At 39.0% G+C, this 288,358-nt stretch overlaps 1 protein-coding gene across 4 annotated transcripts; it reads right to left on the reverse strand.

Annotated features, from left to right (window-relative positions):
- Nucleotides 1-16,570: 16,570 nt before the first annotated feature.
- On the reverse strand, nucleotides 16,571-182,310 carry ZNF804A (zinc finger protein 804A). Of its 4 annotated transcripts, XR_008973609.1 has the most exons (5): nucleotides 182,175-182,310; nucleotides 49,654-49,797; nucleotides 24,089-24,219; nucleotides 18,772-22,168; nucleotides 16,571-17,761 (listed from the first exon to the last, which is right to left on the reverse strand). XR_008973609.1 is itself a non-coding variant. In XM_057420233.1 (4 exons), the coding sequence occupies exons 1-4, from the start codon at nucleotides 182,283-182,285 to the stop codon at nucleotides 18,907-18,909; spliced, it is 3,648 nt and encodes a 1,215-aa protein (XP_057276216.1). In that variant the 5' UTR covers nucleotides 182,286-182,310; the 3' UTR covers nucleotides 18,076-18,906. The 4 variants fall into 4 exon arrangements, 3 of the variants coding, with proteins under 3 accessions (XP_057276218.1, XP_057276216.1, XP_057276217.1); XM_057420233.1 differs by lacking the exon at nucleotides 16,571-17,761 and having other exon boundaries at nucleotides 18,076-22,168; XM_057420234.1 differs by lacking the exons at nucleotides 16,571-17,761; nucleotides 182,175-182,310 and adding an exon at nucleotides 146,857-146,902 and having other exon boundaries at nucleotides 18,076-22,168.
- Nucleotides 182,311-288,358: the final 106,048 nt, after the last annotated feature.

Genomic DNA, 288,358 nt, shown 5'->3' on the forward strand with positions numbered 1-288,358 from the left:
GGGAAGAATTTCTTCCTAATGTCTAATCTAAATCTCCCATCTTTCAGTTTAAAGCCATTCCCCCTTGTCCTGTCACTACATGCCCTTGTAAAAAGTCCCTCTCCAGATTTCTTGTTTGTTCTCCAATACATTCATGGTGGAAGAATTAAAGATGTTAAGACCAATTCAAATGCAAAGGTGCATTAAAAAATAATAAAATAAAGCAAAGCCTCACTAGAAATTCTTTACCTTGTATTCCATTTACCTGCTAGATGTTTGTGCCCTACTTACCCTTTTAATGGGCCAACATATTAAATTGCTGGCTGTTCCAGACCTCATAAGCAGAAAAACATCACTTTCTTTTTCTTCTAAAGCAGAAGATTCCAATAATTTAGACTCTCTTCAAAAGATGATAACTGTTAATTTTCTCCTGCAGCTTCCTCCTTGTCCTACCTCATTTACTGATAAACTTTTGGCATTTTTTTTTTACCCTCAGAGGCTATAAATCCTAATGGATTATAATTAAATGCTATCTTCTTGTATTGTTTGTACATCAAGAAGAGGTTTCTGTTGCATTAGGAACTGTACATGCACACTCGCATAAAGAGCAAAGCCGTCCTGTCTAGCCAAAGCTCAGAAAGGTGTCCTAGGTGCTGCTTATCAGCTCATTGTTCCCCCCTTCCTGAGATGGGGAAAAAAGACTAAGATGCTGCCTCAAGCTTGCTGCCTATTTACGAGGTCACAAAACCAGGAAATTCTTCTTGTGTTTGTGTGAAGAACAATACACAAAAATTTAATTACACTCAGAACAAACTAATCTCTTTTGGATGATTTGGCTGCAATAATCAAACTCTTCCCAATTCTTTCTCCCTTTCTGGCCCTTCTTGTCCATTTGTCTCTACTCTGTGACCCAGATCATGACGACTGCCGTACTGCATTATGGCAAATGCCCATCAGGTCTCTCTCTACCTGTCCTGGCAGGGCCTAAGCGGGCTCTTGGGGTAAATACAGATCAAGATGCTTTCTACAGTAGCTTACAGATGCTTTTTCTACATTATTAGTAATTAGTGATTCTATAGCTAAATCTTCCACAGAGCTTCAACTCTTTTGCTTCCTGTTTTGCTTGTTTGTTTTGGTGTTTAGGGATTTTTTCTGTTTGTTAAGCTTTTCAGTCTAATTTTATTTAGCTAAGGTCTTCAAAAGTGATTTTTTAGGGATTTTTTCTGTTTGTTAAGCTTTTCAGTCTAATTTTATTTAGCTAAGGTCTTCAAAAGTGATTTTTCACAGCAACTGTTTTCTTTTAACAGAGGAACTGTATTGTTTTCTTAACACTTTGTAGTTCAAGAAGAAATCTTACTAAAATCTTTTTCCTTTAGGTGTCTGTAATATATCTAAAATATTTGCATCTTGTCTGAAAGAAGTGTTATCCTGTGGCAAGAACCTTATCAGGTGGCAAGAACCCACAGAGGCAACCAGAGCACATTCCTCATCATTTTCTCACCGAAACTGTTTAGGAAATGTGCATCTCAAGGAAGAGTAATCCATCTCCTGATGTTACTGCCAGGACACAGCAGGAGATGCACAGGCCGAAGTTGAACGAAGTCCCTGGCAGGGGTGGTTGGGGTCCCAGCTGTGCTGTTAGTGCCATTTGGGTACATTAGTGCCTCTCCTGGTCTTTTGGTTATGCTTTCTGCTCTGCTAGTACTGAATGCATTAGGCATTCATTCAGGAGAAATGTTTCTATTGCTCAGAGATTTCTGCAGCTTTACTGCCCTTTTCAGCAATTGTCTCAGGCGTTTTCCTGTGCTGATTCTGGAAATTCTTACATACATAAACAACCTTTGCATATCTAAGTAATTCCCCTGACTCCTCATAAATTTATCTTTCTTCTTCACTCTGTAATTAGGTGATTTTTACCCTCTCAACCTCAGGTGCACCCATCATGTTTCCAAAATAGCATTGATCAAGCCTGGTTTTAAAACCGGTTTCCACAACCACATTGCATCCGAGTCAACTGCTGTTCAACTGAATGGGAATAGAAGGAAAGATCTTACTGGTTATACCAGGAAATGAATCTTGTAATTGCTGAAACTCCCACTGCAACTAGCAAATATGTCAGTTCCTGGCAGCCCAGCCACATTTAAGGAATGCTTAAACATCAATCTTCTGCACTTTTATGCAAGTGTAGCAGTCCTATGAGCACATACTTACACTTAAGAATATGCCAAAATACTTTCCTGAGTCAGTAATATATATTACATCTGCTTTTAATTACAATAATTTGTAAATATGTCTTTTGCACTCCACTATCTATCACATGTTGGATTGCCAATAGCTACTAGTATTTTTTTACTTTCAGTATGCCGCTTATTCCATCAGCACAGACGCTTCTGTTATTTTTATACTCCAAAACAGCCTGACTTTATGATTCTATTCATTTCACACCTGGCAACACAGAAAATGCAGAAGTAATAGAGGGGAAATCTTTTAGCAATCAGTGAAAGGACTAGAACTGCAGTGGTGCTGTGTGTTAATTTCTCAAGCAGCAATAAAACGCATGTGAATTTTCAAGGGACTTACAAGTCATTGTTTGCTGTACTGACATGCTGGCATATGTTCCTCCTGTTATCATTTAATAATATGGAAGATAGCACTTATCAGAGCCATCACAGAGCAAAGTACCAGGGAGGTAGATGTTGCAATAAAAAGTAACTCAATGTGAAATATGTGAAACATGCTGTTGATGTTAGAAACTGATTTTATGTAGACATGTATGAAGACAGAAGCTCACAAACATACATAGGAACACAAAAACCATGCTCTTCTATTGTTTATAATAACCCTACCTGAAACATGGTGGAAACTTTAGGCTCTGTAAAAAAAGTCCAGTAATGACTTTGTAGGATTTCTTGTTTGTGGTTTCATGATGTTTACTTGGTCATAGTGTCTTCTACCTTAGTCTTCTCTAGTGATGACCCATTTCTTCCTGAGACTGGAAAGATAAACCGTATGCTTTCCAATAAGTATTAATAAGGAGAGAGGCTACTAAAAATGCTGTATCTGAACAAGACATTTTTTCCAGTATCTTCATCTGAGCAGTGGTTTATGTAGTCATCTTTATTCACTAAAAGTAAACAACCTACAATAGGAACCATGGGTTTGTATCATGAACCCAGATACAACTCATCTTCCTCATCTGTGGATGGCAGAGAAAATGAGAATCCAGAGGATGGGCCACACTTGGCCTCCCCAGGCTGAATTACTGTAAGATATGCAGCAGGAAATACCAGAAAACACATCTGAAACGTGCCAGCCTTTAGCTTAAACAGTCAGATGAAGACACATATGCAGGAAAAAATTCCCTAAGACAGAGCATATGGAATAAGAAGAGCATCACCACAACAGGGACTAGATCCCAGTCCCATGAAGGACAAAGCAAAAGCAACCAATACTTGGAAACTATTGTTCATAACTATTTTACTCACTCCTGACCTTATTTCAAATTAATTTTCTGAACTTTCTTCAAATAAATCTCTGTGTATTTCACTATAAATATACACTTTAAAAAAACCCCCTGGTGATTACAGAATTTGGAAATGTTGCCATTTTACTTATGCAAGCTAACTCTCTTTCTGAATGTTTCATTTACTGTCGTAGTGAATATTGAGACTGGAATGAAACAGGAGCTCTTTCAGTCAAATACATGCTGAGGGATTGTTTCACAGCTAGTACAGGAAGTGTTAATGTAAAATAATATATAAAGAAGGTATTAAAATGCAGATTAAATGTTTAAGAAAGCATAAATAATAAACATTTAATAAACACCAAACTATGTTCATATATATTTAAGAGATTTTATTAAGCTTTAATAAATTTATTATTCAAATTTGATAATATTAAATAAATTAGTTCCCAAAGGCTCCAAAATCATCACACATATATGCAAGAATATAAAACTTATGGGATAAAATTTTTCGCTGTATTTTTCAAATAACAATCCCTGGCAGTGTTCAAGACCAGGTTGGATCAGGCCTTGGGTGATTTAGCGTAAGGTGTCCCTGCCCATGGCAGGGGGGTTGGAACTAGATGATCTTAAGGTCCTTTCCAACCCTAACTATTCTATGATTCTATGATTCTATGATCCCATTGTTTCTAGTAAAAGCTCTTGATTTAGAAACACCCTTCCAAAAATAGCACATGTAGAGAAAAAATGCATACTTTAATCACTTTATGCCTTATTTTTTTAGGGAAGGGCAAGACTGTAGGGGCCTTAGGGAAAGCAAGGAACAAATGTCATCTATCTTTCATGTGCTTTATGTGATCAAAATGAATACTTCATTTTCTCACATATTTAGCTGGAGGAACAGAAGGAATATGGAAAAAAAAAAGCCCGAAGGGCAAATGATCTCAGTCACCTGGAAAAAAATGTGTGTGTTAATAGAATATTTTGTTAATTAAAGATTCTAAGATGTCCACCAAACCCATTTATTTCTGAATTCCCACCTCCTAGAGTTAAACAAGATCCCTGTTAAAATGTAATTAGAAACTCTATTTTTCCTCTGTCTCAGTTGTTCCTAAGTGCAATCAATTTGACAAATATCCCAAGAGTTACCTCAGCAGCAGATGGTCTATGCACCATCCCAAGCAGCACAGCACACCAAGAACAAAAAAGATAAAACAATTTTGTTCCTGTCGCTAGAGCTCCAAAGATACATGTTGCATTGAATTATCTTCAAAGTAAGCTCCTTACAGGCGGTGGAACACGAAACAGAGATTACTGCAGGAGACAAATAAATACTTATTTCTAAGACCTCAAGCACAATGAATTTCTTTTTTTTTTTGGGGGGGGTGTGGTGGTAACGCTTAAAACATAGGTGATAGGGTTTCAGTTCACAGAATCAAGTAAGAGAAACTGGATGCAAAGATTAGTCCAGCAGTGGATACCTGACACCTGGGAATACTTCCCATTTCAACTATGTGGCAGCCAGTTACAAAACTTTTAGCTGATTATTTTTTCTTTAAAGAAAATAAAAACCTACTGTGTTCCATGTTGAGAAGCCTAATAACTGCTTTGTTTCATTTAAAAAAAGGGAACAAACACAAATGACTACCTTTCACTGACTGTAGTAATATGAAAAAGGGAGATAAGAAATCCACAGGTGGATTCAGGATCCTATTTAGGAAACCCCTGATTTCCAAAGCTTTCCAGGGGCTTTTTATGGTGCTATGGCAGGACAAAGAAAGAATTGTTCTTGTAGGAACCAGTCTGGTTTTGACGACTCCTGCCGCTGGCTGTAGTCCCAGGTTTAGCCTTTGATGCTCCCTGAGGCCAGAACCCTAAAGGATGGAAGTAAATTGTATTGCACAGCACCAGTGGAACTGTGGGTGAATTTTTTTTAAAGTCCACTTCCACATGCAAAATACAGTAGGAAGATAGAGTTAATAGCTTGCTCAGACAGTGAGGAACTGCATACTGCATGGGATGGTTGCTCCTACTGGATTCCTCCTGTATGGAGGAATGTGGCCAAAAACATCCCTCTAGTGAGGAATGTTTCCAGCTAGGGGGTTCTCTATTTTTAATGGAAAGCCATTGATCAAAGTGTTCAAAATGAAAATGTTTGCTTATAGGGTAGTCTCTTTGCAAATCAGAATTAAACTCACAACAGCTGTGACTACAATTACTCTTCTAATCCTCAAAAAACAATTAAGGTTGCTGCAAGGGAAAACTTTAATCACAATGGAGCAAAATTGATGAAGAGGAGAAGGCAATGGGCATGAAAAGCCTGCTCATATCTTATCAACTATGTAGCATGCCCAAACTGACAAGACGCTGCATATATCCGCTAAGAGCAGGTTGCAGCAGAAACATAATGATGCAGATGACCTCTGAGCTAAGCATTTATACACAGCTAGAAAATGTCTTTTCTCAAGGTATGCATTAAAGTGTTTGACACCTTTTCTGCATAAAGCCTATTTGCCTTTTAAGTATTGTACATGAAAGAAACTGGTAATGACAGAAAAAAAAAATAAATAAACTCAAATGTACTACTTTCTATTAAGAAGCTTCCCTGTATGTACCATTCGTATGGTAACCATGTGTACTCCAACTCCAGCTGGGACAGCAAGATAAAGTCAAATTATGTATCGCATGATTGAACATACTTTCACATTCTTACAATATGACCTGATACAAATGCATTTACGGTTTTGACTATCATTTTTCAATCTGAAAGAAATTTCTACACAGCAGTGACCTATTGAATACTGTAGAAAATCACTGGTTGTCATGCTCACTAAAAAGTCTTGACCTAGAATCATAGAATCATATAATCATAGAACAGTTAGGGTTGGAAAGGACCTTAAGATCATCTAGTTCCAGCTCCCCTGCCATGGGCAGGGACACCTCACACTAAACTATGTCACCCAAGGCTCTGTTCAACCTGGCCTTGAACACCATCAGGGATGGAGCATTCACAACTTCCCTGAGCAACCCATTCCAGTGCCTCACCACCTTAACAGTAAAGAACTTCCTCCTTATATCCAAACTAAACTTCCCCTGTTTAAGTCTTCATAGCAACACTTTCCATTCAAATAATGTAGAAGTTGGTGGGACATAAATGTGCATTCAAAATTGTGCAATTACTTTCTTATTTGGTACTAGACCAAACAAGAATTAAAAAAAAAAAAAAAAAAAAAGGTGACTTATCAAAAGCAAGGAACTGATCTTTTTTGTAAGATCAGATGATTCTGATATTTACATTGCCTGTTCAGCAGCAGAATGCAACACAGGTTTATCTCAAAGCCTGTTGTCAGCCTGTCTTCTCCTACACTGCACCTCCAAAAACACAGACTGAAAAGAAGCTATGGGTTACTGACTTCAGCAAAGTCAGTGCTGTCTTGCACACCCATCTTAGATCAATTAGCACTTTCCCAAGCAATTAGCAGTCACAGTTTTGTATTTTGGGCAATCTGAGGATCATCCCTTCCCTGTCTGCCCACACTCACCTTTCCTGGGGCAGTACAAGAGCCTTGCCTCCGGTCCAGCTGGTTTCAGCATCCAGAAACATCTGCAAGCCCATTTATTTCATTATATCCCAGTGAAATAAAATGCTCTGCTTATGAATTCTGCCCGTCTATTAGCTGCAAGGCAGTCTCCCTTGGTTGCTTTATTTTCTTAGTCTCACTAAACAGGATTTAGGATGAATCAACAACTCATCAGTTTTTTTGAATTTCTGCTAAGCAATCACAGACATAATTTAAGAACTAGATTTTGCATGTTTGTTTCCTCATTAAACCTATCATATGTGCATAGGGATCTGATGTTGTCTGATTTTGCTATTTTTTCCAGGTTGTTTTCCCAAACCAGTTTCCCTTGTTCCACTAAGAAAGAAAAAACAAACATGAACTGACTGTAAGATATGGTGAGATCATCTATATACAGAAAAGAGAGTTATTGAGTTATTTACAGTTAGTGAGAGTGGAATAGGCTCTTACTTTGAAAAACTAAAAAATGGTCTTAAGTGTCTTCAGAAAACATATTAGATCAAAATTAAGCATTTTCTATGATAAGTGCATAGGCAAAATGATGACTGAATCATTTAAACACTAACTGAAACACAAGAGAAATACACGGTCCTGGATCATTCTTCAAGTCTTACGTGAAATGAGGAAAGTTTTCACATGTACATCATTTCCTTTCCATATACTTTATTACTCAGAGCAGCAACTAAGACCCAGGTTCTGAAAAACAGAAATACAGTTGGATTAGTAGCACTGGTGTACATTTTCATTCCAAACCTCTGCCATGTTTGTGGACTTTAGCCAGTGTTTATGGTCTCATTGGAATCTGGGACCAAATGGAGCTGTTGTAGGATGCCTCCCTGTTTGGTCCAATTACAAGGGCTATTTTCTGTATTCCTTTCAGAAATTATTTCGGTTTGTAAATTAAATGTAAGTTTGTAAATTCCTGAATACACTAGGGATTTACATCATGAAGTTTTCTGAAATTATTTCTCAATACCGAGTGAATTTGATAGTATTAAAAATACTGTATTTTCTCCTTTCCTAGCTGAAAACTTCATGAATCTTAGAAGTTAATAAAACATATTTCATCTTCTGATTAGCTGTAATAGAAAGTAAGTGTATTCACCCTACCTGAAGGTAATTACAATTGTTCCAGTTTCCCAAAGGAAGCAGAGAGAAATTATTTCTGTCCTAAGTCACACACCATGTTCGTGACTTAGATAAAAATCAAATTTATGACCCTTCATTTCTGTCATGTAGATTCTGCTCCCCACAATATAATAACCATTTCAGGATCTTGCATATGTTCTAGCATGAATACCCTGGGCTGTCTGACAAGAACAGTAATCCCTTCCTAACCCCAGAATGTAACCAAAATGTCATATACAGCAAGCCTCAGATGTATGCCAATAGTAAACAGGAAAGGTTTTCTTTTTCTTCCTCTGCATTTTGCAATGGAAAATCCCCAGAAAGAAAGGTGCGTTTTTAATCTTCCTTTTTGACAGCTCAGGTACCAACAGACAGCTTTAAAACACACTAATGTGACAAGGAACATCACAAGACAGAGAGTTGAGAGGAAACAAGAATTGTGTTTAAACCCTCAGAGAAGCAAAGGTTCTTTTTTTTTAGGATAAACAACAGTCACTCTCTGTTTGCATAACAGAGCAAGAATATCAAAATTCCTGGATGACTTGAAAGAAGAAAACCTATTATTGAATAGAAAATTAGTTCCTTGTGCCAAACAGCAAGAGAAAGGCAGCTCTCAAAATTTTCCCTGCTTGCAAGAGGAGTATGAATGTGCAAATTATTGCATAGAATTTAAAATGAAACGACATAGCCAGTGTTTTTAAAATGACAAAATTCAGTAACTCTAAGCAAAGTTTTGTATGATGAGAGTTTCCAGGAAAATAATTGGATAAGATCCCATTTTTGATTGTTAATACACAAATATGGTATGCTTGGTATGCTAAAAGTCCAACGAAGTGACTGAGTCCATGAGGCTGATGATGAGTGATAGGTTTGTGGGAAGAGCAGCCAGAACAATGTAATGGCTTCAGAAATCCATTGAAGCCACAAAAATGTCAAACGTAGGCCCAATTCAAAAGTATTCCCTGAATATCCCAGATTAAAAATCCAGACCTTGGCTTGAGATTTCTAAACTAAATCCTCATAGAACCAAAACCAGATTGACACAGACTAGTTCAGGCTACAAATACATATTCAGAGCCCCTCAAACAGATGAAGATTTCAAGTTAAACCAGCACCTCTTAATTACTGCTTCAAGTAGGATACTGAAAAGCAAAAGGCCCTTATCCTAGCATCACACAGCTGTTATCACACAGGAAAACTCACACATTGTTTACAAGAATCATTAATTCAGTTCTAGGGTAAGATGCATTTAAAAAATTTGTGAAGGGAAAAGGATTAATCATTAAATAGGGACAAGCAAAAATGATTTTAAGCTCAATTATAGCAGAATGAACACAAATATCTTTATCACAAAAAATAGTCTGACACAATGCTAAACAGAAATAGTTTGCATATATTATAGATATATGAAAACCAGAACTTATGTAAAATGTATCTCGGGACAGTTGGTACCTCAGTTGTTTCGGATGACCAGAAGCAATTGGTTGAAGGGGAGCACACACTGGGAGAGCACCAGTAGGACATGGCACTACCCAGCTGAATGAGCTCTCACTGTCATAAAGAATATTTCAAGTGCTGGGGTTTGAAAAATGAAATTGCAGTCACTATTGAGTCTAACATTATTACCCATTTCTAAGCAGGAAAGAAATTCTATCTTGTATTTTATTTTTAGACATATGAAAATAAACTGCTTAAATTAGCTAACGCGCAAAGGGAACAGATAATTTGCAACATTTCTCTGCAAGACTATTGAAGGTTCAGTCTGTAAGGTCCCATTTTTATTCCTCACCTTTTTTACCACCCCAGCAATGCACTACCAACATCTCCACACCTTGGTGGTCCTCAGTGGCAGTGACACTCTGATGATCATCTCTGATCTTAAACCTCAGAAGCTGCCTTCCATCCCACTCTGCCACCTAAATCCACTGAGGGACCCAACACCCAGCTGAGCAATCCCTAACTCTTTCTCATCTAACAACCAGGTTCAAGCAACCACCACCACAAAACTGAATTTTGATTCCCTATAAATTTAGGCCAGGATGATAACATTAAAATTCAGCCTGAGCGCTTACCTTCACCAGGGCCAGCCTTGAAGGCTATCAGGAATTCCTGATAATGTGAGCACTTGGCATTATGGCTTTGGGATAAAATATGGATCAATTTCGCACATTATTTAAATTACCTTACATTTTTTATTTCCACTGTTATTAAACTGTGATGAATTTATTTGTTTAGGGAAGTGTGCACTGCATGTGTAGTACTGTTCTATACAGCTGGATTTACAGCCAGACTCTGATTTCTATCCTAGACATCATTAAACAATTTATTTTCTGTGATAGGGGAATGTGCTCTTGGGCAAGAGCTCTCCATTAGTATGAATTATTAACAATATGTATATACTTGCATTACAGATTTAAAAGATTAAAAGAAAGGTTGCCAGTTATTCTATGGAGCTTTCTCTGTCTACAAGGCCGCTGAATTTCAGAGAGCTGTCTGCTGAACAGTCACAGACAAGAAATCCCTAATGACCACTATGATTTTGCTTTCCTGTTGCTAAAATTATAGAAAATGTAGAAAAAAATTACCTGGTTGGCAATAACTGCTTAGCCCTCCAGTACTTCTTCCCACCAATGTGAGGTAATTTTATGAACCAGCTGACAGTTCCCATATAGCAACACTCCTCAGAAAGGGGTCTCAGCATTGTTATCAAAATGCATACAGTTTTAATTCAAAATATCCTGCAAAGAAGGATATTTTTGTAACTGCAACATCTGAAAAAAATGTGTCACATTTAGATGCTCCTGCTGACGCATCTGCTTGTGATGTGTCAAATTGCATCTACCAGTGATGTTCAAAACCCTGCATAATGAAAAGCAATGGTAAGAAGCAGCTTTGATACCCACATCATACTGTAACACAGCAGCAGAAAGAGTCTAAAACATTGAAATCTCAAATAAAACCTCTTACATGTGCATCTGCCGTGGTCTCCATGTTTCTGTACAACTCTGTTTCTCTGTGAAAAACACTCCAGTAAGTGTTTACTCCTTCAGCCCTTCCAGGTGATCTGTTGCTGCAGAATTCTTACATCCCACTGCTCATGCTAATGCCACACAATGTTATGTCAGGAAATCCCATTGCTTGGTATCCCTGGGTTAGAAAGTAAAAGTACCCCCAAGGAGAACTGAATAAAAGGACGTAGGGTGTTCTAGAGATAAATTATCACCACTCTTTGCAGGCTCGGATAGAGTTTATTAAAGCTGTCTGTAAAAACCCTTGTAGCAGTGCACCCTCTCACCCAGCCTCCCTTGTCTATCTGCCGTGTCATTCATCTCCACAAATATTGCCAGGTTCAGTCCCTCTCAGCTCCCCTTCTTTTTCCTCCAAAAGTACCTGCATATTTTCCCCTAAACCCACTTTCTATTGTGCTCAAGACATTCTTCAGAGTGGCAAATACTGCTGCTCCTCTGAAGGCTGCTCTGTGTTTCACACTCAATAACCTACTGCCCAGAATCCAGCCATGCTCCCAGTACTGGACTGGTGATTGACAGGACTGATTTACATAGATATTATAGATCTCAGGATATTTTATACTGCATGTAAATAACAACAACAATAATAATTTTATAATTAATATATTTATTATTATGTTATTATTATTATTACTCTTGCTCATAATGAATTTCCCAACTTTGAGAATTCCCTTGTGACAGCTTTGTGATTTACATTCTTTATTTCATCCCAACACTTAAGTTTCTATTTACTCTGCTTTTTACAACCTGAATAGCATTTTGCCCTTTTTATTAACCAAGAACACATTTATTGCCCACATTGCTTTATGGAAAACAAACTATCCTACTATGGAAAAAAAATATCCTACATCCTAAATTAGGCTTCCACTTAATGCTCCAAGCCAGACTTAGTCCCACCACAAGAAGAGAGCCCTGGCTGACCTCTGCCACAAGTGGGCAATTGCTCCCCATTCAACAGACCCAAAGAAACCCAGTCAGAGATCTAAGTCTCCCCGCTAACCAAATACAGAGCTGGCAGACAGCTGGTGGGCACGTAACACATTTGCATCCATCCACTACTGATGGTTCAATGACCCAGTATCTCCTCATGCAGAAAGTGGAACACCAGCAACAGAACACAGGGAAGGTCCTCTATCCCATTCTACCAACCTATCCACTCAAATGGGTATAATCCAATGATTTTCCCTAGGAGCAAAGTGTAATTCACTTCCTTGCCCACCCAACCAGTGCTCAATTTCTTTTGAGAGTTCCCAAATATGGAAGTCTGCAGTGCAGAGAATTCAGCAAGTATAGAGCTGATGGGCATCTACTGAGACACTAAAGCATCTCAGTGAAATGCCTTATTCACTTAAACCACTTTGCCCTAGTGTTTCTCCTCTCATGCTTCTTTTAGCCTGGCTGCAATTCCGTCTGAAGTAAGAACTGAAAAATAAATGCCCAGTGCTTGTGACACTCCTTTCACTTACAGTAACACATCTGCTGGGAAGAACATGGATAATCTTCCAACGTGCTCCTCTGCACCCAGTTCTGGGTAAACTGGTGGTGCTAGAAGACCTTCCTTTGTACTTCTTCTGCCTCTGGAGAATGACACATTAAGAGAAGGTGAGGAGTGCAGCCACAGGCAGTGGCAGAGAGAGCAATATCCTTGCTTTGCACACTGAAGGTTCATTCTAGTGAACAATTTCTTCAGAGAGAAAAGGGACTTTCTAAAGATGAAATTACATGCACATCTTCTCTTGCTATCCTGTCTTTTTTTGACACTAATGGACTAACAGACCAGCTGGAAAAGGCTTACTGAGGAAAACAGCACTTGCAATTTAAGTGGTAGAAAGACACAAAATACAGCCAGGTAAAGTAACTGAGCAACTTTCCTCCATCCTGGAGAGAAAAGGATGGGTTCATTATTTAATAATCACACTTTTTAAATAATTATGATTATTATTATTAAATATTTCTCCCTTCAACGGTCTTTTCTACTATGTACATTTCAAACAAGCTTAATTACAGATGCAAAATTACACCTAGAAAAACAGAATCCTCAACTAGTAGCCCATTATGTGCATGGCAACACGCACAGGCACACCTATATACGTACAAACACTAAAATTCAAGTAAACTTCTATGTCCAATTACAATTCCACAGGTAAAAAGTATTATTTAGGCATTGACAGATTCAGGTTTACCTCCTTTCAGTCTTTGCCTCCTTTTCATTTCAACAGGCATTACTCGACATGAGAGAAGAGATTGGATTTTACTGCTGTTCTTGCCAGCACTCCACTGACATAAAAGCCATGTATAAAAGAGCCTGTTACATGCACGAAGGTTTTGGGTCTGAATTACATTGCTAAATCTGAATTACATTGCAAGAAAAAAATTAGCTTTGCTTTCTCCATATTCACCATAGTGCAAATATATTAATTTAAATTAGTTTGATTTCTTACAATATAAAAAAGGATCTTGCCCCTTTGAGGTAGAACTTCCTATGTTTTACCCTAATTCTTCCCAGATTTCACCAGACTAAACCAAGATAAAACTGAACTAGAAATGCAAGATGTTTCTTTAGAAAAAGTGTTTTCTTTGAATGCACAATACTTACTTGCTGTTTCTCATCCCTGAGAAAAGGGATGCAGGTTCTACCTATAGCTGATTTTAAAATATGCATTTCCGAAAGTATTTTCCTGTTACCTCCTTCTTTTGAAGAAAAAAAAGGAAAATAATTTATCTCTAAAAATCTCATTCATAGCAAACAAACACCACTACTGATTTAATAGTAACCTCCTTTAATTCACATAAATAATATTATATCCATTGTGGATTCACATTTGAAGCTTAATGTATTATTGTCATATTCTCTACATGAATTTGCACATTCTGATCTTATCCCATTAAAGACTACTGACACTTTATCTAAATACTGTATGAATTTAGTCACACTTACTAAATCTGTTTTTTTCTTTGGTATCAAATAGAAGGTGCATGTATACATTTCAAAACACTGATGATACAGAACAGAAATTTTAAGGACATACCCTTACGGTCATTAATTACAGAAATATTGTTACAATAAAAATAGATCAACAAAAGACTGATGTAAAATGGATCAATTTTTCCTTACTGGTCTGTGCTCCTCCTCATACTTTATGAAATTATTATTCAAGTGAAAGCAGTGAGTATAAGGGAGTTTTAATAAATAAAGTGCCCTAATGCCCCAGGACAAAATAAGTCCTCAGCAACGTTAATGGCAAAACTGTCTTAAGAATTCACTGGTTTCAGAATTTTACCAACAGGTCAAACTTCAGACTCAGAGTAGAAATTCTCCCAACCTTATACAATCCATAAAATGAAACAGAAGCTTGAAGCAAAAATAAGATAATTCTTAAAGTCGGTACACTAATTTTTGCAGTTAGAAGTAATAAAGAAGCCTGGTTCATATTCAGAAATAGATATATTACAATACATTCTGATAATCTTACAGAAAACCAGACAGCTTTATAGTGTTCCTGAAGTAAAGGGGAGAAGGAAGGACATAAAATAATATACAAAACCATGCCTACTGCAAGCATTCAGTGATCTATAAAATAACATACACATTTAGAGAGTAAGCCATGTTAATTTAAAAATATCAAATGATCTTTATACAGTAAAAAGGTCTTTACTTTCAATAGAGTTTAGATAGCTTTGTAAAATTGTACATCTGGAAGGCATATTGCATAAATATGTGCACTGCTACACATACACGAATCTTTAGGCAATGCACAGGAAGGGAAATCAGAAAATGAATGTGTGGTGTTTAGAACATGTAGACCAGGAGCACCACAGTACAATATCCAGGAGATTAAAATTTACCTCCTTAGATATAAACAAATAACTGCCTTAAAAATACATTCACCTGGTCATAACTTATTGCCTTAACTGAGCAAGTTTACAAAATCCTTAACACTGCAACACAAGCGATTTTGGGTTGGTACAAATCAATGAAATTCCACTGAGGTCAGAAGTTGTGCATTGATTTACACTGATGAAGAGTTTGGCCAAATTATTCTTACAGCTGTATTTTAAATGCAGCACATGAAGTAAATATTATCACAACAAAAAAAAAAAACCAAGTACTTTGAGAAAAATGCACAGTCATAGAAAATTAACTTGACAAAAAAAAACTATAGCCATGTCGTGTGTTGTATAAGCAGCATATTATCATGTATAGTAGGATATTAAAGAAAAATGGATGTCCCAATGGCCTTTTAAAGCTTAGCCTGAATACATGAGCTACTACAAAGTTAACATGGCAAGCAAAGAAGATGTTGCTTCATTAATGATTTCATTGCTGTTTGATTACAGCAAATGATAAAAACATTATCACCCTGTAAAAGGTGGGGTTTTTACCAATGATTGTGGTCAACAGTTTCTCCATAAGTGACTACCCATCACTCACTCCTGTAGAATCTGAAATGTGGTGATTGCTCTGCAGTAATTCAAAACTTGCAGAGCTGCTAGTTTGCATACCAATACAAGACATTGTCTTGTATGTTCCTTAATGCCCAAAAGCTTCTCCAGAGCGTGACCCTGTGGGTCACATTACCTGAGCAATGGGACATCCCCAGGAAGATCATGGTCTGGGCAAATTGCAATTTTCAAAGGACCAAACAAAGGTACTCTTCTCACCTCAGCAGAACAGATTAACTTTCCAAGGAATTTCTCTGCAGAGCTGGTCTGGGAAATCACTTAACAAAATCTATAACCTTGTTTAGGTTAAGATCTGAAGGTTTAATTCCTTCCATTCTGTGTACCACTTTGCCTGTTTACACTAGGAAGACAGGCCAATAGTTCTACAAATTGGAAAACTGGCCGGAAGCATAGACACACTCAATCTGTGTAAATCTGAAAATTCAACCATAAATTCATTAGATTGAAAAAATTTTGTGGAATTTATTTAGACTGATAAAAATTCAATAATTTAGTATTTGAAATATTCTGCCAAGTTATGGAAGAAAAATACACATTTAATCAAAAATATCAGATAGAACATGAATAAGAAGAGCTACCTTTATATAACTTACTAGAAGTTAGATCTTTAATAATAAAAGAAAAACTCAAAAGAATATTTCATTAGGTCATTTAATCTAGTATGCTCAATTTTAAATTTAACTTGTGATTTATTTTTATATTGGTTTTGCTTTTACAAATGAAGTCATATATATAAACAGCTGTAGCGATCCAAGCAATAGCATATGAGTACACTTGGTTCTTAGAGTTTTTAAGTAGTTTATGCACTTAAAGCAGTTACAGTAGATAACAAATAATTGTGCAATGTCTTCAAAGTTTAACAACTTAAAATAGGAAGAAAATTGTAAGGAATAAAGTAAAATTTAAAGCTATTGGAACATTTTGTTAAAAAAATGTGGACTTCTAAATTTAAAAGATGGGATTTTTCAATGAATATTGCAACTGAAAAACTGAAATTGGTGATTTTTCATCTCCTGCCAGATAAAAATGCATGGATCTGATAACATGCAATCATGATTTTCCTACATGACTTTTTTCAAGTGTACTCATAGAATTAGATGTTTTTTTTGTCTTTGTTGAGACATCAGAACCCAACGGACTGTCTGTGTTGGCTACTACACAGAAGGACAGAAATGCAGAAGTCAGCTAGGGGAGCTGGCATGAACCTTCCCACTTCAGATATTCCTGTGTTTAGCCCTGCTTGGTACCTACATATCACAGGCAGTAGTGGAGACATATAGATTATGTAGGCATGCTTGCAAAATAAAGGTGTATAAAGTCACTTCTATGCTATGTTTTTTCAGGTACCAGATAAATAGAAACAGGCATTCACCTGAAATTGCAAATAGAGAAAATATACCCTCTTTATGGCATTACAGGGACAGCAACATCCTGCTCATTGACACAGCCTCAGTCAGGAGATCCGAGTCGCTCTCCAGACCCTGATATCTCAACTGCTCTTTCTTATCAGCTTTTTGCTTATTGGCATACTTTAGCCCTTTGTAACTGCAAGACAGGGAAAACTCGCATTCCTTGAGTAGCTGACACTGTAATCATAGTGACAAGATGTCATTTGCTATAGTTTTAATGTAATATTATACAAAAACTTGCATTATTGACACAGGTAAGTTCTAATGCTATAGATGCAGGAAGTAATATCCATATATATGTCTTAAGATATAGTATTACTTTTCAAATGATTAATGTCTGTAGCTATTCATATGTAATGAATATTAATAATCTTCCAAAATTACTACTTTTTAAGTTCAACTTTATATAATTTTATTATACTACATAAAAAGGTGAAACTAAGTAATTAATTGGATTGCTAACACCTACCTTCCATTACAGAGGGCCTACTTCTAGCACTAAGGGTCATGCTGCAAATCCTTAGCTTCATTCACATGGTAACACTTCATTTTAACTCAAAAAGATGGTTCTATCTCAGAATGTCTTCGGTTTTGTTGTAGGTGTGGGCCTGATACATCCCAAACTAAAGCAAATGTGGAGATTTCACTGGCTAAAGCTGTTTATAGCTGCTAAAGCAATAAACAGACTGCAGAGGTAGGGAGAAGTCTCTGAAATAGAGTTAGAAGTAATGGCAGCATATTATTATTTTAGCTGATCTCTATTCAATGTTATTCTACTTTGGCAAACTGCTTCAGGAAAGAGAGGGTGAAAGTGAGGTGAGAATCTGTCTCAAACCCTGGTGGGTTTCCCCATGTGAACCTCCTCCTGACATCCCCTTCATACTCATGCATCCTTGTTATTGTCACACACTGCACAGGCAGGAAGGACCTCACCCAAACAGATCTGCCCCATCGAGGGCTGTGCACAGTCAGAGCACAACTGCTTGGTGGAGCCAAGATCTTCCCTGTGCTTCACCATTCCAGTGTAAGCAATATTCCCTTGAAGTCAAACTGGTGTTGATATTCCCCCCAGGCCATCATTGATGTCATTTTTGTTACATCATCATTTTGTGGTTTAGTACAAAAGGGATTAGCTCCAACAGTGAGCAGTTTGTGCACATACTACAAGTAGGCACAATTTGTCATGGTAACTTCAAGCTGCTAACACAAACACATCTATTAATCTTCCTCTCTTGCTCAGTGAGACAATACCTCAAGGTATTAGCCTTTGAGCCTCCTTGATAAATCACTGATGCATAGGAAACCTGATTATTCAAACAGAGTAGGGGCAGAGGATGCTATTCAGCTGCAGAAAACCATGGAAGAGCAACATCCATGAGGCTTATAACGAAAGATTTTTTTTATATACTTAAGTAGTTAACAAAAATTTATTGCAAGAGATAGTTTGTCACCAGATTTACAGTTTCAGAGGACATAGTACAAAACATAGTGCATCAGCTTTGTCTAAACATTAAATAGGTGCAAATACACAAAGATAAAAACAAAAAAGTGAATACAACATGTTATAGAACTATAAATATATTTTATTTATATTGTACATATTCTAAGACATGATTTTCACTTACATATAGAGAGTTCATATTAGCATCAGACTATTTAGTGCTTTTGTTATAGTACAGGTCTGACCTCAACATGAATGTTTGCATTATTGTACTTACAGTAAATGCTTCCCAAGGAACAAGGAATTTTAACCAGTTCATTTCACAGAACCATCCTGCAAAGTCGAGGGGGGGCTGTAGAAGCAGCAGGACCACTGAGCTGAGGGCTCCTTCCCCCAGCTCTGAGAACCCATCCTAAAAGAGGGGCTGCAGGGGGATGACAGTAGGGTGTGGGGACAGCAGGGATGGGAAGACGGTGTGCGGCAGCAGTGGGAATGCCGGCGGGCTTGGTGGCAGGACTGAGGGTGGCAGCAGTGGCAAGTGCGGTGCGGTGACAAAAGCTGTGTGAACCCCTGGGCAAAGCCTTGGTCCTACTGGCACATGAGGTAAAGGAGCTCGGGAAAGAGCCGGGACCTGTGAGAGAAACTGCTGGTGGGGCTGGAGAACCTTCAGTGAAGCAGCGGCATGCTGCTGTAGGACAGTGTGGTGGATGGTGGTGATGGAGGTAGAGCACAATGGCAGCTGCAGGGGTACAGGCTGCAGTGGGGAATTCGGGGGCTGGATTGCTGTGGGAGGGAAGGTGAACTTCACTTTGCTGGCCAGTATGTTCTGTGGCATGATCTGCTGATAGGCCTCAGACGGGAGATCTTTGAATTTGTCGTGTTTATCTGGAGGGAATATCAGTGTCTGATCAGGCGGGGTAAAAGGGGCTAGTAACTGCTCAGTAGTTAAAAAACTGTGACTGTTTACATGTGCTTCCTTGAATGGCAAGGGTGGTGGGCTGCTAAATATATCAGGATTACGCTGTACCCATTCACCAGTCACCTCATTTATTTTCTCATGTGGTAGAGACTCGGCCAATTCATAATGGCAAAGATTGGATCTAGGAGGAGCTTGTTCCAAATGTCTGTTGGGGAGGGGAGGTTTGTAATGAGCCTGATTTTCATGACTGTTGACCTCTTCTGTCTTCTTTTCATCTTGCAGAACACCCTGTGTGCTGGCAGCTGCTGGAGCGCGGTGCTCAGGAAGGGGCACAGTGACAACATCAGAAAATACACCCAGCGTGTTCTCCATCACTGTGCACACCCTTGGTTCATTGTGTTCTAACACGTGTGAAATGTCAGTGTCTAGAGATGACTTGCTTTCCTCCAGTTGTGTCATTTCATCTGTGTCTTTTGCATGATCAGCTTTGGGATCTGCACTAACTTCCTCTAGACTGTCTTGAGTCAAGAGGCCCCTCAAAACATTTAACGTAGAATTTGCAGAACTTTCTGTGGAAGGTCTGGAGTTCTCACTCCTTGCTTTCCTGTCAAGGAATATGCGATGGATTCTGGTTTTTCTTTTCCTTTGTTTCCCTTTTGTCCTGTGACGTGTACCTATAGTTTGAGCTTGCCTCAGATATTCCTCTGCTGATAATGTTTGTGTGTACGAGCTTTCTTCTGATGAAGAGGAACAGGTATGCTCTCTCCACTTGCAGTGGGATTTCTTTGTTTCTTCTGTCAGAACACTGTAACCTCTCTTTATGGACTGTTTTTGACTCAGACTCTTTTCCACACTGCAGTGTCCTAAACATTTATGCTCTGGGCTACAGCTTGACCTCCTGGCTTTCCAGCTACAACATGTTTTAGCGTACCTGAGGCTGTGCCTCCTGGAACTCAGAGCCAGCTGCTTTGCATATGCCTGAGAACTTGCTCTGCTCCTTCTGTGCCATCGCTTACAACCATGGTGTTGGTTATTGGTTGCACTCCAAACATCACACCAGGCTCTGTCTCCATGTACATGATGTGGTGCAGACATGACTCTCTTATGACAATTTTCAATACCAAGTTTTTGATGCGAATGCTGTAGCTCACCTGCATCTAGCCAGATATTCCCCACATCATATCTGCACTTCTCTGGATTATTTTGGAGGTGCTGATATTTGTTTTCATCTTGGTAACTGATTTCTTTTTCACTCATTGAGGACATCTCCATTTCTGCTGCTGTCATGTCCCCACAGTGATGATGATGACGACACAATTTTCTTTTCCTTTTCCATTTTCTACTTTTGTGTAGCCATTTTTCATGGCTTTCTTTGATCCAGATTTTGTTGTATTTCTCATCTATCACAGTGTTTTGTCGTAAGTGATTTTTAGAAAGGCGATACTTTTCTATTTTTCTAATCCTGAATGATTCATCCAAAGACACTTTATTTTGATTTTTTGCAAAATCACAATTTATGAGGAGGGAATTGTCACTTATAAGGGGTATTGTATAGTCACACACATCTTTATTGATTTCTGGTTCATAATCACCACACTCTGAAGTAGGTTTATTTGTAAAATTCAAGACTAAGCTATGGTTGGATTCACTTTTATGGTGCAAATGAGGTATGTTTGGCTGATGCTTGGGCTTTTCTTGGCTGTCAGTTGCTCTTGATAACTTGAAATCAAAATATAAAGGATTGCAGCTGTAAGAAATTGATGGGTCTGTACTTGTGTAAATTAACATTTCCGATGGCCACTGAAGAATATTTGATCCGTGTTTGCTAAGAACAGGAACAAAAGGTTCACAAGGTCTCTTGTGCACGTCCGGTTTGCTTTGTGGGGTTCCACCACTACCTTCTTCAGATGCTGATGGAACTGATACATCTGCAACCAGTCTTTTTATTTCAGTTTCAGTCATGGATGGATCACTGTTGCTATCTGTATTATTTTCCTTGGCAACATCCTGCAGAGATAAAGAGTCCTCCACAATTGCTTGTGCCAGAGCCCTGTTGGCCTGCAGCTCATACCCGCTGCAGTCCAGGGGCAGGACCCGAGCACTGTCCACAGCCATGGGCAGCATTTGGTCCACTACGTCTGCTGCATTCACATCAATGCCATAGCCACCCATGTCCAAGGAAACCAGATGCTTTGAATGGGATGCAGCAGGAGTTAAGATAGGAGACTCCAGCACACCGCTTTCTTCACCAGCTAGTTTTTCTGGCTCCTGAGCTTTAGGAGTTCCTGCTGTGCCTATGCATTTTTCCACCAGTGGGTGAAAACAGTTATGTTTCTCCTCAGGGCACAGGACTATTTCTGCCACTGAAGGAGACTGAATGTTACATGCTCCTGGAACAAACCTACTTCTTCTGCTAAATCCATGCTCTATAGATGTCTCGTCATTATATTCATAGAAAACAGCAGCTGAAGACTCCAGTTTGACCACTGCTTTCTTGGGAAAAGCAAAAGAGAAACCAACTCTATGACCTTGAGCTCCTTGAACCTGATCTCCACATTTGTTAGTGTCGGATTTATTACTACATGCATTTCCAGGAATGGAAGAAGTAACAGAAGCAACATCTTCACCATTCTGTGTATCATGCATTAAATCCTGACTGTTGGAAGAATCTGTGATGGCACTTTGGGGGTTATTACTGCAATGATCTCGCACAGTCACTGTAGTAGATTTGAACATAGGGCCGCTTCCAGGAGCACTAGGAAGGAAAACAAAACTCGGAGTCAGTACCTTTCTGCAGACAGAAATATGGAATTACATGGGTATCTACAACATTTTTTTTTTTTTAACAAAAGACAAAGAATCTGAGGATATGTAGACTTAGAATATGAAAAAAATGTCATCTTTTATACTAAGATCAGCTGACTAGAATAAAAAAAGAAAGTAGATGTTGTGCCTCCAGTTCCTTCATGTGAAGTCAGCAGCTGAAGGGCTCAGATCCCTATGAGGTAGTTCACTTTTCCTAGACACCCTGCCTGTCCCAATAAGAGACTATTCATTTATCTAAAAATGTTGCTTCTCCTCCCAGTAGATCATTATGATTACAAGACTGTTACTACAAACAGCATAAGTTTTACATGCTTTTGTGCTACAAAATTTACTAAACCACAGAGTGCCTCATGCACATGACTTCCACCTTAGTCAACATCCCAGTGACAGCAGCTCTGCCCATCGTCAGTCACCCAGCAGCTCCCATCCTATTCATGTTCACAGACTGAACAATTGCAATCTCAGCAGTTTCTTTCATGGAAAAATAATATCAAGGAGAGTATTTCAGCTGACAATAGTGCAGTAAGTGATTCATTCTTCCCAAGAAAAAAATTATCACTGTCTACTTCTGTTCTTTATTTCATGTCATCTTCCCATCTGTTCTACTTGACTTAATACAAAGCCAAGAGCAGAGCAAAAATTGTTGAAGCTGCCAAGTTTCCAGGATCCACAAGAACTGCTCAGCACTCGGAGTAATGGACCTATCTTACAACATTCTTTTTTTGTTTTTGTAACCAAATTATTCTGTCCTTCAGTGTAGAGCAGTACTAGATAACAAGTCATTGGGGAAACTTTCAAATGTTGTTTAGGACCCCTAGAAGTGCTGAGATAAAGAATGCTTAACTTATTCTACTGAGTCTAGAATTAAGGTAGAGGTTTCACGGAAAAGAATTTCTCATGAGAATTCTTGCCTTGTCCAGTTCTTCATAAATTTAAAATATATACTAAACCCCCCCCACAAATCCTTTCTTTACGCAATAAAATGGTGACTTCTGTAAAACCAACCTAGAAAATACCAGTTTAAAAAACCCTGTGTGTCTGTCTGTATCACACCTCTAAGAAACATTCTGTTTACTACAAAGTGGCAGTAAACAGCAATTCTTAAATAGAGAAATAAGCTGAGAGATAAACTCTCCTTCATGACATTTGCATTTCAGCAGCTATTTTTTTTGCCTTTTCCCCACTGAGATTCCACTGCGAGAAATTGGTATGTATATTTTCAGTGGCTTGTTGGTGTCATAACTGTCATATTTAAGTGAGAACACAGTCACAATGAGCAAGCTCAATGTTAATTTCAACATTATCCCCAGATGCACCACTAAGATGTATGATTAGAAAGGAGTCACTTTTGTAGAGGGAGGTGAACACTCTGTTGAGCTGGGGAAAAGAAGCACTTACCTTTTAATATCAAAAATCCGGTTACTGAAATTTAATACAAGATTTCTGGATACTTTCCCAGGCGAGCAGTTTGAAAACGAAATGGCAGAGATCTGTTACATCCTAGAAAGACAGACTGTATTCCTCACCTCATCAATGAAGTAGTGTCAGTCTGCAAATGCATGTTCATGCAGCTTTCAACCAACGTGCCTGGTTTCATGAAATATATATGAAACTTTTTTTTTTTAAACTAAAAATACATGCCATTTTAGCTCCACTGAAAAACCAAGGGTAAACATTCATTTCTGCAGTGTGAATCAGATTATTGTATACATGCCACTTCAAAAATACCATCCAAACAAATCCATGGGGCTCCAGTCAAGGGACTCCAATAGCCTTGCATCCCACAGCACCAGCTAACAGCAAAGGGTTTATTTGAAAGTATTTTTTGTTTCAGCAGTTATGCACTTACCACGTTCTCTCTTTCCTTAGCTCAGCCAGCTTGTGCAAACGTCGAAGGGCTTTCTCCTGTTTCTTTTCATCTTTCCATGACTTAGATGCTATGTTTCGAGCAAACTCCCTCTGTTTCAGCTCCTTCAGTCTCTGCAAGAAATAGTCATATAATGCACACAAAATAGGGATGATGAAGATTTGTAACAACCGTTATAGTGCTTTCTGGTAAGCACTCATGATATGATTAATTTTTTTTTTTTAACCTAAACAAAGTGACCCATTCAATAGATTTCTACATTTCTCATGAATAACCATAGCTTGTTTCCTGATCCTGCTCATGTCTGATGAAGCAGTTAAGCAAACACCGAGATTCAGTCCAGGATCTCATTCAATTTCATCTCCAGCCTGTTTCTTTGGGGGAAATTAAAATGCATAGCTCTGATGTTCCACACGAAAAGGGGATTTCGTTTTCTTATATCACAGACTGACAATACACAGAGACTTCCCTAATCCTCCATGTCAGCAAGAAGTCCTAAACCCTGTCAGTGTATTGCTCAGTTATTCAGTGGGTCCCCAGTATGGCTTGCAGTCAAATGACATTATTTTATGAGATTATAATCTCACAATTCCGGTAAGAATCCAGTAATTTGCCATTTAGTGGCTGAAGGTTAATGGCCAGCCACAAGCAGGGGCCATGTGGATTTGTAAGAGCAGCAATTCTAACTTCAAATTGTTTTAGCGGTATTGAAATCTCTTCATAACACTGGTGGCACCTAAGAAATACACATGAAGTAGAGTTTGCAGAACTCAGCAACGTTCTGATCCTTCTCAGTTTTTTATTTCACCCCTTTTGTGAACACTCCTCATATACTGTCATTTGCTTCTTCACTGAAAGGATGGTCAGTCACTGGAACAGGCTCCCCAGGGAAGTGGTCATAGCTCAAACCCTGTCAGAGCTGAAGAAGTATCTAGATGATGCTATGGTTTAGTTTCAGGTAGTCCTGCAATGAGCAGGGAGTTGGAACTGATGAGCCTTATGGGTCCTTTCCAACTTGAGATATTCTATAATTCTATGACTCATTTACACACTGAATATGTCTTTGCCATTTTGGGTGATGCTAATGCTACCCTGGCTGTGCATTTAATGCCAAGAGACATACATTTAGAAATATGCTGAGACAGCAAACAAACACATAAAAATGAGCCCCACTCTAAACTTTCGACTTTTGCACTATTTAGCAAATAACTGGATACCCATAATAGATACAGAGAAATAACTTAAAGGTAATTACGTTACTTTCTAGTTATCAAAATCTGTACTAATACTGTATAAGGTAATAAATACACTCAAAACTGGATGCATGGTAATTTTTTTTCCAAGAAAAAACGCTTGAAACATGAAGCATCCTTGTAGAATATTTCCTACCCCTGTTCACTCCTATTTTCCTGAAGATCATATGATTCTGACCCTGCTTCACACCAGTCACTCATGAAACCCAAAGTATTTCATTTCATAGATGACTTCTGAGTACTCAGAATACAAGAGAAGGGATGTAATTTGCTCCTTTCCCTCCACCCCCACCTCTTGACATTTAAAGACAGAATTTCATTCCATTTTGTGGAGCTTAATAATTTTAAAGGGTTTATTTTCCCCTCCAACACATGAAAAGAAGTATGTGGTAAAGCAGGAGAAGAAAAGAGAGATAAAAGGGTGCTTTTTCATAAGATTATAAAAAGAAGCTTGAGTGTACAAAAATCCATAATTAGCCTCCAGCAGCAACACTTTACTGTAATTACCAAGATTATTACAATTTGTGATTGATTCTGAACAGATTTTTGACCCTTTCAGTCTTACTGCTGAAAGTTATTCAGGACTCCCTGCCATCCCAGGATGCTAAAGTGAACACAACTCCATGTTTAAGGGAGTAAATAGGGTCTTGCTTAGAGTGAATTGGGAAAATGCTGTTAGAGGAAGTTTGACATGGTCTTGAAGGCATAGAAGGCACATTTCAAGCCCATCACTGCCAAGCAAACACCATTCTGAGCTTCTCGTCAGCCCCATCAGTCATTATCTGTTTTACACGTACCTGTTACAGAAGAACAATTCCCAATTTTTAAGTAAGTAAATTACTCTCCTTGATTACTACAAGACAGAGAAATCAGGCAGAAGTTTTGTGTGCACAGCCTTCATGTTGGACTGCCTGCTCTTCTCTTCTGGAGAACTTCTCATTTCAGAGCTCCCCTTCTATCAGACCTCCTGCCAAATACACCACTCCTTTGCCATTTGGAAAACTGGTCTTAAAAGAATATGAACTACTTATAAAAGGTGTCTGGTTTTTGTTTTGTTTTCTTACAACTGGTATCTCAGTCTTTTTCATGGAGAGCTTAAGCAATCTGTAAGGTGTGATCTAGTGAAGTGAAAAATGTGTGTTCCCATTTTTTTATAATGTAATTATTTTCCACCTGTCTTTATTTAGCCATCTAATAAACTATCATCACCTGCACTCCCTCACTGTCCTTGGTCATGCTAGCACTGCATTTATACTATGCTATATTTGTATTTTGTTTGTATTATGCAAATGAAAATGGTGTATTACCAAATTACACATAAAATACCATAACTCCATGAATTCTGAACATCACAAGCCCCCTCCTTTAGAATTGTTCAAAGTAAATGGCAGTAATAAAAAGCAAAGTGTGCCTTATTCCTAAAAAGTGTCTTTTTCTTAATGTGGCAGAGCTATTCACTAGTGGTAACTTCAATAGTTAGCTTAATGCCTGTTCCGAACATTTGTTTCCATGTATCAGTAATGTGCTAAACACATCAATGTATTGGCTTTCGCAAATCATAGGTGTGGTTATGTGGATATAACTGTACCAGTTTACAATAACAGAAACAAAGCTCGCTAAAGACACAAGGTTAGACAAGTTAAAAAGGGCTAGAACTCTTGAGCAAAAGAGTCACATAGCAAAAGAATTTGTACAGGTAAAAGAAAGAACGGGGGGGGGGGGGGCTTGAGAAAAGCTAGTGCCTGAAAAACATAAAGTACTTTTTAGCTTAACTTAGGTTGTAGAAAGAGAACAATGTTTATGTTGTAAGTCTGTGGAATTTAGTGGCCCCACTAAACATGATTTAATTGTTTCACACTACTCTTCTAAAGTATCTTTAGTTTTAAAGAACAATATTTGTGTTGTAAGTCTGTGGTGAGATAACAGGATTTAGTGGCCCTACTAAACATGAATGAGTTATTTCACACCATCCTTCTCATTATCAGTTAGTTTAGAGACAGAGCCTCCCAGACATCTGCTAGCTCGGGATACTCCTTGTCTGCCCATCCTGCAATAAATTTTGCAGGAAGGTCACACTGTTTTAGATCTTTGCTAGTTATCAGAAGAATTACAGATACAGCTGGTTTCAGCTAGTTGTGTGATTACTGGGGCATTCAACTGTGCCAAAGGTGAAAAGTACATTGTGAGGAAGGCTGCTTACTTCATCTTGAAGACCCCTACTCACAAGAGGACGACTGCTTACTTCATCCTCAAGACCCCTGCCCACAATCACCAGAGAGCAGTGCGCAGATGCCAAGAGGAGAAGACTTATGATAATAAGTTCTTGGAGCTAGTTATAATATTCACTGCCTATATGTGGGAATTATGAATATGTATGTAAATAATGTAATAGTGAAAGTACATAAACCTGTAGCAAATACTAATCACTTGCGCCTCTGGCTACGGTCATGCGGCCAGTGCTGTTGCTTTTGCTTTATTGACTTTGTCCCTCAATAAAACCTTGTTATCTCGTTTAGAGGAGTGAGTTTGTATTTCACAAGTAAATAATTACCAGGCAGTCACATCATATTTATATGATTGACTCCTTTATTTTGCTCTGCTTATGAACCAGTTCAAAGTATGTAAGTCCTAGGAAGCAGAGTTCAACAAACAGTTCACGATGAATAACTAAATGACCTTTCTCCAAAAGAATTAAATGCCTTCTTCATTATTCTGACACACTGTACTGCTACTTTGAGCATGCAGTACACGTACCACCATTGCTTTGCAAATTATTTCCCCCAGCCCAGAGCAATGGGAAGCCTGACCCTCATTCTCCAGCCTTGAAATAGGATCCTGCAACTGGGCTGCTTTCACTCAGGCAGAAGCTGGAGTATTTTAACAAATCTAACTGTAACACTGGGCCTGAAGCAGAGATATTCCACCTATTTCTAACAAACTGGAGCATAAATCTTACTGCACACCCATTACATCATGCTGAACTGAGGTATGAGAGTCCAGACGAAAAGGAGGACTTTTATCAAGTCCTATGTACCTATGCATAGATGAAACTACACATGAGAAACCCATATGAGGTCTAAAGTCATGTGCGGCTGCATTTCACTATCAGGCATAGAGTGCAGGTGTCCCCAAGCTTGCCATGGAAGATACCCATCAAAAAAATCAAAGAAATCCTAAATGGACTTCCAACGGGACCCCGTTTCTGGTTACTTCACCCTCGTCTTCATTTCCCCACTTACCACATTCAACAGTTAATTTCAGCATGCCACTTCTTAAAAAGTTCATGAAGAGTTTTCCTAATTCTCTGCTGAATTTTTGTATTTACATTAGTAATACATTTACATTAATAAATACACCCAGGACATCACAAGCACATAGAGGCTGAATAGTGAAACACAATGTACCTGAACACTGTTGATACCAGGTGATAAAATGGGGGGGGGATAACAAAAAACCCACTCCAGACTCATATGACTTTGTACCTTGAAAAGTATAATTTAACGTTATCAGATAGAGCAGAGTCACAGCTATAGGTGTACATTACAGTGAGAAAACTGACACACTGCTGTGTCTATACCACACACAGAAAATACAAATTAACTGGCACAAGGACTCTGCTTTTGCTCCACTGTGCCTGCCAGTGACAGTAGCAGTAGTGTGAGACCATGAAGACATGGGATATTCAGCCCTTCAAAATCAAAAAGCTGATTACTTAAACATGGGGACCATGGGTTGGTAGTTCAGCACTGTTATGGAGGTTGCACAAGAGCGGCATTTGGTTTATTTAATTTTTTAAACATTTCTTCCCTCTGAATCTGTATATGACATAAAATATGTTTTTAATTGTTAATAGAGGTTTTTTTCAGCTTGTATTCAGTTCGTTTTTTTCTTTTCTAAAAATCTGATTATTGCTTAATATAGTGATTAAACGTGAGTATTTCTTGGCTGTTGGTGATTATTCTAGAAGTTGTGCATATTCCCCTTTCTCTGAATACTATATGACTGTTGTCAATATACTCCCTGTTAACTGAGATGGTTTATTGCTTCTTTATGTGAATTATGGTAGACAAACAGCAACAACATACTCATTAGATAAACACTTGTCACACTAAACCAGATTTAGTATTCTTTTCTAAACAGGATTGAGCCTAATCAAGTATAAATAATAACTGAATAGATCAGAGCTTCTGTGACATCTGTAAACACTCAAATGTGGAAAAATGCAGAAAAGGTTGCTTACTAAGATGTAAAATACACATAATTTCCTTCTGCCTTTGGTGGCTTGTGTGGGCATATATATTTTGCTGGTTTGCAACTGAAGAACCCTTCATACACAGTAGCATCTCTTCACTTGGGCTCTGGTCTGCAATTCTGCATACTTTTCAGAATGATATCTTTGATATTATTTAAAAAAAAACCAAATCACTCACCCTTTGTAAAGATTACAGAAAAAAATTAAAGCTCGAGGAATAAATACTACAATACAGGGAAAACTTACCCTGTTAGTGCCACAGGCCTTCCCCAGCATTAAACAAGGCAAGCTATTTCTACAGAAAGGAGAAATGTCAAGATTTCTCAATGAAATTGGTAAATCAACTACTCAAATAAGTAGGCCAAGCAAGAAATTAATAGACAATCATTATTTTTTTCCACGCTGCCAGCATGGAATTAATTGCTGTAATATGTTGCTGCAATAGAAGACGAACAGGAGGAATTTAACAACAGCCTACAACTGCTCGACAGTGAGTTGCACAGCAGATGGACTCACTTCTTGCTAGTGTCAGGGAAAACTTCCTGCCTTGGTGCTGCGGCACTGCAAGCAGTTACTAAGAGGGCTGTGGTACATACTATTCCTGTGAGGGTGGTGTGGTGCTGGCACAGGGTGCCCAGAGAAGCTGTGGCTGCCCCACCCCTGGCAGTGTTCAAGGCCAGGTTGGACAGGGCTTGGAGCAACCTGCTCTAGTGGGAGGTGTCCCTGGCCATGGCAGGATGTTGGGACTGGATGAGCTTTAAAAGGTTCCTTCCAAGTCAAACCAGCCTGTGATTTTATGATGTGGCTGAAGAAAGCCCCATTTTACTTGATGATCTCATGTTTCCTCTTGAGAGGAAAGCCAGCGAATCCTTCCAACCACCATTTTTACAACTTCTCTTCTGCAGTGAGTTATCTCCTCACTTTATCAGTATGGACTTCATTGGCCATTCAATTTGTCTTTAAGACACCTTTAATAAATAACATCAATCTCTTGCTGGCTTATGAATGACTTTCAGTTTGTTTCAAGTTATAAACTGCTTCTAACTGCCTCTGCCTATATCTGCATGCATCTTACTTTGAGCTGCAAAATTTAAACCTTTTCTGAAAAACTGAAAGCTTAACAAATTTGCAGCATTTTGTATGACCAGATATTAAGCCCTCCAGATGTTAGGGAACATATAGGTTGTAAATAACTCTTTTCCTCTCCTATTTCTGCCATGAATTGCAGTCATACTCTCCTGATGGTCTTTTAATATTAGAAGAGATCTAACACACAGAGATACATAGGATTTAAAAATAGCAAGTCCTTGGAGCCCACAATATTGCTGGATGGAAGTGAAACTGCGCTGCTTTCCAGCACTGTCATGAGCACTGTCATGAGCACCACCCCAGACCTGGGAGAAAATGGGAATCAATCAAGAGGAAGGGAAGACTGGGATTGTTCTAACTGCCCATCATGAGCCTGAAGGGAGGTGGGTGATAAGAAGCTGAGATTCTTCATGATTTGGAAGATTTTTATTAACATGAAATTAATTGATGCAATGCAAATGTTCACAAACAACTATAATTTGTCATGTGCGTACTTTGGCAATATGTGGTAGTTTGGTTTGTTCTGTAGCCTGCAAAGAAGAACTGTTGAACCAGCTTTTGCATTCAGATTCTAAAAATATATATTAAAGCATGTATTAATTTATACAGCTGAACATTCACTGTGGTACTTTCTATTTTTGTGATACAAAACCTGGAACGATTTTATAATGAAATATAATTAGTTTTTGAGACTATTCCATACTTGTATATGAAGCATCTTGAAAAGCGTCATGAGTTCAGTTTGAGTTTCCTATGCAAATTCATGGCAAAAAAAACCAAACAAACTCTTGACCTTAAAATGAAAACCAAAACCAAACGAAAATTTTACAGTTTTCAAAATCATAAGGAAAATCAGAACATTAAATATTTTGAACACTTGCACCTGTAATATACATGAAAGCTAGTTATGTTTGATGAAGAACTTACTAATTACTCTTGATTAAATGACTGCAAAAGATATGCACTGGAGCAACAGAAATGAAAATAAATCTTTCTTAGCTTTCTTCTTAACACTTTTGTTTCAGAAATTATCTGCCAGAAACAAACGCATTGAATCACAGAATCATAGAATAGTTAGGGTTGGAAAGGACCTTAAGACCATCTAGTTCCAACGCCCTTGCCATGGCCAGGGACACCTCACACTAAACCATGTCACCCAAGGCTCTGTCCAACCTGGCCTTGAACACTGCCAGAGATGGAACATTCACAGCTTCCCTGGGCAACCCATTCCAGTGCCTCACCACCCTTACAGTAAAGAAACTTCCTCCTTATATCCAATCTAAACTTCCCCTGTTTAAATTTTAACCAGTTACCCCTTGTCCTATCACTACAGTCCCTAATAAACAGTCCCTCCCCAGTATCCTTGTATGCCCCCTTCAGATACTGGAAGGCTGCTATGAGGTCTCCACGCAGCCTTCTCTTCTCCAGGCTGAACAGCCCCAACTTCCTCAGCCTGTCTTCATGCAGGAGGTGCTCCAGTCCCCTGATCATCCTCGTGACCCTCCTCTGGACTTGTTCCAACAGTTCCATGTCCTTTTTTATGCTGAGGACACCAGAACTGCACACAACACTCCAAGTGAGGTCTCACGAGAGCAGAGTAGAGGGGCAGGATCACTTCCTTCGACCTGCTGGTCATGCTCCTTTTAATGCAGCCCAGGATCAGCACTGCTGGCTCATGTTCATTTTCTCATCGACCAACAGCCCCAAGCCCTTCTCTGCAGGGCTGCTCTGAATCTCTTCTCTGCCCAACCTGTAACTGTGCTGGGATTGCTCCAACCCAGGTGTAGGACCTTGCACTTGGCATGGTTAAACTTCATAAGTCTGGCATCAGCCTGTCTCACAAGCATGTCAAGGTCCCTCTGGATGGCATTCCTTCCCTCCAGCATATCAACCGAACCACACAGCTTGGTGCCCTCAGCACTCAATCCCACTGTCCATGTCACAACAAAGACGTTGAACAAGACAGGTCCCAACACCAATCCCTGAGGGACACCACTCATTACTAGTCTCCAGCTGGACATTTATTATGTGGCGATTAATGCCCTTTCAGCATAGTGAGCTCAATGTTTCATATGACATCATTTTAGTGCATACACATCAACTCCTATCCCATATCCCCCACTGTAGGATTCAGATAGCATTATGGCTTATCACTGAACAAGGTTCCAGGACTTTGACAAACAGGTTGTGGAGCATAAATTAAGATGTTTGTTGATTTTGTTTTAAATAACTATGTTTTCTGAAGTTCACTAAATGGTCACTTGTGCAAAAACATTGTTTTAAGCCTACAGAATTTATGAGTGTTGCATGGTATTTCACTGCAATAGCTACTAACCACATGTATAACAGCCTTGTCTTATTGCAAGCTGTAGGATATTTCTTGTTAGCTTCAGCAAAAATCATCTGAATACTCCGTAAGTATTAAGGACAAGACCAAAGAAAACAGCATAGAAATACAGAATTAGCACCTTTCCTCTCAAATTAATTTTGCCAGATAATGAAAAGAACATAAACCTGACACACACTTGTTCATCCGCAAAGTGGATACATATGCTAGTCGCTAATTTAAAGGTATTTATTTTAGTGAATTCAGGCCTAATTCTGCTTCTCTGGAAGTCAGTGGAGTAACTCCCACTGAGCTTAGGGACAGCAGAGGTTTAAAATTCACCATGGAAATTTTCAGCAGCATTTAAGGAAGCTTCTTCAATCAGAAAGATTAAAGGCAAGATCGGTACCTGTACCTTCTTTAAGGATCACTTTACCTTCCTACCCACTCCTGCACCATTTAGGATTCTAATCCAAAAAAACATAAACAACATCTTAAATCCTGTCCAGAGATGGTTATTCCTGCTGCTATCAGAGGAAAGGGCAATTCTGTAGGGAAAAGGGCTCAAATCCACACCTCAGGAAAGACACAGGAGGTCTCAAATGTGGGGCTGCCCTGAGGCCACAGCTCCTCTTTGCTGCTTCAGAGGGACTGGAACCCAGTAGGAATTGCTTTAGACATCATGTGCCATTCCCTGGTCCCACAGCATTATCCCTACCTTCCTTTTAGTCCAGCAGTGCAGTTTAAGCATGCAGAATAATCTTGCTGAGCAGACACAGTACTTTCATGTTTGACAGTTCTGGTGCAACCAAAATACTGATTCAGGGAGGAACTTTCTCTTGACATTTTCCAGTGGGCACCATTCTCTGAGGGCTAAATGTTGAGTGCTTTATGCATGGGAAATTGTAACTGGCCAGAGAATAAAGTTGTCCCTTGCTCATTTTGGAGACCATTTTAGCTGTTTTCTACATGAATAACACATTTGGCAGCTCTGAGCTCTTTGAGACTTCATCTTTGAGACTTCATCCAACAGCTCTTCGTTCCAGTGCCCGCCAACACCTATTGGTGTCTGCTGTTACCTACCAGTTTTTCACCTGGTCAAGACAGTTCACTGGGTCTCCAGCACTGAAGTTCTCTGTAACATCATGCTGTTATTCTGATTCTTTCTTCTTTGTTAACAAAGGTGGACAAAAAAACCTTTCCACAAGCACATTAAAAAATGCAAGCAGAAACTTTTAGTCTGCTTTCCAGTTTCAGGTTCTTTGGTCACTGACATCTTAGGAAAGACTGACACGGAGACTGATATGAACCTACCAAATCCTAAATCTTTCCAGTCTCTAAAATGTGCACAATGGCTGAAAATTAGGAATTAGTATTTACAGAATATCCTCTAAAGATTATTTTTCATAATCCTTGAAGGATACACTAACAACTGTGATAGGCTGAAGAAGATACATGAATTCCCACAAAGCAAGATCTTTATTTTAATTCTTTATGTCAGAGTTAAATCACAGTCCCTTTCTTATAAAAGTTTTATATTGGATCACTGAGCTGTTCAAAGCCTCTGCTCACAAATTGCTTCTCACCAGCAGGATCTGGGCCTTGCCAGAGATTATCCCAGGACCATGACAAGCTGCTTCAAAAAATATATAAATCTGACCAATGGAAATTGAGACAAGAATGAGCCTTTGCAAATTTTGATACATATCTCACAGCCTCAGCTAACTGGCACAGACAAAACCTATGTTATCCTTAAGCCGACCTTTAATACTAGTCACACAGACACCTCTGAAAAAAAAACAAGATTACAGAAAAACTTATTAAATATGAAGACTGCATCTCGCAAGGCAAAATTAATTAATACTGTAATTTGACACATTTTCATTTTCAACTATGCAGATGACATGTGTTGTAATTCTGGTAACATACCACTGACATTACCAGGAATAGCAGATGTTGGCAGCAAGCTTTTATGAGAGCATGTATCTGTGTTTATGTGTATCTTCTACTGCATCACTGCTTTTACAGACTGAAATATTAGTAACTCTAGAGCAAGGATGTATGTGTCACTACATTACACTGATAAAGTATTACTGAAGTTATCAGTAAACCACAGCTTGGAGGCTGCTGAGGGATATCAGGACTGTAACAGAGACCCCCAAAAGGACAAGCAAAAGATCAGAGCAGAGGCCTAAAAGTTGCAAAGAACGGAATGACAACAGGGTCCCAGAGCTATAACTTTTAACATAGAATCATAGAATAGTTAGGGCTGAAAAGGACCTTAAACAACACACTGGTGTTCAATTACTGCTTGCTAAAGGAATACAACTTTAAAATACAGATAAAAGTGAGTTTAGGGGTAAAAAGAAATGTGACATATCCATATCCATATCCATATTCAAGATATGTAAAACATACTACATGTACCAAATTTAACTACAATGTTGTGAAATATGAAAGAAAAATCAAATAAGCAAATATTTGTGCTAGTAAATGCATAAAAATGGACTTCAGAGTGAGAAGAAAGAAACCATCAACATTAACTTCACCTTCTTCCTGTCAAAAAGGAGGGGAAAACCATCGGTATCAACTTCATACTCCCCTACTTGAAGAACTCAGTGCTGACAACTTACAACAAAACCTCCCTTCTCCAGGAGGACCATATGACCAGACAAGGATCAGAGCTTGCATACATCAGTATCATTACCAGGAATGAGCTAGTAAAATCAGATAATTTGCATTGTAAGTGCTGGTATCATTATAATTGGCCCAATAATTATTTCAGTAGGCTGTTAGGATTTAAGCTGAGCTAACAACAAATCCTTGGCATTGCATGTTGGGTGTGTTTCTTTCCCCACATACCTGCAGAAGATGTTTGGTCAGAGAGCCCAGCCTCGAGAACTGGCTGAACACAGTATGGCAGAGCTGCAGATTGGTCAAGCAGGTCCAGCTTTCTGTTTTAATATAACCCAGAAGCAATTCACAGTAGCATTCCATTGCCTCAGTTAGATATGAACCTTTCAGGAGATAATTTGCCCTTGATTAAGAATCACTAGGAAATTAATAAAAACAGTAATTAACTAATAACATAAAACTCATTACTGAATGGAAATGTACCCAAATCTCAGTCTACACTCTTAGACACAGAAAGAAGTTCTCCAGGAAAACTGACAACATCCTTTTTTACCTTTCCTTTCCGATAACAACATTCAGGATAGAAATACATCCATTCTCACAACACAGGTTCTGATTAACTGGTGAGCATCCCACAAGGAACACAGCACAGAGCACTGTGCACCTATAGCACTGAACTCTGAAATGTGAACCACTATATGCTCAAGCTTTGATAAAAATAAGAAACAGAAGCCCATAAAAGGCTATCTATCTGACACATAAATAGCAGGGGCAATTAATTAGGTGGACCTGCCATGTATCTCAGCAGAAGGTAGATTTAAAAGGTCTATACTCCTCATGGATAAAACATTGCCACAGAAAATGGAAAAGAAGAGCAGAAGCTTTATCATCTCAAGGTCAATGCAACTGTGTGTTTAGGGAAGTTAGCAAAAAAAAGTCCCTTCCTGTCTTTTCCTATAGCAAATTCAAAGAAACAAACAAAAGGACTCTGCAACTAAGAACTACCAATGAGACCTATGAAACTCTTGCCCACTCTTCTCACAAAGCCCAGGAAAAATAATTTTCTTCTGAGAACTCCCAGCCCTGCAAACAAACCTCTTTACCATCCTCAAGCACTACACAAGCATTGCTAAAGCACTCTGTAATTAATAACTATTTACAGACTCGATTCTCTACACAATATTTATACTATTTCTGCACAATATTTATACTATTCAGATGAAATGGGTGTCTTTGTTGGTCTTTAGTGCCTCTGGGCTGGGGTAGGAAAAAAAGCTGTAAGAAACTTGTTTTTCCTTGCCATACCCTCTCCTATTCTTATTTTTATTTTTATTTTTATTTTATTTTTTTTCAAAATTGCCACAGATGATGCTTAGGAAAGGTTAGAAGAACACCTTACACAAGCAGCACTTTTTTTCCCCTTCCACACATCTTGGATATATTGTTGGAATTCTCTCTCTTAATGGCATCAAAGTGACTCATTGTTTATGAAAGTGTGAATCCATTCATCAAATTGCCAGCCCCCAGAACTGTTTCTTGCTTACTTGTGTAGGATGCAACTACATAGTCACAGAAATACTCAGAAAGCTTTAGAAAATTACTCAAGTTCCAAAGCTTAGACAGTTTGTGAACAGAACTTGTGCTCTTACCTCTACCGAATATACACATATTAAAATATTCTCTAGTTACACGAAAAAGCACAATTCATATGACATTATTTCTATTATGCAGTACACAAGCTGAAAGACTACCATCCTTACCAGTGTGCCACAAAACTAGGCTACAGCAGCAAATGAATAATGGTACACTGGGTGGTGAGCACATTTGTAATTGATGGAAAGGATGACCAAACAGACTTCAAATAAAGACAATCAATCAGGAGACCCATACACCATCTCTAGCTCTGACTCAGAATAACTGTATAGCTCCAATTGCTAAAGAGAACAGCCTGTCCTTCAATCCTTTCCTGTAAAATGCAGTCAGTGTAAAGCAGCTGCCATGAAAAACATTGCACAGTAACAATACCTGATCTGACTTCTGATTTGAGTACATTTAGAAACAGTTGCAATCTGCATGACGACATTCATGCTGTCTTATTACAGAGGCACAGACATTATTAGCAAAGTCACAGACCAGCACTAACTTAAAGCAGGAGAATGGTTCACAGTTTCATCATTCAAAACATTTCTTCAGATGGAGTGACAAACATGGGACTTTTTTTAGGACTATTTACCATTTTACCATTCTGCAAAGGCAGCACAAGAGCCCAGTTTGTGCTCCAAAACCTGCACCTGGACTTGGTAAGAACTTCCTAAATTTTGAAGAATCAGGTCCCTGGGCAAGCTGCTAGCAAAAACCTGAAGCTGTTTCTTGATCCCACTGCCCAAATTAGAGCTATTCGTATTAAAAGAAAAAACTTGTTAAAAGATCATTGAAGATGGAATTAAAGTCATAGCTACTTGGTTTTAATAAGTTGGTTACAAATTATACAGTGTTTTCCATTCTGATCAAGTTTTGTATCTCAAAGGCAGCAACTCCTGCAACATAATTATATTGCTCCAATCTCAACTCAAAGAAAAAAGTGCCACCTGTTGTAGTACCATCATGTGCTGTAGCACACAAATGTTAATTCCTGGTTTTCTTTTAGAAATTGCTAGATGCTCTAGTCCTCCACAGTGTGAAGTGTAATGAGAGCACCGTGGTATAGCTAATAAATCAGTTTACTGTATAACCTGATTTCCTTAATGAAGAGCAAACACCTGAGCCTTAGCAAAGCAGGAGCCCCAGGCATTCACTGCAGTCTGAAATAGTAGATTTGCTTTTGTGTGCTCTCTCTGAACCAGGGAGCACTGACCCACCACTAGTCATTGGAGACTGCTCCTGTCAGGGGCCAACACTAAGAGTCAGCTTTATGTCAGAGTTCAAAACCACAGAAGAGAGGAGTGGCAAGAGCATTATGGGAGAATAACAAATAGCCAGTAGAGGTATAGTTTTCGTAACGGAATAACTTTTAAAAAATAACAAAAGCTGTCAAGGTGTTAGGCCAGAAAAGCCAGCACAATTAACATACACTAGGCTTCAATCTACTGGGAGGGGAAAAAGCAGGATTTATTCTGACAATTACAAGTTAACAAGTGTAAGCATCAGCTCCTCTGTAAAGCACCTATGAAAGTGTACTGAAGGTCACAACCTCTTACAGCTTCTGTCACAGTAACAACACACTACCATTATTCTATATTTCAAGCAATTTTATTGTCAATGACAGCAGTTACAAATGCACAAGAAAATGTCCCTTAGCAGACTTCTAGGCTGTTTACTTGGCAGAAATCCTCTGTGCCCCAAGAAGTGACTAGTATTTTAGATTCTTATTATGAGCCCCTAATCAGGGCATCTGCCACGGCAGAGAGCCCAGCAGCCTCCTGCATAACTGGCAGCTGCTTCTCGCGGGAAGTGGAGCTCTCCTCTCACTGACCGCAGGGGCAGGCAGGTATCGCTCCCTCCCTGACCTCACTGCCTGCCCTTGTTTTCCTCACTCCGACTCCCCATTAAATCCAGACCTTGCATAGCATGCAGAGCCATTAACTTGCCTGTGTGAGGCTCGCTCCAACAGCTAACAGAGCTTGGAAATGGGCTTCTGCTTTTCTTTCCTTCCACTAAAATGAATAAATATACAGAACAAAAACTGGGTTTGCTTTGCCTTTGACAGGGCTTTGAGCAACCTGGTCTAGTGGAAGGTGTTCCTGCCCATGGCAGGGGGTTGGAACTGGATGAGGTTTAAGGTCTTTTCCAACCCAAACCAGTGATTCTATGATTCAATACGCAGACTACTTGAACCCTGTTATTCTCATCTGCCTACCTAACAATAAATGACAGATCAAATATCTCCAATTCAGATGGCAACTTGAGGGATTTGCAAAGATGTCAGTCTTCTCCATGCACGCCCATATAAGAAGGCACAGAAATCCCTTTGTCATGGTGAATCTCCATCGTACAATGACTAACCACTGAAGCTAAATTAAATGGGGACATAAACCTGGAATTTTACACTTTTCTTATGCTGAGAGAAGAAAAAGTTTCCAAACCCAGCACTTTTTAATACACAAACTTTCCTCTTCACTATTGCTTAATAAAAAGTACATTCATTTAGCCTCATTGATCTTCCTGTTAATTGAAGCAGTGCAATGAGTTGTTAGCTATTCTAGATTCGCTTTGTCCACAGCCAGGCATGTATGCAGAGCCAAAGCAAGACACCCAAACAGTGCTTGAAAAGAAAATCTGCTGCCTGCAGAATTATTTGTGAAGACTAGCTGTGTCCTGGGTTCAGCTGTAGCAGTCATTTTTCTCCTTCTTAGTAGCTGGTGCAGTGCTGTGTTTTCAACGTCAGCCTGAGAACAGTGCTGATAACACACTGATGCTTTGAGTTGTTGCTAAGTAATGCTTACTCTGATAAAGGACTTTTCAGTCTCATGCTTAGCCAGTGAGGAGGGGTATAGGAAGCCGGGAGGAAACAGAGACAGGACACCTGACCCAAAGTAGCCAAAGGGGTATTCCATACCACAGCACATCATGCCCAATATAGAAACTGGGGGGAGTTACCCAGAAGGCCCAGATTGCTGCTCGGGTCAGGCTGGGTATCTGGTGGGTGGTCAGCAACTGTATTCTCTCCCCTTGTTATTTCGCATATCATTATTATTATTGGTGGTAGCAGTAGTAGTTTTGTATTATACCGTAGTTACTGGACTGTTCTTATCTCAACCTGCGTGATTTACATTCTTTCATTTTTCCTCCCCATCCCTCCGGGAGCCAGGGGGGAAGACGAGGGTGGAGTGAGTGAGCAGATGTGTGGTTCTGAGTTACTGGCTGGGCTTAAACCATGACAGTTCTTTTTGGCACCCAATGTGAGGCACGAAAGGGTGAGATAATGACAGATCTGACCGGAGTGTGCCTACTTGTATTTGTCATAAGCATGCATTATTTTGGATTAATAGTCACTCATTATAATGTTGATTTATTTGCTCTCGGAGTTGTTGTACTTGATCTCAGAGTTTCAGCATGTCATACCTCGCTTGCAGTCAGTATGTGCTGTTTTAATGTTTATCGGCTTTGGGGCCTAGGCTAAGGTTCTTGTTTTGCTGTACTTCATGGTAATGACTTGTAATACAGTAGATTCCTTGATCATGGAACTGAGCTGGTATGTATTCTCAGCGTGGTCATCACCTCTATACTACGGGAGGCATATAATGGGAATTTTTAACAATTACACATCATTTTCCTTCCCTCAGGGTTTCAACCTATGGAGGAGATATTCCCTCCTACCGCTCCCCCACCAGGTCAGTTATAGTAGGAGTCAATTCTGGAAAAGTTAAAGGTCAGTTATAGTAGGAGTCAATTCTGGAAAAGTTAAAGATCTTGAATATTCTTTCAATACCCTCTCTATGTTTTGCCTATGGTGTGACCACCCTGAGAACACTCGATCTTGTCCAATCTCAGAAGTTAAGCAGGGTATGGCTCGGGTGCTGTCTGTGGTTAAACAACTATCTAAGAATACTACCAGGAGATCATCCCCAAGGCAGGACAGTCATGAGGGGCAGGGTGGCTGGGAGCATATGGGAAAGCACTTAAGCCAGTGGGCGACTCCAGTGCTTTGGAGTTTCCCTCCTGAACAAATGAGGAATCCAGAAAAATCAGAACACTTAGACGAGGTGTGCGGTCGTCCCAGCAATACCACAGAGGGACAACTCACTGCAGGGTGCTGGGGCTTGGCCTGCACCTACAGAGCCCTGTTCTGTAAGGAGCAAGAAAAAGATGTCCATGGATCTGATGGCAAAGCAACAGGCAACACAGCTACTCAACCCCCAGTCACACCAACCCTGGCAACAGACACTGGCAGCCACTCCAAACCCAGTGACAGACACTGCAGATAAACCAAAGGACCAATCCATGCCAGTATCAGTTGCCCCTATAAGCAAGGGGAAAAGCAAACAACAGCCACAAAAAGAGCAATCTGTGCAGTGAAGAAAGATGAAGTCTCAATGAATGTACTAGAGGGGATACCATCTGAATGAGAATTATTACTACAGGAATCAGAGGAAGACAAAGAGGTAACTTCACGATCCCGGACCTCGACCAAGCTGCAGAATATGCAAAAAGATTTCAGCTGTCTTCCAGGGGAGCACATCGTCGCATGGTTGCTTTGATGCTGGGAAAATAGGGCTGACTGTCACGAGTTAGACAGTAGGGAAGCTAAGCAGCTGGGATCACTTGCTAGGGAAGGAGGAATTGACAAAGAGACTGCAAAAGAGCAATGAACCCTCAGCCTTTGGAGGTGGCTCCTGGCAGCTGTGAAGGAAAGGTTTCCCTACAAGGGTGATGTTATGTGTCGCTCAGGCACATGGACAGTGATAAAGGCATTCAGTCACTGAGGAAATCAGCCATTCTAGAGATCATCTGTTGTAGGTTGGATGCTGGGAATGGATCCATAGACCCAGGTGAAGTTGAAGGTATAGAAACCATGGGGCAGAAACTCACATGGAGAGCACCATCATCATCTGCCCACTCATTGGCATCAATGACCTGCAGCAAGGTAGCACCACCAACAGTGGATGAATTGTCAGCTCTGGGAATTCAAAGACAATCTCAACCCTTCCACCATTTCAGCTATGGAAAAACTCCTGACCCAGGAGTTCAAACAATTGAGAGATGATCTATCCTATCTATCCAGCTCCACTTGTACCAAGCCCTGTCTCAGCCATGAACAGAAGGCGCCCTGTTATCCAAGAGAGAAGATACAGGAGGTAGATGCCACAGGCCACCCTACAGTTTTATCTGCAGGATCACAGAGAAGACATGAGAAAGTGGGATGGAAAACCTACCTCAGCTCTGGAGGAATGGGTGTGTGAATTGAAGAGGAAAACAATGGTCAAGGATTATCCTCCCAAGAAAGTTGCTGCTCCAGTCTTCAGTGAGCAGCTTCCCAGATGGAGTGGAAGGGCTGATTTTACTCCAACTCCTGTGATAAGGAATTCTAATCCCTTTTATTTAAGATTTTACCTACCATTATTTAAGTAAAATACCCCCCAACTCATTGTCATAAGGCTCACCGTCTTAAGGCTGCCCAGCTCTCACCATTGCAAATCTTATTGCTCATCTGTTAAGACAGCTTTGCTTGGACAGCCTCTCCTTCTCACTCTGTTGGGCTTTTTTTTTATTTAAGAAAGAAAGAAAAAGGATCCCAAAATAGCCTTGGTTATAGCATATATGCCTTGCAGGAATCCTGGCATGCGGTGGATGGACATCTGTTTCAGGCCTGACCTACTTCTAAGCATCTGAACACCAAAATCTCCTTGCAAGTACTCCCTGTAGAGTGGTTTTTTTTTAGATGTTAATCCCCTGCTGATTTTGCCTTCCCCTCAGAAGCCTTCTTTTCTCCCTGAGATCTGAGCTAAACTCAGTTATATTGGGTTTGGCCATTTAAAGATGTTGGCAGTGTCACTAAGGAGTAACTCCAAGTAGAGCTTCTAACTGTGCAAACACCAAGTGCTTAATGAAGAGGATATAGCCTCCGTAGGCAAAGCACATGTGAGACAGGTGAGGAGCATATAACCCTAAGAGGTAGACTATAGTAATTTATCTTGGATAGTACTTTTAATATATGTATCATTATACAATATGTAACTTTAACCATCCTTACATACTAGACTGATGCTAGGAAAACATACTAATTGGGGTATTTCTTAGAAATGCAGATCTTGTAACTATGGGCAGAAATTAGGGAAGAAAATAAAGCAACCCACATCAGCAGCATGTGTTGTACTAAAATCCAAAAAAAGGAAAACAAGAAAGATTCATTAAGCAAGAAATGAGTCTTGAGAAGCGACAGGAGAGGTGGTAGCAGCCTCTGTCTCATGAAACAGAAGGAAAACCATTCATGTTAGTTCAATGTTTGCTTAGCAAAAGAGAGTGAACACAACTAAGGATGATGCTTCAATCACTTAGTTTTTTTCCTCATTTGTTCCATTTGTGAGCTCATTTTCAAATCAACATAGCCTCTCATTTTTTATTATACCTAGTGACAGCAATGTTTCATACCACCTCTTTTGTCCATGATGCAAAGACTACTGATAAGGTGGAATATAAGGAAGAAAATCTTTATTGTGAGGGTGGTGAGGCACTGAAACAGGTTGTCCAAGGAAGTTGTGAATACTCCATCCCTGGCAGTTTTTAAGGCCAGTTTGGACGGAGTCTTGGGTGACATAGTTTAGTGTGTGGTGTCCCTGCCCATGGCCGGGGAGTTGGAACTAGATGATCTTAAGGTTTCCAACCCAAACTATTCTATGATTCTATTCTATGATTAGAATAACCTCAAGTGTCCTTAAACAAGTGTCCTGCTTTTGCAATGCTCACTGTAACCAGTGTGCCTCCACCAAAGCCCCATTTGACCAGGGGGACAAGTGGCTTTTTTTTCAGCCAGGAGAGGGAGAGCAGTCACTTTAAGGGAGGAAGATGCACACAGTTGAGAAAACCTGATCCTTAAGGGAGTCTAATAACGATCTCTAACCTCTGGTACTGCTGTAACCCTCTGTCAGTGTCCAAGTGGAGAAAACCCTAGTGCCAGACCCTGTTTTGCTCATGATCTCAAGAGTAACATAAAGACGCAAACAAGGTCAAGTACTGTAATCGGTTAGTTGGTTTATTACAGAAAGACAATTATTATAAGAAAGGAAAATTATTGTAGCAAGGATTCGAAGTGCAGAATGAGAGAGACAGTCACCACCACAGAACCAGCAGTGTCCCGGGGATGTGTTGTTGTCAGTGGTAGGAGTCTTTCAGGGTTCGTAGCTGCTATCGGAGCAATTGTCCCCCAGGAGTTCATATTAGAGGTGTTTGTCTTCGTGGAGGTGTCTTTCTGGAGCTGTCCCCTTGAAGGTACCCCTGGAGGTGCTCTGATGGAGATGCCCTCTGGGCAATGTCTCATGGAGGGTCCGTAGTAGTCATCAGTGGAGAGTGTCCTCACGGAGGTGTCCACCTGGGGTCATCCTCATGGCAATGGCTCCCTTCAAGACTACCTTTTCCCCCTTTTATAATGAGTTGGGGGGAGTACCTCTGTTCTTCATGTCACGTAATACACATTCCTGGTGAACCAGTTTCCCTGGTCTTCCAACCAACTCTTCAACTGCATGTGTCTGAAGCAATTTCTGGGATATCGGGCAGAAATTCCTCACACCAGTCCTCGAGGTAACAGATAAAAGAGTCTTATCTCAGCATTTTCTCATGCATCCTCCAGGCAATGGATGGTGGAGTCTCAGTTCAGCTCCTCACACCCTCCTCCCAGGCAGCAGATACTGGAGTCTTAATTCCTCTCACCCATCTCTGAGACAATGGATTGGTGGAATTCCATCTCAGCTTCTCATACAAATCTTTGAAACAGTGGACAGTGGAGTCTGATTTCAGATCAGTCTTTCACACCCTTCTCTTCCATGCTATTGCTGTGAGTCTCTTGTTTTTTCCCTAGCACTAATTAAAAGCAATTTGTAGGCAAATATATCTCTCTTTAGTTATAAATCATGCAATGCGATCCAGTACCAGATGTGAACATACAGCTGGCAGTGAAAGCAAGCACTTAACAGCTTTGCAAAAATTTACAAAAAAAGTTGGTTAAAAATAAAATAATAGAAATCAGAATTAAAGAAGGTGGAGGTTTTAATCTAATACATTTGTTTAATGATCTTGAATTTCAGTACTGGAAAAGGGAACGTAGGGCACAGGTGCAGAGCTAACTTTCTGTGTTCTCTCTTGGTATTATTAGGTATATCAAGACTGTGTATCAAGAAAATAGCAGTAAGTCATATGAGAGAAGTCTGGCATTTAAAAGCAGCAGCACTAATCATGAATTAACTTGAATCAATATTATTTATTTTTTATATTACAGTATACCATGGTTCTAATTTAAGAAAATTAGAAATTGTAGGTTCAAATTTAAGAAAAGATCCAAGATGATGTTGGAACAGAATTCAAGGAACAAGGATGCCTGGAAGAGGGAGTCACCATCACTAGACTGCCAGTATTTATACTACCTTCTGCAGATCGAATCGCATTAAAAAAATATGAAAGAAATCATTCAACCAAAAGACATCAACACTTGTAATCATTTCATGCTGAAGCACTGTATTTCTATCAAACATGGGGACTTTGGAAAGAACTGAAAGGTCCTTTACAGAATAATTCAGGTTTGTCACAAGGATGTTTGCCACAAACAAGCACAAGTGAAAGCTCAGTGAGGAGCTAGGAGGCATTAACAGAATAACAGTGCAAGGCATCCTTGCGGTGAAGGAAAAGGCTCAGCTGAATCCAAAATACAAACAAAAGCTGACCAGCTATAACCACCACAGTTCAAACCCCAGAAGCCAACCACAAACAGAAGGGGCTCTGCAGCTAAATGGTTCCAAGTCTTCATTGGCTGAATGTGGAAAATATCAGAAAACCACGAGTTCATATTTGAGACTGCTGAACGTTCCTAGAGAGCTTTTAGGAACCTGTAGATGTTTCTGTACAAGCTGCTACTGAGCTGCAGTTAAAATTACCGTTTCTAGAGTAGTGTTAGCCTGGGTTAAGAAACCATTGTCCTCTGCTCAAGGCATACTACCTCTCCTTAGACATATCATAAGCTCACCCCTGGCTCTGTAGAGGTCCCAAGGTCCTACTGCATGCAGCTTGAAGAGCCAATTATCTGGAAGAAAAATAGAATCTCTGGAGGGAAACCCACTACCACTTCTATATAGTAGGTATGTCTCATGGCACCTCTTCACAACAGGCAACGCAGATGGCAATGCTGTTTCATCAACAGGGTAAAGCCACCACTAAAAAAAGAACAAGTTTTTTTCTGAAACGAATGAAAGACAGGTTTTGCACTGATCAGCAAAGACTGCAATAATTACCATGAGCTGTACTGGGGCTTGTACTGAAAAGGTTGCACAGTTCTTTCCAGTGAAGAATGAATTCTCACATATAAACCAGCATGCACAAGCTGTAGGGCATAAGATATAATTATAGCATCGCTTCTAAGGAAAAAAAAAAATGCCTTGAAACTTTTTTTTGGTAGCAAATAGGAAGCTGTATGATGATTTTTGCAGCATCAGGCAGGGAGTACTAACCGCTCATATGCACCACTTAATTCTTTTTAGCAAATTAAATGATGCTAATGTCATAAAAAATTATTCACCTTGAGAGGTTAGTTAAATATATTACTAGCAACATATTATTTTCTCCTTTATTTTAAGAAAATATAAAACTTCACTGTAAATACCTTTTTTATTTTTCCCCTATGATCAATGACAGCTCAAAAACATGGATTAACAAAATGCTTTTCGTATTATCCATTAAATTAAGTCTAAGTAAATGACAATTTATATTCTACTTGATTACTTTCAGGACAGCTATGGAACTGCATCTGGAATTTCTGAAAACTATAGGAAAGGTATTCTCTTGATTGGGTTGAACCCTGCAGCAATAATAACACTTAAATTAACTTCATGAGATTGACGCTGTTAAAGAATGACTGATTTCTTCCAGATAACTGTCTAGTTGATCTATAGCCTAATGCAACAAAGATGTTAAAATGTTTAAAGTGTTTTAGTTTTCTTTTTTTCTATTTCAAAGAAGTTAAGAAAGGAAGCACAAAACCTATTGCAATGCTCTGCTTCCAGAACATGTAGTGACAGGAAAAGGGGGAATGGCTTCAAGCTAGAAGAGGGTAGATTTAAATTAGACATTAGGAAGAAGTTCTTCAGTATGAGGGTGGTGAGGCGCTGGCACAGGTTGTCCACAGAAGCTGTGGCTGTCCTGTCCCTGGCAGTTTTCAAGGCCAGGTTGAAGGAGGCTTTGAGCAACTGGGTCTAGTGGGAGGTGTCCCTGCCCATGACAGGGGGTTGGAACTGGATGAGCTTTAAGGTCCCTTCCAACACAAACCAGTCTGTGATTCCATGAACTGCTGGAAAACTTCTGCCACTGAGGTAGGAAGAGCATTCAACAGTAGTACCTGCAGATAGCTTTAGCTCACTCAGTAAAATCAGATTACTAAAAAAAAACCAAAAAAAACCCCATGATATGAAGTTCCCTGAAAAATTAAGCAATTCTGACTGAACACACAGGGCTGCACATGGCACCTACGCCCCTTTTCACCAAAATATGGGAAGAGGAATACTTTTTCTTTATAATATCAGTAGAAACAAACACACACATATAAAAAACCCCAAACCAAAAATCCAGGAGAGTTAAACTTCACGTTTCAATCTCAGGAATCAATAGTTTCATTTGCCAGTAACATTACTGAAAATTATTAGCTTACCCAAACAAGCATCCATTCCATATTTTCTACTGGAAAATTAGAAACTTTTGCATGATTTCCTACCAGGAGATTCGAGTTGTGGAGGTACAACGAGGAAGAGGATGGCTCTTTGTCCTGGGTTCTGAACCCAGGACACTCTTTCACTAAACACTAAACACTAAACACTAAACACGCAAACATAGACACACTATCCCCTACACAGAAGATGGAGAGGTAGGACTTGGTGCCGTGCTCACCATCTCCTGTCTAAAGGCATCAGAAAACTAGAATAATTATATGAACCACTGGAAACAAGTCCCTGTTCAGTCTCACACCTGACCTCAGTTTCAAAATCAATTTTTCATCAGTATTGAGCAGACGAATGAACACTGCAGTGTTCAGATTCTCATTATTTAAAAGTGCTTCAGAGCAGTTAAAAAATAATAAATTACAATCCTAAGGGAATTCAAGTGCGGAAGACTCTGCCCATCACTTTTTTCTTGCCTTCCAGCAATGAAGTGCTGCTGTGTGAACGTAGCACTTGAAGCATCAGTTCCAGCTGTATTTTAACTAAAAATACTTGCATTTCATAATAAATATCTACAGGATGCAGTGAAGCTAGCTGCTAATTTCTTATCTAACGTATCTTTCCCTCCAGCTTCTCAGAGACTGCTATTGCTGCTAAGGTCCCCATCTCCATAGTTCTCAAAACTAAACGTAACACTCATGCTGACAAGTGTCAATTCTGGGCTAAATAAAACTATCAGTAACAGAGATGGAAGTGTTTCAGTGAAGAGTGCTGAAGGGAAGAAGAGCAGATTATTTGCTTAGATAATAGAGATATAAACACATGGAGCAACTCACCTATGTTCACTCTGAGCAGAGTTACAGGACAAGGGGAGATTCAATTAGAATGAAAAGCAATCAATCCAGACCAAGATTTCAAGAAACAGCATAATTACCAGCTAAGTGGACTAAGTAGAAATTTCCTGTACGCTTATCATGTATCTTTACATTATCATTATGTGTATCTACCTTGGAGTGAAGATGCATTGTCTTTTCTCCTGAATTATCTATATTATACATGGGAGCACTGCTTTCATGTTACCAAAGCAGAAAACACAACTTGGAGGTTGTGTGGCGAGAAAAGTGGTACTAAAACTGTAAATACCAACATTTTAAAGCTAACACTTCTTACTGTGAGCTGATGCAGAAACTTTTTACACCACAGGTTTTTTTAAATGCAATGCATTTATGTAAAATCACAGACCATTTCAGAAGTGTATCTGCACTGAAAGAAAAAGTACCAGAGTATGTCAGATTCCCTATCCACATCTGTCGCAACAAACGCTTCCCAGTAGGTCATCTCTTAAGTGTAACACAGTATTTATGTACATGCAAAATTAAACTGACAATGAAATTGCACATTTATAATTGTAATTTTCATCATGCCCTCTTCCTTTTTGCAACTGAACTGTTTACATTTCTCTTTCTTTCCATCTTAGAATTTTTGACTGTAAAACCTTCACACTGAGATTTGTTCCTAAGAAAACAGTGTGTTTTGCTTCCCAGAGCCTGAAATCTGGGCACAACTCAACTGTAATTTCCAAGTCATGTTACTTCATAATTCTACCTGAAACTAAGTTGGAGTAGTGAGCAGATTCCTCTTACCTGTTTGTGAGCATGATCATAAGAGTTAATGTGATTGTCAAACTCCTGGTGTTTATAGTACTGCTTGTCACAAAGTTCACAGTAGAAGTTGGCTTTAAGATCTTCCAGAGCTTTTGCTATCGTGTTTTTCTTTTCAGCATAATCCTGGAAGGGGATAGGAAAAAGGAATTTTAGTTTTGCCTTTGATGCTGCAAATGGATTTTGTGCTCTGAAGTTAATCATATTTGTCAATATTTACACACCTCTGTAACTAAAAGCCTTCACTATTTGCTGTGTTACACTGCACATATTTACTGTATCTGCTGGGAGGTTGAAGATTTGCACTCTCCAATTTGCTATACAGTTGCCATCTCCCCATACAGGCTCTGTTAGAGGCTAGAAGCATTTTCCCAGATTCTGTCTGCATACAAATATTTATCATGCTGAGGCTATTTTTGAGGTAATTTCTATTCAAGACCTGCTAGGTAATACATCCAAACAGAATAAGCATGAAGATACAAACTGCATTAAATTAGTTCTTAGGCTTTTACAAGAAAGTGCATATACTAAAAAGAAAACAGAATTCAAGGAACCATCCTGGGTCCTTCTTGAACCCGTGGAGACATGAAAACCTGAGGAACACTTTCAAAGCTGAGACATAATAAGTATCTTCATCACTTTGTCATCAAGTATTAGAAGGACATACAACTCCATTTACCATACATTAGCAAAAGCATCACAACCTTGCTTATCGTTTTGAGCTAATTACATAAAAGTAATATATATTAATTACCTAAATACACTGATGATAACATGGCCTGTTCTGAAAGACTGTGGAAATGGTCTGTCATCTCAAATTAGTTTAATATCAGTTAAACACTGAACATGTATAACTTTAGTGCAACAACCCCTGCTTTTGATGAGTCTGTCTGGGACAGAATCACACCCTCAAACCCTAAATGCAGGAAATACTGTTTAAGAAGATAACACCCCTTTGACTTGTTTCACAAAATTTCATTGCTGCAAGCACTTTGGAACTGACCCCAAATTCTCCTTGTTTCTGTCTTCTTCCTTGTTCAGTTAGATTAAGATAAAATATGAACTCATAATCAGAACACTCAAAACTGAGATAATTTTGGGAAAAAAAGTCCCTATTTGCTAGAAGTTTTCAGAGCTTAGGACTAGTACACTTCCAATATATTCTAGGGAGTTTAACATGGAAAATTCAAGTTTATCAGCTTAGAATGTTTGCAGAACAATGATGTCTGTTAAAAGAAAAAGAGGTATCAATTAGAATTATATTCATCAATTAGAATTATATCAATTCAATATATCAATATATCAATATATCAATTAGAATTATATCCACAAAGCATTCATTTAAAATAGCACAGAGAGACCCTAAGGAGATACACACCCTTTAAACACTTTTAAAGTAATTTTTATAGTCTACAAAGCGATGCCACATGGATTTTTTTAAAACACACAAAAATCTGGATTTTGGTTGATTACCAGAACTCTGAAATATTATATATGACCTCTGTGAAGGACAAGAGCAAATGTGATGTATTCTAAGACAAGAACAGTGAATATTATTTTTTCTTTATATAAAACATCTCACACCATGCTGCTGGTTAATCCTCAAGCAAAACTTTGCAAGACTTACTAATGTAGCATAATGCCTTAAATAAAGTTACTTAACTTCACTGGTGTTCCTCTTGACATAAAGCACCATTTTGGAAGCAATATACTTATTATATAGCAGAACCTAACCTGAACACAAACATATTTGACATGCCAATGCATTCTAATGGAGCAGAGACAGTGAAACCCCAAGAACAACTTTACTGCAAAGTAATAAAATCTTATCATTATCTTGGGATTTCTACCACTAAAATCCTTCAGCTATAGGGCTTTTAGGAGTAGGCTCATTTTACATTACATTATTACATCACAGTTTCAGAGGCAAGTCATCACATAATCTAAATTAGACACAAATAAGGAGGATGAAATATAATAAATAATGTAGCTTGATCATGCATGGGCAAGGGGAAAACCAGGACTTTTAAATAACAAGAACCAAAAGTATTTGAGCTTAGGAACAAATGAATGGTTGTATTGGACCAGATGAACCTTTCAAACCTGCATAAGATTTTATTCTGTAGACCTAAGAGAAGTGACTTGACTTGCTTTGCAGCTGCGTTCTGCTAGTTTCAGTTGCTGCATACTGGAAAAGGTCATTAACACCCACTTTTTATTCCCTTTAACTGACTCATTCATAATTACATACACCCCCTATCACACTGTCTCTTTGGTATCTCTGTCTGAATGATATAGTTCTGGTTCATTCAGGCATTCCTTATATCAAGGCCACTGATCACCTCTGCTTGTTCTTTTCACAGCCTCCCAAAGAAGACATGATAACACAATATTCTATGGTGCCATGCAATAATATGTTAATATTCTCTATTTTGTACCTTATTCCTTTTTGTACTAAGTCTTAACATAGGAATTGTTTAAAATCACAATAAAGCAAAATCAACATTTTTATAGAACTCCTTTATCACATGTATCTTTTGCTGCTGCATAATATTTTGATGGCAGGAGATGTTTTTTTCCAACTACTAAACTTCACCTGACTTCAGAAACTTTATATTTCCTTAGTGGCACAAAGGCCACTAACAAACCTTATGGATAAGGTTTTGGCTTTGGGATCTAAGCAAGGGCAATAGCAATAGCATTTACTTGTGGCAGTGTAGCATTTAATAGCATTTCATTGTGGCAGTGTAGTATTGATCTTGTCAAGAATGTATCCACAGCAAAAATTTCTAAAGAAATAGTAGCAGAAGTGTGTATTTTTCACAAAATTTTGCATTGTACTGCACTTCAACCAATCATGCAAAACCAAACAGTTTCTTCATGTTAGCCCCTAAGACCACCAGATGAGCTGGAACAATTCTAATTTTTATCTTGTGGGAAAAGATACTGAATCACTTCTCCCACCGTCTTTGTTACTCTGTTCTAAAACTTCAGCTTACTGCATAGCACATGTATGCATTAAAAAAAAAACTTTAATAATACCCTTAAAGGAGGGTCTTCAAGAGATTCCCTGCAGCCATCTTCTGGGCTGACCTGGGATTGAAGATAAAGTCCTGTTGCTGGTTGCCATCAGAAGAGGAGGAAAAACTGATTTCAAGGATGAACAGTGAATGGAAATGGGAGAACACAGGCTGCTGCTTTCCTGCCTGCTAGGCTATTTCTATCAATTTTGCAGGGAGGACCACCTTGGAAAAGGAGGATTTATCAATTTTGATGAGGGATAACTGTGCAAAAACTGACAGTAAAAAATTACAGTCCCTGGACCTTGATAGTACTGGGCAATGGACTGCAGATGAAACTGCAGAAACTTACTGGAGAAGAATATTCCTGGAGTAAAGTACGAGTGAAAAAAATCACTTAAACTGGTTAAGTATGATCAAGCTTAGTCTCAATTTCATAAAGATTTGCAAACCATCCTGGAAGTTTTAAAAGAACTTTGAATTACCATTCAGCTTGGTAATGAAACTCGGAACTGAGTGTCACTTAGTTTCATTACTTTTTCCTGAAAGGCTTATTATCTGAAAGTCCACAGCTAATCTCCATAATTTATATGAAAGATCTCTAATAAGTGATCACATCTATCAGTTGGCTTTATTTCTCTAAATCCATCTTCTCCATCCTCCAAAGCTTTAAGCCTGGGAAAATGCCAGCGCAAACATCTGATAAACTGGAACAAGAGAGGGCTTCACCTGCAGAGGGGGTACCTGTCACTGACTAGACTGGACTTTCTCCTCCCAGTATATGAGAGAAAAAGAAAGAAGGAAACAGAAACATTAAACCCTTGGCACAGATGACTGGAGAGGGTTGTCTGTATGCCTCAATCTAGTGGATATTTTCATGGAGTGCACTTTATGCTCATACTTCTACTGTCTGCAGAAAGGCCAGCTAGAAAAAAACAAGTAGGAATATGAGATTAGAATACATTATCTACTCCATGTTGATTGCCAGTGTGAATATTCTTACTTGACAAAAAATGTGAGAAGTAAGCTATTTTGCATTTACTGTAGACTTAAAAGGGTCAGGCCTGCAGTCATTGCAAAGTAAAATGTGTTACAGAAATAAATCACTTCTTCCAGATAATTTATCCCAGAGAGGATTAGACTGTTGTGGTCTGATCCTCCGGATTAGATCCCTTTAGACCTGACAGATGTTCCAGTGAAACCTTGTTTCACAAAAAGCATTTAAAGCATTTTTTTTTCTGTTCCAAAAACCCCCCAAAAACCCAAACAAAAAAAAAACCACCCACCAAAACCCCACCTGACCCCCCTCAAAAATATATTCTGAACATTGTCAAAAACTTCATACTGACTGTACTTACAGAAAAGGATTTGTCTAAAAATATGCTGTTACCAAAAAAGAAAGAAAAAAAACATTATAAACCCCAAACCAAACAAGCCGGGAAAGAATTAGCCATCACTTAAGAGCACCCTTCTCTACAGTCAATTAACTGTGATACCTGTGGACATAATTTACAATAGGTTCCTTAATTTCTGGTATATTTACAGTTATTATAAAAACAGTCCAAAGAAGCAGATTTCACTGAACAAAATGTGCAATTTACAAACATCTCCGCTATTACCCATCTTGGTATTACCTGGCATATATAACTTTTTTTATCATCTTCATATATCACTTTTTTTCTCATGTAAGTGGTCTATGCAATATCCACTGGTGCACTTGAAGGAATAAATGAAAAATAGAACACATTAATAATACTAATGCAGTCTAGTACCAAATCTAATTATTTATAAGGTTCTTGTCCTTATCAGGGCAGTGAGAACAAAGCAAAAGGCAATTAGATACACTGATCAAATTACTCATCGATCTTAACAAATTCATTTCTAGGGAGTGGATAGTGAGTTTCAGTCTAATATCAAGGAGACTGGCTGGGAAAATAAATACCAAGAATACTGTCATACCTTTTTGATTACTATATTTGAAACTTTTGCATTAGCTGTGAGATGTGGCAGCAGCCTAAAATGTACAAGGCCATAAACATCAGATACTATACCCTTAATTTCTTCATCCCTTCTGACATTCTCCTTCCCGGGAAAGGAGCTTTATCCTCAGCAAGGATCCTAGCATTTCACTGCACTGGGTGAGAATAGGCCAAGGAAGTAGTGGTACCCTGAAGAACCCTACATTAATTGAACATTAGAGGCTGAAAAACACCCACCTTCCTTTCTTTTCTCTTTAAGATTACCCACAGACAACTAGTTCCAATCAAAACCACTTATTACATACAAGACAGCTCATCAGTATTCTGCTATGTGCGTACTTGAAAACGCTATCGAAGACATGCAAATTATTATAAAAATGGTTTCTCAGCTTCCTGATAAACACACAGACAGTATTTCACATTCAGATAAACACCATAATATTAGGATAAATAACACAGTGAAATTAGAAAGAAATAGTAAAATTTATTCCAATTAGTGCTGTCTGCTTCCTAATGCCATCCCCATTTTTTTTCAACACCAAATTTGTTAACAATACATCTCCTGATGCAAACAGCTGAATTTTGCACCCCTCTGCACTAAATGGAGTGAGACAGGAGTGAGGAGGAAGAAAGCTGAACTCAGTGGAGAGCAAAGCAATGCAGAACTGTGTCCTGCGATGTTAAGACTGAATTAACTTGAAAGGAAGCTTATGATGAGACAGCAATTTGTTATCAGATTTGTCTTTCTCAGTAAGTTACTTAAAGTACTTATGCTGTATAATTACTTTTAACTTGATTGGGGGTTTCTGCCATTAAAACTAACATGTGCATAGGTCTGCAGAACTCTGTTTATTCTAGTGCTTTAAAACCTACTTTAGGGCTCATTTGGAGAGCTTTAAACTAGATTCGAAGGGGGATGGGCTTGTAGCTGGGCTTGCCCCAGTGGGGCAGCGCTCCAGAATTAATGAAGACTGGGAGGCCTCCTACAATCCTAGGGTGAAATCGGTGTGCTCAGCTCGCTCCCTGAAATGCCTGTACACCAATGCGCGCAGCATGGGGAATAAGCAGGAGGAGTTGGAAACCTGTGTTAAGTCAGGAGATTATGATCTGGTGGCAATTACAGAGACGTGGTGGGACAGCTCACATGACTGGAATATAGTCATGGAGGGCTATGTCCTTTTCAGAAAAGACAGGCCAGCCAGGCGGGGTGGTGGGGTTGCTCTTTATGTGCGGGAGGAACTACAGTGCACCGAGTTCTGTCCAGGGACAGATGACGAGCGAGTTGAGAGTCTGTGGGTGAGAATTAAGGGGCAGGCTGGCAGGGGGGATACTGTTGTAGGTGTCTGTTACAGACCACCGGATCAGGGTGAGGAAGTTGACGAGGCCTTCTACAGGCACCTGAGAGCGGCCTCACAGTCACAGGCCGTGGTCGTCGTGGGGGATTTTAACTTCCCTGATGTTTGCTGGAAGGACCACTTGGCAACCCAGCCACGGTCCAGGAGGTTCCTCCAGTGTATGGATGATAACTTCCTCCTGCAAATGGTGGATGAGCCGACCAGGAGAGGAGCGCTGCTGGATCTCATCCTCACTAACAAGGAGGATCTGGTTGAAGCAGTAAGGGTTGAGGGCTGCCTTGGTTGCAGCGACCACGAGATAGTGGAGTTCAGGATCTTGTGTGGCAGGACTAGTAGAATACCAAGTAGAATTGCAACCCTGGATTTTAGCAGGGCAAACTTTGGACTTTTCAAGCATTTGCTAGGGGAGATCCCATGGGCAAGGCTGCTTGAAGGTAAAGGGGCCCAAGATAGTTGGTTGGCATTCAAGGATTGCTTTTTCCGTGCTCAAGATCGGAGCATCCCGACACGTAGGAAGTCAAGGAAGAGGGCCAAGAGACCTGCGTGGCTAAATAGGGAACTGCTGGGTATGCTCAAGTGGAAGAGGAGAGTTTACAGGTCATGGAAGGAGGGGCTGGCCACTTGGGAGGAATACAGGGCTGCTGCTAGAGGATGTAGGAAGGCAGCTAGGAGGACTAAGGCATCCTTAGAATTAAACCTGGCAAGAAGGGTCAAGGACAGCAAAAAGAGCTTTTTCAAATACATGGCAGACAAAACTAACACCAGAGGCAATGTAGGCCCACTGATGAACGGGATGGGTGCCCTGGTGACAGAAGATACAGAGATGGCAGAGTTACTGGATGCCTTCTTTGTCTCTGTCTACTCTGCTGCAGGCAGTCCTGAAGAGCCCTGTACCCCTGAGACCTTAGATGAAGTCAGGTCGACGGAGCGGTTTGCCTTAGTCGATGAGGAATGGGTTAGAGACCAGTTGAGCAATCTGGACATCCATAAATCCATGGGTCCAGATGGGATGCACCCACGGGTGCTGAGGGAACTGGCGGAAGTCATTGCTAGACCACTCTCCATCATCTTTACCAAGTCTTGGGAAACGGGAGAGGTGCCTGAGGACTGGAGGAAAGCAAATGTCACTCCAGTCTTCAAAAAGGGCAAGGAGGACCCGGGTAACTATAGACCGGTCAGCCTCACCTCCATCCCTGGGAAAGTGATGGAACACCTTATCCTTGGTACCATCTTAAGGCATATCAAGGATAAGAAGGTTATGAGGGGCAGTCAACATGGCTTCACCAGGGGGAAATCATGTTTGACCAATCTCTTAGCCTTTTATGAGGAAATAACACGGTGGATGGATGATGGCAGAGCGGTGGATGTGGTCTACCTTGACTTCAGCAAAGCATTTGACACAGTCTCCCACAGCATCCTCGCGGCTAAAATGAGGAAGTGTGGACTGGATGATCAGGTAGTGAGGTGGACTGCGAACTGGCTGAAGGAGAGAAGCCAGAGAGTTGTAGTCTATAGGGCTGAGTCTAGTTGGAGGCCTGTAACTAGTGGAGTGCCTCAAGGGTCAGTACTGGGACCGGTATTATTTAATATATTCATCAATGATTTAGATGAGGGAATTGAGTGTACTATCAGCAAGTTTGCTGATGACACTAAGCTGGGAGGAGTGGCTGATACGCCAGAAGGCTGTGCTGCCATCCAGCGAGACCTGGATAGGCTGGAGAGTTGGGCAGGGAGTAACTTGATGAAATATAACAAGGGAAAGTGTAGAGTCCTGCATCTGGGCAGGAACAACCCCAGGTTCCAGTATAGGTTGGGGAACGACCTGTTAGAGAGCAGTGTAGGGGAGAGGGACCTGGGGGTCCTAGTGGACGACAGGATGACCATGAGCCAACACTGTGCCCTTGTGGCTAAGAAGGCCAATGGCATCCTGGGGTGTATTAGAAGGGGGTGGTTAGTAGGTCGAGAGAGGTCCTCCTTCCCCTCTACTCTGCCCTGGTGAGACCGCATCTGGAATATTATGTCCAGTTCTGGGCCCCTCAGTTCAAGAAGGACAGGGAGCTGCTGGAGAGAGTCCAGCGCAGGGCAACGAAGATGATTAAGGGAGTGGAACATCTCCCTTATGAGGAAAGACTGAGGGAGCTGGGTCTCTATAGTTTGGAGAAGAGGAGACTGAGGGGTGACCTTATAAGTGTCTATAAATATATAAAGGGGGAGTGTCACGAGGACGGAGCCAGGCTCTACTCAGTGGCAAACAATGATAGGACAAGGGGTAATGGGTACAAACTGGAACACAAGAGGTTCCACTTAAACTTGAGAAGAAACTTCTTCTCAGTGAGGGTGACGGAACACTGGAACAGGCTGCCCAGGGAGGTTGTGGAGTCTCCTTCCCTGGAGACATTCAAAACCCGCCTGGACGCATTCCTGTGTAACATTATCTAGGTGTTCCTGCTCCGGCAGGGGGATTGGACTAGATGATCTTTCGAGGTCCCTTCCAATCTCTAACATACTGTGATACTGTGATACTTCAAGGCAGGGCATGCACTTACAAGATGACAGTCCTGGCAACAAATTTTTGATTGGGTATTAGTATTAAAAGGAGTAATTCTCATCACTGCTTGTGAAAAAGCTCAGGTCTGGTCATAACAGAGAAAAAATTACTTACCCGATCTCTACCACTTTTGATGTACAACCTGAAGGTGATTTTGCAGTGGCAAAGAAAGAAGAAAGAAGATTTGACCCTAGATAATATCTTCCTCACTGAATGTTCATCAGTGTTTGATGATAATCAAGGGAAAAAAGAGCCTGGTAGTAATCTTCTTTACTCTTCTACATTAAGTTGTCCAATCAAACACTTCAATTAGATCAGAGTTTTGATTCCAAAACATCCCGGGGTTGATTTTTGGTGTTTAATTTCCTTATAACAGACATGTAGAAATCCAAAATTTTCATGGCTACTTAATGTAATTTAATTGACATGTAAATGTCTAACATAATTAGACTCTTTGAGAAAATCAAGTTTTTCCTCCCAGCAACACACTAAACTAAATGAAGTGCCTTTTAACCGTGCAGAACTTGCAGCTCCAGAGATGGAGTGAAAATCCCTCTTGGGCATGAAAACCAAATGCTGGAACAGACGTCAGTGTTCATCCCCGACAGCCTGCCACCCAAGGGGTATGACCACTTTTTTCATGCAACCTGTCAGGACCGCAGGAAAGGAAAGGACAGGACAAGGGCAAGTTGTTTATTTACTTCACCTCAGGTTAAGCGATTGCCAACTGATCAGTTGCTATTAATTTGCATTAAAAAGTTGCCATAGAGCTCTTCAAGCTTTAAATCATTGGTGAAGTTAATTTTGGGTCTAGTAAAAATCAGCAGTAAACTTGGCTGGGCATCAGGGAAACAGAAAACCAGTCCTCATCTGAATAAATACATTTAATTTTTAACATAGTATTGATCTATGGGACAACTTATTTACACAGGAAAATGTGCATACCTCTATTTTCAGCATGAGAGTTCTTGGTGATTCAGTTTCTCTAGCTTTGGCTGCTGTGCTTGACTGTACTATTTTTTTTTTCTGCAAGGTTTTTACGTGATCATCTATAGCAATTTTTTTTTCTAAGTTTCAAAACACTTTTTCTTCTATTTTTGTATTTCTGCTTCTATTTTTTCCAAACATTTTTCTTTTTTAAGGAAAATAAAAGGGAACGTAATAATCTTTGATTTGAAATAAAGATGGTTTTGTCTCACTTCATTCCTCTCAAGGCCACAGCTTCTCCATGACCAGTTAAAATTGCAATTTGTTTCAAACAAATCTGAAAATTTGTTACTTAAATAAAAACCACCATCTCAAAAATGTGAGCAATGTATTTGCCCTATTGAGGAAGTTTCAAGCTGCACTTTAAATTCAATAGGTCCATTGTGCTTTTACAGTTAGGTTCATTAGAAGCAGGGTGCTACTGAACTGTGTGGTGCCTGCTACAGGAAGTGATCCTGGAATCCCCACTGCTAGGTCAGTGACTTTTGTTTACAGACCCTTTTACTGATTCCATTTTACTATGGATTTCCAGACCATTAAACCTTTTAATGCAAATTTACTAGCTTTTAATAGCTTCAGGAACACATCATGACTAGCCTTACATTATCTGCTTTGAAGTTATGTGCCACAAGCAGTTAAATACCCAGCCACTGAAGAAGAGACATTAGAAATAGGCCAGGTCTGAAATCCTCTTAGGCAGGTTTGTATGCCTGCCCAGTAAGTCCTGGACGCAGGTAGGAAACAATTGCAGCTGCAGACTAGAAGAACAGTCAATTCTGATATGTAGCTGATGGTCTGTATCAGATTATCCTGCTGTAAAGAAGTATCGTCTACATAGACATTTGGTTACTAAATGGACATATTCTGTAGGGCTGGACCAATGCACTTTTAGTTAAAAGAACCCACCATTACTACAAAAAACCCCAAACCCACTGGGAATTACTCTCCTGAGCTCCTTCAGTAGATAAATTGTGAACATGTACAAGCTTAAGATTTGTATCATGATGCAATATAATGCAGTAAAATATTTATTTTCCTAAAACTAATCCTCAGTATTACCAGTCAGAAGACCATCTGAACACACACAGAAAAAGTCTTTTTAAAAAAGCATAATTCCTTTTGGCATCTTTAAATAATGCAAATAAACCTTTTTACTCGGAAGCCCAGAGAAAAGGTTTGTCCTAATGGGAAATGGAATTAAGTTTAAATTTGCCACAGAGGAAACTTCTTGAAAAAGATCCTTCTAAAAATTTCTTCTTCCTCACAAGCAGTAATCAAGTGTGATCAGCCTAAGTGAAATGACAGTCACACTACCTAGACAAACAGAAATGAGACTATACGAACAGTGCTTTGTAAACACACACAGAGGTTTTGAAGATCCTGTTTTTTCATTTTGGAGATTGGTTTGTATGCTGCCAACGTGAGCTGAGTCCCTCAGGAGTCCTGATTTACTTTGGCAGATATGTGACTTTATTGCAGTCTTAAATCCAGACACAGCATCTTTAAGATAAATAAAGTAATCGATGACCCATGGAAAGTATCTTTTTTCCAATTACTTTCAATGATATTTTTCTTATTTTTTTTATTTGTGTGAGAAACAAATGGCAGATGGAGCATTTATCATTGCTATGACACTCAGATATAGAAAAAGTTATTTGAATAGATGCAATTCATAAGAACAGCTACTTTATGTGAATGATAATACTTAAGTTTTGAAGACTTTAGTCCATAAAGCCACATAATTGATTGTCCTGGGTTTAGCAGTAGCAGTCATTTTTCCCCTTCTTAGTAGCTGGTACAGTGCTGTCTTTTTGACTTTCAGCCTGGGAACAATGCTGATAACACTGATGTTTTTAGTTGTTGTTCAGCAATATTTACTCTGACCAAGAACTTTTCAGTCTCATGCTCTGCCAAGGAGGAGGGTAAGCCAGGAGGAAGCAGAGATGGGACACCTGACCCAAAGTAGCCAAAGGGGTATTCCATACCACAGCATGTCATGCCCTGTATAGAAACTGGGGGCAGTTACCCAGGAGGGATAGATCGCTGCTCAGGTCAGGCTGGCTATTGGTCGGTGGATGGTGAGTGGTTGTATTCTCTTCCCTTGTTACTTCCCTTATCATTATTATTATTGGTGGTAACAGTAGTGGTATTTTATTATACCTTAGTTACTGGAGTGTTCTTATCTCAACCTGTGGGAGTTGCATTCTTTTGATTTTCCTCCCCATCCCTTCGGAAGCGGAGGGAGGAAGAAAGGAAGGAGGGAGTGAGCGAGAGGCTGTGTGGTTCTGAGTTACCAGCTGGGCTTAAACCAAGACACTGATGGTCAATAATTTCAATAAAAAGGACAGTCAGAGGAAGCTTAATAAAAATACCACTTAAGGCTCCTAAGTGCATAGAAGCCCGGTTATAACTTCACCTCTTGTCCAGAGAGGAAAAGGAAAGATTTCTGTTGATCCGATACTTTTCACTCTTGTGTTGGAAAATGAGCAGAAAATGAAGGACCGTGGTACAGGCATGTCTCAAGATAGACTGCTGGGCAAATGCTTCTGAGACTGAGAGTGTCAAATATTGAAAAGGCTTGAGAAAGTAGTTTTATCAATCTCTTTGCTGTTTGCCTACCTAGGCATGGTCAGTAACAGCCAGCAAGCAGGACAGCCAAACTTGAATGTCTTATGTCCAGTATCTGTACATGAGCTGATGGAAAATACCTAAAAATGACTGGCCATTACCTCTAATGATACTTCCAAGGACATTCTTAACAGCCAACAGGCTTGGGACTGTGACCGCACCATGCTGCTCGCATGCTGGCAGTACTGCGAGTGACACCTTGCGCTGCGAGATGAACGCACAAAGATGAAGCAATTACTCGGCACTGCCCATGATCATTAACTGTGTTCAAATTGATGCAGAGAAAATGAGCTGCGTCCACAAAATAATTAAAGTTTCCTCAAAAAACATCATACTTACAACTCACATGTTAGCACAGGCGATACATTTAGACTGATCCTTAGCCACACTATTCCACTTCTCTCCCTGTTCTGTCCTGTTTTATGCAAAGCAAATTTTTCTAAAACAATCCCTGAAGTTCAGCAAAAATGCAGAAAATGACATGTTGTCATGCTGTCAGCTAAAGAAATGGGGTTTTAAATCCATTTTCAATATACACTCACAAAAGCTCAGCACCAGACTAGAAAATGAGAGCTAACTGAAATTCGAGGGAATGTTTCTACCGATTTGTCTCACACTGCAGTTTTCAGTCCAGCTTTCAGGGAGGGAGATGCTACATCACAAGCCTGGTGTGAGCAGCACTAATGCACTTGTCCTGACTTTTCCTCAGTAACCCTTCAGGTCCCGTTTGAAACTGGAATGACAAGTATTCCACATATCCCACTCTCCATTCCTATTAGAGCAGTATCTATAAGTTCTCACTGTTTCATGGACTCTGAACAGAATATAAAAGACAGTTTGAGTCCCCACAAGCTGAAGTGGCATCTTACAGATACCTCCTCCTCAATGGTAAGGCTTCTGCTCTATCCCTAGCTACTCCTGCTTGGTGCCAGTACATGTGCTGCAGGAGTATGCAAGCTGATTGGAGTAAAAAATACTTCTTCAGAGGAAAAAAAATATGCTTAATTAAACACCAAATCAGTTCACATATCCAGTTAAGATATGTTCAGCTCCATCACTACCATGCCAGAACAAACAACAGGGTGGATGCAGAAGATGTGGAACAAGGGACAGAGCTGGTCAAGACCAATCAACTCCATCACAAGGGGAATCAAAGCTAATACCAAAAGCATAAGGTCCAAAAGAAATTAGTGCAACAAACAAAACTAAAACCAAAACCTCTTAATGTTGTGTACTCTGTCTGTTAAATGTGCACTTTTAGGTTTCCATAAAACTGTAGGCCCAAAGACCTTTTTTTAGTCTTCATGAAGAAATTGCTGCTCGTTTGTGAACAGCTCACCAGTGAGAGAAGCAGCATGACCTTGAGGCTCCAGGATCCTCTGATATAAGAAAAGCTTGGAAGGAGAAAATAATGGCACAGCACACTAGACAGAAATGTATACTGAGGAGATGCCAGGATTAATGGTGAGCTTAAGGCATTTGGTAAAAGAAACAGATTTTTTGCATATAAGTGCTGATTTTTTTTGAAGTCTTCACAGTCTTGGATTATCCAGTTCTTTCCTGGCCCTAAGCCATCCCTGCCCAGGCAAAAGTGTTCCCTTTTTGGCTCAAAGAACTCTAAACGCCTTAAGAAACAAACAACAGATAAATGTCCCACGCCACAGAAAGTGTTGGATGCACAACAGGCCTTTCCAGCAGGAATCATGGGTGGAATGCTTATACAGAATTAGCATTTCTGAACCTGTTAATCATTTTTTATAAAAAGCAACCCTATCTGCAGTATTGCTGATAGAGGAGTCAGATGAACAGGATTCCAGTTTAGCTGCAGTAAACTAATCAAGTTTAATATTGAAATAATATGGATACTTATGAATGAAACCAAAACTGATATTCCTGATACAGAGCTTAGCAAGGCCTACATAAAAAGCCTGATTCTTAAGTAGCAATGAGCATATATATATATCTGAGTATACATATATATATATACACATTTATATGCACATATATTCCCAAACCTTAAGAAGTCTTTGGATCTTGGACTTTGTTCTTAAACAAAGCAGAGCTCAGCCATCAACTACAGCAGTGTCCTGATTTTCTCTGGACTTGAGTTTCAAGCATGGAACCTACAAGATGTATGAGTAATATCCCCAGGCTGTGGTCCATCTTCCTCTTCCATTATATCCTCCATCACTGCAATATCCATAAACCCTTGAGATCTTTGCTTTGCTGTTAATAATGTCAATTACACTGAAATCAGGGCAAACCAGGCACAGCTACAGGTTGGGCAGAGAAGAGATTCAGAGCAGCCCTGCAGAGAAGAACTTGGGGGTGTTGCTTGATGAGAAACTTAACGTGAGCTGGCTTCAGTGTGAGCTTGAATCCCAGAAAGCCAACTGCATCCTGGGCTGCATCAAAAGAGGCATGACCAGCAGGTCAAAGGAGGTGATCCTGCCCCTCTACTCTGCTCTTGTGAGACCCCACTTGAAGTATTATGTACAGTTCTGGCATCCCCAAAATAAAAAGGACATGGAACTGTTGGAGCAAGTCCAGAGGAGGCCACAAGGATGATCAGTGGACTGGAGCACCTCCTGTATTAAGATAGGCTGAGAAAGTTGGGGCTGTTCAGCCCAGAGTAGAGAAGGCTGCGTGGAGATCTCATAGCAGCCTTCCAGTACCTGAAGGGGGACTACAAGGATGGGGGCGAGGGACTCCTCCTTAGGGACTATAGTGATAGGACAAGGGGTAATGGGTTAAAACTTAAAAAGGGGAGGTTTAGGTTAGATATAAGGAAGAAGTTCTTTACTGTGAGGGTGGTGGGGCACTGGAAAAGGTTGCCCAAGGAAGTTGTGAATGCTCCATCCCTGGCAGTGTTCAAGGCCAGGCTGGATGGAGTCTTGGGTGACATGACTTAGTGTGTGGTCACACACACATGGGCACAGGGGTTGGAACTAGATCTTAAGGTCCTTTCCAACCCTAATTATTCTACGATTCTATGAAATGGGCTTTCCATTTTAATGTACATTAACAAGTATACATACAGATCATAATAGCATAAACCTAGCTTTGGAAAGCAGACTTAAGATATTCTATCTAAAGTGCATACCTGTAGTAACCAAAATGGACTTGGGAAACTATCAAACTAGGTTCAGTCTTACAAAGAAATGACCCATAAACCCCAGGTAAAACCAGTGTTAGAAAAAAATGTCAGCACAGTTGAGAGCCTTAGCCTGAAGTCTAAACTTCAGGTAGTTTTAGTCCTGACCATACCAGACAATCAGGACTGTCTTTCTTGCTTTTGGCTTTTCTGACAAATTCCAAGGCGGCTAGTGAAAAAGAGTAGACAGGTGGTGAGAGCTAGTGATGGTAATGCTGGTCCCAGCACAGCTCACCCTGCTCGCCCACCAACATTCAGCCCTTCACTGTCTCTCAGTGAAGGCGCAGACAGCCCTTTTGGATCAATATTCCTGTGGGATCTTAAAATATATTAATAAAGCAAGGGTTTATCACACAGAAAAAACTACATACTAACATCTTATTTCTTAAAATTGTGTTAACGATTACTTGCAGTTTTCTTGTTTATTATTATTATTACATATTTATTTTATGTATTTTGGGCATCCAGTGGAAAAAAAAAAAATCAATTTATGCAAACTGAATTCCAGTATATGTTAAAATACCTCTTGATGATTAAGTTAAGTTAAATTCTTTTAACTTTTCCAGACAAGCAATTTGTTTCTTCCAAAGAGGGTGGAAGAGTACTCAGCAGAGGATGATCATGTTGAAGTTTTGTGTAGACATGCTGCCAGGAGGTGTTAAATGAAGACAAAGCACTTCGCTTTCTTCTTCCAATTTCATACACAACAATGCAGATGTAGCTTCTATATATGCATATTTTAACTGCTTAATTTTAACCAGTTGTTTTATCCAAGTTTTTTATGTATATTTTGATCCTTTTGTATGTCATAAAATTCACAAACCAAAGTTTAAAACTGCATGTTTAAATATACACATATGCATACACATTACATCTATAACAATAAAGGAAGTGGTAACATAATTTATCATCATTAACCTTGTTTTTATACACAGCTTTTCAATCTATTTTATCTATACAACCACATTCAATCAAGTACTGATGCCACCCCTGCATACAATAAGACTGTGCCAATAGAAAGGAGCTCAGTCAGCTCTCATATATGAGTCAGCAATTGTTCTGTGATATCTTTAATTTGTTACAAGCTAAATCCTCTTAAGCGTGCCTGATGGAATCTAAAAGGTCAGGCAGGAAAGTGACAGAAAAATCAATACTGACAACTTCTGTCAGCCTGCACAATCTATATAGCTCTTTCTAAGCTAAATTACTTCTTTCTAATCTTTCTGATATTTGACTGCTTGAATCTGGCTTCTGTAACATTAAGAAAAAAAAAAAAAAGAAAAAAAAGAAGGAATTACAATTGTGGTTTAACCCCAGCTGCAACGAAGCACCCCACAGCCGCTTGCTTACTTCCCTCCTGGTGGGATGGGGAGAAGAAGCAGAAAAAGGAAAAACCCACATGTTGAAATAAAAACAGTTTAATAATTTAAATAAAGTAAAATATATAAATATATAAATAAATAAAAATAGTTATCATAACGTAAAGGGAGACAAAAGAGGAAGAGAGATAAAACTCAAGAAATCCAAGTGATGCACAATACAGCAGCTCACCACCTGCTGACCCATACGCAGCCCAACCTGAGCAGATAGCAGTCCCTTCCACCTAACTCCCCCCAGTTTACATACTGAGCATGATGAGCTGCAGTATGGAATACCCCTTTGGCTAGTTTGTGTCAGGTGTCCTGTCTCTGCTCCCTCCTGTGTTCTTGTGCCCCTCCTCATGGCAGAGCATGAGACTGAAAAGACCTTGATCAAGGTAAATGCTACTGAGCAACAATGAAAACATTGGTGTGTTATCAGCACTATTCTCAAACTAAAGCCAAAACACAGCACTGCACTAGCTACTAGGAAGAAAATTAACTCTACCCCAGCTGAAACCAGGACAATTACTTTCCTGAAATTTGTTGCTTTTAGCAACAAAATTCAGAACAAAGCTAGTTCTTGGATGGGGTTTGTGCAGATACTCTTGTGACTGAAGTTCCATTTTTATACAGAGGCTGTCCAAAACCATGACAACTGACTGCACTCAGGTATCAACCAGAACACTTCTGAAGAAGGTTAGCCTAAAATTTGAAAGACAGATTAATAGTAGTTGGGCCCATTAGATTTTCTTACAGCTCTTTAAAAAGTACAGTTCCTCTATTCACATGCCCATAAGGGTTAATATCAAAATAGAGTGAAACAAAAATTCCAGAAGGCTTTAGATCAAGCTTTATAAAGAGTTTTCTTGCCTACTGCATTTTAAATTATGAATAAATACCAGCACAAATAATCAATAAATGCAACACGGAGGAAAACACTCATTTTTCAAGGAAGGGATTTTAATATGAAGCAAAGAAAAGGTCATTCTAATGTAAACCAGATTAAAAGAAAAATAAATTAAACATCCCTTTAACTCTGATATAAAAAAATTAACAATTCCTGCAGCTCTTAGCAATCTTCTCTTATAAAAAAGATGTCTTAACAACAATAACAGAGAAAAACAGATTTTATCAATCAGGAAATGACAATTTCTGTCCTTGAAAAGAAAGCTGAACATGCATAATCAATAATTAATGCTCAGCAGTATCCTGGTTTTATCTGGAGTCTTTCCTTAAGAATGTGAGATATGTCTGATGATTCTGTTATTTTTTCTGCATCCTAAATGTGTGAGGGTTTCCAAACTTTTTTTTTCAGGACTGTGCTCTTGTCATTTTAAAATTGGGTTTTCTAGCTCATAATCACAAGTGAGCAAGTGATGAATGTGGAAAAGTTGTGGTGGTGGCCATTGCTTTGGCTTTTTAAGATAATTCTGTTAAATGTTTTCAAACAAGCTATTTAATTATTTATACTTGTCCTTATTAAAAGAAAAACTCATTGGGCAACTTGATAGCACATCTCTCTTCATGGAAACATAAGCCTTCAACAACTGAAGCAAGCAGAAATGAAGATCAAGCCTGAAATACCAACATCTCATCATATAGAAAAGAGCCCTTCAAGCCCAGGACCAGTGATGCTCCCCAATACTAGCACCAACCAACCAATCACCTGGCCTCCAGGTCACAATCAAACCACCTTGTTGAGCAAATGCCTTTCCCGTAGGAATGGGAGCTGAGATTCCTAGCTGATACAATGCACACAAAGCCCACACATGATGGCATGACACACAGGTAATCTGCATATTTTCCCTGGCTAACTTGCATTAGGAGATACCAAGTATTCAAAAACCTTCACAAACTGAATCTGACACTTTTAAGAGGTTAGTGCTGATGGCACGTATATATATATATGCATATATAATTTCTACATATAGATTAATTTCATTTTGGAAATATCTTACCAAAAGATGTGGATCTAAAATTATTGCTGTGAATGACAGCTCCTGGAATAATTGTAGGAAGAAGTAAAAGTTTTCACTCCTTTCTCTTTCTTGGGCTCAGGTGTTCAACTCTACTTTAAATGGCAATTCAGCTGCTTTTAATTTTGACCTTGTAGGCTTAATTTTAAAGGCAACGAGAACATAACAATTTAATAGAAATTCATTGACCTTTTAAAAAGCTTTCCTACACCATTTTTCTCATAAACTGGTAAAATATTTACTAGCATGAAGCTTTTACTTTTTTCATTAACAAATATTTTCCCCGCTGTCTACTTGATTTGACTCATAATATCCTTTACTATATGCCACACAAATAATTATGAAATAAAGTATTTTTAAACTGCATTGAAAAGTAATAGAGTCACAATGAGAAATAGCAGGCAAAATAGTTCAAACAATAAGTGAAAATGCACATTCTGTTAATGTATATTTGAATGGCTATTTGCCTGGTCTCACAGCTCCCTGGTTTTAACACTGCTTGCTTCAGTCTTTATTCTGGGCAGCCAAAAATCCCAACAGATGTCACAGATCCCACACCCAAGTAAGCAACCCCAAGCAGCTCATCCACTATACCTGAGGGCCTAACCATGAATGAAGTAATATCTAATCACTTGCAAACAACTAGGCCACCACTTACGAGAAGACATCATAACTAGTCATGATAACAGGAATCTAGTAAAGCAAATAAATAATGCTGGGAGAAGTTATCAGCAGAAAGTCAGGACTCGGCTCATCTCCAAAGGTCCATAGCTAGTGCCCATGGCAAGCAAATATTGACCTTAATATTTTTTTTCCTATCCTCTTTTTTTCTCTGTATCATCTGAAATCATGAAACACAAGTTCAAGTATTCATCCCAAACACATCATCCAATTTGAGGCAGCAGGGTCAGGACTGTTCTTGAAGAAAGACTTAAATAACATTTGCTGTCCAACAGAACACAACATTTCCTTCTTCAGTTCAAAAACTTTCTTACATAGAAAAGCTTTCGTCTGGATTTTTTATATTGCTGTTTTGGTTTTGTTCTCTATCTCGGTGTCCTGGGTTCAGCTGTAGCAGTCATTTTTCTCCTTCTTAGTAGCTGGTGCAGTGCTGTGTTTTTGACTTTAGCCTGAGAACAATGCTGACAACATCAATGTTTTTAGTTGTTGCTAAGCAATGTTTACTCTGATCAAGGATTTTTTCAGTCTCATGCTCTACCAGTGAGGAGGGTCACAGGAAGCTGGGAGGAAGCAGAGACAGCACACCTGACCCAAAGTAGCCAAGGGGTATTCCATACCACAGCATGTCATGCCCAGTATAGAAACTTGAGGAAGTTACCCAGAAGGCTCAGATGGCTGCTCAGGTCTGGCTGAGTATGAGTTGGTGGGTGGTGATCAGTTGTATTTTCTCCCCTTGTTATTTCCCTTATCATTATTCTTACTGATGGTAGCAGTAGTAGATTTTATTATACCTTAGTTACTGGACTGTTCTTATCTCAACCTGTGAGAGTTACATTCTTTCCCCTCTGGGAGTGGGGGGAGGAAGAGGGGAGAGTGATTGAGCGGCTGCATGGTTCTGAGATAATGGCTGGGCTTAAACCATGACACTCTGGAATACTAAAATGATGTGTTAAAAAAATTCTCATTATATTACCCAATACAGTTACACTGATGAAATTTAGGCTTTCAAGTCTTGTTTTTTTTTTCCTCCAAATGCAATACACATATCTATGATATATATATCATATATACATCCCTGGCAGTGTTCAAGGCTAGGTTGGACAGAGCCTTGGGTGGCATGGTTTAGTGGGAGGTGTCCCTGCCCATGGCAGGGGAGTTGGAACTGGATGATCTTAAGGTCCTTTCCAACCCTAATTATTCTATGATTCTATGATTGTACATGTATGTATCTGTATCTCTGGGTTTTAATTTCTATGGTTTGTTTTTTTTTCTACACTCAAACAGGTTGACTTTCGGTGATGAATTTTTGAACAGAGGATCACTGCACAGGTGTGTATTTGTTAATGCCAGAAAAGACCTCACTATTTTCCTGCAGGTTCTCTGTAAACTAACATATATATTTATATGCACATAACCATTGCACAGGAGGATGAGAAGGCAAAGTACTGTTGTACTTATTTTTTCTAGTGAGAAGGGACTAGCTCTTAATCTACTGCTGAATGTATTGACTTCACATATACAGAAATGTGACATCGGTATCATTAGCAGGCAAGATCAATGGAAAGGCGAATAAGTCAAACAATCCCACCTAAATACAAGATGACCACATTAAAGACACTGTAAAATCAAATAACACTTATTTGATTGGTCAGCACAGAGGAGAAAACATGATGTGTTGGGCCAACACTTAACTTGATAAATCAATCTAAAGCCATGCTTTTCAGATTATCAACATGACTGCTTGGAAACACACTTTATCACAAAAAGAGGTGTACAGTATCGCTACATTGCCATTTAATTAAAGCAAACACTGATCACTTGAAGCCAGAACTTCTGTCAAATACAACTTTATTGAACAATAAACTCAATTTCAAATTTGCTTATTATTTTTAAATTAAAGCATGCTGTATTACACACAGAGAGCTACATACTCTGAACACAAGCGGAAAGCATTCATTACAAAAGCAGTCATGCTTCAGTGACAGCAATTATCATCTTGCATTTGTTAAATGCCACGCAAAATGAGACTTGATTCAGATGGTTTAATTTCATCTCACGTGACCTGAATCAGACTAATGATGTACTGCAAAAGCTACACTTACACAATCAGCTGATTGCCATGTGGTATTTTTATATGCTTTAGCATGAAAACATCAGATACAGACATACAAATAACATCTTTGATTTTATGTTTAAAAAAGAAATCATCCATGCCTGCATTCATCAGGCAAAAGCAGTTTAGAGATGTCATTTCAACTGATGCAGCTTAGCATCATTTTAAGGACTCAGTTTCAGATCGGGCTTACTCCGGGTCTATGATACTGAATTACACATATTAACAGTTGATTATAAGTGGTATCTTTGAGATGAGAACATTTCCATATTTAAAATGTATAAATACCAACCTTACTAGTAACCAGAAAAAGGATTTGAACTTGCGCATATATAAGGACACTTAAAATAACATTTATCAAGTCTCCTGATAGCTTGAAGGCTAAATCATAGAATCATAGAATAGTTAGGGTTGGAAAGAACCTTAAGATCATCTAGTTCCAGCTCCCTACCATGGGCAGGGACACCTCACACTAAACCATCTCACCCAAGGCTCTGTCCAACCTGGACTTGAACCCTGCCAACAATGGAGCATTCACAGCTTCCCTGGGCAACCCATTCCAGTGCCTCACTACCCTTACAGTAAAGAACTTCCTCCTTATATCCAATCTAAACTTCCCCTGTTTAAGTTTCAACCCATTACCCCTTTTCCTATCACTACAGTGCCTAATGAAGTGTCCCACCCCAGCATCCCTATAGGCCCCCTTCAGATACTGGAAGGCTGCTATGAGGTCTCCATGCAGCCTTCTCTTCTCCAGGCCGAACAGCCCCAACTTTTTCAGCCTGTTTTCATGCAGGAGGTGCTCCAGTCCCCTGATCATCCTCATGGCCTCCTCTGGACTTGCTCCAACAGTTCCATGTCCTTTTTATGTTGAGGACACTACAACTGTACACAATACTCCAAGTGAGGTCTCACAAGAGCAAAGTAGAGGGGCAGGATCACCTCCTTCCACCTGCTGGTCACTCTCCTTTTGATGCAGCCCAGGATGCAGTTGGCTTTCTGGGCTGTAAGCATCCACTGACAGCTCACGTTAAGTTTCTCATCAAGCAACACCCCCAAGTTCTTCTCTGCAGGGCTGCTCTGTATCTCTTCCTTGCCCAACCTGTAGTTCTGCCTGGGATTGCTCCGACCCAGGTGTAATGGTTCTGAACATATGAAGCAATGGCTCTGAACAGATCCTTTTGATCTGGTTTAGCTATTTACATTATAGGCTGCAAAATGCTTTTTCCAAAAACAGGGGAAGAGAGTCTGAGGACTATCCTTGCTTGAAACATCAGTCACTTTTTCTGTCAAGGTGTTAGAAAAGCTCCAAGCATGCTACAGATTTCTTAGAAGACAACAAGGGAAAGCAACATGAATGAAAGGCCGATGAGATGACAAAACTCACCTGCAAAACAGCAGCTACCTTCCAGCTAGTTAAACCCCCCCAAACTCGATCTCTTTTCTGAAACACAAACCAACAATCTTTCTTCCCCCATTTCATATGTTTGTACAGCCCATTGAAGCTGATCCTTCCTTCCGATTTATATCCAGGTAATAGGAGAGAGCTAAGGGCTATTCTCTCCACACTACCTTTTACAATACTTTGGCAGAGCACAGGTTTTGCGCATTTTGAAAAGCAAAGCAAAGCTTCCCAAGAGAACAGTCTGAATTAGGGGAATAAAAGTGCTGATGAACTACAGATCCGGACACTTTCTTTAGCGTATGACAAATTTTCTCAAGAATGATAAAATCCATAATAAACAAAACCAAACCCTCTAACCTCTGTATGAGCAGGATGTGTTTGATTATAAAGCTTTTATAATGTTACCATCTTCCGTTCAGCTCTATCTGTTGAAATTCTATTTAGGAGTTTACATAACATGCTGGGAAGCAAGTTTTTTCTAAACGGCATCGACTAACAAAGAATCATGTCTCAGGTAATATTTGTTCTTTGAAGGTAAATACAGACATAATTCTCGTTTTCAAGTTCAATTTGTGGCTCATTTCCTAGTCTACATAAGAAGGAAATATCTGGAGAAAAACATTCCATTTCAAAAAGACTCCTCCAGTCCTAGCATTTTGGCCAGTAATTCTCCACTGCAACATGATGCTTGCAAGGCTCGCAAGACAGGTTAAGACTCTTAGGTGAATTTAGCTTTCTGAAAGCAGCCTTAAGACCCAATACACAGTCCCTTTTGCTGATTAAGATACGATATTACATAACTGGAAAAATAGCTGCTGTTTTGGGACCTTTAAGATTCCATACAAACAGAGCATCAGGCTATACTCTGTCAAAAGTAACAACTGATTTTGTTTCAGCAGATTTCTGTGTAAGCTCCCAGAGGATCATGGAACCCTCTCAACAGTCTATTTTAAAAGACGTGGCTGTGTTAAAATGGTGGTATTTTTCTGAAATATTTCTGAAAGGGCATTTTGTGTTTCCATAAAAGTTCTGAATGTTTCTATTACTACAACACCAATATTTTTTTCATAAAAATTGCTGAATTAACTCTATTTTAAAAGAGCAAATTTGGACAATAAATGGCAGTTTTGCCATCCATGCCTCCACAGCTCTCCCTGGTCTGGGGATCTCAGATGAATGATCATCAGCTCAGATGAATAATCATCTGGCTAAAAACGTTTCTCTGTTTTTTTTCTTCTGCTCCCCTGACACCATGTGTCTCTTACACCTTAGTTATAATGCAACTAGGAGATTTGATATTAGACCACAATACAGCTAGAAATTGGTGCAGCACGCAATTTAGATCTGGTCATGCTGATGTCCCACTCCATTTGATGTGTTTGGCCTTGGTAAGAAACAAGCCAACTACCTACTGTCTTAACAATGGCATTGATGAAAGAAGGAGGACCTGCCGGATCCAAAATGTGTCAGTGTCAAGGTGTCAGAAGACAGATGCACGTAATCAGCTTTGGGCTATTTGCCTCAGCTACACCCGTGCTTCAGAAACTACTGCTCACCTTGGTCATTTATTCAATATTCAAATTTCTAACTAAAGCTGAAGAAAGACTAAGCAAGCATCTCGAAAGCTAAATCTAAATGAATAATTTACTGTAAGAACACTTTCTGCTCCACAGCAAACATTTTTTGAGATGCTTTGTGGCTGGCAAATTTAAGCTAAATCACAAACTTGGAAAGCAAATGGAAACGTGTAATATCTTCTCTGTCCCTTTCCAACATTTTTAAGAAGCACCATCACAGACAGCAAAGCCAAAGAGCAATGAAACAGATCCCACAGTCAAATGCGTCATCTTGGTTGACAATCAGAATGGCACAGAAAGTCAACAGGCCTTTCAAAGCATAATTCATTTCCTACAAGTGAGACTTAGAAAGGCACTGAGGACCCCAAAAAGAGATACTCTACACCTGTCACATTTTTTCGTGAACCATCAACTCAAAAGTGAATTTGACCTTTTTTTCAATAACTTTTAAATTAATAGAACCAAGCATGCCATACTAATGAAGTTACATATTTTATTGGCACCACTGCACTGTCTATTGCTTTCTGAACAAGCTTCAACCCCTGCTATTCAGCCAGGCCCTTCTTATCTGCCTTTATTTCACAGAGACAACAAGCTATCCCTGCTGGCTTCAACAGTTTAGGAACAAGCTGAGCAACTAATACATAAAGTGTAATTTGAGGCTAACGAAAAAAACATAGCACATCGTCAAAACCTTCAATTTCTTTTTCCTTCATTCCAAGGAATGGATGGGCAAAATTTTTTCAGTTATTTGCTTCTGTAAAATTATAATATGCACATGATTTGTGCATTAAGAATGAAGTTTCATATCTGTTGAGAGACAACCAGAAAACTTTCTTTCTGACAGCTACTACTAGGAGCTGCAAATCAACTTTCTTAAATGAATGTCTTATGGCAAATGTTAAAATGCATTGTGGGCTGACTAGGTCTGCAAATTTTAAAGAAAAGTCTGCTACTTCATTCACTTTAATAATGCTAATAATTTACATTTATATTGATGTAACAACACAAATCCAGTAAGTTACATCCGCTGGGATGAGGAATGTACAATTATACAGGAGAGGACAGTCTGCCTTGAAGAGAGAGGTCTAAACAGACCATGGATTTTCCAGTGAGAAAATGACCTAAATCTTCAAGTACATGATAATGTAACAGTGAAGAATCAGAATAGTTTCTCAAGAAATAAGGGATACAATTAACTAATTCGCAATTTCTAGTCGTGTTTAAAAAATCTAGATAAAAACACTAGAAAAGGTCTGCTGTGCTGTATTATAAGTGATTCAATCAAGCTGTTTTTAAATTGCTTGTGGGTTTGCTGTTTGGTTTTGGGGATTTGGTTTAGTTTGGTTTTTAAATGTAAGTAGCTAAAAAACAACAGCAGTCCACACATAACAGAGGGAAACATCAGTTCCAGGCTGATAAACATCTTATACTCTCTTTTTTATCATTGTCCACAAACACTTCCTAGAGCCAAAACACACAAACAAACTAGGCTTTGTCCTGTAGGGTGTTTGCATTTGAAATTTCAGTCAAAGTATTTTCATCCTCAGAAAAAGCCCAACCACAGATTCCACCTTTGTCTCTGTAGAAAATCTACCTTCCTCTCTGTAGAAAATCTTCCTTTGTAGAAAACTAAGGAGCTTGGAAGCATTCTCCCTGTCTAATTTAAATATCTAAGCACAGAAATTGAAGGGAATTATTATAACTTTGTCATTGCAGTATAGGATTTTGGTCCACAAAGATTGACAGTCGCTTAATATAAAGTGTACGCACAATTGTCACATCAGCAAAGCAAAAGACCAAACAACCCAGGAATCATTCAGTACATCTGGGTGGGATGGGCCACATTCAGTCTTCCAAAAAGCAGTTGAAAAAGGGCTTAAGAAATCAGGACTGAAAGGTCCCACCTGCCAACACAGAATGTGTGTTGTTGGATTTAAGTTTGCTTTCCCTATAGTGCCTGGGATTCTGATACTATAACTGATACCATATAAAAGTCTCTTCACTAAAATATTTGTAAAATATCTAAATAAAAATAAGTTATAAAGTCTTGTCTTTCACTCTGATAGTGTGAAGAACCTAAGTTACATAGCTAAGATTCATCACAATGGCCACTGCTCATTTCCACCTTACACTGTTTCTGAAACGCACAAAAGCGAGTTCCCATTTGATTTTTTGAGATCAGCTTTTCCATACAACCATGTGAAATGAACCAGCCTGTGAATATCTGGCATACACAGAAAGAAGAAGGAATGTTATTCTTTTTCCCTGCAATGCTCACAACCCAGCAGGGAAATAGCCCTGAAATAGTTAAAATGCAAAGATTGTGTCTATGCTTCCCTAAGCATCTGTAAGAGTACAGTCAATGGTTAATGAGGTACAATCAGAATACAGGCTATGTGAAAAAATAAAACAAAAAAATACATATATATCTCTGGAAAAGGACACATCTGTCCCTGAACCGACTGTAAACTTAAGGCTTGAAGTTGTGGCTTTGTTAGGAAGAATTAGGGAAGGAAAAAGAAACCAAACAAATCCCAACAATTTTATTCAGTGTGCAAATGTATCAGCCTGGTGTTGGGGCTTGGGGTTATGTGGGGGAGAGAAGGAGTTGCCAAATAACTTACTTACTTTGAATAAGAACATGATTTTTCCAAATATAAACATTTGTTTGAATTAATTACGGTATCATAGCACAGTAGGTAGAGTATCCAGAATAGCTGAGTGGGTATGTTAATAATTTCTATCCATATGCATTCGCTGGCTTTAAATAGAGACACCAAAAAATTAGATCATAAATTCATATAAGGTTGAAATTCTTCTATGCAAAATGGGATGCATGTTGGTACAATAAATTTACTTGTGGGAACATTACAATTAATAATCACAACAGCTCTATTATAAAGTCTTATGGGAAAAATTAATAAAAAAGAATAGTAGCTCAATAAAAAAAGACATGAAGTACAGACAGAAGGAAGTAGATATTTCTCACTCTATAGGATTCCTAACCTTTAATCTTCTCCCAGATCAACCTACCACCTGGCAAGTAGGAGACATGAAATAAACAATCATGATACTACAGTAGCCAAATACTTCCATACTGGACAGAACCGCACATCTGAATTCCCCAGTGCTCTCCTAACAACATCCCACCATAACAGTGTTAATGAACTCAGTATCAGTTTCCATTCTTCCAAACACTTAACAAATTTACGGATGCATCTGGAGCATACAATGCCAGCCACTTCCATGGTCAGATGGAAGGAAAGGATATGGAACTACACAGATAACGTTTTGCATAATACACCTGGAAAACTTAGTGATTGTTTGAGTCATTTAACCACCTTCAGTGCTCTGGAGAAATCCAAATGCAGTATCATCAGTTACTATTCAGTGAAGTCACTACAGCCCAAATGAAGAAGGATGCTATTAGTAGATACAGCATCAACAGCCCTGTACAGGACAAGAAAGAAGAAAAATAAATCCCATTTTGCAGAAATAGAGACAATTCAAGCAAAGTAATTACAACTTTATGGCACTGGTAGAAATTATTGGGTTTCCTCACTTTTCATTTTCTTTTTTTTTTTTTTTTACAGGAACACCACAGAATTTGGGATGAATTTACTCTTCAAAACTAAACGGTTGAGGGTTTATGGTCCTGTATTTTGGAAATTGTCCCTTCCTTGGCTACTTTATGTAGTTACTGTAGCAATGCTATGACTGTTTTATTCCAGAATCGCATTTCAGCCTTTCCACTAACAATTCTCTAGTATGATAATCAAGAGTCAAGTTGTTCCTTAATACAAATACAAACCTGAAGTAACTTCAGTTGAGTTTCTCCAGCTTTACTCCATTTATTTTTTACAAATTACATTTTGAACTAAATATTTTAGACACTAGTTTTGGCTAAACCTGTTCATTTTAATCTGATTCCCCAAGAGAAAAGCAGTATCAGGAACATGATTAGAGCTACAAAGCTGTGTCATAGAATCATAGAATCATAGAATCATAGAATAGTTAGGGTTGGAAAGGACCTTAAGATCACCAAGTTCCAACTCCCCTGCCATGAGCAGGGACATTTCACACTAAATCATGCCACCCAAGGCTCTGTCCAACCTGGTCTTGAGCACCACGAGGGATGGAGCATTCACAACTTCCCCGGGCAACCCATTCCAGTGCCTCACTACCCTAACAGTAAATAACTTCTTGCTTATCTCCAATCTAAACTTCCCCTGTTTAAGTTTGAACCCATTACTCCTTGTCCTATCAGTACAGTCCCTAATGAAGAGTCCATTCCCAGCAACCCTATAGCCCCCCTTCAGATACTGGAAGGCTGCTATGAGGTCTCCACACAGCCTTCTCCAGGCTGAACAGCCCCAACTTTCTCAGCCTATCATCTTCATACGGGAGGTGCTCCAGTGTCAACATGCATTATGCTGCATTACTGGAAGATCTCAATAAAACCATTTTTAAACTAAGTAGACAGGCAGGCAGCTGCATTTCTAATAACATATTCTATATGCAAAGATGAAGGTCTTAGTGAACAACATATGCATAATTTACTCCACAGGAAAATAGGTTTTTTAGGTTACCTTGAAAACACACAATTCTTTCCACTCCTACCTCCCCTTCCGCCTTTCCTTCACTCACTGAAGAATATTGAGCAATTAAGAGGGTTGTTATATTTCGTGTATCTAAACCTCAGAAGCTGATAACATAATGATTTTAATAACTACTTTAAATGTAACATAGTGGCAGGCTGACACTCGAGGTTTGCATCCCGCAATTTTATTTTTCCAGAATTCTTTTGTTATGCCTCTATTATTAGAAAAAAATTCTTGATAGTGCTTCTTAACTATTTTCCCCTTCCTTTTTCCCCATTATAAGCATCACAGATCTACAGTACAGGCTCTCTAGTAGGTATTAGAAGTTGACTCTTCTGCAAAGCTTCTTGCTACTTGCTTTATCGAAAGGAATGAACTAACATTACTAGAGGCATACAAATCACCAGGTAGTCAAACCCTCTGTGAAAATATGACCATTAATACAGGTTCAGTATAATGGTATTGTAGTATTTCAGAGCTATAATATCCATAAGGATCTCAAAAAGCACTTCCAGGAGGATTCTATGAACATCAGATTCTGTCTCCACTTACAACACCCAAAAACTCAGAAGGAAAAGAATTAACATGCCACTTTTTTCTAAGAAGAGCATGAAGCAAAATATTCTTGAGTGCTTTAGCCAACATGGAAGTGTTCAGTAGACCCATGTATATAAACTGGACTCGGACTCATATGCAAGCTGGCCTCATTTCTTGGTCAGGAAGAAGGTAACTACAAAAACAAGTGAAATGGTTCTTAGGAGTATGGAATACTTCATAAAAATACCAATCTCAGATGCTGTATATTGCTACAGCCCTCAAGTATGAATTTTATATATTATTTTTCATTTTTATATTTTACATATTACTTTCCCACAGGTTTTGTGCATTTTAATACAGCTTTGTATTTTGAAAACAGCTCTCAAAATTCTGTACACGTACTGAAAATAACTTTAATTGGAAGTGCAGTCTTCAGAGAATTGGTATTTAGCACATTTCTGTCATCTGCAACGATGTTTACAAAGTGTTTTTCATTGCTGCATTTTAGATAAGAATGAATAGACATAATAAATTCTGTATTTTATGAGTATTTTAGGGGAATCACTAAACAATATTCCCAACACAAACTTTATGTATCCCTCTTTGACATGTTACTGCCTCTGAACAGTGTTTTACAAGTCCTTAAAGCCCACACTCTTAGCTTGGATAACTCAGATGTGGAATTCGGTTTGCTCAAGACAAATCAAAGGAAGTTGAGTACTTTGGAATCACTCAGCACTGTTTAATGAAATGTCTGGTTTGCTATGATTTTATAATACAATTATGACCAAGAATGCTCATCTAGTCATCTATTTTTCAAGATAGATAAATCTTCATGGAATTTACAATGTTAAACTTTCTCACATACCAGATCACTACAATGTCAAGACTGTGTCATAAAAAATGCAGCCCATTCTGAAGGAATACAAATTATAATTAGTGCTTTTATGCCATTTTAATGTTTTATCAATGATTAACCAGGGCTCTTTTATATGCAGTACGTAATCTGAGAAATTACTAACACTCATATCAATTCAAATTACACAGGGAAAGTGCAGTCTCCAAAAAGTAGCATTTTCTAGCTGTGTATGATGAAACAGCTCTCCAGTTTAGATTATCTGCTTTCTCATATATTTTTCACATTTCCAAATAATGGTGGACTAAATTGCTGTACTAAAAATAGTAAGTCAGGCATTAATTATTGCCTTTAAATAGTGTTGTAATGAGGAGCTATGGAAAACACTTCAATAGGTCTTTGCTTCAAGAAAAAACTTAGTATTTTTTAACACATGGTGGGATTCAGTTGCCTAAGCCTAGAGATGAGTCCTTGACTCTCTACCATGTCTGTGACACAACAGGACCTACAATATACCCACAAATTTCTGGAGCAGTAAACTGCCAGCCAGACACAATATGTTAGAGCACTGAACACTTTAGATTTTCTATTTATAGACAACTAGATCTAACCACATTTCTAATTTTCACGTTGGAAATCAGTTAAAGATATTTCTGAAATGCATAAATCTGCTATTGACATACCAACATTAAAAGATTTGGAAGACAACAATTTGTTTCAGAAAAGGAACTGCAGCAAATTGTCCTGAAGTCCCTTGCAAATTAGGGTTATTCTTCTTCAACAGCTTGCTGAGCCTAGATGAATTTTTGCTGATGCTCTAGTAAAACCTCCAACTAGCAAATGCCCAGCCTTGCCAAGGGAAAAGCCTTCATACCTTATTTGAAAATTTTGCTTCAACATGCTCTCCAATTACCTTCTGCAGTAAATATGTTAATGCTCATATACAGAAAATACTTGGAGGTGTGCCTTTTTTTTTTATTTGTATATTTATCTTGGCTTATAAATGCAAAAATAACAACCACCTTCAATGACATTTTTAACAGGGGAAGTCTCAAGTATAAACTCACACCCCATGTTTTTGTCTCAGAACTGCAAATCTTGGCGGCCAGATGAATTTAGACTTTTTGCAGTAGTGTTTGCTTAAAAATGCTAACAATGGTTATGCAGCACTCAGACTGCTCAATGATTTTGCTCCCACAAAAACACAAATGTTCATCTCCTTCCAATGCCCTGCTCCTCACCAAGGTGCTCACCCCAACTGCATGAAAGAATACTCTTTCCATCAGGTAACAGCTACATTTCAAATCCCCATTTTTTGTCCTATTCAACCAGCTCCAGGATAAAACTATCAGATCAAATAAATTTTTCTGTTAGTATAAATAATACATCTAAACACTTAACACTGATTTCTCACCTACTGTAGAAGTGCCACAGGGTAGACTCGCAGCACATTTAAACATTGTGTTGAATTTATATCCAAGCATTTCAATGATATCCACTCTATTATCCATATAGCTAGTAAAATCTAACTGATCTCTCTATGCTTTAAAATGCTGTCACCTCCTTTCCCCAAATGAATAATGCAGGTCTACTATAAAAGTACAGGTTTGTATTAAAATCCCCTGCATGAATCAGAAAGAATGTGGGCTCGGAGTAAAAGTGTGAATGATAGTTCAGCCAAGAGCGTAGTGTTTCTGTGCTTCCCTAAATAGCACAGACTACAGAAACTATTAGGTATCTTGTAATCTCAGAACTCAGTCAGATTGTGCTGTTTGAAAGAAGTACAATATATAAAACCTCTCAATTTCAAACATATGAAAAGCAGATGTAAAGGTACTTAGAAGTATGGTTCTCCAGCTGAAAACCAAAGACCTTTATTTCTGTCCTCAACCAGTGTCCTGGGTTCAGCAGTAGCAGTCATGTTTTTCCTTTGTGTTAACTGGTGCAGTGCTGTGTTTTGACTTCTAGCTTGAGAACAGTGTTGGTGAAGCCGATGTTTTCGGTTGTTGCTAAGTGATGTTTACCCTGACCAAGGACTCTGTGAGGCTCATGCTCTGCCAGGGAGGAGGGGAAGCTGTGGAAGCAGAGACGGGGCGCCTGACCCGGGCTAGCCGGGGAGGTATTCCATACCACAGCACGTCATGCCCGGGGTGGGGGGGTAACTGGGAGTTACCCGGAAGGACAGGGGCTTCCGGGTGGAACTCGCTTTCTTGGCCGGTGGTATCGTATTCTCTTCCCTTGTTATTTTCCCTTATCATTGTTTTAGCTGATAGTAGCGGTGGTGATTTGTTGCTGGACTGTTCTTGTCTCAACCCGTAGGAGTTGCACTCTCTCGATCCTCCTCCCCGTTCCTCCGGGAGCGGGGAAGGGGAGAGCCCCGGTGCGGGGGGGGGGGGGGGGGGGGGGTGTGGGAGACGGACACGGACCTCGATTGTTGTCAGCTCGGCACCACTCACTGGGAGTGAGTGAACAAGTTACCTGACTGGGTTTAAACCACGACAACCAGAATCACACTTGTGTATCTACTGATGTGCAAACACCACCTGCAACTGCATTACAGCCTGTCATAAGTCTGCTATGGATGAAGTAACCATCCACTCCTCTAATGCTCAAAATCATTAAGAGGGTATAAAAGGAGACGAGATACATAGTGGAACACTCAAAACACATGGCTAAAAGCAGTGTTTGGCAGTGCAAAGGAGATGCAAAGCCTCGCAATCGATGTGAAATGTTACAGGCATCCAGGGTTTAAATTAGAGCTCAGAAATTATATGACAGCTGAATTTCATCCAGGTAATCTAGCTGCAGCACTCTGAACTGCAACCTATTCAGACTCACATCATTCTATTTAATAGCAAGAGGCTGTGGCTGTGGCAGAGGTATGGATCAGCACCAGGTTCCTAAGGATTGCAAGACCCCTGGGACTGAGTCCTGCAAACGCTTGGACACCAATCTTAGTAAGATTATTCATGAGGTAGCACCATTTAGACGTTTGCAAGATCAGATCCACGGTGGCTGTAAGAATAGTCTGTGTCTAAAAAGAAATACAGTACCAATACAATTTAAAATACTCTAGGCTGCAGGTCTAATTATTATTTCAAAAGGTTTCAAAAAGAAGTATTTTGTCCTGCACAGCAGGGAGCATGCAGTTCATCTTTTTGCAGCTATGGATGAACACATTCAGCATATCTGGTTGCCACTGTCTATCAAATGTCTCTGTATAAATAAAAGAAATTACCACGCAGAGGAAAGAAATCACTACAAGTAAAAGATCCACCAATTAATTCACTTCCATCAATAAAATCTTGCTTATCTGAGTGCAGTGCAGAGAAATGGCTGAGTCATGGGAGCTTGAGCTTCAGGTGCTTCAGCTGCTTGGAGAACACAGAGATGAATAAATTTTATATATATATATATATATATATATATGTTAAAAAAAAATCGGCAAGAAGAATAGGTTTTACACTTTTTATATGCATTTATTTTCACCTTGGGCGTTCTCCAAAGTGAAAATATGCCTCCTAATGCACAGCTCCAGAGCAGCATGACAGAAAGCCTTGTACTCGTACCACCTTGGCACAGACTTCTAAGGAGGTAGAAAAACACTATGAAATGTAATGTTTTTTTTCTACTGTTAAATCTTTAATTTCAAGGATTTAGAATCATGCAGGAATTAAAGAACATCATTATCACCAAAGACTGGGCCCTTCCCCCAAGCCTGGATTACTTAAAATATGCAAGGGAGGAAATTGTGTTTGCTTTCCTGTGTAAAGCTCATTAATTTGTTAAAAATTCAGGCCTTAAAACTCATCCTCACAAATAAATTTTATGGATAAGAAGAAGACTGCTTACAGAGTTTCTTAAATGCTTTAATTACAATGCTATGCCAAGCAACCAATCACATTAAGCATTTTTAACTAAAGGTACTGTATCTAGATGACAATTTCAAATTATAACTTTTAAAGTGAGCGTTACGTCAAAGGTTTAACTGAACTTTAAAGGAAATTCTGAGGATTTTATTTAGCCTAGACTGCACTGTGTGCAAGCTTTTGCAGAAAAAACAGGGTTTTTTGTTACAACTTCTGCCTTCTAGCATCACTCTCATTCTCTAGAATGCATTCTCGTTAAATGCTTTCTGTTAACAAAACATCCCCCAATTAAATATGAAGGAGTTGTTCAATGCCCAATTCTTCTTCTCAAACATTATATTTCAATAAATCACACCCAGATTTGTTGCTGATTCTAGTATTACTTACAGACACAAAAAGTATGTAATTGAAACTAACAAAACCAGCATAGGATTCAGGATCTACATTAAAAGTATATATTATATATTATAAAGTATATATTTACATATAGTCATACTTAAACTGTTTTACATGAGGCACTTGCAGACAAGATTAACCTGGGCCAACAGCTATGCTTTGAATGTTTAGGCACTCTGTGGGAGGAAAAGGCCATTCATACAACAAAAACAGCCTCATATTTCACCCTATCTTTGAAACTGCAGTTATATCCCAAGACAAAGCTTCTTTAGTAAGACACTGTCCGGGGTTCAGCAGTAGCAGTCATTTTTCTCCTTCTTGGTAGCTGGTGCAGTGCTGTGTTTTGACTTTTGGCCTGGGAACAGAGCTGATAACAATGATGTTTTGGTTTGGCCAGGGACTTTGTGAGCCTCATGCTCTGCCAGGGAGGGGCGAAAGCCAGGAGGAAGCAGAGACAGGACACCCGACCTAAACTGACCAAAGAGGTATTCCATACCACAGCACATCATGCCCAGGATGTAACTGGGAGTTACCCAGAAGGGCTGGGACTGCAGGGTTGGAGGAGGTATTGGTCAGTGCTTGGTCAGGCTGGAGGGGGGCGAGTTATCGGTTGGCTGGTGGTGAGGTGATTCATTTTCTTCCCTTGTTATTTCCTTTATCATTATTATTATTAGTGGTAGCAGTAGTGATTTGTGTTATACCTTAGTTACTAAACTGTTCTCATCTCAACCCGTGGGAGTTGCATTCTTTTCGATTCTCCTCTCCGTCCCTCTGGGAGTAGGGGGAGGGCAAGAAGCGGCGGAAGTGAGTGAACAAGCTGTCTGTCTGGGTTTAAACCACCACAGACACTATTACTGTGGTGGTCTGCTTTGCATATATGAAGTTGGGTTAGGGACTGGAGAGTCTCTATTAAAGTAAACAGCTACAGAAAATAGTTGGGGAACATGAAAGAAGACACTCAGACCCTCTTTCTTGCATTTATACACTAGAGAAGTCATACCAACATGCCTAGAAACTGTCTGGGAAGCCCCTCCTTTCCTTTGCTGTGTAAGAGTAGAGGAAAACACAGACTGGATGGGACAGAGAATTCAGTCTTGTGCTCTGTCAAAACCAAAGCAATCCATACAGCAATAAAATGAGAAATGCTACGATGGCAGGTACCAGTTTGGTTTCAGAATTCTCAAGCACAATAAAAATAAAAGGATAGAAGACACAAATAGGAATGGGCAGGTTGGAAAAAAAAAAAGGTATTACAGAAACAGAGAACAGGTGGAATAACTAACAGCAGAAGCATGGCAAAACACAGGACGCCATAGTCTGAAAGGAAGAAGAGGCAGCACAGTGAGCTTTCTGTTCAGCACTGAAATAGCAAAGGGATTCTCAGGATAAGGACCACTGGATGTTTGATGTATACCAGTAATAGATACAATGCAACCTCCTGTATCCCACACTGGGGCTCCCACACTGCATTTTGGAAAGTTTTCTTCCTTCTTCTCTAACAAAAGTTGACTGATCAAAGGTCTTCAAAACTGTGCAAACAGAAAAGGGAAGGCATCTTTTCTGTCCACTTCATCCTCTTCCAGTTAGCTCACAAATTGATCTGGCTTCCCTGCTTTTTTTTTTTAACAATATTGAGATAGAGAAAACTAGGAAGCTTCCCTGAGCTGAGTTAATGCCTTGGGAATTAGTGTATTTAATATGGACAGTTCAGTGAGTTTAGTAAGTCTCCACATAATTGCCTTCAGCAATGCTTCTAGCTCTTCTCTCCCAAGTCTTTAGCATTAAAAGCATAATTCTGTATTTTGATTTCTAAAGCAGTAGGCTCCTTTTTCTCCTGGTTTCCAGACACACATACGTCATCACTGTACTACTGAAGCAAATCCCAAAATTATAAAGCTAGGTTTGTCTTTTTTAAAAAATTCCAGCCAGCTATTAAAAATACATTAAAAGGTAATAGAAGAAAAAGGCTACATCTCCAAATATTGAGCACTGAATTTTTAATATATCAGTGTATTTTACTCCCTTCACAAACACCTGCAATATCCTTTGTTTTATGTTACAATTCCATATACTAAACCTCATCATTTAGCATGATTATAATTTCTTGCTGATTTATAACCATGACTAAACCAGCTTAGAACATTACATTTTTCTGACAAAAGCAGATGCCTTTCTTTGCATGAACATCCCAATACCGGTGATGTATTTATTTTTGGAAATGCTTTTGAAAACACTTTTCTGAAGAACTGTGTTTTCAGTTACTGTCCTGTAAAATATTTTAATCCATACTGTCCTGTAAAATATTTCCTTATTTGGTGGTCAGAGCCTCTGTAAGTGAAACCCAGAAAAATCTTACTGAATTACACTTAGAATTGCGCCTCAGAAATATCTGAGTTTGATCAGGTTAACATGCTACTAGAATTACATGAAACATGGAATTTTTAAACTCTGTATTTATTTGAAGATGTGTTCCCAGAATCTCTGTCATGACCACAGTATTAGAAAGCACTCTAAAAGCTGCACATTTCTAGTTTATACGTCAATAATCTATATAGGCATTGAGAAGTATTTACTGCACACTCCAAAGTTAAATGCAGGTATCCACCTTTTCTTGGTTGTAATTGCAAATGCTGTGAGATTTATACACTTTTTGACAATCCTCTAATTATCTCCCAAATAAATTAAGGGACAGAAGAATAATCAAATCAAGGCAGAACAAAGACATCTCTAATTTAATAGCTTGTTACTGATACTAACAGATCTTCTCAAAACCATTTCATTAAAGACACTGGAAAACTAACCATTTCTTAACAAAATTTCTTTCTTCTCTTACTCCCTGCCCCCTTCTCCCCCTTCTTTTTTTTTTTTTGTAAATTTTGTAAAGAATGAGGGATTCTTGCTCCCTTCCATTTTTACATTTCATCTCCTGTAATTGCAGATCTAAAGAAAGATATGCTCTGATTTTTCTTTAATCATGCTCTTGGCTTCAGTGGTATTCTGTCACACTGAATTATCCATGACATCAAGCTCCTTTTCTCGATTTTAGAAGTCATGTCCCTCAGTTTCAATGACTGTTCGCACAGTCATTGCTGGATCTGAACAACTTTAAATCAGCCCTAATTACTGTAAATTGGAGGGGGGCAGTAGGAGCCCTCTTTATTTATGGTTAAGGGAACAGACTCTTTTGTTCCCTCTGCCTTTAACAAAAAGCACACAAAAGCCTTTTCATATCTAAAATTACTTTCAAACTTTTCTCACCTTGCACACATTTTTTTATAGACTCAAAAACTGTTTGTGAAAACCTTTTAGAGAAACCAGGACTTAAAATAAAACCAATATATGAGCAATGAGTTCAAATAATACACACTTAAAGTTGGTACTGGAGTTTTTACAGCAGTTCCTGCACAGCTGTAAATTTTGAAACTTGCAGAATTTAAAAATCTGTACTTCTGTTCATCTTAATGAGAAAATTACCATGTTTTCAATAAAAGCGTATCAACTTTCTGCATTTCCTTTGCTTATTTCTTCTCACAAACTCATGAAGTTATAAAAATGTTTTCAATATCATGAACCTCCATGAAAATATCTAGAGATCTTGTCCACCATGGGTTGTTTATGCATGTATTTAAACACACCATATCTGAGGATAAGGTACTTCAGAATAACTGATTTGCCCCAGACTGATTTTTACCATGTAACTTCTATTTACTTAGACCTAAAAATCTGCATGTCAATTAGTATAAATTAAAAGTGGGGAGGGGGAGGAATCTAAAAAATAGATGAAGCAAAATCAATTATTCAAAATTAATTAAGCAACTTCCATGTGTTTAGATAAGACCTATTTACAGCTCATTAAGACCTGAACTGACTTCAAAACTTCTTGTGTTTCCCATTTTTGCATAAAGCATTAATAAAAAATGATCAAGATCATGATGAGAAACGAATTGTTCAAAGTAGCTTTTAAGGTGGTTTTTCTAATGGAGAATATCACCTCACTCATATTCCAGTGGAATGCACTTGGACTTCCCATAAAAACTTGTGGGCAAGAAAAACACACGAAAATTTCTTGCAACACTGCCTAGCAACATCTTCATCGATCACAGCAGAGAGAAATTTAGGGGGTTTGCTTCTATTCTCTCCTCTCTCTGAATTCTGAACAGAACAGAAATTAATGTTTCCCGGAAGCTCTAACAACCAGCAAATATAAAGAAAAACTCTGATTTACTTTTAAGGAATGAATCCTTAGTAAGCAAGCCCAATAATTTATATGAGGAGATGGAGAAAACTGCAGTAAAAAGGGTCATTAAATTTTACCTCCATATGCACTAAGTACAAATCGTTATCTTCTAGACTTTGTACATTTATTTTTTTTTTTAATTGTAAAGGCTGCAAGAAAAAAATACTGCATCATGCTGTCAAAAACCACCAATAAAATTACAAAGAAACCATTTCTGAGAATTATGATGTATCACTTGACCATCCTAGATGCTGGACATGTCCATTAACTGGCACACCCAAAGAAATCAATAGAAGGACACAGCAGAGAGAAACACATGAAGAGGAATGAATAAAACCACGATTTTGCTGTCACCAAGCATCCTGACAGCCCTTTAATCTTCACCTATCATGCTGTCATACCTCATATCTGCACCCTTCTTTCTATCAGTAACCTTCGGATCTTAAGGCATTTATGTATATAACTGTGCTCTCAGTTCAACATCTGAACCAGATGTTTTTTAAGTAAATAAATGTTTTTTACCAGTAATCGGTCTTCATTATTTTTAGAAGAATACTGGGATGCATCATGGTCTAAGGAGGCAGTGCTGGGTAGTAAGTGCACAATGTCTCTGGTTCAGTACAAAATAAACCAGTGCCTATTTTCAAGGTGCATTGTTCTTTACTGTACACAGTCAAAAAAAATTAATTATTACACTGCTATCTATAAAGCTCTGAACTTACTAATTTCCTTCTACACAGCAAAATAACCTAGGTTCCTCTAGCTTTTCATCAATACTTTGTACCAAATGAGGCCCTATAGAAGCTCATTACATCAGCCAAATTTGTGGTATTATAGAATATATACCAAGCTAATTTGACAAGATCTGTTTTCCATATTACCCTTGTTTAACTCTTTATTAATTGAGTCCTTTTAAAAACCATTCCATTATTTTGCCTGAGATCAATGTCAAGCTGACAGACTCATAATTATCTGGGTCTTTCCATTTAGCCTTTTATTGGCACAACATTAGATTTCTTCCATTGTCCAGAACTTCCCTGATATTCTGTGACTTACTAAAAATCATCAGTAATGACTCAGAGAATGACTCAAGCAGATTTTTTGAAACTCTCAAGAGACTTGTAATTCAAACCTGTTGACTGCAAAATGCCCGGCATTACTATCCACCATTAAGCATCCTTAGTTACTGTTATAATGAAATACTGTATGCTCTTCTGCTTACTTTTCCAAGCACAGAGTATCAGTGCTTCCCAGAGTTTCTGAATTGCTGCATTATCATTTGAAACACTTCTATTTTTCATTTCTATTCTGCTACTTAAAACCTTTCCATTTGCATTACTAATGAAGTAATCATACTCTATGATTACTTATTATTTTTCTATAGAATATTCTAGTGCAATTGAAAAAGAGTATTTTAGCTTTATATATGTTGATTTTACCTTACCGCTTATTTATTTATATACATATACAATAAATGTAACATATAGGTTTATATAAATACACACACACATTCCTCAGTAGCTTTTATGAATTTGTAGGTTCTGGTTTGTAATTGTTAACATTAACTTCCTCTTCATTTCCTTTTTTTTTTTGTTAATTTATTTTAGCTCCTCTCCCTTGCTCTCAGCGAGCTCTCCTTTTGATCACAAGTGTCACAACTGCTCTCAAAAGCTGGCCTCTTCAAGGCATTGAGCACACACACACAGATATACAGATATATAAGATATATATACAGATATATAAGTATATATATGCACACAAAGAGAGATTTTCTGAAGTTATTCTTGTGGCTCAGAATTTAGCTAACTCATGTTCTCTTGTACTTTGGTTAATTGCTCCCTTTGGTACTTAAGCCATCATTAATTTTGTCTTCATCTGTGAAGATAAGGCCAATTACAGAATTCTCTCAAAATCTGTCTTCATAGAAGGAAATTAATTATCTCCATTTATGTATATTAGATATATATATTTCTGCAGCAGTTTGAACAGTACTGTTAGAAGGCAGTATGACTCCAGTAACATCATACAAATGGAAGTCTCCCACACTAGCGAATTTTCCTCCTCCACATTACAAGAGGCTTTTAAGGAGCTGGCCATGTTGCTGTCTGCTGGTGGCCTATTGCACACAGGGAATTAGATCCCCAGTTTGCTAATTATATATTAGAAAGTGAAGCTGTGAGTTATTCATGAGAGTTACTTCATAAATAATTGTGAACACAGAATAATTCCACATATTTCAGTCACCACTTCTCCTTTTCTTCCCTCTCAGTGCTATTTAAGTATGGTTTCAGCGTTTCAATCATTTGAGTTTTCCCATTAGGCTATATTATTAGCAACCTGTTCAAATTTATTATAAATGAGGGATTTCATTACTTTTTATGTATTGCAGACACTTAACATTTGCACAGAGGCAAAGAATTCTTTCTTTTCATCTTCTTTGATGCATTGATTGATGTTGGTTTCCAGTACCTTGATTTTGTGCTAAATTAATGGGCTTTCTCCCTTTGCATACATTCTTTTCAGTGCATCCTTGGCCATATTCTCCCTTCTAAAAGACCAACTCTTCTTATAACAACATGCAGTAAAATAACTTCCACCAGAGACCAGCCCTACCACACACCTCAAACTCCTTATCTTAAAATATCTTAAAAGATTACAGTTCATGTCAAGATTCTCTCTTTACCCATTGTACAAAAGGTCAGTTGGGTGCTCCTTTCCATCATCCTTTTTCCATTTCTATTGTGGATTTGCTTAAGTGAATAATTCACCAACACAGTAAGATAAAGATAGAACACTTTTGGTATAGTAAAAGCCCCAGGAAGACAGAAGTTTAGGAAAGGAGCAGTTAACAGTTTTGAATGTGAATAACCAAGCAAGATAGATGAGGAAGAGAGAGCAGACAAAACAAATCACTGAAAGTGCATCATTAAAAATAATGTAACAACATAGAGAAGGACCAGCTGATGTCAACGGTGTCAGAAATATATTACAAGTGAAAAAAAAAAAACAAAAAAAAACCCAAAAAATCAGTTAGTGATATGTGGAATGGTTCATGGATACAAAATCAAAGGGGAAACTGAAGTTTGATGGAAAAGAGATCTATTTTTTTTTCATATGATGTGATAAGTTGATTGCAATTTCTTTCCCAAAAAAAGTAAAAAGCTAGTGAGTGGCAAAGTACAGGCATGAGACTGGAAGGCAGTAAAGGGGGACGTGGTAATAGTTTGGGCAAACAGAAATCTTAAATAAACTGAAAAGGAACATTAATCAAACTTTCCCTATGCCTGCATTAGTAAATCATGTGGTGCAACAGAAGCAGATTTCAGAAGGTCTTCCTTCAGATTAAAAGCAGTCTTCTCCCACCACTACAGGCTGCATGGTTCATGCAGACTAGGATGCACTCAAAGGGAGGTCACTTGAAAACTGCTCTGTAATGTGAACAGTAGTAGTCTGGATAGTGGTGATGACCCAGAGATTGACTTCAAAACTGCACTCCTGGTCCATGCTAGAATACCTGACCATGCTGACTGAGCTAAAAGCTTCATATGCACACGTTGCCAAAATAGTCCAAACCTGTTGTGGTCAGGCATGTTTAACACCATCACAACCACGTTAATGTAAATCAATTTGTACTTCATAGATTTTAATTGTATGAAACTACTGAAAATAATAATTTGCATTCAGAGATGCTGACATTTTCGGTCCACTGCTAAGTCTTGCGCTTTGACAGTGCAGTCAAGTGAATGATTGGTATTTGCAAGCAGGATACAAATGCCACAAAAAATTTACAGTGCCAGAAAACACATCAGTTTGTACAACACAAATTAAGCTGGATAAATCCACAACAACTCCTTGAACAGAGTTCTGCTACTTAACACCTTAAATGCTCACTATACTACCTTCCTCATCAACAGAGGGGTACCTTAAGGGTATCCATCTCATCTACTTCAAAGACTGCTCCTTTCAGACTAGAAATATATGTATTTATTGGAAAAGAAATAGCTTGAGTTTTCTTTAATACCTTTACAAAGCAAAGTTTATGATGTATGAAGAGATCAATATATGCAGTTTCTCTGCAAATTTCAGATGCTATTACATGACTGTCAAGCAGTCATTACTTATTAAGCAGCGTTGCTGAAAACTGTTTATTGCATTAGTGATCCTTCCTGAGATCTTGCACTTCTCACCAACTGCATCTATTTAAACACTTCATCTTTCCATAGAACATCACATCTTTATTATTGATGATAGTGCCAGATAGATTCCACCTTACAGCATTTTTAAAAAGTGAACATCCTTTAGACCTTTCTTTATACCCTTCTTCTTTACAAGATTTACTTGTTTTTTTTCCATAATTTTGTACAGTTCCATCAAGAACAGTGATAGAGCCACACAGGATTTTACTATTTTTTTCCATCATGCTAAATCATGGCATTGAAAAAGTTACCAAAATACCATGAGAACAAAAACTAGCATTATTCTTGCCTTTTTCCTACAAAACACTTGGTTGATCTGTAGAAAACACGCACACTGTACACAAAAGGAAGTGCAGGAAATTTCAGACATAGGCACAATCGTATCAAAGGACCAATCTCACCGATAATAAAACCAGGAGAGAGATTAGAAAACCAGCCCCAAACATGGCCTGCATTAAGTAAAATATATCTCAATGACTTGCGAAAGTTTTTGTGCTACAGTGTTATAGCTGGCTTTATGCCATGAGTTTCCTACTTTCCCGGCAAGCATAAAGAATAATGCATATATGTGAATTATTCCAATTTGGACAATAAGAGAATTCTAATGCCCAGCAGAAAACAATTATTTGGACATTAGCATAAGAGCAGTATCCTCCTCTCTTGTTATCAGTGTACCTGCTTCAAGCTTTCTCCAGGTATTCCAAAATGCCAGGGAAGCATTTTAATACCACAGAAGTCCATGTCAGAGAAGACGATGTTATCTCATATAACCAATGTTACATCAGATAACCAAAGATAGATTCACCTGCTTCATAAATTATCACATATCAAAGCAGGACGTTACCAAACAATTTTAAATTTAGCATATAGAGAGTAAAAATTATTTAGATAAAACCTAAGGCAGTCATAAATATAGTATTCCTGGGAAACTGGGGAATATTTTTATTAACACAGAGTTAGCCTCCAAGGTGTTGCAAAAGTTGTCTTTCTTCTTACACTGCTTTCTTGGATGCAAGCTAAGGGTATGCTTTGTCTTTCAACAGTTCGAGAAACTGATTACAAAAAAAACCATAAATAAATCTGGATGGCAGATCCTACATACTTCAACAGGAAAACTACACTAATTAATATAGCAACAAGATATTCCCTACAGACATTGCACAAATGCACTTGCTTATCCACTAAAAATAAACAGGATATGAAATCCAACAATTACTTCACTGTAGAAAAAGTCTACTTGGCCTCCAAGCTATACAGGTGTATGTCAAGGAACAAGGAGCAGTCACTCACAGGAACCAGTCATCAGTCAATGGCATTAACATTAGACCATTTTAAGACCAAAAAAAAAAAAGGAGGTAGTTCGCTACACAAGGTGCAGTTAAACCATCAGTGTACAGCTACAGGATGCCTTGGATACGAAGTATTAATGGAAGGAGATTTTAAAAACTGCTGTAAGAGAAATCTGCAAAGGCTTAAAAATCAGTGTGAACCATGTATGGCTTAGGCAGCAGCAGACCTGAAAAGAGTTAAAGTTGGACTTCAAAAATTGCATTGGGCCACTGCTAGGAACAGAATATTGAGCTGTGGATGACCCAGAGTACTCATTTACAGGGCTTTTTGGTGCTTATCCATTTTATGAAGCACTTGAGAAAGTTTATATCAAAACAGTTATGTATATACTATTATTATTATTATTACCCATAAGCAGTGAATAACAGTACATCACAAATGCCATTGATGCATCATCAGAAAAAAATGCCTCATTCAAAAAGATGAGTGGGAACAAACCTGAAGGAATCTTCGTCTTTTCTGATACAAATAGAACACCATAACCTGGGACTTACAAAGAATTATATGACAGCAATCATATATGACAAAATTCTTCTTGCTTCAATCCAGAGAGACATAAGCCTTCACAAACTTCCACAAACAAAGCTGAAAAATTGCAACACTGGTCAGAACTCATCAACAATTTCTCATTTCTTGAGACCTTTGGGACCAACTATTATTATTAATAAATTAATAAAATCTGAATTTTAGCTAAATCTAAATTCCAAGCTGAGACTGATCATTCAAAGCCAAAAAACTAGTAAGAAAAAAAAGGCTAATCTGTGCTTGAGCATTCACAGAATTGCACTACATCATACACCATATGTCATATGCTTTTCTCCGAATAAAAAAGAGGGAAAAATAATTCACTTTTAAATACCAATAGTATGCCAAAATTTACCTGCTTGCAATAAAAAGAAAATTATTCATCTGATTTTTAAATATACTTGATTTTTCTAATTTTTTTTTCAGATTTATTGCTAATCAGACTGTTTCTTCTGTACCAGTAGTGAACTTCACCTCAAATGTTACCTTTATGGAGTGCTGCTCTTTAAACCTCTCCTCCCTCATTGCTCACATGTAAAAATTCTAACAGGATTTAGTTAATACACTTCTGTGTACTTGTTACATATTCTGATTGAATATTGTGCAGTTTTTCTATTGGGCAAAGCTGCTATTACAATCACATTTGACTTTCACAGGTACTGAAAACTTTCATTTCTCCAGGTTAACGCTAACAAGAAAGAAAGTTTCTACATGATGATTCTCAACCAAAACCAAACTAGGTTTTAATTCTTCCCATTTCTGAGCCTTTCCCTGCAGTTAATGAAAAAATGAGACAGTTATCTCTTCTTAATGCATATGGCTGCATTATGTATTCTGAATGCACAAAATATTGAAGTTAATGAGCATAAAAAACTTGTTCTTCACTCAAAGGGTTGTCAAGCACTGCAAGAGGCTGCCAAGGCAGTGGTGGCAGATGTGCAGATGTACAGATGTGGCACTGGGGGACACGGTTTAGTGGTAGACTGGGCAGTGCTGGGTTAACGGTCAGGCCTGATGATCTTAAAGATCCTTTTCAACCTGAAGGATTCTATGATTCTATCACGTCTTACAAAATACAGCTCTCCGGCTTCTGGAGGTGGTAAGGGTTGGGTTTGGGTTTGTCTCAACACACGCCCTTTGCTCCTCTTTTCCTAAGTGACGCAACCAGTGCTCCAACTCCATTTTCAACTGACTAGTGGTAGTCCAGTATTTTGGTAGCTGATCATGACAATTTGGAAGCTCTTAGCTAGACACAAAAATGGCAACTCCATCTGAAACTAAGCAGTGGATGAGGATAATTCATGAAATGACTGTGAAATACAAAACGGGACAAAACAAGAACTGGCATAACATTGCAAGGAGAAGAAAATACCACATAAAATTAGATTTTGTAAAATCTGAAGTTTAAAAGCTTTTAGCTTTTATATTACTATCTATTGCACTTTTGCTGACTTTGAAGAAAGTAAAGCAAAATTTGATACAACATCTTTCAATTTTCCCTTGACTCATACAGCCATGATTAATTACTAACTACATTTCCTATAGTGAAACCTTTTCCACTTTTCTGCTGCAACTCTCAAGTACAAATCCTTCAGCTCAAGTGACACTCCTGCTCAGGTTTTCTGCCTTTGCTTTCTCCATTCTCTTTGACAGCTGCACCCTTTAAGGTAGCCTGAAATATTTCCAGCTTCAAGACACTTGAGTTTCCAAAGCACTGGCCTCACAGGTGTTAATATTTCCTTGCACTCCCTAACCTTAGAAGAGAGCTATTCACAGCTTTCTCACAGTATATGACACTTGTTCCTCTGCCGGCTGGCAGAAGGTCTGAAAGAAAAAAAATCCCAACAGCTCAGTCTCGCCAAAGCCTGGGATGTCAACTGTCAGGGTGAAGAAAAGAAGACACTCAGCAGGGTGTGCTCTTCACAAAGTCCTTCAGTTCATATCATCTTCCCAAGACGAGCTGGTCAGCATCCAACTGCTACCTTCCAACCTTCCCATAGACACAGCAGCAAAACAGCACAGGGACAAGGCCAAGCTCATGGTCTTTATGATGGACAGCAAGGTAGGACTTGACCTTGAGAGAGGATGTGCTACACAGCCCCTTCAGAGTTGCATTTTTACTCTTTTTTAAGTGAACGGCAAAATAAGGCATCTTCTTGAAATTGTCTGAAGTGGATTGACATTTTTCAGTTGAAGACTGTTGTTGGTTTCACAGCAGGCTTCATTTTTAAATTTAATGTTTTAGCACATTTAAAAAAGAAAGCATCTCTGGGGGATAATAACTTTTAGCAATCGACTGCATATAGGTGCATTTTTGCAGGTAAATCTCTTTAAGGAGGCTGAAAAATAGGAAAATTATAGCTTACAGATGTACAGATTATCTGTGTTTGCAAAAAAACACTAACCTCGGGACTATTTGCTGATTCTTTTATAATAAATATGTCAGAATAAATAAAGCAGCAAATTGGTATCAGATCAGAACACATCACCTATTTTGTAATGTCACTTTAGGTGTTTTATTAGGGCTTTTTCTTCATTTTTGGTTTTGTTCCTGTAGCCACTTTTGAAGAAAACTATTTTTTAATTTAACTCAGAGAAAAAAAGTAAGATTGACCTAGACAATATTAACTACATAGCTCTATGCAGTCTACTGAAGTAATTTAAGATCCTATCAATACTACAGCAGTGAACACATCCCTGAACCGATCCTTTTTTCAGTTTTCATTAGGTCACTCACTTTGTCCTTCTTTTTCCTAAGCACATTATATTTGGTATACACATAAAGCAGCACACAGAGGAGAAGACATTAAAATTTAATGGTGATGCATAATAAAAACCTGTATCACAGTTTTTGTATAAAATACAGCCTCTCAGGTGGAAAAGGTTTTCCTGAAACCCATCTTCAGGTTTGTTTTTACATTACCTGAATATAATTTAGAATTGTTAAGAGAAATTAAATAGCCACTTTAAATTAAAAGTTTAATTAATTAAAATATAACAATGTAAAGAAATTAAAAGACATTAATAGTAACTTGTGTTACCATGTAATTGTTAAATATACTGTTATATGCAATTTATGAAATTTGGTCATTAGAAAAAAAATAAGCTGTTTTCTAATAACATTCACAAAAGTTTAGCATTGGTGAAAACTCAGGTTTCCATATACAGAGATGATGATGCATTCATAAAATCCCCATGATGCTGGCATAAATTTGGGCTTCAGTACTTTTTTTCAGGCACTTCTAGATTCAAATTAGAAAGAGTAAGCTCTAGTGAAAACCAAGGGACACAGAAATATGGAAGTCACCAGTGATGGATTTAAAATGAAACCTGCCCCTGTATCTTGCAGCCTACAAATAGGTAAATATGGGTATTGCTGTATGCCAGGGATGTATGTGAGAGATGATGCTGTAGCAATACAGCTACTCTTCTTTATGAAAAGAGGCTTTCAAGACAACTTGTTTGTAAACTAGTTATTGTGATGCATATTAGTCTGAAAGCAAGACTCAATTTTAGATTTCTATTCATGCACACAGTGGCTCATGCAATATAGGCAATATAAAAATCTTCAGAATGGCTGAGTTCACGGTGCAAATATAAGATTTGCATGTTTATAAGAAGATTCATAACAGTTTAATGTCAGGCCAGCCTCTTCCTCTTTACCTCCCAATATTTGTTTCTGTCACAACTGGCATGACCAAATATGTTCCTACTCACCTCTATACCTGCTGCTCTTAGCTAGCCTTATGAATAAAAAATAGGTGATAACATACTTGCACACGAGAAAGAAGACTTAAAGTTGCTCTAGCAGTACCCATGACATAAGACTGACAGCCAGAGTTCTAGATCAAATAGATGCACGTATAGGAAGATCTCAACCCAGACTTAAATCACAATCAATCAGTGAGATAAGTCTATGTTATTAAAAAGATATTGCATCTTTTTATTCAATTACTTAGTCACAAATACATGACATAAGAGATGAACTCGCATTTAAAAATTCAAGGTTCTGGACTATTTGAGCTTAATAAGGACAAAATAATCAGTTGCAGATGCTTTCACTTAACATTCAAAAACATCCCATGCGACACAAAAACTTAATTTTATGGTCATCTGTCATTTTAATGATGTGCTTGTTATAATGCAGAACATCTCTGTCCTACTTGGCTGTTATAAAAAACATACTGAGCTAAACTGGAAACATATTTAGCTGCAGTATTGCTACCTTGTATCATTAACATAATACATGACCATGGAATATGAATTACTAAGGAAAAAAAAATAACCCCTTGCTATTTAAGCATCATTTAAGCCTGTCAGTTGCTCTTATTTACATTTTTTTTTTTGCTTCCAATCTTGAATTTCATGCAACCTCAGCCATCTTATATATCTTTCACTTCTATCTTTCTAGTGCATTTCTTTCTATTTGGGATGTGATAAAATACAGAACTGTTCAGAGAACACATGTTTTGGCTGGAAGAGCATAAACTACTTCACTGTCAGTAAGCAAATTTACAAAGGTGAGCTTTTCACTTAGCACTATGTACAAGGCAACCTGTGGATCTTAAGTAGCTATAAAAGAAGCTATAAAAAAAAAAAAGAAAAAATTAAAATTCATCTGCACAATATTACATATAAACTCCCTAATAGCGTCTGAAGATAGTAACGTAACCAAAGGGAATGAGCCAGGAAGATCCCTCCTAAGGGTTAGTTTTATGGACCGTTTCCTGTTTTCTTGCTAAAAGAAAAGATTAAGTTTTTATTATAATTTTTGTAACAGACCAAGACTATAGACAAAAAGACTTTTGTGAGAGGAAGGAAAAAAATGCATTTCCTGTTAATACTTAAATAACACTAGCCATATAATAACACTTAATTTGAAACTCAATAGTGACAATTCCCCACATCTTTCTCCAGGAAGAAATTAAGACAGGAAAGTCAATCTCTGTATATAAAATGGCCATTCCCTTCAGGATTTAAAAGTCCGGCTGGAATTACTGCTCTGGATTCTGGCTGGAATCCAGCCAAAGAAATGCAAATACCAAATCAGCTTATCACCAGAAGCATCAACATTAATACATATGATTGCTATGTCTAAACTTTGTATCGTTTAAAACTCCTGATACCATTTCTAAACTTTGTATCATTTAAAACTCATGATACCATTTCAAGTATTCTTTTTGTTTTGCTTAACTTTCCTCAAAGAAGCCATTCTGATGAAGATTAAAACTCTTTTCTTAAAAGATCTTTCACAGGTAAGAAAGAAATAACCAACATTTCCAGAAAACAGCTAATGAACTCTTACTTTTCTGCTTCTTTCTGTGTTAGAGATTGACCTTTAGGATTCAGAACATAAAGCTGTGATAGAGCAGATTGAAAAAGATCTAGAGTACACAGAATAGTGTCAACATTTTCCAAATACTCTGCGGCTTTAAGAACTTGGTGCCACTTACAAATAACCAAGTGCATTAGAGTAAACAACAAATTACTACAGTTCATACTGTTTTCCCTGTTATCATTACATCACTTTTTCACATACTAAGAAACAGACATTCAGAGAGACATGCTCAGATGGCCCAGGCCAGAAGAGACAATACAGCACTCAAGTCCCGATTCTTAGATCCCCATTCCAGAAGAATGACTTAAGGAAACATTTCCTTCCAACAATTCCTCTTCCCACTGAGATAAAGGTGGTATAGTTATTAACACTTTACATGTGTCCACATTACTTTTGAAGAGCCTCTTATGACAAACTGTACTGTGCTGCCTTCAAAGTGTAATCCGACAATACAAAAAGAAATTAATCTGCTCATATATAAATTACAATACAGAATCCCATACACTACAACTCATCACAAGGAGCTGCCTCAAAAAAGCATCAGTCTGGCACAAGCAGCAACAGTAATATCATCCAGATGTGAATTTGGGACAAAAAGCAAGGATTATTCCCATCGGCAGATCAGAGCTTGCATGCTTCCACTGAACTTGAACATTAAGATTCCTATTTTTCAACTGCAATGAAATTTTAATTTACCTGCTCCTAGGTAGTAAGACTTTAGTATAAACCTGTCTTTCTAACTAACATTTCTGTTCCATCCACATTACAGAATCCTGCTCAGTTTTACATCAGCAGCTTCAAATAAACTCACTCCTTGTAAAAAGTGGTAGCAAGTATTATTTACTCTACTACAATATGTTGTTGCTCCAGAGTTCTCTTTTCACTAGACCTGATGGTAGGCACAACAGAGAGCATTTCAACATTGCCATCTGTCTCCTTGGCACCCCATACCAAGTGAGTTGCTGCCACTTTGATGGTAAATTAGAATTTCCCACAAGATATATTAAGCCAGAGACTGCTGACAGGTTGTCCTATCTCCCCCAATGACTTCTTCCCTTAAATTTATTTTTGATACTTAAAAATCTGAGCATGTTAAGAATAAGCTTCTACATGACATGTATTAAATTGCAGTAATCATCAGTAAAAGAATAATATATGATTTGAAAAAGAATCCTTTTCCGAAGGACTTAAATCATCATTAAATTTATTTAGATAATAAATAAACACTTAGATTATGTTTTGGGCTTTATCACAAGAGATGGTCACAAAACAGTTAACGGTGATGCTTGGGAGGGAGAATAGACATGGTGACTGGTTAAATCAACTCACAGAGAAGCTGGAAACAGTAGTATGAAGATGAGTCTGTGACTGCTGCTGAAACGGCAGTACTGTGTTTCAGCATGTTCTCTTAATTCTAGCTTCCCTCCAAGATAAATCACTATAGTGATGTTAAGATACAGTCCCAGTTACTCACCACTGATGATGCTCTTACACCCAAAACAATCTAATTCTTTATTTCAACTTCAATTTTCCTATTTTAAGGTCTGTGACTCAACACCTGAGCTCAGAGGAGAACTGCATACCTTCCACCTCAGTGCTTCAGGGAGGGTATGAGTAGGCACCTGGAGGGACCAGAAAATACCTTTTGGTGTCGCTACTGTTGCTGTTATGTGAGCAACAGAACATCCTGAAGGTCTACCCAGTTTAATACTGGTAGAAAACATATTTCCCAACACCTTTGAGAACAAAACATATTGCCCAACATTCTTCCAAACCCAGGCTTTTCAGATCAGATATTTTATTTGTCATGCCTAAACACCAGTCCCCAGGTAAGTCAGCAATTCAGATGACTTAATTACAGCAATTCAGTTGCCTAAAACAATAAGCTCATTTCAACTCCAACCAAAATATAGTGTAAGATTCCAAGTTACTTCAGGAGGGCGTGGACAAGTGATCAAGAAGTGAGTTAAAAAAAAAATCAACCATTCAGAATAAGTAGACACAATGAACATCGGAAGGACTGGGATATGCTCTCCAGTGAAGTCCTTCAGAACAGCCGTGCCAGACCTTGAACAGCACAGTGACAATCTGCACACTGAACTTCATTCATACGCAAGTGAGCTACAAAATAGCATTTACTATGTAATACTAAGCTACTTCAAGAGAAAACAGGACACAACACCAGTTCCTAGCCTGAAGCTGAGATAAATGCAAGGGAAGGATCAAACTAATACTATTACCAAAGGTTTCTGTTCCTGACAACAGACATAAATGAAAATTTCACAGTCTTTTATCAAAATACTATTTTTAGTCTTGCAATGTATTTTCCTGACTATCTTGTATTTCTTCCATCAAAAGACTCAGGCATATAAAAGTGTGATAATCCTGTTTCTGAACATGAAGAATGGCAGGGTCATATCTTAGCCTCATTTTGTTAAACTGATTCTGAATGGAGAATTCAGGGCACTGACAGATCTTACTGAACTGAAAATAAAAACAATTACAAATTTCTTGTCTGATTTCCACTTGGTACAAAGGGCACTTAGACCAGGTAAAGGCATTCTGTATATGTAGTTGTGAGACTCTAGGCAGGTAAACGACTCTGCACACATAAGTAATGAAACCCAAACAAAACCAAACACTAAACCACTGTTGACCTTTGCCATGTGTGGGCTGCCAGGAAGTCAGCTGTCTCCAAAAGATACCTCTCCCCTGACAAATACTCACTGCAATGATCAATGCAAGTATGCAGTGATGTTTATATTAAAATAACGATTATAATACTAACAGTCCTATAGGGTAAACAGCCTATGGAGTTGTTGATTTGCCCTGGGCTACAATTTACACATGTTTATTCTGAAATCAGTAAGGGCTTCTCTGGAAGATACTGAAGTTGTGGATTTACCTGAACACCAGAGACCACCCTAACTCGTCAACTCAAATTGAGTTGGATGTCTATTTAAGCTCGTTTGGCACATAATATAACAAACCCCATTATTCAGTATATCTGTAGAGCAGGGAATTTACTGTCCTGTGTTTACTACTCATCATTCAGTTAAGATTCTTTAAGAGGTTGCCTGATGATTTCACTCGGATACAGACTGTTGCAATACAGCCTTGCCAGCATTGCAAGGAAAAAAGGGCAGCTATCCCCGGAGACCTACTGCAGAGTATTCATGTTTATCATTATGTCTTTAGGGTACAAGGTCCTCTTTGACCTCTTCTCTAGATTTTCTTGTCCCAGTGACAGGGATAAGTGACATTCTTTATGCTTTCTCCCTGCAAAAGGAAAAAAAAACCACCTTCCCAGATTTTAAATAAATAAATAAATAAATTTACAGGGCTCAAATTTTTTTGCTTGTCAAAGACAAATACAAAATAAGTTTAACTTTAATTCTTCCTCAGCTGCTACAGTCCTGCTGTCCACCAACACTTCTGCCAGGAGACTCCAGAAATGTATTAAGCTCCTCTATGTCATAGGCTAAAATCACACAAGAAAATATAGGCAAAACACTGACATCCTCTGTTACAAGGTTTGCTTCCTTCTGATTTACAGCATTCATAAACTGAAAACATGAAGTGTTCCTCACAAGAACTTCATAAGACACAAACTTTTTACAATCATTGGGTCAGATTTGCATCAGAATCTGAACTGAATAAATTTGGTAACTAGGAACCTTGGGTTTGCTTTCCAATACGTTCGGTTTCAGTTAGTCTTTAATGCTGCTAAGGGAGCCAGGATAAACTCGAGAGAGAGATTAAAATAAAGAGGAGAAACTCTCCACAGTCCTTTTAAACAGCTACAAGATAAAGTGAAAACAATGTTTACTGTAATTCTTTATTAAAAAAATTTTTTTCCTCTTTCAATGAGAATAAATATTTTTATGTATAACTGAAGTTAAATAATAGTGGTCTTTGAATCAGCATGGTTTCAATACTTTGTACTGACTTCAGAATGAACGAATATGATTCTTTCCATCTTCATTGCTTTCAGCATTTTGAAATGAGTGTGCATTTTTCAGATTGCACTCTATCTTCATCCTCCACAACTGTCAAAAGCATTTTATTGTTATTAAATGGTGTTTATAAAGACTAATGGAAAATACTGTTTTTTTTTAATGGAAAGGTACATGACAATACCTATGAATCCCCTTTTACAGGTAAAAAAATCAGGGATTCATAACACAGAGCACTAGGTAACCCAGATGCTGGCAATCTGACAGCTGGTTCACTGTTTTAAAGGTGCTTTAATTAGTATCTGAAACCTCAACAAGGAACAAGGACAGATACCTTGTGATGAATCAAAAAAGCACCTAATACAAACAGCCCTATGTAGTAGAAGTCATCCAAATCTATCATTCAGTGATTAAAGCTACTCCACGGTTGTCATGGTTTAAAACCTAGCCAGACAGCTTGTTCACTCACTCCCAGTGAGTGGTGCTGGGCTGAGAGCAATTGAGCCCCCCCCCCCCCCCCCCCCGGGCTCTCCCCTTCCCTCCTGCTCCCGGAGGAACGGGGAGGAGGATCAAAAGAGTGGAACTCCTACGGGTTGAGACAAGAACAGTCCAGCAACCAGTGTACAACACAAATCACCACCGCTACTACCAACAACAACAATGATAAGAGAAAATAACAAAGGAAGAGAATACGATACCACCAGCCAAGAAATGAGTCCCACCCGGAAGCCCGTGTCCTTCCGGGTAACTCCCAGGTACCCCCCACCCCGGGCATGACGTGCTGTGGTATGGAATACCTCCTTGGCTAGCCTGGGTCAGGCACCCCATCTCTGCTTCCTCACAGCTTCCCCTCCTCCGTGGCAGAGCATGAGCCTCACAAAGTCCTTGGTCAGGGTAAACATCACTTAGCAACAACCAAAAACATCGGTATCACCAACACTGTTCCCAGGCTGGAAGTCAAAACACAGCACTGCACCAGCTACCACAAAGGAGAAACATGACTGCTACTGCTGAACCCAGGACATTATCCACCCCTTATTCCACACCATTCACGTCATGCTCAGATCCCACATTTTCAATACACCATCGCTCTCTCACATATATACATCCATATACACACAGACCAAGAGAAAAAGATCATTTTCTTAGTGCATGGACCAATCCCTATAATGCTGCCAAGTCCATTCAGTCCATAATGTCAGGTTCCATCTCTTGTAACAATCTTTCAGGGCAGGAACGGCTGTGTGCAGTATTGGATCGTTGCCTGCTGATGCTCGTCGTTCCTTTACTGCGGAACTCATCCGGTTCTATCAAAGTTCATTCTCTGTTGGGATGATGGTTGGAGGGAAGTCAGGGCTAGTTGCTGGTGACCTGGAGACACCTAGTTGATGAGCTGTAAAAGTATTACACAGCAGGCAACAGCATACTATTAAGTTCATTGGCTGTTTTCCCCTAAAATCAAATCCCCTTGAGGTATACATCAGACTTCCCCTTCTTCCCACATTACCCACCAAGTATATCCAGGTCCCTGAGCAAAAGCAATCCCACGAGTGGGTTTGCCTTTACCTGAAGCAGGAATAACCCAGACTGTCTTCCCCAGCAAATTCTTCATATGCACCACGGGAACTTTGTCCCCCTCTACAATATGTAAAAATTCTGACTGGGCTGGGCCAGCCCTGTTGGCAGATCCTCTGGTGTTGACCAACCAGGTGGCCTTTGGTAAGTGTGTATCCCAATGCTTGAAAGTTCCCCCACCCATTGCTCTCAGTGTAGTTTTTAACAGCCCATTGTACCGTTCGATTTTCCCAGAGGCTGGTGCATGGTAGGGGATGTGATATACCCACTCATTGCCATGCTCTTTGGCCTAAATATCTATAAGGTTATTCCGGAAATGAGTCCCATTGTCTGACTCAGTTCTCTCTGGGGTGCCGTGTCGCCACAAAATCTGTTTCTCAAGGCCCAGGATAGTGTTCCGGGCAGTGGCATGGGGCACAGCATATGTTTCTAGCCACCCGGTGGTTGCTTCCACCATGGTAAGCACATGGCGCTTGCCTTGGCGGGTTGGTGGCAGTGTGATATAGTCAATCTGCCAAACCTCCCCATGCTTATACTTCAACCATAGTCCTCCATACCAAAGAGGCTTTAACCGTTTGGCTTGTTTAATTGCAGCACGTTTCACACTCATGAATAACCTGGGCAATAGTGTCCATTGCTAAGTCCACCCCTCGATCACGAGCCCATCTATATGTTGCATCTCTGCCCTGATGGCCTGAAGTGTCATGGGCCCACTGGGCCAAAAATAGTTCACGTTTATGTTGCCAATCTAAGTCCATCTGAGCCACTTCAATCTTAGCAGCTTTACCCACTTGTTGGTTATTCTGGTGTTCTTTAGTGGCCCGACTCTTGGGTACATGGGCATCTACATACGTACCTTCACCACCAGGTTCTGCACCTGGGCAGCAGCCCAGATGGGTTTACCTCTGCGTTGCCAGTTGCTCTGCTTCCATTGCTTCAACCATCCCCACAGGGCATTTGCCACCATCCGTGAGGCAGTATAGAGGTGAAGTACTGGCCACTTTTCTCATTCAGCAATGTCCAGGGCCAGCTGGATGGCTTTCACCTGGGCAAACTGACTTGATTCACCCTCTGCTTCAGCAGTTTCTGCAACTTGTCATCCAGGACTCCATACAGCTGCCTTCCATCTCTGAGGCTTTCCCACAATACAGCAAGACCCATCAGTAAACAAGGCGTACTGCTTTTCACTTTCTGAAAGTTTATTATATGGTGGGGCCTCTTCAGCATGCACCACCTCCTCCTTTGGGGACATTCCGAAATCTTTGCCCTCTGGCCAGTCCATGATGACTTCTAGAATGCCTGGACAACTGAGATTTCCTATTCAAGTTTGTTGTGTAATTAGTGCAGCCCATTTACTCCATGTAGCATCAGTTGCATGATGTGTAGAGGAGACCCTGCCTTTGAACATCCAGCCCAGCACGGGCAGCCGGGGTGCCAGGAGGAGCTGTGCTTCAGTGCCAATCACTTCCGAAGCAGCTCGAACCCCTTCACAGGCTGCCAGTATCTCTTTCTCAGTTGGGGTATAGCTGGCCTCAGATCCTTTGTATCCCCGACTCCAAAAGCCAAGGGGTCGACCTCGAGTCTCCCCTGGAGCTTTCTGCCAGAGGCTCCAGGTAGGACCGTTCTCCCCAGCTGCAGTGTACAGTACATTTTTTACATCTGGCCCCCTCTGGACAGGTCCAAGGGCTACTGCATGAACTATCTCACGTTTAATTTGCTCAAAGGCTTGTTGTTGCTCAGGGCCCCATTTAAAATCATTCTTCTTCTGGGTCACATGTTAGAGAGGGCTTACAACCAAACTGTAATTTGGGATGTGCATTCTCCAGAACCCCACAGCACCCAAGAAAGCTTGCGTTTCTTTCTTATTAGTTGGTGGAGACATTGCTGTTATCTTGTTGATCACATCTGTGGGGATCTGTCTATGTCCATCTTGCCATTTTATTCCCCAAAATTGAATCTCCTGTGCAGGTCCCTTGACCTTACTCTGTTTTATGGCAAAACCGGCTTTCAGCAGGATTTGGATTATTTTCCTCCCTTTCTCAAAGACTTCTTCCACTGTATCGCCCCACACAATAATGTCATCAATGTATTGCAGGTGTTCTGGAGCTTGCCCCTGATCCAGTGCAGTCTGGATCAGTCCATGGCAAATGGTAGGGCTGTGTTTCCACCCCTGGGGCAGTCGGTTCCAAGTGAACTGGGCACCCCTCCAAGTAAAAGCAAACTGTGGCCTGCACTCTGCTGCCAAAGGAATTGAGAAAAATGCATTGGCAATGTCAATCGTGGCATACCACTTGGCTGCCTTTGACTCTAGTTCATACTGAAGTTCTAGCATGTTCGGTACGGCAGCACTCTATGGTGGTGTGACCTCATTCATGCCACGATAGTCTACTGTTTGTCTCCATTCTCCATTAGACTTTTGCACTGGCCATATGGGGCTATTAAAAGGCGACCGGGTCCTGCTGATCACCCCCTGACTCTCCAGTCTACGGATCAGCTGATGGATGGGAATCAGGGAGTCTCGGTTGGTGCGATATTGCCGCCGGTGCACTGTTGTGGTCGCAATTGGCACTTGTTGTTCTTCAACTTTCAGCAACCCCACAGCAGAGGGATCTTCTGAGAGACCAGGCAAGGTGGACAGCTGCTCAACTTCCTCAGTCTCCAAAGAAGCAATACCAAAAGCCCACCGGTACCCTTTTGGTCTTTGAAGTACCCTCTCTTGAGGTAGTCTAAGCCGAGGATGCATGGAGCCTCTGGACCAGTCACAATAGGGTGCTTTTGCCATTCCCTCCCAGTCAGGCTGATATCAACCTCCAGCACAGTCAACTCTTGGGATCCTCCTGTCACTCCAGAAATATAGATGGGTTCCACCCCTTGACAGCTTGATGGCATCAGGGTACACTGTGCACCGGTATCTACTAGAGCCTTATACTTCTGTGGGACTGATGTGCCAGGCCATCTGATCCACACAGTCCAGTAAATCCGATTGTCCCCTACCTCCACCTGGCTGGAGGCAGGGCCCCTCTAATGGTCATCACAGCGTTGGACACTTAAGTCTTGGTGAAAGGGATTATACTTCGTTATCACAGGAGCTGGAGTAAAATCAGCTCTTCCACTCCACCTGGGAAACTGCTTACCAGAGACTGAAGCTGTAGCTCTCATGGGATGATCAGTCTTGGCCCTTGCTCCCCTCTTCAGTTCACTCACCCATTCCTCCAAAGCTGAAGGAGGTTTTCCATCCCACTTTGTCATGTCTTCTCTGTGATCCTGCAGGTAAAACCATAGGGTAGCCCGTGGCGTATACCTCCTGTATCTCCTCTCTAGAACAATAGGACGCCTTTTGTTAATAGCTGAGACGTGTGTTGGTACACGTGAGGAGCTGGATAAATCAGATAGATCGTTACTCAATTGTTTGAGGGCCTGGGACAGTTTTTCCACAGCTGAGATGATAGAAGGGGTGAGATTGTCTTCAAACTCTCGGAGTTTATGAACCATTTCATCCACTGGTAGTGGTACTATGTCATTCCAGGTTACTGTTGCCAATGAATGGGCATATGATGACGGTGCAGTCTGTGTAAGTTTTCGCCACATGGGTCGTGTACATTCAACTTCATCTGGATCTATGGGTGAATCCCCGTTATTCGGCTTGATGTGATAGATCATCTCTACGATGGCTGATTCCCTCAGAGACTGGATGCCTTTGTCTATAGTAGTCCACTTGGCCGAACGACTCATAACATCGTCCTTGTTTGGAAACCTTTCACACCTGCCAAGAGCCGCCTCCAAAGGCTGAGGGACTTTTTCTCTCTTGCAATTGCTTTGTCAATTCCCCCTTCTCTAGCAAGTGATCCCAGCTGCTTGGCTTCTGTACCTTCTAGTTTGTGACCATCGGCCCCACTGTCCCAGCATTGGAGTAATCAGGGGATGATGTGCTCCCCTGGTTGACGGGTAAAATCTTTTCGCATATTCCGTAGCTCGGTTGAGGTCCGAGGTCGAGAAGTTACCTCTTCTTCTTCTTCTTCGTCATGTGATGATGACTCCTGATCAGATTCTGGACTGGGTGGTGAATTCATTGTTTCTTCACCTTGCTTCACCCTTCCTGCCTCTTTTTTGCTTGCGTACAGGGGCAACTGATATTGGTACGAATTGGTCCTCTGGTTTGGCTGCAGTGATTATCACTGTGGTTTGAGTAGCGACTGTACTTGTTGCTGGGGGTGGTGAAGCTGCTGTGCCTGGAGCTGGAGTAGCTGCACTGACTGCTGCTTTGCCCTCAGATCCACCGACATTCTTTTCCTTTTGAAGGTGCTGGATAGTGTTGAACAAGGCCCTGTAAGCATAGGCCAAGCCCCAGCACGTTGCCATGATTTGTCCATCTCTGGTATGCCCAGAATGACCACACACCTCATTTAAGTGTTTTACTAATTCTTCTGGATTTTGCAGTTGTTCGGTGGTGAAATTCCAAAGTACTGGAGGGGCCCACTGACCTAGATACTTGCCCATACTATCCCACACACCCTGCCACTCATGGCTGTCCAGCCTCAGGGAAATTCTCTTGGTCCTCCTACATCGTCGTTTGACCCCAGACAAGACCCAAACCAGACTCTGCTTAACTCCTGAAATCAGTCGTGGGCAAAACACACTCTGTATGCATGCTAGCATGGTGATTCCCATCACGATCAGCAAACAAGTCTCAACAGCATTAAAAGGCCATTCAAAAAATTCAAAACTCTCAAATGTAAATGGTCTGGGGGGACGACTGGGAGGGTAAAAGGATGTCTCCTTCACAGGTTGAGCACCTGAGGAGAAAAAAGATGTGTAATTGCTAAGCACTTCTATTATATACCTCCCAAAGTATAAAGGTGGTGACCACACTGGGAACATAAGCCAGATCAGCTTCATGATCAATGATTCTATTGTATTACAAGTCATTACCATAAAGTACAATGAGACAAAAACCTTAGCCCAAGCCCCACACTTGAAAAACACCAATACAGCAAATACCGGATGGAAGTAAGTTACGATATACTGAAACTGTGAGATCAAGAGGAACAACCTTGAGAGCCAATAAATCAGCATTGTAACGAGTGATTATTAATCCGGTCAGGTCTGTTATTATCTCAACCCCTCGTGCCCCACGTTGGGCGCCAAAAGAACTGTTGTGGTTTAAAGCCTAGCCAGACAGCTTGTTCACTCACTCCCAGTGAGTGGTGCTGGGCTGAGAGCAATTGAGCCCCCCCCCCCCCCCCCCCCCCCCCCCCCCCCCCCCAGGCTCTCCCCTTCCCCGCTCCCGGAGGAACGGGGAGGAGGATCAAAAGAGTGGAACTCCTACGGGTTGAGACAAGAACAGTCCAGCAACCAATGTACAACACAAATCACCACCGCTACTACCAACAACAACAATGGTAAGAGAAAATAACAAAGGAAGATAATACAATACCACCGGCCAAGAAATGAGTCCCACCCGGAAGCCCGTGTCCTTCCGGGTAACTCCCAGTTACCCCCCACCCCGGGCATGACGTGCTGTGGTATGGAATACCTCCTTGGCTAGCCTGGGTCAGGCACCCCATCTCTGCTTCCTCACAGCTTCCCCTCCTCCGTGGCAGAGCATGAGCCTCACAAAGTCCTTGGTCAGGGTAAACATCACTTAGCAACAACCAAAAACATTGGTATCACCAACACTGTTCCCAGGCTGGAAGTCAAAACACAGCACTGCACCAGCTACCACGAAGGAGAAACATGACTGCTACTGCTGAACCCAGGACAACGGTCATATTTTGGTGAGTCTATTTCCTCAACTGGACACTTCCATATTACAAACTGACAAAGCTCAGTGCCATGAATATTCACACCCATTAATATGAATCCCATCCTTCTCTCCATTTACAAATGTCCTATATCCTATACTGATTCGGTCTCAATTAGGAACTCTGGGAGGGTAATGACTCACTAATACAGTGAATGCATGAATATACAGAAGAGCAATAGTATTTTACTGTGAAATTACTTTTTCCAGTCTGTATTTCTTGTTATGATGTCTTCACAATTTTGCTATTCTCAAAGAGTATTGCTGTTTGCAGCCACCAATATTAACGTTTTTCTTGAAAAAAAAGAATATTTTGGAAGTATTTTAGAAAATATTTTTGGTAAAACATCTTAAGAGAATCAACACGGTCTCTCATTCCTATTTTCTTAAAAATCAAGCACACACACACCCGCCACCCTATTTTCCTGCTGCCAGCTCCATGAATCATGCCCATCAGTAGAAAGAAGATTCACACAGTTCAGGATCTGCATTCAGCTCCAGGGGTCTTCAAAGCCTCTTCAATAAGCCAGCCAAGATGCAACATGAGGAAGCATTTACCATTGTAAATGTGAACCACCCCAAAATCACTAATGTTCAGAGAGCAGTTATAACCATCTTGCAATTGCTCTGAGCATATTTTAGTGTCCAAGGAACTCTCTCCTCCATGTGCTTCTGCTTATCCCTCTTAAGCAGAAGCAGCAGTACTGCTCTAAACTAATTACCCTTTTTGCTCACCCTTGCTGTCCTCTGACAGCATTAACATCCCTAGGCTGGGATTACATTTCATTGCCTTGTGTCATGATAAAGGAAAAGTGTGACAACAAACAGAAGAAATAGTGATTATTTGTGGTTGAAAACCATCTACAAAATTTGCTCGTTTGTTTGGTGTTTGTTTTTTTTTTTTCCTCTCGAAATGCAGGGTTGTGAATACTTTATTTGTTCATTTTCTATAAATAATCTAATCTCAGAACAAACAGGTGCTCCCCAAATTTAAAGTGTTTATTCAGACATAGCATCATGAAGCATGTACAGAAATTAGTTGCATTATTTAACAGACCTTGTGGAGCAATCTCCAAGCCAATTGCATTACACAAAACCCATGAACCCTGTTACTGCATTTCCCTCTTGTAACCAGGATGAAGACTAAGACTGAATGAGGGCAAAACTTCCACACGGAAACCAACCTGTTCAGACTGGGAAACAAAATCACATGGGGAAAGCAGGGGAAACCTTAAAAAACACTCAACCCTCACACACAAAAAAACCTCTACTTGACTTTTTCTGACTGACAATTATGTCAGCTCATTTAATAAGGCCCTGACATTTGCTTTCAGAACCGCGTGGGACGTGGAAATAAAGTTCAGTATCTAGCCTGCAGTCAGACCTATTATTACAGAAAACAGAGCCCATTTCTACATGTCATAGCAGAGTTTTCATATGCAGAGTCTCTCAGTAATCTGTTTTCTCCAGCATGCTGTTCAATATACACTACAACCTGGCAAAATATTTTCTAAACCACAGCAGATCATTGTAGATACATCTTCAGATAAGATACAATTATATCCTACAGAAAACAGGAGCAGGTAACTGACTCTGACCTACATAACAGCACCATGAAACAGGACAAAGGTGGAAAAGAGGATCTGCTACCTTCACTGATTAGGAACAGAAATAGTTAGGATACAAAGACTACGATTAAGTTACTTTCTGAATTGAAACCAATTTAATAGGATCCTTTTGACCCCAAGATGATGAAGTATAGGATTTAATGTCAATAAATGTAGGTGTTAAACATTTTGCCAGGCTTCTTCCTGACCATAATCACTGGATTTCAGACAGAAAGTTAGAGCTCTGCTTACCTACACAGAAATCAAAATGTAGGTTAGTAGTTTCGATGTAAGAATTAGATTATACATTCACCTAAATTAATATGACCTGAAAAAGGAACCACGGGGGGTTTGGCAGAATTTGAGAAGATCTGTTTTAAAAATCATGTTTATCCCTTATTTTATCAACTTTGCATATTGTTTCCAAACATTTTTCAGCTATGCATTCAGTTTAGAGCAAATCCTACTATTTTTCTTTTTTTTTTAGCATTACAAACCCACTGTTTGTGCCTCTATCAGTCTTCTACCCGGTATCTCTATTTATTATTGTCAGGCAATTAACAAAAATAAAGGTTGATGCTGGATTTTTATTCTCCAGGTGTATTAGAACATTAGCTGCCCAGTGAACTAAACACCCCTGTAGTGTTGGATTTTATGAATCACTGTAGTTATGAGCAGAAGCTCTCTCAGACATAGGGGAAGCTTCTGTAACCTCCTCCCCACTACCAAAACCTTGCCATGCAAACCATTCTAAACTGTCTGCAGCAAATTAAAAATGAAGAAACTTTAAAAGACTTTCTATAAAAAGTGAAAGACAACAACAAGAAGCTTCCTCTAAATTTCCATCAACAGTCCAGTAAATTTCCATCTGACCTGCAGCCATCCAAATCTGCTCCAAATTCCAGAGCAGTGGGGCATGCTCCAAGTGACTCTATGCCTGAACTCATAACCTCAGCTTTGAGGATTTGCAGCTGAAAGGCAGCACCATACTGATGGGACCTAACCTAGCATTTCAACATTTAAATGCTTCAGCATTTAAAACTCCATGTGGATACACCAACTGCATATATCTCTCATCACCTTGGCACACGCTCCAAAGTAGTTGGAACTACTTTGACAATTTTTGGTACTAAATTTCAAATAGCTACAAAAGTAGCTATTTAAAGTACCCCTATGAAGTAACAACAACAGAAGAATATTCTGTAGTTATCAGATTCAGCATGCAACTCTTGACGTTTTAGGACAAATTTTGCCCTCAGTTAAATCTATTACCTTGCTGATGCCAAAGCAGAACATACCAAACTCACACATCAGAACCATCTGTCATGATTGTTTGATGGTCTTGCAGGTGCACATTTTTCTTCTCTTCCCACCACCATCCTTTAGGTATTGGCTGGCCCTTTGTACCCAACACCAAGACTTCTACTAAACCCTGAAATGTCAAGAACAGTGGACACTGCCTGTTTAGTTAAATGTTTGGAGATGTCACTGTTTTTTCCTGAAGGAAATATTTATTCAAATAATTATGTGCTGTACCATGAAGCTATTAATACATACACCCATGACTGCCCTGACTGAGTTTTGGTGTTCAGACTTTTTTTCCCCATAACATATATATATATATATATACTACTTGTGTAATGAATAGCATATTATTCCATTAAAAGTATCTTCTGTGGAATGCCTAAATGTGTTAGAAAGGTTAATATGGCATTTTATACCTCACAGGCTGGTGACAGAAAGTAAAAATGCTATTCTGAAAAGCAGAAATGTCAACACATCTCTAAAGACATAAAATGACACAAAATTAAATGTTACCAACTGCTGAGTCTGAAGAAAGGCTTATCGAAATTAAGGGATGAAATAAAAAAAAAAGGCAGAACTCATACTCTAAAAGCATAGCAATCTACTTAATGAAACTTTATAGAATGTTTTTTGTGCACATAAGCTTCTAGAAATATCATTCACTTCCTTTCTACTGCAGTAATTTCAAACGGTTCAAATACAGAGGGGTCCACAAATGCCAACCACTAATCACTTAATTTTTTGTAACAATTTGTATCTGAGGTTCCATATCTTTTGGCAAATTATAAATGATTTAACGGAACTTTTTTTTTTTTTCCGGAAGTACATTTTGTAAAATGAATCATGACCCTACATTTAATTTCATAAATAGGGATGCATGTGTGTATAGATACAGACACACACATATATATATTCATGTCCATGACGTGTTGCGCTATGTATAAACACATAAATACTTCTAAAAACTACCCATCAATTTCACTGTGTGTGAGCATAAATCTGTAGATAGAAAGATTTACAAATATGTACTACCAGATATTCAAATCAAATTACACCCACTACATTTGCCTGCTGTAATCCTCCAAGCTTCAGGAGGAGGGCATGAGTTGTTCTTGAAGGAGGAAAGGAAAGTGGGGAGAGCATTACAGTTTTACTTATGAACTAGGATACAGGAATGAAAAGCATTTATTTAAAGAAACCACTTAGAAAAACTTAATCACCAACATCTAATTAGCCCACACAAAATTATGGGTTGAATGTATAATGAAGAGATCGGTTAACATCTTGGATTCCCCAGTACCAGGTTTCAAATTCCAAACCACTGGGAAGGTTTCGAAAAGTTATGGAATCAGAAGGGACATACACAGTGTCTGTACTTCATCAGCATCAGTCACCCGCAGTTGCACTAATACTGTTGTCCTTAACACCCTACTGATTTCTGAATTATCAGCATTAAATCTTGAGCTCCTCAGGTTTTTCACTTGGTGCTTTTAAACCACCATGTCCAAAGGCTAACATCTGCGGACAACAGCATAGCCCAAGGTGTAAGCCTGCAATGGAATGCAAAATGACGGCTTGTACTTCCAAATACTCCTGCAAAAAACCACTGGGAGCAGAAGCACAGCAATTAGCTTTTAGTGCAAGCTGTATTAGCATCTCTAAGCTGCCAGACTAGCCCTGGGAAAAAGCCAGGAGCAGAGCTCAGTATGGTTACCTGAGAGGCAGGAAGGTATTTAAGCAGCAGACGGATTTTACAGGGGAAATTTTAATTCTGCAAAGAAGCCCTGGTCCACTTTCTAATGCCAACTTTGAACAACATATTTCCAAGAAAAGTTATGCCTTGGTTAATTTTATTCATAATACAGATGTTTTTTTCTTCCAATTGGATGCACCAAGGCAGGCAGCAGCACTTACCAAGCCAGCTTTATCACTTTTTTTTTTCCTTGAGAAACTATGACTGAAAGATGGGCATCAACAGGACAAGATGAGCACAGTCTCAAGTCTCTTAATGAAATTCCTACAGAAAGTAAGTTCCTTTGCACTCTGATTCTGACACTATAATGACTATATTCCTAGCAGACATCCAGAAAACGTGGAAGCCAGTTTGGCTCTCTTCCTTTACGACTTCAAGTTAATCAACCCAAACTCTCAGCAAAAGGAACAGCCCAGTGAAGAAAGTTCATTGATCTCTCTTTGGAAGTGCTCATTTCAAAGCTTCAATAATGAGCACTATATGTTTATCATACCATGACAAAAATGGAAGCAGAAAGGAGGGGAAAAAGAAAAGCGGAAGCAGAAAGGAGGGGAAAAGAGAAACAATGATGAAGGTAATGTCTCTGCCTGATATTACTAGTCACTGTAATGGAAAATGATAACAAAACATTTGAAAGACAAATCCATCCTGAGATATTTAATCCAATTTTTCATTAGGTTGGACATTAGAGAAAATTTCATTTCTGCAAGGCAAATCCAGTGCGTGACAGTATTTTTAGAGGCAGACAGAATCAATTTGAAGGGATATGGATGAGTACAAACACAAATGTCTGTCCATGTTCCAGCATAGGAAGGGGATCTCCCCTATTTCCTACCAACGGCCACAATGCTCAACAGCCCTAGAGAGTAATAATTTTACTTCTCCTTCTAGAAAAGCACTGTGAGATGGCCCACTGAAGCACTGACAGACATTTAAAAAAGCATAATAAAAATTATTTTTTGCTTCTGTGTATTTCTTCTGTCAATAGTGGCTGGGCTAGACATCACAAGGGGGATGCTGGCAGTATTCCAGGCTGTTATTTTCATGGACAATGCTCAGATCTCGTTAGTATTTTTAACTTAAGAGTTTGCATGACAAGTTTTTTCTTCCTTTAAAAGCAATTTCCAAGTGTCCACCTCACACACCTCACAAGCAAATTGTAAAGGATTACAAAGTAAGACCAGCAGCCATCCAACACTATTTCTAACATGAAGCCAAGGGTGACTATACATACACAGCTACCTTTCTGCAAAGAATTTAACAAAAGCTTACTTCAGAATTCTCTAATTAATCAGAGTTGTTGTATACAGACGTAAATATATGCATCTTTAGTGGCCCATTCAGATTGTTATTAGCTTTAACAAACATTTACCTTCTAAAACAATAAATGATAAATGAGTGAAAGAAATCAGGAGCATATTACCAATAATATGAAAAGTTTCACAAGAACTTTTTCCAAATATGGCAGAAGTTGGATATATTAATTATTTGGGGAGGGGGACAGGATGGATGCCACACACACACAAAAAAAAAAAACAACACAAAAAAAGCCCAAACAAAAAAAAACCCACCAACAAAAAAAAAACAACCACACACCACCACTCCCTAAAAAAAAAACCCCACAAAAAAAATAAACAAAAATACAAAAACCAAACCAAACCAAACCAACAAACAAAAAAGCCATAACAAATGAAACCAGGAAAACCCAAACCCAAACCCAAACCCAACACCAAAACCATGAAGCACAGAGCACAGTCAGGTGCTAAATATGCTTCCTGGAAGGCTCACTGGATAGATCAGTTTAGTTTACTAAAAAAGTCTATTGTGAATGCATATATGATTTTGCTGTTGCTGAAGATTAAAAACCTACTACTATTACATTGGCACCATACATAAGTCTTTCTGAGTTATGTGGATGGATTTCTCCTAAAATTTCTGAACTGTTCACAAGTATGTGCATAGGTTTATGAAAAAAGTTAAAAAGTTGAAGATTATACTGCAGCCATCACTATATTCTGTAGAGAAGATGAGTCAGAGTCTTTTAGTTCACAGAGATTTTTACTTAGGTCAGAAGAAGTACTTTGGGCAGGTATCATAGCTTCAGTGTTTGAACCTGTACATTAATGGAACCTTCATGACCTCCAACAGATTAAAGCACTAACGACTTTAAATGCCAGGGTGACTCATGCTGCTTATAGTATGTGGAGATAGCAGCCAGCATAATCCAAATAACTATTCCAACTTTTCCAGGATGCTGCTTTATAGTCTTCAGCACCTGCACAGTCTTCGCATTAACTGGACACATTCCTGTTAAAACTCTGATTCATTCAGCAAGGATCTTTAAAGTCCCTTCCAATCCAAACCATTCTATGATTTCATCTATGATAACACTTTCTATCCCTAACTACTGGTCATGTGCAACTCCAGTCACAGGCAAATCTTGGTTTATCACATTAACACCAGGTTGGGAAATTCCAGCACAGCCATAACAGTTCCTAAGAATGGGGCCATGGACATTCTCCATCTTCCAACACAGCTGCAGCAGCTGGGAAAAGCACAGACTGAACATACTAAAGCCCAAATCAGCATCTGTTTTCCAAGACCCTTTTTCAGCTATGCAATCCTTGCAGAGTCAAGAGATCTTCTGCATATACACACCAAAGAAGTGGATAAGCAATTGCAAAAAAATTATCAATATTCTAATTAACAGAAAATTAAAGCTACACTTTCCTTCCTGCTAAAGATTTCTTCTAACAAAACTACCAACTCTGCCCTATAAATTAATCTTTCACTGCTCTTTTGTTTAGCTCTGTGCAATGCCAGCTGGTTTGCTTAGAGCAGTGAGCTGTTGAACTGATAACATATTTTTAATGTCAGTCCAGTACAGCAGTTTTGAATGGCTTCAGATGTCTAAATTGTCTGTAGAGTAATATTAATAGTAAGTGGTAAGAACAGGGACTTATGGTGCTGTTGAATCCACAAGTGGCAAATACACATTTCCCATTTAATTAGTCTTTTAATTAGTCCTAAATGAAATTGCACATTTGGATAGCATTAGGGATTATTCTAGACAAATTGCAAGTTAATAAGAACAAAGCATCCACCTGAACTCAGAGCTAAACTGAATGCACGAAGAGATGTTGTAATCCCTAGCTAGTGGTGAATAAGGAGAATTTGCTATAGAAGATAAAGCTTCCTAGACTTTTTACTCAGACTTTTACTGATCCCACAAAAGGAATCTAAGTCATAACCCTGTGGCAGCAGGTAAGCTTAGGAGTCCCACAGGCTCCAGGATGCCTCAAGAGTCCTACTAGTAAGACAACAAGACCTAAGGAGGAGAGGCTTTCAGATAAACAGGGGGTTTTATTGCTGCTCAGGCACCAAGTACCTGCAGTATGAAGCTACAGTGACATTCTTTATCATGAGGATAGTGAGATGCTTGCACAGCTTGCCCACAGAAGCTGTGGGTGCCCCATCCCTGGCAGTGTTCAAGGTCAGGTTGGACAGGGCTTGGAGCAACCTGGTCTAGTGAAAGGTGTCCCTGCCCATGGCAGGGGGTTGGAACTAGATGAGCTTTAAAGTCCTTTCCAAACCAAACCATTCTCTATGATGATTCTATGATATTCAGGAGTACTGTGGAAACAAATGAGTCCATTACTCAGGACTTAGGTAAGAAATGTGCTTGGGGAACTCTGCAGGACTAGAATGGCCTCACCATGCCCCCAGAGCAGAGGGTCCATCTGGTAGCCCTTGTGCAGACTTACTAGCTCAGAAATGCAGCAAACCTGGGTCAAAAGCCTTTACCAAAAGCAACTGGAGATGCTGCATGTGACATGTAGCCTCCCAAAAAACAGCATATCAAAATGATTTCTTTAAATAGTTGACATTTTTCTGTTGAACTTTTCACAAAGTTTTCATTGTTTTTCAGGCAGGGTGCTAGTTACATTCTTTTTATGATTAAAAATTTAGTTTGCATTTATATAAAGAAACACTTCCAGGGAAGACAGGGTTACTTTTAAAGCTGCAAGTGCTTTGGGATGTATTATAAAAAATAAATAACCATAAAAAATTAAAAGAATCAATGAAAATCCAATCAAGAAAATTGCTTTTTCGGAGGAAAGAATATGCATGACATAGAAATCAATGAAGTATTTATTCACTAAAATAAGATTTCTTTTATAGTGCAGTACTTGAAAAATAAATTTAAAGCTTAACTAACAAAACACAGAAAAATACAACAAACACAATTTTTAGATTAATCTACGTAGTATTTTACAGTTCAATAAACTTTAACAAAAAACAACTTGTTTCCAGCAGCTGGGCAGGTTTATGGCATTTGCTGACATAACAAGCAATGCTATTTGTATATTTTTTTTTTTTTTTAAAGAGAACGTTATCAAGCCTGCTAGGTATCATACAGCATGCATTAGGTTACTTACTAACCTCACAGTTTCTAACCACAAGAATCATCTCCACAAAGGCAATCCTCTTTGCACCTTGCTTTGTTACCTTAGCTTCACCAAACTGTCCAATTCCTAAAGCATTTTTGCAATACAAGCTGTGCAAGCAATCCTCATCTCTATGCCAGCTGGCTCCAGAGGAGAACTCCAGGATCTCTGCTAGCTGTGTTACTCTCCAGCCATTCAGTATTATACACTTTGAGAAATACATCCTGATTTTCTAAAACTTGAGTCTACTTTTAGACCCCACTGTCCCAGTATATTGGGCTGTTCTTGCTTTCCTTTGACTACAATGAACAGAACACTGGGTTTGCTCTAACACATGCTCTTAATAAAGTCAACAGGAAAATCAGATCTTGGGATCCTGGTGGTCACCAAGCTGCCCAGCAGCCAGTGACGTGCTCTCATGCCAAATTTGGTCAGCAGTATCCTGTGTTGCATCAGGAAGAGTGATGTCAGAGGGCGGGCAGAGGATTGCACGAGGTCCCTACCAACCTCAGACATTCTGTCATTCGCTTCCAGAACTGATCAGCTTCCAAAAGAATCATTGTATTAAACTCTGTGCCACAGCTGTAAACTCCAAAATTAATAATGGTTAAGTAATTGAAATAAAAATCTACTCCGTCAGCTTCTGTAAGGGGAAAAGCCAATTCTGATTTACAGGCTATGACGCGTGGATGCTAAGTGGGTACAACATACCGCTTGACCTTAGGAACTTCAGGTAACACACTATGAAAACAGAGAAGACATTCTTTTACAGAAAAGGCAAGGAAAGAAATGACAGTATTGAAGCCTTTGGTTAGAAGACAAATCCTTGTCTCCCTAGATTTGATGGAAGAATTGAAACTGAAGGAGGTTATTAGGCTTGCAACAAAAAGCTCTTCAAGAAAATTTATTTCACAATATGCAAAAATATCTTCAAGTATACAACCCACTTGGAGCAGATTCCAGGTGCATCAAAACAATTTCAAAGGATTATAAGAATCAATGTACTATGACCTACCGCACTCTTGAAATACTCATCCTTCTTCTCTAAGAATGTCAGTATTAATTTTGTTGATCAAGTTTAGACCATAATATGACTCTGCCAAAAGCTTAAAATAACTCTTATCTTTAGAATATTTAATGTACATTAAAAATACAAAATGTAATAATTAAGGTAGAAATCACAGATTTTCTTTAAAGTAGTTTTTATATCAAGTAACAAAGTTTAAAAGCTCAATCAAGACATTTATTTATTTCCCTCATGCTGCTAAACCTTAAAACCAGCTCCTGAGGGAGCCTGGAATTGAAGAAAGTGGAGATTAAGGAATAAACCCATGACTGAAAGAATAATAATGGAAGAGAGAAACAACTTCTATTTCCTGTACTTAATAAAAATTCAAATAAAAAAATAACTTCAGAGCAACACAGACCTATTGATCAAATCAAAATATTGTTTAGCTGGGCTAAAGTCTTGGAAATATGCTAGAATGGCACAGAAGCTCATAAAACTACCAACTGAGAGACAAATAAATTGTTTTTAAGAGAAGATGATCTTGGGGAAATAATAGTTTACTAATCCTTAGCTATTGGTCACACCGATGGCTCTCAGCTCCAGGGTATCTAAAATTCAAATAAAACTAGGAAGTCTTTGTCCTGTGTGATGTTTTTCCCCCATCTCAGACGAGATTTAGTAGACATGACTTTGAAGATGCTCAGCACTTGAAATACTGTTATTAGTAAATTTGACATTTATCAGACTTTATCAACTGATCCTCCAATAACTTAAATAGCACTAAAAATTTAAATCATCATCCTTAGCCATTGCAGTTCACCTAAACCCCATTTGTGCTTTATTTTAAGCTGTAAGAAAAACATTCAGGTATATCCATAAGTATCTGGATTTCAGACTTGTTACAGAAATGGAACCAAATCCATAGGGATTATCCACTGCACTAAAACCAAGATATTCTATGTGCATTGGGGGTGGGTGTCAGGGCTGGGAGGGAGGGAACATTTTTAAACACTCTGCTTACAACAGTGTACCTCTAAAAATGAACTCAACAAGTAATATTGTTAAGCATGTCAGAATAAGAACTTTCATAGACATTTTCAAGTCTAGCTTCTAAAATCACCCTTGCAAAATGCCATGGATACCAGCTCCAGAAATGCAGCACAGATGAAGAGAAGGAATTATCAAAGAATGAAATAACCTTTAGTCTGTTACCAAATTCTGCCTAATCTTTAGAAATGCAGATGTGCGGATGAGGTGATACCATGTTCATTTTTGTTCTTGCTTATCACTTACTTTTAAAGCACACTGTCTAGCAGTTCTGTATTATAAATAATTCAAAGGAAGCCAAGTTTCAAACCCCTTGTGTTTTGAGTTCAAAATAGCCAAGTTCAAAAATAGGCTTGCTTTTTAATACTGCCAAGTCTTCACACACAAATGCACACAACCACCCACCACCCTATTCTCACAGTTCTCCTGGCAAAAAACAACACGGAGCATCCCTAGGTGTGCTATGTATATGCAACCAGTATTACAGAAACCCTTTTAAATGTGTCCAGTTCAAAACAATCTGAAGAGTTTTAATTGTAAATTCAGCTTTGAACTATTTTACAATTACTTATATTTCCTTTTTTTTTTTCTGCACAACTATTTTAATCTTATGGAGTTATATATATGTCTATCAATATCATAATCTATTTTAAATTTCTATTGAAATCTGCTCCACAATAGAAATTGCAACAGGAAAAACCCAAGCTTACAAATCACTAATAAACCCAATAAAGGTATTGAAATTAACACCTGCAATTTTTGTTTTTTGAAGGGTGTAGGTGAGCAAGAAACATTTTCATAATAACTTTCTGGGCAATAGGAGGGCAGTCATCCAAACGAAATATAATGAGATGGTATTTTCATACAGGAAGACCAATGATGTTGTACAAGAACCTAAGACGGAAAAAAGGAAAATCCTTCTTTATTCCCACAGCCCCTTGTAGTACATTTGGTTGAATAAAAAAAACACACAAGAATCTTATCTCTGAACTAAAGCTTTCTTTGCAGATTTCACACATTTTAGTAATTAGCCAGTACATCGCTATTTTAATATATATATAAGATTATTTTTTAATCTTTGTGTTAAACCCAACAGCAAGACACACATCCTGTTTTGCTGTCAGTTTTAGTGGTTGTGGCAATTGACCTCACTAGAGAGAGAGACAGATCTGGTCCATGGAATGAAGTCACAATACACAGCCATGGAGAGCGGAGCCCAGAAGTTCTATCCACATCAATCCATTCTTACAGACAGGGAACTCAACACAGAAGGACTTACTCTAACCTTTTTAGTGAAGTTGCCTATCATATCATGAAATGCTTAGACTTTAAAGTGAGAAAAGAGGAAAATACTTAGTGTGCAGAATTTAGGTAAGCCTTAATTTTAAAATATTGTCCATAAATCTGATAAGCTTTGTTGCAGTTGGTGAGCCAGACATAAAAAGTCTGAATCATCTCCTCAAGCACCCCAGTAGTTTTTTCCTGCCCCCAAATTTCATTTCAGGATATAAAGAGATACGAAAAAGATAAACAGAAGAAACAGTTCAATTAGATGCCATTAAAATATCTGTAACAAAAGTCCACTTATTTTGCAGGACTTGGTTGATATATTTATCACTGCATATTGTTTATATTTCTACTAGCATTCAGTGTGCTACTCAAAACATGTAATTATGTACCAGGACTATAATTTGCACATGTCTTTACTTCAATGAACACAAATAAATTAATTGCCCTTTTCCTAAAGAGGATAAAAACTTCACACACAGGTCTTTGAGCAACCCTCGTATGTTAATAACGTTACCAATACAATATTACACAAAATTATACTAGCGGTAAAGTTTCCACTTCACACTAAAAACAAATGAGAAGACTGCCAATACAATTAAGTAGTCTCATATATTCAGCCATAGTTAGTGTCTTTCCATAATAAATCTACCAAAAATATTCATTTTTTTGCACTATTAGCGGTACTCTAACTCCATCTACAATGTCGTTTAAACTTTGTACTGTTCAGAAACTTAGAGTGGCTGACTCTGCAAAATCCTCTCATGGGCAGATTCTGACATCTGAGGCTTTACTTGAACTGTACCAGAATCCAAGATTTGCCCAGTGTTTAAAAAAAACTTGACTTCTCATATTTCAAGCTAGCCCATTACATCCAGGCTCAGTGCTGAGTGTGATGAAGTAATTTGAAAGTTTGGCATCAGTGTGGAACATCAACACCTTCATTTCAGGACAGGACATACACAGACTCCTGGAGGAGCTGTCCCTCCATCAAGTCTCTTTTACTTCTCCTTATTTCAGGTACTTAGCAATTGGCTTACTTTCCTGTTTGCAAGGGAAAGTACACATTTAGCAGCTTCTTCTTGGCTGCCATGGATCGCTTGGAATATTTCCCCAAGAAATAACAGACTGAAGTGCTTGCAGCTCTTCTCCATTACCTCTGAGTTTTTCTCACATTTCTTGACCCCTCAGAGAATTCATCTTCTTCCTAGATTCACAGGAGAACCTGGCCATGGTAGTTCCAGAAGAACCCAGCCACTGTAGTTCTAGAAGAACCCAGCCATGGAAGTCTCTCCAGTCTTTCTGCAGTCTCCCCTTTTCAGCCATGTTACACAGATCACTTTCATCTCAGTTACATGATCCTACTCCTGACCCTGCAACTGGTCAAATACAATGGCAAATCGGATTACAGCCCTAAACTGAAGGTGCAGCAACTTTATTTGATTTCATTTCCATTTCTGAATTACAAAGGACAAAGCAATTTAACCTGCTTTTACACAAGTGATGCTCCTAATTTTTCTGTCATCTTAACTAGTCCATAATACAGGAAGTATTTAAGAAAATAACTATTTAGTGAAAAATTTTTGTTAAATTTAAGCTATCGCTAGCTACCAAAACCTATACACAGGCTGTGAGATGCTTAATACACTAATCTACACATATAAGGAAAGACAACTGACCTCAACATGACAGGTACCAATGGTTACGTTTGGGCTTTTGTTATGGCCAAGATTGAACACACTGATTATTTGGCTCACAAGGATTAATTTGGCATTAACCAGAGGTCTGGAGGTTTTCTTTTTTGAAGGTATGTCATTTAGCTTTAGTTTATACTGCCACTCTGAGAAACTAATGCTAACTGCACAAACAACAGGCTCAAACAGGAAACAGCCACCAGTAAGCAACAAAGATCACTTCCAAGCGATAAAGACCACTTCCCAGTTTCCATCAGTAATACCTCCCAAGTACCTCAGGTGCAGTCTTTGGACACAGTCATTCAATCGTTATTCAGTCCTGACAGCACTGCACAACTTTTCTCTGTTATGCCAAAACTACTGAAGAATTAACAAACTCTCTTCTCTTCTGCCTGTCTCACCACTGGCAGGTATTTCGGTACAGGGTCACATCCAAGATGTCACAAACTGCTGCCGTCTCTGCTCACATTATGTACACCAGGACAGGAGAGTCTTTGGATCATCTTTATCCTTCCCCCTGGAGGGCACCTGACCCTAAACACCCCAGCAAGTAAGTTGCAAGGCATCACTTGGCAATCCTCCGGCTCATCAGGGTCCCGCTCTGAGGAACCTCACTCTTCCTACTTATGAAATCGGAGGCTCCAGGACCACCTCAGGTGACAGAGGCACAAGAAAATTAGCTTCTGCAATGCTGTGTGTGATGCTTGCCCCCAGGATTTAACCTTGGTGCCTCCATTCCAGTCTATAAAAGGCAAATTACTTCCATAACGTCCAACCACACTGTAAGTTGATGCTTTGTTGTGCAAGAATATACCACATTTCAGTTTCTTTCTGTGGACAAAGTGATTCTTTATTCTGAAATAAGTTACTACTTCCTATGAGCAGAAGTACCATGATCTACTAGCCCTGCTCCTAGTCTGCCAGCACAGTTCCTCTAAGGAGGAATCATTATTCATCCTAGATGAGGACATATTGACTCAAACAGCTCTTACAATTATTTTACCTCTTCACAGTGAGTAAGGAAATGCTTTCAAATACGGATCTGTGGTAGCAGGAAGGTTGTTAAATGGACATTTTCCCTTTTGCCATTTTTCTGTAGTGAGCTCAGACTACAGATGTAGCATTGAAAAAAAAAACCCACCAAAAACCAACAAACCAAAACCACAAAACAACCTTATGCAACATTTATTAGGTTTGTATTTTATACTTTCATCCTCACTCCATTAATGCTTTAGCTCTATTTTTCTGGAAGCAGGCTATAAAGGTTGTCACTTGCACTAAGATACAGAAAAACACTGGAGATTAGCCTTGCTTTATTCCAGTGACTTGTGGTTTCCAAATACCTTCTTTCCAGTAGCCACAGACAGCAGCATAAACATGAATAAGAACAAAATAATTTGAAGGAAGAAAGGTCTTTATCATGAAATGAGATCTGAACACACTGAGAAGAACAAAAACAAAAAACCAACAAACCAACAACAAATCACAATCAAAGTACAGAAGTCTGGTTAGAAATCTCCATTTTCATACAGCAGAACACATGCTTTCGGATAAACTGTTTCCCAAAGAATGAATTTTGAGCAAGAAGTAATCTGTCACTCCTGATGTTTAGGCTCTGCATATGTGAACCCAGCTGAATGCCAGGTAAGCCGACCAGTTAGCCAACCGAAAACCAGCAGAACAGCCAATGGAAAACAAGCTGGTTGCAAACTCTTGTTTAGTTGCTCCAACATTTTACATTATTTTCCCCCACAAACACTTTTTCTTGCTAATGCTTAGGACAGAGAGAATCTTGCGGAAAGCTGCAGCAGGAATGTTTTTGAGAGACACAAACAACTATTTTTGCAAACAAAGCTAGAAAGAAGTAAGTTATTTTGTCCACATAAAAATAATTATTCGATTTCTTTCACTGGGAAACTCTAGCCACTTTACAGTTTAGGACCGTAACCCAACCTCTACAAAGAGCATAGCCCAGTGTTAAGATGTGCTTTTTGTGCTTCCGTGAAATTTTAAAAAAGGGAAAAAAAACAACCCACAAATGAAAGCACACACACACAACTGCCTATTTCATGTAAGTTTCTTATATGCTCATTGATATCAGCAGCTAATTGTCTGGAGTTGCCTTTTACAGCGCATACATACATATGGTAACATCGTGATGACAGATTTTTGTTTGAAAAAGAACACTAGAGAGAAAACAAAAATGGTGAGGAAGTCTTCAATTTACATCTTAGCTCTTAATTCCTGCAACAAAGCAACATACTGCTAAAGAACTTATTGGAGAATGACTGACTGCAATCCTGCCTCACTGCTGGGGCTGAACAGGGAGTGGGAAGAAGCATTTTGTCATGAGCATCTTCCAGGAGAAAGATTGTAGGCTTATACAAAACACCTCAGCCTGACATGCAGAGAGGTCTGAGGTTACCTCAGGTACATTGAGCCTGGCAGGTACTGTCAAGACTTCATGTTTATTTGCCTTGCATTTGAAAGCCATGATTTCACCCAACAGACAGGGCTAAGTGTGTAAGAGGATGCTGATGAAAAGGACCCAAGTCTGTAAGAGAATTCCTTCCGTGATCAGGCAAGGCAGCATGGATTTTCCTGCACCATGGGAAGAAAGGGCCTTTGGTACTTCTGGATGATGGGAAAGGCTGTGCTGCAAATTTCATTCTGCTAACCTCCACTTTTGGGCTAAGTACAGTTTAAGGCTCTTGGCACAAAAATAGGAGGGTAAGAAATTAGCCTTTACAGCTCTTGGCTTAACTTAAGCACATTCTTTCAATGGACCAAGGCTAAAAACTCCATAAGTAGCCTTTTTTTTATGTCAAGTTATTGCTTTAAAATCTGCCCAGTCTCCATAATCAAGTTTCTTTCACCTTCCTTTTTCTGAAAACAAAGCTCTGAGATGTGGAAGACACCCCAGCAGACAGACCTTCTATAGCTACTGCTGCAGCAGAGTGTACATCTAACAGCTTCTAGCCCTTATTCAGCACCAAGCTGTTGTGCAATTCAGAGATAATACTGACAGTGCTTTGAGAATATGTAAAGGCATCTCTTCTTACAATATTTATATTTTTTATAGTTTATTTATATTTATAGTTTTAGTATGTTCTTAACTGTTCAAAGCAGAGGTGGCTTTGGGTGGATTCACCACCAATCTCTGCGCAGTTAACGCATCCCTGGGAAATTCAATAAAACTGACATTTGGTACCAGCAATGCAGACAGAAGTCAAAAGCTGTGAATTCTCTAAATTTACTGCAAGATATGATGGGGAGATCAAGTAGTGATGATAAATCTCAAGGGCTGCCACAGAACACCTGTCAGATGTGGAAAGCTATAAACTTACGGAGAGGGCAACTCAAGTATTCTTTCTGGGGTCAGTGGCATTCACAGGAGCTACTGCAGCTTTACCTACCTGCAGGCACAGCAGGGCCCAGCAGATCCCTTCGGGCTCGTGCCTGGGATGAAGCTCTCCAGGTATCCTTTGCAAGGCTGCAGCTCATTCAAGCACGGGGTGCTAGTCCTGAGGATGCTGCAAGTCTCACCACAGTAAAAGGCAAGATGTTTCTCACACAAACAGGAAGCACTGACTTGGTATGTGTAACATCCTGTTACAACTAATTGCCATGTACAAAACAAAATAATTCAGTGCTTTGCAGCAGTTCTCACAGGGTAACAGCTATACCCCTTCACGTTCTCTCTGCCTTCTAAAACCACATTTTCCCATCCAGCTTTATTTTAAAAAGGATGAAATTAATTACATCTGAAGCAATTAGAAATTTAAGATCCTTTAATTAATTTCTCTCAGACATGAAGCTTTAGAATATATTAAGATGATGATAGGTCTAATACTCTCCTCAGAAACCTAAGAGACTAATTTATTTTGATGGAAGGCACACACGCCTCTGAAAGCAAATACAGCCATTAATCCCTGTCCGTATACAAATGATCTATTTTGTTATTTAACTACTGACTTGTTAAAATGAGGAGTAAGAAAGATTCCAATATCCTCAAACCCACAGACGGAAGAGGTGCAGACTAAAAGCCTGCCTTGCCCTAATGTGCTCCTTACACCCCCTTCACCCTTCAACGTTTACAGCCCTGTCTGGAAACTCTTCTGTGGTCTGGCTGAGCACTGTCCCAACAGACTGAACCCTGCCCTGGCATAAGTATTACTGGAGACCTTCACTCAATGTGCCAAGAGAAATGGGGCACATTGTATTAAAAAACAATAGGCTTGAAACGTCTCATTGACCACAGGTTTCCTGCATTGTGTCTGTTTACAGAAATACTAACTTTAAATGTGATTTATGTACTTATTGCTGAATGAAGGCACATTGGAATATGATGCATTCACTCCTTAATCATAAGAACATAAGAACTCACGTCACAAAAGAAGTAGCAAATACACTGATAACATCACACTACGATGCTGAATTAAACCGGTGTTAAATTCCAGCCTCAGCAGCAACTGGCAAGATAATACAGTGAACAAGCTTAATTGCTGATCATGACACAAGAAGACATACTGCAATGCACAGTGCAGCACTCAGAGGAAGACACTGAGAACACAGGCTTTTGCATCTGGGTGTTTCACACCAGACCCATCCCCTCTGCATCCTGGCTGCATTAGATGGTTTGGCCTGACAGCTGTGTACAGTCTAATGGTCACAGTCTATTCTCCTAATCTAGCAGATTAACAATACACCCCAATGACTAAGGAAGCATAATAATTTTTTCTCATACTGTAAGTGCTATCTGACACAATAGCCTGCAGTAGGTAACTTGACAATAACCTAGATAAATATTAAGTAATATTTAAAAGATAACATATATAAATATTAAATAATATCAAAATCTGTGTGCAAATACACAGGCTGCAAAACAAATGGGAGATGGACAAGTCAGAAAAAGTATTTTGGAGAGGAAGTTTTGGTACATCAGTAAAGTTATCATTTATGGAAAGAACTGTAATATTCCCATACCCAAGCACTAAATTTCAAAGGAGCACTCGCAGTGTGCTGAATTGGATCAGCCCTCAATAAATATTTATCTCACAAGTCACCTACAAAAAGCTTATAATGATTTTTTTTTTCTAGAACTTTAACATGAATGACCGGTAAGTGTTTAAATGAGTTTTTTAAAGCAATGCAAAGCAGACAAAGAAGCCTCAAGATGAGGAAAATCTGAAGGTACGAGGGAAAGGCTTTAGTAGCCTAAAGATTAAGGGCTTGTTACGTTGCAAAGCAGTTAATACACTTGAACTTACTCAGGGGATAATTTCTTCCAGATGAGTTAGTGAGGTGGACAGAAGACTCATGATTAATAATTATCCTAATCTACTTTCACCATTCCTGCACTGAGGCTTTTAACTGAATGGGATTTAGAAGCAAAGCAGAAGAATTTGAGCCTGTGTGCAGGGGATGACAGTGGGAAGGTTTTCACTACACATATTCCATCAGGGCTGTCTCGTTAAAGCTCATTAAAGATAAACTCCCCTTTCCATAAACATCCTTCAGCATCCCTTGCTGGCACCCACCCGCATGAAAGAAACATGCTAGGTTCTGAAACCATTTGGCAAAGCACTAGAGGGTGGGTTTTAAATGTCACATCTAATCCGCAACACCTGGCACTGGCAAGACACTATTAGTAGGTTACCTGGAAAAGACTGTAAAACTTGAACTGTTTCAACAGCATTCAGAAAAAGGGATGATACTCATAGCAAAAAAACACCCAAGACCTTTTTTTGCGAACAAGCTTGAGAAGCTCTCTTCCAACTAATGAATATAAGCAGAAGAACAGGATGTGTAGGAAAAGTGAGATTTATAGGGAATATCCCATTTTGAGACCCTGCATCATTCTCTGCCCTGAAGGCAGCATGCTACAGGGTGGTATTATGTTCTTTGTAGCCTGAACTTCCACACTACATTATATATTATATTCTACTGTCCTGTATTATATTACCATATTTGTAATTGTTCAACACTATGCAGTAACCACCACACCATTCTGTCCCAAACTGTGTCACAGTTCTGATGCTGAAACTGAGACTAGTAACCTGGAAAATGCCCGCAGTCTGTTTTGCTGGGTTGAGTGGTGAAACAGCCATCTTGGTGCAGAGTTCGTGATGCTGTTAAAGGCTCAAGCACATCTTAAGAAAACTGCAACAAAGACCTGTATTCAAATGGAAAAAATAAAAATGCCCTGAGAGATAGGTACTCAGCCCAACCCCATGGCAGACGTAGCAGCAATCCCCTCATGTACACTGACTATAGAAGACACAAAGGACAATGTGCAAAAAGACACATAGGACTGTGGAAAAAAAACCTGTCACAGCTGGAGAAGGGGAGTCAAATTAGAAAAGTCATGCTGAGTTAAGAGAAAATGGGAAGAAATGAAAAATGAGAAGAGTGAACAAATGGTGTATTCCTGAAAAATTTTAAGTAACATTTGAAAATAATCCAAATACGGGTATTTGATAAACAAGAGATCCATTTTCATAAACCAAATCCATGAGCACAATTATTTTGAAGGTTTGGTACCTAAATGCCAGCAAATAATGTCCTTCCCTTTCCCACAGCACAGCAAAGAGGGAACTCCAGAAAATGAGTTGGATTACAAAACCTTCATTTCCTATTTTTGCATCCTTGGAAAGATAAATATTCATGAAAAACTTAGACATTACCTTTTTGATGGATTATGTACACTGTACTTTCTACTTTTATACTTACACATAAAAAAGCCCATAGGTAAACCAGAATTCCATATGTGAAGTGCAGGAAACTAAAGTATTCAAATAACTCAAGCATACACATAATGAAAAACCCCATGAGAATCAAACCTCTAAAAGATACACCGTATGCATATCTTCTTTCTGTGAGCTGTCTTACTATCAGCATCTACATCTTGGTACTTAATATTCAAAGAAGCTGACAAACTTTGCAAATTCTTTGGGCTCTGCACAGTGATCTGCCATGAAAAACAGCTTGCAAGTACCTGACATACTTAGTATCCAGCAGATCTCCATACTTAAATGGGTGGAATCCAGAAGAAATACAAAAAACAAGGATAAACAAATGCAGAACAGGGTCAAGTCTAAATGTGCTATTTATATGAAGGCTTTCTGATACTTCAGAACGCTGGTCTTCCCTTAGTGACTAAAGAGATTGCTTTAACATAACACTGTTGGAGGTAGTATTGCATCAGAATAAAACGGGGAAGAGTGGATGCACAGATAGAAAATCAGAATTAAAAATAGTAAGATATTGTACCTCTATCATAAAAAGACAAAGAAGCAACAGATGGAAAATAGGTCACTGTCTAGAAGAGTAAAAAAACTTGAGCAGCAGATTTTCAGAGATAAGGACTCCTCAACTGGGCTTCCTTCTTCTGCACAGTTGCACAGGACAGAGATTGCCTTTCTCCCTGTTTCTCCCTGACATGCCACCCCCTGGTCCATGGTTGGAACACACAAATATTTTACCCTTCGTACTACAGTTTATACAATATACTGTCTATAAGGGAATGGATTAGTGCTAAAAGACAAGGAACACAACATAAAATACATGAAAACCCCAATACCTATTACCAGTTAATAATACAACAGCTTTTCGCAGCTAGTCCCACCCCCCCATGTCCATCCCTGAAAGGGGTTCCACCTGGTGTTTTCTGCTAGCTGGCTAGCAAGGTTTTTCAACTTTTGTATTTATGCATGTATTGAACTGGAGTGGTCACTTAAATTCATGCAACATAATTTGGCAAAGTCTTCACACCCATGCTTATGTACTAAAAGCAAAAAAAACTCAATCACTGCCATATTTTGTTTTGCACGATCCAAGGCGGCGAGCACTTTGGATTCGGTTCTTTGCAAATTGGTAACAAGTCTCTAGATGATATGGAGGAAAAGCAAAGCAAAGCAGTGATGTCCAGGACCCAAAACCAAGGTTTCTCCAATGCATTAGTCAGATATACTGGGAGTCTTGGGAACCTGAAGATAGATGCTGTTACTTCCAAAGACACGGTCCTTGGCTTTCTTTATCTCCTCTGCTTAAGGAATCTTAAATCACACAAGAGCAGCTTCTTGACATTAGCCTTTGAGAACAGAAGATTCAATAGTTACTTATGCTAACTTTTGTGGTGTGCTTTTTTTTTTTTGTTTGGTTGTTTTTTTACTGCGAGGATGAAACCTGCTTTAGATGACCCTGCACGAGCAGGGGATTTGGACTAGATCATCTCTCATGCCAACCACAGGCTGCTTGGCCTGCCCTTCCCTCCTGGATGAACCTGTTATAACAGGAGAGGCCATCCCTCACATCAAGGTCTGGCATGGCATGTGTCCCCACCGCTCAACACCTGCTGGGCTGCAGCCAACAGCAGAGCTAAAGGTTCTTCTTCATGGCAAACGCAGAGGCCAACCCACTCTTATCCTTGACTGTGGTAGGAGGCATTTGGCCAGCCTCAGTTCTTGCACCTCGTTGTCAAGGCTGAGTTTCACCTGCCTCATTCAGTAATAAGTCGCTACTATGGCAAAGCACACACAGATTTACATTAGCAGTATAACTACTATAGGGTGTAGCAGTATGTTGAAGATGCTGCTGGCAGTGGGGGACCAGCCAAAGAAAACTTCCCACCAGTGGGGTTCTCCCACCCTCTTAAGTTGTTCCATTACCTGCTTTATAACACTACCATCATATTAGAATCTTTCTAGCTTCTGCCTTAGGATTTTCTAGCAGCTGCTGTAAATTTGCATGCTCTAAAATCTCTTTTGCAAGTGACAAATCCATATGATACAAGGTGTAGTTTTTTATTAGCAACTGGCTAGTAAATATAGGTGGTTTATACACAAAATCACAGCCTCTAATAATAGCTATGTTGCAAGTACACATATTCAAGGCATTACTTTTCAGTTGCCCCCAGGTGATGTTTGGCAAATCATTCCTTTTTCTCTTTCTCTGTCTCATTTCGCTTGGAGGCTTCAAGGTCAGCTCCTGCAGCTGAGGCACTGAGTTCTTCAACTTGTCTGTCCAGCTCATGGTATGGCTTGACAAACTTTGCAGGCAGCCACCACAGATCTGTAGGTAGGAGGACACAAACATACCCCCTCCCCCAGGTTATCAGTTCCACTGACCCTTCCCATTTCTGTGGGCCAAAAGGATCACAATACCACATTTGCCTTTAAGCCACAGGGATTTAAACTCACGGCAAATGAAGATTGAGGTTTTGACTGACAGTCAGGGCAAGACTTGAAAAAATCTGCTTTGCTTGAGGAGAAGACAGGTTAAACTGTCTCCTTAAAGCAGAGGCATTCTAATGAAAAAAGGAATGTGAAGCAGCTGCAGAAGTAAACTGCACAGTGTTAACGGTCAAGGAGTCAGCTATGTTATTACCCACAGTTAAAGGGCCAGGCAGGTTGGAATGTGACTTAATACGACCAATAATAACAGCATAATTAAGCAGTAGTCAATACAGGAGCCCTACGAGCCTTTGCTCCAACATCCCAAAATGCTCCAACAAACTTGACAACGTCTGTAATTTTTTTCCTCTGACTGGGGCTAGTGCAGCCCCACAATCCCCACCTGCACCCTCATTGCTAGCAAAATAAGAGTGCATGAGCAGCCCCATGACCATCAGTCTGCCTTTGTATACATAGGGCTCCTGAGAGCCCCATCCCCTGATCCAAGCACTTGCCTCCAGGCCTGAACAGCCACACAGGTGGTCCGCAGGAAAAGCAAAGGGTTTCGATCTGAGCTATAAAGCCAAACAGAAACCACATCAATCACAGTGACTGTCTTCAGTCACTATAAATTTCCCTTCTATAAAAAAATCACACCTCAGGCTGTTTCCCAGCCTGACCTTGCACCCATGCACACAAACACTTCCTGGCCTGCTCCAGACTTAGGTGCACTAGCAGCAATTCTTCTTCTTTAATTATCCACATAGCTGGAACAGGATGGCTTGCAGTTCCCACATATCCCCCTTTCCTACTCTCCTCTGGTCCTGAGCTGCTTTGTCCAAGCCCAGTCCTGGTAAATCCCCTAACTGGCTTAGCTTTTCACTCAGTTGTTCAGTGGGGTTTCCTTGTTCGGATAGTAGTATGGGGGTTTTCGCATCCACCCTATCTGCTCCTTCCTCCATGAGACAAACAGGCCAGTTCTGGGGTTTCTCAACTGGCCTCTGCTTGTATTTATCCAATAAATTACTAATCTCCTCGGGACTACAGTCTGTCAATTCGTCTGTTCTTAGTTGTTTGTTTGCCCCGGTAATCATTTTACATTTAAACCTAGGAGCTGCACAGGCTCCTTCCTTTTTCAAGTCTACCTTGTCTCCAGTATTTGATTCTGACTCACTGGTAACCCAAATATCTCAATTCCATGTCTCTGGGTCCCAATCAGGATCAGACACAAGGGCACGGGCCTGTGGCCTTGCTGTCTTTGCATCCTTCTTATTGCTCCGTTTGTTTTTGTTGTTGTTGTTTGGGTTTTTTTCTCCTAAGTCTCTCACCCTGCTCTGCAGCAGCTACAAATTCCTGCCTCTGCAACAGCACTCCTGCTTTAACCCTTTCTAGCTTGGAATGTAGATCTGCTACTTGCTGCTCCAACTCTGTATTCTTACCTACCCATGCCTTTGTAGACAGGCAGCAAACAGCCTACCATGCATCCAGCACGGCTCAGTCGCTCCTTTGAGCGGGTATGAGGGGTTTCTACAAACTTACCCGAATACTTTAACGCTCCAATGGGGTCCTTAGCTCCCCATGGTTCAGGTCCTACGTTAGTGCAAGTCTCTGTTTTATCTCGCAACGTGCTCCACGGTTCCTGCGTCCTCCCTGGTCATTCCACAGGAGGAGCCATGTCCCGAGGCTCTTTCCACATCTTTCTGCCGTTCATTTCCATCCTCCTCACTATCTGAGGTACTCCAAATGTCTTCATCCCATGTTTTGGGATCCCAGTCTGGTTGGATTACTACTGCCTGTACCCATGGTCCCATATCCACACCAGGCTTTGGGCATCTCCACCGCTGCCACACAGTCCGCACAGCATACGATGTTGCTAATTCCTCTAGGTTTTTTTTTCCTGACACCTTGATGCTGCTTGGGTGGCGGCTAATAAAGCTTGTGGTTGCATTACCCCTCTCGCTTTTTCAGTTGGCAGTTCTTGTTTCAATTGATCTACCTGTTCCTCCAGCTCTTGGAGTCGCCCACATGTTACTTTAAACACTAAGTAGGGCTCCTCCCATACGCCCAGCATGTTGCAGGCTCTCTTTGGGCTTCGTTTGTGGTATCTCCACAAACTGACCCCAGTACTTCCACAGATCAAGAGGGCATTTTTCACTCCATGGCTCTGGCCCCACCTGAGTACAAGTTTTCCACCTATCCCACAACATAATCCATGGCTAAGGGGTCCATCCTGGCCTTTCCACTAGCATACTGCACAACCCGGCAGCCGTGCACTCTGCTACCCAGCCCCACTAATTCTTGTTATACCCAAGTATTTCTCTCACGCTCTCTCAGACTCGGAATCCTACCCTCGTCACCAATTATGTTCCAGAGTTTGAGGATCCCACATTAAGAGAAATGCAACTCAATAAAGAATATCTAGTTTATTAATACAGGGAAAATATAGAGGTAACAAAAGATACAGTAAAGGATATTTCTGATGTTTGGTTATCTTACCAACCCCAAAGACCATGTAATGACAACCAGGAAACCAGCTCCAAGAAACATCATTGCAATGTGAGGTGGCACACACAACCCTAGTGGGCGTCATTGCAGAGGCAACACTGACCTGGGTGGTATGAGGTTCTGCCTCCTTGTATCGCCTGGGGCTCGGGCTTTTATATTAGTAAAAATGCATGCTCATTCTGATGTAGGGAGCCAGCCTACTTCGGAAGAAGTGGCCAGCTATATCTACAAAGGTCTCCCACGGTCACAACTTTTCGGGGAGGAGCCAAAGCGGGACCTTCCACGGAGGAGCCAAAGCGGGACCTTCTGGGGAGGGGCCAAAGCAGGACTTTATGGGGAGGAGCTACCTCCTAGAAATAGTACTCTTCATGTGTTCCACCAAGGACCATTATCTAGTGTCACTGACACACTCCCTTTCACCATAAATCAAACAACAGGATGCCTTTACAACAGTCAAAACTTCAGCATGTGGCTGGGCCTCATGCATGTGAATGTACCTGGCTGAAAAGAGAAAAACCTCCACTGAAAACAGTTTGGATTGACACTCATACACAGACCGCTCCAAAGATCAGGTCCCTGCAAGAATGTGTAGAATTTGCCATGGCCCCTGCGGGTAAAGAAACTTGAAGATCACTAACTTGAGTAGCTTTCCTGTAATAAAGAAAATTCATTAAGGCATTGTGCTTGCCAAATGCAAACTCCTAACTAAAAGGATAAGAATCCACCAAAACAAGTTTGGACTAAAAACACTGTTGAGCTTATCCAAGATGCTTCATTTTGTCACTGCACTGAAAACATACCTGAAGAAAAAAAAATGGATTAAAAACCTGCAGCACCAAAATCTATTTTGTTATCAACTTATTTTCAGACTAGTGTTAACAGTTTTGGTTTTCATAAAATAGATTCACTCTACAATTTTAGAAAACTGTAAGGAATCTTATATGGCAAAACTTCATGAGCATTCATAATAAACATACAGATACTTGGCTGTAATTTTACTTTGTTTAATTGGTCTTAATGCTTTACTCTAGAGAATGGGGCAAATTCCTCATGACTACCAAAATAAACTGCAGCCTCAAGCAAATGAACAGTTCTGAAACACAGCTTTTTTACCAAAAAAAGGATTTTAGGGTTTCTGTTTCTCTGTTTAGAAAGCTCTGCAATATAATCTACAAACAAGCACATAATGAAACAGAAAATTATGAAAACATAATACAGTAATGTTTTTAAGCTACACAGTAGAAGAATCAGTGTGGCAAAATACATAGACAAGAGCTAAGCTGGACTCTGAACAAAGCTGGAAGTTAATCAACTTCCACATGATTAATACAACACCACAAACTATATTGGGGCCTCTAAAATGTTCATAAAAAAAATTGATTTTTAATGAAAACTGGCTTAAGTCAATGAAAAACTATATATGCAGGCAAAGTCTTCATGTGAAAACAAAGCCTTGTAACCCAGGCTTTAAGTGAACTGTGGCAAAGAAGGAAGTTAAATAAAACTGGAATTGCACACAATGTAAACTGAGAATTGAACAGTGTGCTACTAAATGGCTTTTCTGTAGTGCTTAATGCTAGTACATTAACCCTCACATCATTCCTCAGGTGTGATGTTTATCCCAGTTTGCTGACAGGAAATTGAAGTACAGAAAGATTAAGACAAATAGCATAAACCCAAAAGAAAACACACAGGAAAAAAACACAAACAAACAAATGAACAAACAAAAAAGGCCACTAGTTATTGGAGTACCCAAATACACATGCTTAAACATTGATTTTCAGTTTTTACCCCTTGGAAGTGTAAACTACTTACAACAGTCATGACTACCACATTCGGTATGTATTTGTACCGTAAATACAAGCATATTCCTACAGAAATATTTGTTGCCCTTCTTCTTTAATTAGAAATTGTTTTTGTTTTTATGCATAGGAACCAGCACTGCTGTCACCCACACATTGTGCCACCAACCCAGGATTCTTCTGAAATGACGCAATGACTGAAATGAAGAGCAAAAGATCCATGGTGTACTTGAGGAACATGCTATATGTCTATACGTCTGTGGACCCCAATACTACACTTCCAGTTCAAAACTTTTGATGAAACTAAGAATTCACCATTTAAAACAAACAAACAAAAAGCCTAAACACCCCTAAACCCCCCCAAAAAGCATGCAAACAAAACATCATTGCCAAATACAACCTACACCGGAAGGTTTGGTCTTTTGTGCTGCTTTACGAAGACTCTTGGGAATAAAATCCGCACTAAATTCACTTACAAAGATCAAGATGTTCAAGACACTGCCTCTGAATTTTTAATTAAAAATCTATCTCAGTAATCCCAAGTATCTGCATGGATTTTCTTTATGATTTTGCATATTATGAAATTACATAGAGAAGGTGAAGAGGAATGAGTGTTTAGTTTCTTTCACTGGAAAAAATTAGAAAGCCTGTAATAAAATCATAAGCCTGAAGCAGCTAGTTTAAGACCATGTGCAAGTATGCTGTAGCACTGTGTCACACAACATTTTGGGTACTACAAATCTCGTAGCTTTTAAACCAGCTAGAAAATAGAAAATAGGGGGGGCAGAAAATTAATCAGTGGTGGGTTTTAAATGAAAATCTGTCATGCTTGGAAGGAACAAGTTATGTGGAGATCACCTATCCAAAGAGAACTTTTTGGAGGCTCAGAACATGTTCATGACAGATAACACATACTAAATTCAGAAAGCATGCACAGAAACCAATATGGCTACCGAAGACAACAGCAGTGAAGACTGAACCATCTGAACCACCACTTTTCCCCAAGTAAACACACTCATCCTATAACTAATCCAAGCAGAATCCACCTTGCTGAAAAATTTGCATCATCTTTCCTATACTTAGATATGTGTGACCAATGCTTAAACATCTGCTTGGTGAGGACAGCACCAGACACTACAAGTTTGGAGATTTTAGTTCTTCAGACCAAAAGTCTCCTCCCTACACCATCCTTACATGCAGCTATTGATATTTCCTCAGCGAGTGAACCCTCCAAGCTGGACCCAACAGCTAAACCATCCAGGAGAAGGAGTTGTAGAATAATAGGTTGAAGGGGACCTAAAGGATCATCTGGTCCAACCTTTCTAGGCAAAGCATGACCTAGACTCCCAGCACCCTGTACAGCCAAATCTTAAGTGTCCAGTGTTGAGGAATCCACTACTTCCATGAGGAGATTATTCCGATGGCTGATTGTTATCAGTGTGAAAAAAATTCCTCAGTCAGAATCTCCCCAGGCATAACTTGTGCCCATCACCTCTCATCTTTTCCAGTTATAAGGAGCAAGCTAAAAATTTTGAGTCTTGGGCCTGTTGTTCTTCCATTCATCCTCTAGAGTTTTGGGGATTTTTACATCTACAGAGTTCATTGAGTTAATCTTGCTCTATTTATGGCAGATTAGCATCAAACCCTGAAATACTGCTATCTAATTTCCAAGCCTCTCCAGTGCACACACAGCAATCTGAAGTGTAAAAACATCCTCATTGATTTAATCCTTCATAAAGGCATATATTGTCTCTGCATGTATAATTATAGTACTTGACACACAACTCCCACTAAGACAACAAGGTCATCTCCCCACTGAGGACTACTAGACGTGAACATCTGTCACTTAAACAAGTGTCACTGAGTATATCAACCTGAAGGCTTCACTTATCCACTCAGAATGGGAAAAAAGAGTTATATTCTCAGGTTTATGGGGTGACATCTGTTTGAGTGACAGATACCTGTGCACAAGAGTGCTGAACACAGTGTTTTATTGAGGAATCACCTCCAAAAGACTTTACCCAGCAAACTAAACCTTCCTTCTCTTCTGATAAGCAATTTCCATACTTTTAAAATCCCATTTACCAAGGATTGAAGTTGCAAAATTTAAAAAAAGCTGCATATGTTAAAGTAAGGCAGCCTAAAGCATTTAGAGACACCATGTTATTTGTGCCTAAGCCTAAATCTTGGTGTTTAGATCTCATTATCCTGGTTTGACCATGAGTCATGCAAATTTGTTAAACATTCAGCAAAATTTGTATGAGAATTAAGGAGTGCTTTGGGTATGTACAGTTTTGGGATATTTATTTTTACTGCTGAATGCTACACTAATCTGCAACAGAATTGATCATTGTATTGAATTAGCTATTATTTGATGATTATCTCAAGCAGAACAGAACAACCCCAAAGTAGCAGGGAGACTTACCCTAAAAACAAAATCACACAGATTAAAACAGGAAAACACAGCTTTATACTTTGGTAAGTAATACTTTTAATTTTGTTTTGTTAGAATTTAAACACCTGTTGGGGAGGCTCCTTATTACTGATAGGGTGCTTTAACACCTGTGAAATATTTTATCAAGGATTTTGTTCTTTATTAAATTATCTGGACTGATTGAACAAAGGTCTACAACAATCTGTTGTTTCAATGTCTTTCCTATTATACAGCATTTCTATAGGACGCATACGTAAGTAAATTGTGTAGTCTCTTACTTAAACAATCATTACCAAAAAAAAGCCACAGCCTGAGAAGAAAGATCAGAAGATTTGGCAAAATGGAAACCAAAGCTGTCTATGCAAAGTACCCATGGGGCAGCTGAGTCAAATGCAGGTTCCCCTTTAGAAGATACAGCACAGCTTTTAGTGACTTCGGCATCACATTGAGTCTCCTGGCAGAAAATGAACTTTCTGTAACCTCTATGAGAAAGATAGATTTTTTTTTACTTTTTTATTTATTTATTTTCTTCATAGCAGCTGGTATGGGGCTGAGTTTTGGATTTGTGCTGGAAACCGTGTTGACAACACAGGGATGTTTTTGTTACTGCTCAGCAGTGCTTACACAGAGACAAATAATATTTTGCAAAATGGCTGCAAAACGGAGCCCTTTACAGAGGCCCCATAGGAGAGACTTCTCCATGACAATATACTCTCCAAAATATTTGGGAAAATAAACTTGAAGAAAAACAAGTGACAGCTGTCTATATCTCTGCTCTTTTCCACTCAAAACAGATGATTTCCCAGATGCTTACAATTTAAGTCTTATTTTTAAGATAAATTTAGCACATTTATTCTTCCTTCATTGTCCAGGGTTCAGCAGTAGCAGTCATTTTTCTCCTTCTTCGTAGGTGGTGCAGTGCTGTGGTTTTGACTCTCAGCCTGACAACAATGCTGGTAACACTGATGTTTTTAGTTACTGCTCAAATGTTTAGTCTGACCAAGGACTTTCTGAGCCTTATGCTCTGCCAGGGAGGAGGGGAAGCTGGGAGGAAGCAGAGACAGGACACCTGACTCGAACTAGCCAGAGGTATTCAATGCCACAACACATCATGCCCAGGATGTAACTGAGAGTTAACCAGAAGGGCTAGATCACTGCTCGGTAGGGCTGGGTATCGGTGGGTGGTATTGTATTCTCTTCCCTTGTTATTTCCCTTATCATTATTATTATTGGTGGTAGCAGTAGTGATTTGTGTTATACCTTAGTTACTGGACTGTTCTTATCTCAACCTGTGGGAGTTACATTCTTTCAATTCTCCTTCCCATGCCTCCAGGAGCAGGGGGAGGAAAAGGAGGAGGGAGTAGACTGCGTAGTTCTGATTTATGGCCTGGGCTTAAACCCTGACATTCATAAATAATTTTTTAAATCTTTGAAATAAAAAAGATAAGAGGGGAAAAATGGTTCATGCTTACCAGTAGACATTTATGTGCAATCACACAGATTTTTTTTGTGATAGATGCTAAAAATGTGAGAACTAACACAAGTCATCCTTCAGATTACAGTTAAATCCTCTGGTTGACAAAAACAGCTACAGAACTTTCTAATTTCTCATTAAATTATTTTACAGTATATTTAATATTTTTTAAAAAGATGCATAACTTAAGTATGAAAAACTATATTGCTGCAGTATGATATTTAGTATATGCAGCAGACAGGATAGGGCTACCTCAAGTCAACAGACAAAAATTCTTCCACTAATCTTTACATCAATGTGCCACAGTTTATTTGCCCAAACATGTAAGACAAAACAATGATACTTAAATAAATAAAAATGTAGCCATTAATTGTGTTCACATCCAAAGTTTTTTTAGCTTCCCTGCTCAAGGTCAAGGATAATTTCATGAGCTCTATTCAGATCTCCTGCATCCAGATTAAGTCACTAAGCCAAAAAAATCGAAGCCAAAATCCTCACTGAAGCAGAGAGCAGCATTACATGGCCAAAAGCCCAAAGGGGCTGTTACAAGGCTGGCATGTTCTTTCATTCTGGGCTGCTACAACACAGTTCCCAGATGTATCTATCATACTAAAAATTGGTATCAGAAGAATTATATCAGAATAAAACTTGACCATATGCCTTAATGACCAAGTACTGTCTTTTAAGACAGAATAATAAAACATAAAAGACCTGATAAAAAGTTCAGTAGCACCTTAGCATGAAATCAGCATTACAACTATGATAAGTATTTTTGATGTTGACAAGGCTATCCTAACTTTTGAAGAAGTAATACTGAAAGAACTGTTTTCCGTAATCCCCATCTTTCAACTTTATAGACTAAGCTGACATACGGGTAAAAGTAATTTAATTATCTGTGTAGCTCTAAAACACTTCTAAGATCTTCAGAATAAAATAAAAATATTTCACTATAAATGCTAAACTGTAAAAATGGAAGAGTAACTTCACTTAACTTCTCTGCTTTACAGTCAAATCAGTCCAAACTGCTATGGTTACAAGAGTTACCTATTTTAAGTATGTTGCTGCTGAAAGCAACTTGAGTAGTATTTCCCTCCCCCTCTCCCATTTGTCTGTCCTTATCATTGTTTTCATATTATTTCATGTTTTTCTTAGTTATGTATATTTCACATTCTTTCTCAAGTATTGTGGCATTAAAACATACTTCAAAGTATTTTGAATTACTAGAATATAAAAATGTATGCAGCCAATCAGCTTACTATTATAAAAAGAAATGTGAACTCAAGGCAAACTAAATTAAATCAAGACCAAACTGATGGATTTTTAAAAGGTGTATTTCATGTTAATGATGTCAATATATCCTAAAGCAGTCAGGCCACCCCTGTATTGTGCCCAAGAGCATCCTGTCTCAACCAGCTGCCAGCAGACTCCATCACACATTGCACTCTGAGCGCAGATGAAGACTGTCCTGGCTAGACCCACCATATACAAGCTTCAGGTATTTGCCTTCTTCCTCTTATCCTGAGCATCTTTCTGTCTCGGCCAACAAAACTCACACTATGACACACATCAACTGTCTCATCCTGCAAACATCTTAAAGTTGTACTCTTTTCATTAAAATTAGGGTGAAATTACACTCTTCCCTTTGCAAACATTAGTTTATACAATTTCTCTGCTTCCTCTCTATGCTCTGTTCCTCCTGTTTTCTTCCTTGTAAGATACATCCCTCTGTTTTGCGATGGGAATTCTGTGGGATTCAAGCCCATATGAATATAAGAAGCCTAGCTTCTTAAATTCTTGGCATATAAAGTTCAGCCTGGGGAAAGTCACTGCTTGGTATTGGATTTAGTCTTGTACAAAAATAATTGTGGAGATTTCTCTCCTACCTCTTTTCATAGTTGTTGGCACAAAATACCACACACAGCAGTTTTGCATGTTCAGCTCACTGGCATGTTCAACCATCAAAGTCTTTCCCAACTTAAAAAGAGCCTGTTAGGAGCTGTAATGACTAACATTCAGAAACCTTCCAAATAAAATAAGGCACAAGCAGACCTACTTTGTCCAAGCGTGGTACTAAAACTATTTTTCTTTTATCTTTCAGCAGTGATTTTTCTTCAGCCAAAAAGATATTAAAGAAAATAACAATTTAAAAAAACATGGTCATTTTGATAAGAAAAAAAAAATCAGAAGATACTTCATGATTAATTTGTTTTCGAGGCATAATCCTTGAAAAAATATAGCTGGCAACAGTAGAAATTGGGATTAAGAAAAAAACAACAAAAAACAACCCCAAACACTTCTAATGAGAATTTTATTTCAGTTATCTTAAAGAGAAACAATTAAACTAATACGCAAGAATTGACACAAGAGTTCCAGGAGTTACGAGCTTGAATCATCTAAACCATAAACCAATTAAGAATTTATAACAAGAAGGCAATATTTACTGAGGCACTGGTCTAAAAATCAGTACTGTTGGCATTATGAGAAATCCAAAAGTACTGTTCAACTCAACTGATTGAATACTAACATTCTGAATGCTAAAATTATTTTTGCTGTAAGCAGAGGAACAAACATTAGCACCAGCACACGAGTACTGTGTAGAAAAGGAGGGAGAAGATTTTTTGTGTGTGACAAGTTGTATACTATGAAATATGTAAAAGATACAATCATTTTTCATTTAAAATGAAAGTCATTTTTCTCATTCCTTCTGCCACGGCTCTACCAACTTTGGAAGACCCCATAGAAAAGCCTGCCAAGGTTCAGTTTGGCTTACTATTGGGAAAGATTTATTCATTGTGAAGAAATATAAGACTACCGCTTTTCTTATTACCAACTGTCTTTGTAAAGCTAAGCTGGGCTGTTAGTTTTCCCTGTGCATTTTGAAAAGTGTGCTCCTCCAGGGAATTTATGTGTGTGTGTGTTATGCTTACAGTAGAGTGTTTGTGCTCACATGTTGATCTTGCAGTCCTTTTCTTCTTTTTCTGTTCTTATTTAAAACAGTTGTGTACTATGTGAATAAAATTCAAACTGTCTCATCCTGTATTTTAAATAGAAAACTAGTCTCTCAATATACCCATGGCAGATTTATGCCTTTATCAGAAAACCTGGGATTTAACATTTCATTTGGTTCACAGAGTAAAAACTCCAATTTGAGTAGTGAGATTATCCAGTTCCCCAAAGCCATACCAAACGATTCATTGCTGAGGTGTTGAATACATACGTACACTTATACAGTAGAAACTATTATATTTAACACACACCAGCAGAAAAACAAAGGTGAAAACTGACTTCAAGAGCTCTGTGCTCATCAGGATGCTGCTGCAAAACTGACCACTGTTTGATCCCCACCACGCAACACGTCAGGGTAAAATACCAGAGTGTTTCGGGCTGAAAGGAGGCAAAGAGAGAGAACCATCAGCTGCTTCATAACCATCCTTCACAAAAGTCTTAAGACGATTTCAAGTGAATTACAGACCACGTTAATCCCAGCTTCACGCCTGACTGCTTCAGTGACCACCATAACGGATAAGAATAGATTGGCAAGGTGTCTGCTGACACAGGACCCGAGCATGGAGCAGGTGCCTCCAGTCCCCCTTATACTCAGTGGTATGCAGAAATAGCACAAACCTCTGATTTCTGTGTCTCTTGATGTTCCATGTACTGGCCAAGGATTTGACCCTAAACAAATAAAAAAAAGGGAATGCTGTAATACACACTGAAAAAAGCCAACCTCCCTTCAAAAAAGTAATAAATCCCAAAACAAATAAAAAGTCCTCCCCATTAAAAAGAAACAGGAAAAAAAGAAAGAAAAAAATGAAGAAAAAAGGAAGGTAAAAAGAAGAAAAAAAAACCAGGGAAAAATAAAAAAGGAAGAAAAAAGAAAACAAGAAGGAGAAAACGGAGTAAACAAAGAAGGAGAAAACAAAAAAGAAGGAGGAAACAAAGAATGAGTGTCCTGGGTTCAGCAGTAGCAGTCATTTTTCTCCTTCTTAGTAGCTGGTGCAGTACTGTGTTTTTTGACTCTCAGCCTGGGAACAATGCTGATAACACCGATATTTTTAGTTGCTGCTCAGTAATGTTTACTCTGGCCAAGGACTTTCTCAGTCTCATGCTCTGCCAGGAAGGAGGGGAAGCTGGGAGGAAGCAGAGACAGGACACTTGACCCAAACTAGCTAAACAGGTATTCTATACCACAGCACATCATGCCCAGGATGTAGAACTGGGGGCAGTTACCCAGGAGGGCTAGATCACTGCTCGGGTCGGGCTGGGTATCGGTCAGTGGGTGGTGATGAGTGGTTGTATTCTCTTCCCTTGTTATTTCCCTTATCATTATTACTATTGGTGGTAGCAGTAGTGGTTTGTGTTATACCTTAGTTACTGGACTGTTTTTATCTGAACCCGTGGGAGTTACATTCTTTTGATTATCCTCCCCATCCCTCTGGGAGCAGGGGGAGGAAGGGGAGGGAGTGAGTGAGCAGCTGCATGGTTCTGGATTACTGGCTGGGCTTAAACCACGACAATAAGAAATAAAAAAAAAAAAGAGAGAAAAAGAGAAAAAAAAAAAGGCACTTTTAAGGAAAAAAAAAACAAAACAAACCCTGAAATTCAGTCAATGAAGGTCAGGTCAACACAAATATAGAGAAAATATGCTGCTGAGTTTATACAGAGTATCCAAGTATCCAAGCTTTGAGATTGTTTTCAATGTCTTAAAAAAAAAAAATAATTGTATTTTCAAAGGATCCACACAATAGTTACAGACACTTCCATAGTTCCGTAGTTACAATGTTTAATCCCATCAGGAGGACCGCATGGTTTGCAACAAAAAAGAGCTTCGTAAAGTTGGTAAAACAACTGAAATAAAACTATTCTGTAAAACTAAATTTTTCACGATTTCACATGTGTGATTTGGGGAGCGGTTACCAATTTTATTCACTTCTACATTCACTAATAAACCTGAGTTCATCTACATGACATACTGGAAAGACAAATTTAAGTCTATTCCAGAAAATCTCACCTTGGAATTGAGCAGCCTTATCCAATTCATCCTTGAGATGGGGCTGAAGGATGTAGTGCACCCCACAGGCATCATGCATTTTAGAGAAAACACACATTCCTTTTACTTCTGTACCCTTGCCATGGTCTTCCAAGGAAACCAAGCATCAGACAAGTTTCCAAAAGATGTTTAATGACCTCAATTATTACTGTTTTTAAAAATAAATATTGACTCGAACATTTCTCCTCAGGACACTGGTCCAAGGCAATGCAACACAAGTGTGGGGATATAATACTGTAGGTCACAGACAAGGTTAAAAGCATAAGTGTAAGGAAGAAGAGGTGGGGAGAAAAAAAAGCAAGTATCAAGAGTCTGGCCAACCGCTCATAAAGAACAACTTTGCTCATGTATTTAGAGTCACTCTCGGGTAGAAATAGCAAAGCATTTGCATGAGAGCTGAGATGCGATTAATGAAGCTACTGTCTACCACAGAACCCCCGGAAGGAACCAGGGTTGAGATTCCTGGCAGGGTAACTCAGGATCTGCCAGAAGCTGCAGGATTCAGATGAATCAGACCCTCAAACAAATGTCCAAGTGGCAGAAAAAAAGAGAAAAATTCTGCAATGTGAATGCCACCCTGCTTGTGCAACTAACTACACTGAAATAAATTTTAATAGCCACAGGACATTTTAGTGGTGTTTTTTAAAAGCAGCTGTGAAGAGCAACATCTGTTTCCTAAAAATACAGCCCATCTCTTCAGCAGAGCTCTCCACCACTAGGTCACAAACCACTGTGCATACATTCAGTATCTATCCCTCAGCTCAAGAGACTGATAGTAGCAGACTTGTGGGAGGATACAACTTGCCCAATGCCAAACAAAATGACATGAAAAGGATACAAAACAAAGACACATGGGAAGTTATTATGAATAAAAAAAATTATTAGTGACTAAAATAATACAACTTATTGCTGCTAGCCTTATAGTCAACAGCCTTCTCTAGGAATTTTTAATTACAACCTTTCCTACAATGGAAATATGCAAACTGAGTCAATAAAATTACATAAGTAAGGAAAATACCAAATTTTCTTGCAAAATATTACTTTTTTATTACTAATGCACTTGTGTCACAGACCTTATCTACTTTCTTGAAAAAGCAAACAAATTAATATAGAGAAACAGAGTGCTTGCCTGCTTACTCAGAATAAGAATAAACAGCCCTCCTGGATATGAACCAAACCAAGCACTGCATCTGTGAAGGTATTACTGGCCCATATTCATAATATGAGGCACTGACTGGCCATGCAGAATAGACAAGAATAAATTATGTCCACATAGAACTGGAATTTTAGGTCTTCAGACTTAAAAAAAACCTCCACAGTATCACAGTAAAAGGTGCTTTATTTTGTGACATAATTTTGTGACACAGAATTACAACCATTAGGTAGGTTACACTATTATAAAATAATTCCAATATAATATGTTTATCTCCCTGAAATTGTCTTTGTAGATAGTCTCCTAGTAAAATATTTTTTGCAATAAAGTAATTTAGCAGGAGACAAATTGCTTTGCTCCCGTTACAGTTTCTTCTTTACCTATTTTATTTTTGCCTTGACAACGTATTTTAAAGGCAGTAAAGCAGAAAGCAGTAAAAGAAGCAGCAATGAAGGAAGAGACACACAAAGTGATCCTTAATGGATCGTCAGCTCATGAAGGCAATTCACAAGCTGGAGCAAAATTAGTTCTATGCACAAAAGAAATCAATACTCATTATAGCATCCTTCCTGCTACACTGCAATTTATCAGCTAAGGAGAATACTGTCACATTTCATAGGCCTCAGAAAACTAGCTGCTCACAGAAGCAGTATTTATTCTCTGCAAGTTTCACCCCAGCTGAATTGGAACCATGTACAGCACTCGCTGGCTGACTCCTCAAAGAACAAGGCAGCTTCTTAGCAACCAACACCAAGGAGGTGCCTCTATAATCTGCGCTGGAGAGCCACACGTGACGCAAAACACCCCTGGAGTGCTGTCTACCACTTTTACTGCTGCTAATGTCCGTTTAGTTACCTGATCAGTAGTTACACAAGTAAATATACCATAACTTTAATTAACTTAAAACTAGGTACATATTAAAAGAATCTGAAGTTTGCACCATGCAATGTGTTTTAAAGATCCTAAGGTCCTTTTCAACCCTAATCATTCTATGATTCTATGATTAAAGACAGCCAGTAAAACAGGAAACAGTTCCTTAAAAAATAAATAAATAAATAAACAAGGGACCATTCATATATTTACATTTATGAATCTAAACATTTTGGAAGTTGGAAAGAACAGTAAGAATTTTGCCCTGGGCAACACTCATAGTAATAATAACACTACTACATCTAGCCTTGAAATGAGTAAATACTTCCCAAGTCCTAAAATTTGTCCTCACTTACTCACAAGCCTGAAACTTTTCAAATGCAATTCAGCTTCAGAGGCATATAGCCCTGCAAACCTATTAATGTGGCTGGAATAAATAAGACTACAGAACTGAGCAATACAAAGGTCACAAACTCACCGTTTACCTAATGGAGAATATTCCTGCATTTCAGATTATCTGAAGTCCTTTAATGAAACATAATGGCACTAAATACAATAACCTCCCCATTAAAGAAGGGCTCACATCAATTCACTGCTGTAAGAAGCATCCTCAGTGCAGGCTTCGGTGGGGTGCAAGTGGTGCCAGTGATTTGCAGTGATGCAAATCAGGACTGAGAGGGCAGATACCATTTTCCTGGAAAGCAATGAATGATGCTGAACCACCTGCTCTTCCATGGGGCAGACCAGAAGTTTGTTCAAAATTGTGGATAAGTGTTTTGAGATTGGTTTTGAGTTGCTCAGAGGTCGAACTATAAGTTTTCAATTGATAACTTGAAATCTTGCTCCTGGGAAGTTTTAGGGTGCCTGTTCCCCTTCCTCCAAACTGCATGGACAGTATTTAAGACACTTTTGGCACAGGCACAATAACTACATTGTCCATTTCACTGATAGCTTCATAGGAAAAAGTAGCATGAAGAAAAGAACTGAAATGGAAAGAGAAGCACACCATTCTGTTTCATCCAGCTCCTCTATGCACACAAAGCAGCCTGGATATTTGTCAGACATTAAAATATGGGCAGTAATGACAAGATCAGCTCTTGAAGACCTGCTCACTTCCCCAGAAAGGTAACATTTACTGCTTCTTCTGAAAATAATACAATCAACTCAAAGGTAATCACTCAAAACCACAGTCATTTTGTGCTTCCCAATGCCAGCCATAAAATTCCACAGCCAAAAACTCCAATCTTAATTGTAAATATCCGTGACAGTATAACAAAACCACTCTTTCAATTGTGTATTGTCATTGGCACACAGGAAATCCCATAAAATATATATATATAAAAAAAAAAGAACAACTACCAAACCCACTCAAATGCATTTTCAGAAAAAAAAGCCTTTTTTTTTTTTTTTATCTTTCTCCTCCTTTTTATTAGCAACAGCAGTACCAAACCATGATTCAGAACTGAGGAGTAATAGTGAAGCTATATGTTTTAAAGCCTTTCCCCTAACCGAACAGGCATATTCCACAGCAGATGTTCTTTTACCAACAGCTTGCCTCCCTTTCGCTAAGAATGGGGAGATTTTGGTAAGAAGATTTAAGAAACTCCTACAGTTGAGCAAATCAGAAAAGGAAAAAACTCTCGGGAAGATGCTGAATACTATTCTGGTAATCCTGGCCATTTGTTTTTTTAGAAGATGTCCCAATAATTACAATGGAACTTTACTAAGAGTAAAATTTTAGTTCATGCAGGTAAGAGACTAAAATCCAGGTCCCATCAGCAAACAGTTCTCAAACTGAAAACCAAACAAGTCTACCACAAAATCTTCTGTTGAACTTCTACCATCTAAATAGACTTGGAGCACCACACATTAACATCAGGAAGGCCGTAGGAATTAAATAGTATGTGAGAGTGAATGTGAGAGCATGAGAAAGACGGAGGGCATATGAAAGATATTGCCTCTTCAAATTAAGAGGGAAAATCATAGAATAGTTTGTGTTGGAAGGGACCTTCAAAGGTAATCTAGTCCAGCCCCCGTGCAATTAGCAGGGACATCTTCAACTAGATCAGGTTGCTTATAACCACATTCAGCCTGGCCTGGAATGTCTCCAGGGATGGGGCATCCACCACCTCTCTGGGCAACCTGCACCAGTGCTTTACCAGCCTCATTATAAACAATTTTGTCCTCACATCCAGCCTGAATCTCCCCTCTTTTCGTTTAAAACCATCACCCCCATCCTGCTGCATTTTCCCATCTTTCTTATAGGCCCCTTTTAAGTACTGAAAGGCTGCAATAACGTCTCCCTTGAGGCTTCTCTTCTCCGGGCAAAGCAATCCCAACCCTCTCAGCCTTCCTTCATAGGAGAGGTGCTCCATTCCTCTGATCATTTTTGTGGTCCTCCTCTGCATTGTCTCCAATAGGTCCATGCCTTTCTTATACTGAGGACTCCAGAAATGGACACAGGACTGCAGGTGGGGTCTCATCAGAGCAGAACAGAGGAGTAGAATCACCTCCCTTGACCTTTGGCCAAGCTCCTTTGGATGCAGCCCTAGGTACAACTGGCCACCTGGGCTGCAAGTACACATTGTCAACTCATGTTCAATATCTCATCCACCAGTAAAAAAACACTTGAATAAACATCATGAACATGGTTATGTTTTTTTTTTCTTAAGAAGCTTCCATATAAAAATGCAGCAGACTGACATCTTTTCCTAAATTATCAGTTTAGCATCACTTCGACATATACAGACTCCTGGAAGATTTGTTCGGCAAAATAGTTTGACCTAATACACACATACCTAAGAATTTAGTGCAAAGGGGAAAAAAAGACCACTGACTATCAGAAGTTGCCACAGGCAGCAGCAGATGCTACTGAGCTATGCTGCAGAGAGAGAGTTATGAAAACACCTAGAGAGCCCCAGACACAGAACTGCTAACCCCATTAAAGGGAAAAAAATAAAAACACAATTAAAACATCAGTGTTAATAGATATTAAGTTTCAAAAATAGATGGTGAACACAAAACCCTGAAAAAAATAAAGGGACTTTACAGAGGAACTTGCTGGAGCTTTGGATTTATTTCTAAAAGACTTACCCTAAGAGCAATAGGATCATAGAATCATAGAATCATAGAATAGTTTGGGTTGGAAAGGACCTTAAGATCATCTAGTTCCGACCCCCCTGCCATGGGCAGGGACACCTCACACTAAACCATAAGAAACCAGACATTGAGCCATTGACCACAACTCTTTGCGTGCGGCCATCCAGCCAGTTCTTTATCCACCGAGTATTCCATCCATCAAATTGATGTCTCTCCAATTTAGAGACAAGGATGTCATGTGGGACAGTGTCGAATGCTTTACACAAGTCCACGTAGATGACATCAACTGCTCTACCCCTGTCCATCAGTTCTGTAGCTCAATCATAGAAGGCCACCAGATTGGTCAGGCAGGATTTCCCCTTAGTGAAGCCATGCTAGCTGTCACCAAGCACCTTGTTGTTTTTCATGTGCATGCCTTCCAGGAGAATCTGCTCCAAGATTTTGCCAGGCACAGAGATGAGACTGACTGGTCTGTAGTTCCCTGGGTCACCCATTTTCCCCTTCTTGAAAATGGGGGTTATATTTCCGTTTTTCCAGTTGTCGGGAACTTCACCTGACTGCCATGATTTCTCAAATATGATGGCCAGTGGCTTAGCAACTTCATTCACCAGCTCCTTCAGGACCTGCAGATGGATCTCATCAGGACCCATGGACTTGTGCACGTTCAGATTTTTAAGATGGTCTCGAACCAGTTCCTCTCCTACAGTGGGCACAAGGTCTTCATTCTCATAGTCCCTGTATCTGCCTTCCAAGACTTGGGTGGTGTGGTCAGAGCCTTTGCAGTGAAGACTGAGGCAAAGAAGTCATTCAGAACCTCAGCCTTCTCCAAATCCTGTGTAGCCAGTTCTCCCGAGAGCTTCCTGAGGGGGTCTATGTTTTCCCTTGTCTGTTTCTTATTTGCTATGTACCTGTAGAATCCCTTCCTGTTATCCTTAATACCACTAGCCAAGTTTAATTCTAACTGGGCCTTACCTTTCCTAACCTGGTCCCTAGCTTCCCGGACAACATCTCTGTATTCTTCCCAGGCCGCCTGTCCTTGCTTCCACTTATTATAAGCCTCTTTTTTCATTTGAATTTTCCTCAGGAGCTCCTTATCCATCGAAGGAGGACGAATATCCAAGGATGAACAAGAGACATTCATTATGAATATGCTGTTACCAGTTTAAATAGTGGCCTTTGGACTTAGAAACAGTTGGACTTGGAAATATTTCTCTGCACATCTCAAGTTTCTAAGGGACCTTTCAGTTCCAGAGCACTGGGTGGAAGGCTTGGCCAGAGCCATCCATACTCAGTAATAACTGCTTGTAAACCTATTTTTATGAAGATCTGTTCATTATTTGGCGCTTCCTACCTACTGCTGGTAAGTCTCCATACAAACAATGAAAAAAATTAATTGGCTGATTAGGGAAAAAAAAGACTTTCCCTTCACAAGTCAGTAGTTTTAGAATAACATTAAACCACCCATGCACCTCTTCACCCTTTCCCCACTAACCTCTACCACTCCCACCTTTAAACCACTGCATCCCGGAAATACATCTTAACCCATACCATCTGCACACAACGCCACTGCCGATATATAAAACTCACAGGAAAAAAAAACAAAATTTAGCACACACACTATTTCTATTGTTCACAGTGCATCAGACAGTCTGAAGGTCACCGCTAAGGACTTACAGCAGCAGAAAATTAAATGTTAAAATGTTATATAACCATTGGATGAGCAGAGACGTTTTTCTGTCTGATTTATTTTCATTAGGAAAAAAGAAAGTCACATTTAGCAGGAAGAATAAATACCTTAGTCATTTCAATGTAACTGTAGCTTACTGACAGTCCTGGCTTAAAAGCAATGAGGAAGTTTTCCTCCCAGCATTACTATATTTTTAAAGGGCTTGACACATACGAAATAAGGCTGACAGAATACATGTACCAATATGTTGGTAGGCTGACAGAAATACATGTATTTGTGCAAATAGTTTAGTGGACCTAAACGAAGGAACTGAATTTTAGAAGTTGAGCAGGAAACCTGCACATATTTAAATAACAGACATATACATACATATACACCTAGATATATTTTATATACACACAAGCACACACAGAGTACGTACAGATAAATGATAATCAATGGCCAATGTATGTGGCTATTGGACTGAAAAAATATGCTGTAATTCTCTCTGTAATTACAACCAGGAATGGATAACTCATCCTTACTTAGTACAAGATTTTCGGCAGTCACTTAAAGGCTATTTAAATGATTTTTAATAGAAATAGCCGCATCACCTACTAGTAGCCAATTATGTTACATACTTTTAGAGATAATACTAATTCTGCTGATGTGTGCATGTATGTATTTATTTATTTATTGACTTCAATATCACTATTATTCCATCTTCAGCACCAAGTCTGGTAAATGCAGTACATAGTCTCAATATTTTGAGGCCAAAACCTGTTCAATGCGCCCATGTAATATATAGGTTTTGTCAGACATACCTACAGGCTGACAGTTCAGAAGAATTTCTACCTTGAAAAAAACATAAATTTTATTAGAAATAAGTTGGGCCTCTCACCAAGACATGCAGAGATTAATTAGTTTACCTGTATTACTACATTTTTTCCTGTGTTTGCACTACATTCTTCTCAATAACATTCTAGCCAGATGCTTTAGTTCTACTAGGTCAGACTTCTTCCTGGCTCTTTGCCACAAACACAATGTATATGTACAAAAATCAGAACTTGATATACGGAAATATGAAATTACTTGTCTCCTCTCTGTGACAGACCTATACCAGAAGTCACCATTTCAGGCCAATGACATACACAGCCATGTACATCGGAAGAAGATGTACAAGTACCAAACCAAGACCACAGACAGCAAGTGTAGCGCTGCCTTTCCAAAACTGGAAAAAGAACAGTAGGTTACTTTCCCTCTGGTTATCAGGAGGCTTAGTAGAGCCTCATCACTCAAAAGATACCCGTCTTCCGTCTACAGACACTCCAAGCATACTTTACATGTGAACTTTCAGACTGTCACTCATTTTCACTCCTTTATCAACCTTATTTACTTCCACTGCATGACCAAACCTATCAGCTGAGAAAACATCAGGGGTAATTATGAAGTTTCCAAAAGGAATTATCACAGATTATAACAAAATTGTCACCTTAATGGGATTTGTCACACTATATTTCAAGTTAAAACATTAGATCTACAGAGGATAACAGTTACTGTAAAATATAAGGACCCAAACCTGAAGCAGTCATTAGGTACCTAATGAACTCTATCAATTCACATGTAAATCCCACGCAGAATGCTCAGGAGCCTGGGTTTGCATGCTTAAGACAGAAAGCACATGTTGCAAAATACTTCACGCAAGTCTTTTTTTTTCTTATGCAATTATTTAAATTATTTAAATAATATTATAGAAGTTTTTCTTGTAGCAAGTCATCTACCACACTGTAAAGGCCTGTAATCTGCTCTTGGCTCTTTTTGGGGAAACGACATCTCCTTTTCTCCATTAAAATCAGTTCTAGAAAGATCAAAATAGTGGGTTAATCTCAAATAAATACTTTATCAGTCTAACAGAATGCTAACCCTGGCTAAAAATAGTAATGAAAAAATATGTATGCAACACTCTTGCATATATTATATACACCATATAATACCCTGGCTCTTTCTCAGTGAGGTTTGGGACTTAAGCAAGAGGAATGACTGAGCATCTGGATAGCTTTAGAGCCTACAGTACATTAACCATCTACCAGGTTCCTGCCACATTTGATCTAAACATTCAATGCAAGGAAGCCCACAGCTGTCACCAAGAGGATTTTGTATCCCTGAAAACAATATGGGGGCAGGAGGGCTAAAATAAATTTTTAATGCCTGTAACCCCGTTCCAACCACAGGTTATAGTGAGAAAATCACCTTTTTGACATCAGGAAACCAAAAAGGTAGGGAAAGGGCCAACTTAAACACAGAGGTGTCATCAGTGGATAAGCAAACATGGCTAATTTACTACATGTATAGTTACAAAATGCTTTTCAAAATGTGTATGAGAACACTAGAGGCGAAGATGCAGACAGGAGCATCAGTTGGCAACACGTTTCTTCTTTAACCTTTTTTCCTCTTCATACACACCAACCCAAGCAGTTAACAGCTGCTACTTAATCCAAATCAGAAGACGCATACAACTGAGTTTGTCTCTAAAGAAACCACACGAAGGCAATCGTAATCAATTGCTAATCTCCTCAAGAATGCCAAATACATAACACTTGTGATATGAGACTGGAGCTCAGACAACCTATGATTGCTAACTGCTGCCCCAGTGTGGTGTGTGTTTTAACAGAAGTAACTGGATTTCCAAGAAAAAAAAATGATCCTGCTTAACACTTTTCTCATTTTCCTTTACTCTGTCAGGTTTTCCTTTAAATCTCTACATAACTAATAGTGTGCTTACTGAAGATTGTTACATGTCAGACTTCCTCTGTACTGGAAGAGAAAGACCCAAACATACATTACTTTTATTTCCCAGGTCAAATGTTCATTAATTTTATCTTAGGCATGTCAAGCCAGATACATAGCCAGCTTTACATCTTTATTATAATTATTAAAATAATTATTAAAATTATTAACATTGTAAGCATGTAAGTTATGGACATAAAACTAGAGTAATTATGGATCTCTAACACAAAAATCTTTCCCAGTTCCCAGAAAAATCTGCATATCTTATGACTTCATCACATCCGTTAGTTGGCTACATACAGATGAAGATAAACTGAGAAAAAAAGAGCCTTCAAGGACAAAGCTCCTACTTCCAATCTTCCAAAAAATTAACCCTCTACTTTACTCCCTTACATATTCTGTAAACTAACAATGGCACCACAGATCCTATCCAGAGCAGACAACCAAGGCTCCATTCACATGTGTTTAGGGATGCTACCAGGTTGCTTCAGGAGCTCAAGCCTGGGTTAGGTCAGATACAAAAGCATATCTGAAATGGAGTTTATGCTGGATTTGTGCTGTTGACAAGACAGACAACAGCAGCTCTAGCTTAACGCTAACATAGACAGGCTACATGTGATTCAGGGTAAAGTCTACTGGCTGAGACACCCTTTCGTATTCAAATAAAGAGCAAGATCCGTGCTACATCCAAATATTTTTCTAAGTTTGGCAGTGAACTCAAAGGAAGGGTACATAAATTGGAAAGAAAAAGAGAGCTGTGCCATACTCCACCCAACAACAGCAAAATTCTGGATTTTGTTTATTTGCCGAAGTTGATTTTCCTATACCTATATTCTCCTGGACTGGAAATGTCTACCTTCTGGTCTATTATTCATCCCTACTGGGCTCCAAAGAAACTGCATTTAAATAGACACATCAACACTCAGAAAGACCATGCGTGTAGTCAAACCAGAAGGATTAGTGATTCTCTACAGGTGAATTCTGTGAGGTGTCTATACATTCTAGATATGTGAATGTCTACACATTCATTATGTCTATATGTTAATTATTTAGGAATAAAAGATGGGAATGTAAAACACAAATATCTATTTTAAATTTCTCTGTTGTGGATGAATGGAACGATGTTCATGTAGCAGGTTTCCTGGAATACTTTAAACTTGCTAAGTAGATTTCTAAGATTGCGTGGTTTCCAGGCTGATTTCTTTGTAAACTGTCAATAAGTTATAAATGTAAACTATTCACTATTATCTTAGCAATACCTAATGATTACACTTCCATCCTTAGCAGACCTCAACAAAATCATTGCGATTTTATCTGTATTTCTCTTATTAGGCTTATTCCCAAGGGAATGTACGATGGTAGAAGTTGCAAAACCAGATTTTTTAAATAGGAGCAAAGTAATAACCTTCTTGACTAAACTACTGTGCCTGGAAAAACTCTAGATAGAATAATCTATCCTTGTAATTACTGAGGGATATAGGGGGAGGGAAAAAAGATAGTGCCATAATTTTAAGCTAATTTATATAAACACTATGTGCCCTAAACTCCACATAGTTTTTTTATTTAAAGCATACACAAAGCAGAAGGAGAAAACAAACAAAACCAACCAACCATGGGAGTGACCTGTGAACACCAAAACTGGCCAAAACAAGTGAAAATCCCCAGCAGAAGGGAAAAGCAGAGCTCACCCTCTGACAAGCCTCCCTGCACTCACAGGAAAAAAGGAAAATTCTCCAATGCTCCAGCTGACAAGCTCTCGTGCTTCTCACTACTATCCTCTGGAAACATAACATGTAATGGACCATGGTGGGTTTTGGTTGTTTGGGCCTTTTTGGCGTTCTTTTTTTTGTTTTTGTTTGTTTGTTTGTTTTGTTTGAGGGAAAAGGGAGAGGTATTGGTTTTTGGTGTTTTATATAATTACTTTTGATTCTTCTACCCCTAAAAAACACTGACCTGTGTTCCCATGGGACTATAGATGTGAGCACCTGGGCTGGAGATGTGTCAAGAGTTAGGGACCAAACTGATACAGAACACGAACATCTTCCCTTTCAACTCTAATAAACAGTGAAATCACAGTTTAGAAACTAAGTACAATAATAATGATTTTATTACAGCTTTGCAGCTTTTAAATCATCATGGGAAACAGAAAATTTCTGTTTGTTTTTCATACTGACCTGCCTGCTTGTGGGCTCTATTGCTCTTCCATCCAGCCAGGAAGACAAATATTTTGCAGCACTTCACAGAGCAAGAGGAAGCTCTGTCTCCTCTGCATGCACTTACTGCATAAACCCCAGGCAACTCTGCAGATTATGTGCCCAGAGCTGCTGCTCAGGTTCTGTGAATTTCCATTATCTCAAATAAATTCCTGGTATTTAAATTTGTAAGAGAGGAAGATGCAAAGAAAATTAAGCTGCAGTCTGTTTCTTAAATATATCCTGTACCTTCCATGTATCTGCATGCCCTAACCAAAATTTGTAGTCAAGAAGACTAAAGTCCATTCAATTGGTAGAAAAGCTTATCTTTTATATTGAGAATTATCTCAAATTATTGAAAAAAAAACCCTATATAAAGAAATCTCATAAGATATTTGCATCTTTGAAATGAAAGAGGAGAGCAGGAGAGAAGAGGGCAGCAGGGAAGAAAATACTTATTGTATATTTTTTCCAAAGTAAGATCATCAAAAAATACAAAGCAACCAACTTGAGTACTTTTCCTCTAATTATCTCCTCTACCACCCCACCCCCCTGCTTTTCAACCTAAACATCAAACAGATGTATTCAAGATACATGCTAATGTTACTTTATTTCAATTACAGGACATTCCTAGGGGAATCACAAAAGTACAAAAAATACCCTACTTTTAATAAACGACTTTTTGGCAAAGAAAATCAGATCAGCTCAAGGTTTCACCAATGTCATGCAACAAAGATGCTGCAACACCCTCCCATCCTGCCTGGGAGTCATCTGATTCCTGCTCTTGCCTGCCAGGACATGGCTAATGGTTATTTCCAGGCTTTGGCTTCCTATTCCTGTACCCAGCTGTGCTGAACTGCTCTTGTCCTTATGCTCTCTTTGAGTAGGAGCCAAATAATCCTGCTCAGATGTACCTGGCAAAAGCGAGTCCAGCCACGAATCTTTTTCCATCAAAATCTAAAACTAGAAACAGAAAAGGTGAAAAAAGCCCCAAGCCCCAGGTTTTCAGAACACCTAAACCAAGTTGCAAAAAAAGGGATGAGTAGTCATACTTTTATTCAGTTATTCTGAAATATAAAGCATTACCCATGGCTTCACACTGGAAATGTGGATTTATGCCCCACACAATATTTACTGAAGCCAAAAGGACTTAAGAGTTGGGTTTTGAGTTTGGTTTAGCTGTTTTTAAAGAATGAGCAAGACCTGCAATTATAGCTCATGTGACATTCTCAAAACTCAATATTTTTCCCTCCTCTATCTGCATTATTGGTTCATAAGTGACTGTTTTTAGCTACGCCACTATTAAACTTCAAGTTCAGGTCAAAATCTGCATATTATTCTTTTACCTTATACCATCTATTTGAAAATTAGCTCCACCACACTTCTTTACAACTGAGAAAATCCATTATATATTTCCCCTTAACTTTACCAACACAGATAATATTATTGAGCAAATGAACAACAGTAAATGTTGGAGGTAAAATAAGGAAGGTAGTTGGTAGGGATTTTAAAAATACCACTACATGCCCATATATTCAACTCAGTTTTTATTGAACAATTTCTAGGTGGGCAAAATGCCAGCTGAACAGAAGGACCCAGCACAAGCTGGTAGCAGTCACCCCATTTAGGGCTATTACGTCCAGTTGTTAAGGAGACATGTCAGCTCAGGTTATAGATCCGTAACAACAGGAAAATACACTACCAACCTAGCTACCTTGTAATCTAGAACATACACAAGTGAAAAGATAAGTGACCTGCCTGTATCTCATTTCATTGGAACATGGTATAATTTAAACTCTGTGCAAAATACTTTATATACCCAGAGCACACTCGGCCACTTACTGCTTTTCTTTGAAAAAGTCAGGAATCTACAGATATATTAGACTTCCTCATTTTCACAAATATAAATCTCTTATGTATAAAACATGAATATTCTAACAATTATTGTAGCCTTTTATATACAACTCAGCTTTATATACATCTCAGCTGCACCAGTAGTGAGCAATGATGTTCCAAAAGTTCATGTAGTACACATTTCATCTCTACTGAAAAAAATTGCACATATTTTACATAATCAGGCAAAAAAATTCTCATACATTTAACACTGCACAAAAGGAGCTCCAACATTAAGCTCAACAGGCATTTTGCCACCAGCCTGGATGAGAAGCCTTTGCTGTTCAGGTTACAAAAGTGAGGAGACTCTCAGAAACAGTATTGCACAGCAGAAAGGTAATACTCACTCCTTTGGCCACATCAGGAGCTCTGCAGACAAGAGAGTTTTGGCCTTGTCCCACCGCAGGGGACTGCCATATTACCAGCACAAGACACAGCAAGAGCAAACAAGCTTTCCAGACATCCTGAGATGTCCACCAGAGTCCCCATCACAGAGAGACAGAACAGAACAGAACAGAACTGTCTCCAATTTATATTTTTTTAAATCCTTAAGCTAGATCAGTTTTCCCCCATGCTCTTTCAGCGGTCTGGATCTAAGCAAGGTGACTAGGGAAGGCTGAGCAGAAGCACTAAGTTATTTTGACACAGTGATATAGGACCAACTGCTTAAGAGATGCAAGAGGGTAACTGCTGCACTGGTGCCAAGCTACTCTTCCATATATGAAGCATGGCACTTGATTTTACTTCATTACTGAACTTCTGCAGCAAATTCTGCCTGGTGTCAGATGAGAGTATATAAGGTTTTAACTATTTTTAAATAACTTTTCCAAATATTGTACCTTGTTTTCCTGGCCTGGTTGACAAAATCCTAAATTGAAAGAAACTAGAATTAAATGTACATGATGCAAAAATCACCAGTTTTGTTTTGTGAAATATAAAGGATAAGCTACTTAAAGATGCAATCATTGAGAGAAAAAATGGAGAATGTGTGGGGGGAGATAGCAAAGGTATAGCTTATTCCACTGATACTCTTACTCCCAAAGAAGACATAAAGGAGCAATCCAAGGGGAAAACAGATGGAGGGACTGTGAGAGACTGACCTGAAATCAGATTCCACTGTTCATTGTCTCAAAGATTGCTATGAGAAGTTGAGATGGGATTCCACCAATCCATTGCCTCAAAGACTGGTGTGAGAAGCTGAGACAGGATTCCACTGACCATTGTCTCAGAGATGGGCAGGAGTTGTTGAGACAAGACTCCAATACTCATTGCCTAAGAGATGGGTGGGAAGAGCTGAGATAAGACTCTTCTGTCCATTATCTTGAGGACTGGGGTCTGCCCATTATCCCAAGAACTGTTGCAGACACCTACAGTTGAAGAGCTAGCTGCAAGACAAGCAAAACTGGTCCACCAGGAGCATGTAGTACATGACATGAAGAGCAGAGGTACTCCCCCCAACTCATTATAAATGAGGGAAAAGGTAATCACCAAAAGAGACATTGCCATGAGGACCACTCCATGAGGACTACTCCATGAGGACTACTCCATGAAGGACACACCCCATAGGGTACCTTCAAGGGGACAACTCCATAAGTGCACCTTCAAAAGGACACTCACCTCTGACAACTGGGGATACTCTGCTCTGATAATGACTACAAACTCTGAAGGACTTTCACCACCTCCGATACTGACTATGGACCCTGGAGGGCTCCCACCAACAATGACGACAGATCCCTGGGACACTGCTGGATCCACGGTGTTGACTGTCTCTCTCTCTCTGCACTCTGAATCCTTGCTTCTTTTCAATTTTTTTTCCAATTTGTCATATTGCTATTTCCTTAATTACAATAATTTCCATTTTTATAATAATTGTCCTTTCATAATAAACCGACAGATCGATTACCGTTGGCCTCGTTTGCATCTTAATCGCACTCTTGGGATCACAAAAGAAACAGGGTCTGTCAGTGAGGTTTTCTCCAATCAGACACTGACAGGGACATGGCACTGATTCAGCCCTGTAACACTCAGAAAGAGCTTGAACTTTTCTTGTAATCTTAGTTTGTTGGTTTTTACTTAAATGGTATCTTCACTGATTTTAATGATGAGCAGACCAATTAATTTCAAGGGACACATGAATATTCTGCTGGAGAAAATTAATAAAAACAGTAAAAACATGGGCTTTCATAAACATAGCATTAACCTCCCCTATACTTTTATCTCTCACCTGAAAAAAAAAAACTGAATATAATTCTAGTAAATGTTTGACGGAAGTGAGTATATGAGCAGATGTGTCTGCATTAGTACTTCAGTTCCCAAAGACTGTGCCTCTGGACATCCCAACCACTCTCATTTACTGTGATGTGACACACACTATGGAGAAGTCCTGGAGCACACAGGTGAAACTGCAAGATGTACTCAAGGACTTTCCTAATGCATTTCTTTACTAATGGATTTTTAGTCCACCACAGGAGATCAGAGCTAGGAGGCAGAAAAAGCCCTCAAGTCCACCCAATGCACACACTGGAGTTTTGATGCTCTTGCTCTAAAGACGTGCTTTACTTCTGTCTCCTTACTTGGTAAAACAAACATGGCCAGCCACATGGGGAAGAAATTTTGTGAGCATCTGTGCAAGAGGGGATGTTTGCATGCAAGCAAATGATACACAAATTGGAAATACTGTCTTCTTGCCTTGCTTTATCACCTCATACACTGCAAATGAAACAGTCTAACTGTAATATCTAATTACACTTTCATATTTTATATTAAAATGATGATTATGGAAATAGCTCAATCTACATTATATGCAGACATATGGCTTAACCTGTATTTTGGTAGCCCAGGGTGGGGAGTTTCATTTTCTCCAGAAGTGATCTGGTTCACCTGTCCCATCACCACCATGCATATCACACCCATGCATGGTGAAGGAGCAAAGGCAGTTCACATCACAACTACAGCATCTCCCTCAAACGAATTATAAGGCAGGCACTGGCAAAACTAACTTTACAGAATTTAAGCCACTTCAGTGCATCTCCTAAGGCTCAAATGGGCAAGGCCAGCTTCTCACTAGGTTGCGTGTTTCAGCTGGCCTCACTCCTGCCCTTAACCATGAGCAGTGTAAGGTGATTCAACCTAGCTTAGACTAGGAGGAAGGAAGCTAAGCCGAACTGATTTACTCATTGTTTCTTAGGCCAAAGCATGCTCAAATTACACAGGGTAATGTTTCTAAGCCATGGTAATGTGATCATTCCTGTACCCATTATCTAGGTGTTCCTGCTCCGGTAGGGGGATTGGACTAGATGATCTTTCGAGGTCCCTTCCAATCTCTAGCATACTGTGATACTGTGATACCCCCTTGATTGATTTAAACATTCTCCGGTTATTGCTGTACGAGTTATAAGTAGCTCTCTTCTAATTCCTACTCATTGGCGTGATCACAGAAGGCCATGTGGAGATGGGTAGAAATGTGAGCAATGTTCAGGCTATTCAGCAGGTCAGATATACATAAAATACCCAAACGCATGTATATATTAAACAGTAACATCAGAAAAAACACATGATTCAGGTTACAAAGCAGATAAAGCAAACCATACAAGATCTCTCATTCACAGTGTATTAGTGGAAAAGCAGGACATGATCCTATTTTAAAAGCTGTCACCTACTGACAACTTGTAATATATGGCTACAAACATTGAAAATGAATGAGACAGATACTTTTCTTCGGGAAGAATGAGATGAGAACAAGTGGCACATGTCTTGGTCTCAACACGTAAAACTTAAAAAGTCTAATAAAAAAATGCTTCCTAGACTAACAACAAAAGTTTGACAGAGGACTGAAAGCGTGTATGAACTTACCATGGGATTAATTTCATTTACCTCTGAAACGCAGGCAACACTAAAGGAAAGTCTATCGCATACATGAGGACATTAAATATAACAGTGAAAATTAACATTTAATATAGGTTAAACAAGCAAAACATAGAATCATAGAATCATAGAATAGTTAGGGTTGGAAAGGACCTTAAGATCATGAAGTTCCAACCCGCCCTGCCTTGGGCAGGGACACCTCACACTAAACCATGTCACCCAAGGCTCTGTCCAACCTGGCCTTGAACACTGCCAGGGATGGAGCATTCACAACTTCCCTGGGCAACCCATTCCAATGCCTCACCACCCTTACAGTAAAAAAACTTCCTCCTTATATCCAATTTAAACTTCCCCTGTTTAAGTTTGAACCTGTTACCCCTTGTCCTGTCACTACAACCCCTAATGAAGAGTCCCTTTTCAGCATCCTTATAGCCCCCCTTCAGATACTGGAAGGCTGCTATAAGGTCTCCACGCAGCCTTCTCTTCTCCAGGCTGAACAGCCCCAACTTTCTCAGCCTATCTTCATATGGGAGGTGCTCCAGCCCCCTGATCGTCCTCGTGGCTCTCATCTGGACTTGTTCCGACAGTTCCATGTCCTTTTCATGTTCAGGATACCAGAACTGCACACAATGCTCCAAGTGAGGTCTCATGAGAGCAGAGTAGAGGGGCAGGATCACCTCCTTTGACCTGCTGATCACACTCCTTTTGATGCAGCCCAGGATATGGTTGGCCTTCTGGGCTGCGAGCGCACACTGCTGGCTGATGTTAAGTTTCTCATTGATCAACACCCTCAAGTCCTTCTCCGCAGGGCTGCTCTGAGTCTCTTCTCTGCCTAACCTGTAGGAGTGCCATGTTCAAGTGCTAGAGAGACTCATGAGCCCTGCCTGCCCAGCAACTTGGACCCAATAAGTTATTACTCTAACATGCTTAATGCAGTGCAATGAAGTCAGTTCTCTTCTGACACCTGACACCTTTAAACAATTAATATTCTTCAGTACAAGCTGTATTTCCAGGTAGGAAATAGATCTGAGTATAAAATAATGAAGAGATGTTTTTCCCATCAATCTGTTGAGACATTATAACATTAAAAGACAGTAATGTCATTGCATGGGAGCCACTCAGCTTTTCCCTAAATGATACTGGTCAAATCAAAAAGATTTCAGGAAGTTGCCTTTTCAGGCTTTGAGTGGCACTAAATATTTTTGAAGATGTTACCTCCTCACTGGCTGTTTCATTAAGTGGCCTTTTTTAACAAGATCACTGCTTTCCAGCCATTTAGCTTTTATACACACTCCAAACACCAGTCTGACCAATGGTGTGTAGAGGTGCCTGATTCCTTATGGATCCATGCACATCCACAGATCAGCAAGCAAACAAGTGTGCATGAACAGGTCACACTTAATTATTACCATCCATAGGTTTATCAGGGTATTTGATTATTATGTCATCTGGAGAGACTGTTCTTGTGGGAGATGAGCTGGAGAAAGCTGAAGGAAAACTACACAAGACAGCTTCAAAGAGGTCTGACAGTTCAGGGGAGTTACAAAATTCACCATCTTGTTTTAAACATTCCTCTATGCCTTTCAAAAAAAAAAAAAACGTTTCAGCCATGTGAAGTTTTCAGTATATGCTTTTTTGATATTTTCTTGACTTTCTGACTCTATGTAGCTCACAAGAACAACAGAAGGAACAATTGACAACATAGGTTGTTACATACCTGAGCAAAGCTACATGGTGCCACAGGTCCTTGAGTTCTGCTCAAGAAATGGCAAGAGGGTCCCAGACTTCTCTGGAAAATCCATCTTTCTGCCAGTATGAACAGCTTCCAGCAGTTCCCCAGCTACCAGCAGTTGAGCCCACCTCAGCATTTCTAGTAATGCTGTTGAAACAATCTATATGCTTTGTGACCAGCCAAGTCCCCTTCCACTTCTTCAACCCCTCCCCATTTCTCCAAAATCATTTCTTCACTACTTCTTCACATCTTTTTTTGTTATGAACAACAGCTCAGGTCTTTATTTTCCAGACCTGAGTTGAATTCACATCAGATTAAGTGTTCATTATCATGATGGACAATTTTAAAACAACAGACTTCAGTTTTACCATTATCTCCTTGTCTAAGAAGGCCATAACAACACTATTACAAGAAAAAATTACAAGAATTCTCGTTGTTTTCGTGTGGTTACACCCTCCTTGACCATGTCTACCCAAATACAGCCTTCATCATAATATAAAAGCAATGGTGCCCCCAAAACCACATTTTATAGACGTACACTTATGTGTGTGCATGCACATACTCACCCTGGTGTCCTAGTTTGGCTTTATCAAAAGAAATAATAGTAATTACCACATGCAGAGAATGTAGTAATTACTACAGAGAATTCTGAATTCTGTCTAGTCAGGCTTTATGAAGATTTTTCTCACTTGCAACTGCTCACAATAACAAATGCGGAGCATTGCAAGCACAAAAAGGGAGAAGCATAAACCACTTTCATCATTTTCTCACTTGCAATAACTGAAACACAAGTGTCGTATTTTTCCAATCAGCTAAATGCCAGCTGCAACAGCGTCATTAAATCTGTACCAGTTCTACCAAAGTAACGAGCAAAGCAATTAAGACTGTATTAGAGACCTTATCCTTACAACATAATCAAAAATGCTTCTTTGCTTCTAAAAAAAAAAAATAAAAAAAATTCAAAACAAAAGCTCAGAGCTTGAATTCTCATTTTCTGATTGACCTGTTAAACTAATTCTAAAATGGCAGCTGATTTTGAAAAATAATTTGCAAAGATTTGGGATATGAAATGGAACAAAGCTCAAAAAATACAAAAAAGAAAGCAAGCTGCATTAGCAAGGTTTAGGCAGAAAGGAAAAATATGGAAAAAAGAGCACACGAGAAAGAAAAGAAAAGCAGGAACATGGGACAGTGTTGTGGTTTAAGCCCAGTCGGCAACTCAGCCACACAGCCCTTGCTCACTACCTCCCCCTATTCCCCCGCCTCCTGGAGGAATGGGAGGGAGAATCAAAAAAATGTAACTTCCACGTGTTGATAAGAACAATCCAGTAGCTAAGGTATAACACAAACCACTACTGCTACCACCAAAAACAATAATGATAAGGGAAATAACAAGGGAAGAGAACACAACTGCTCACCACCTGCTGACCAATACCCCGCCCGCCCAAGCAGTGATCTAGCCCTTCCGGGTAACTGCCCCCAGTTCTACATCCTGGGCATGACGCTCTGTGGTATGGAATACTTCTTTGGCTAGTTTGAGTCAGGTGTCCTGTCTCTGCTTCCTCCCGGCTTCCCCTCCTCCCTGGCAGAGCATGAGACTGAGAAAGTCCTTGGTCAGAGTAAACATTCTGACCAGCAACTAAAAACATCGGTGTTATCAGTGTTGTTCCCAGGCTGAAAGTCAAACCCACAGCACTACATCAGCTACTGAGAAGGAGAAAATTGACTGCTACTGCTGAACCTAGAACAGACAGACATTAAAAAGGACAGAGCTTGTAACAGAGAATTGCATTTAGCAAATCATCATTTCAATTACAAGTACTGTAGTCATAGGTAGTCCCCACCCCCTACCCCCAAATGATGGATATAAAAGAAATGGAACAGGGGGATAGGAAAATGCAGCAAGAAACAAAGTACTATAGTTTAATGCATGGTCGGGGAAAAAAAAAAAAAAAAAGGTGTTGGGTAATGTCAAGGAAAATAATCACCAAATCTGTTTATTTTCTTCAAGTATTTCTCAAATCCAAAGATTTGTTATGAAAATGATTGCTCATCAGACAATCCTAGCATCCCAAGATTTTATTTCATGTTTTCAAGTGTTCAAGCACACATATTAACTTGTCAATGTGGCACTAGGAATTTTTATGATGTTTTCTTGCCTTCCTTTCATTGCCAAATTCAGTACTTAAGCCAGAGTGGAAACAAGGCAGCCATGTAACCCCGTTTCCCAGCACAGGGGAGGAGGGACAGCAGGACAGCTCAGTCACTACAAAGCAAATCAACATCTAATCACAGCAAGTTCCATCCTGCGCTCCTCTGCAGTGATGAAGGGTGAAAGAGACCAGACAAATGTAAGAGCTAATCTTGTTATGAGACTGTTGACAATAATGGGTATTTCTGCAGCTTAGCAGTCTAGGGCATCACTGGGAAATGGATGTTGCAAAAGCAGTATGGTGCTTCAGACTAAATAAGTGCCCACATTGATGGCTCTCATGTTTTGTTACAAGTAAAAATTAACATGGGGTACTGGTGACTAGTATTTGCCTGATGTGAAGCTCAACTTCATTCAGTTTTTGTCTGTCATTTTAAAAACTCAGTCTATGAAGAAATGATGCAAGAACCTGAAATTGCTGTAAATGATAAGTGATGATAATACCAATCTAGTGAGGATGGTAAAACTGAGAAAATGTAATTGTACAACTGTCTAAGAACCAGCAGTGAGACACAAGTTCAACACAATTCAGGTATTTCCAAATACTTTCAGGGAAAGGAACAAATATGATGATTTTTACTGAAAGAAAACCTCAGTGGATTCAGATCATCCCACTAAGCAGAAAAAGCACTTAAGAAGAGTCAACTGAAGTGGACAGGGAGGGCAAAGAGCAGTGACGGAAAATGGACGTATCCACTGAGGTGAGGTTTGCACAGAGCAAGACAGCAGAAAAATGCTACCCAAGCTGGGCAAATTTTCCACAGATGGGGAGGAGAAAAAAAATAAAACCAACCACCAAACATGGGATAAAAATAAGACAAATATCAAAAGACAAAGAGGTCAGAAATAAAAATTATGTCTTGAGTATGAAATATTCCTACACAGTTCACTTCTGCTCTTTCACAAGGAAAAGAAAAAATATATACTCACACATCTACAAATTTAAGCAATTAATAGTGCAGAAGGAAATAAATGTCAGGTCCTGGCAAGCATCACATTACTCTCATAAAATACAAATGAGTCTGTCTTGCAAGTGTTAGAATTGGAAATTTATCAAAGCACCTTCCTGAGATATTTGATGTATTGGAGGCAATGGAAAAGTCATATCACAACTAAGACTCCTTGAAACCAAGAACTACCCATGGCCAAAAACTGCATTTGCAGCAAGGAGTTTTGAGGAGGGGAGGAGGGAATTAAGGAAGTGATAAGAATAGGATGAAGTGAGCTATCTCAATGATGCTAGGGAGACTATGTATAGAATAAGCACATGCCACTATAAATACAGACTGCACAATCCACCCCCAAGCATCTACACATCAAGGAACCTCTAGAAACATCCAAAGAATTCTAATTTCACCTTTTATATGGACTACTGGGAACCCTTTTGTTAGATTTATGTTGAAAGGCTGGAGCAAGTTCAAAAAAAACACCAAAATCAAAAAGCCACAGCAAAACCAGGACTAGAGGAACTGATATGTGAATAAAGAGGAAAACAGCCAAGCATTCCAAGCTTACAGAAGATGCAAATAACGAGGATTCCTACAGCTTATGAATTTCCGAAGAATGTAAGCACTGAGAAGAGGCAGTAATTAGTCAGAACATAATGAGTTTACTTCAAATAATGCAGAGGAAACACAACTGCAAAATAGTAACAGTATCAGGAAATGCTCTCTGAAAGAAAACAGCTCTTTTAAAGCATAGAACATCCTCTATAGATGTGCATATTAGATCATCTTACATGGTAAGTATAATCATGGTCCTAACTAGATGGCTGCAGCCATAGTGGTCAACCAAAGAGCCTTTGACTGTTCTTTGGATGATGATGCCTTGTATTCCAACCCAAACTGCACAAAAGCTTTTGTATGGGTGTAGAAGTGTATTGAGTACTTATGGCTATTCATTTAAATGAGAATTTTGGCATGATCACAGCTAATAAACATGCTATTTCTGAGCCTCTGATATTATGATTCTGATAGACCATATGGTTTCAGTGTATTTATACTGCAATAAGCTCCTTAGAGCCTTTTTGCCTTTGAGCTGTGACTAGGGTTTAGCTGGGGCACAGGGCAGGTTTCGGTGGTGAAGGGATTTGGGGGATTATGGGGAGAACCGCAATGCACCCCATGGTCATGACACCACTGTGATATGCACAACCCACACCAAGCTTCACCACAGCCAAATTTAAGGAAGTGCTTCCTCAATGTAAGCCTGCTTTCCCAACACCAATACACAAATCAGTAATCAAAAGTTGGTGTTAATTAGCAATGAATTAAATCCAGTGAAATTCCTTGTGTTGCAACTGTTTTGCCACCAACAGGAACAGATGTTTTTCAGAGGTCAGTGTTCTATTCACTAAGACCCCATTCACTTGCTAACAGCAATGAGCAAGATCAAGACCTTCTGTGTCATTGGGAAAGTCACAGCTGCTCTGAGTCTCACATAGGTAAACAAAAAACATTACTGAATAACACAAGATACCACTAAGTTCTTGCGCTAACATCGTAACTTCTTTCACTAACATCAGTCTATTCTTTAGATGGACAAAAGAACCTCTGAAGAAAAGGGTCACAAAGTATTTTTTTTCTACAGGTCACTGAGATATTAGTGATAAAAAGATATTTTTTACTTCTTTTCACTCTGTTCCCATAGTTATGTCACAAGACAGAAGCACAGTCACATGAACCCTACTGTAATCCTGCCATTCAGTTGAAAATGTGGCTTATCAGTAATTAATCTTCTAACCAGAGGTAAGAACAGCACTCTGCACCGGTTAGCACCACTGCTCTGCACCGATAGCACCGATAGCACTGCTCATCCTGCATTTACAGCTCATACAAGGACCCTTGACAGGGGAGAGAGAAGCAGGGGAATGTGTTAGCTACTGCAGAAAGGAGATAGAAGTTACTGATTTTGTAACCTGTAATTCACCAAAAGCTTTTTCTTCATTTTTTCTGCAATTAAACACATACTTCAAGAGACAAAAGGTCTATTTTGTTTTCCTCTTGATGCACACACGTAATGCTCTGTTGAAAAGACAGGAAACTGTAAAGATTTTACATTTGCAGGAAAACAGTCAAAGAAACAATTTCTTGTGTGTCTCGCTGATGAAGAGATGAAGAAATAATAGATGAGTCACTATACATTATGATTCAAAATTCTTAAAATAGAAAAGATAAATACACTGATTTCTGTACGGGTCATATTCATGTAAGGGACTCTTTCTAAGAATCTAATTTGAACCTTCAACTGTAGTCTTGGTTCTAATTACCTACCTCTGAGAATAAATCATGGTCTCTGAATTGTAATTATACAGATTTGTTGCTGTAATTCAATTTGGCAGGTGTAAAATACGAGTGTAATTTCCTCTATCCCCCACCCCCCCCCAGTCTTCAAAGAGACACTGAACTTGAGTCATTTGATAATTTATGCCATATTTTAGCTTTCACATTTACTATGCATCAAACTTCTGACAGATTTTTTTAGAAGGTGATTATACATAGCTCCAGTTACTCTACTAACTGGTTTGAAAATGAATTCATCTCTTGACTACAAGATGCACCTACCTAGCCTGCAGTGACCAGGGCACTTCAATCTCATTATTTCTTCTGCCTGTGATGGGGATGAGGAAGAACAGGGTCTTCACATGCACAGATTTGCTCTATGGGGACCCCTCCAAGGTTGGTCATCTGCTCAGTCCCATTCGATTTCCTGGAAGCTCTGTTTGCATCAACTAGGCCCCTCTTACAGAAGAGGGAGATTCAGCCACTCCCAAAGAGCTTCTGCACTGCCTTCCTGCAGAGTATTATTTGCTCTACTTAAATCATGAACAGTAAGAAATTAGTATGATGCCACATTACTATGTTAAATACAGGTGCAAATATAAAGAACGTATCTTAAGACTATAAGAAATGAAACATTGTATATGAGAAAATATATAAATATTATTTATAATATTATATAAAAACTAAGTATATAAACATGCCAAATCCAAACAAAATCAAGCACTAAAAGCATACCATACCCATTGTACAAAAAGATGTAAAATACCTGACCAATTTCTTGGAAATACTCAAACAATGGAAGTATATACTGTCCATCTCACAGTGCAAGAGCTCTGGAGGCTGAAGAAGATAAGCTTTACGGCTTGCTCCTTACTTCTCCCCTCTTTGCAACAATCTCCACCTCAAGTAATGCAGAAGTGTAGCATATAATGCCTTTAGAAAATGCTCAGCTTGAGTTTTTCTGGCCTATGCATGATGCTGTTCTAATGACAACAAATCAATTCCTCTATCAGTAATGCTCCTGAATACCTTTTAAAAGTCTTTCCAGCAATGTTTAATATGAAAAAGTGCTATCAATAAAATACTGCTGATTACGCATATGTTTTGTAGAGAGTGAGAGCTAAATATGAATTAGTTCTGGAAAAGTTCCAAGCCCAGCATCTTTTCAATTACAAGTTTGGTCCCTGACTATATGAACTGCATGACTCAGCTCAGGAATCCCTAAAAAGAAATCCTAAGTTGATTCAATGCTTGCATTTGATTTATTTGATACTTGGAGTTGAAACAAGCACTGCATTTTGGATCTCTGACAGATTAGGAGATCCCCAGAGAAAGTTTGTTGAGACACCACTCCTGCCAGCTAGCCATCATTTGGGGCAAGGTGAGCCACAGGCACCCAGTGGTCCCACAAGGTCATGACACTGACCTGCCTCGCTCCCCAAGGAACCTCATTACAGAAGATTAAATTAAAAGCTGCTCTCCTATAGATAAATCACAGAACCATAACATTGACTGAGGATAAAAGGGACATTTAGTCCCACACACTGATTAAAAGCAAAGCCAAGTAGATTGCTCAGTCAAGTTTTGAATGTTTCCAAGGATGCAGATCCCACAGTCTCTCTGGCAACCTCTCCCAGTGCTTGACCACCTTCAGTTTTTTCCTTAACCTTTCTTTCTCCCTGATTACAATTTTCCATCTCAGCTTGAGCTTGGTGCCTCCCACCATGTACTTCCAAAAGGATTCTGGATGACCAAAAATACTCCAAGTCTGCCTGGTCTCTCAAGGTAAGAACCTGCAAACAAGGCAGATACTGCCACTGTCACCACAACTATGCTGACAGTGATAGGCAAACTTTTGTCATGGTCTTTCTCCATTTCCCTCTCATCATTAGTCACTATAATTGCTTGCTATCATATGGTAACTCTTCCTTTTCTTTCTATGAAACAGCTTGGATATTTTTATTTCCCTCACATAACTACCTGCAGTTTCCCTACAAATACCAGCACACTGGAAAACTCCACTCCTCTTTTTTTCTTCTCAGCTATTTATAAAGCAGGTCCACTCCTGGGCACACTCTATCACACCAATTGCCAACACAATGCTACCAGGTTCCACCAGACTTTTTCTAATTACATTGCCCTAACACTTCCCACGAGCACTCAAAGGTATTTCATAAAGAAACTCTCAACTATTTGTGACATCCTATTGGTAGCAAGCTCTTCTCTTGGCTCAGCAGGCCATTAGAATCCCAACTCCATCAGTGCTTGGAACTGGTCTTTTAAAACTGTTTTAATCTCTTTCTAATCCTTAATTCTACCAGCTAGCTCACACACATTTGCTTATTTGCCGAACAAACAGGTGTGAGATGATTTAATGGTTCATTTGCACAGCAGAAGGACAAGCAAATATTATCCTGACTTTTCTCCCTTGTGAAAGAGTATTTTCTTTAAAACTCCAGAAAAATCACCATTGCTACTAGAAAATTCAGCACAAAGAACCAACACAATTAAAATCTATTCAGCAGTATATTCCACATCTAACCTCAGTGTATTCTAAAGCATCAACTCTAACTTAAGAAAGTATCATAAATAAGCAGCATAAAAGATATTTTGCTTTAAAACCATTGTCTATCAGCAACACAGTTTTATTTGTATAAACATTTACTGCTCATATAAAAGAGTGTAAAGTTCTTTATGTAATTATTTTAACTTTCCAGAGTCTTATTTTTAAGCAAACCTAAACTATATATCACCACCTTTAACAATAAAGACTACTTCGCAAAAATACAATAGTTTAAAAAAAAAATAAAATATACTGGGGACTACAGTCTAATTTTTCTATGGTACAAGTACATAAGAAGCATGAGATCTCAGGTGTAATGTTATTTGTACCAATTCTTTGTCCTTTCTTTTTTATTCAGAAACCAAATAAAGTGACTGCTTAACATCTAGATATATATCTTCCTGTGCTATTAACACTGGAGTAGAGATTTTGCACTGATGGAAAGGGTAAGTCATTCTTTGTGTCTCCTATGAGCTTCTTTGTTTTGCTCAGTATTAACACTTAGGGGTATAAAAAGCTATCCAAACACGTGAAAAATAATAACATGCAATAAATGCTTTGATTAAAAGCTATCCTTGACGATCAATTCAAGTCTGTTGGTCCAGCAAAGCTTATTACTTTAATCAGAAACACATTTTAACTCCCCTGCCTTTTCCAAAGGCCGAAGACACACTTGGTCTTTGCCCACTGGGAGCAGAGAGGCAGCATGCCACCCTCATATACACCCTCAGCAGTAGCTCCAAATCAGAAGCTGCCCCACTTTAAAGCTGCTGCACATGGGACTCTGGCTACTACTATTTTTTGCATTTGCAGATGATGCATTTACCCAGAGCCTGATGGACATGGGAGCACTGCATCCCAGCGTACCAGACCTGCAACCTCTCAGACCTGCTTTAGAAATGCACTTTAAATGATCATAGCCTCCTGCTTGCTCAGGCCATTTCAATGACCCTGTTAATGATGCTTTGAATCAGTATGACTACCAATAGCCTTATAATAAATAAATAACTAAATAAATAAAAAGGTGCAGAGTTGACACAAATAGACCCTAAAAGTAGAATACAGGTATGATATTATTGCTATTTCCATTTTACCAAATTATTCTGTCATCTTCTGAGTGATTGTTTTTCAATCATGATTGAAATGACACTGATTAACTATTCAAAACAAATTAGGTAGAATTTGTTTTGTCATTTTAATATTTTAATGTGTCAGAGCTATTTGGCTTCTCTTACAGAAAGGATGTGAATATTTTCAAGTTCCAAACTCAGGTCATGAGAACACTGAAATGCCAAAGACATCAGCAGATCCATGGGGGACAAAACACTGATAACAGTAACGGTGATTTTTTTCTCCCTTAACCAATATAACTCTAGCCTAACAACTCTACCCTAAATATTCTGCAATGCTAAAGATGAAAAACAATGCACTGCAATGGTTTTATTAAATTTGGCTTGTGTAAGATTTAATCTTAAAATTACCCTCAGCTACTGGCAATATATGATAAGGCAAATAGAATTGTGGGACCTGCTTTTACCTGTTTTTAAAATAAACCTATGATAAATACTGGTTTTTTACATACGTATTAGGTGGCTGGACATTTCCACTTGATCATGCGGAAGTATGGCAGCTTCAGTATTATTCATCAGGAAGACAGTTTTTTCAGGTAGTTTACTGCTTTCTTACTGTAGTAAGGTATGGATGTTTGTGACAGAGGTTCTCATAAAACAGATTTTTATGTCCACGACAACATATTTACTGTAGTTGATCTGGAAATACAAAAATATTCTTCTAAATGTAAAATAACTAGACAGAGGCACCCTGAACAATAGATGACATTTTCAGCAGACACTAGTGTACCAGTATCTGAACCCCATGGAGTTTTATAAAAGCAGAACTAAGCTCTAGGACTTCTAAAAGAAGTTGTAAGTATTTATAAACATGTATATGCACACACACATATATAAATAAAAATTGAAAGCAGTTTTGTCCAATAAACCTGAGGCAAGACAGATGATGGTACAAGCAAATGAATTATTAAAAAATGGTCGAAATGGACATCCAACAGCTTTTTAGATGGAACCTGTACCTCCACTGTATTTTAAAGGTCAACATGCACTCCTTGCGCCCATATCCAAGCTGACTGGGAGGCATGAAGCTGCATTACATGGGCAGTAGCCATCTGAAGTTCACATGACGGTCCTCTCAGCAGGGCTTACCACACTGAGTTCAGAGTCTGATGGCAGTTTGAGATAATTTGTGCCTGACTCCCTTGGAGTTGAGGACTATTTTAATTCTATCCCTGAAGTAAGTCCTCTGCTTATCTGTAACCAAACTATAAACCTATATATGTTTATATACATATAGAGCAGTTATTGTTATACACAATAATAGACTTCTGTGTTTGGTACATTTGAAACTACAGTCCTTTAACTCCTTACCAGGAAATTTTTATGTTACCTACTTTCTAACAGTATCAAAGCAACACTTAGAATTACAGTAGCAATTTATAGCGTACAAAGGTCTAAACTTTCCACTGACCTCCTTGGGCAAGTAATAGGATCTTACTCATTTTGGTCACCTATGGAGAAAATGTACTGTTCCAATCAATAGAAGTGAATGAGCCCTACAGGGCCAGTTCTCCATCACTGTAAATTGCGATGGAAACAGATACAGAGCCATTTACACAAGTGAAATAGCAGATACCCAGTCATCACCCATGTACCAGCTACTCAGAAGACCAACCAGTCAGTTCTCTTGCTGAGCAACCAGAAATCGTACACATAACTAGGATGATGCCTTAAAAAGTTTTGGTTTATATTCCAAAAGAAATTTTCAGGATTTAGCAAATCCCATCATTGTGACTCCAAAGAACTGATTTCACCCTCCAGAGACCTACTTTTTCATACATGTTTCAATACCTTCTGAGATCATAAGCTGCCAGACAGCAGCCACAACAAAGAACATGAATTACAGAGAAAGACTGGTGCATTTTGAAGTAATAACATAAGGCATAAAAAAAATAACATAGTAACTGCATGAAAACTTCAGGAGAACCATGGAAAAGAGAAAGAGTTTGTATTAAACAGATTTCTATAAACTGCTACAGCTAAAAAGAACAGTCACAGGAAAAGCTTCAAGGTATCAGGTATGAAATGGCCAAGCCACCAGGCCTATATTAGTTCATTAAAACACCCAGGTATAAACAATAGTACATAAAAATGCAGAAAGAGCATCAGAAATTTGCAACATCATTGTGCATTACTGACCCATGTGTCAAGTTTTGAGTTTTGTATTCATAAAACATCGCCAAGCAAAGACCAGACAGCAAGTTGGTTCACTTGGACAGTTCTCCACCAACAGAAAGTCCCTTTCAAAGGGCTGACACAGGGCACTCCAGTAGTAGATTAGCTATTGTTTTGACATCACGTATATTTGAAAGATATCTAGACAGAAGAAATGCTAGTGAGATAGAAAAAAGCTTTATCCAACAGCCCAAATACCACTAATTTCTTTTAACCAAACCACTGCATTTTCTAAAGGAATTTTAAGAGTTTGCATGCCATTCTTCCACATGAGCTGAGCCTGCTTCCCACCAGCTCATAATTGAGGCTTATTTTCCTGGTAAGAAGCAGCAAGTTACAACTGTGTAACGACACCCACACTGAACAGCTATGCGGTGGGCCTGAGGAAGTGCACGTACTGTGCATTGTGCAAAGCTGTGCCATCAGATGCCCAGAACTGCACGTAGATACACATTCCTCCATTTTTTGCACCATTTCTCTGAAACTTCATAAAGCTTTAAATGACTAACGCTGTGTGAACCAGGACAGTGGCTGAGGATGAACACATAAGGATTACCAGCAGGGACAAACATTCAGAGAAAGTGTTTCTCTCTGACCTCTGTTGGAAAGCAGGGCAAAAAACTATGAGTGAATACTGTGCCACCCCTGAGTGAGACAGCAGCCAAAAGCTCTAAGGACCTACCTCTCCTGAAACCTAAACAGAGCTGGGTTCCGGGTTCGAAGATAGGCTGTGTGAAATCATCTTGAAACCATAAGTTCATCATTGGACCAGGACCAGCACTTTCCTGTTTACTATGAAAGTCTACTGCAGTGTCTACAGTCATCTATCTGTCTAGATGGAGCATGGTGGCAGAACTCTTTTAAGAGAAGCAAAGCTTAACAAAAAGTATAAGTTTTGCACAGAAGCAATTCCACACAGTACAAGCAGAGGCGGTTTTCAGGTTCTTCTCAGTTTAGGTGGAAGCAGTGATTACAGAAAGCTTGGAGTACAGATGAAGACAGACTGAAACCTTTACAGCAAAATAGGAAGATATATACAAGTCAGAACAGCTCCAAAATATTCCTGGATTTTAGGTTTACTCATTACTGCTTCCCCTAGTCTTATTCTAGGATGGAACAAGCCAAGAGCATATTAAAAGGCTGCATTCTCCTCAGAATATCTAAAGTCATATTCTACTTTGTATTAACAAAGGTTTTAATCTTTTCAGGTCTAAAAGCCTGTTTACAGTGAAAGTGACCAATCCTCCAACATGATGCAACATTTGATTTTCCAATGGAAGCTGGCACTTTGGTGCCTCAGAATTATTAGTCAGAACTAACCCATCACCCTGTATTGCAAGTTAATGTTATGTTAACCTCCTTTAAATTAAAAAAAAAATCCCACTCAAACATCAATTAAAGTCTTGATGTCTGCATCTATCCTGTTTATTTCACAGGGAAGAATTTCACTCTGCTGTGTGTGGAGTCAACACCAAGAACTCTCCCTTTTTAACTCAGCAAAAACTTTGAGAGTTAACACTGCTCACTGCCCTCAGCAAAAGGCTTTAAAGGTTTCTCATAGCAAATCCACGACCAACACTAGCTTTTATCCCACTGATGAGTAGGGTTGAGTTAAGCTGATTTTCAGAGTAAGAGCATTTAAAAGCCTACACCATACATCCATTTGAATTTTAAGTTAACAACATTTCCCAAACAAATTTTGGCCACTAATGATTTAACCAGCAAATAAAAGTCAGGAATGTTGAGAATAGAGAGCTGCCTTTTTTTTTTTTTCTCTCTTTTTTTTTTCCAAGAGGAAAAAAAATTAAAAAAAGCAAAAGTAAAATGCTATTGAAGGAGAATCAATTATGAATTGCAAGACAGAACACAGTCCAAAAGTTGCATCAGAGTATCCTCAGTCCTGCCAAATGCATCTTTACTGAAATTGTTCAGCAGAAGGGAGGTGATGTATCATGCAATTATTTGAAGCGTACCAAAAATTGCTATGATAGTTCTTGGGTTTGCTACTGTAACAGTGAAATATCACATGCATATTGCCATCTCATGGATCCTACAAATACTTAAGATTTCAAGAACACTCTTCCTAACAGAAAAATATGCAGAATCCACATCAAATAAAACTGTGGTAAGATTTATAAAGTGAAAGCAGAAACTTTATATTTGAAAGAGATAAAAAAAGAAATAAAAATCTGCCTCAGATTCTCTTGTAGTTACTATTTTTACGACTTGGCTCAGACTTGCCTTAATCTCTTTATTTAGGGAGAAACTGCAAGGTTGCCAGCTCTAGCAAATGTTAAGTAGTTTGGTAAATTCTCCATCAGTACAGGTCGTGTATTCGAGGGAACAAGGATGTGGTGCATAAGTTCTGCTCCCTCTCCTCCAAAGGGGATTTCGTAATAAGACAGTGGTGGGAGAGGGAGCGATAAACAAGGCGGCTAAAACTCCTCTTTCAGTTCCGCTGTCCATACATCTGTCCAAGCTTTGCTGTGTCGTGATTGGGGTGTTGGGAGATGCAGCTTGCCTAGCCTGCTGTCACCCTACATCCGTTCTATCTGATCAGCCAAGAAAGCACATGTATCGCCGATACTACTGTATCCTAACTCTTCCATTCAAGTTCAGTAATAGCAGAGAAGCAAGTCCAAACAAGTCAGCAAAAATTCATAGGAAACCCAGAAGATGTAGATGAAAGTATGGGGTGTGTGTACATATATATTTATACGAACAGTTTCGATAGCCTATACAGAGTACTTAACCACATCGCCTAAACTCAATTACCTCCAAACCCAGAGCTCTGCTTTTAAAAAACTTGGCAGCCAACAAACACAAAGGTACGTACAAATGTACGCTGCTTCCGACGCTATCCTCCAACAACTGAATACCCCTACCCAAACACCTCAGACCCCAATTAACCAAGTTGCGGCGCCTCTCCGCACTTCGCCAAGCTGTCCTCGACCCCGGAGGTGACCCTGGGACACCATCACCACCACCGCCGAGGGCCCCCCCCGTCTTCCCGCCGGCTCGCCGTTCCGGGCTTTCCCATCGCAGCCTCGCCACGACCAGTCAGCTTGGGAAGAACGCGCAAGCATGTCCCGGACCGCGGCACAGCGAGCCCGGCCGGCGGGAGCCGAGGGCACCGCATCTCCGCGGCGGGAGAGGCGCCAGCGGCTGCCAGCAGCGCCCGCCACGCAACCGCAGCGGCGGCTTTCAGTTAGCGGAGACGCGGCTGGGAAAAGGAGGGAAAGGACGGGAGGGAAGGAATCAAGAGAAGCCATTACCAGAGTTTTGTTTCCGTTCTTGCTAAGGGGGCCTCGGAAAACTCCCTTGATGTTGCGAAAGTGCCCGTTGCTGAGATGCGCGGAGCTGATGACAATGTAGTAGCACTCCATGAGGTCGGGAATGGGGCCGGGGCCGCCTCCCGGCAGCCCGCGGGTTGCTCAGGCCGGCCTCCCTCGGCTCTGCTTGGGCGGGGAGGGCCGGGGCCGGCGGCATGTGCCGGTGTGTGTGAGAGGAGGTGTGTGCGGCCCCTCCGGCGGGGAGCGGGCTGCCGGGGGAGGAGCAGGCCGGGCGCGCCGAAGCCGTCTGAGCTGCCGCCTCTGCTGGGCACAGTGCTGTTATAGCGAGCTGCCTTGCCGGTCGGCTGCACCGAGCCAATGGCAGGGAGCCACTGGGCTGATACCGAGAGCTGTCAGAGGAGGACATCTGTCACACGCCACCTTAACCGCCATCCCACAGCCTTCGCTGCCCCCTCCGCAGCCGGGCCGCCGGCAGGGAAAGGCGGAGGGACGACCACGAGGGTGGGGGGCAGACCGGTCACCCCGACAGGCGCTGCAGCCCCTCATGGGGGGTGTGTCCGGGGTCTCTCTTCCCACGGAGGGCGCAGGAGTGCGGGTTCTCAGGGGTTTGGGGTTGCTGCGAGAGAGCCTGGGGCTACACCGCCCCCAGCCCGAAGCTCCAGCCCCTCCTCCTCCCCGAGTAGCTTCCGCGCTCCGCCACCGCACCCTATTTTATTTCATATATATATTTCTTTTAACGCCTAACCCAGCGGGCGTCTTAACCTTCCGACGGTGGAGTAGCCTCCCCCCTCCCCCGCCCCCCCCCCCGCCCGCTCCCGGGCCCGGCTCGGCCGCAGGACACGGATTGCTGCCGCCGTCCCTGCCCGCCGCGTTCGACTCTTTTGGCCTGTAACCGGGGGGAAACGGGTCATTCCTCACCCCGCCGAGGGCGAGCTCCATACCGCCCTTCGTTGCGCTGCCGCCGGTACAGCATCTCTGCATCCGGCCGTCGCCCAACCCCGCTGCTGTACAGCATCTCTGCATCCCGCCATCCATCCCGCCCGGCTGTCTTGAAAACCGGGAGTGTGCTGGCAGAATTTCTGGGTCACAGCGGTTTTGGGGTGAGGAGGGGAGGGGAGTCGCTAAGAAAACCTGCGGCTCCATCCCTCCAGGTGCCTGCCGCCGCTTACCCACCGACCGAGCAAGGAGCCGAGCACCGAGCGGGCATCGACCGGCTCCCGCTGTTACTCACGGCTTCCCCGGCCTCGCAGGGCTTCGGCGGCAGTGGGGAAAACGGGAACCACCGCTGTTTGCTGCCGGCTCCGGCGCTGCGCTGCCGTCCTCGCCCTCAGCCTTAATGTGAAAAGTACTCTCTCCGTTTTATGAAGCCCAGAGCAAAGTGGGGGATGAAAACCCTTAGATACATCAACATAAGGCAACTGTAATATACACCATGCCCCTTCGCCATCGTAAGTGTTCCTTTCTCTTAGCAGCATGCAAACCAGAACTTGCTGCCAGAACCAGAATTTGTCAAAGACATGTTTAATAGAGATGCTCAAGTCCCTTCCCCAATACACACCAGGAAATCTACGATTTTCAGCTTTATCACATAAGACTTGAAACACGCTTTGCTGGCTCATCTTCCAGCCTGCTTTACCTTTATTCTCGATTGCTAAAAATCAAGATTTATGGGGAGAAATTCCAGTGCCAAAAGAGCCCAAAATCATGATGTAACAGCTGAAAATGTCTCTTGGTCAGCATGTACTAATGCCACCACCCAAACACCTTGTCCTCCACAATAAAGAAACCACTTCCAAAAAAAGGGGGGGGGGGGCGGGGGGGGAGGAGGGAGGAGGGAAGGAAAACACTTCCCTAGAAGAAATTCCTGTCTTTGTAGTTTTATCCTTGAGGAAGGAAGCCTCAGTTCATGAGAAGTGCCTTCCTCTTCCTCTGATATGCATCTTCTATTGCTACTTCCCTTGGTAGACAGTGAATAGCAAATTTTGACAGCTGTCACTCATCCTTCAGCATTTTCAGCACTTCTGAAAGAATCATGGAAATGGAAGAAGTGAAAAGTTTTGACAGCTGAGACACAGGTGAGAGGTGGGAATTTGCTGCATCTTGTTACAGAAAGAAAAAAAAATAGGGTGAAAAGGTGCAAACACATAGTAACACTATTTTTCAGCATTTACAGATGGACATCTGCATCTGAAAATAACCAGCAAGTTTATTACAGTGTACAAATGAAGTCAATATTATAAATATTGCACAGATTTAACACCACAGCATCCTTAAGGCCCAGTTCCCATTTCAGACTGGATCACAGATGTGATTCTCTTTCAAAAACATCAGAAATTCAGGTAGGGCAGAGTAATGAAAAGACATAATGCAAGAAATAAAACTGTGCAGCTCCTTTCTGGGAATAAATGTATTCCAACTCAGACTAGAACATCTTTTTCCACCTTATAAATACATTACTGGTACGTGAGGACCCTTCTGCCTGGAAGTGAAAATCTTCACAGGCCATCTGCTCCACACATCCACCATTTCAAAGAATTGGACCATTTTCCTCTGAAATCCATGCACTGACCACTTAATTACACATTGCTGGCATGTTTCATTACACCTGCTGCAGCAATAGGTAGGTCCTTTTATGCTGTATGGCTGCTCTCTGGCCTGGCATGCTCCTGTGGGAGTCCAAGGACTTGGGAAATGCCTTGTTGTAGCAACAGAGAAATAATTCACTTCTGTAGCTCAAGTTTGAAACAAATGAGTGTGCCCAAAATGGTTTTAGGAGTTAGTATAGCTTCTGCTAATTAAAGTTGTTGTCCTCTATTAACAGAGAGAAAAAAAAACCATGACTAAAGACCACTTGATTCTGACAAAGCACTCTATAAAGGAATGACAAGTTGTACTAAATATCACCTAATAAGAAAAATATACATTTTTCTTCTCTTACTTATTCTGATTGGCATCTTTTATTACTTTTTGGCTGCTTCTCTGCTTCTTTGTCATCTCCAGTTTTTCTTAGATGTCTTTCTTTAATCCTTCACTGTACTTTTCTTGCCTCATTCTGTTTATTGTGATCACACAGGCTCAAGATGCTGCTTCCTTCTCAAATCTTGCTTTGTTTTGGTTTAAATCTTACTAAACTGCTAATTCCATCAGTCCTTCACCCCGTGGCTCTTACATACCACCAGTCTTACCCATTTCTGTCTCTGTCATGTTTCCCTGTGCAAGTATCTGGGGTTTGAGCTGTGCATGCTGCGATTTATTCACATCTCTGCCATAAAATAATAAGCAGTGCTACTGATTTACTCATTCTCTTATTCTCCCTGGTACTTACTATTTAGAAAAATCTTCAAGGAGCTGTTCCTGTATAAAACTGCAGATACCAACTCAAGAAACAGTCTATGAATCTGAAAGACTTTCTGGAAAACTTGGGAACTAGAAACCAGTGAACAAATTACACTAATTCTCATACATTATACTGCTTTTCTGCCTGTGACAATACTCAGAATTCTGCATTGTAATACTTAATAATATTTATAATTCAAGAAATTGTCCTGGTATAATCCAGAAAAAATATTCAAAAATATAAAAAGTGACCTTTTGGTTAGCAGTCATTAAAGCATGGCACAGAGTATGTGTTACCAAGTACATGTACCCCGAGAAATCATTTGCTCATGACTGAAACGCACTCATCAGTGACAGAAATATCTGTGCTGTAAATCACAAGAAACTCAATGCCACTCCCACAACATTTCTTACTGAATTCAATTCAGTTTATCCTTAGAATATCTCCCTGTAAATAATCTGCTGTGAGACACATCTTTTTACCATTTTCAGTCTCCTTGTATTGCTCTCTCCCGCCTGCCCCCCCCCCCCCCCTTTTCTTTTCACTTAGCCTTAGGTGTTTTTCCCTGTTTCAGATGTTTGTCATCCTTGCATTACGTGGAAGGAAAAAGAGAGTATCCTGTAACATTTTAAGCTCATTATGGTGTTATGGTGTAATACACATTATAACACTATATTACAACTGCATTCATTCATCAGCTATGGGGGTGGTGCAACTAGAGGAAAGGAAACTGGGACACTCTGGTAGCCTAGTTCCGCAGCACATCCTTCACCATACATGAAGAGTATCCAAGTGGGTTCCCTATTTCAGCATATGAGCCAAGTGGAGCACTGGTACCACAAAAGCCAGGGAGAGGCAATAGTGACCTAAAGCCCCATGGCAGGCAGTCAAATTGTAGGCTGTACCCTGAAGTCCTCCAAAGTCACAGGAAGAGAACTGCAAAGACAAACTAGTATTTCTGCTTGATATCAAAAGTAGCATCAAAGATTTATAAAACACTGTATTTTTTTTTCTTTACTTTGCTCTTTCAGCCTTCCAAAGCACACAGTTTTATACCCTGGTCTTGCACAGCAGTTCCAGGAAGAAGCCATCTGGCAAGAATTGCCTCCTCCCTCTTTTCAGATATCCACATAGCATCTATATCTAGCTCTGTACAAATTCTTGTAGGTGCAAGGTGCTAATGCCTTTCCATCCCTTCACTTCCAAATTTATAATACTACCACTGTCTACTTTAGAGTACTATTGGGAAAAAACCCTTTCTGTTGTTGTTGAATCAAATACTCTGTTCTTTCTATCTTCCTTTAGTAATGTCTCTGCTGCAGAATTTCCCCAGCAGCTCATGTGTGCTCCTTTTTTTTTTACCTTCCCTAACAAACAAACAAAAAAAAGAAAATGAAATTTGCAAATAACACTCTGAATATCAGCTGACATCAACAAGTAACTGATGTACAGCAAGAGCATTAAATCAGAGACTTTTACAATGGCCTGAAAGCACCTGCTGATGCAGCCAAGGTGAAAAAACCCTCTGCAAAAGCAACTATTGCCTATTTCAAACACTGAAAACACAATTCACTCTATGTTAAACATTCTCTTATAAGCAAATCCTCCATCACACATGCTTGAAGAATGATTCTAAATGAAAAGTAAATGGAGCCAGCAACTGGCAAATGAATCCTGAGAACAATCTGTGATGGGATTAGAGTTTCCCAACATCCACTCAAACCAAACATCCCAGTCTTTTGACTGCATTGGTTTTCCAAACAGAACAAATGAAATCAAACTATGAAAAATCATATGACAAAAAATTGAGTCATATGATCTCAGTAAGGCAATACCTCAATTTTTCACAGTAAGGCAATACCTCAATTTTTCACAAGTTACTACTTATAGAAAATCCTCTTCAGCTTCACTGCTATAATAATCTAGCACAACAGTGCAAAGAACAATCTTTCCAGGGACAAAGTGTAAAAACTCAGTGTAAAAAAAAAAAAAATCAAACCAAAAAAATAAACCACAACCACATAGCCCTCCATAAATCAAGAAGCAAATGCAGTGAGACCACATATGGGTGCAATTCCACAGAGTCACCAACCAAAACTCCCAAAATCTGGCAGACAGGTTACACAGCTAGCACAGTATTGAAGCCAATGACACATTCACTCCATAAGCAATATGCAAAGAGGTTTCCAGCAGCCCTTCATTGTCTTGTATAATATATATTCTGGAAAGGGAGTTGAAGCATAAGCAGCACCCAGTTTTAGTTTTGACCAAGTAATATTTTTTCTTAATTTAAACCAGTTAATATTTGTTTTGTTAAAGAATACAACACTTCAAAGATACTTAAGGAATGAAAGGCTTTTAACCAAAATAAACGAACCATTCAGAGAAAACATGGCAAGCAAAAGAAAACTTGTGAATTAAATAGGAAAAGAGTTCATTTTGACATCCAGGATAGCAGATGGGTTATGGCCATTTATCCAAAACAGATTATTTTCCTTGCAAATATTCACACAGCTTTTTCCAGAATTAAAAGATCTGAAGTCTAAATAATTGATCAAAAGTCTTCACAGTCAACAGGAAGCTTCACATTCAATGGTCTTGGACTCATTTACCAAAGCAGGAGGTATTTCCATAGAAAGAAGTCCTGAACTTCATTGTCAGGAGTTGGCATTACTGCCAAGCTTTTCCACTGGGTGGTGGTAATGAGATCAAGTTAAGGAGACCTGGTAACAGGGAACTCAGAACATTCCTTCATTCTGTCTCTTTCCATATACACATAGCTATTTTTGCATGTGTGTGAACATAGATACCTACCTATGTGTGCATACACAACACTAGAAATGTAGTGCCACAGTAATGAAAGGATGAATAAAACAGTTTCTAAAATCTTTCAAGGGATGATAGAAAACACTTAAAGCATTTAATTTCAAAGGGCTAGCCTCCAAAACAATTTTTAACACTATTTTCTTCTTTAGCATTCAGTTTGATACATAACTGTAGAAGCTAAAGAGAGCTGGTATGAAATTGATGACAGATCAGAAAGTAGCACTATGTTATTCCTGAATAAGCCAATATAAATTAGAGATCCACTGGGGAAAATAGTCCAGTGATTAATATTTTAATACATTTCACTGAGTTCAATATATGACATGCTATTATGGCTTCCTTTTTCATGAAATTCTGTAAGAGCAAGTATGTGTTACTTTGCGTGTAATAGCCACAGAAAAGAATGGAAATGAAATTAAAAATTACACGTTTACTTTCCTAATATTACACATCAGTGAGATCCAATTTTTAGAATGGCAATGTTTGGCATCATCTGAAAATCAAAGCTCTTTACAATATTTATGGTTACAACCTCCAAGTTTAAGACACCAGTCATTAATTGGTTCACTTTCACAGGGCACTTGTTCTAACAATACCAAAACACAGGAGAATGTTAAGTATGTGCTGGGGAAGGATATTTCTAACACTGCATAATACGACATGTTGCCATGTAAAATTTAGCTCGTATCTCTTTACACCACAGCTTATATAAGGAGTAGGAAATAGTTACTTTTGATTATAATTGAAGAGTTCACTTTAGCCCTTCAGCACCAGTGAGGCTGGTCATGACTTTTGCCTCATCGACCCTGGCATTAGAGCACACAACAAGTGCTGCCAATAGCACTGCAAAGCTTCCTTTGGAAGCAAGATGCAGAAGGCTGTCAGAACTTCACATCTGCACTAATTTACTGTTCTACACCCAATTTTATCTCCTGATTTTATCTGAATAGACTTTTATGGTTCATTTAAAATTCTTGCTGTATAGCTTAATATGGTTGTAGAACTCCTTGCAAGAATATGTTTGAGCTGCATAATCATCATGATAATAATTTTAAACCCTCACAATTATTATGAATTATGATCTAAATATAGGTAGATACATGCGGTACAGTAACAGGCCTGAAGAATGCATTATGGTCCTCCTGAGTGGTGCTTAAACCTCTCAACTTACTGTGTGAAAGGCCCCATGTACGCATTTGAAAAATTTTTTTTTCCCCTAACAGCTAATGACTTACCAATCAGCCTGGTGTAGAGAAGGAATGTACTTACAAATAGGCATATTAAAAATACTAGCAAAATAATTTAATCCAACTTTCAAGCTATTCATAACTTACATGCTTAAAGACAGCCATATTAAAATATCCATGAGCATACTATAGATCACTATCCTGAAAAAATTTCGTTAGAAGAAACAAAGTCAGTATTGCTCTAAAAATAGAAAGGATTTCCAAAGCCCAGTTTATCTGTTTTGGCATTTTGACAATTAAAAAATGTCTACATAATTAATTTAATTAAGTAAAAACTTACTAATTAGCTCAAGCTACATAAATAATGCTACGTTTTATCCAAATGCACATTTTCTTGGGTATCTGTAAAACCTGTGTAATCAGAATACAAGGCAAAATTCTATTAATCACAACATCAAGACAACTGCTGCAATGGGTAAGCTGAAAGTCTGTGCCCAAGCAGCAACATGAGCAGTTGTTTTTCCATCCAAGTTTTTAGTTGCTTTGGAGTTATGTTGCTCCTGTTCTGCTGAACTCTGAATTAAGAGTCCTTCTTTTCTCCAAGATGGGAGGATGAAGGATTGTTACTTTTAATGACTACACATTAATTACAATAATACGCATTCTGACCTCATTTCTTTGAGTGAGAAAAGATAATTCCAAGATCTTTCTGCTCTACATCTAGGTTCACTTGGCCCCTTAGACCAACAGTTCCTGGTGTGAAGTACATAGATAGGGCCTCCAGTTTTTAAAGACCATTTTCCATTTTCTTCTCTGCATAACTATGACACGGTGCATGCATATACATAAAGTTAGGAGCCTAAATTTCCACTTTCACTGTTGCTATGTACACTCCCATGTCACTTGACATAATTCCAAAACTGTGTGTTACACTTTCTCCACACAAACTGGAATTTAACACAGGATATCTATTATCTATATCTACAAACACTCAAAGTGTTACTCAAAGTAACACATATTTGCTTTTATAGAATTTCAACACTGATACCTCCTAAATAACTAACCTTAACACTGGCATTCCCATTAGAACCAAAGATCGTAATGCATCTGATATATAAAAAGTCAGAGGAAAAGAAAGTACAAAATGTTTTACAAGTCAAACCAAAACTCAACTATTCCCTAGCAACTGGTGTTCTCTATAATTCCTACAGGAAAATATATTTACTGTAAAACAAAAACATTAAAACAAACCAAACATGCAGACAAAAAAATGAAAAACAAACGAAAAAAAGAAAACCCAGCTGCACTCAAATTCTTCCAACTCTATAAGAAATAAGAAATGTTTATATCTGCTGATCTGGGGTTAGAAAAAAAACAATCCAAACCAAACCAATCACACAACAAAGAAACCCCAACCTTGATTACTTCTTTTGAAGCAGATTTTGAGGTTTGTACCTTGTATTTAAGAAGACTGAGCCTGACAGGTGCATCCACTGCCAGGATGGCCCCTCACCCCTTAGGTTTTCTAAACTTACCACTTTCAAATATATTCACTGCTACAGTTTTGTCAGCTTGAAATGGCCATCCATTCTGTAACCTAACACTGAAATCAAATAACCTTCAAGGTTTTTTCTTCCTCTTTACAAATACTTATTAATTACTGTAAGACACTGAAGTCTTTGTATCCCTGCTTCTTCTTTTTTTCTGCCTACCAGCTTTATTGTTGTTACTTTAATTCTCAAACATAAATTGATTCCTTGAGCTTTCAAGTCATTTTTGTACATCTTCTCTAAATTCCCTCCATTCACTTTCCAGAGTAGAAAATTCTGTTATAAACGTATACTTATATCCAAATGACCACAAGCGTACTCTACTCGCAGACAGATTCTATGCAAAGATCATCTCTTAAAGACAGCAATTTAAGTTCTTTGGTTGGGTATTCATCTCCGTTATGTGCTCCATGTTGTTTTCAGAAAGCAAAACATGGATTAGCTTCATAATAACACCATAAAAGTTGAAAAGCAGGAGCTGTATCAAAATTGTCTCATTGAGCGGCTTTGAGAATAAAAATTACAGTCAGGGAATGTCACTGCAAAATGGGATGGAACATAAATACACAGGGCACACATCTAACTGTAGGTCAGTGCTTCTTGATAGTCCCTTTATTGTTCTTGCTTTGTACTTGTGGAAAGTCCCTAGTAAGGGCTGACGCTAGTACTCCAGCCTCCCTTCAAGGCTGGCAAGCCCATGCTGTCTTTTGTGTCATCATTGCAGATGCCTCACATCCACAGTTTGTTTTTCTCATTGCTTAATTTTCAGTACAGTCAATTCCTTGACTCTAACTGATGCTTCATTTCGTAAAATATGTTTTCTTGTCATTTCTCATCTGCAGCTTACTCATCCTTCATATGAGGGTCTAATAAGAAATCTGAGAGAAACCTAAACACTATTTGTATTAATTTATTAATGGGAAACCAATTTTTGCTCAATATTGCAGCTAGGTATTTTGGATTTAACAGAACATTCCACAAACTGAAGCCTAGCAGCAAAGTAAGTGGATTTTCGTTAAAGCATTTTCTGACCTATGAAAACAGCAGCAGGAAACCAACTCCAGTGGTCAAAATTGGGTTATAAAGATGAAAAACCGCATGTGTTTCTGGTCTTTAAATTGCTACTCTACAGAGTGATAAGAGACATCATATACAACCCTATCAGGATTTAATTTCCTAACAGAAATGAGAAAGGAATGTGCAAACCCCCTCTTACATGATCTAACATTAGATTACAGTACGTAATAAAAATATTTTAACAACAGGCATATACCTAAGGCAGATAAAATTCCATCTCTTCTTCGTGAAGATGCCTTCTATATACAAACCCATTTAAAAATAGCATATTTCTACTTTGCATGCATGACTGTCTTGTTCAGGAAATGCTTTTTGGCAAAATCAGCTCACAGTTACTGTATCTTTTTAGTGCTTCTGTAATGATCTCTCATAAAATGCTCTTTATGAGAGATCTAGATGAGATTTATGAATGAAACCTTCAAAGTATACATAGTAAAAAGCATTGTTGATAATTTCCTTTGCAATTTAATTCTTAACAGTAGTCTAACTGTATCATAAAGGGTCTATACTACAAGGTACCAACACTATATCAAATATCTGGTTTGTGTTTTGTAGTTTTTATGTACATCTTTTCTGGGTCAATCTTTTCTGGGTCATTCTGCATCTTCTCAATGACTCTTGTATCCTAAAATGTATCTAAAATATCCTACGCTCTATCGACTACAAAATTATTTACAGATCAACTCAGATTTCAAAAGGGTTCACTGTGAGCAATGTTGTCCTTTTGATCAAGAAAGTGAGAGTTTTAACCTAATTGAATTCTGAGATTAAAATCTAAAATCATTGTTACAACAGTCAGAATGGGATTATTTACTACTGTAAGTACACTGTACTGTAACATATGCTGTTCTCATTTACAGCACTACCAGTACCATCAAAGGGAACAGTTTTCTATGGTCACCTTATATTTTTGTTAGGTAAATTAAAAAAGGCTAATTATTTATAAAATGCAGTATCATATGTATTCCTGAACATACTAAGGCTGTGTCTATCCTGTCTTGTTTTAGAATTTCTGAGTCCCTCCTGTCATACTTCCAAAAAAATTTTTCACAGAAAGCACTTATATTCTATATTCATCACATTGCTTCCTAAAAATGTCTCGGAGAAGGGTTTGTTGGGGTTTTGGGTTGGTTTTCTTTTTCCCCTCTTCACATCTATTAGATGATGAAGCAGATAGGATTTCCCACATTTATCTCCAGTATGTCTTCGGCGTCAACCTGTTATGTGACTCTGCAAAGCACAGTATATATCTTGGTTGTGTGCCAGGTCTGCTGGGAAACCAGACTTTCAACCAGCTCTTCATGCCACAGCCACAATTACCCGACCTTATAAAAATACACAGCAGACTATACTATTAAATACATTTTGGCATGAAAAAGCATCAGCTACAAAAGTTTCAGCAAAACCTGACCTTTCCTCGGACATACTTCAAGACTTACTGTAACATTATGTTCCAATAATAGAAACTCCCCAAATGAATAAGCAAATATTTAAATTTTACAGATATCACCCTAAGGAAAATTTTTAGTTAAACATAAATGGCACGATTACCTACTGGGCATAAGCAAAATGTTAGGAAAGTGGAATGTTTGGGTAAAATAGCAATGATTAATTTTCCATTTAATTTTTTCTCAAATATAACATGCTTCTGGAGAACATACTTAGTGAACATACTCATGGTTCTGGACCCACACAGTATTTTAATTCCATAAGGTACGTGGGAGGCTTTTTTAAATCCACATAATTTTGTGGATTTTTTTTCCCTCACATGTTAAATTATTATCATCAGATGGAGGGGAAATTAAACATTCTGAATGTGTTAAAAGCCTTGGTCTTCTTGACTCCTATTACCAACTGCTAACTGCTGTTAAAACTCATCCATTTTTGGAACATGAACAACCTTGATAGCATCAGATGAAGACAAAATAAAAATAGAGCTTTGGCAAAGCCTGTGAATTGAATTCCAGTATTTCAGAACACCATGTAAAGCTCTTGATTCCCTTTGCAAATGCAACTCACTACATTGATACTGAAGCTAACTCATTTTCTAACTTTCCAAAGAGCTGACAGAACTATAGTCATGCTTGAAATGAGAAGAACTAACTAAAATCCAGGCTATGTAAGAAACTGTGATTTGATTTTTCCTGGAGAAGGTCTCTTGAAAACCTTTCCAAAAAAGTTTTTGTGAAAATTATTTCTAAACAACCTTATATCTATGTTTCCTTTATTTTTGGTACATTGTATGTGTTAAGTTTCCCCCTCTTTCCTTTCTTCTGAGTGAGGATGATAAAAGCAATCTTTTTCATCACCTTAATTATTTGACTTTTAAGATGTCTGGAATTGAAAGCATCCTTTATGTTTTCTTTCTTCACAAAGTATTTTGACATATAGTCCTGTATACAGCATTTGGATTCTTTCAGTGTTCAGACATGCAGTAATAAAAATGTTTAATGAGCAGCAAGCTTGTTTTTTGCTGCCTGGGTCCTGTTTACATGATATGACAGTGCATCTTCTGCATTGAGCAGAGATCCCTCCACAGCAGGGGGAACCCTGAGTTGCTGAATAGGTCGGCACTGTCTTGACCTTGCATGTCTTTGCAGGGCATATCAATACATGCAAAGTGGCAACTATGCCTTTTTGCAATCCCTCCAGCAGTATTCAGAGCGAACGTCCACAGCCTTTCAGTAGGACAACATAATTACCATCACCTTCACATCACCAACCAGGAGGCTGAAAAACTCTGCTTCACAGTCATGTCTGGCTGAGCTTGAAACCTTCTGCTCCAGATATTTGAGGTCCTGACTTCATTGCCTGCATCTGTCTGTCTGCTTGCTTGTCTGCTACAGCTGATAAAGACTACCAGGCCATGAGCTCATAAGGATGCTCCAATGAGACAAGTATGTAGGCACTCTATGGCATCTCACCATGGTGCAATGTCATGGTGGTCATGCCATCAGGAGATAGGTATATATGACTGCTTTTTCTGCCTTCCATGCTGGTGGGTGGTGGGAGAAGCAATGTCCCTGCAAGAAGTCACGCTGGGACAATGTGATGGACTCCAGCCAGTGAGCAGCATTGCCTGGACCAGTGCAAGCATCTCCATCGTACAGCCACAGCTGTCTGACCTGCTTCCCAATGTCCAGTTGAAAAATAGCCACAGATGCTCTGGCTGCCCTCAGGCCCCATTGGCTCTTTTGTGACTGCCACAGCCTGGCAGCAAGCACATGGCTCCTCAGCCCATCAAAGCTCCTCAGCTGCATCCTTAGATATAAGCATGTTAAGAACAGTGAACATCAGGAACATCAGGGAAAGGCAGATGCAGATTTGTATGGAGAGGAGAGGAATTTATGCTGATATAGGTACAATAAAAAACATTCTGGAATGTGTTTTATGTAAAATCCTTTACTAGCCAAAATCCTATAAGGTCTAGAACAGCAAGTGCATGGTGTCAAAGGGTCCATTTCCTAGACGTGGTGCTTCACACAGTGAAGCTGCAGCCACAATCCATGATTAGGATGGAAAGACACAAAGTAAAATTCTGCTTCCTACCGCTGTGGAAAACAGGGCAGTGATCCAAAGAGGCATTTGTTATCCCTTCCTCCATCCTCTTGGATTATTTTTGCTGATTTATCTGTGTCCATGGGGTGTGGGTGTACTGAAGTGATCCTGCTGATGAAGGGAACTGTGCAATGTGTCTGTGGCAACTGCAAACACAGTCAGTGCAGGACAAGGAACTGCAGTGGCTGGGACTCCGTATGGAGAACTTACAGGAATGAGCTTGTACAGTGCGTACATAAAACAGATCAGTTGTGACAATGCATCCAGAGCATGGTTACACTCAATTCATGCTACAAAGAACCAAGCATAAAAAACAGGTGATAACAAGGCGCTGTCTTGACCGTCAAAAATGCTTCTGAACTCCAACCAGATACAACACAGGCTCTGTTGTAGACAGACCAGCAGCACACTTGTGATTTTCCTGCCTTCAAATTCCTCTATCACATTAATTTTACAATGCTTAATCTCATACCTTGAGAGGAGTCCCATAGAGAACAGTTGTTCAGCTCTTAGTAAACATACCAAGAGAAATTAAATTCATATCTCAACTTACATGTTTCTAAAGTCATAATCATTGAATCAATTCCCATTTAGGGCACTTTACTAGTAGTTTTTATTTGGTATAACTCCATATAAGTCTTTTTGCTACAAGGTAAGAAGAGATAACAGATAATTTTTAAAAACATGGAATACTTTAAACAGGAAGAACCACCAAAGACCCTGAATTAATTCCATTTCAGATTTTTAAAAAGTCCCAAATGCCAGGTGTCTTCACTGCCATTATGACTATCTGGAAGTTGTGTAATTATTTAATGTTTTCCTCTGTTCGTAAGCCTTTTACAACAGAAGCACATTCTCCAGTAATCATTGGCTTACTGTGTACCTAAGGAAATTAAGCTAAAGTTGAATTATGGTAAATATATTTCATCCCCCCTAGGAATGAGTAGGTAGGTGAAAGTGCTTAAGTTTAAATAGAAGCTAAATTAAAAATAATGAAAAAGTTATTTAACCCCTAACATATATGGTAAGATCCTTACAAAGCTTTGCAAGAACACGTTCCCACAACCCATGTAGAAAACAAAGTATATAGAGCACGTATATTTATTTTTGTTATGGATTTAAACTATTTTCAAATCCTATCACTGTAAAATCATCTTCCATTCAATACCCATGTATTCGCAGAAGTTTTTTCAATAATCAATATAAAAATTAAAATAAGCGATATGCAGCATTTACTGGTATCAATCTGTACCCTTGTATTATGACACAAAGCATGAGGTATGATTTAGCAACAAAAGAGATCCTTTCATTGCAGCTGGGTAAACGTACAGTGCTTTGGGTACAGCCTTTACATTCCCTTTTTGCCTATTTAATTTCACCATAATTTTGGTGGAGTTCCCAGATGTGTCTGATTTTGTTGGGGTTTTGTTTCGGTTTAGATTTTTTTGGTTTTGTTGTTTTTTTTTTTTTTAATCCTATAAGGTCTAATAGGAACTAAATTTTTTACATTGTTTTTAAAGCTCTACAACCTTTTGAGCATTACAGTAGGAATAGTTCAGTTGTTGCTGGTTTTGTCTTCAGCTATGTTGCAATTTAATGATTAATTTAAAGATTTTGAGGCCATACTTCTGGAAAGGGTTCTCACATTCTTAAATGCACAGCAGTGAGTGGTCCTAATGCAGTCAACGAGAGCACCAATCTACACCAAATGAGGTAAGTCAGTCTTAAAAACTCAAAACGGGGTTTGCTGAAAGATACATAAATGCAAATCTAATGTTAATAAACAGAATCAGAAACTTGAGAGCTAAATGGCTTCGCTGACTGCTTTAAAATCAAAATTAAATCAGAGGTCGTCTAAGAAAAGGAAACCTGCCTCATTGACAGAATATGGTATATCAGAAAGCAATTAAATCGAAGGACTTTGAGTGTATTTTTGTTTAAAATGCAGTCAGTACCAGCCATTGACCAATTAATAGTTATTTAAATAGCAAGCAAGCAAGCAGTGTCAATCTTGGACAAGAAAAATGACCCAGCAGAGATTAGGACATGCACTGTAGTGAGAAGACAGCTAAGCACAGGCATCAGTTATTTAAGGATTCTGCCATGCTTGCTGCTCACAACAACAGAAACAAACGCATTCACTGTATTTTCAGAAATGAGCCATCTGCCAACATTACCACAGTAGCTGAAAACTTAGTTAAAGATTTCAGCTTTGTTACTATGATATTCCTCCAAGCCTGGCTGAGTATTAACCTCTCGACAAAAGACTGATCCACGGCTCTATAACTGGGTGTCCAGCATCTTTGCTTCTGGATGTGAAAAGCTCCAGTCAAGCAGCTGAAATGTTGAAAAGCCCCACCACTGCTCTTCAGTCTTCTTCCAGTTCAGATGCTCTCTCAGGCCACAGACAGCAACCTAATATTTCTTATGATCTGTGCTGGGATCTTACAAGTCCTTAAAAAGCCTCTTGCTCAATGACACTATCACACATTTGTTGCATCCTCCTGCACTCGGAGTTAATCACAACTACAGCAAATGTTTCTATAAGAAGGGAGCCTCTGCTATTTAGATGAGAAACATATATATGTTCTTCATACATATATATGATACATATATAGATATAGCTAACAATTACAGGATTCCCACCCCCAGGGAACGCATAAAATATTAATACTTGTATAAAGTATCACTGGATTGTAGTGTATAGTTTTATAAAGTATTATATTATGATTATCATACTAAAAAATTATAGACATGAGAAACTGAGGCATAAAAAGGTATAGTCATTCAGTGTTACAGAACAGCTCTCATTTTATACCACACAACAGATCCGAAATAATACACAGGCCCCTGCAAACATAGGCAGGAAAAGAACTAGAGCACTTTTGAGCAGCATAGGGATAAACTGCTGCTCAAGGAAATCCCTACTTATGCTGGTAATTTCCCATCATGTTCTCCATGATTGATTTTCACAAGTAGGAGTGAAAGAGAACCATGCAAGCTGTGACACTGCCATAAATCTTTGAGTTCAATTGACAAAATGAATCAAACAGCAATATCATCAGGACCACAGTACAGCTTAGGTCACCTTCCCAAAGAGAAGGAGAATTTACTCAGGAGCAAAACTCAAAGAAAAGCAGTTACTGTTGGCAAAAATGTGGTTTCAATACTGTATCAACTTAAACCCCAACAAGGTGCTGGAACAATAAATAGCTGTCCTGGGTTCAGCAGTAGCAGTCATTTTTTTCTCCTTAGTAGATGTTGCAGTGCTGTGTTTTTGACTTTCAGCCTGGGAGCAATGCTGATAACACTGATGTTTTTAGCTGCTGCTCAGAATGTTTACTCTGACCAAGGACTTTCTCAGTCTCATGCTCTGCCAGGGAGGAGGGGAAGCCGGGAGGAAACAGAGACAGGACATTTGACCCAAACTAGCCAAAGGTCATATTCCATACCGCAGCATGTCATACCCAGTATATAAACTGGGGGCAGTTACCCAGAAGGGCTAAGATCACTGCTCAGGTTAGGCTGGGTATCGGTCGGCAGGTGGTGAGCAGTTGTATTCTCTTCCCTTGTTATTTCCTTTATCATTATTATTATTGGTGGTAGCAGTAGTGGTTTGTGTTATACCTTAGTTACTGCACTGCTCTTATCTCAACCCGTGGGAGTTACATTCTTTCGATTCTCCTCCCCATCTCTCCGGGAAGGGGGGAGGAAGGGGGGAAGAAGGGGGGAGGAAGTGGGAGGTGGGGGGGAAGTGAGTGAGTGGCTGTGTGGTTCTGGCTTGCCAGCTGGGCTTAAACCAAGACAGTTCTTTGTGGCACTCAACAAGGGGCACGAAGGGTTGAGGCAACGACTGATCTGACCAGAGTGTGTCTAATTGCATTTGTGATAAGCATTCATTGTTTTGGATTAATAGTCACTTGTCACAATGCTAATTTATTGGCTCTCAAAGTTGTTGCTCCTGATCTCAGAGTTTCAGCATGTCGTACTTTACTTACAGCTGGTATTTGCTGTTTTAGTGTTTATCAGCTGAGGGGCTTGGGCTAAGGTTCTTGTTTCACTGTACCTTATGGTAATGACTTGTAATACAATAGACTCATTGATCATGAAACTGATCTAGTTTGCATTCTCAGTGTGGTCATCACCTCTATACTTTGGGAGGTATATAATAGAAGTGTTTAGCAATTACACGTCTTTTTTCCCCTCCTCAGGTGGTCAACCTATGAAGGAGATATTCCCTTACGTTCCCAGCCCCCCTCACCAGACTATTTACAGCATCATTTGAGAGTTCTGAAGGTTCTGAATGGCCTTTGGATACCCTTGAAACCTTCCTGCTGACTGTGATAGGGATCACAATGTTGGCACACATACAGAGTGTGTTTTACCCATAACCATTTCATCTGATCTCGAAAGTTAAGCAAAGTTGGGCTTGGGTCTTGTCTAGAATTAGATGACAATATAGGAGGACCAAGAGATTTTCCCTGAGGCTGGACAGTCGTGAGTGGCAGTATGTGTGGAACAGTATGGGCAAGTATCTAGGCCAGTGGGCCTCTCCAGTGCCTTGGAACTTCACCACTGAGCAAGTGCAAAATCCAGAAAAATTAGTAAAACACTTAAACTGGGTGGGTTATCATCCTGGTCGTACCAGAGAGGGACAAACCATGGCAATGTGCTGTGGCTTGGCCTGTGCTTACAGAGCCCTGTTCAACAGTATCCAGCACCTTCAAAGGGAAAAAATGTGGATCTGATGGCAAAGCAACAGACAACGCAGCTACTCCAGCTCCAAGCACAGCAACTACACCAGCCCCAGTGACAAGTACAGCAGCTACACAAACTCTGACTACAACAGACAACGCAGCTAATCCAAATCCAAGCACAGCAACTACACCAATCCCAGCAGCAAGTACAGCAGCTACCCAAACCCTGACAGCAACAGACAACACAGCTGCTGGTACTACTCAAACCCCAAGCAAGTGGCTGCACCAACCCCAACAACAGATACTGCAGCCACTCCAACCACAGTGATAATCACTGCAGCTAAATTAGAGGACCAATTCGTTCCAATGCCGGTTGCCCCTGTATGCAAGGGCAAAAGCAAAAAAAGAGGCAAGAAAGATGAAGAAGAAAGATGAAGAAACAGTGCACCGGTGGCAATATTGCACCAACCAAGACTCCCTGATTCCCATCCATAAGCTGATCCGCAGACTGGAGAGCCAAAGAGTGATCAGTAGGACTCGCTCACCCTTTAATAGCCCCATATGGCCCCAGTGCAAAAGTCTAACGGAGAGTGGAGACTAACAGTAGACTATCGTGGCCTGAATGAAGTCACACCCCCACTGAGTGCTGCCGGACATGCTAGAACTTCAGTATGAGCTAGAGTCAAAGGCAGCCAAGTGGTATGCCACGATTGATATTGCCAATGCATTTTTCTCAATTCCTTTGGCAGCAGAGTGCAGGCCACACTTTGCTTTTACTTGGAGGGGTGCCCAGTACACTTGGAAGCGACTGCCCCAGGGGTGGAAACACAGCCCTACCATTTGCCATGGACTGATCCAGACTGCACTGGAACAGGGGCAAGCTCCAGAACACCTGCAATACATTGATGACATTATTGTGTGGGGCGATACAGCGGAAGAAGTCTTTGAGAAAGGGAGGAAAATAATCCAAATCCTGCTAAAAGCTGGTTTTGCCATAAAACGGAGTAAGGTCAAGGGACCTGCACAGGAGATTCAATTTTGGGGGATACAATGGCAAGATGGATATTGCCAGATCCCCACAGATGTGACCAATAAGATAGCAGTAACGTCTCCACCAACTAATAAGAAAGAAATGCAAGTTTTCTTGGGTGCTGTGGGGTTCTGGAGAATGCAATCCCAAATTACAGTTTGATTGTAAGCCCTCTCTATCATGTGACCCAGAAGAAGAATGATTTTAAATGGTGCCCTGAGCAACAGCAAGCCTCTGAGAAAATTAGAGAGATAGTTCATGCAGTAGCCAGACTGGGCCAAATGTAAAACTGTACTCTACACTGCAGCCAGGGAGAATGGACCTACCTGGAACCTCTGGCAGAAAGCTCCAGGGGAGACTTGAGGTTGACCCCTCAGCTTTTGGAGTCGGGGATACAAAGGATCTGAGGCCAGACAAACCGCAACTGAAAAAGAGGCACTGGTAGATTATGAAGGGGTTCGAGCTGCTTCAGAAGTGATTGGCACTGAAGCACAGCTCCTCCTGGCACCCCGACTGCCCATGCTGGGCTTGATGTTCAAAGGCAGGGTCTCCTCTACACATCATGCAACTGATGCTACATGGAGTAAGTGGGCTGCACTAATTACACAATGAGCTCGAACAGGAAATCCCACAACATCTGTGGATAGGAATAACCACATTTTTCCTAAAAACCATGACAGTAACTCCGGGAGACTGAAAAGTCTTCTTTATACACTACTGAAATCCAATGGAAGTAAAGGAAAGGCAAATGGGTTACAAACAGGTTAGAAACATATCTGAAAAGGAAATTTAATGAGTGAAAATCACTCTTCCTTTACCTTTCACCACTTCTTGCCAGTTCATTGTTCACATCTTTCTGTAAACGGCCGTGATCTTCTACACTCTCTTAACAACTGCCCTTTGTTGGCTAATTTTAATGAAGAACTTTCTTAGTTATCACAAGGCTTATTTTCCATATAAAATTAAACTGAATGGCTAGTCAATACTTAGAAGTAGCAAAACAACTCTACATGTGAAGAGAAAGTTATTGTTCTGACTTCACCTGTGGTCCACCCTTTGTTTTTAATAAACAGTAATAGCTTGCACTGCTCTTCCACAGGTCCTTACAAGCAGGCAAAATCCCTCCAAGATCATCTCCTAATGTTTAAGTATAGGAAGTTTGCTAATAGTAAATAGACTTAATGGAGAATGAACAATATCCCAGTGAACATCTAAACATGACACTTCATTCACAGGTCTCAGTGTTATTGCAATGTTTGTCATTGCAATTACAGAGTTGTAAATGTATTTACAAGCAAACATGTTCCAACCGGTCACATTTGTGTTACATGGTGCTATTGGAGTAACACAACATACAACCAAGCTAAAAGTTAAAAACAATCTGCCACACACCTAAAACATCATACACTGCTAATGCAGAAATAGACATTCAACTTTTTCACCCCTTTTTTTCCATTATGTCCTGTCAAAGTAATTCCCTTGTCTGCTTCTTCTAACATACAAGTCTATTTCCCAGTCTCAGGGCCTCACATTGCAAGACAGACTACAACTTGTTCATGCTAAGTCTGCATCCCAAATCTTATATGCAAGAGGTGTTTAGGGGGAGAACAGAGACAGCTGAAGGGGCAAATGTGCAGTCTTTGCCCCAGTTTCATACACTCTGGATGAAATTTCTACAGAGTAGAGAAACTACTGAGAACACTAATGAAAAGGATGAGAAGCAAGGGAGGGTTAAATGTTTTTTTGTTGTTGTTGTGTTGTTTTTTTTTGTTGTGTATCTAGGTGAACACCTTAAAGGAAAGGCAGCCTTAAAGGCCAAAGCATTACATACAATTTTTCCAGGCAATTCGTTCTGAAATCTGCCTTCACTCGTTTCCAGTAATTTCACAGAAAAATCATGTGCATCCAGAATGAATAATCAAAAGTTACAAATGGGGGATGGAGTCAGATGAGTCACTTTTTTTTGCAAGAATTAGTGCCAGATAAAGGAGCTGCAGAAGCACTCTCAGCAATCAAGTCTCCAATTTCTGACCTGGAAACCAGCAACTTAGATCTTTCTCCTTTTAATGTAAAGAAAGCTAGTGTAAAAACAAAGATGTTTTAATAACAGATTTCCATCCCTTCTCTTAAGCAGGGAAATCTGAACAACTCTGAAACACCATGTAAGAGGTCTCATGTACAGAAAGCTGCTATAGAGGTCCATATAGAGAAAGCCTTGTTCTATAGTTCTCAGGATCATTTGGTAAATTTGGATTAACAGCCATTTTTTTGTCTGTCCCAACAAGTCAGAGTCAGGACTCACACGCTCAGCCTAAACTCATCCACCCATAACTGTGTCCCAGGTCCATAGAACTAAGCTATTAGCTGACTCAGTCAAATTTCTGTGAAACCTGCTTTTCTCCTTGAGGGATCATACATTTCAGTATAGTCACCCTTTGTCCATATCTCTATTTTCTCCATTTAAGCAGGGCCGTCTTACCTAAAACAGGCATCCTGTCTTTGACTTTCAACAGAATCATATTCAGCAATAACTTACAAAGTGAGGCTTATAAAGCAATTGTTTTGACTATACAATTTTTGACATCAGAAGTTACAACAATTTCTTCTACCCATTCCCTGTCTTCTCACTATAGAAGTCTGAATCTACATCCTTTATAAAGATAAATTTTCCTGCAGGATTATCCGGAGTGAGTTTCCTTCCTTCTGGCAGCCACTCTGCCATCTGAGACTTGCTATTGCCTAGCCTCTGCAAGATCTCATTCCTATTGCTATCACAGATACTCTGTGTTATGCGAGACATCCTCTTGTAACACTCTACTTGTCCAAATAGCCTTCAAGTACTGTAGATGCACACAGCAACTACCAGTACCTGAATTCCATGTTTACCCAGCGCAGTGCTCTGATATCATCTGGGAGCACTGCCCCACAGCAAGATTCAAGCCAAATGGAAAATACGGGGCTTTTTTAGTAATGATCAATAACTTTTGCTTTCTATTTGCAACAAAAGCACATAGACTACATTTCATGTTGAATGCAACAGTTTTTCCTTCTGCTCAGTGAATGGGTCATAAATCATCTGTAAACCTTTACAGCCAGCAGATGTAAGTGTGCTTTCTCTCTGACTGAGCTATATCTGCATGCCATTAAAGTACAACCTGTTCTCCTCCTATCTCTCACAAATCTTGAAAATAAAGTGGTATCATCTGCTTCAGAGCAAACAACAACAGCATTCATTTTCCCTCAGAGAAATATAACCTGTACACTGCTAATAATGTTTGTCCACTTTTTCTATCCTATTGTCATCTCTCAGCATAAAAGAATCTCAAATGCGATATGGATAACGTAGGAGGGAAGAAGTACCCATCACCCCCTACCAGTGGAGAAAAAGGTAAGGAGAAGAGGCTAAATGCTTGAAAGCATCACAGATCAGCCTACACTTAGGTTGAAAAGAAAGGAAAAAAAAAAAAAACAAAACACTTGAAATCCCTTCTCAGACTAATTTCTCTCCATCCCAAGGGTTTTGTCTACCACAAATGCCCACACACAGAAACCAAAATTTTCTGCACTTTCTGTCACTGCTTATTGGATTAAAGTCAGCACCATCCTAACAGCTCCCCACACTCCAGGGCAGGCAGCAGCCAGCACTTGGCATACTATTCTGCAGCTGTCAGTGCATCCCAAAAATAAAAGCAGAAGAATGAATCAGCTGGTTTAGACTTATAGCATACCTTTGCCATTAGCAGAATAAAACTACAGGAGGTAGTGCTGATTAATGTGCTCATCCTTTTTCTGCTTCTTAGTTAAGCTTACAAAGGTTTGCCCGTTAACCTCCATTCTTTTAAATCCCAGCATACATGGAGCTTCTTATAATTCTCAAAATGGAATTTAAAAAGAATTTTTCTTGCTCTTCAACATCAACTGTATTTGTAGAGGCTATTATAGCCCAGGGAAGGGGGAAAATAATAGATCTGTGACAGCAAGGACAGCATTGAAATAACAGTGTTCTCATAAGCAATAACAGTTTTATTTTCCTTAGCAAAGATGATATAAATTTGTACCATAGGTATTCAAAGGAGCTTGAAGAAAGAGGGACCAAAACATTTCTTCTCCCTCTCTTAAGACCACGAAGGTGTCTCTGATTTTAGGGGATCAGTGTGGGTTGCAGCATGACTACTGTTCACCCAGTCCCAATGCCAAAATGGAAAGCACTAAATGTGTTACCTGCTGTGACCTCTCCTTGTCTTCTTCAGGTATGGGTGAGGCTGCCAGCAACCCTCAGAGCAACCACAGGCCAGATACAACTGAAGTAGGTTTAGAGAGGAGCAGGTTTGGTGGCAGGGGGGATTAGGCACTAAGCTCCACTGGCTGCAAATGCATAATTAGGACGACTCATGCTGAGGAAGAACCATGGTTTCTGGTGACTCACATGATGGCTAGTTTGGAGCTTAAGCTCTGAGTTCAATCCTTAGCCAGCAATCCCTTAAATAATCTTTTAATACGAATTTAGTTCATATAGAGGGCCAGCAAAGCTTCCTTTTTGAAAATTAATTGGAAATGGATTGTGCAAAGCCACTGACATTAATCACCATGAACAGTAAAAAAAATTAAAAAAAAAAAATATACTTCTTAGGCTGTTTCGAGCTTTTTTTTTTTTTTTTCCCATTATGTCTTTCTAAAGCTTATCAGAAGACCTGCTAACCCAAGTCAGTGAAAATCACTCAGAACAAGCAAAAGCTTTTTGTAAGTCTTTGTAAGCACACAGCATCCCTGCATTGCTGGAGACACCAGCATCCCAACTGAGGCATCCTGAAAGAGCAATTCATCCCCCATTCTGGTGAGGCTTTTCTGCCTCCCCACAACAAAGCCAGATGGCTTCAAAAATGTGTGGAGTGTAACATTTTAATTATAGATCACCTGCAGGTAGACCATGAGAGATCTTTCTGAAGAACAGAGAGGAACAATTAAAAAAACAAAACAAAAAATAGAAGCTGGTTTCTAATTTTCTTTTTTCTCAGATTGTATGGTGAGGAACAGGAGCAGGGAGCAGACCTAAAAACAGGCCAATTAAAGGTGTTGTTCTGGCTGGTCTGGCAATGGCAGTGAGCCCGTTTTTGATGCTCCTGGCATCTTCTTTGTGTCCTACAGCACTCTCCATCCGAGGAGACGTGTCTCCTGCATCACTGCAGAGCCAGCTCTGGGCTCCAGCCAGCATGTGCGGTCTTCAAGTTTGGCATTTGCTTCAGCACCTTGATTGACTCCAAATCATTCTCCACTCTGACCAACGAAAAGGAGCTGGCTGGAAAGGTGCATCCACAGCTGATACCAAACCCAATTCCAGTGCACTAGTAGAGCTAGCAGGATTCTGAAGCTCTCTGTGGCCACAGCTAACCTTGTATATAACAGCTCTCACAGTGGGTGTGAGACCACATCAGTTTAAAAGTTTGAATTTTGCAAAGATCTATTTTGCACTTTCAGTTCAATTGGCATTATCTTATTATTTCAATCCATACAGGTTTTGATATTACCAGTAGGTAGTTTTATTTTTGTATGACACAGTTATTTCAGTTCTAAATTGCTGTTGATCAATCAGCTTAATTCCTTTAATAACAATCTAATAAATGAACTTTAATCTTGCAATAATGAATACTACTAGCAGCTTACTCTGGAGTAGCCTTCAATTAAAGCAATTTAGGCTCAGCACTGATCCCAGCTGAATGATAGCCTGCACCACTGAGGGTTTAAACTTGAGATCCTGTAGCTCAAGACTTCAGAGCAAGCCATGTGAGTAGAAAGAAATTTTTCTGTGGACTGAAGTGGGAAACTACTCTCAAAGGCTTGTGCATGCCATCTTGCTCCAGATTATAGCAAAAAGCAGAGAACACTAACAAGTACAGCCAGCTTTTGGGGCTGCCCTATGCAAGGTAACTGTATTGGAAGTTTTGCAGCGTTGAACCCTTGGCTGTCCATGTCCCCCCTTTCTTTCTGCCCTGCCCAGTGTTCCCTACAGCTGAGGGGCTTTTCTCCTCATTATTGGATGATGTTAAATAGTTCGTGAATGTATGAATAACCAAAGTTCTGAAAGATCTCTTTAGCCATGACATGATACTGAAACCAAGACAGGCCAGACACTTTTGGTTTTAAACATATTGTTAGGCCTTTTGGTTTTTTTAACTGAGGTTTGGGGATCAGAAAACAAAATAGTTCTCCGTCACAGACACCGGTACAGGCTTAATAAATAGTACAAGGGAGCAAAATGTTTCTGTTTGCTGAATGTTTTCCTGGATTTCATCTGTTACTCAAAAGGGACAGTGTTTTCAAACATAACTGATTCCAAACAGTGGCAAGAATTAAATATTCCCCTTTTTTCCTCCCTTTCTCAAGTGTTCTGCATGTAACAGACAATGTCACAGTTTATTGTACTCTTTTAAGGTCCAAGATTTTTTGCTCCCTCATCTTCAGAGTGATCATTTTCTCTATTACCTATTTTAAATATCTTTAACAAACATGACACTGTAAAAGAAGGATGCAGATTGCAGTGGTGGTGTGGGCAGCCTTCAGCAGCCTAAAGAAGTGACTGCTCTACGACAACCTGAACACTTCCAGCACAAATGCTCCACAAGCCTGGGAGAAGACAGATGCTGCCATTTTATTAATATCATCTATAAATGAAGCTTGTCATTAAATCCAGGAAAAAAAAAAAACAAGGACTGGTACAATGTGAAAAATGAAAAAACATGAAGCGTTTTGGGGAAAGCAACTTGCAATGAACATATAGCTGTTGTAAAATCTCAAGCTAAGGTAAAAATACAGTTAGACTTAAGATGATACACAGAAAAACCTTAATACTTCCCTCAAGGACACAAATACCAAAATTTTCTTGACTGATGCTATATTTAAACAATGTTAAGTGATCAGACAGTAAAATATTCAATCATTTAACTTCTTTGAAACACTTCCTACACAGAGAAAAGCAATGCTGAGCTGTAATAACAACTCTCATTTTTAAACTGATAAATTAAATACTGTAGACATTTCAATTTCATAGTACAGCATAAGAACAGAACTGTTAACATCCACATCCTTCTATCATGAAAGTGCTAAATTTTTCAAATCAATATTCCCATGGCAACTTTGTTACCACCAACGACTACGAGACAATGTCACACACCAGGTGTGTAAGATACCAGAAAGGGTATAACAGAAAGAATAGATGTAACCCTGCAGCAAGGAAAATGTTCACTGTATACCAGGGACCCCTTTGCATCCATTGACATACCCTAGAAAAGGTTACTTGGAGGCTATGGAATAATCACTTCCATTGGATTTTTAAATTTGAGAAGATAGCCATCTGTCTGGAATTGTCTAGGTACAGGGTAATCTCACATGACACTAGTGTCATAGGCTAGACAATGCATCTCCAATTTTACGATGCTAAATTACTTGGGCCTCTTGCATCTTGCCCCGCCCGTGCCTGCAGACTTTAAAAATAGAAAAATAAAAGAACAAGTAACTTGATGCATTACTCAACCTTCTTCACGTGTATGTTTTATGGATCTATAATGCTTGCAAGAACATTTTAGGAGATTTTAGAAAATAAAATTAAGATCATATTATTAATCAGCATTTTCAGATTTTTCTTTTGTTGTAATATTTCCATTTCTTCAAGATATTGCCAAGCAGCCAACTTTCTTTTGTGTTAGTAAAAGTCTTTCTTTTGATCTTAATCAAATTAACTTTCTGTTTCCCACGTTACTATGAATCCATTTCCCTTGAGACTCAAACATAGTTGCCTCATGCTGTAAACCTGAGACTTCAGCAATAAAATAATGAACTTCATTCATTGTCTGGGGATAGGTGCAGGTATCTACTTCCAGAATGTTCGTACTTTAGCAAATGTCTATGTAGGAAAGATCACAAAACCTGCAGCATTTATTCCCTGCTTATGTGTCTATACACAAAAGGTAATATTTTGATCCAATGAAAGCATTTTTTATTATTAAAGAACAATAACAAGCCAATAGTAGATTAAATTCAGCTAAATCCTTGAAGAAACTTGTTAGAAAATAGGAATGGAATTGTTGGATAATTGATTGGACTCAAGAGGAAAATTTTTCATACTGAGAACAACCAGCCAGTGGAATAATCACCCCAGGGAAGTGGTGCACTCCCCAGTGTCAGACTCTTCTAAGATTCGTCTGGACAGTGTGCTGGGACATCTCGTCTAAGTCCTGGTTTGTCAAGAAAGGTTGGACCACATGATTGTTGATGTACCTTCCAACCTGGGATTTTGTGAATCTATGATTCCTCTGTCAGATACAGAAAATAAAGATACAATAAAGAAATAAAATCCAGCATCAACCTATACCAATGCAAATTCAATTGCACTTGTAAGAATATACATAATCCTTCTCACTTTCCTTGTGAATACTTTCTGGGTATCCTCCTCCTTTTCTCCTGTACTGAAAAAAAAAATATAAAAAAAATTCTATTCTCATACCTTATTCAGTGTTTTGAATCCTGATATAAAGGGTTATCATTATGCCATTATGCGTCATTGTTATGGTGATAATGGGAGTAGTTCTAACAGAATGAAGCTTGCCTGTTATGGTTTTATATTAATGTACATTGCATAGTCAAGAAAGGAAGTATTGTCTTATTGTAAAATATTTCATTCAATAACTTTATGAAATTTCTCACTTTCAATGAAAACCCAGACAAATTGGTTTTATACCCAGAATAGTTGCTACCCATTTACAATGGTATTCCAGATTCCCCAGAACATTAAGTGCCCTTTATTTGTTCACCTTTCCTGCCCCCTGTAGAGTTAAATGTCATCACATTTCCACATGTGAAAGCTCTTGTTTGTAGTACTCCAGTACCTTACGAAATTAGAATTTATGCCAGGAAAAGTTTCACATTTATATACAATATTGCACTCCAGTGAGGCTCTTAGTGTTTTGTATTTTAAAATATGATGCTTTACAATCCAGCTCCTCACAAAGCGGATAATAACAGTGCTTTGCACTTCCAAGATTACTCCTGACTTTTCCTTACTGAAAAGCCAGTTCTGCACACTTTTTAACTTCTTTGGCTGCTTCTGCAGCTATCGGCAGGGTGAAGTGTTGTGCACATCTTCCTGTATTATACTTTCATGGTGTGAAGCAATTGGGTTTGGGGCATTCTCCAGCACCTCTCTGTCTCTCCTAACGAGCAGGGTGATTTTTTAATAGAGAACAGGCTACAAGAGGGTTGCAGCAATGTAAGATTTTTATTTTTTTTTTCCCCTACAGTAATATGCCTATATTCTTTTTCTTACACATCCATGTGAAAATCACTGACTCTTTTTTTTGGTCAGTACTTTGCTGTTTTGTTTCCCATTGTTTTGAGACATTTATCCAAAGCGTTACATTTCATGCATGTCTAGTGGGCCTTTCCTAATCAGGAACACAACAGGAAAATGAGAGCAGAAACAGGGAAAAATAGTCTTGGAGGCAACAATTCCAATGTTATGGACCAGATGAAGTTAGCAGAATGACAGCAGTTTTCACATTTCCATGAGGACAGTATTTGTAATGTTTTTCAGAATTCTACTATAATTTAAAGGCTTGCTGTGCTGTACCAAAAACACCCAACAGTTTCTGATACAAACAGAAGAGGGTGTCTATCCTCTGTGCTTCACAAAAAATCAGCAAAACAGGGAGCAATCATCTGAATTGCTTTATTTCTTTATGGTACAGTTTTGGTGAAAAAGAAAAATTTAAAGGCAGAATGTACTAAGCACACTATAAAGGCAGAAATATCTTGCTTATTTTTGCATTGTGTGTTTTTTTTTTTCTTTTTTAATATAAGGCTTATGTAGGTCAAATCGGTATTAAAATAACTTATTTGTAAAGATGATTTTGCTAATAACTGCCAAGATTAATTACAGTGACATCCTCTCTATTAGACTTCAGACTACTTGCATTTGTATATTTATCTGGTTTTGCACTTAGGCAGACCTTCTCATTAAGGAGAAAGATCAGTTTGATTCCTACATTCTTATTTAAAAAAAAAAAAAAAGAAAAAAAAATCCCCACCTTTAACATTTAGATACCCTACACTGTAAAATAAAAATTCAAATTACTGTCACAAAATCTAATGAGATCACATCATTTAAATTCACTGAAAAACTAAGGTCACACTGCTCAGCCAATAAAGGTATAAAGAAGGAACACGAAAAGAAATAAAGCAGAACAAAAATGGGGAGTAAAACATTTCGAGGAGAAATATGGATTGGTTTCTTTTTTCTTTACTTAGAAGACAGAGGTGGCTGTAGGGCACATAGAAAAGGTGGTCAGGATGGGATCAACCCCAGGGATTTTCTATTGGCTTCAGCAGAAGGAAATTATGGTACCAGTGAATGGAAAAATCCTCCTCAATACACAAGAGCTGTCTTTATCTCCTGACTTCCCTTTGGGCTAAGAAGATAAAGAAAAAAATATCATAGGAAAGGAAAATGGAAAAAAGGAACAAGACTGCTCTCCCATTAAGGAACAAGACTGCTCTCCCATTAAGACAGAGTCCCTTCTAAACAGCTCAGCCAAGGGCAATACTTGCTTGCAAATATTTCCTGTAGAAATGCTGATTTTGCACTCCAAGACAAGTGATACCCAACAGTCTCAATGAATCAATAAAACACTCAGGCTGCCTGCTCTAGTTCTAGGCATTAAGACCCTCCTAAGCACTGTACTTCTGGAACATCACATCTGCAGCAACCTGAACGATCACCAGCTACTGCCCTGTCACTGCTGGTCAAAGTCCAGCATCCCCAGGCCCCTCAAAGTCAGGAAATTGAGTATTGCATTTGATAGTCTCAGTTTAATAGCCATGAGAAGGAAATGTGGTCTTCCCAGGTAGTACTCTCACTCAAAGCTGTCAGTTCCCTGTCAGCACTTACAGCAGAGAGTAGCGTTGCATTGCTGGTCAATGGTGAAAGATTGCCTAATTCTTCCCTAGTTTGTCCACATCTATCTGCAGAATGCAATATATGAGTGACAAGAGACAAAGAATCAAAGTGTTTTAAAATAATAGTTCATCCTGCAGTAAACAGCACTTCACCTGATCGTCTTAGGGGCTGAAAGACTATGATCCAGGGGACAGAAATAAATTATCAACATCCTGGCAGAAATGAGGTTTAACAAAAACAATAGCTTCAGCATTTCCTTACTTTAGAAGCAACAATAGTGTTGTCATGTACCTTTCCCAAATAGTTGCAGCTCTTCGTTTACGCAGACACTAAAGGGCTCATTCCATTTTGAACATTTCATTAAGGAGTTATTCCACTGAGGAGCTTGATAATATCTAATTCCTCCTATGCTTTCAAAGGAAGAGCTATCAAGCTATTTCTGCAAATCAGCCACAGTTAGAATACTTCCAATGTGTTTTCAATGTGCCATGTCAGGTGATAAATATCTCATTTTATCTCTATTAAGTCAGAAAAGAAGCCAAAGACTTCAAGGAGACTGCCTGATATTTGCAATCTTTGAAAAAAGGGACAACACATAAATCATAACTAAATAGAAAAATACAGCTATACAGATAAAACACGTTAATGTCAAGATGTATCACTAAAAATTGCCAAACTTTTATTTCCTGAAAAAATAAAGCTTTCGCAGCTTCTCATTATCTTGGGTTGGTTTTAGGTGGAAATCATTTTGTCTAATGTGGCGGACTGTAAACAAATATAATGAGTGGAATTTTTCAAATGACAGTATCCCTTCTCCTATTTATAAAATCACTTACAGAGACATGAGCAAATCAAGAACAGCAGCAAAAACTCTTACAGTAGCTGGGGTGCACCTGTGTAATGTAACAGCAAAATTGACTGTTCTATTTTTCACACTGTCTGCATTGTCTTGTACAGTAAATTCTTATATACTCTGATTAATGCATGAATTGACCAAAATAATTTAAAATGTAAGGGAAAGGGAACAGAGTATTCAAGCTTAAAAATAAATTTCTCCTGAGCCATATTTACTTTCCACATTAATTTTGGGGGGATCACATTATAATCAACCCTCAAATAGTATATATTAAATTTGAATGCAAGAAGGCTGATGAATTTCAAATATTACGTTTATCAATAATATGTGAACAACCTGAACTATTAAATCAGCTCACCTAGGACAGGACAAATCTGAACCTGCCAATGAGCTTCAATACATCCCTATCAGGATATCATGTTAAACTTTAGCTTCCGCAGGGAGTTGTTACTGGTTTCTGTGTAATAGCTGAGCAGAACAGCAAATTTAAAGCTGGAACATTATTTCTTCAGCTCTCCAATAATGACCCACATCTCTTTATCATCATTATCATCATCCACAGAGAAAAGCCTTTCGAATACACTACACTCAAGAACTATGTGGGCTGTTTATTCTGGTTTTTCATGTGACCTAGCTTTATTGTTCAGTTGCAGTGCATCAGTGGCTGCCTAATTAAATTACTATGCCTTTCAATAACCCAAATACAGTAATAGTATTTCTTAAAAACACACTTCATAATTCATAATTAATTGACTATGGAAAAATTATTCAATTCCTTTGAGTTTTCAAAACTCATCTTCAGACTTCTCTTTTTCTGTAGTACTCAGTGCCTTGATTACTTTCAAACCATTCGTTCACGTGGCCTGCAGCCTGCAGATAAAGTATAGGCTTGGAATGATCAGAGCAGCCTGGTCTTATTCAGATTATATCAAGAGTAGTCTGAAAAACTATACAATTTCTCATTGAAAAGTTTGCTTGCTTGTTTAAGAAATTTGTAGGACTAGTTAAAACCAATCTTTTCCTTCCCCACAGATCTGCTATCCTTATTCAAGCATTCACGTCTGAATGTCAATGCTGTTTTTCTGCTATGGTAACAGGCTGTATTAGATGGATGTGCACTGATCCCTCAGACAAATTCATGGCATGTTCCCATTAGCAGAAGCCATGTATGCCTTTGTTAGACAGACAGACATACAATAAAAATTCAATACTGACAAGAATCTAAATTGCTGCAATTAAATTTTAGATATTTCTGTTTACTAAGTAGTGATGCAGAGAATGCCCTGAACAATAAGCCAATAAAATCTACATGTGATCTTATCAGTATGGGACAGGAAAAATACAACCGCATCATGCAGTATCTCATGTAACCTAATTAGATCTGCTGCAAACAATTCAATTTGGTGCACTGCAGCTGAAACCCAACATACAGCTTCTGGGCTTGAGCTGGCAGAGGACAGTTACAGCATGGAGCAGGGTAGGAAGCAGCGTCTTTCTTTGAGTGTAGAGGGCCATGGCTTACCTGCTGGGCAGTCATACTGCACACAGATGAAATCTACCTAGGGTTTAGGATGTCACATTAAAAGTAAAGTAGCTCATTAACTAGTTAGTTTACAAAGGCAACCAGACCTGGGAATTCAAACTGTGGGAGAGGTAAATGTGAAGGTCCTATCTGGAGTTCCCACTCCTCAGCTTCTGAAAATAGCTTACTTTTTAGCATGGGAAGATGTTTCATACTTTAGTGAATGAATAACTGTTTCAAGAAAGAAACTAGGGATAAATAAGAAACAGCTAGTAACAGAAAACATTAGTCACCAGAACTAAAATGCAAGTCCCATAAGTCATAACTTGCTGGGATAATGGATAAATGCACAGAGCCATACTGATCTGGATAGCATACAGGGCTGAAGAAGGGGTGCATGTGAGGCTCTGTAGCTGAATATTTCTGTAAGACATACATCAAAGAAAGGAGAAACTTTTTCTGCCTACTAGGCATAGGATAAATCATGTTGTGAAAAATAAGGCATTTGCTTCAAATTTCAATAGGGTCAAGATGATGATCTCAGGAAAAAAAGCAGGTGAAATAATGGAAATACAGGACAACTAGAAAAGAATATTATTTCAACTGAATGATGAAAAAAATGCAGATCATGTTAAATCCAAGAATCTAAGGATAAGAATACAGATAAAAATACAGAAGTGAAGGGTTTTTAAAAAAAAATTTATGAAAATTTATGAGAAAATTGAGAAATTTTCATGAGAAAATATCAAAACTGTGAGAATGAAGACCTTAGGCCCACTGTAGGAGAGGATCAGGTTCAAGACCATCTTAAGAACCTGAAAGTGCAGAAGTCCATGGGACATGATGAAATCCATCCGCGGGTCCTGAAGGAGCTGGCAAATGAAGTTGCTAAGCCGCTGGCCATCACATTTGAAAAATCATGGCAGTCAGGTGGAGTTCCCGACAACTGGAAAAAGGGAAATATAACCCCCATTTTCAAGAAGGGGAAAATGGATGACCCGGGAAGTTACAGACCAGTCAGTCTCACCTCTGTGCCTGGCAAAATCTTGGAGCAGATTCTCCTGGAAGGCATGCTAAGGCACATGAAAATCAACAAGGTGCTTGGTGACAGCCAGCATGGCTTCACTAAGGGGAAATCCTGCCTGACCAATCTGGTGGCCTTCTCTGATGGGGCTACAGAACTGATGGACAGGGATAGAGCAGTTGACGTCATCTACCTGGACTTGTGCAAAACCATCCAGAGGGACCTCGACACGCTTGTGAGGTGGGCTGATGCCAACCTCATGAAGTTTAACCATGACAAGTGCAAGGTCCTACACCTGGGTCAGAGCAATCCCAGGCACAGCTACAGGTTGGGCAGAGAAGAGATTCAGAGCTGTCCTGCAGAGAAGGACTTGGGGGTGCTGGTCGATGAGAAAATGAACATGAGCCAGCAGTGTGCGCTTGCAGCCCAAAAAGCCAACCGTATCCTGGGCTGCATCAAAAGGAGCGTGACCAGCAGGTCGAAGGAGGTGATCCTGCCCCTCTACTCTGCTCTCATGAGACTTCACCTGGAGTACTGTGTGCAGTTCTGGTGTCCTCAACATAAAAAGGACATGGAACTGTTGGAACAAGTCCAGAGGAGGGCCATGAGGATGATCAGGGGACTGGAGCACCTCCTGCATAAAGACAGGCTGAGAAAGTTGGGCCTGTTCAGCCTGGAGAAGAGAAGGCTGCGTGGAGACCTCATAGCAGTCTTCCAGTATCTGAAGGGGGGCTACAAGGACGCTGGAAAGGGACTCTTCATTAGGGACTGTAGTGATAGGACAAGGGGTAACAGGTTAAAACTTAAAGAGGAAGTTTAGATTGGATATAAGGAAGAAGTTTGTTGACGCGGGAGTCACAGACAACGCAGAGACGATCAATGTGATCAAGCGATTGCCAAATTTATTACAAAGCCTTAACTCCTTATATACTATTTCTTACATGCACTTACAGTGATTTGGCATATTATGATTGGATACATGTCTTGAAGACCCTTAGTGACTAACATATAATTGGTTAAGCACAGGTGTGAGAACTCGACCTCGAAAGCTTGCCAACAGTCCACAGTTCTAATTAACTCAGTGAATTCCAGCCTCTTATCTTGCTTGCTTAAGCTTCTTCGGGCCTCTCATGGCCTTGCTGTATCTTTCAGGATTATTCAGAGTTTATGTACTAATTATGCATTCTTCCACGAGAACACTGTCTCCACATCTCCCCCTTTATGTTTTATATATGGTTTGGGTGACCCTACTTGAGCAGGGGATTTGGGCTAGATTATATCTCCAACACATGCCAACTACAGGCTGCTGGGCCTGCCCCTTTTTTCTGCTGTATGGCTCTCTGATAACAGGGGAGGCCATCCTTCACATCAAGGTCTGGCATGGCATGTGTCACCCACCGCTCCACGCCTGCTGGGTTGCAGCCAACAGCGGAGATAAAGGTTCTTCTTGGTGGCAAACACAGAGGCCAACCCAGTCTTGCCCTTGATTGTGGTAGCAGGCATTTTGTCAGCCTCAGTCCTTGCACCTTGTTGTCAATGCAGTTTCACCTGCTTCATCCAGTAACAAGTCACTACTACAGCAAGGCACATGCAAATTTACATTAGCAGAGTAACTATTACAGGGTGCAGCAGCAGTTGAAGATGCTGATGGCAGTGAGGGACTAGCCAAAGAAATTTCTTACCAGTGGAATTCTCCCCCCCTCTTAATTTGTTCCATCACCTGCTTTATAAGACTACCATTGTATTAGAATCTTTCCAGCTTTTGCCTTAGCATTTTCTAGCAGCTACTGCAAATTTCCATACTCTAACATCTCTTTTACAAGTGACAAATCTATACAATACAAGGTGTAGTTCCTCATTAGCAACTAGCTAGTAAATACAGGTGGTTTTATACACAAAGTCACAGCCTCTAATAATAGCTACTTTACAAGCACGCATATTCAGGATGTTACTTTGCAGTTGCCCCCAAGTGATGTTTTGCAGTCATTCGTTTTTCTCTTCCTCTATCTCATTCTGCTTGGGGTATTCACAGTCAGCTCCTGTAGCTGAGGCATCAGGTTTTTCCATTCGTCTGTCCAGCTCATGGCAAGACTTGACAAACTTTGCAGGCAGTTGCCATGGTCCTGTAGGCAGGAGGACACAAATATACCCCCTCCCCCAGGTTATCAGTTCTTGAGAAGCAGACAGGTTAAACTGCACATTGATAACAGTTGAGGAGTTTGCTGCATCACTGCCTCATTTTTTTATTTTTTTTTTTCTGCCACCCTGATGCTGCTTAGGTGACGGCCCATAAAGCTTGTGGTTGCACTACCCCTCTTGCTTTTTCAATTAGCAGTTCTTATTTCAACCAATCTATCTATTCCTCCAAGTCTTGGATTCACCCCCTGGTTACCTTAAACATACTAAGCAAGGCTCCTACCACACACCCACTGTGTTGCAGGCGCTCTTTAGGCTTTGTCTGTGGTGTCTCTACAAACTGCCTCAATACCTCAATAGACTGAGAGGTTGGGTTTTGTTTGGGGTTTTTTTGTTTGTTTTGTTTTGGGTTTTTTTTTGTGGAAGGAGAACAGGAAACACATATGAAGTTATCGACCAAAATTGTATTTGAAGACAACATTGAGGTTTCTCCAAATTGTTCAGTTTCTCAGAGCTTTCTGTTATTTTCTCATTGGAGCAAAGTCAAATGCATGTGGTTGCTGGTGCTCACAGCGCTGCTGCTCTCCACCACCCAAAATGAAATGCAGTTAAACAGAAGGAATGTGTATTTACATGAAATTTTACAAGAACAGACTATTTTTGACTCAGAAATGGATGATCCAGTCTTAGATAAAATAAACAGTGATTTTTTTCTGTCACATCAAGAAGGTATTTTTAGTAACTGCTGTTCGTTTACCACTAATAATTTTAGATAAGCTCTGTAAAAGACTGGAATAACACTGTAAATTTGAAATTTCAGTGTAGATGGATACCAAAATTAGCCATGGGCTTTTGTTTTGTCACCTAAAGTTCATGAAAAATGTGACAGATCTGCACATTGATATTCAGCTGCTGTACTTCATAGATACTTTTAGTGAAATAGAAATACATAAACTCGTGTGGTTTTTGTGCTCAAATATGAGGTGTTGCTTACTATATATTTGTATTAAGAAGAATTAAATGAAACTGTAAAAAAGAATTATCCTGACTTAACAAAATAACAAATTAGGCTGTTTGGGCTGTGAATCTCAACTAAGCTTTCCCTCCCCCCAGCCTGAATAAGCAGTGCTGACAGTTTTGCTACAGTGGCATTTGTGACTAGCTCTAGGATCAAGTTTTTTTATCGCTGAAGCTGATGTGGCAGATTTAACCTGAGACATGATAAGTTAAAATAAACAGGGTGTGATGAAGCTGACAAAACAGGCATCTGGAAAAAACATCAAGATCCTGATGAAAATGATATTATTCAATACAAACCTTCAAAAAGACTATGTTTTTCATAGAGTATGTATTGATAAATTTTCCCTTTACTGGTTAAACTAATTTACTGGTATTGAAAAAGAGTTTTAATATTTAAAATTAGATTTAGCTATGACTGGTGCTCTTTGAATCCAGCCATTCCTACCAGTGTTTCCTCTGTACAGTATAAAACAGAAAGTCAAAAGTACATTATTCAAATGGTTGGAATTGCTTTGAAATTCCCATAACAGATAAAGTCTAAATTCTGCTTTTGCCCTTTCAGTGCTTAAAAGGGGCCTATAAGAAAGATGGGAAAAGCCTTTTTAGCAGGGCCTGTTGTGACAAGATGAGGGGTGCTGGATTTTAATCTAAACGAGGAGAGATGCAGGCTGGACATGAGAAAGAAACTTTTTACCATGAGAGTGGTAAAATCCTCACACAAGTTGCCTGGAGAGGTGGTGGATGCACCTGGAAACATTCAAAGCCAGGCTGGATGTGGTTCTGGGCAACCTGATCTAGTTGAAGATGTCCCTGCTCATTGCAGGGGGGTTGGACTATATGAGTTTTGAAGGTTCCTTCCAATCCAAATTATTCTATAATTCACTGCAATTTGCAGCTTAAGAGTCTTAGGAAGTTTGGGAGTTCTGGTGGTTTTGGTGGAAATCCTGTTTCTAAAAAGCATGATCTCCATAAAATCATGAATGTGAGAAAACATATACTGTAACGTGGACAGATCAGGACCACCTGACGCTCCTCTATCTTGATTTGCATTTTCCTAGCTCAAGGTGATGCTTTGTTACTGGCATTGATGACTCAAAGACCAGAAACAAGTATTATTAAGCAGCAGTTGAAAGACAGACACATTAGAGATGCAGCTGTTTAATAAGAATTTCAAGATAACTGAATCTTTTTTTTCAATTGCATTGTAACATTTCTATCAGATCTTTTACAGCTGAAGTCTTACAGTCAATGGTAGATTCTTTAGTTGCTTGCTTCATCTGTTATAGTAAAGGAAGCAACAAAAATAGCAGGCATGTGGATAAACCTGCTATCTTGCAATATTTTTCTGAATTTGTTTGATAGCACCTCTTTAATACCAGATTGAGTTTGGCCTTATGACTATTTAAGACAAGAGAGAAAAAGAACTTCCCCTCATGTAGCCATATGGGAGTCTCCAGAGCCATAGCTCCAAGCTCACACGGAAGGTTAAGGTGTAGAGCAACTCGGCTTTAGCACAGCAGGCGGGTGGTGAAAGGAGAAAAATTGCTGGAGGCTAAGGTTCTGCAAAAGGAAACACTAAAAATCTTTTCACTTCTCAAATGCTGCAAACGGCAGTCATCCACGTTCCGAGACTCAGAGTCTTACTTTAGATACATCTTTACTTCAAGACAGGGATCCAACAGTGTTAGAATTAATTCACAAGCCATGCCCCTTCCATGTAAATCCTCTAACCTATATCACAACAGAGTTTAATGTCAACCCAGTAATTACAATAGGCTCCACACTGGAAGGAAGAGCAAATGTCCTTCCAGACAGATTCAAATGGAAACAAGCACTGCTGGCCAATGCCACACTTCAGCGCCCATAAGTAATACACAGATATCCACATGCTGCATTGTTGTCAAGGAAAGCAGATGTACTCCTTGAGCTGGGAGTTCCAAGGACTTTTCCCAGATTTGCCAACTGTTCTTTCCAGTCTAACGTCATGCCACCCATGCCTCAGACTTGCCTTGCACTTGACAGCTCATCTCATGAGCCAACTGGACACCATCAGAGGCAGAAACACACCACAACCACATTAATGCTTCCATAATTTTCAGGAAGCGTAGTCCCTGGCAGGGGGGGATTTGTTGCCCAAAACTCAGAAGGAAATGTTCAAGAGGATCAGTGTATCTCCGATAAGCGCATGCGTGTGTTCCAAACTACTCACTGGTGGGGTCGGGTGAGGAGCAGAAAGGGCCTTGGCTCTGTGTAAGCACTGCTCAGCAGTAGCTAAAACATTGCTCTGGTACTACGTTTTTTTCATCCTAAATCCAAAACTCAGCACTATACCAGCTACTAGGAAGAAAATTAACTGTATCCAGTAGCCTAAATCAGGATGCCACTATAGTCTGCAAATGAATTGCAGGACTGCATCCATGTTAATCACACAATTGCCAATACAAAAGACATTGGAAATTTTAAAGAAATATAATAAATACTACATTCTTCTTAATTTTCAACAACTCATCTTCCTCCTTGGGCTTAACTACCTACAGAGGTTTGTAGTGTAATTCCCTCATTGCAGATGGAAATATTAATACCATGTGTAGCTCCAGCAAAGAGAAGATTTAGGTTTTGTTTTAGCTGGAAGTATTAATCTTCTTCAGCAGATTCAGTAACAGACATCCTGCTCAGGCCTGAGTCATGGACAACAAAATTATTCATTGTAAAAAGCTCTGGTTGCAAATGAGAGGTGCAAATACAGGTTCATTATGCAATTAATAACCCAGAACAACTGTAGCAAATAAGATGCGTGCATGATTGGTGGTGTGTAAGTGAAGAACCCCCTCCCAGCACTGCTGGCACTTCTGTCTCTGAACATTCTGGAGCATCAGCCAGAACAAGAGCACAGCTACAAGAGAGACATCTCTCTTCATGTCTTAACTGTTCATCGACAAGTTACCTATAAAATAAGGTGACCCAGGAGAATGAAGTCAGAGAGAGCATCTAGATATCCTTATGTTGATAGATGAAGATAAGACGCTATTAAAACGGCCTAACACATTTAACACACAGCCAGCCTTTCAATGGTGTCCTCATGTGAGGCCTTTCCTACCAGCCCTTTCGATCCATCTTCCACCAGAAGCACTTAACTCCAGGTGTTACAATTGGTTCATATTCAGTCCTAACTCAAAAGGCATTAAAATAAACCATTCAAATAAAAAAAAAAAAAAAAAAAAAAAAGGTCAGGAAGGATAACTTGAAACACTACAAATTACACCTCTAGTTACAGTGACTTCCTTCCCACCACCAAGGCAACAAGCTTTTCTGCTTTCCTTTTCCCTTTCCCCAACTCAAGGGTCAGTTTCCTGATTTCACAACGCCTTTGATTTAACATGCCTTTAAAAGAAAACTCATCTCCCCCACTGCTGCGACATGCTTTTGCTACACAATCATGTGGCTGCATTTCAGCTTTGGAAGAGATAAACCTGTTCATTCTCTAAAGCCACCATATGGCTGTGGTGGTGTAAACACTCCATGTTGCATCTCTCTCCATGTAGGTTGCTATCCCAGATTAAAAAGATCATGTTCAACTTTCTAGCTAAGGGTATTCATTTACCGTATATGCTGGTGAACACCAAGATCTGTATTTCCCCATGTGGAGCATTGTTACAGTATCTGTGCATACAGATGGATGTCTTAACACCTATGCCTTCCAGTTCTGCTTCTCATCTCTAGACCTCAAAGCATCTTCAAGTGACATAACCACTAACATTCTTTTGCTTATTCTATCACCAGAAAAGCTGTTACCAGGCAGGAAAGTGACCCATTCAACTGTTTAAAGACTGAGGTGGAAATACAGCTCAGATCTCTACAATGTGAATGCCCTACCCGCATTTCGAAAGAGAGGAAAAGGGAGCATGTGATATTCCAGGTGCCCTTTTCATTGCACTGCATGGATTCAGTGATGATCTGGCAGGTTAACTTGTCTTCACAATCTCTCCCATCAGCACAGACCTCTTCACCTCAGTGGAGCTTCACTGACTGCAGAGAAATTTCATGAAGGCAGCATCTTATAAAAACAAGGGTGTTATTAAAAGCAAGTGTACTTGACTGAGAGTAAGTACAGATTTCATGACAACACAGCACTATCTAAAGAACATTTTTTACTTCTCTCTTTTTCAGAAGAAGGGTATTATTTGTTTTATAATGTAGCTCCAAATACCTCTTTAAAATCCATAAGATACTATGGAAGCTGACATGTTTGCAATGAATATCTTTGCCTTCAGATTATTTTCTGGCTTATTCTCCAAGTGGAGCACATGGCAGCAAGCTTTATATAAAAGTAAGCTAAAAGTAGAAGCTTTTAAAGTAAGGTACGTTGTCCTGCACAGCTCTGAAGGAATTGTAAGTCTATTTACTAGCTATAGAGAGGTGGGATTTAAATGAAAATAAAACCCCAAACTGCAGTGTATCAGGAATATTTCTGAAGGATAAGTACTATATGTAGTTAAATAGGTGAGTGACATCCCTCCTTTCCAAACCAAAATAACAGAATCAGTTGTGTCAAGTTTTGGACTTACATTCATGCTCTTGAGTATTTTTTAAAATGAAGGCCAGTTTCAAGTCATATTCAGTTAAACATTTTAAAACGTAATAATAAAATGGCCATATTCCACTTTATAAACTGTGTTTTAAGAGATCACTTATTCCCCCTTAAAAGACAATAATTGGAACAGAAAAACCATGCCTATAACTCACAGTGAATTCTTGCCACTGAGTTTCATAAACCCCCTGAAACCAGTCTAAGGAGAGATGCTGACTCCAATATTGGAGAGTTTCCTTCAGCATATAATACAGTTTTATTCACCTACATTGCTAAATCCTGATGGACTTCAAGACAACTTTAGGAACTTGATTGTGTTGGTCTCCAGAGTAACTATATTTTAAAGATCTCTTTATTTTCATTATCAAGTGCTCATTATTTTTATTAATCTTGTTGTCAATAATATTATCAATCTTTATCAAGGCTTATTACTACTGCATCACTAAGATATTATTATTTTTTATTATTAATTTTAAAGGGATAACAAAGACTCAAACAAGCTGCATGAATGAAGAGAAGCTCCCTAAAAACTCCCCTGAAAAGGTCATTCTTAGCAGAAATTCCTCTATATACTTAAAACTGATTGTGGCATTCAGCAAGTTTCATTTTTCATCTAAGTTATTCAACACCTGCAGGAAGAAATTCTGAAAGCTTTTTTCACAGCATGTGATGAAACAGAAGTGGCACATGGATAAATATTAGAAATGACAAAGTCACTAGGCATCTGAATATCCAGCCAAAATTAGTGCCAAAAAGAAAAACAGCTGGCAAAACTCAGGGAAAAGTCAAGAAAAGCAGGCTTAGTTAGAAGACAAATAACCTTCAAGAGATGTATCAACTACTACTACTGTATCAAATACTACTGTTTTCAAGGGCACTTCTCCTGCAGTAATTGTTGCTGTACTTCCTCTCCTCCAAAACATGTCATAGGTAACTCAGTAAATCCCCTAGACCCCATTTAAACAGCATCCATGCTCAGGATGTCACTCCAGTTTCTCTTGGGCACAGATGCTATGCAATGACATTAAAGAATGAGACCGAACAGAGTAGTCACATCACTTACAGCATTTCTTGGAGGCTTTCAGAGGTGCCAATGGGAGATGAACATCTGAGAGAAGCAATATTCCCTATCATCTGCTTAATGGGGAATTCCAAATTCAAATGGAAGTTTCCTTAAAAAGAAGTATGGCTCATATAACTAAAGAAGTAAAATAGAAATACCTCTGTAGTAGAATATTTCTTGTTGAAATTATGTACACATAACACTGTTTACAAGTGTGAACTCAAATATAGTCTTAGATGCTTGCCATAATAAAATTAAGTTGCTCTACATGGTAGACTAGATAACCTGAATAAACTGGATGGGATCTTTTTGCCATGAAAAAAAAATAATCTTAGTTATTAATAGTTTAATTTCCTTTACATTAGGTTTTAAAATACAGCAATACTCAGAAAACAAACACACACACACAATTCAAGGCAAACCAACCCCCAAAACCAACCACAACACCAAACCTAAACTGGAAAACACTGCCACAAATGACAGGTATATACAGACACAAAATCAAACTCTGGCCTAGCTTATGTTGTGTTATCTCAACAAGGGAACAAGGAGGGGAAAATTATATACCTAGACATATTAAATCTTCAAATTTCACTAAACAAGCAAAAGAGATTTCTACAATTTAACACTGCTGTCATATATTCATTGACTTCCTTTTTGAGTTCCTATGAAAAAATGGAGAGATAAAAGATCAGCTAGTGTTCTGCAAATCACTATAGTGCAGATAAGTGAGGATCATAAGAATTATATTTGGCTTTGTAGGAAATAAGAGTACCTGAACCTTTTAAAAAGTACCTGTTAGTCTATAAAAGGCAGGACTGTAGATATTCTAGTCAGACTTTTAAGAAGTTATCTGATAAAAATATACCACAATAAAATACAATACACTGTAACAAAATTAGTTTCAATTTATATACCTGTCTTAAAAAAAAAAACCAAACGAAAAACCCCACCAAAATTTGGTGTTACATCCATAAACATAGGTACTGTGGCTTAAAAAACTGAGGAATGAAAAAAAGGCATTTTATCCAAATGAATAATAAACTTTCCTCAGAAAATTAATGTGCTGCTTTTATTCTTATCAGCTGACCTTTATAAAACCTCCCTATACTCCATAATGCAACTGTGAGCTTCTGCACTAAAAACAGAAGGAAAACTCACTGAATAATTGAACCTTACAGAAATTACAAAATAATTTTTAAATTAAAAGTAGAACTTGATAACCTCCAATTATTTAATTTTTGCACCAACTATTATCTTGGATTCTGCTCCAATGACCATTTTGCTCATAATATTTTTATGCAATGTGTATTACCAGTAAATTATTAACTGGATAAAAATATGCAAAGTATTAACAAATTTTCAAGTGTAAAATTAGAAAACATTTTGCTTTCCTCAATGTAAGAAAGTCAATTCAGAAGTAATTTTCCATTTCATTTTCTTAAAAAAAATGTTTTAAGTAGCAATTATAAATAGGAATTATGTTATAAAGGACAAAACCCAGATCATTATGCAGGCAAATATTTTAATTCACTTAGATAACTAACGATTTTTTATCTCATATTAATTTTTCTTAATAAATGCTCAGCTATGGAAAAGGAAAATAAAGAATTTTTCTTTATTTATAAAATTGATTTGATACTTTCAAAAGGTTATGTTATTTGTTGACAGGCACTAATACACATAGGAGTGCTTCTGTATTACAGCTCTGATGGGCACTGGAGCTATGCCAGGCAAAACATTCTGGAGCAGTACAGCCTGAGGTATTTATGCCACAACCTTAAACAGAAGACACTGGGAAGTTCATTGGAAGTCACATCCTCATAAAGTTTACTGTAAAATGTTGGAGACCTAAGATTGTCAAGCACTTCAAATGTTTTGCCACCATCTTGGCTTCTTCTAAAACAGTTTAACTATTTTAAGGGTGTTTTGGTACTTTGTCCCATAGCCCAGGGAGTCTTAATGACACTCAATAGCAAAACCTGCAAAGGATCCCAGTGTTTTTGCTAGATTAAACCACAACATAGTACAAATTCATCAACTCAAGTTTTGCTGCTGGTGCAATGCCTCACCAGATCAAATCCTTCAGAGCAGTTTGTAAGTTCATTGCAAGGAAATTAGCAAAATATAAAACTCCACACCAACAAAATCTCCCCTGTTTTCTGTGACTTGGCCTGCTCCATCAGCTATACTGCTTCTCCTAAGGTTCAGTCCCTACCACCTCTTACTCTCACCATTTGCTATGCCCCTGAATTCTCTCCTCTGTCACCTGTGATCAGCAGCATCATCAGGCTATTCTTGCTACCTGCACAGCATTCTAAACAGGAGTATATCAGACACAACATCTCTCTTTCTATCTTATTACCAGATTATTCCCCCTATACCCTAAAACAGCTCAGCCATCCTTTCTGTGACTGTATCACACTTTCCTGTCTCCTGTGTTTTTTCCATTCAACTGTCCCCAGCAGCTTCTGCTTTGCTGTTCAAACAAGGACACAAGTGTGTCCGCTGCTTAAATCACTGGTTCCCAGTTCCACTGAACTCATTAGATCCAGGCTTCAGAGTCATATTTCTGTTCATACCACACAGGTCCCCCAAAATTGGCACTCAGTTGACAGGACTGCCGCACTGCCTTAAGACAGACCTACTAAGCCACCTCGTTTGAGAATTTACTGCTGTGAGAGCTGGTTGTTCCTTACTTACTCTTTTCAAAAACTGTCTTGCTGGAAGACTTAAACTATCTGTAAAACCTGCCTGTAGAGAATGTGCTTTAGGCAGTGGCTCCCAAAGGTCTAATTGCGGGACAGTTAACAGGACTGCAAACACCAAGGCTCATCCCAACACTATTAACATGTACTTCCTGAGAGTCTCTGCAGAAAACAAAAACAAAAAAAAATAGATGAAATAAACCCAAAATCCCTACACTGCTACCATATGGCCAGAAAGCTAATGAGCACCACTACAAGGAAAAGCAAAGCGGGAGGAAGCGAGTGGCCAAGCAGCTGAAACAGGGAAAACATTAATTAACCATCTTTTCTCTAAAAAAAACAACAAAACAACACAACAACAACAACAAAAAACACAACCAAACCCCAACCAAACCCACAGAACTTTGTTATTGAACTATTCTCTCAGGTATAACTCAACATCAATTATCAAAACTTAAAGCCATTTGTTGTGAGGTAAGACTCTACAGTAAGAGAAGAATGAAGATGTTAACATACCCAGCTTGCAATTCCTGTGCTTTATGGGAATTTATTTGATTCTTACAGGCTTAGACACAACTTTCCATTGCAGTTTATATCTCAGCCCTGTTTGGAATAAGATGTAATCAGCAGTAGGAGTATTTCAAAGCGAATGCTTCATTTAGACATGTTTCTAACTTTCAACACAATATGACCACTGAAGTGCAGTACTGCAGGGCATGTGGCTGTCTGGCTACTCAATGCACTCAAGCAACGATGGCAACAGGCTGGTTCATTCCTGGCAGGTAATAAAAAGAAGCTGCCATTCTACATGATCATTGCAGTAGTATCCACACATCTTGTTATAAACTTGATAAGGAGATATTTTGGATTAGTTATTTCACAAGGCCATTAAACCCCAAATGATCCAGTATTATTAAAAGGAGCTCCAAGTCTATTTTATCCTCTTCATTATTCCTGTGACAAGTCAGGACAATATATCCAGTATTCAGAGATCATCCTAGGAGCTCCTGTTAACAAAATGAATTTGCAAGGCACAGGGCAGCGTTATGCTGAACAGTCACAGCCCCTTTGGGAGTGTGGATCAGAGCTTTACTGAGAGGGAGAGGGGGAAAGCCCAGTCTACCACCACAGCATCTGACAGAATCTCTCTCTCCTAGAATACATCTCAGTCACTGCATAGCACTTGATTTGGTGTCAAGCAGAGGACTCAGAAACTGCTCTTTTTCCCCCAGTTCTAGCCATCAAGAAAATGGAGAACGCTGGTGGCTCAAAATATGCATTTTCTTTTCCTTAATTAAGCTGTCAGATGCCAATTGTAATCTATCAGCTAGTGTTATTTTAGTATAATCTTTCTCTGACATTTTCAGTAAGAAATACCACCCCCAAAGAATCAAGAAAGGCAAAGGCATGAACTGCAAGCATAATTATAATTTCCTTCATTTAAAATGATAAAATGTAAGGGCATTCAAAATTTCCAAGTCCTTTAAAATGAGCTCCTATTTCAGCATTGGAACAGAACCGCCTGTTAGGGACATTGACACATGCCATTTAGAGGTATAATCTGAAAGCCCCATGCTTTTATTTCATAAAATTTTAAACATCAAATCATACACTGCAGCAAAAAGCATACCAGCTTTTACAGATGGTTTCCTGTATATAAAAGCAATTAATGGGTAATATTAATTGCATTACCTTATTCCATAACAGGTAACTTGATCTCGCTATTTTTAACACATCTGCACTATAAATTCGCATGAATGAAATACACCAGAAGTGTTTAATGTTGGCACCTCTAGCCTTTTTGGAGGTTCTCTTACTGCTATCACTTTATTCATTATTTCCTAATTTCTTCTGAAGTAGTGATGTTGACATTTGTCTTCTAACATGTTTAAATATTAAACACCACTTCCCATGTGTAATTAGAAACTAAAGTTGCTGAGAATAAAAAAATATGCCAACCTCAGAAACATCTGTCCTGTTCACCTAGTGAAACCAAGTACTCTGGATAAGGTAGAAATGGATAAACTCAGGGTAAAGAACTGAAATAACAATAATATTAAATACTTGGATCTGAAAAGACAAGGGCATTTTTCAAAGTGCTTTCTGGAATCTAAGCATATATTTTCTTTGCTTTCTTTTTCTAAAAATATTTCCCATTGTTCTTACAACAATGGAATAATGACAGTGAGAATAACATATTCAGAGAGAGAATGTTTCAGTTTCTAAGTTCTTTGAATCTCTGCATAAATAATTTTTTTTCAGTGCTTTAATAGCAAACATATCAAGATACTGAAGGAATTAAGAAATTCTATCTCTTTCTCTTCCTCTTCCCTAATTTAAACACAGAAATAAAGCATTTCATTTATCAGTTGGAAAACTACTAAGAAATATTAAAAGCTGCTGTTATTATTTTATACTTGGTACACTGAAGCAAAAGAGGTTAAAGCTTACACCACACTGCCCAAGATATATTTATTTATGATATAATTATTTATCTATTTATGGATATGCCATATCCAGCAGAGAGATTCACATCACCAGGGGTATCTCATCTGAGAAGTACCTAGTAATTAAACCCATGCTCTTGGAGCAGCTACAGTGCCAAGCATGGCATTTGCCCGCATAAATCCAAGACTACTACTGGAATTCATACCTTGAAAAACATTCTGGGAGACAAGGCTGAAGATCACAGTGATTCACAAGTTCAATATTTCCATTTAATTTGAGAAAGAAATCTCAATAAGCCTAAAAAATGTGCAACCTGATGCCCTCAAAACCATTCCACCTGGTGGAATAAGACCAAATTAGCAAGAGAAACATTCCAAAACTTCCACGTTTCCTTAGGAGTATTTCCTGTCAGTTAACCATAAGACAGATAATTTCTTGCTTGCTCTTTCTTTATCCTCACAGATCTTGCATTCCTGAGAGTACACATATTCAACAAGGAGGATGGAAGGACTCCCATAAGATGTAGCTCTACAGTCTGCAGACCAAAAAAATGTCACCAAAAGGAATAGCTGTAGAGACAGACACACTCAGGGTACCAAGAAACCAGTACTCAATCAATGCGTAAGTACTCTACCATCAGACAAAAGGTAACTGTTAAACTCCATAACTAGGCAGAGAGATTTGAATACTGAGAGGACACAGGTTTTATTCAGGTATTTTTATCACTTTTTCAATCAATAGATGAAAACACTGTCAGTGACACTACACTGAATTCAGGTTTGCATTCAGAGACAAATGGCTCAAGCTAGTTATAGCTCTGCTTTTGTGGGGGGAGCTGGAGTGAAACTATCCTTAACTTGCATCTGCTCTGTGAACCAACCAACTCACCCCGATTTACAGTCAGAGTCAATACATAAATCAAGGAGTCCAAGCTTTGCAAGAGGCTTTGCAAGAACAGACATGACTGACCTTCTCTGGATCATTCAAGTGAGACTTGCGCCTTCCAGGTAGCTCTGTCAGTAGGTAAGACGGGCACTAGCAGCAATTAAGTGGTACAGTTCCTCATGTCTTATGTGAAAGGCATCGCAAGAAGTCCACAACCCTGGCACCAACCAGTGCTGTCTCTGCAAATAGAAGGTGGTTGTTTTGTTTTTCTTAACTACTGAAAAAAAAAGTCAGTAATTTACTTCCACTTAATGAACCAGCTCCTTGCACACTTACAGCAGCTCTCTAGCAAAAGCCATCAAAATATCAATACAGCCAGTGTAACCACATCACAAAAAACAAGTTGAAGATGATGGCTAAGAGCTAAAGCAGCAAAGAGATGTTAATTCCTAAGCAGCACCAAAATACTACTTTTGTACTTAATCATGATGCTGTCTGTGCTTTTGCCAGGGTAAATAAGGACAGTTGTGAGGTGCCTCCAGTCTAAACCAGCAACCTCCAGAAGGTGGTGTAATCACTGAAGAGAGGTAGGTAAGAAGGTGTGAGCAGTCACACAAAGCTTGAATCACAGAATGTCAGGTTGGAAGGGACCTCAAGGATAATCTGGTCCAACCTTTCTAGGCAAAGCATAATCTAGATGAGATGTCCCAGCACCATGTCCAGCCCAGTCTTAGAAGAGTCCAACACTGGGGAATCCACCACTTCCCTCGGGAGATTATTCCAGTGGCTGGCTGTTCTCAGTGTGAAAAATTTTCCTCTTGTGTCCAGTCAGAATCTCCCCAGGAGTAACTTGTGCCCATCACCCCTCATCTTTTTCTACATGATTCCTTGTAAAAAGGGAGTCTCCATCTTCTTTGCAGCCACCCTTTAAATACTGGAACATGGTGATAAGGTCTCCCCTGAGACTTCTTTTCTCAAGACTGAACAAAACCACCTCTCTCAGCCTTTCTTCAAGTGGCTTTGCAGTCCTTGGATCATCTTTGGACTACCTTTAGCCTGTTCACATCTTTCTTGCATAGGGGGGAACCAAAACTGAACATAGTATTCCTGGTGTAGCCTGACAAGCACTCAGTAGCATGAGATAATGATATCTTTATCTCTGCTGGTGATGCCCTTGGTGATGTAACCCAGCATCCTGTCTGACAGTTGATGTAACCCAGCTTGGTTTAGGAGCTGCTCATGACATTAAGATTTTGAAACTTCAAAGGATGTCTGCTTGGCTGTTTCACTAGCTTTTTGATAGCTTTGTAATAAGATCACACAGAAGCTATTTGCAATTATGGGATTAATAGGGGCATTCTAAAGCTATTATCAGGATTGAGATGTTCTGTACAATGCTGTGTGCTGTTTAGGATGCTATTCAAGAATTTTCTCTATCCTACATAACTTCAGATGTACTTGCATCATATTCACAATAAGAATTTTAACTCTTAAAGAGATGGTATTTTCATGCTGATTATTAAAGGGACCACTCCAGCAGCTTCTGAAAAGCTAAAATTCCTTCATAGCATGCAATTTCTACTCTAGAACATGCACTTAAGGGACATATATCACCTGGAATTTAAATCCTGCTTTGGAAAAGCAATATTGACAAAAAATAGCAAATTGTCTGTGTTGATGAAAACACAGACAATAAAGTAATGGAAAAGCAACATTATATTTCTTGAAAGAATTGTCAGTGCGATCCAAACTTAAAATTTTCAGGAGTTAAAATACATGTTTAATATGACTAAAAGCTCAGAGTATCTTCAGATAAGTAGGTTTGATGGTAGCTAGTTTTAGGTTTTTTCATGTGTGTATGAAAAAGATTTTTCTGTGTTTTTAGTTTTGAGTATATAGGAAAAAACATACAGATATAGACATTTATAAAATAAAGGTGACATTTAACTTTACACACGACATTCAAATTACATCTCACTAGAAGTACCACAGAAGTTTATCTAGAACAGAGTTATAATAAACTCTATTATGTGAGCGTGCTTAGGATAGAAAATGTGCCTGAGGAAGATTTAAAAGTGGAATTTCTGAGTTGGATGGAAATGGGCAAGACAGTGCTGGAACAAATCCTCATCACCTCAGATTTACACCTTAGTTCTGTATCAGATTACTATAGATAAGCGTCCGCACTCCTGAAGCAGGAACTTTTTTGCAACTGCTTTACCCTCTGAAAACTTTTTCATAAATTTTTTGCTATTAAATATGGTAAATCAGAAATGTATTTCTTACCAGCAGTTCTCCAGTTCTAAAGGTAAAAGCAAAGGCTGCCTACAGCGTGGTCAATATTTAAAGAGCTATTAAGTTCCTTTCCACTAGCTTTGTAAGAATGCGGATAGATAGATACAAGGGCTTCATATTTCACAGCCCTCCCCCTGGGCCACTTTCCTGAGACAAGAGATATTGTCAAGATGAGGTGCCAAAGAATAATTTCATGCCTTAGAGTAAGAAGACCCGAAGATAAACATTCAAAGATGTGGATACTTCCTAAAATACAGTACTAGTTTCAAAAACCAGACAGGAGAATAGAAAAGCAAAGGAATTAAAAAAGTGAAGAAAGGCAGGGCAGGAATAGAACACGGCAAGATGCTGAAAACCAACATAAGGTAGTAAATTATACAAATTCCACTTGCTGTAGCTTTGCAGCATGGTACAGTTTACTTTCCATCCTCTGAAAGACCTCAGCTAAGCCCTAGTGCTGCAAGGTCAATTCTATGGCATATAATCATGCAAGTGCTTATACTACTAGGAAGATGCTTACTGTAACTGTGAGCACTAGGATACACAAAATATTTAGATGAGTGCTTCCTATTAAATGCTATAAAATTTTAAAAAGACCAGCATTAGATCAGGAAATCTTTAAGCCATGACTTGCTGGTATAACATGGTATAACATTTATCATGTTCCTAGTGCCTATATACTAAATGCCACAAAGAAAAAGAGCACAAGAAAGAACAGAATAACATTTTTTATAATCATAACATTCAAACCTCATATTTCCTTTTTTAATATATTTTCTTGTAAGTCAACATGATAGATTAGTAGCTCAATGTAATACTAAATATCCTTATGATCATTATAGTGTATTTCTGTGTAATTTAGGGAATCTATACTATCAGTCTTCAGTATAAAGACCGAAAACACTCCTCTGAAGTAATATAGCAGCAACTGCCTGTTGTACAACTTCAAAATCTGAAGATTTAACTAAGGTTTTACTAAGCACAAAGATACGAGCTCATAGCCAGCCAGCAGATGATGTTTAGCCTTCTGTTCAGCACCTGGAGAGATGAGGCCTCAGCACTTATTTACACTCTACATTTTATCAGTTCTTTCTCTTTACTATTAGAAATAGCATTTCAGAGCACTGGCAAGGTATTCCATCTCTTAGATTGAGATATCATTTCATACATAAAAAGAATACTGCGATTATAAAATGTAAGTAAGGCAAATACTGTGAGCATTCTGCAGGGAAGCACAACAAAGAGTAGTTTAGCATGAAAATAAGATATTTTATTCTCTAGCCATGCTAGAACTTGAGCTGTAACATGAGGCAGACCTTTGAGACTTCTTGCATTTCATTCTTTCTGCCCCCCCAATAATTACCTTTTGACCAAAATTTATTTTTCTTTTATTCCCCCTTTACTTACACATATATGTTCCCACTGATTCAAAAGCATTATTGAGCTGTGAATCAACTGCAACCAGTGGAAGTCGTGAACTAAATAAACAGGAAAAATATGAACCCTGTTGTGGTAACGTTCTGAATTTTGGTCTTCGTGACCAGCACAATGCAATGAAGATAGAAAACAAGTAAGTAAAAACCATCTGCCTCTTAGAAAATTAACTCATCCATGAATTTTTCTTTAAAATGATTTTGAAATAACATTCATTACTATAAATTTGAGAGACTATTAAGTGGGTAGAAGTATTCTACAGAATTCTTTTTTCTTAAACATAGGAAAACAGAGAACAGCACAGTCACAACCACTGACTTGTTGGGAAGAACCATGTGAATGAATACTTTAAAAGAGATAGTCACAGTACTTTGCTCCAGCAAATCATTTAAGTGGACATATTCCTATTCTTTGTACACTTAAGCAATCTCATTGAATGCTTATATATGCCTGTCCTAAACTTTAAGCTTAAATACTCATCTTTCATTCATGTTATATCGTTTTTTATTATACCAAAGGTAGTTTTAAGCTCCTTGTGAAAGAGTTGAACCACATCAGAAAGACATTTAACTATCTTGACTTTTACTATAAATTTTTAACTGTTGCTATTGACCATTATGTTTCTAATGAGTAAAATAACAATAAGCTTTGGCCATCAAGTACCAGCCACTAGAACTCAAGTACCAGAATCCAGTCATAAAGGCATTTCTATTTTTCAGCATCCTTGCTCTGATCTTCACCTACGAAGCAATCTAATATTCACTGGAAAGAAACTGGTATTTTCTGTTATTATTGTACAAGCAGGTATTGTACTCCAGATGAAAGGCTTGTATTTCACTGTAAAGACCCTTGACCTTCATTAGTGCTTCACGGAGCTTGAAAGTCAGATGGGATAACAAAAAAGTCAATAAAACAGAGTAGTACATATTTTTATGTCTTTCTGAAGCACTGGGGAAATAATAATGTTGGGTTTAAAGATTAATTTGGAATTATATGCTTACAGGCAAATAGATATGATAATTGCATTAAATCATATACTGCCTGTTTTTAAAAGACATAGAATCTTATAATTAAAATCAATAGTTAGATCATGTTTTCAGTTATATCATTTTAATTACTCTATTAAAAAAGGAGTTTGCAAATAAATAAGGGAGCAATTAGATATTGTAATTTAATCAATATTTCATTTTGATGTTAAAAAAGATAATGAAGGTTTAAAGTAAGATTTTTAGACATTCACAGACCAATTATATTCATATGTATTATGACTGTGAAGATTTTAATATCTACACGGCACAGGAACTACTTGCTCTATTTTGTTATACTAGGTTTTGGGATCTTCATATAATTTATATGTCACATAGATTTACCAAGCAAATAAGTTTCATATGTACAGACAGCATTGTCCACCTGGAATGACTAACTAAAACCCTGGATGATTAAAGTAGTATCTCTGCTTCAGACTCCATTCTGATATCCCTTTTCTGCTTAGACAGTAATTGGCAGGTAATTAACCCAGTGGCATAAAAATGACCACTTTTTATTCTGGATTTGAATGAATATTAAGATATATCTGGAAATTATAACAACAAATTAAGTCTTCCTCAACTTGATGAGGAAAAAGAGTAAGATAATTTCCATGAGTAGTAATAAATCCCTCCAAACCCCAACACTTCCACTAGCACATTCCAGATGTATATATACACACACAAAGACACACATACATAAGAATTCACAATCCATTTTGAACTGCTGGCAGAATCAACATATTTTTATTAAACTTATGCTTTCTACCAAGGAAATAAAAATTTTTTTAGTAGTGCTAAATTCCTGTACCAATGTTTCCAGGACCACAACAACCCCTGCATAGAAAAATACTTAGAAAAAATACCCATCCTATTAGTTCAGCAGATCACCTGCCCTGAGCCCATGAAACACAAACCTTTCCTGGGCCTCCTAAAGAGAATATAGGAAGTTCCTGTGGCTACAAACTGAACTCTAACGATTCTCTTTTTGCCCTTATACCTTATTTCCAAGTAGGATTACAAACTGTTTTACAGGAACATTTTTATATGCAGTCTGGCTAATGCTCACAACCCATTAAAAATTCCCTGGATTAAAAGGCACAACCTCCTAAGAGCTCTTCACAGTATTTGAATAACAAAAATTTTGGAAGAAGCAGCATTTTTCCCTAGACTAAATCAAAACCAAACCACTTTGCTGTTATTTTAAAGTCATGTCAATAAAGAGAAAGATGTTTGCTGTAGTTAAATTCATTTAAAACCCAATGTTGAAACAGGAATTTTAAATACTTTTTTTAAGTTTCAGTAATGCATCTTTCTTCTACTAAGTTAGGCAAGTTTTGAATATTCAAAATACACATTAATTCATAACTTTAATTTCCTTATCCATATTTATCAAATGTTCCATACTTGGCTGCAACGGCTTTTTTACAGTTGTTACAAGCTGTTTTAATATGTGCCTAATAACTCACTTTTAGATACTTCTGTGATATGCACTAAATATTTCTGTTAAGAACTGCAGGGAACAGTTAACAGGGGAGTGGACAGAAGACCAAGTTTTAGTTTGGAATTCTAAAGAACACCTTTTTTTAAAGTTTTCCAACTTCTGAAAGGACATGTATGACCTTTTGAGGCTATTTATTTCTCAAACAATATCTATTCTTTAACAAATACAAAGATGCATTTTCTGCGCTGGTATTAGAATGGAAAAGCTTGTGTCAAAAAATCAATAATTTTTACTAAATTCACAATTTAATCTGCATATTTATTTTGGTTCAAGTATGAGAAATTGCATGTAAAAAACAATGCTGAAAGAATGACAACAATGGTCTTTGATTTTGATATACATTGGGGAATAATGTCACCTAATTTAAAAAATACTATAATAAAATAAATAATGTATAAAAACATGGTAAAAGGTGTTCATATCGCAAAAGTAGTGATTTATACAGGACCACATTCTATTAACTGCTAAATAAAACTCCATAAAGGCAAGATCACTTCTTGTTTCCTTCTGTAACATTTTGACATTAATTATATTTTGTAATATTGGTTAGTTCTTTTAGTATATGCCTGCAGAATAGCAGAGATTTGCATACAAATAGGGGCTGTGCAGTCATATTTTGTTCTAATTTCCCATATATGTCCCTAAACAGCCTAGGGTATATGAATTATTGTATCATTTAGGTAACAATCTTTGATGGCTATGTGTAAAAATATAATCTTTCCAAGATTTAATTAAGCAAATTCCGAACATGGAAATTAGAAGTAAGGAGCCACTAGAGAAGGATAAATTTAAAGAGTTGCCCTCCATTCTTAAGCTTTTATAATTTTATTACCTTTACTAAGAATGAGGAGGAAATTCAAGAAAAGAGTTATACAGGTAGTGTTTACCTAATTTTTTTTTCAAGACAGAGAAGAAAGACTTTGCTCCTAGTGTCCCACCCTTCTCTGACATATATATCATGATGATGCCATCTGACAGTCGATGGGACTCTACAGACCTTGTAAACAGTACAAAATTGAGATTCCACATGTAGAATATTTCCTTCTGCTCACATTTCTGTAGCACAAGCTCAGCAGAAAATTTCCCTTTAATAAAAAACACCATGTTTTTTGGTATTTGTAGTCCATTTATCTATATAAAACAGTTAAATAAAAATTAACTTTACCATAAAAAGGAATATCCATATATCCTTTTATTGGAGTAAAACCCATGTTATTTTGGGGGCTTGAACTGTCAAAGAGAAATCTTTTGTTCTGATTTTACATGTGATGCTTTTCATGCTTATTATGTCGACATCAGGAAGACACAGATGACACAGAAATATCTACCTGCAATGTGTCCCACAGTAAAACACCTATTCTGGAAACTGAGAGGTAAAAATCAAATGAAATTATTTTACCCATAATACCACTATTTTTAATACTTAAAACTTTAATATATGCACTCCATTTAACCACCTTCTCTTAGAAACTGCAATTTTGTTTGCGTTACCACATCATTTATTGGCTGGGCTTATACATCATGTGGGGTTTGTGGGTCTGTTTTGGGTTTCCCCTCTTCCCTCGCCATTCCCCCCCAGCTATATTTTAAATAGGATTTATAGGAAGATTGGTATTCTGGAATAATCTTCCTTTAAATATTGTACAAGAAAGTGATCAAGGGAAATCTGCTTTGAAATTCTTTGCATACAGCTAGGACTCTTCATCTATGTTGTTACAGATATTTAATTCCCTTAAACAATCAGTTGTCATGAGTTTAGATATGTTTACTACAACATTGATAAGTACTTAATGCAATGTAGATCAAGCCTGATCTTGCATGGGATTTTGCTTCAAGTGGATAAATCCATTGATTTAATTTATTTCTGTTTATGTGCATTTCTGTCAGTCATTTTGACAGTGACTCTTTCTTAATGCATCACAACAAAAAGAAATTCAGAAACCATTTTACAGAACAGGCCAATGCAATGTTGTGTTTGGTTTTTTTTTCTGATGAACTGAGTTAGGTAGGTCCAGTTCTGAGGTTACTAAAAAGCCCAAAAACTTTCTTAGTCCTTATGCCTAGGAAAAGATTCTTCATGCAGCAATTTGCATGGAACTTAATAATTATTCTCTTTTAACTCTTGACTAAAAATTATCAGCGTTGTTAAGATCTTCAAAATGAAAGTAAGCAGGAAACATTGTGGAGGGGTGGGGGAGAGGAGAGACCATAAAATACCAGCAAGAAAGTAAATTAACTTCTTCAGCACCATATTAATAACTAGAGATCAAGGACTCCATAGATTTGCAACTTGTGCATGAGTCCTCTTGTGTACCTTCCAACCTCCATGGTTTTCCATTAGTATCCTATTTCACTGTTCTTTTATTAATCAGTATTGCTAGGAGGCTGGAGTAATTTTGTAGTTCGGAGGGCAGCCTTCCTCCCAGGTACTTTTAGAACTTATTTCAATAGATCTGGGGTATACTTCATATTACATGCTCATTTCTAGGTACATATGCATCATCATCTACAAACACATTAGCCTTTCATATGTGCAAAGATAATGGGATTATAGACTGTATCTCAATTATTTTCTCAAGATACCAGCATCAGACCGAGCCTGTTGAGTAGATATTAATCAAAGTGGCTTTGTCATCTAAATTAGTCAGTCTTTCTACATTCAGCAAGCCATTAGGATACACAACACTGTCCATAATGCTGTGGTTGAGACGGGGAATGAAATGTTCTGGAACATAGAGTTATAGAGTAAGGACAGCACAATGATTCCAAGAGGTTATGTATTGAGGTTTAACTGGCAAGACTGTAAAATGATGAAACAACCCAGAGTGAATAGTTCTGGGCAAATGCTGTGTAAAAATGTTTACAAATCCCTTGAGACAAATTTTACAGATTACATATAAAATTTTTGTTTCATATTTTTATTTTCTATCCCATGTTCTATATCTATAATACTGTAACATAAGACTTTTCTAGACAGTATTTCAATGACAGGAGATAAGGCTATCTGTAGAAAGAAAAAAAAATATATCTTTCAAACTTGAGGAATCTGCATTCACATTCATTTTTTGCATAAGCAAACTAAAAAGGCCTTGATAAAAAACTGCAGAAGAATAAATATCATAAGAATCTAAAGAGAAAAAATCTAGATGGCCATAAATAACATAATAATATTCCAATAGCAACATAAAAAGATCTTTTTAATATTCTGTGCAATTCATGACTTGATTTTCCTATTAGAAAAGATCTTCATTGTCATTTATTTTTTGAAAATAATCAGGAATGTTGCAGTTTCAGAAGCACCTACACATGTCGGGGAGTACTGTGCATTTGCATCATTCCAATTTTGCTCAACAAAGGGGAAAAATCTCCATCATTTATTTCAAGCATCTGTTTATTGAGTCAGAATTTACTAGAACAACTGTCTTCAGATACACTTGTTATTTCACGCATATCTTAAAGAAAATATATGAACGAGACATCTGTTGCTTTAGAGAGGTTGATTTTGTTTAATTTCTTAAGTTAAATTTTTATCTGGACCAAAATAACCTGATACTTCTAACAGAAGCAGTGAGCAGCTCAAAATTATTTTTTCATAGTTTAGATATAATGAGGTATGTTTAGTTCATAAGAATATTTCCATATTTATATAACCTTTCTGTGTGTAAGTTCTTGAAAGAAAGGAAATAATCTCAATAATTCTACTGAAAGGTTAAGGAAAAATACCTTTCTTCTACCGCAGTTTAGCTTAAACAGGGAAATGTTAATTTTAGAGTTTATAATGCAGGACAGAACTGCAAGCTAACAAAATATCCAAAATTCTGATTTTCCCCATTACAAACACAGATAGTTCTTTTGTTTGGGATTTTGTTGTTGTAGTTGTTTGGCTGGTGTTTTGGGGGGGGGGGGAGGGTGTTTGTTTTTATCTCTCAATATCCAATGCCATCTTTGCAAGCATGAAGGGTACCCTCACGGCACACAGCAGAGCAGTGAATGAGCTCACTGTAGCTATTCTGAACACCTGCACTCTCTTTCCAAGCATCAAATTCTCTCAAATTTCATGTTCACTCTGACAAACCCTGACAACAGACATTGCCCGATATCATGTGTATTGAGAACAGGGCTATCTATCCCGCTCTGTCAGGAAGACAGAGTTGGTCATGACTTATACATTTGCTCTTTTTCCTCCATATTGTTAACCAAAAGAGAAAGATGGATGAACATTGTTCTTAAAAGCTTATAGTGATGAGAACTGCCACATAGTGTCCAAACACATTTGGTTAAACTACTTCTGTACCTCCAACAGTGGATGCTGAGGAAAACAATACAAGAGGAAAAAAGGATGGTTTCTCCTTTATTTCTTAAAGCATTCAAGGGATAGTTTCTCCTTTATTCCTTAAGGTATTCACCTTTTTTTCTGGGTATCAGCAGGTGTAGGCTTAAACTTTATCAGTGCTGCAATGTAGTATCTGTTCTCATAGCAACGCTCTTCACATGGAATCATGATCCATTCTATAAATCCCATGTTGCTAACAACGGAGAGAGATTTGGTTTGGATCAAATGGCAACAATCCAGGGGGCTTCAGCAGAAAGATCTGACCCTGTCTTTGTTAACATAAACCAGCAACAGTCTAGTAATGTGACGCAGCATGACGTATTTCATAAATCAAGAGCAAAATGCCTTAATTTCCTGCTGCATGTTAAACTCCTAGTGCCTGAATGCAAGGTGAAATCCTGATCATACTGAATTTTATAAAAATATTCCTATTGACTTCAAGGATCCAAGCTGTCACTTCCTGAAGCCCCAGGTTTTTTGAAACACTGGTTTTGGCATACAGAGAAATCCAGTAGCAATTTCATATATTCAGCTTTTCTTTTACAGTAATTATAAGTTATAGTTATAAGCATAGTTATAAGTTTTTTTTTTCTTAGTAGCAAGTATAGTCTCTCCTGCTTCCCTTAACTACTATTATGTGATGGATGTATTTTTTCATGTAATATACATAGAATCTCACACCTATTTATTGACAATGTGCTGTTAGGTACCTTTTAAGCAATTCTCCAGCTAAAAAGACCAACTGTTAACAGACTGAACTCCAGACATCTCAATACCACAGGCTGTTATCATTTTGAATGTAAGTGTACAGATTAATCAGATGATCACTAATCCCTGAAACCCCTAACTGCAATATTGGCAGATCATTTTAAGAAGTATTTCCAAGCTTGCATGACTATTGTTGCATTTACTTAAGGAATCATTCATCACATAAATGGCTAGTTAGGAAAATGAACTCATTAACAGGGAAGTTTAATGGAGAAACAAATCAAGCTCAGCACTGCTGAAATGTTGTCATGCTTCCCCATCCAAAGCTGCTAGAAAGGCTTATACTTAAATATTAATGTATTTTCAAAACCTTTTACACATGTGTGATGCGTACTACTTCATCCATTCTCTATTACACTATACTAAACAACGATTTCATTTATTATTGTAGAATACATGCATAACGCTACAAAATACAGTTCTTTAAGTCTGAGCCCCATTTTTCCCCTTGCTTTCTACTTGAAATTCTTAGTTTGCCCTTTAAGTTCATTTTGAGAACTGTTTTTGTGCATGGTTTTGGACTATTTTGTTACTATATTGTTGAAATGTACCTTTGAGAGTTACAGATCTTTAGATCAGTGTTTAATTTCTATTAATGTTTGTTCTAACTCTTCTGTATTATCTAATCACAGTGGATATATACATATTTTAAACTCCCTCAGTATTTTGATTAGTAGTGTTCTACAGAACATTTGAAATCAGTTTCACTTTTTAAGCTAAAACTAGCACTGCAATTGCTTCCATTTCCTGTTCTGTTAAGAAATTAATCTTGTTGAAAATAAAAACGAAACAGATGGACATTTTGTTAAAGTGTGCAGCTCAATAATTTGTTGATAATATATTTTCAACCTCTAATACTTCGACTACTTTATATAGAAATAACTTACAGTTTTTTTTCTTTTCCACACATAAAAAAGGACTGACAAGCTCGCTCAGTAGCCTTATGGCAGAACTCAGAACTGAATCTTTTCCTCTCAAGTTTCAGTCCAAACATCTGAACTGGAAAGCCATGTAAAGATATAGTGCTCCTATTGAGAACTGCTATAGAAAATCCCCCTTCCCAGCACCCTAGTTCTGTAAAAGCATAAACCACAAATTTATCTTCCTAGACCTGAGCAGATTATCTATGATTTACCTCATGATGCATCAAACATATTAATGGTGTTTTAACCGACATGATGTGGGAGTTAGAATAACACTACCCAGCACTTAGACCACTAATGGTTTCTTAATTACAAAACTGTTGTAGGCTGCATGGCTAGCTGCACCATAATGTTCATGGCCCCTCTTATGTCACTTTAGCTTTTCAATATTAATGACTGTTTTAATTTTGCAATTCCTTTGTTCAGTTCTTTCTTTGGCAATTTCTTAGTTACTTATTTTGAGCATCTCAGTGTTGATATTCATACTAACTGGTCTCTTCTGCAGTTTCATCTGCAGTTTCAGTTTGGAGCTAATTCAGGAAAAGGCCACAAAATCACTGCACCACTGTTTCCATAAATTTCTGCTACAGAGGGTGCATATAACTCAGCTTCTGAGCTATTAAAGGTGCATCTTTAAAGCCTCTCACTGTCATTTTGGGGAAAAGAACATGAATCTCAAGCAACAGTTGTGTTCATGATGTACAAACTCTTCTGTTTCCTCCCTCTGTTTCTATGATCTCGCACTATTTCTTCCTCATAATTGTGACAAGAGAAAACTGCAAAGTTCAAAGGAAATAAAACCAAGATATTGATTACTTTGATTTAATATCTTGTATCTATCTAGTTTGCTTTCTGGACCACTATCTTCTGATACAGATATCATCCCTAAAACATCATGACCTGTTTATTCTTTTTCTCAATCTCTCCTTTTTCAGTGATGTAAATCAAAACATTTCAACCCAAGTCAAGTGAGTTCCTCTTCTATAAAAGCATGATAAGAATCTCAAAAAACAATAACCACCTCAAATATCTATTTCTTCAATTCAGGAAACAGGTAAGATCGCAGATAACACAGTATAACAAATACTGGCAATTTGGCTGATAGAAGCATATTCAAGCACTTGAAACCAATAAAAGCAGCAAAATCAAGAGATAGTTTACCTTTGGTTTTCCACAGCAGCAGTATTCAGGACTAGGAGCCATCAATAAAAATCTCACAGCTGTCACGCATATGAACAGGAGCAGAAAAAGGTAACAAACAAAAAGGACTTATCAATAGAAATCAGTGTTTTGTTTCACAATCACAAGTGGACAGAAAATCACCCCAATGCCAGCGCTAGCTCAAGGTAAGTAGTTGTGTCCAGTAGGCAAAGCTGAACACATAGTAGGTATCTATTCCAGCTTTAAAGGCCTATGTATCTGTGTGTGGTTCAAAATACACCCAACAGTTCCCATAGCAAGCACTAATTTTCAACTTTTATCATATTGATGCAGAGGGTTGACCAATATACAGAGGGGTTGTACAAGGGGGTTGTGAAAGGGGGGTTAAAGGAATTTTGCTTGCTTAACAGAAAGTACTGTTTGCAAATACCTATCATGCTTGCCATGCAGTACCAGGACAATAAGCTACTGATAAAGGGAGAAACAGACTGATAAGGGGGAGAAACAGTTACTTAGTTCCAGTGAAAAACAGCTTTGCGGTTTGGACTTTGACCAGACTCCTAAAGAGCATGGGTGATAGCTAGAGGTGAAAAGTTCAGGCTCGAGGAAGACTCATTTACTTCATCTTGGAGACCCCTACTCAAAAGAGGAAGACTCATTTACTTTATATTGAGACCCTCGCCCATGACCCGGGGGGGGGGGGGCACTGCACAGGCGCAAAGGACCTTCTAGATCATTGTAATACGAAGCGGGGATAGGACATGAATATGTATAGGCATATTGTGTAACCTTATGAATATGTATTACTTTAGAGAATAAATGAAGAGGGAAATAACACTGAGGCACGCATGACTTTGGAAGAGCTATCCCCCAATGCATCTCAGCTGAATAAAGCATACATACTTTACAGCTTTAACGAGTTGTGGAGTCTATCCGCATATCAATATGTCATTTCTGTTATTTTGTTCTGTAATTACATCAAGTATGCATCTGACAAAGTGAATTTACTGTTCACCCTGAGATGCAAACCCAATAATTTTCACTATTTGTACTTCTCCACAGAGTTATAGGTCTGCTTTCTGTGCTGCTGTGGGAAAGGTTACAGTATTCTGCAGGCCCTCACTCCTATAAAATAATCAAGATTATATGAGGCAACAATTTATTGTTCTGGTCCTTTGAGTTCACCAACAGTTGCCTACAAGGACAGAAAGTTCCCTGCTATTGATTTCAAATCAAACCTACTACAGATGAAACGAAAAACTTGCTCACTATCCCCATTGATTGCAACATATTCTTGGTGATGTGTTCCCATCAGGTCGTCGAATTCTGACAGCTTACAACTTTGCATTCAAGTTTAACCTTTTGTGTATGTCCTAGAGTGCAAACTGAGACCATTGGACCATTGTTTTAATACTTAATGATTACCTTAGCATAACAACAAGAGATGGCATAGAAAAAAGTCAACCCAAAGGGAACTATACAATGCTAATGTTGGCTAAACAAAGGAGTTTTGGTAGGAGCAAGTCATCCCACAAATAAGCCACTCCAGGTTCCTGAAGTACCAGAGTGCATACTGGAGATACTGTTTTGCTGGTACAATCTGAAAGTTTAAGGATGTGTTTAAAAAGATACTTCAAACTTCTGATATCCCTTCACAGAATCACAGAATCCCAAGGGTTGGAAGGGACCTCAAAAGATCATCTAGTCCAACCCCCCTGCAAGAGCAGGGTAACCTAGAGTACATCACACAGGAATTTGTCCAGGCGGGCCTTGAATATCTCCAACGTAGGAGACTCCACAACCCCTTTGGCAACCTGTTCCAGTGCTCTGTCACTGTCACAGTAAAGAAATTTTTCCTGATGTTCACATGGAACCTCCTATGCTCCGGTTTACACCCATTGCCCCTTGTCCTAGGCTCCCTTAACTAGCTTTCACGTACAAAATAGGCTGCCTAAATGACTGGGAGGGGATTGTTTAGAGGACTGCTTAGACATAAGCTAACAGGGTACCAATTCACTATGAAAAAGCCTGAACAGTAACATTCACTGCCAATTTGGCAGATTTTTCAAATGTGTATGAATTAAATACCAAAGCATGAAGAGCTCATCTGGGTCTGTGTCAGCAGCAGAATGTGATGATAGCAGAAAACTATTGCTATGGGGAAAGGAACTGTCTTTCTGTGCTGTTCAGAGCTCTCATCCACAACATAATGTAGGCCTTGCTATTTTAGAAGTCTTGGACAAGAGGACCAAGTTACTTTTTCCTATCTACTGAAGCAAATTCACATTAGTAGCACTAAAAAAACTATATTAATGTTAATCTTGCATACTTAGGCTAAAGAAGTTTGTTTCTAACACCTTGACATGGCTGAAGTCAGTCTAACAAAGAATTGCATTCTCTGTGGCAGCTTCATCTTCCCTTCACCGTTTTTTAAAATACTATTTTAATCATAGGTTTAGAAATCTGCATCCTGTCCAGAAGGGTTGAAAACAGTAAACAAGAATATGGTTCCCAAAAGGCTTTCTAGACAGGAATTTTTCAGTATCTGTACTCTGCTAATTTTTTAATAACTATTTACACATACATTTTTACTTCTGCCAGGTGTCACAACAGGAAAATGCAAGAAACTTCAGAGAGATATTACAGCACATTTACTTAATCCGATTGAATCCAATCCTCCTTTAGCTAGCACTCCCTAATAGAAATCAATCCATTTTGCTGACACCTGACTGCTATGAACAACATAACATGTTATTGTGGCTGTCATTTAACTATCCTGCTACTTAAAATGCTGCATGTCAAATGCTACAAAATGCAGAGCTTCTTACAGAGATGACACAGCTTTCATGCAGGCTTCCCCTTTAATTAAATGCAAAGCTTGCACCCAGCTCTGCAATGCACTCCCCTCTCCTATTAGCCCAGCAGCAGCTTGCTGAATGTAAAATTCTCTCAATAGTAGTTTTGCTTGAAAATTGTCTTCATGTAAAACATTAGTTCTGTTGTAAATGTTGAAACTCCAGTTCCAGGGCACAAAGATCATTTTGGGTCTATTATATGCTTCCTGAATGTTTCTCTCACCATCTCTCCTAAGTCAATTCAGTGCCCATTAAAGGTGCCAGATTGACTGAGACTTACAGTTGCTCTTTATCCCCCAGGAGCTCAAGAAGAGGTAATGGCATTTCAAACTCCTACCTACAGGTGCCAAACTGTGTCCATCATGACCTGATGAAAACTAAGAAGTTGCTAAGGGTGGTTTAGGCGGCATGAACACAGGACCATTAGTCTTCCTGTAGTGATGGCTACAATGTGTCAGCTGTACTGACAGCTGGAGTAAACCAACCCATTTTTAGCACACAGGCCATACAACATAACTCTGTCATTTTGGAATGAGGCAGGTAACCAGGAGCGAAAGGCTTTGTATTCTGCTACAAACTCTCTGAACTACCCTGGTCACTTGCAGCAACCTTTGGCCAGCTTTCCTGAATCACACAGCTTGGAAAAAGCGGTCAGCTGGGTCTTTTTTCTGTAATGCGAGTCGGCCTTAACCAGCCTTCGGATGCGTAGAACACCAGCAGGCACTGCTCTGCTCAAGGGATTCATAGTTTATCCATGAGGCATTGCCTGCTAAACATGCACAAGTTTGCAAACAGCTTTTACTGCAGTGAAAAATCTGCATACAGCACATTGCTGTCACAGCATGTGCTGTTGAGGGATCATTTGCAAATCATAGTGAATAAAACAAGCTTTTCTTAATGCAGGCTACTTTGTTATGTTTTACACTAAAGCCTTCATGTTACACCTTACGTAGTTCATCCACTATTGGATACTTGGGTACTGGATAAATGCTCAGCAACTGATGCTTTTCAGAGTCAAGACCAGTGGTTTTGCTTGTTCCTATGAAGCCCTTGCATATATTGCACCTCTCATAAATAAATAAATAGATACACAAATAAGGAAAGGGAAAACTTCACCTTTTCACTTTCTGGAATGGAACAGTAATTAAGTGGTCCAAGGACCACTTAGTTAAAAAAATGGTCTCCCAAATGTTTTTGGAAAATAAACAAGCAAACATTATTTATGTCCATTTTTACTACCAGTAATAAAAAATTTCAAAACTATTTTAATAAATTAATGGTAATTTGGTTTTCCCAAATGTGAGCAAAAAAGAGAAATTATCTTCATGAGCACAGGCCCATCAAAATCCAACTCAGTAATACCAGCAACTATATATTGATATGAATTTGTTTCAAAGGTGACCTAAACAATGAAGCAAGTATAATGAAATTGGAAACAGCTAATTCAATAAAGTCAAAAGTGATAATTAGAGGAAATTTTAGTGCATCACTTACCTCCAGAAAGGATCACTTTGGAACAATAATATGCTTATGTAAGGAAACTTACAATACAAAATGACTGACTGGTTGATTGAAAAATAATACAAAAAGGAGTTTTATTTTAGCAGATTGCAAAACAAGTGGGGGAAATAAAGAAACAAGATTTCTATCATTAATATAGAATCATAGAATCATAGAACCATAGAATAGTTAGGGTTGGAAAGGACCTTAAGATCATCAAGTTCCAAGCCCCCTGCCATGGGCAGGGACACCTCACACGAAACCATATCACCCAAGGCCTCGTCCAACCTGGTCTTGAGCACTGCCAGGGATGGAGCATTCACAACCTCCCTGGGCAACCTATTCCAGTGCCTCACCACCCTAACAGGAAAGAATTTCCTCCTTATATCCAATCTAAACTTCCCCTGTTTAAGTTTTAACCTGTTACCCCTTGTCCTATTACTATATTCCCTAATGAAGAGTCCCTCCCCAGCATCCCTATAGGCCCCCTTCAGATACTGGAAGGCTTCTATGAGGTCTCCACGCAGCCTTCTCTTCTGCAGGTGGAACAGCCCCAACTTTCTCAGCCTGTCTTCATATGGGAGGTGCTCCAGTCCCCTGATCATCCTCGTGGCCCTCCTCTGGACTTGTTCCAACAGTTCCATGTCCTTTTTATGCTGAGGACACCAGAACTGCACACAATACTCCAGGTGAGGTCTCACAAGAGCAGAGTAGAGGGGCAGGATCACCACCTTCGACCTGCTGGTCACGCTCCTTTTGATGCAGCCCAGGATATGGTTGGCTTTCAGGGCTGCAAGCGCACACTGCCTGCTCATGTTCATTTTCTCATCAACCAACACGCCCAAGTCCTTCTCCGCAGGGCTGCTCTGAATCTCTTCTTTGCCCAGCCTGTAGCTGTGTATGACAGTACACATGTGTATGACACTACTGGTTTCAGTGGAGAAAAGAAAGCCTATAGAACTTGATAAAAATATACGCATTTATCTTCCAGGGGTTAAATACAATTAAGTTTTACCCAACTTGAGCTTTAAAAAGAATGCTTGTTTAAATTCGTAATATGTTTTCCAGAAGATAACTGTCGCTGCATGGGCATTCAGTGGAGAGCATCAGTCATTCCCACTGTGCATGAGAAGAGGGAGAACTGAGCTAGGGCATAAGACTAGATTTCATCCGCTCACAGGTTAAGCCTCCCAACACATCTCTCACTTGTTTCCGTAGAAAATCAAGACTAGTTTAATATTAATTTAGTCTCTTGATTCTCTGGTCTAGTGCCCTTATTGAGCTGAGAACAGTATGAATAAAATATCCAGTGTAGCTCTACAGCAAAGGTCATGCAATTTTGACCACTCTTTAACCACAAAGGTTTCAATCAACTTTCGACTGATTCAAGACAAATCTCATGCCTTTCCCATCCAAATGTAAGGTGTGTGGCCCAAACTTTTCCTTGTATAAAAAATTTTGAGATACTTTGAAATACAAACAAAATTAAAACTATCAAAATAAATTGCTGTCCTGCATGAAGATTTCTCCCAGAGGGAAACTATAAGAGAGAGCATGAACAAACCAACAAGACTTTTCACACTAGTTATTGAGCAACAGCCCCACTCATGAAATTTATCCAGGTTTGAAACACTACCAACAGTTCTCTCTGAAAAAATAAGCAACAGTTTCATATGATAAATACATGCACAGACAGAGGAGAAATATTCCTCTAACTAACACTAACTCCATTTCTTCCAGGTGAGCTCCATGTTCAAAGCCCTTTGCAGGTGCTTCAGAAGCATTTGGCTTTCCCAGATGCAAACACTTCCCAGACATTCATCCCCCTCATCTGCTCCAAACATGGGTCTGTGGCCTGGAGGGAAGTATCCTCCAGGATGAGGATCTAGTCCAAGACCATCTTAAAAATCTGAACGTGCACAAGTCCATGGGTCATGATGAAATCCATCCACGAGTCCTGAAGGAGCTGGCAAATGAAATTGCTAAGCTGCTGGCCATCATATTTGAAAAATCATGGCAGTCATGTGAAGTTCCCGACAACTGGAAAAAGGGAAATATAACCCCTATTTTCAAGAAGGGGAAAACCGATGACCTGGGGAACTACAGACCAGTCAGTCTCACCTCTGTGCCTGCCAAAATCTTGGAGCAGATTCTCCTGGAAGGCATGCTAAGGCACATGAAAATCAACAAGGTGCTTGGTGACAGCCAGCATGGCTTCACTAAGGGGAAATCCTGCCTGACCAATTTGGTGGCCTTCTGTGATGGTGGGGCTACAGAACTGATGGACGGGGGTAGAGCAGTTGATGTCATCTCCCTGGACTTGTGCAAAGCGCTTGACACTGTCCCACACGACATCCTTGTCTGTAAATTGGAGAGACATCAATTTGACAGATGGACCACTTGGTGGATAAAGAACTGGCTGGATGGCCTTGTGCAAACAGTTGTGGTCAACGGCTCAATGTCCAGCTGGAGACCAGTAACGGGTGGTGTCCCTCAGGGATCGGTGTTGGGACCAGTCTTTTTCAACATCTTTGTCAGTGACATGGACAGTGGGATTGAGTGTGCCCTCAGCAAGTTTTCTGATGACACCAAGCTGTGTGGTTCAGTTGATAAAGCTGGTGTCCTCAGCATAAAAAGGACATGGAACTGTTGGAACAAGTCCAGAGGAGGGCCATGAGGATGATCAGGGTACTGCAGCACCTCCTATATGAAAACAGGCTGAGAAAGTTGGGGCTGTTTAGCCTGGAGAAGAGAAGGCTGCGTGGAGACCTCATAGCGGCTTTCCAGTATCTGAAGGGGGTCTATAGGGATGCTGGGGAGGGACTCTTCATTAGGGACTGTAGTGATAGTGATGTGGACTATTGTACAAGGGGGTTAGGCAAATTGTACAGGGGGGTTGTAACAAGGGAGTATTGCTTAAGTTATATAGCTTGCTTAACAGATATATTACTCAGCAAATACCTATCATGCTTTACCAGGCAGTACCAGAACATAACCTCCTAATAAGGAAAACAGTTACTTAAGTTTCAGCAAAAACCATTTGGACATAGACCAGACTCATCCAGGCTTCTAAAGAGCATGCGTGAGGACCAAGAGTGAAAAGTTCAGGCCTGAGGAAGACTCGTTTACTTCATCTGAAGACCCCTGCCCATGACCACCAGGAGGCACTGCGATGAGCAGAAGACCTTTGAGCTCATTAAAATACAAAGCGGGGATAGGACATAAATATGTATAGGCATATTGTGTAACCTAATGCATATGTAGTACTTTAGAGGATAAATGTAGAGGAAAATGACACTGAGGCGCGCATGCCTTTGGAGGAGTAGTCTCCCATGAGTCTTCAGCTGAATAAACGCATACCTACTTTACAACTTTAACGAGTTATGGAGTCTATTCTGATATCAATTGGACAAGGGGTAATGGGTTCAAACTTAAACAGAGGAAATTTGGATATAAGGAGGAAGTTCTTTACTGTGAGGGTGGTGAGGCACTGGAATGGGTTGCCCAAGGAAGGTGTGAATGCTCCATCCCTAGCAGTGTTCAAGGCCAGGTTGGATGGAGTCTTCAGTAACATGGTTTAGTGTGAGGTGTCCCTGCCCATGGCAGGGGGGCTGGAACTAGATGATCTTAAGGTCCTTTCCAACCCTATCTGTTCTATGATTCTATGATCCTGTGGGCAGGTTTAGGGCTGCCACCTGGACCAGGAGGCTTTATTGCACTTCTGAAAAGCAGTCAGATAGTACAGCAGTAACCCCACCAAGCGTTATGAGGAGAAGCCTATATCCTAACACATCAATTATTCTCCTTCAGTCTTTGACCTTAAACCACAAGCCACTCAGGTGACTTGCGAGCTTGGCACTCCTCTGGATCTGTAACAGATTTCATTCCCAAGCCCCCTCTCAGCAAGTTTTATTTCTGACTTGTGATATTTCACAACAGGGACTCAAGTTGATGCAGAGACTCAAATCCTCATTTATTACCACAAAGCCCTTTTTATCCCCTTGTTCAGTACTTTCCCAACCTTCACATACATAGAACATTCAATCTCATTGGCCCCTATAAAACTCTCCAGGTAAATAGTCCAATCACAATGCTACAGACCTCTCACAACTCTCACATCCTCTGGCCTTCAATGCCCCAGCTTATCGCCCCAGGGCTTATCAAAGCACCAAGGCCTCAGAGGTCATTCCCAAACTGTTCTTCATGCAAATCTTATCACCTTCACTCCCCACACTGACTTATTAAACTGCTCCCCAACTGTGCTTAATCTCAGATGACAAGGTTCTATCTTCTAGTCAACAGCCTGCGCAGGTTTCTAATCAGATTCCTGCTCTCCACACCTTATTGTCTGCTCCACTTCTAGTCACCCTCCACCTTTATAACAGAAAAGTAGGAGAAAGGGGAGAAAAAGCAACAAATGGTGAAAAGAAAAACCAATTTAAAAGTAAGTGGCTGAACTATCTGTTAAGAAAGATGTTACATATTTGGCCTGTTCTAAGTCTGAAGCTATCACAAAGTTACAGTCCCAGAGGATGAATACAATGCACTATTCTAATCAAGGATTAGTATAAATCAGGAAAGGTAGACGAACACTGGTGTAAACTATATAGAGCCCACAAAGAAGCACTTTTGTGTTTAAAAAAAGAGAGAAACTGAGCTGGATTTTGCCTTGTGGATCATAGGTAACCATCTTGATTCTGAAAGCCAGCACCATGAGCAATGCAAGAAGATGAAGAAATGCTGCAGCTTGATTTTCAGTTCCTACAATGAGCTGAAACGCAGTTGAAACAAAATCACTGATTGACTTGTCAGCCGACCCAATTTGATCTGGAAGTCCCAGGGGAAAACACTGGAAGCCCACAATATCATTTTTCCAGAGTCACTTTTTCTGACTACAATTACACTTTGATTTGTCAGTCAGAGACTCTTAGTCTCACATAGATTTTGTTTCCCTGGAGACAAGTCTTTTAAATAGCAGCTCCAAACACCAACCAGATTGAGAGAGGAGTTCAATTAAAGACAAAAACATTTTGTTGCACTGGGAGTCTGTCCTACTAAAACCTTCTGGAACATGGATTTCTAGTTTCCCTAGACACATGTCTGGGCTTTTTATTTGTTATTTCTTACCCCCTTTTTTATTATAAGCATGGATTAATAAAATACAATTTTTGCTGATAATTTGATTATACTGATGTTTATTTTTTATTGGCTAATAACTTTGATTAAATACTATTTTTCAACCTTTATGTGATTTAAAATATTCAGTCATTTATTGATAATTTTCTGGCAATGGTTTTATTTATATAATGTTGCTTCTGCTATCTGAATGAGAAACTTTTACAAGACAACAAAGCTAAAGAATAGTTCATCTTACTGCCATGTTTTGTAGACCAAACTCAGCTGAAGAATACTGTTGGACTAGAGTAATCTAGTTCAGCATCAACTCTCATGAGGCCTCACTTGGAGTATTGTGTACAGTTCTGGTGTCCTCAGCATAAAAAGGACATGGAACTATTGGAACAAGTCCAGAGGAGGGCCATGAGGATGATCAGGGGCTAGAACACCTCCCATATGAAGACAGGCTGAGAAAGTTGGGGCTGTTCAGCTGGAGAAGAGAAGGCTGTGTGGAGACCTAGCAGCCTTCCAGTATCTGAAGGGGGCCTATAAGGACGCTGGGGAGGGACTCTTCACTAGGGGCTGTAGTGATAGGACAAGGGGTAATGGGTTCAAACTTAAACAGGGGAGATTTAGGTTAGATATAAGGAAGAAGTTCTTTACCGTGAGGGTGGTGAGGCACTGGAATGGGTTGCCCAAGGAAGCTGTGAATGCTCCATCCCTGGCGGTGTTCAAGGCCAGGTTGGATGGAGTCTTGGGTAACATGGTTTAGTGTGAGGTGTCCCTGCCTATGCCTGGGGGGTTGGAACTAGACGATCTTAAGGTCCTTTCCAACCATAACTATTCTATGATTCTATCAACACATGTTGGATCTATAGATCCCCAACCCACACAATTCACTCTCAGAAATTCCCTGAATGAGAAATTTCAAGAAAATTAGAGATTTCTTATCATGTGATGCAACTCAAACATAACTCTTGCAAGCATATAATTTCCATACATAGATACCATTCCCAATGAACTGTACCAGCTACTATGAAGAAAAATTAACTCTATCCAATATAAAACCAGGACAAACCTTTAAAGTTTGTTTTGTTTTGTTTTTGTTTTTTGTTAGTTTGCTTGTTTTTGTTTGGGGTTTTTGTTTGGTTGGTTTAGTGGGGTTGTTTGGGTTTTTTTTTTAGTTGGGATTTGTTGCTTTTTGGGGGGAGGGTGGGTTGTTGGTTTTTTGTGATGGAAAAGATGGATATGCTCATATTTGAGAAACAGCTCTTTGGAATTTGAATCCACATTAATAAAAACTCAGTTTTTCACTTCCAATCAGCTGTACAGCAGTTACTGATGGAAAGAAAACCATAAATCGCTTCCAGCACTTCCAGGCACAATTACTTTGAGCAGTGATAGGCTGTTTCTAAAAGCTAAACTTCAATCATAATAAAAGCAAGTGTAATTAAACCTCCATTTTCTTCACACATTCAAGCACAATTTTCTCCTCTACCTGTAATCAATTTTGGTGCCAATTTCCCAAGCAGATTTACAACAAACACACCTTACCCATCCTTAGAAATAGAAAATAGTTTTCAAAAATAAAATAAAATGGAAAGCCAAATATTTCTTTTGCTCTGCACCACAGTATATCATACACTGAGGAAACATACTGCCTCAGTGGCTTTTCAGAAGTAGAAAGAAATACTATTACATGGCTTTGTTAATGCCACTATTTAGACGAAGATGAGACAAGTAAGGAGTGATTTCCTTCAAAGACACTGTCAAGACAGCAGGAAAGATTTAGAACCTGATCTTGCAAAGAAAAAAAATATATATATTTAATACCAGCTTAATAACTTCTTTATATGACTGAGCTACAAGTTTTCAAAGAAAAGTTAGAGAAATGATACATTAAAACTTTGTACCTAGCACAAAGTGCCTAACACAAAGCAAATTACAGATACAGTATGAACTGAGATACTGTTCAGTTTGAATTGCTAAAATGAAGCATTTGATATCCTGAATAATATAGAGAAAAAGGTGTAATGATGACAACAGTGTTATGCTAAAAATTTTGTATGGAACAAAATATATAATGCAAATAATTTCTGTCTAGTAATTGCAATACCATTATTACATTTGTTATTATGAACATTATGTTCACCCACATGCAGCTGAAAGTTTGTTACATATAAGATCAATGAGATCAATGTCTTCACCATTTAAAACAGCATTTTTGTAACTGAATAAGTTCTACTATTTTTATCATACAAAGTATGTCAAATTATTCTTGAAAACATTAAACTTACTTCAAAGTATTGGATGAGGTGTTCTGCTGTGTTTTTAACTGAACATAATGGGTATAACATACTCTTTATGGTTAAGACCTAACAGATTTTTCAATGAGAGCAGCGGTGAGCAGCACAGTAACAAAGATAACTTCAAATGGTGGGACCTGATCTAACATAAGGCAAGAACTGGATGCTTTAATAGATCTCTCCAGTGAACATAATGGGGTTTCCAGAAAGCCTCCTCCAGCAAAATAGGTCTGATTCTTTATAATGTATGTTTATTCCTACTTCTTCTGACAACAAAAGCATGAGAACATGCTAGAATGAGACCTTGCTAGAATGACCTAAAATGAAACCAGCATTCTCCCTGACTGGATTCCCTCCCTTCCTTCAGGCTTCACACCATGTGGGAAAGGAGATAGCGGCATAGCAACATATTCAAAAGCAGTCGCTGTCTCTAAAGTGACCTGCTGGGTTTAAAACAAAGGCAACACAACTGTAAATATTCCCAGTTTTGAAGTGGAACAGCGCTTCCCAGCAATGCTGGGAATTTCTGTTGCTGCCCATTTTTCTCATGTGTTGTAGTCCTAGGGAAACAGGCAAATAAAATACAAAAGCAAGAGATTAAGTTGCAATTCCTCCATTTAGATTCACACCCACTCACTTGGTCATTGCTACCTTTCCCATGTAAAAGATACATAGCTTTCATTGTGCCACTAGGAAAGCAGAAATGTGGTTATGCATCAACACGTTGATATTTGTTTCCAGAAATCCAAGCTCACCTCTGATAGGTTTACATGAGATGATAATTAATAAAATAAGCTGTAAGTTATTGTTTTTTGATGCATGCTGGTTGACATGGTATGATAATGCTCTGTAATGCACTAGGCAGAGATACAAAGAATCAGGCTAACAGAAAATATTTTCAGACCAACTACTAAGTGAAGAACGGTACATTTTTTTTCTTTTAAATCATTTTATATATATAAAATCATAAAATGTGTCCTTTTAAATGTGTCTTTTACTATAAAACAATAAAGGATATTATTTCAATTATACAGATTTATTACATATGCAGGCTGACCCTGTTCAGGTGAGGGAACAGTGCTGAAAAATGAGATATCGTCAAGAAGGGTGACCTGAATCAATGGGTAGCCTGGAAGTCAAACTGGAATTGTTAAGAAAATAATCCTTATGCAAGGTTTCCTGTACAGTCTTCAGCTCACTAAGTTTAGATGCAGAAATCTATTCCTCTGGCCTTTATTCTCTGAAAATCCACATATATGGGCCCTGAAATTCACTTGTAGCTCACTGAACCCTGTGAGCTGCATTAGCATGAGGATCAGCATCTTTCCTCCAGGTGACTGCATAAGAAGCTGTTGAGAGAAGCACTCTCCCTCCTGGTAATAATTGATTTTGGAGTACATTTATTTTTTCAAGGAAGACACCAATTGCTGCTACAAAAAAAACCAGCAATCTGTCTTAATATCTAAAAGTTGTGATCAAAAGTAAAAGCTTGATTTTTGAACTTTCCCCAGAACTGTTTCAGTTATCTAAAAATGCAATGCAACTTACATAGGTGATGTTACCCTTCATTCCAACTTCATTGACCATGTAAATTGTTTAAATATCCTGCTACAAGGAGAGAAAGAAATTACAGAGAAGTATGTAGGGCATAAAATCTGAAGACAAAAATCTCTATTTATCATTACTTAAGCAGGTGATTTTTACTGGGTGGAAAATGAAAATTCTAATAATTATAGGTTCTGATAATCTGCTAGTATTTTATGCTCTACTGTAACTTTTTAAATGGCTAAAGTCATAATTTATACATCCTGACTTTACTCAAAAGTGCTAGATGTAGCAATGTACAGGTTTTTATATATATATAAATATATATATATAATATTTTTTTTTTTGACCCAAAGAGTTTAAATAAATGCCATGCTCCATCTGGAAATAAGTACTTTGCTATTTTTACCTTTAAAAAAATCATGGGAAAAATGTAAAACATTTAGTATTAAGAACAGCATTGACCATTTAGATCTAAAAAAAATTGTTTAGTACCACCACAGAACTGCAAAAAGAGAACTCTCGTACTATTCTCTGGAAACAAGAAAAAGTTTCTCTTAATCTATATAGGCTGAGGATCATTGGATTAAAAAAATCGTGAATCAATATCTACCATTTTGAATGATCTTTACCAACCTGAACAACAGTGAGACTCAATTCTGACTTCCAGTGACATCTAAAATTTATGCTAGCAATGTTCTGGCATAATCTTTAAGCTGTTGAACAAACATGCCCTAAGACAGGTCCTGAGAGACATCCATTCAGGGAAGAATAATCTTTCTTTTAGCAAAAGCTAAAGAAGCAATGGGTTTGGGGGATGGGGTGTTTCTTGTCATTGCTGCCCTTACAAGAGTCTCTTGTAATTCTTTTTGAATTACAAACCTGCTCTCATGTGCTCAACTTGTAAATTTGGCAGATTTGAGGGAGGAGATTCCTCAGACCTGCCTGTCATTTTCCCACAACACTAACCTTTACATTCTTCCACACTGAGACTGATCAGCATCATAAAAGCTTTTTCAGACCTTTGAAAGCATACTTTCAGATACATGGTGAACTATATGGATCCTGGGGGAGTACCTAACTTTTTGGCTTGCACTGGCAGAGACCTTCTGTGGTATATTTAGAATACACAGAAGATCAGCATCTCTATTAGGTGAAAACCAACCCAAACACACAAACCACATACACACAGACACACACAACCAGCAGTCCCAACACAACAGGATAATAAAAAAACTGAAGAAATAGCAAACTGAGACAGTGGATATACTCCTGTTTCTCTGAAGAGAAATCCAAAGCAGAACCCTCACTTAGGTACCATACATCATCCTCAAAGGAAACCTTTCTCACTTCGTTGAACACAAAAGAGTCTAGACAGATTATTTCAGGAGATTAGCCTAAAATGAGGCAGAAAGAATACCACCCTCAGGGAATTTGTAAAAACTACTAAATATACTGTCCCCACAGAAAAGGAAAGAAGACACATTTAAGTCACACACCTTAACAACTGGGTTGGGTTTTTTTCCCATTTACAGAGGGATAAAACACTTAAGAACTGTTTAGTAGAAATTTTTCATCTTTGAAGTTGCCAGAAAAGGTTAATATCAACTACTTGCAAGGAAGAAAAATTCTCAAGAGATTAGATAAACAATGGCAACAATAACATGCTTGTATCTCCACAGAATTTTATCCTTTAAAATATATCTGCAATGAGAATTATTATTGTTACCATAATTACTGGATAAAAACGTGATGATAATATAAGGAACAGTATTCCCTCAGAGAGTAATAAGAAAAAAAAATGTCTTCTCTGTGTATTACTGGGTCAGGGGAATCTGAAAATCAGGGAAGAAAAGGAAGAGTTGCATCTAGTTTGATTTATGCCTGCTCTTCTTTTTATATGCAACCTGGGGTGCCTCATGATGGTATTTAATGAGTCAGGGTGAAGTATGTATCAATAAATTCACTGCCAATTTGTGAAGACTCTTTAAAGCATTTTTTTTTATACACACCATTCCAAATTACATTTTCTGGGGGGAAAATGCGAGACATCAAGAACAGACAGAGTTGACATAGTAAGAAAAATCTTCACTTTTTTCCCCACCATTGCTTTTCTTATCTTTGCTTTTGCTTTTTCCTTTCACCCTCCTTTCTTTTTTTTTTTTTCTGATTTTGTGATTTTTAGGGTTTGTTGGTGTTGGTTTTTTTTTTTTTTTTTTGCTGGGTTGGTAGGTTTGTTTGTTTGTTGTTTTTTTTTAAGAAAACTGTTGTCCTATATTTCATCCTGGTGCAATAATAAAGAAACATGCATTAAGCATGAAGAAACGAGTAGCATGAAGAAACAAACAAGTAGCATACTTTCTCCTCCCTATATCTAGGGAACTCCATAGGGTAAATGCAGTGTTAGTTTTACTGGCAAAGAGCAGAATATCTTTCCCTCCTGTTCTTCTTTTCCCTTCTCCTTCTTCATTTTGTTTTCCTAGAATATTTGATGTGAGAGTTCAGGCAGCTCTTTCACTGGCCAAAGGAAGTAAGTAATACTCTAAACAACATTCTTCATTTATGGAAAAGGGGTAAAAAGAACCCACAACAACCACCAAGCAGTGGTTCTAAAACTAACTTCTATCCAAGAAACAGAATGACCCTGAATACTTTCTCTGCCTTCAAGTGCCCTTAATTACAAAGGGTAGCAGAACTGCAAGTTTCCTAAGTTACGTTAAATTGCCGTTCGATCATATAGTCATCTAAGGCAGCCAATCCAACACTTTTTTACAAAGACAAATTAATATCACCAATAAAAATTGAGAAATATTCATCCACCCTTTTTTTTTAATTTTATATTTTTCCATTCCCCAATCCTCACTTATGTAAAACCAAAAAAATATCTGGAAGACCTTGCAATGCCAGCTTGAGTTATAATGTGCTGTAATTATGTCCCCAGAAAAAAAAAAAAAAACACAATCCCTTCTCCTTCACAATGTTGAGATTTAAAATGTGTTCTTTATGTAGATTTCTTTTTATTTTTTGGAGTTCTGCTTTCCAAATCTGTTCCTTCCGATCATTAGGAAATTTTTAATAATTTACAAGGCTCACAGAAGAGTGGTTTCAAGAACCAAAAGCAGTATTATGAAATCCAAAATAAAATGACCAAAGCTGTCTCTTACAAAGGGGTGTGTGTGCATACATGCAACAGCATTGTTTTGCTACATGAAATCTTACATATGACTAATAATTTTCAGTTTGTGATGCAAAAAATATCAGTTATGATGCCAATAACTGGCAGGTGAGAGTACAATGTCACTAATTCCTAGGAGTTCAGTAGCTCCTTGTCGTGGTTTAAACCCAGTCAGGTAACTTGTTCACTCACTCCCAGTGAGTGGTGCCGAGCTGACAACAATCGAGGTCCGTGTCCGCCCCCCGCCCCCGCACCGGGGCTCTCCCCTTCCCCGCTCCCGGAGGAACGGGGAGGAGGATCGAGAGAGTGCAACTCCTACGGGTTGAGACAAGAACAGTCCAGCAAAAAATCACCACCGCTACTATCAGCTAAAACAATGATAAGGGAAAATAACAAGGGAAGAGAATACGATACCACTGGCCAAGAAAACGAGTTCCACCCGGAAGCCCCTGTCCTTCCGGGTAACTCCCAGTTACCCCCCCCCCCACCCCGGGCATGACGTGCTGTGGTATGGAATACCTCCCCGGCTAGCCCGGGTCAGGCGCCCCGTCTCTGCTTCCTCACAGCTTCCCCTCCTCCCTGGCAGAGCATGAGCCTCACAGAGTCCTTGGTCAGGGTAAACATCACTTAGCAACAACCGAAAACATCGGCTTCACCAACACTGTTCTCAAGCTAGAAGTCAAAACACAGCACTGCACCAGTTAACACAGAGGAAAAACATGACTGCTACTGCTGAACCCAGGACACTCCTTTATTAGAAATTGATTTCAAGCTACCAGTTTACAGATTTATCACTCTAGGGCATCCTACCCAAATTCCAGCCTTCATTAACTACTCTGTGAAGTTCAAAATGAAATAAAGCAAGCTAAAATTCTATCACAATGTTGCTGCAATTGTTGCTATGCACAGGAGATCACACACCTGAAATACTTTTATTTCTACGTGAACTTAATATGCATTTTCTTAGAAGGTTGCTAGGAGTTGCTTGAACAGAAAATCAAAATCAACTGTTTTTGGTTTTTTTTAAATTAATCACATGTTGCTTATCTCAGAAATTTTCATTATCTAAGGAAATGAGAACAAGCAGCCTTTGGGAGGGTAAGTACCTGCTTGGCTAATGTATTAGAAACATGATTCATTTTAATTGATAACAGTCACTAATACATCATCATTACCCAGAAGTAAAAGGCATCACCCTCTGTGAAAAGAAGCACCTTCCTTTGAGCTCATTGTTTTATCTTTTTATAAATGTCTCTTCTGTCCTTCTGTATTTATCACCCAAGGAAGAGGAGACCACTATCTGCAATAGCATTCGATTCCTCTGACACTATTATGAATTGCACCTCCTTTGTCTTACATCTCTTGTCTCTTTCACCACCCTCATGCTTTGGGTAGAATTTATCAAACGAAGTTGGAAATTACCAGCGTCTCAATTTTGTTTTTCATCTGATTCATGAAGCACTTTTCATATTGTGAAACACAGTTCATGAGTTGTGAACTGTGAACTGGTGGAGAGCCAACAGAAGAATAGTAGTGCATCTGTTTCCATATACCATTACCTCGTAGACACTTGATAACTTATAACAACGGATCCTCATCTGGAAACAGAGGTCCTGCTGGCAATATACACAGTTATCTACCCCTTTAAACACAATGAAATACAATTTCAAAACTATTTGAGAAGTACAACTTTTAAGTCACTAAGATGCACCTCACTTTGACCCACAACAAAAGCACGGATTAGGCATGGAGCTTTGGCAGACAATCAGCAGCATTTTAATACTATCAGGCAGTTTTTTCACCCCTTTATAAAGCAGGAAAAGAGAAAAAGAAGACAAATGTAAAAGGCAGTTTTAAGAAGGTGTGAATATCATAGAACTCCCCACATTTAAAATGTACAGAGATAAGACATAAACCATACCTAAAATAAAGATTATTTCTATAATTACATTTTAAATCAGCATATTTACAAGAAAAAGCCTGTTAGTCATCTTCTCAATTTACAAGGGTTTGCCTGCCTGTTAATATTGGCTGGTTTTGCATTTCATCATCTGTTATTTAGAAAGGTTTTACCCAGAGATTACCACAGATGACTGAGTTTAAGTTTCCTTTAGACAAAAAGAAAAAATATTGCATATTCTTCAAAAGTTACTGATTTAAAACCTCTATCTTACAAAAGTAAATATCAAAGAAATGGGTTTGTGTGAGATTCTGTTGCAATTTTCCTCTCCTATCCCAGTCAAACAACAAAACTGTTCACAGTATTTTGCCAATATTTCTTGTACTTTAATTTCACAGGTGTAATGTTTTCCTAGGATAGCTCTAACAAAAAAAAAAAAAAAGTAAAAATCTCCTTTTTGAAATGTTTTTTGAAAGAAAAACAAAGATATTTATAACTCAGTCTGTGCAGGGAAAGTTTTACCCAGTGAATAGAGAAAAATCTTAGTTTCAGGAGAAAGCAGAATTGCAGATTGTGAAAGAAACATTTATTTCTTTTTAGCTTACTTGGTTGAGTGCAACCATTTATAATGTAAGTGCTGTGAGGACACACTATGGCAAAGCTGCTCCTGCTCAGCTACTTCACTTTGTGTGCATGATCCTTAATTTTGAATTTAATTGTAGTTTGAATGACAATTTAAGGAGACAGAGAAAATGTAAGTGTTACATGGGATGAGCAAAACATTCAGAGACCATGTAGAAGAAAAGCAGCACTAGCACAGAAAGGAAGAACACAGATCCCATGCATTTGTCCTTTTCCTGTGTCTAAAGGAGTGCAATTGGCACTCACTGACTGGCATATACAAATTATTCCAGGTTATTTTGTTGGTTTCTTTATAGAATGCTAAATATTCGTCATTAACAAGTAGCGTATCATCAACACACCTTCCTTGAATGTACTGTTAACCTCCCAAGGATGTTTAACCCTGACACATCCTTTGGGCTATCACTGTTTGAAGCCCCACTGCTGTAGGGGGACCACCTCCATTTCAGAAGGCTGAAACCTGTTTACAAGCACCATCCTGAAACACTGACTTAATACCAGCCTTTTTCCTTGCAAACTTCAGTTTTTCACGTTAACAAGTTTACTGCCTGTTAAAAACAGCCATCTCCAATCCTGGTACTGAGCAAATTAACAGAATTATATATTCAGTTACAAATAATGTGTTGTATCTGCTAAAGAGTGAAATTCATTATGGATGTCCCTACTCAGTATAAATTCATTAAATTGAATGTGAAAAGTACATACAGTTTAATTTCAACGTATGGAACCAGGTTTTTTTTTCTATGACTCTGCTATTGCATATACTTACATTCTATATTCTAATTTCCATTTTAACTTTTCCTTTACTGTTAGCTTCTCAAATGTCAATTTCTGTTTCTGAAACTTTTACAGCAAAATTCATTTAGTTATAAATGTACATGTAGATATACACACACCACCCTAAAAAATAATTCTTTAATTATCCAGGAAACTCTACCAAAACAAATTTCATGGCTTACATTAGCAGCAACATGTTACCAAATGACAGACTTTGAGCAATTGACTCTATTTTAGGGAGATACCAAAGAAAATTTTTGTTTTGAAACTCAGTTCTCAGCATCACTTAAAAGCAGCAGACTACAGACCAAGCTTGTGGGTAAGACCCATTCTCTAAATATAACAAAGTGAAGATATATGTAACTGGATAAAAGAAGCAGCAAGGCATTTTGGAAATCTGGGCTTTTCTGAAAATAACTACCTTTAATAAGATGCTTGCACACAGATGCAGATCTAAGGCTGTTTCTACAGAAGTTAGGCACAGATGGGAATGATAAAAAATAATTATTAAAAACATAAATCCCTAAAACATCAACACAAGCTAGTTCCAACTTTAGCCACCAGACTGCTCTGGTGTGTATGGTACTTCACATTTCCAACTCACAATGAACACATAACTTTATCAGGACAGCTAACCAAATAACCCAACCCAGAGCAGTAATCACTTTCAGGCAGTGGCTATACCAAGTAGCAACTGCAAATTCTGATCTCAGGCTCATGTCCCAGGCATAAATTTTCTCCTTTTACTAACTACCCAAAACTTGTAATACTGACAGTGTTTGCCCTCATTCTACATTTCAGTACATCAGTCTCTAAAAGTATTGTTACAGAAGTATACATGACCTACAAAATGGGACAGAGGGGAATAGCAGTAGGCAAGGTACCTGAGCTCATAGCTGGGACCATGGACAATCTGATATAGTTCCAAGAGACTAAAAATTCCTGAAATTAAGCTAGCAACTTTTCAAAGTTAAAATATATTCAGAGGGTGATGATTCTACTATTAAATTCAGCTTAATTGCAAACAATGCATTCCTGTGAGGTTTGTAAGCAGCACTGCTCACTGAATAAGCATTGAAATACTGAGATTTTTTTTTTTTTTACCCTGAGAGATCTTGTTGAAACATAAACCAATACAATTTATAAACACTCCTAACAGCTGAGTCTGCAGAATGGTTATAGCTGAGTATATGCTATCAAGAAATGAAACGAAATGGATTGTATTTATGAGACAAAGCAGCCTCCCCACACTTTTATTGAAACTACTTGTTCATGGCTTAGAAGCCTTTGTAGATGTTGTGATAAAGTAAGTGCCAGTATAGGCACTTACTTTATAGGGAGCAGTCACGCATGTGATAGGAAAATTCACTAGTGTGACAAGGGAATATATAGGAATGCTTGCATTTGCTTGTTTGTTTGTTCATATTTTTTACAGCATAAAGACTTATTAGGCTGGATGTTCTGAAACACTTCTAAAATATGTAAGATTTTACAAAATATCTTTGTAATTATAAAGAAGAAATGTTCTGCTTTCTTTTAAGAGTGATTACGCGAATTTGGCTGTGGCAATTTAATACTCCGTGTTATGTGGCTTCATCTCTCCCATTCTCTGCTAAGCTGCTGGAAAAGGTTGCTGTTTATTTATGCTTTTGCTTGTGAATTACACTGTATAGTATCAGAAGCAATAAGAGCTAGAAAATTGCTTCTTACAGTCAATGACCTCTTTGTAGCTTACATCCTTATTTTATCATAATAGAGGCATTCATATGATGGAGATTTCCCTACCAAAGCAAAAACTCTGATCCTTAATTACAATGGTTTTTTACCTGCTCAAGCAGGCTCTGTTCTTAGTGACAGCCAGCTTTGAACAGAGATTTAAATAGGATTTCTTATTTAGTGATAAAAGCGCAGTCTGTTGAAATAACTACTGTTGTTAAGAAAACAATAGTTTATCCTCTAGATTACAGTACTTCTCATATAAGCTTTCATTTCTCTTCGCTGGATAATTAATCTTCTAAACAGGACCAGCATTGCTTGATCACTGCTGTTTAGGCCATTTATTTGTACCTCAGACTGAAATAGAAGCTTAATAAAGGCCCAAAGACTACCAAAATCAGGGGGAGCCTTTTCCTCCCCTCCAGAAGAATCTGATTAATCTCTATATAGACAGAATAATTCTATTTTTCAGATAGGGCTGCCTTCCCCTATCACTGATTCTCATATAAATGAGGATTAACAGTTGAGCTAATAGAATTACATTACTATGTGGAATCATAAAATTGCTGAGGTTGGAAAAGACCTTTAAGATCATTGAGTTCAACTGTTAATCCAGCACTGCCAAGCCACTAAACCATGTCCTTAAGCACCATATCAGGCACTCAGCAGAGGCACTTTCTAAGTAAAGGCTGAAGATCAGCCTGTGAAAAGATGACATACAGATGCCTAACATCACATCTTTTGTCAGCGTAAACAATTATTACTAATGACAGACTGGGTGCTGTAATGCACACAGAGATGTAGTCAACTAGTTGGGATCAAATTGAGCATTATGAATATGGCTCAGTCATTTAGCGTTATTGATTGTTCACAAATGCAATATTTCTAGAAAACAGCATGAACCTACTACAGAAGGAAGTTTCATTTCCTACGGCCATCTCAGGATTCCCTCCTTCCAAAGGAAACAGAACATACAAATTCCAATTATCCATTATTCTCCACTCTGTAATTTTCCGAACATCAAACTTCTCATCTATGCCTAGGAGTCAAGGTCAACCTTATTTGACGCTGGGGTAGAAGTACCACAGGCATTAAGCTCCCAGGTTGTCAAAAGAGCTGGCATGAGACGACCAAGGAGAGAGAGACAGACTAATACTCCCACTGAAGAAGTGTTTACAGTGCAGATTCAACCATTATTACAGATTCCATGGGACAGATTTTTCCCTGGAGAAAATCAAGCATCATGCGTTCTGCCACTCAAAGCGATAATTGTTAATAGGATGCAGAATAGTCATTAATGAAGATAGCACATAAAGGTATTATTCTGCTCTAAGGTTTGATTTGACTCTGCAAGAGCATTTCCATCTATCTCAGGCTGCTATTTCTTTTTACAGAATTTCTTTGATGCTATTTTCTTTTAAGACGTTTTGTTCTGTTACCTTGATGATATGGCAGTGGAATGAGTTTTCTCCTAGGTTTCTCAACAAATTTCAGTCCCTAAAAAATACCCAGCTGAAGTTGAAAAGTCAGTTTTGTCTTCCTTTCTATGCCACTCCAATTAAAGCCTCCCTCTGTTGATGAGTTCTTGCTTGTCTCATCTTGTTAGATGTTAATAGCCTTTTTGTTAAACATTTTTATATGCAAATTTTTGATGTCTCCTTAATTTAAATAACTATTTTCTCCCAGCAAATTTAATAATCTATTATTCAGTCATGTTCATGCTTGTTTTATTCAAATTTTTGTATCTTGTTTTGCAAATAACCGCAGATAGCATAAAAAGATGGACTACAGAACGCAAACGTTCCATTTTTGTGGTTTGTTTTTTGGGTGTTTTTTTTTTTTATGGTTTTGTTTGGTTATTTTTTTAATTAATAAATATGAATTTGCTGTATATGACAGAATAAAAAGAACAAGAAAAGTTCCACTCCTCCGCCCCTAACCTAGGCCACCAGGTGAATCTGATAAATGTGTATTAATTACTGCATAAAATAAGATACATACACAAAGGGCTGACGAGTTTACCCTCTGGTTATGGCTCCCAGATTCAATTAGTAGCTAATCCCTGTAAGTCTTGAATGACCGAAAAATGGCAGTGACCCAGCAAATGCCCAATCTGAGAAATGACATTCAAAAAGTTTCAATAGAAGGGAAGAAAAATACTCACACCACAAAAAAAATTTAGATCCTGGATGTTCAGAAAATGTCTTATGAGACGCAGGTTGTAATTCTTAGAATCCCCATAGGAGCAGAAGTCAGGTACCCCACTCCAAAAGCACATGGCCACCATGAAATACCATGCTCAACAAGACCAGCACCCCCAAGTCCTTCTCTGCAGGACAGCTCTGAATCTCTTCTCTGCCCAACCTGTAGCTGTGCCTGGGATTGCTCTGACCCAGGTGTAGGACCTGGCACTTGTCATGGTTAAACTTCATGAGGCTGGCATCTGCCCACCTCACAAGTGTTCCAAGGTCCCTCTGGATGGCATTCCTTCCCTCCAGTGTATCAACCGAACCACACAGCTTGGTGTCATCAGAAAACTAGCTGAGGGCGCACTCAATCCCACTGTCCATGTCAGTGACAAAGATGTTGAAGAAGACTGGTCCCAACACCGATCCCTGAGGGACACCACTCGTTATTGGTCTCCAGCTGGACATTGAGCCGTTGACCACAACTCTGTGTGTGCATGCGGCCATCCAGGCAGTTCTTTATCCACTGAGTGGTCCATCTGTCAAATCGATGTCTCTCCAATTTAGAGACAAGGATGTCGTGTGGGACAGTGTCAAACGCTTTGCACAAGTCCAGGGAGATGATGTCAACTGCTCTACCCCTGTCCATCAGTTCTGTAGCCCCATCAGAGAAGGCCACCAGATTGGTCAGGCAGGATTTCCCCTTAGTGAAGCCATGCTGGCTGTCACCAAGCACCTTGTTGATTTTCATGTGCCTTAGCATGCCTTCCAGGAGAATCTGCTCCAAGATTTTGGCAGGCACAGAGGTGAGACTGACTGGTCTGTAGTTCCCCAGGTCATCAGTTTTCCCCTTCTTGAAAATGGGGGTTATATTTCCCTTTTTCCAGTTGTCGGGAACTTCACCTGACTGCCATGATTTTTCAAATATGATGGCCAGCAGCTTAGCAACTTCATTCGCCAGCTCTTTCAGGACCCGCAGATGGATTTCATCAGGTCCCATGGACTTGTGCATGTTCAGATTTTTAAGATGGTCTCAAACCTGATCCTCTCCTACAGTGGGCCCGAGGTCTTCATTCTTACAGTCCCTGTGTCTACCTTTCAAGACTTGGGTGGTGCAGTCAGAGCCTTTGCCAGTGAAGACCGAGGCAAAGAAGTCATTCAGAACCTCAGCCTTCTCCAAATCCTCTGCAGCTAGTTCTCCCGAGAGCTTCCAGAAGGGGCCTACATTGTCCCTAGTCTGTTTTTTATTTGCTACATACCTGTAGAATCCCTTCCTGTTATCCTTAACATCCCTAGCCAAGTTTAATTCTTCTGATGTACATTGTTACCTCCTACCCATTTTCCTTTTGAACATCAAGGTTTTCTGTTGGACCCAGCCAGAGATTACTGTTATCTCAGGACCAGTGTTCCAAATGAGAAGAAAACCTCAAAGAGATCAAACATATTCAACAAGATAAAAGTTTTCTGAGTCCCTCTTCCACCTTAATCATGAATTTTCCAAGAAGTTGCCACACTTCTGTGGAAAGGAATGCGGAGAGGCAAAAGACAGCAAAATTGAAGCAGAAAGGAATGTAAAATCACAAGAGCATTTATGCTATTACAATGATACAACTAGATCACTACCACTACCACACTCACAGCAATGGGCTCATACTAGGCATACCAGTTTTACAGGACTATTTTTCCAATTATTAAGTTTCCTGCTATAAAGAAGAGGAAATTATGTTTACACTATCAATAACGTAATCAATTGCAACATGTTAGATTAGAATTTTTTTCAGGACTTGCTGCTAATTACCTTCCAGAAGCTTTATCATTCAGTATAACTCGAATTCATTGCATTTAATATAGGGCAGAGGTAAACCACAGGTTTAGATCAGGAGCTGTGTCCATGGCAATAACCAGAAATTAAAGTAATTTAGTCTATGAGATCTCTTTCTGAAACAATAATACTTTTGTCTGCCTTCTTTCTTTCATTACCAAGCAGTTATTTTTAAAGCCACTTCCATTTTAAATACATAAACATTTCTTACTTGCTCTTGTTATTTTCTCTTGTACTCCTGTAAACTGTTTCATGCTCCAGCAGCAGAGTATTTCATTTTCAGTCTTTTTCTGAGCAGAATAAAGCCAATCTTGAGAATTCTCTCTTCTTATTTATAGCAACTAGTGATTACATATATATAAAAATGTTATTGATATCCTTCTGTAATGCATAGCTATCCAAGTCAGTTAAGTTGCATCACAATTTTCAAATTGCTACGATTTTGAAGTTGTTTTGCCACCAAAAGGATAGCAAGATTTTTGTTATGTTTCTTTCACTGCTCTTTGTATCTTTTTTGAGATAAATATTAAGACAGACAGAAGCATTTCATGTTCTTATTGTAAACCTTCCTTTTATTCTGAGGCAGTCTGTTTTTCAAGGAAAGGAAATGAACATACCTATGAGGTATTACAGCCATCCGGCCAGGCTTCTACAACACAAAATATTAGGACATTGACAACATTTTGTAAAATGTGGCAATATGGCATACATTTTTGTTTCTCACAAACAGCATTTAATTCAGCTAGTGCTCTACCAGTGGACAGCAGGTGTCTGGGCTTTCAGGAAAAACAAGGAAAACGCAATCTGGATAGTTTTAAATGTAACTTTGTTTAATTCTATCTATTTTCTATCAAAAGCAGCCTGGAAGGAACCTGAACAGTGTTCAAGAAGACAATCTACTTTTAGAAATGTCTTGCCCAACACAGAAGACAAGGAAGCTTTTGCTGAAAGCAGACAGAAACCAGAAAATTTTCCCTGCAGCACATCTTCCTACAAAGATATGTATACATCTGACATACATCCTTGCTGTCGAGAAAAGGTCATCTCCCACAAGCCTGATTGCCACTGCTTTCAGCTTCCTGATGTATGCTGCCTACTGTTGTGAGGGATCATAACCCAAACTTCCATTAAGAGCTGCAAGCATAACTCTCACATCCCTTCAGCATCTTTCATACCTCATGCAAGGAATGGGTGAAACAAAGACATCTTTGCTTAAAAAATCATAATAATTACATTTCATGAGTGACACATCAATGTTCTGTCAGTGATTCATCAACCACCTCTGACAATTCTTGCTTTATTCAAATTACCTTTTTTTTCCAGTTTTGTTCCCTTAATTGTTCTCCCCTACTGAGAGGGGGATTTGCTGCTGTAGAGGATAAGTTCCACTTAGTACTATGGAGTTCATTGCAGCTTAGGTCACATGCAGTCAGAAGCAGATGGAGCATGTTGTGCCCTGGCTTCCCATCAATACAAATTTAGGTCTCACATCTGCCATCTCCTTCTCATCTCTGACAATTTCTGTTTTAATCCTCCTTCCTGGCTTATCCATCCCAATGGCTAATTCTTCTTTACTGTTCCTAAAATGACAGAAGGATGGGAACAGCCACAGCAAAGTATACAGATGTTTTGCCAGTTTTATGCCAAGAGCAAGATTCCCCAGTCAGCAGTTTTGCCTGCTACATAGTCACTTCACACTTTTCCAACAGCATAAAGATGTCACAGAAAATCAGAAGTTCAGGCCTTCAACAGCTGTATGACAGCAAAAATTTATAAGGCTGTATTAAATTTACTGAATTAAATACTTCATGACATCAAATAAAACTCCTGCACATAAAAAGTATTCAGAAAGATGAGCTTCAGCTTAGCTGTCCCTGTCTCCATTCCCTCTCAAGACAACAGAATTCCTCTAGGCAAAGGGCTCCTCCAGGAAAGGTTTTATAGTTGAAGCTACTCTAATGGCTTTTAACTTCAGCTACCCTTTCTTAATTCAGTAAGCAGGAAAATTCAGGTGATAAGTTTTCTCAAAGTTAGCTGTGGAGAATAACGTCTCCCACCTCCACTTGCAAACTAAAGCATAATGGAATTTATGTTCCAAAACATCTTTGGAAACTATGCTTTTCATTTCAATATTATGTACTACAGTTCCACATGTATGAATGTCGCTAAAATATACAATTCCTCTTGGATTTTTCTTGGTCTTCTGAAGTCCTACTGTTGTCAGACATCTTAAGACCAAGATTTTTTAATATTGCCAGTAACTGTTGAATATAAATCTTATTTTACTCATATGCAAATCTATACAAGTTTCTGGATTATGCACTGTGTATGCTGTGATGGTCTGATTTCAGGGGCAGCGGCTACTGATTTTAATGCCTTTTGGAAGTCACTGTATCATGCAAGTCCAGGGAATTTATTTTTTTCTTTGTGTTTCAGCTTTCCCTTCTGTAAAATATAACATTATAATCATGACATTTTTCACTTTCCTTATACAGGAGTAAAGAACCTTGTCAATTACTACGCACTATTACTAAACTGATATTCATATTACTGAAAGAAAGCAGTACTAAAAAGGTAATTTACTTTCTTAGAGATTAGTGGGGTTTCTTGATGCGTATTTACCATAGTTTCTAACATCATAGCCTAATTACCGAGACTTTACTTTATTATTGAACAGCGCAGAAATGTTCAACATTCATCTCACTTCAAGTCCTAAATCACCAAAGACTAGAAGTGATAAACAGCTAGGAGACTTTGCATGCGGTCTGTTACAGCTATTAAAACATATTATTATATACTGGAACTTTATTAAGCTACTTTGTATTTACAAAATTCATTCTTTCTGAGAACATAAAGCACCCCATTTTCCTAAGGAAAAACAAAACAAAACAAACCCATGGGAAAAAGGTTAATCTAAAGAAAATAATGCATCTGCTCGGTTGAGTGGCATAGTTGCCTCTAACCTGTGTTAACCAGTTGCACAGATATGATGCGGTGCCTCTATCATAATCATAACCTTATGGGAAGGAAACTTATCCCTGGTAGACAAATCCTACAGGCAAATTTGAGAAGACCGAGGTATTCCTGCTGCTGAGATGGTGTTCACAGAGACATTTTCTCCCTATATGGTAGATGTGTCAGGCTGATCTCCCAGGAAATAAGTAAGTAAGTATTCTCCTGGGAACACAAGAGGTAGATGTTAAAATTTGAAAACCAGCAATTGCTGCTTTCTGCCACACAATATTATTTAAATCATGAACCTCAGTTCCCAAATCTGCCTCCTTTCCAAAGGTGTAACACTGCAAGACACAGGGATCAGTACAGTTACAGGCAGTTATAGTAATAAACGTTATCTAAAAATAGAAAGGTAACTCTCAAAGGACTCTATTTACCATCAGAACATGTATTCCCATAGATTTTCTTGCAATTCCTAGCCTGGTGATATGCTTGCAGATCAACAATGTCACTGAGGTCTTCAGGAAAAAATAATTGTATATTAAACTAGAAACATCATGAAAACCATAGTCAATGACGAAGGAAAAAAAAAAAATTCAGAACAACAAACAGCCATATTTCTGCTGAAATTCACCATTGCTGCTGAGGGACTTTGCAAACACTGCATCCAAGTAGCACACTGCATTCAAGATATTAATTCCAGGGGCCTCATGATTTGCAAACATTCTTCAAAAATACTTTAAAGCAGCTTATCTCTTGTTCACATAGAGATATTCATGTCTCATGTCTAACAGAAAACACCTTAAATATGAAAGATTTCTTCAAATGTGTCTAAGCAGTTCAGGTAATTGCTTCAAACAGTGCTCCCTGTTTGAGAAAGGCGGTACAGACCTCCCCACTCCATGGTAGCCTACAAGTTTTGATGTAAAGCAATTAAAAATAAGTGGTACCTTGTCTTATTCATCACCATTTTCCTCTCCCCCTCCCCCTGCCCCAACCTGTGCCAGGGCCTCACCACCTTCACAGTAAAGAACTTCTTCCTCATATCTAACTTAAATCTCCTTTCTTTCAGTTTAAAACCATTCCCCTTGTCCTATCAATACATGTCCTTGTAAAGTCCCTCTCCAGATTTCCTGTAGGTCCTCTTTAGACACTGGAAGCTGCTCCAAGGTCCCCCAGAACAAGCCTAGCTCTCTCAACTATGCTTATATTAAAATACAAATCTGAAAATTAAAAGCTGTCCAAAGCTTGGATTAATGTGCAGATTGAAGCCTAAATGGCCTATCATTGCAGAAACCAGGAAAATTACAGACTGTAAATGACAGTGTTGCTAAACCCCAGAGGTGTGGAAGCTTTTCAAAAAAACACTGAAGGGATGTGTATTATGCCAGTTTCGTCACTCATTTGCCTATCCAAATTTGTTTTAAAGAGTCTTCACAGAATAAAAGCAAGCAAAATGAGGAAAAAATTTTAAGGGAGAACATACCAGCTTTTGGGTTTGCAGATGTCCTATCACATGCAGTTAATGTGCAAATTTAGTTACTCATAATCAGTGAGGTACCTAGTTTTGCATACTGTAAAGCCTTAAAATGTAATAGAAGTATAGTCAGACACCCTGACTAAAAAATTCAATACCCTATAAGGGTACAGAACTGCATCCAGTACCAAAATCAAAAGGAAAAAGTCTTTTCTACATCATGGGGGGGGGGAAGGGGGGGGGGCATGCAGTGGAGAGTGGGAGAAGAGTGTAACTGCCTCTTGTGTAAAGTAGGTTACAGCAATTTTATTAAGACCATGTGCTTATCGTTTGCTTCTGTAAATCCTATAGAGAACTACATACAAATCTTCACCAAAATCTTACTACATCTGCTACTTTACCCTAACCTCATACCCTTTTCATGTAAGCATTTTATGAGCAGTCAGAGGTATGATTTACTCTGGCCAGTCCACTGTTCTCAGTTTCTAGATATGTACATATGGATCATTTAATTTTACATGATCTTTGCATTTTGTAATTAAGCTAACTGTTTAATAGTTTCTGAAACACTCTGCATTCCATCTATCTTTGGAAATAATGGTTATTTTGGGTCTTCTTTATTTCTCCGGGGTTTTATCCATTTTCAAGCACAGGCATTTCTTTAGTTAGTTCTGAAACTCCCCAGAGTGAAATTCATCAGACCCCATTGAGTCAAAAGCATCTAATTGATGTAAGAGTTCTTTGAGTTGTCCTTTATTCTGTTCCTGTTCCCTGCTGTGTTTTAATAATTGTATTAAAAATAATCAACCTTTTAATGGAAAATCTGAATCAGAATGGGCAGTTTATATTCTGTTTCTTCTGCTGTTTACTTGCCTTTCTCAAGAATTCATTATTCACTAGTTCAACAGTAATGTACTTTAAATCCTTCCCTAAATTAAACGACCACAGATTCATATATTCTATTCTACATGGTAATGGAATATTTTTTCTAACCATCCAGGTTCAAGGATAAATTATAATAAATTTTTATAATAAATTGCAATTCAGTAGAACATGGAAACATTTGCTGCCATCGAACTTCACAACACCAAATATAACCAGGAACATAAAATCTATCCAGCCTATGAGTTTTTGCACAGTAAAGACCTATATGGAAAAGACTGACACACACCATTGCATGAAATCTGTATATATGCCCAGAATGTCTCAATTAACATCAGCAAGTCTAGGGGCATGGATATAAGTCAAGGAGATAATTCTTAACAAAAAACATTTATTTCAAATAAACAACTAGCAGTTCTTTTTGTTAAGACTGGAGTTTTACCAACAGTGATAAACAACACTGGACACAAAAACTAGAACATTCGAGTTTTTTAATTCAGCCACTGAATCACCTGTGAATTCATAGAATGGTTTGGGTCGGAAGGGACCTTAAAGATCATGTAGTAATACAGCAATCCTTTTATAGTGGCTCATGCAGTAATACAGCAATCCTTTTATAGTGGCTCATGCCTAACTTTGCTATTGATTAAGCAGGAACACTTCTCAATGGCTACTTTTGCATCTCTTCAAATAATGGAGCGTCAGCTGCTAAAAACCTTTGTTACATACCAGATATTGCCTCCTAATAAACATCACACATCTCTTTTATAGTGCCAAAGACAGATCCATAACATTAGTACTGTTACCTTCAGAAGCAGACCTAGCTTTCTGTGTATCCATATAAAAAGTACTGAAATCTCAGACTTTACTAGGACCTCGTTTCAGGTGATAACATCTCTGTTCACAGTTGCTCACTGACAACTCAATAATCTACCTTGGGTTTTGCCATGTATGACTGTAGTGAATATCTCGAGTTATATACTTCACTGTACATCCCTTAGTGCTGCAGTTTGCATGTATGACAATGTTCTCCTGTATCTATTGTCCTAGACATACCTCTGAAATGGAGGATGGAAGACAGTATTTTATTATTAGCATTAGATAAGAAAAACGTAGAACTATAAAAAGCCAATCTTCAACACAAAATTAATGTTTCATTTTGATGAAGAAAAATTCCTTGTCTGTACTCATTAACAAGATGTTTTCAGGAAGCACCCTGAACAAACAGCTATTAGGGTCTTTTTCGCAGGGATCTGGTTTTCATCCAGCAAAAATCAAAATGGATCTACTGATTTCCAGATTCGAAAGTATTTAAGCAGATGTTTTGCCTAATGAAGACTCAAAGACAATGGTATCAAAAGCTACCATCAAACATCATACCTGGGCTGAAAGAATGATCAAACATCTTTCCTTTAATCTGCAAAGAATGAAGGGCTCAGAGCTCTGCATTTCACTTCAGCTTAACCTTGCAACTGTAAAGTTAAATATTTAGTGATTTTAAAACCCCATTAGGACAACCTTTCTACTAAAAAAAAAAAAAATGCCCTTTTATAAATTAATTCAAGGAGTGGAAACATGAACATTTTCTACGTGGCCAGAAAGACGTAGATGTTACTTCCCATGCAGCAATGAAATGTCTTTATCTCCCCAGTACACAGTCTTACCAGAGGAATTACTAGTGTTTGGACTATACCAATCCTAATCTACAGTTTGAAACACACCAGTGCCATAGAAAGAAGTGATGTAACAACTTCCTAGATTACACATTGGAGCAACCAGCCCTAAAGCAGGTCAGTAACATCAATGGTCTGAGATGGAGGGTAAATAAAACCTCATGTTGGTAACAGGTTAATTGTGTTTAAAGCTGTTTATGCCAGTGATAAAAATTTGGTAAGACTGAAGATTTCTATGGTTTGTTGGTTGGTTTTTAGTTTTGTTTTCTCGTGGGTTTTTCTGTTGTTATGGCTAAACTAGAGGTCTAAGCGTAGCCCACAACTCAATTAGAAAACAAAACCAAAGATTTTAATCTTATGAAGTGTGATCCTCACTCTGCTACAGTGACAACCCAATGTTTCATTCTGCAAACACAAGATCAGCAGCAGAAGGCTGTTCTGCTTTGCCAGTTTAATTTAACGTAAGTTTTTCAATTAAAAACAGAGTTTCCTTAGAAGATAGCAGGAGCCAGGATCTGACCTCAACAAAGCTGCTTCTGCACCTTGGTGATCTTCAGCACCTGACAAGAGATCGTTTAATTTTTTCTAACCATAAAAAAAATCCGTTAAATATATGGAATATGTCTTTGTTGGTTTGGGTTGGTTTGGGTTTTTTTCTCCAAGTTGTACTAAGCTACTCAGTTCAAAATTGTGCATTATTAAATGATCAAGCAATATAGGTGCAACCAACACAAGCAATAAAATGCTTCCTTTAACACAGTATATTGACATTCACATTTCATCTTTCAGATTTACTCTGCATTATGGAAAGTCTTCTAAACAAATATTCTTAGAATATAAGTGCTCAACTTTTGCATAATTAAGTGAAAGTAGTAAAACCTTATTTACACTTGAATTTGGCAGCAGTTTGAAACAGTTCTTGGTAGCAGTGCATTAATGGAGAGAGGCATGTTATAAATGAGTTACATGAAGTACAAATGATTATTTTAATGTTGGATCTGATTTTTCTCATTTAAACAATAAAAAAACTGGATTCAAGGTGACTCAATCATGTGCTGAATCCACAGTAGTTCAAGTGTGAAATTTAATCATGGAAAGTATCTCCTGAGAAACTAAACATAATCTTATTGAGGTAATACAGAAGCAGTTACTTACAGAAACATCTCTCATTCCAGGCTTAACTCCCCTCAGTTTTCTTTTTTTGCACAGAACTGCCTGACATCAGGAATTCCTCTTCCACTCTTTCTGTGTCACTCTTGCTTACCAGAATATCAGAGTGATATCTGTCAGTGGCTGTAGTTAGAATCATAGAATCACAGAACAGTTAGCGTCGGAAAGGACCTTAAGATCAACGAGTCCCAACCCCCCTGCCATAGGCAGGGACACCTCACACTAAACCATGTCACCCAAGGCTCTGTCCAACCTGGCCTTGAATACCATCAGGAATGGAGCATTCACAGCTTCCCTGGGCGACCCATTCCAGTGCCTCACCACCCTCACAGTAAAGAACTTCCTCCTTATATCCAATCTAAACTTCACCTGTCTGAGTTTGAACCCATTACCCCTTGTCCTACCACTACAGTCCCTAATGAAGAGTCTTTCCCCACCATCCTGCATTGTTAAACTTCATAAGGTTGGCATCAGCCCACCTCACAAGCATGTCAAGGTCCCTCTGCATAGCATTCCTGCCCTCCAGTGTATCAACCGAACCACACAGCTTGGTGTCATCAGAAAACTTGCTGAGGGCGCACTCAATCCCACTGTCCATGTCACTGACAAAGATGTTGAACAGGACCAGTCCAAACAACAATCCCTGAGAGACACCACTTGTTATTGGTCTCCAGCTGGACATTGAGCCGTTGACCACAATTCTTTGCGTGCGGCCATCCAGCCAGTTCTTTATCCACCGAGTGGTCCATCTGTCAAATTGATGTCTCTTCAATTTAGAGACAAGGGTGTCATGCAGGACAGTGGCAAACGCTTTGCACAAGTCCAGGGAGATGATGTCAACTGCTCTGAGCCTGTCCATCAGTTCTGTAGCCCCATCAAAGAAAGCCACCAAATTGGTCAGGCAGGATTTCCCCTTAGTGAAGCCATGCTGGCTGTCACCAAGCACCTTGCTGTTTTTCATGTGCCTTAGCATGCCTTCCAGGAGAATCTGCTCCAAGATTTTGCCAGGCACAGAGGTGAGACTGACTGGTCTGTAATTTCCCAGGTCATCGGTTTTCCCCTTCTTGAAAATGGGGGTTATATTTCCCTTTTCCCAGTCATCCAGTTCCTCACATACACATATTCACCCCATCTCTCAGTTATATTTTCCCGTGTGTGGATTAACTCTAAGAAGGAAATTTTCAGAGATATCCCAGGAGATTACATGCCCAACTTCCACTCATTTCCAGAGCTATCTTTTTGTTTTCCCATAGAAATTAACTAGCAAACAATTTTGCTGAATTTTTATGTTTTCACAGTTCTAGTAATCATGTGTATCACCATGTGATCTTTAGGTGCATTTTTCTTAGTAGACAAATACACTGGGTATCTTCATGCATGCAGTTAGCTTTGCAAATTTGGTAACCATGAAAATTACCATCTTTCCCACATGCCAAAAAAGATGTTTTCCAACTAATATATTTAGATACATTTGCCTTTTTCTCTACTTTTTTTTTAGATTAAATTACCTTCTAATGCAGTCTAAATACACAACCAATAAATTATTTCAATATTAGTTAATGAGCCTCTGGGTAAAACTCAGTGTAAAAGAAAAAGAAAAAAAACTAAAACAGCAGCAAGCCTCCTATAATATCTTACTTCCTAAGTAAGAAATAAGGCTAATTAAAATTCTGTCCCATTTCAAAGGAAAAGTGCCTTGTTATGATTCAGATTTCCTAGTCTGTGTAAACAATTATAAAATGCAAATATTTCTCCATTTATACAGAAAGCAATCACCATTTTTCTTTCCACAAGAAATAAGTACCAACGTCAGTTTTAGCAATCGGCCCTGGGCTTCTTGAGAGACACAATCTGACCACACCAGTGGTGCCAGAAGCATCAGAGATCGGGAGTTCCACTGTTGACACATTAGAAGCTCTTTTCACAATATTCTTATTCCACAAATATTGGTCAGGTTTAGAAGCCTTTCACCACAGATTTTTTTTATTTATTTCTAGGTTATAGCTTGTGCTTTAAAAATATAACACTGGGGTACCTTCTAGCAACCTACACATTGCAATGTTTAATGTCACTAAGTCTGTGTAGATACTGGGGAGCAATATTTCAAAACAGGGGCTCTGACATTTAGAGTATTTCTGGACATTCCAGGCATATTTGTCTCAGACAGAAATGGCATTTTGTTCTGGATTTTATTTGATAATGGAAGGTTAGGTAAATATAAACAGCCAGAGCAGCAATCACTTTCTCATGTAAAGATACAAACAGTGAATGTTCCAGATGTACTGGAGGCATCTTCCTAATATTTCCATACATTATAACTCAAGGCTTGTCTCTAATAAGTTTAAGTTTCCATACTGACAAAATGTGATTGTTGCTGCTTTGCACCTACATTTTCCTACTGGTGAAAAAAACAGGCTAAATAGTGGCATGATACTTTAAACAGACCATAGGGCAGATTGCCTCATCCTAATGCTGCATGTTATTTGCAATGGTTTTAATCACAATGACAGAAGAAAGGCACTTCTCTTAATAAAAGGCCCACACACAAAAAAAAATTGCTACATTTAGTTCCTTCATTGATGCCAGAGTAGTGCCTTATGGAAATTTACCTAATACACATAGGCTGGTTTAATGTACGGTACTAAAATGTAGGCTGTTTTAATTAACTATGCAAGTAATCACTTTGCAGGAAGAGGAATGGAAACCTTAACATCCTTCCAGTACAAGTTCTGATCTTAGCAAGTAGAGAAGGTGGAAACTTTACAACTTCAAGTTTTGTTTCAGTTATCTGCAAATGCAGATGTAAACTAGAACTGATGAATCCCAGTATTGAGAAGGATGAAAGGACTTGCAGCAAGATGAAAGAATAACAGGACATAGATCAATAAATCAAATACTTTAATTGGACGGAGCTATTTGCAGGGAATATTTCAGAGGAATGGAATGTTATTAGTTATTAACCAACATATTTACCAAGAAATTATATGCTATTATTTGTCCAAATAGGAAGCATTTCAAAAGCAATCCCGTTACATATTCTGCTGAAACCTCATGAGGAGAGGCCCTTGCTAAGAGATCAGCGCACCAGAACTTTCCTCCTGATCTTGTGGTGTACCTAGTGACCAAGATTATGTATTTATTGCTGGTCAGGAACAAGTTAATGTTTCAGAACTTGCAAACTACTCACAAAACTTTAATACACTTGCTGTGTTGAGATTGACCTTGGAAGAATCTAATCCCCAAAAGCCTCCTACCATGTCTTACTCATTCACTTAAAATATATACTTGAATTTCACTTGAAATATATACATATGTATAAACACACCAATTGCAGTTCAGCTCCACATATTTTATGCAGTCTCTCTCCAAGAACAAATAATTCTTTGAGGGGTTAAAAAAGTGTTATGCTGGTTAACTAGAAGCAGGACCAAGCAATGGTGAGAGAAAGGAAGAGCTAAGAAAAACTACCAAGGAGTAGGATTTCTATAGGCCTATTTATAAAAGCTTTTCAAGAGTATATAAGGAACTTAAGAAAGGTCAAATATAGACTGAACATTAAGAAATGTTCCTGGCAGTGAAAACACAGGCTAAACAGCAAGAATTGCTCTTGACAGCATAATTCTTCAGTTGGTGAACCAATCCTCCAAAAGAAGTACTTGGTGAGCACTTCTGCTGGAGCACTGAGGATTAAACAAAGCAAGTATGGACATTCAGAATTTTCAGAACCTTGAAATATTAACTGTCCAGACACAAATTTGCAGGACCTGCTCTGGATGACATAAGAAAACCTGTTTCTTTCTTGCTTTGCTACTTTCTGGTCAGACACATCTGAAAATCACAGTGTCATTTTATCTGTCTTTTTTTTCCTTAATTTCTATTGCTGAAAAAGTTTTATTTCCAATTAGTGTACAATCCATATAAAGAGGGTATAAAAGGCATTTATAATAGTAAAAAAAAAAAAAAACAAACAAAAAAAGGGAATTTCTAACAGAGCCACAAATAAAACAGTATGCATTTCTCTATATTTTCTCATTTAAAATTTCTGCCCACATCATAGAAGTCGCTGCCTTCATACAAATCTCATCACAATAGTCATTATGTTTGCACTTAGCTGTGAGACAAAAAGTATCTACAATAAACCAGCGTTAAAAGCATCTTTTAAAAGAAATTATTATTATTATTATAATAGTTTCTAGCAATACCTAACAGATATAGAACTAAAAATTTGAATTAAAAGAAAAAAACAAACAAAACAAAACAAAAAACGTTTAAACTTTGAAAGTATTATTGTTTTAAAAAGTTTGTGACTACTGGCTGCCATAGCCAATGAGGTATTGGTATAGAATGGAGTGAGTGGAGCAGACAGCCCAGTTGCATGGGGAACAGCAAAGATAAAGATCAGCTGCCCATCAAGTATCTAACCCAAAACAGTCATTTAGTGAATAAATGAAGCAGTGAATTTCTGAGAACAGGGAGGAAGTTCCCTAAGGATACTAATTTTTGTGGACTCTGCAAAGCAGTTCACCTTGTACTTTATGTGGGAACAAGTTTGATACACAAGTCAACACTTGCATCAGTGCAACTCCAAACTCATCCCAGCAGCAAAATGAGTCCAGCATTCATTTACACCAGTATAAACCTAGAAGTGTATCTAACCTTCTAATTAGGACAGTTTGTTCATCTTTTCTCCCTTTCCCCACCATCTCCTATATTTAAAGCAACAAGATTCACTAATACCTCTTCATTATAGGTTTTGGGGATGTTAAGCTGCACTTATTATTGTAGGAGTAACTGTGGGTGAAAACTTTGTGAAAGCCTTTGTTTTGGCTCAGTGCAGCATATAAATTGAAAATGGTTATGTACAGCCTGCATGTTGTTTACTCTCCAGCATTATTCTAGCCGCAGTTTTACAAGATTAAGCTCAAAACAGACATTCAGGTAATTTTAGACATTTCAGGCCCAATCATTTTCATTAAGAGGAGCTAAATGTCTATATGGACCTGTGGATTGAAAACTGTTCTAGTTCTTTTCTGTACCAGTGATGTAGAAATAGTAAGATTATCATCTTATCCTACAACAAATACCACTGCAACAACTGTAATACAGTTAGGGGTGAACTGTTTCCACATTGCTTAGGTGTTTGAATTCTGACAGAACTGACTTGAAGAAAGAATTGCAGAACAGTGATTTCTCCCAGAGGAATCTGGGACACTTTCTATATAGAGATCTGCAGAGTATCTTTCAGGATAGAGCACAGAGCATTGTTAATAGGGGTTAAAACCCAATAGCTATTTCTAACCTCCTTGGTTAGAAAAGCCACTGTTCTTCAGGAAGGCAATTTTAGCACTGAGTTTTGATCCCATGTTTGCACAGTCTCTTCATCCTGTTGGTGCATTAATCTGAAGCAACACCAGGAAGGCAATTGTTTACCATTTCCTCTGCAAACTTCAGTTTTGCTGAAGACATTCTATATGTGTTCTGTAGATGTCTTGTTGACAATAATGATTCTCATCATGTGTCCAGCCAGAGCTCACAACCTTCCAGGTGGGTTTTACTTTCCGCATTGTGGAATATTTAGGAATAAATTCAATCAGAATGTTGTGGACTACTCCACAACTCCTTCATTTCCCTTCTATTGTAACACCACTGCATTATGCACATGCAAATACAAAGTGGCAAATTTAAGCTCTTAAGACTGGACTGATTTGCTTTTACCAGAACCTTCCTATTATTAAGCAGCTTATTTCTGATGATTTTTTTCTCTTTACACTATTTAAATGTCTATGATTTTGAGTTCTGCCTGATAGAGCTGCATAATTACAGTACATAAGAGAGATAGTAACCCCTACTGAGAAATGACCTCATGATCAGAAATGAGGATTTGTGAATTATATGCATACTGTAAATAGCTTTAATAAATTCAGCCCCTATCTCTTTTTTATTTTTATTTTTGCCTAAAAAAAGCATAGTAACTCTTTCAGATCAAATTTTCCTAAGGACTGCACATCACTGGAACATTGAAATGAAATAGGCTGAAAAAAATGTGGCATTTTCTGGTTCACCTGTTATTTATTTCCAGTTTTCTGCCCATCAGATATGGAGAATTAGTACTCGCACACAGAAACCATTTCAGTTCAAATAAGTGACAAAAAAAGACTGGAGGAACAGAGTGGCTCTGAATACAACCTGCAGGGAAACAAAACAAAACAAAGCAGCACAACCCAAGAGCAAGGACATAATTTGTTGTTTACCTGGAATTCCAACTAGTTGACATTTTGTCCTCAATTCTTCAGAAACAGGAAATAGTTTCTTTCCGTTGATTTTCTGGAGTTTGTTGGGGTCCTGACTTCTTCCATCAGCGGGCAGCTGACTGTCCAGGTACCAGTTCTTTCTAGCTTACTCTTTTATATTTTGCATTATGTTAATTATTTCTTCCATTGTTTTATTATGCATTTCCCTATTGCATCTCTGAGCTGTCATGCTAAAACCTCAGCACTCTGACATACAAGAAGTTCAAATCCAACTTTCCAGGCAATTGCTTTCTAGCTCTGCGAGATACTGTTTTCCTGAACTGTATTATAATGACTGTCAGAAATGGATCACTGTGAATATAGAGTAGTATTTCTTATTACATATGACTTCTTGAAATCTATAGCCCAAAATCAGTGGCAGAGAGCTGAAGACCTGGCAGGGAATCATGGTAGCTCTATTAGGAGAGCAATCAATACTTCAGTGGTAGTTGATAACTACCTGAATAATTATTTTCAGTTAAATTGCAATCATGCAGTGCACATGATTTACCTTAGGTATGATTTTATAGCAAAAGCTACGAATACAGCGCATGAGGGTTAGTGATGGATTGCTTTGAACAGCTTGCAAGCCCTTCAGTGGCACCTGCAAAAACATAAACTAAATAGTTACAACAGCCATATAAATAAACCTATGTAGGTGTATCTCTTGGTTGTCAGACGATTTTGCAAATATGTTGTTCCCAGCAATGTACATACAACGTTGGTTTCACTCTGAAATGTTTCAGAAACCACATGTGATGTGAAGAAAGCTTAAGGTCTTGTTCAATGGCTTTGGCAAAGACATGGACAGTGGGATTGAGTGCGCCCTCAACAAGATTGCCGATGACACCAAGCTGTGTGGTTCGGTTGATAAAGCTGGAGGGAAGGAATGCCATCCAGAGGGACCTTGACACGTTTGTGAGGTGGGCTGATGCCAACCTTATGAAGTTTAACCATGCCAAGTGCAAGGTCCTACACCTGGGTTGGAGCAATCCCAGGCACAGCTACAGGTTGGGCAAGAGAAGAGATTCAGAGCTACCCTGCAGAGAAGGACTTGAGGGTGTTGGTATGAGAAATTCAACATGAGCCGGATTCAGTGTGTGCTCGCAGCCCAGAAAGCCAACCATACCCTGGGCTGCATCAAAAGGAGCGTGACCAGCAGGTCGAAGGTGGTGATCCTGCCCCTCTACTCTGCTCTTGTGAGACCTCACTTGGGGAGCATTGCGTGCAGTTCTGGTGTCCTCAACATAAAAAGGACAAAGAACTGTTGGAACAAGTCCAGAGGAGGGCACGAGGATGATAAGGGGACTGGAGCACCTCCTGTATGAAGATAGGCTGAGAAAGTTGGGGCTGTTCAGCCTGGAGAAGAGAAGCCTGCGTGGAGATCTCATAGCAGCCTTCCAGTATCTGAAGGGGGCCTTTAAGGATGTTGGGGAGGGACTCTTCATTAGGGACTGTAGTGACAGGACAAGGGGTAACGGGTTCAAACTTAAAGAGGGGAAGTTTAGATTGGATATAAGGAAGAAGTTCTTTACTGTGAGGGTGGTGAAGCACTGGAATGGGTTGCCCAGGGAGGTTGTGAATGTTCCATCCCTGGCAGTGTTCAAGGCCAGGTTGGACAGAGCCTTGGGTGACATGGTTTAGTGTGAGGTGTCCCTGCCCATGGCAGTGGGGGCCGGAACTTGTTGATCTTAAGGTCCTTTCCAACCCTAACTATTCTATGATTCTATGATTCTATCTTGGTAAACACATCATAGCAGAAAAGAGGATCCAGAGCTGGATGGAATAGTCAGCTACCAAACTGACTTTTTTGGAAAGGAATGAAAGCCACAAAAAAGGTGAAATTTGAGTAAAAATTAAACAAGAAACAACACAAAACACCCCACACTTTACCACAATTTAAAAATTATAAACAGCCAAAATAGGTTTGAAATGAATGTGAAAGTGAGATGAGGTAGTCACTTGAGTCCAAATAACTGAGCATGGGCAGGAATCATCATACAGTGCTATGCAGAAGCAGTAGAATCAAAGATCCTGCTCTTCATAGAGAGGGGAGCACCTCTATTGATGCTTACTCTTGCTTTATAAAAAGTAGTCAGAAAATAGTAGTTTCCAGCATACTTCATGAGCTCAGCCAGCTTGAAGTATTTCTAATTATTTAATTTCTGTCCTTAATTTTCAAATAGTGCCATAACACGTACCCACAGAAACATCAGCTCTTCTACCTTGCTGTGGTTTTATTATCCACCAAAGGTTCTTTTCAACAAAAGGAGTAAAAGTGGAAGTAAGTAGAAGCATGCAACTAATATCTCAAGATGGATAATTGAAGGCAAGATTTTACTCTCATAATTTGTCACTGCTATTCCCTGCCTGTTGCAAAACATGTTACTGGTAATGAATTTTACAGTATAAGGTAGAAGTGGAGGTGGCTGGCTATGGCACATGGCTACTACCATACTGCCTCTAAAGGTGAACTTCCCTGACTTGGAGCCCTCTGAAACTTTATGTTTAACATACATTTCAACCAAAAAAAAAAAAAAACCAACAAACGATCAACTTCTTCAAATTGGAACTGAGAGACAAAGAAAATTCATTCAGGGCAAGGGAGATAAATAATTCAGGGTAATTGCACCATCTACGCTGCTTCATTTCTTTAAACTGGATTTTCACAAAAAATATCCTTCACAATTACCGCCAGAGCAGATCTCACTACAAGCATAAGTACAAAGCAGATCCCGGAGAGAGTGCAAAGGGTTCTTGCACAGGCCTCTACCTTTACTTGTCTTTTATTTTTTGTCAGAAAAAAATATTCTATTTTTTACTCTTTAGTCATTCCCTTGCTGGCTTACATCAGCTCACATTAGTTTCATCACTTTTTCTTTTGCTTCTCTTCTTTATGTTACATTTGGGGCATTGCCTTCAGTTTTACACAGCCCTACACATTTGTCAATGGGAAAATCCAGACCAAAATATTCCAAATATACATCCAGAAGTTCAAATGTCCTGGGAGCTGTGGTCTAGAAACAGAGTTGAAGGTCCCTCCAAAAGAAACTGTAAAGTAAGCCCGTGAAATAGTCTGTGTCTTCAGAAGCACAAAAAAGTGAGGTGGGGAAGAAAACAGTCACAAATGCCATTTGTCCAAAGACCGCCAAAACGATAGAGTTTTTTTTTTTCCATCTGGTGCTAAACAGCATACCTTTTATGAAACTCTATATTGGAAAAAATGTTCAAAAAAAAGAAGTCATTTCAAAGCTTAAATTTAGCACTGACTTATTACGCTGCAAGGTGCAGAAAAAAGAAAAAAAATGAGAGAACTGCTGGACGCTGTAGCAAGTACTTGGCATGATGCAAAGACACTGGATAACTCAACCCTCTGTCAGCCCACTAGTTGGGATTGTATGCAGTATTGCCACAAAAGACATAAGTAGTCATATTACAGGGAGTCAACAATGTGGCTATTTCATTGCTCAACCTCAGAGTTCAGAAGAATGTGTCTGTTAAACAACAACTATAAAGCCATCAAGTCCCAGTAGAAGATGTGAGCACTTTTACGCACTGAAATTACCTAACTAGAAGGTGTAAGTAGTTTGACTTTCACAAGTGAAGAGGACACAAGCTGAGACAGCAAAAAACTATTTTTACATACTTCCAAGTTGATACTGAGCTGTGTATGGAGAAAATTGGAACACATTTTTCTGCCCCCACCCTCCTCCCATCCCACAAGTAGGGATCTGAGACCTTTTCCTGTTTTGTTCCTTTGCACAAGGAAAACCAGACTCCAAAGGGAAGCTGCAAGCACACTGCTCCTCTCCCCTGACCCCAGTTATCCAACCCCTGCTGTAAATTAAGCAAGCTTAGATTCATCCAGCTGAATATCCCAGCCTCAATTTTTTCCCTTCAAAACAAGCACAATTTAAGTAGTGAAGATTTAGTTTTAAGGAAAATGCTACCATTGAGGCTTCATGTTACTGAATAAGACAAAAGAAAATACCAGTAGTTTCAGCACAACTAAACAGGAGCTATGCAACAAAACAGACTCAGAAAGATTGCTTCTTAGACTAACTTCAATCATTTACAAAAGAAGGAAAATTATGCAACACATCAGACAGAAAGGTCAGTGGGCACCACAGATTGTATGCAAGGTGGCTTTACCCAGGTCCCACAGCCACGCTTCCCCTTAGGCTTAAGGTTTCACAGGCAACCGAACCACATAGTCTGTTCTCCATCGCCCCTTCATTCAATTATTTCCTGCTCTCTGCAACAGCTCAGAAAGAGTGTGT

This window comes from Pezoporus wallicus, unplaced genomic scaffold (genome assembly GCF_028554395.1).
Source record: "Pezoporus wallicus isolate ANWC-B61680 ecotype Strahan unplaced genomic scaffold, APGP_CSIRO_Pwel_v1 contig_6564, whole genome shotgun sequence".
Taxonomy (NCBI): Eukaryota; Metazoa; Chordata; class Aves; order Psittaciformes; family Psittacidae; genus Pezoporus; species Pezoporus wallicus.

Excerpts from the sequence above, each read along its gene's own strand:
- ZNF804A (XM_057420233.1), bottom strand. The coding sequence starts at position 182,285 with ATGGAGTGCTACTACATTGTCATCAGCTCCGCGCATCTCAGCAACGGG. Across the intron at positions 49,798-182,174 it reads AGAACGGAAACAAAACTCTG|GATTATGCTGAAAAGAAAAA; the intron begins GTAATGGCTTCT and ends ATCCCCTTCCAG. Across the intron at positions 24,220-49,653 it reads ATGATCATGCTCACAAACAG|AGACTGAAGGAGCTGAAACA; the intron begins GTAAGAGGAATC and ends TATTTCTTGCAG.